Genomic DNA, 228,151 nt, shown 5'->3' on the forward strand with positions numbered 1-228,151 from the left:
CCTCCCATCAGGCTTCCTCTCCTTTCTTCATATTATGTTGATAACTTCCTTTAGTTTTTTTTATAGTTTTATCACCCAAATGTGTCATTCTAAGATACTCTAGTTTAGTCTGGCCCATTTGGAAAAAGATGATCTGTCTTTTCAGATAAATTATAATCCAACCATCGTCATCACGATAGCGTATAGGAATGAGTCTTGTGAAAGTCTATGACTTCAAAATGACTCAAAATAGAAAATTTAATATGAAATCTGCCAAAAACTTTCTTGCAATACAAAATGGTGAATATAACCCTGTGTATTGTTTACTGATTTTAATAATTAGTAAGGCTTGATAGTTTTTCTATTAATTCTTATGTCCATGAGACATGATCATCTGCCTTTCTCTATCTGTATAAGGAGAACAAATATTGGAAACTAGAAGACAAATATTCCCAGAAAAAGTAGGTGCCAGGAATAGGAAGGGCTGCTCAGCATGAGTGGGTGCTCACAATAACCAACCAGGAGGAGGGCTCTACAGTGTTTTCCAAAGTAATCAACCACCAGATGACAGGCAAAGGAATGCCAATTACAGACTCCAAGCCCTCAACTCCTGGGAGATTAGATCTCAGTGCCAGAAGGGAAGATGTCAGCTTTTAATGCTAAGGCATCAAATCAATATTTGATTATGACAAGATAATCAGTTATATGACGATGGACAGGTGATTTTTTTTTTAATTTCAGGGACAGATACTAGATTGCAAAAATTAAACCCTAGGCGTAAGAGAAGGCCTGAAACAGTTTCACTGGCATAATAGACACCAGTAAAGCTTGCTATGGAACTGTGGTTCGGATTAGAATCACCTTGGGAGAAGCAATCAAGCCTGCCCAAGAATTAATCATCCAACTCACCAATTCCTGCAATCTAAGCTGTTCCGATAAGATAATCTCTTCTCTGAGTCTGCCTAAGAAAATCTGTGACCCCAGAAAGGAAAAATATAACAATAATAACACTGAAACCTGCAGATATATCAAAACAAGCATAGAAAAACAAGTAAAAGTCTATGATATTGATGCTTTAGAGTAGATTTAAGTGCCACTTTAGCAATAAGATTCTGTGATTTTTATTTTTATGTTTGTGAATTAAGGTTTAGAAATGTTTAAAAGGATTAGCCATTCTAAATATATAATTGCATCTAGCTTAATTTTCTTAAATGATTTGCTTAATAAATTTGTAATCGATGTTTAAAGGCCCCAAGAAAAATTGGTTTTCGGTTTTTGATATCAGATTCACAAGCTTAATAAATTGATCATTAAACAAAAAACAAATGATTAAAGATTTTCCTCTCCATACAAAAAAAAAAATCCTTGGTCATAAAAGATTCAATCAGTAACAGAAGTTGGTCTGACTTTATATTAGTTATCACTTTTTTGTGACACACCATCTCCAAATTTCCTTCCTATCTCAAAACAATCCTTACTAACTCAAAGTGTATTGTCTGTGCCTCACACAGCTGAGTGGCTTTCCTTCCAGGTCTCTCCTAGGCCTACAGTTCACGTGTCACTGTTGCTGTCACTTTTTTTTTTTTTTTTTTTTTTTTGATACTGGGGATTGAATCCAAGGGTGCTTTGCCACTAAGTCACATCTCCAGCCCTTTATTTATTTATTTATTTATTTATTTGCTTATTTACTTATTTATTATTTTGAGACAGGATCTCCCTAAGTTGCTTAGGGCCTCACAAACTTGCTTAGGGTGACCTCAAACTTTCGGTCCTCCTGCCTTAGCCTCCTGAGTCACTGGAATTACCAACATGTTCCACTGTGCCTGGCCAGCTGCTGTCATCTTAAGCTCAGCAGAAAGGTGCCCCTGCCAAGCTCACACCTGTGGTCATTGGCAGGATTTGGTTCCATCAGTTCACTGACTGACGGCCTCAGTTTCACCCCTGGCTCTTGGCTGGGGGCTAGTTTCTGCTCTTTATCATGTGAACCCCTCCAAAAGCAGCTCTTGTCACAGCAGCTGGCTTCATCAGGTAGATGATTAAAAAATAAAAATAAAAACAGGGAGTCATAGTCTTTTATAACCTAAGCTCTGGGGTGATGCACATCATTTTTGTCAGATGTCCTGTTGTGAGAAGAAAGTCACTAGGTCCAGTCCACACTCAAGGGCAGGGAATTCTGAGGTGGGTGTCAGTGGGAGCCACTTTAGGAGCTGACCGCTGGCCCATAAAACAATACATTGAAGGCCCTGAGAATGAAACCAACCATCGTATCTCTGAAAACAATAAATCACCAAATGTTTATTAAACATCTCTGGGCCAGACACGGTGGTAAGATTCTGGGATACGGTGACAGATGAGACACACAGTTCCTGTCTACAGGGAGCTCATGCTGAACGAGGAAGTTCAACATCTTAAGAAGAGTTAACCACTCTCTACTCTCTTCCTTTTCTGACCCCTATGACTGTATTCTCTAAATATTCATTTAAATATCTGGCTATCTGTGAAACAAAGATGTCCTTGAGGGAAGATATTATATTTCTTTCATATTTGTGGCTGGTTGTGTCTTTCATATGACCTCACACATATGAAGCCTCCAAAAATGTAACACCTCAAACCTAAAAAAAAGCAGGCATGGTCAATCCTCTATAAACCACTTATACCTTAGTATAAATTAATGATCCTAATCTTCTGGGAAATAATCAGGATAGGGGAAGACGTGCTTGGGAGCTGGGTAGAGGTGATGCTAAGGAAACTGTACAAAGAGGAAACTCATAGTGTTTAAGGAAATTAAGTGGACTCTAGTTTTATCAAGGCATGACTTAATTGCCCCCTTTCTTCCTTTTTTCTCTTCCCAACCCCAACTCTCAAACAATGAGGAGATTCTACTATAGTTCCAGGGTCTCCCTAAGTTGCTTAGGGCCTCACTAACTTGCTAACTTCTTTTTTTTCCTCTGGATTTTACATGTTCTTTAACACAGGCAGTAATTATATGCCATAATTTTGACACTGACATAACTCTATTTCTCTCTCTCACATAATTGCATGAATGTGAACTCTCTATAATTACTGTGTTTAATTAGAAAATTAAGAGATGCAACTAATGAGGACAGGTGATAAAAACAACTGTGAACATTTCTTTCAAATTTACTTTTAGCATAAAATTCACTCCGGTTAAGCTCTAGTGAACCACAGAATTTTTTTTTTCTTAGAAATGTCACTAGTGTTCATCCCAAATGAATATATTACCAAAGGGATTCATATTTGTAGAAGACTTAGAATTTTTTTAAAATCATCTTCCTTATGACTTAAGCGTAATTATAGGTCACAAAGTTAATGCTGAATACAGTTTTGAAGAGGAGAAGGGGAGGGACAGGGGAAGAATTGGGGCATGAAGTTAACCAAATTATGCTATGTGTACGTATTCCATAATGCATTCCAATATTATATCTAACCACAATGCATCAATTAAAAAATAAATAGAAGACAGACCAATAGAGTATAAAAGGTGATCAAGGAGGGAAGGGGGAAGTGCCTGGGATTGAAATGGAGAAAGTTATGTTATATACATTTATGAATATGTCAAAATGAACCCCACTATTAACTATAGCAGTATAACGATAATACACTAAAAAAAAGGCTTCTCCTGCTGACAAAATCTATCTCACAACAAATATCTATTGCTTATTTAGGGGGAAAAAAAAGTTTAAATTGGCAACTCACTCTTCATGGAGATCTTACCTGAAAGTCAAAATGAAAACAAGAAAAACAAAAGTAGAGGGCAATGGTTTAGACCTAGGGACTTTGCCTTTCTAGCCCCACCAAATCTGCAAGGCAAGCAAGGAGGGAAACACACTGCCATTGCACACCACAAGTGTCTTCCCAAAAGGGTGAGTCTTAGAAAGGACGGCCCCTGGGCTCTACAGATCTGTGTGTGTGAGGGGCAGATAGGCCCTGAGGCTGAGCCACAGTTGGGAACCAGGGCCAAAGACATGAGCTACTGTGCTAACAAAATACTAACAAGAGTAAACTAAGATGAGAAGGGAGATGAGACCAGCAGCCTGGTTCTGTGGTTCCAGGGAGCAGCACAGTGAGCAAAACAAGTCCTGCAACGTGTTCACATCCTTGTGACTCAAGATCAGCCTCCAGGTATATGCCATTTTCAATGCCATTCATTATTTCCATGCCCAGTGAGACCAGGCATTGTTGAGAACCACAGAAAAGGCCCACTGTTTAGTTTGGATGGGTGTGGCATGGAAAGAAGCAGCATGTGCGGAACCAAGAGGTGATCAGTAAACTGAATGAATTTTATTGTTAGGATGGTTTGGGGAGTTGGTAAATGTAAAGTGCTTAGATAAGGGTCCTGCCCACAGTGAGGTGATATGTGCTTGTTCAGTTGGTAAATATACTGCATATACAGCCACCAAATTGAACCCAGCTAACCTGGCTAGCAGAGGAAATGAAAATCACCAGACTAAGCAGCAATGGTATTTGAGGCTAAATTTGCTTATTATGCTGAGGCCTGAAACTTTAATACCATTAATGATATTGGTTTTGTTTAGTTTTATTGATACTAGGGACTAAACCCAGGTATGCTTTACTACTGAGTTACATCCCCAGTCCTTTTTATTTTTCACTTTGAGACAGACTCTAAGTTGATGAGGATGATCTTGAACTTTCAAACCCCTGCCTCAGCCTTCTGAGTTGCTGGAATTATAGGAATGTACTACTGTGCCTGGACTCAGTTTTTATTCTGAGGACCTATTACAAAGGCCTACAACTTACTAGAAATCCAGTGAAAATTGTTCCATGAATAAATGAATGGATAAATGTTGAATTTTTAAAGACATCCATTCATTTTTAAAAATTGTTGAATTTCAAAGGATATAAATTATTTTAATTACAGTGTCATGATAGTTTTTAATCTTTATTTTTTTTCCCCTTGATCTGAAGGGATCCTTGTCATCCTGGGAGTAATAGTTGGCTAAACTTGTACCAATACTGCCCAACCCACTGGCAAATGTTTGTAGGTCACAAAGTAGGAAGTGGATAATTTAGTGCAAACTTATTTCTACCAGTAGGCAAAGAACCAGACATCTCCCTTCACCCCTACTCGTTTATTGCAACTTTATTTAAAACAGGTAAAAATTAGAAATAGAACAATATCCATCAACAACAAATGGGAATGAAAGGAAGAGAAAAGAGATGGGAATAGGAAAGACAGTAGAATTAATCAGATATAACTTTCCTATGCTCATATATGAATACCTGATCAGTGTAACTCCACATCATGTACAACCACAATGGGATCCTCATTAGAATGGGTTGCACTCGATGTATGTATAATATGTCAAAAATATACCCTACTGTCATGCATATTCAAAAACAAAAAAAAGAATTAATTAACAATCTATAGTACATGCATATAATAAAACACTCTGCAATAAAAAGAAATACTGATACATGCTTGTATATAGATGGATCTCAAATATGTACATGTGTCTATTCTGAGCAAAAGAAGTTATGTATACATATATTGATACAATATTTTTTACATCAAGGTTTAAAACAAAAGAAAACAATCAGTTAAAAGAGTGTTGTTTCATGAAAATTTAGGGCAAGATTTTACTCAAAAGGATAGAAGGGGAAATTTGGGGGGTTGTGGTAAAGTTTCATCTCTTTATGGATTTTAGGATTACATACATGTATGAATTCATTAATATGTGCATAAAGCAAATGTGCTCTTATGATTCTTATACTTCATTTTATGTATCTCAAAAGAAACAGTAAGCCAATATTGAAAATAAGTTGATATTATGCTGCAGTATTTAGCATAAAGTACACTAATTAATTAAATAATGAATAGAGAATTGGACACATGGTAGGTTTCTGAACAAGTGAACAAGGAAGTGCTGATTATTGATTTAGGTAGAGTCTATCAATATTTCCTTTTTCCAGCTTTTTTGTTGAAAATTTTTAATCACAATATAATGTTGAATATAAATATATAGTAAATTCATACAAAGAAAGTGTGAATGAATAATGCTAGACCCAAGTTAAAATGTATCTAGATGGCAACAGAATAACCCCTTCTGATATCAAAAGTACTTTATAATAGTATTGTGGGGTAGAGCAGAGACAATGTTATATTTAGAGGTATATATTTGCATTTTTATTCTTTGAATTGTATATAAAACTACTTTAATCAGAATAGTGTATGAGGACCAGTTTCATCAGTTAAATTCTACAAATTTAGTTTTATGTACAATGAATGCTTTTTTCCTTAGGCTTCAAATGAAATGCTGTCTAAATAATTTGGTTCTTGTTCACTTGCACACGTATAAGTATTTTTTATTATTTATTCACAAACAAATGCTTAAAATTTAAGGATTAATGCATAACTAAATAAATGTATACTTCCTCTTTCTTAGTATAGAATGAGTGGGTATATACTTTAGGGACACTGAAGCTGGCTACTAGCTTGGAGAAGATAAAAATGTTAATTCAAGGACAATTGATATTTAATATCAAATACAAATTGACCTTTATTAATATTAGATATTTCAGAGGTTATTTATTAGTGAATGGTTCTTTGGATAATAATGTAACCCAACATTGTCATTTTTACAACTGCAAAGGGTAAATTAGGTGATATTTAGCTTTCTGCATTAATTAGAACAGGAAAGTGTCTATTTTTCTTAAGTGGAATTTTATTAGAATAAGTCTGTTTTAGAGTATCTTCTATTTTTATTTTATCATTGATTATTAATTTCATTTCATTATAATCCAATAAAATGCAAGGTATTATCTCTATTTTTTTGTATTGGCTAAGAGTTGCTTTGTGGCCTAAGATAATCATATATTTTAGAGAAGAATCCATGTACTGCTGAGAAGAAAGTGTATTCAGTCACTGATGGATGAAATATTCTATGTATGTCTGTTAAGTCTAAATTATTAATTGTGTTCTTTAGTTTTATAGCTTCTTTATTTAGTTTTTGTTTGAAGGATCTATCCAGTGGTGAGAGAGGTGTATTAAAATCACCCAGTATTCTTGTGTGTGGTCTATTTGATTCTTGAAATTGAGAAGAGTTTGTCTGATGTATGTAGATGCTCCATTGTTTGATTCATAAATATTTACAATGTTATGTCTTATTGATGTACAATTCCCTTAAGCAGCATGAAATGTCCTTCCTTGTCCTTTTTTTTAATTTGAATTTGTTTCTCCTTTGACTGACTGTTCTTCTAGTATAGCTCCTCCCTTTGCTGCTTTTCACTTTTATTTTTTATTTCTTCTTCATGGAATATTTTATAGAGTATGTTTTGTAGTGCAGGCTTTCTAGTTGTGAAATGTTAAAAGGTTAACATCTGTTTATCTTGGAAGGTTTTAATTTCATTGTCATTTCTGAAGCTTAATTTTGCTGGGTATAGTATTTTTGGCTGGCATCCAGTTTCTTTCAGAGCTTGGTATATCTTATTCCAAGACCTCCTAGTTTTGAGGGTCTGAGTTGAGAAATCAGCCAAGACCCAGATTGGTTTCCCTATAATTATGACCCTGTATTTTTTTCTGGTAGCCTTTAAAATTCTACCCTTATTCTGTATGTTAGACATTTTCATAATAATGTGCCTATGTGGGACTATTGTAATTTTTTATATTTGGGGTCCTGGAAACCTCCTATATTTGATTATCCATTTCATTCTTTGGGCTTGGGAAATTTTCTGATACTATTTCATTGAAAAAAAAATGTGCATTCCTTTCATTTGTATCTCTGCACCTTCATCTATCCCAATAAATCTTAAATTTGGTCTTTTCAGATTATCTCATATTCCTTGGAAATTCTGTTCATGGTCTCTTAACATCTTTTCTCCAAAGTCAACTTTGTTTTCAAGATTATATATTTTGTGTTCATTGCCTGAAACTGTCTTCCAAGTGATCTGGTCTGTTGGTGATGCTTTCAATTGAATTTTTAATTTGGTTTATTGATTCGTTCATTTTGAAGATTTCTGCTTAAAATTTTTTTTTTTCAGAATCTCTGTCTCTTTATTGAAGTGATAGTTCACTTCCGGTATTTTCTCTCTGATTTCAATCTTTTTATCGTTCTTTATTCCACAGATCAGTTTAACTGTGTACTTCTAAACTCCTTCTCTAACATTTCTTCCACTGTGGTGTCAATACATTCTATTATTAAAGTATATTGATTTATTTTGGTGATTTGTTCCCATACTTTTTCATGTTGTTTGTGTCCACCCATCTAACAATATTGATCTGAGGTGGTAGAGTCTCTATTCTGTGGACTTACAGTGTCCCTGAAGGTTTCCAGTACCTCACTATTTAAAGGGAGACAAATAATAACAACAACCAATGCAAACAATATACAGCATTAAACAAATACCTCTTACTATGATTATAATGTTAATTATCACAATAAGCAGAAATTATATGATCAGTTATTACAAACAATAAAAACAACAAGTTTGCAAAAGGATTTACAATTTCAAGTGGTGGACTGAGAGAGAACAGAAGTGATGTGAGATGTAAGGATTATAAGGGAAGAGGAGAGAAGATAAAAGAAAACATTTAAGGAAGAGTGAAAGAAACAACAATACAGATTGGCTGTTAGCAGAAGAAAAGAGAAAAATAAATAATATTTCTAAATGTAAACAAGGGAGAGGAAAAAATATATATAAAATAAAAATTTTAAAACTTAGAAATAACAATAAGAGAATACAAACAAAATGAAAATATGCTAATCAAAATCCTAATCCTCAAAAAAAACTTATTCGTTAAAAATAACTGACTTCAAAAATGCTCAAAATGAAGCCCAGCATGGTGGCACATGCCTGTAATCCCATGGGGTTTGGGAGGCTGAGACATGAGTGAGTCCAAAGCCAGCCTCAGCAACAGCAAGGCACTAAACAACTCAGTGAGACTCTGTCTCTAAATAAAATACAAAATAGGGTTGGGGATGTGGCTCAGTGGTCGAGTGCCTCTTAGTTCAATCCCTGGTACCACCCAAAATTAAAAGCTAGAAATGAGAAAAAAATATATAAATTTGTATAAATGTCCATGAACCACTAAGTTCACAATTAAACAGAGAAAAGAAGGGAAAAAAAGATCTCAATGAAAAGTTAAAGAATTTTTTCCATTGGAGTTCAAACTATTCTCAGCTTTCCTTCTCAGCAGTGTTAGGTGGGGTGGTCTGGAGTGTGATGCTTGCCCCACCCTCAGGGTGAGACTGTTGGAGTGAGAGAGGTAATTCCATAAGTGGAACTCCTGGAGGCAGGTTTTAGGCTTAGGTAGGCTTCAGGTTCTTCACGGAATGCCAGTTTATCTGGAGATTTTAAATCAGTGCACTTCCAGGGCCCAGGAATTGTCATTCCATGCAGGAAGACTACACCCCTGATCATCCCTGGGTTCCACTCATGCAGAGGAGGAGCCAATTCTTGGTTCACTCCTTCACCCTTGCTGAGAAGCTGCCTATCTGCTCTCTTGGCTTTATGCCATGGAGCAGCCAGGAAAGTGACCTTCTCTATTCCACCATCTTGAAACCAACCAGGTATGTATATCTTGCATACAGGGGTCATAAACAATATTTCTGAATGTAAAGGACAGTAAACAAACCCTGTGTTCCACCTTGTAAATACCTCTATAGTCTCTTTAGTTCAACCACTTTTACCCTGCCAGGCCACCATTCACTGCCATCAGGATCATAGCCATAGACCCTAACTGACTTCCATTTCCACCATTGCCCTAAAGCATCTTCTCTCAAATACAGCAGCTAGAGTGGCCTCGAAGAACAAATCAGATCACAATCCATCTCTGCCCCCAAGGCTTTATATGAGTCTGAATCCAATCAGGAAGACAGAACCTTCTCTGGATATTTTCAAACAGAGGGAATGTATTATAGGATTTGGTTACAAAGATTAGTAACTGCAGGAAGCCACCACCACCCTCGGCTGGAGGAATAAAAGGTAAAATGGTGTTACACCAAACCTATAATCAGAGCCATAAGAGTGATTCCTGATGGAACCAAGCTGCGAGACCCAGCCCTCCCAGCTGCTGCTGCTGCTAGAGCAGCTGCTCTGTGGGAAAGGCAGGCAGGAACCTGGTCCAAAAAGAGGAGGGCTCTTCCTTTCTCCCATCTTGCACTCTCCTGCTGTTATCTCTCATTGGCAGACCCTGACAGGAAGCCATCATCAAGGGAGTCTAGGAATTGTAGTTTGTAGGTCTCCTGCCCCAAGTATAGGAGAGTACATGAGGTTGATGAGAACAGCCCCTGTCCAGACCAGCATCTCACAGTCTCCAAGGCTTCTGCAAAATAGGAAAGCTTCCCCTCACCCAACACTCACAGCCTTCCCCTCTGAGATCCTTTCCACCTGTCCCCAGCTGCACGCTGCACCCACACTGGCTTCTTTGTTGCTCTCCTCTCTAGGAGTCTAACACTTGCCATTTCCTCTGCCTAGAATGACGTTACCCCAGACACAACTCACTCCCTCTGCCCCATTAGGCCTTTACTTAAGTGATACCTTTTCAACAATGCCCCCTGGAAACTAGAACTGAACCCGTGTTCAAATCTCCATCTCTCCCACTGTCTTATTCTTCTCTCAACTATATATCCCATTCTAATATACTGGACATTCTTTTGTTCTTGTATTTATATTTATATTTTATATTGTATAAACATTTTTCTGTATTATATGTTAATATATATATATGGCTTCCTGCAGTTTATATATATATATATATAATTAAATTTGTGTATTTAGTTATCTATATTTCCCCCACTGAAATGTAGGCTACACAGGGGTGGGAATTTTGTCCATTTTGTCTACTAAAAAATCCTTGATGTTCAATAAAATAAATATTGTTGATAGTCAGCAATTAACATATTGTATACTTAAAACTTGTAAAAGGGTAGATGTTAAGGGTTCCTGGCACAATAATAAATAGATAATTTCTCAATGAATAAAACAAATGTAATCCTTAGTAGATGTATTTATTATGAGTTTTTTGATGTAGTTGTTTTGTTTTGTTGTTTCTCTTTCTTTCTTTCTTTCTTTCCTTCTTTTCTTTTCTTTTTTGTACCAGAGATTGCATCCAGAGGAGTTTAACCTCTGAGTCACGTCCCCAGCCCTTTTTATTATTTTATTTTGAGATAGGGTGTCACCAAGTTGCTTAGTTGCTGAGGCTGGCTTTGAACTCTTGATCCCTCTTGCCTCAGCTTCCTGAGCTGCTGGTGAGGTTTTTAAGAATTATACTCACTTAAGAGCAAGGGTAAGAAAGAGAAGATAATAGGGCTCACACCTCATCTGAAGAGACTCTCTAAGCCCACTAAGGTAGCTGGAGGTGTCACTGAGTGGTAGAGTGTTTGCTTGGCGAGTTCTGGGTCCAATCTCCAGCACACACGTGCACACAAAACACACAGCCAATAAGATTAGGAAGGTGTCCTTCCTATGTACTCCAAATGTTCCCTGTAATTATCCCAGAACTTGTCACACTCTATTATAATTATCTGTTGTGTATCTGCCTCCTGCACTGCAACTCTACAACTGTAAGATCCATGCAACACCAAAGGGCTGGTGCCTCTGGGCAACAGCATACATCAAGGACCTAGCAGGACTGTCATGCAGGCATGTGAGGCTCCAACAGTATTTGTGGTCAAATGTTAAACCAGAATACCATATAAAGGTCTCTGAACACCACTTATTTCCCTGGTGTTCTGAAAAGGCAGAGGAGTTGACAGCTATGAGAAAACATACAAAGAGGCAGGAGGTAGTTACGTATGGAAGCAAGGGAAACTAGTGACCAGTAGTAAGAAAGGGCAAGCAAATAAAATGACTGCAAAAAAACGTTTTCATGCGTTTTATTAGAAGTATTTATGTTACCCCCAAAGCATGCCATTGCTGAAGTATTTTAATAGCTGGATATTAGAGATTAACAAACAAATCTTGAAAAATGATTAAGTTATGAAATCAAAATCATCATAGAAAAGTAATGGGTCTCAATAGATAACAGATTTTACAGTGTTATTCTCAAGGGACATGGGGAATGGATGTTAGGGCTACAAAAAATCATTAACAAAAGTGTCTTTCTAATTTAATAACAAACTTTAGGAGAAAATCATCCACAGTATGTGCATCTGTGAACAGTAGAAATATAATTGCCTAAAATCATCGTTGCATAGTTTTTCTCCTAGAAGTTTTCCAATAGATATCTACAAAATATCTGTCATCTTTTATGTAGACATTGTGGCTACATATTAAACTTAAAATAGATCTGTTTATTTGGTAACCATTCAGGAGCTGGAAAAAGTCCTATCACACACATACTGGAGCACCAAATTTATCATAAATAGCTTCGACTTGGCTTATAACTTCAGTGGTTAGAGGCACTCAAAATGTCCCATCTCGTCTTGACCTGAGAAGTAGTCCTGCTCACTGCCTGCATGGGTGCTACCTAAGCAAAACCCCCAGGAGAGACTTTGGAAGGACAAGCCTCCTCAGCTTGCCTATCTCAGGGATGAACATCCTGTTTTGTGGTGGCCTGCTGGAGTGTTCAGTGTTGGCTCTCCCTTTCTTCTGCTTAATTAGAAATTCAATTTGACCAATGACAATTTCAGATGTATTATAAGCAACAGGAATTCAGTTCATCAGAAAGCTGCTTTTCGAGTCCATGCTTACCACATAATTTTGCAAAATACCTCCCAACCAGAAAATAATTTCAACCTGCTGCCTGAAGTGTACATTTATTTGTTCACTGGTGCAAGGTGAAAACTGAGCTAAATCAAGTGAGATACGTGCACACATTCCTGAAAGGATAATTTTAGAACAGGTTTCAAAGCTGACTCTGATTCAAAAATGCCCCTGCTACTTAGACCCACATGGAGATGCTCCCAGCCTCACAAAATGTCACTGAATAATTGAGTTTTGCTAACGGTGGAAGTGATTACAGCTGCAGTGGCTTCCTTGCTGGGAGAGGCAGGAGGAGGAGGAGGGGACAGTTTATTAGAAATAACTTTAGGGAGAGTACAATAAAAGCTGACATGCAAAATCCACAGCTACTGATTGCAAATCTGGCAAGGCTGCAGGCCATTCTCATTGCAGGCAGGGCACCTCAGGGCCCGGTAGGACTCCTTAAATCTGTTGGCCAGCATCGAGAACTTGCTGCCGTGGCACAGAGAGCAAGTGGCACTGCCAGAACCTCGGCAGTGAAAACAGTTGTCTTCGGCAAGTTCCCCTTCCTGCAAGAAACAGGCCAGGGTTTAGTTATAGCAGCAAGTTCAGGTTTATTATTCACATGCAGGTCTTGGCAAAGGCTGGGACAAAAATTAGAGAAAAAATACTTCCCACAAATGCCCAGTGATGGCCGGAATACAGGATAACAGCAGTTTTATCAGAGAGGATTTATCTGGTGAACATGGGCTAAGACAGCATCCTCTACCACCATGACTGGCATTCATAGACTTCATGTTCTTCATCATGCCTGTGAGCATCTGACGTGTTATTTCTGTAAGTTCCATAAGGGCAAAGACTTTATTTTTCTCACTGCCAAATACTAACAGTGAACCCTTGTGGCATGCCTGGTTGGTGCCAGGTACAGTTCTAAGAGCTTTTTATGTATCAGTCCATGTAACCCTTATAACATCCCAGTGAGATAATATGAGTGTTTCAGATAGAAACATGAGATCCTGAGAAGTTAATTGGCAATGGTCACACACACAATTGGGAAGAAGAGGAGGCAGGTTTTGATCCCAGGTGACTGATCACCAAAGTTCCAGCTGCTAGTGACTATGTATATGGACTTCACTGTAGTCTAATAGTAGATGACCCAAGAAAGATCATTTTGTGGACTGAGAGACTGAGTGGACAAATGAATAAATGAATCAGTGTTACCAGCCTTCAAAGCTTAGCTATCATTTCTTGGCATATTTTATTCCTCTTTGAGAACTGTGTAAGGCCTGGTGATTAAGAGCTCTGGGCTCAGGAGTCAATAGACAAAGGCTATTGCTTGATAGCAGCTGTTCAACTTGGACAGTTCCTTTCATTTTTCTAATCTGTTTCTCTATCTGTGAAATGGGAATGGGAATGCCTGAGTAGCTGGGATACCAAATTAGAGAATATGTATAAATGCAATATTCTCTGGCATTCTATAGATTCCCCATAAAAGTCAGTTTCCTCCGAAGTCCTGCCAATAAGTCTCCAGTCCTTGACTTTGACTCTAAAGAAAGTATACCTGGGTGATTATCTTGCTCTTCTCCTAAGACATCTCAAGGAAATCTGCAATTTCACACTCCTTATAAACTGTGAATCTCCCAAGAAATAAGGGGTGATACCAGACTGATACCAAGTCAATCCAATAATACATCCTGCCCATTTCACCTTCAAACATTTTCTCAGATCCATCCCTTTTTCATCATCCCAGAACTACAGCACCCAGCCCAAATGCCCACCCACTTTGGCCTGAATTCATATGGACCTGCTTCTGTTCCCTCTGGTGAGGCCATTCTCCCCAGCAAAGCCCATCTCATTAAGTTTGCTATAGTCGTGATCCTCACCCACCCACACCTCCAGAGCAGAGGCCCTGCCCACTGCCATCTGCACTGCCCCTGGCTGCAGGTCTCCTGCTCTGCTGAGTGCACCTGCTAGCCAGTCAGCAAGCGCCCTGGGACAGCACCTTCTTACCACCACTTCAAGGGCAGTGTCCTTCCCACTGTTGTTCACATATTGGTGCCAAATAAACAAACACAACAACAATGTCTAAAGAGCCTTTCCTGTTCTTAAACTCTAGGAACAAGACAGATGGAGTCCATGGGGCAGCCCTAGCTCCACCCACCCAACACAGCTTCCTTTATAACCTGAGAATAAAAATAATTTCTGAAAAGAGAGACAGAAGTTTTGAAAATATCTTCATGATGTTGCAATGTGCCTAGGAGAGATATTAAATTTTATTTATTCTAGATTTAGGGAAGGGAAGAGGTTACCCAACCCATTATATTTGTGTACTCTTGTTAATATTTTTTTTTAAGAGAGAGTGAGAGGAGAGAGAGAAAGAGAGAGAGAATTTTTAATATTTATTTTTTAGTTCTCGGCGGACACAACATCTTTGTTGGTATGTGGTGCTGAGGATCGAACCCGGGCCGCACGCATGCCAGACGAGCACGCTACCGCCTGAGCCACATTCCCAGCCCCAACTCTTGTTAATATTTGATTGACATGATAAGCGAAATAAACCAATCCCAAACAACCAAAGGTTAAATGTTCTTTCGGATGTGCAGATGCTACCTACAATAGGCAGCAGAGGGGTTGGGAGGATGTGCGGGGAAGAGCGGGGAGATGGAGATGAGAAATTCCTTAGAATGAATTGGACAAAACTTTCCTATTGTCATATACGAATACATGACCAGTGTAACACCACATCATGTACAACCTTGAGAATGGGAAGTCATACTCCATGTATGTATGGTATGTCAAAATACATTCTACTGTCATGTTTAATTAACAAGAACAAACAAAAAAATTAAAAAACAAAAAATTTGATTGTTGCCATATTTTAATATATGAATAATGAAGAAGTTCCTTTTCTTCCTTTAAAGTATTAAAAATAAATATATTTGCATATATATCTATAGAAAGAAAGAAAGAGAGAGATAGAGAGAGAGACTAGAAATTGAGCACAGGTCTTCATGCATGCTAGGCAAATGTCCTATCACTGATCTACAAACCCAGCCCTGTATATTTATTTATTTATTTATTTATGATACAGGATCTCACTAAAGTTGCTGAGGCTGGCCTTGAACTTGCAATTCTCCTGCCTCAGCATCATGAGTCTCTGGGATTATAGGCTTTTATCACAGGAACCTGCTCTGTTTAGTCAATCAACTAATTCAACAAGTATTTAATGAGCCTATATGTCATATAATACATATGAAATACATGCCTCTTTCTTCTTTTCTCAGTATTTTAAAAAATTCTTCTCAGTAAATAATTAGCAGCAGGATATAGAGCATAGCTGCATAGTGAGGCTTAGATTCTAGCCTCTAGCAGAACCACTCAGCCTACCTTTCACTCAAAGGCTATGTGGCTTTGACAATGGCATCCAGCACCAGCCAGAGCCTGCACGGCAAGGTGAATGCAGTCATAACATTGGCAGAGATATGTGCCTAGCCTAGACTAGACTACTGGTTTTAATTATCTCTGGCAAGTTACCTAATCTCTCTGAGCCTCAGTTTCCCCCTGCTGCAGACAGACCACTGGTAATACCTGCCACTCAGGCTCCTGTCAGTATGAAAGGGACTGAGGAGCACTGGGCATGATACCTGGTGACTGTGAGCCCTGTATAAATAGCAGCTGGTATTAATATTGTTACAATTATCATCATCATCAACATCATTATTATTATCTCAAAGGTGAGATCACATAAAGCATAAAGAAACTCAGACAATGTATATTCTAAAATCCATTGAGCACAAAGCCAGATTTTTCTCTTGTACATTTAACTGTGTCTCGATTCAATTATTCTTCTCCTTTTCTTTGATAGTTGATGTAGAGGTTCAAGTGAGGCCTGGCTTTCAGCCTTGCCCTGCTCTTTCATCAGGCTCTCACTGCGTCCTGGTTCCATATAACAGAACAAAGAGTCTCTTGGTCAGAAGGGGTTTCTTGATGTTCTTTGACCCTCTCTTTTAGAAGAAAACTTGTCTGGGCATTTATTGCATGAGGGATTGGGCAAACAAATAGCAATTTAAAGCAGAGTTTAAAGGACAGACAAGTGAAGTATAACCTTTCACGGCAACCGTCTGCCTGCACAGCTCTGCCCTAGTTTACAGCACTACAGCTAAGAAACACGCATCCCTCCAAATTGAATTTAAAGGTAATTGTCATATCAGGCCTGCTGTTGCCTTCCCATTTAGGCCTCCAATGTGACCTGCATTTTACCATTTCTAGCCCTCTCCCCCACGGCCCCCCAAAAAAGAAAGTGCTCCTAAAGGTGGCAATATGGTAGGAGAAATAGTAAAAATAAATTTTTTTTTTAATTCAGAAAGCAGAGCTTCAATTACAACTCTCAGTCGTCTGCCTGCTACAGTTCTTAATAGCTCTGCGTAGAAGACAAGAAAAGGCAATGACAGAGTATTCCTCACCAGCTTGTGCATTGGTTTTAAATCTCAATATTCTTTCAACAAACATTTAACTAAATATTTACTGAGCATGGACTCTATGCCAGTCGTTACTTTTTTGACACTCAAACCTCTATGTTGCACCCAGCATAAACATGGCCTCTACCATCATGGAAGCCAAATCAAAAGCCAAGAACAAAAGTTAACCAGATTAGCACACACACACAAAAACAATTGCACTATCAAGAGGAGTGAAGAGTCCCCCAACAGATCCATGTTGGAGGGATTTATCTTCAGGAAAGCCTGAGAATTTTATCCCTCTCGGGGGATGATGTTTCCTCCCTGATCCCAGGGGCTGCAGGCAAGGTGGCAGAGAACCTGAGGAACATTCCAGGCAGCCGGGATTTGCCTCTGGTAGAAAAGAACAAAAGAACATATGAGGGATGGTTCCATGAGCAGTGTGTCAGGGTGGAGAGCATGAGGAGAGAGGTGTGAGGGACGGGGCTGGCTGGAGAGGTCAGCAGGCCCTTCCGAGCTCTCTAGAACAAGAAAGGAGTCTTGGTTTTATACCAAGCAAGGAGAAGATACCAAAAGCTTTGGACGGGTAGTAAGTTGATGAAGTGGGTGACAGAACCAGATTTTCATTTCAAAAATCCATTGTTAAAGGTGAGATCAGGTTGGAAAAGAGACCTGAGTAGATGCCAACAGAACCTTGGGATCTTTCTCTGGAGACTGGGTAGCTGGGGCTCTGCGGGAGGGGAGGGAGATGGGAAAGCAGGAGAGAAGAAAGTGGACGCTGGAGGAGTCGTGGAAAGGTGGGTGGACTCGCAAGGTGAAAGAACTGAAGGGACAGGGGGTCTTTGGCACCTTGGCTGTCACTTTGAGGCCAGTTTCCACTTTCTTACTCTCATCACCTCAACCCTCCCAGAGTGGGATATGCATCACTCAGCTTCCCTCACCAGCTCATGGGAGGTGACAGGGAGTTCCACAGAATGCTTTAAATTGCAAGAAATGGAATCTAAGAACAAATTCATTTTCCTGCTACCCAAGATTTTACTCTCTTAGCTTAGATTCATCAAAACTGACTCCCCACTCCAAACCTCATACTGTGGATTAAAGAACGCTTTCCTCATCCCCCTCATCTGAGCTTGTCTGATCAGTGGTGGCACACGCACAGGGCTGTGGAGGGAAAACATTGCAACTGCTTTTTATATTATATCTGCTTTTTATCTAAAAATAGGCCAAGAAATTAAACTTTAATAATGTTCTTAATGACATTTTTTATAGTGATATTTTTGTTTGTTTGAGACAGGGTCTGGCTAAGTTGCTGAGGCTGGCCTTGAATTTGTGATCCTCCTGCTTAAGACCCCTGATTAGCTGGGATTACAGGCGTGTCCGTGTACCACACCCAGCTTCTAATTTTTAATAAACCGGTTGGCACTGGTGCTCTCACTAGGTCAGGCAATCCCTGGACAAGTGTGGTACCCAAGAGATCCTGGAGTAGGCATGACCTCCAGTGTTGTTGACAGTAGTGCCTCAGCTGTCAATTTTATTCATTTTCAACATATTGCTTTGTATTACAGTTTAGTTGGGCCTGAGATCATGGATTTACAAATATTATTGCTTAGCATTAACTAAACTAGTCTGCAAAATGGACTCCTGGCTTTATGCAATGTCTTCAAGGAGACTGAATCGAGGATAACAGCGGTAAGAGAGGCACAAATGAACCCAGGAAAAGAGGAAAGAACCGACTTTTTTTGAGCTTTTAAAACTAGCTGTCATTAAGCCACATTGCACAGTGAAACCAAAAAATACATAATCATATCTCAAAAGAAGTATGCCCCAAAAATTTAAATTATGAATATTTGAAATATGGATTTATATGTATTCTTTGTTCTATGATTATTGCTAACAACATACCATTAAAAAATAACAAATACTAAAATGTCTTCACATCTTTAACATTTAGACATTTTGGGTATTCGTATTCAAAAGTTTTGACTTAAACAGTGCATAATCAAAATGATTCGGACAGCTATAGGGTCAGCCCCGAGTGGGACCATCTGGCCCTCTGACGCACCTGCATGTACTGATCATGAGGAAATGTGCTCTCCGTCTCTGGCAAAGGCCCATTGTTCTGGTCCCTGTCTCCATAGGTTTCTTCTTTGCTCATCAGAGACTCTTCCTCAGCCACTTCTTCTTTCTGGAGAATTTTCCTCATGAAATCCCTCTTGTCCATTGGGGTTCGGATGATTTTCAGGTTATTTGTGTAGATGATTATCTTTCCAAAATCTATAATAGGTGGAGGCTAGAGAAATGGAGAAGAAACATGAAAAAACCTTCACCACCAATCGCCAAATACAGGGTTGCAGAAGCTGTCCAACACCCCAGGAAGTAGGAGAGAAGGAATTTCCAACATTCAAAGATTTCGAACACATCAGACCCGGAGTTATGGTTCATTCCACACCTTGTTTACTTTCTATGAAAGCTATGAAAACGAACCTCTTCCTTCTTGTTGATGGTAACTCTCAAAGTTAAACTACTCAGAGTGCCAGGCTCTGGAGAGTACACCACAACAGTCAATGCAGAGCTGGGCACAGTGGGTGCTTAATAAATGCCATGTAACACTTTTTTTATTCTATGTAAATGTAGCTCCACTTTTTTTGTATGCATAGGCAATATCAGCAGATACCATTTATTGAGCACTATTGTGTGCCAGATGTTATTGCTAGGCAGTTTACCAATTACCTTACCCCTCTGCAAACATCCCTATGAAGAAGCTTCCACATTTTACGGGTGAGGAGACTTAGTCTCAGTGGGGTTAAGTACTTTCCAAGGTGGCAGTTACTCAGGTACTGTGCCTGGGATTCAAACCCAAGTCTGTCCTCCTACAGCCCACATTCTTAACACCTGCCCTGCACTAATTGTCAAGAATTCCCCTTTCCCAATTGAGGATTGATGTAGCTACTCAGTTGTAACCTGTTTTTTGATAATCCATATAACATGAAAATATTTTACATCAATAAATATGCTTCTAGAGCATCATTATCAATAGCTCATGTTCACTTGCATGGGTTTAGCTTATGTTAGTTAATAGTTTGCTTAGGAACTCATTTGGGCAATACCATAATGCAGTAAAGAAGCCTGGAGGATAAGGGTGTTGCTTAGGAGTAGAGCACTTTCCTAGCACAACCAGGGAATAACTGCCGAGGAATTCCTTGATCTATCCAAAGTTAGGACAGCATCCAATCCCGATTCTATGGCAAGCTGCATCGAATCCCAATTCTCTGGTCCACCTATTGTGAGGTACAGGGGAGTTGGGTACGTCTCAGAACTCCGGTTTACTCAATTGACAATGGGCTGATATGCAGCTGGGAGGCACCACCACAGACAAGTTATTTACTAAAATACGGAAATCCCTTCACACTGGATGGTAAACAGGTATTTTCCTGAGACTCCTGAGTGCCCTCCTATTATCCAGCCTCCTTTCAGGAGCCTTGAACATCCCAAAATCCAGTGGATAAGAGTTCATTCTTAGAACCCCAAGTCCTGGGACCCTGCCCAATTCTGCTGCCTTCCATGCTGGTTGGGTATGTCCCTGTCGTTGAATATTTTGATTCTGATCCCTGGGGCTAATGATATTAACTCCTGTAGATGGGAGGTGGTATAAAAACCATAAAATAGGTTTTTCAAAAGCTGGAGGAACTACGCTAATGGTGGGCTTTGTTGTTTTTGCTGCTATTGGGAACCGTTCTTCAGTGGTGCATGCACACTCATGCTACATACCTAAATGCCTCCATGAAATATCTCCCCTGCTTACAAAACTACATAAATCAAATCTACTTAGATGCTACCGTCGAGCAGTCCCCTAATTAAAACCTTCATGTATTCAGCCAAAACCCTACTTGAGCCAGACTTCAGTGTTCAAGTTCCCTTTTTTGAAGCAGTGTGGAGTTTTGTGAAGCTCCCTATCTGGCCCTTTTTGTCTCCCTCTAGTCGAGGGATCATGTGGCAGCTTCCTTTTCCTGTGTCTTATGCACACTGGACTCCCATTTCACACTCCGGGACTATCAGTTTCCCACCATCAGAAGATAAGGAAGGAGGAGCTTTGGAAGGTTCCATTTCTACTCCCAGTGATAGCCAAAGAGGCTCAGTTACGAGGAGCCCTTTCACATCTCGAGTTGTCTTCTTTTCATTTCCTTTTTGGAAGGCAAAACTCTGAATATGTGAAGAGCATCAGGGATCATCTGTTCCAACCCCAGCCTCTAAGCTGCATTGTCAGTATTTTTTAATATACTCCAAAGATGGAAGATCCCAAATCACCTTGAAGGTGTGGTTAAGTTTCTGTCATGCTCATAGCCACATTCTTCCCTGTGTCTAAGGAAACTCCCTGGTGTAACCGAAATTCTCATTATCTGGTTACACCCAGTTGCCCCTGAGGAGCAGCCACTTTTGTATGAGAGGGTCAGGATGGGGTCAGAAATTTATCATTTCCTTCCACAGCCCAGGATGGCCACCTGGTGGGTAAATATTTGTAAAATACTCCGGTGTCTGTGACAACATGTCTAGAGATTGTTATTCAGGTACTATTAAATCTTTCCATTACTGTTTTTTAGATGCAGAAATGCCTTATTGGGTAGTAATAATGTGATGGGCTTTGTAGGCAAATCTGATTCAGATTTTATCCAGATATTGTTTGACAACTGTGCGAGACATGCAAGCTTTTAATCCTTCTGAACTTCTGTTTTCTCAATTTGTAAAACTCTCCTAGAAATATCACGAAGATGAAATTATAGAGTACGTGTGAAATGAGTTTCAGTAACTGTTACTTCCCTTCTTTTCTGCTTCCACATTTCTGTGAACCTCAGTCTTAATTCCTTAAAATATTTAGATTAGTTTACAGCCACTTTCTCCACCCATCACATAAAATAAAAAAGAATCAACATTTCTTTGATAAGAACCTGCTTTTTATTGCAATGGTGAGTAATATTTTCTAAAGAGATACAAGGTGCAGGTATAATGCTAAGTGCTTCATGTGTGTTCTCTTTATTAATCACAATAACTGCCCTGTAAGCAGGTACTCACTTCTACTGCCCTCGTGTCGTGGATGACATTGAAGATCAGCAAAGTCAAGTAGAGTGCCAAGCTCACACTCCAAGTGGGTAGAAATGGACATCAAGCCCAAGTTTGAATGACATCAAAAGTCCTTGCTTTCAGCGGGGTGCAGTGCCACATGCCTATAATCCCAGCAGCTAGAGAGGCTGAGGCAGGAGGATTTTAAGTTCAAAGCTAGCCTCAGCAACTCAGTGAGACCCTGTCTCAAAATCAGAAATAAAAAAGGGCTGGGGATGCAGCTCAGTGGCTAAATACCCTGGGTTTAACCCCTGGTATTTAAAAACAAAACAAAAACAAAAACAAAACTTGTTTTATTTGCATTATTAGTATTATTGTTATTGTTGTATAATATATATATTTTCCATTTTAACCATTTCTAAGTGTCTTAGTGTTCAGTGGCATTAGCACATTCACATTATTGTACAGCTAACACCACCATCTATCTATCTGTCTGCAGAACTTTTTCTTCTTTCCAAACTGAAACTCTGAATTCATTAAACAATAACTCTCTTTTACCTCCAGCACGTGGAAACCACCATTCTTCTTTATATCTCTATAAATTTGACAATTCCCAGTTTCTCTTGTAAGTGGGACCTTACAGTATTTGTCTCTCTGTGACTTGCTCCCTTCACTTAGCTTAATGTCTTTAAGACTCATCTGTGTTGTGGTGTGTCAAATTTTCCTATGTTTTAAAGGTGGAATAGTATGGCCTTGTTGTGTATGTACTATTCATCAGTTTATTCATTCATCAGCCAATAGACATTTAGGTTGTTTCTACCTTTAGCAGCTGTGAATTGCTATGAACATTGGGGTACAAATGTCTGTTCAAATTCAAAAAACTTTTCTTTGAATCATTGCTCTTAACGACTACCCAATGTGGTCTCCTAGCCAGTAGCTACTAGAGATTATTTTACAATTGGATTTACTATTGAAAAATCATGACATTCCAGTTCTTGTCTCCTTCTTTTGCATGAATACCACATTGACAAACTTTCTCAGTGGGAGATGCTACACAAACCCATCATGGCCCCTCCAACCCAGAACCTGGATAAGATTGGGATGTGGCATTTGATCAGGAAACAAAGAATAGAAAAGATAATGAACCCAAACAGGAATCCTCTAGAGTACTGTTTTAACCAACTGAGCTGTGTGGCCGTGAAGACTCATTTATCGGGTATTGTAAATCCATGTCAAATCACAGATTTACAGAAATGCCGAATTTGGCATATGACTTATAAAGCAGCCCAAAATTGTCTACCATGGCCTTGTATGAGGTTTGTATAAAGTATGGCTTTTTAAATTCTAAACCTGCAAGTATAGCTTAAGATAAATTCTGAGTCCCTAGTAATAAGTACACAATAAATGGTAGCTGCCATTATTGTTGGTGTTGATGTTGGCATTGTCATTGTTGTTATGTAATGATCTTGTTCTTAAAAAAGAAGATGCCATAAGGCAAAAAGCATGAGACATTAGAAGATCTGGATTCTTATTCTGACTCTGTGCCAAGGGACCCTGTAATACTGAGTGGGTCCCTCATCAACTTGGCACTTAGCTTTTCTCACCTGCACAGTGGGAATGACCTTAACATTCTCTCCAAGATTATGGCAAAGATCCAATTCGATAGAGACAGAGATAATATGTGATAGCACTTAACAATGTATATGTTACTCTACTCACATAAATATTGAAAAGAAGCCTGGTAATCTTTGGTAATTGTGGACATTCCTATAATTATACTGTATCAATTACAGCAAGTCCAATACATTTGTCTACAGTAGATGTAGTGTCTATTCCCTTAGGAAATGAACAATAAAAAATGATTAGGAAGTAATTATCTGAATTTCACACTTTAGAGATGAGAATATACCCTGGTGTGTCATTTATTAATAACCTAGACACATTGTATAATTATTTTTAATGATAAAAAGGAAAAAAAAGGCATCCATGGTCCCACTGGCACAAGCATGTACACATCTTCTACAAATTTTGGCATCTGCAAGTATTTTCCAGGTTCTTCTAGCTTAAAAGAAAATCATGTATGGGCTTTTGATTATACATGGTACTAGAGAAGATAATTGAAATTCACAGATAAAATGCATGCTTCAGTTGAACTATTAGCTCAAACGTCTCCCCAGGTCACATCTCTGGTTGATTTGCTTTTCACCATCTCTTCCCAGGATTCCAACTAACCAGAGTCCATGCTAATGAGCAATGGAAAGGCAAAAATAATAAACGACAAACACTTACAAAGCAGGCAGTAGGAAGGTGACAGCAGGAAAACAAGACTTGGATAAACCGCAGCTGAGAAATCGGCTGTAGTAAAATGGGCACCTTCAAACACTCAGCTCTTTCAGGAAACAAAACGACCCACTGCTGCATAATTTTCTAAAATGGCAAGTCTGGCAACCTGAAAACCACTGCACCTCTATTTAATTTACACACCGAGAAAACTCAGCCAAAGACCCAATTACAAGGTATTACCCTGGATGGAATTTGAACGCTATTTATGCTCATTGCACTTTCCAATGAGTAGTCAACAAGCATGTTATTTTTGTCCCAGAAATATTATTCTAATAACAGCTTGGTGCATCTATGGCTCTGGATGGTAGCTGGTGAGAGCAAGAAACAAATCTGAAGCATTTAGGTGTTTCTCTAGACACACTGCAGGAAGCCCTACCCTTAAAGCTTATAACCACGCACAATACCAACCTTATGGTCATTCGCCTTGTAATCATTGAACAGAGGCTGGCTGCCTGCCAAAGTGTAGGCATCGCCCTCTCTGAATACACTGATCCTCTGAGCAGTCAGCTTAGGGGAGTACAGCGAAGGTTTGGGGGCTTCCCCAGACCCATAAACACCATCCATTGGCTCAAGGGACTCCTGGAGAAAACTGTGAGGGTATTCTTCCTTTGGCGACTCTAATTCCTGCCCATCCTCAAAGACCTGCTTCAACACTCGACCACTGTAAGAGGAGGAGATTTTAAATCGTACTTTCCGGGGTTTGCCGTCACTCTTCTGATTCAGCTTCTTCTCGGGGTCCTCCATTAGCAGAAAGTTCACCCTGTGGTTTTCAGGCTTCCGGGCAGCCAGTGAAACTTGGGCTCTAAGGAAAAGGCATTTTATTTTCTCTCCTCCTGCATATGATTAATTCAGGTTGGTGCTAGTGTAATGCTCAGTTTACAGCAACTGACACCCACACATGAAATATTGATGGATCCTCATGAAAAGGCAGGGCACCGTGGGCTTATAGAATGGATGGAATATAAGACAAGACTGGTTCCCCTCCTAATTCAAAGCTCATCCATAACTTCACCCAACCCTGGCTTGTCTTAACCTGAGGATGAATACGTTTATTAGACTAAACAAGCACCAATTCAATAAGGATCAGACATTTAATCAATTAGCGATTGTCTTGTTGTTGTTACCAACAACTAAAATCCAGTGTGAACACTTAATAAGTGGGGGGGGGGGTTGTCACATGCATTATCTTGCTTCATGCTCACAATAACCCTACGAAGAATTGTCTCTTTTCCACAGGGAAAAGGGAAGCTTTGAGCTATTCCCTCATTTTCCACTTCTATTACAGCTAAGTACGTGACAGACTAGGCAATCAAACTCAGACCTCACTCCAAAACCGTGAGCATGTACACCAGGCCAAAAGTTTTCAAACTGTGTTTTGTGGGGACCTGGATACAATGGAGTTTCTTGTTGGCTGTTGCTTAGAATAGGAGGAGGTCAAGGGTCCTATATTCAGGGTCTTCCACTCCGTGTTAACCAAAGAAGCTCCACTTTCTAGGTATTTTATACATTCAGTCTCATTTGCAAGCACAGAACTAGTCTCCTCTGTCTGTTGCACCCAGTAAATGCCCAATACTGTGAGGGGATCAGTGGGATGAATGTCAGAGAAACACGAGCTGTGGGTCCTGAGAACAGTCCTACAATCCAGTTTAGGAAACAGACTTAACACATGTGAAATAATAACCTCAAGTTTAAGGGTGCAAACTGTCCTCTGCTAAAACCCACAACAGCTGTTCTGGGAGGGATGTGGTCTCTCGGGAGACAAGGATGGAAGAAAGCTTGTAAAGGAAAATGCACTCAGGTTGCATCTAGATGGATGGGCTGGCTCTGAAGAGCTGAATGGTGGAGTAAAATCGTTCTCCCTGTGTTTGCTGACAGCCTCAGTTAATTGCCCCAAATGACTCTCTCCAACTCCTGTAACTATTCCTAGAGATTCCGTCCCCGCTGCCCTCTTCCATCCACCCCAACACCCTGGCCCTAAATGAAAGCTTCATGGCCCCCGTTTTCAAAACTGCAGTTGCTTCTAAAGACATCTGTACCCATGTCCAATTCCATTCCCCACATTGTTGTGAAAGTTGTTTCCCAAAAATCTAGTCTGCATGTATCAGTTTCCCCTTAAAATTCTTACCAAGTGATCACTGCGTAACAAGTTCTAATTCTTTCATGTGACAAAGTTCCTCAGAATGTAGCCTCATCTTCCTCTCCAGCCTCATCCTCATCATTTTTCCAAGTGCTTCCTGGAATTGGGTTCCAGGCCCACCAACAAACTCACCCATTTCGTAGACCCTTCAGGTTTCTGCCTCTCACCCAGTACCTTGTTTACTGATTTGTGGATAAAATTTCTGCTCCTCTTTCAAGTCACACCCTGAATGTCTCTGTTTCTGGGAAGCCTTTCCACTACCCCAGGGAGTGCCACAGAATTGTGGGCCTACTGCATTAAGGCACTTCTACCTTTCCCTTGTCAATCCTGTGTTTCCTCCCATTCGACCATGAACATCTTAGAGTGACAACATCTATATCATCTCTCTATTCCCAGTGTTCAGCAAAGTGCCCAGTACATACCAGAACTCACTTAACAATTGTAGAATGAATCAATTCAGGTGAGAGAAGTCAAATAAATAATACTTTTGGAACAAGAATTGGGCATATTGGTTGAGAATAATGAAAATGTATAATCAGAAGGTTGTTAAGAAAAACATCTACCTTTCTGCTAAGGACAGGTAGTATCACAGTTATAAAGTGCCTGCGTGATCAAGGAATAGGTCAGGTAGAAAAAAAAACTAGAGAAACAACATTTTTAAAAAAAGAAGAAAACAAGCAAACTATGTTCTTCCTGACACAGAAGACATGCTCCTCTAGGTCCCCACTGATGTGGAGTGGCCCAGATGTGCCATGAATGGATTACAGGAGGCCCAGATTTTGATCGCTCAGCCTTGAGGACAGCCAGGTGGGGCCCAGGACTACATCGGCCCCATGCATTTATCCAGCGTATATCACAACATCATTGCTGTCTGTGTGTGCTTTGCCATGAACAAGAGTAGGCATCCCCACGAAAAAAAATATTTTTTCCATCTGCCTCAGGGAACAGTTATTAAAAAATGAGCAATAATCTGTCTTTATCTAGAGGAGCCAGGGAACTGACTTCCATAACTAAGTGTCAAATAAACATGTCCAATTGTCCCCAAAATGAACACCCTTGGCAAAGGTAGCCTTCCAGAAGAGTGGACTCAACCAGAACAAAACATGCAGATGAGTTTTCCTAGTAACATTTGTTCAGCACTTTCTTCACGCCCCTTCCCATATTCACAGATTTTCAGTGAGCCGAACCAGTCGTGGGAAGTTTGGAAATAACCATGCTTGCTTGATAATTTTTAGATGGTAGTGTTTTCAGAATAGTCACAGTTCATACACTTCCAGAAGGAGGCTAAATTGATAAATTGAAAGCAATTTTGGCAGTATTATCAAAAGCCTTAAAAATGTTCATATCCTTGAGTCTTTCAAAGAAAGAAAATAACTGCCTGTATCAGAAGAAATCATGTCAAGATGCTAATATCGGTTGCCTCTGGGCGGAGGATGCTGGATGCTTTTTTTTTCATTCCCAGTTTTATTATATTTTATTCGTCATGATAAGCTCATCTTACTTTGATAATCAGGAGGAAAATACATTTTAAAAATCCATTAGTTTTAACCCAATAATTTCTCCTAAGGAAATAGTTTTAAAAGGATAAAAATATTTATCTAAAAAAAGATTGTCTCCATAATATTATTTATACTGGGAAAAAAAAAACTTGAAAACAACTTAAAGGTCCAACAGTAAGAATTCCATAACATGAAAGATTATGTAGCCCTTTTAAAAAGATTTACAAAAAGTTTAAAATAATATGTTTATGGTACAAATGAAGTAGCAAAATTATAACAGAATTTTATGTTCTGTAATATAGAATTCACTATATAAAGCTGTATAGGAAGGAACTAAATGCATTAGAACACAGTAAGATATTAATGGTTTTTCTCTGAAAAAGAAATTGGGGTGATCTTTATTTTCTTCTTTTTCATACTTATTTGTATTTTTTAAAATTTTTCCACAATAAGCAAGTACTATTTTATATTAGAAATGCTTATCATTATATCCCATTGGCTAGAGAAAATTAAATCCACAACATTCTGCCATTTCTCTCTGGCTGAATTCAAATTAGTGTCTGACCAGGATAATCTTCATAGAGAAAGGGGACTCCAGTTATAGTCACATGGGAACAAAATGCAAACCAGAATAAACCCACCTGTGAGGTATTCTGGACAAAGGTCTTCAACATTTTTCTAATCAAGTCTTACTTTCAGTTTAGAGGAAAGATAAGGAATAAAGGAATGAGTTAAATGACCCAAGAGGAAAAACTCAGACAAAGTCATTCTGTGGGACATCTACAAGACACTGGTCTCACCAAAAAGTCAATGTATTAGGAAAAACAGAAGCAAGAGAAACACACTAGATTTGAAGTGTATAAAGAGATAAAATCAAATCTAATACGTGAACTTTGATTGCTTCCTAGAAAAATTTGACTCTAGAGTTGATCTCACATGGAATTAGAGAATTATTGTTAATTTACATAGTCAAGATAATGTTATGTAATTATATAAGACAATGTCTTTTCTGTAGGAGATACATGCTTAAATATTTAAGGTGACATGTCATGATGCCTGGAATTTAATGTGAAAATGTTCCTCTCAATATGTGTGGATGTATATTTAAATACATGTATATAGAGACATATCAAAATGGGGAAATGTTTGCATTCTTGCTGATTAATTATTATATTGTTACTCCAATATTTTTGCATGTTTGAAATGTTTCTAATAAAAATTGGGTTTTCTTCTAAAAAGATTCACCCAGATACCTAGGTTTGCTTCCATGCATTTTGATTTAGACCATAGTGTCCTCTGAATCTCTTTAGGAGTAGTATTTTTTATCCTATCCTGTCTGATGTCATTTACTAGGCTTTATTTTTATGTGTATTTTGGGATTTGGGAGATTATATTAGATATGTGTCTTGATGAGAGAAATGTACAATTATTGCAAATTGAATATGAACATCATCCTTTAGCAATCTTTCCACATCTATCATTTCTAATCAGAGTGGGGCTTATAAATTAAACATATCCTTTTAATCTGCTCATACATTACCACACAGTGTGCTCATATGTGTGTGTCGTGTGCTTATTTAAACTCCAGTTCCACATCTCCCTTTAAAATACTGTTATGACAGAAGGATATTACAGTTATTGATCATTTATAGAGGGGTGAAAGGGTTCATGGGACTTTATAAAATGCATGACAAACAAAATCCAGGTTTATTATCTGTCCTACTCCACCACCACCTAAAATACAAAGTCCCAAGGTAATGCTTCAAGAGGCTGTCATATCTCACCATCACCTTTTAAAAATTTTTCCAAGGTTGCGTAGGCTCCCTCAGGAATGAATTTGTCATTATGGATGGAGGTGTCATGGGACAGAGTCTAGTGGTTTGTCTCACTTGTCCCCATCCACATGGCACAACATTCCAGCCAAAATATGAGGTCAAGGGACTCTGATTAGAGGGAAGATGTGATCCACAGAGCTAATAATTATTTTCTGAAAATAAAAACCTAATAAAATAAGTCAGATCAGTGTTGAGGACTAAAACCATGTTAAACTGATTGCTTTACTGCAAGACTTCTCAGAATGTTTAATATACTAATACACTTTGTCAACCTCGCTGAGGGGGATACATTATTTCTAAACCACGGTTCCAACAAAACTCTTTTTATTTTTGAAATTTGATTTACTGGGGTCAATATTCTGAGGAAAATAGGCTGGGAGATTCTGTTCTCAAAGGCTTCCTGGCTTAAAAATTTTCTCCACCTTCCAATTGCACCCCTCTGTAATAAAAAGGAGCTACTGCTTATTGGGCATTTACTGTCTATAAAGGAGTTATTTTGCAGACAGGGCATTTGGAAACTCAAGCTCAAAGAGGTTAAGTTACCTGCATGGGGCCCCATAGCCATGACATGTCAGTCATTATTCTAGTCCAGGGTTGACCTCAAAGCTCAAGCTTTTTGCTATTAACACCTTTATCTCACATCATGAAATTAATCACTTAGGAAAAGAAAGACAGTTCCTTAAAAAAAGGGAGAAGACTGATTTCAACTAGTCTCATGGTATTCTGAAACCCATAATAGACCTGATCTGAAACCAGATCAGTGAGGATGAAGCTTCACTACCTGTGTGGTTGGTTCTCTAAACTCTGCCTCAGGGAATAGCCTCGATTTGCTTTGAAATGCAGCCACCTGCATTATCTGTAAATCTCCAGAATGCAGGGATAGGCCATCTTCTTCATACCTTGATATGTCTTTTCCTCATTGCTTCTGAGCTGAGCTGGCACAAGTCTCTGTATCGCAGGCCAAACCCCAATCAGACTATAAAGGGAAGGTTCTCAAGGGAGCAGGCAGAGGGAGAATGTAGTAGGAAAATATCAGCCCTGCCAGGAACCACAAGCCAAAATCTGGGACTTTATTAAAAAATAATAATCGCTTGGGATTATTCTACCACTCAAAGACCCTGTCCCGGGGGTCCTTGGTTTGCCTGCTAGAGAGTAAGGGACTCATTTTTCTCCCTCCTCCCTCGGTTCTAACTTACTATGCATTCCTGTCTATAGAAAGCAAGCAGGGATCTCAGAGGCTGAAAACAGTCCTGAGTTTTCTGTATTCCAGCACTCTCCAATAGAAACATGGTATAAGCCATATATGCATTTTTTAATTTTCCAGAAATATCATTTAAAAAGTAAAAAGAAAAAGATAAAATTGGTTTTAATAATATTTACTTAATCCAGTATAGCCATAATTTTATCATTCAATATGTAATCCAACATAAGTATTTGATAGATATTCTTTTTTCCTGTCAAACCTAAACTCCTGTATATATTTTATATTTATAGAGCATAATAAGGAAGTCTACATAAAAACATAGGAATGGCTGGGGATATAGCTCAGTAGGTAGAGTGCTTGCCTTAATTAGTTCACTAAATTTTCAGTTAAAAAATGTTTGATCCCTATTCAGACTTCATAAAATATACAGTTGACAAAGTAAATTCATGGATAATAGATGCTGCGTTGAGCATCAATGTTTAAATTTATATGTAAACTAAATTAAGTTAAAATTTTAGGTCTATAGTGGAACCAGCTACGTTTCAAGGCCAGTAGGCACACAGGATTTGGAGCTACCCTTTTAGACAGCTTGTAGCCACAATATTAGACAGAAATTCTTAACGAGGCCAGTAGTGCCCCCTAGAGGGCATTATGGAAATTCGTAAAAACATTTTATTTTTTAGAGTTGCACTCACAAAGAACACCACAGACATTTAGCAGGTGGGAAACCAGGGACGATAGACAACCTGCAGTGTGAAGGAAAAGCCTACATAGCAAAAATTGTCCCACACTTCAGACTCCCGCAGATAAAACACCTGTTGACAAAATTAGCTCAGCCTAGAACCTGTTTGTTTTTCTATTGTTTTTCTTGTTGGAAGTAGGGAACTTAGCTTTGATACACATTTGGAGAAACTGAAAATGCATACAAATTAAGGTAAGCTTATACTTTGTTTTGTTCAGAGTTCTACCAAGAGTTTTCCCACCATTTTGAAAATTCTTTCACTGATTTAAATACCGCAAGTACAACAGACAGATCTGCAGCTGTCACATTCAGAGGTCCTGGGCATAGGCATAGCATCTGACTATTTCCCGACTCTTCTAGGGAAATCCCACCTAAGCATTTGCTGGTAAAATATGTAATATTTTATTGTCAATGACCTTTTTGTTTCTTTTTCTATTAGAGCAAAGTCATTGTACTGTTTCCTTGAGGTTATGTTTGTAGGTAACTCTAATCCGTTCATTTCATTCCATAATAGTAAAGGGGCTTTGGGAAATATGTGTTCCAGAAAGCACGGCCCATGAAGATCCTGCCACCTGCAGGAAAGAGAAGGAACTGAAGCTGCATTACAGAACACCCCAGGACAGAGCATAGCCGGGTGATGACTACTGGGTACCTACAGTGTCCAAAACACTAGAAGATAGGACTACTGCAGGGGTCCAACAAGCACAGCCCATCTCCCAAGGAGCTCACGGTGGAGTGTGAACAAGAGCAATGTGGGCAAGAACAATCTGTTGGTCAGATAAACTCCTGATCCATTTCAAACCTCTCTGCTAACAATTTGCCCAGGTTACTTGATCCAGGAAAATGTAACAAGGATGCTAAAGTTTCTGGACATAAATTTAAATTTTTTTCAAAGTTTATGTCATTGTAGGAAGTCTACATAAAAACATAGGAGTAAACCATGAATTTGCTCTTTAGTAAATAAACTTAAAAAAGAGAGAGACACAAATAAAGAACAAAACAGAAGCCTTCCTTCACTCTTCCCAGAACATAACTATTACTATAAATCTAGACTATATCCTTCCCAGCATATATCCTTATGCCCCATCCTGCTCACCAATTAAATTGTGCATTATAAAACCAAAAGACAGCTAACATTTTGGGTACTTGAGAGTCAGGTGTTAAATGATTGGCAAGCATTGTCACATTTTACCATAATCACTATGAAGTAAATGTTAAAATTATGTCCATTATATAGATAAGAATTTGAAATAAAAAAGAACATAGAGGGGTCAAGTGCATCCCCAAGATCACAGAGACATAAGTGATGGAGCTTGAATTAGAACCTGGAGTCCACATCCTAAACCAGCTGCACAGTGCAGCTTTTAAATATTAATAAACTCCTATGTGTCACCATGATGTTTTCCCTTGAGACAAATGAGCATTTTTTGCTAAATACTTTCAATTCCGTTTATAGTAAGGATTATGTCTAACCCCCAAGATCTCCTAAAAGGCAGTGCAAGGGCAAAGGACATAGGTTTTAGGAACAGCTCCTTCTGGCTGTGTGATCTTGGGTAAATTGTTTACATCTCTGAATCACAAAGAAGTGGATTAGGACCCTGAGAACATGGAACACAGCAGGGACAGTTTTCTATGGACATTTGTGAGTACAAAAACCTCTTCAAGAGGTTAGATCCAGGGCTGGAGCTGTGGCTCAGTGATAGAGCACTCATCTTGAATGTGTGAGGCACTGAGTGTGATCCTCAGCACCTCATAAAGGATATGGAATATATTATTCAACGTACATGTATGAATATGGCCTAATGAATTCCACCATTAATGTAATTATAAGGCACCAATAATATTTTTTAAAAAGATGTTACACACAAGTGTCCTGTTGGTGACTGAAGACTGGCAGTGGGGTTCAGAGTCTTCACTAAAGAAATCTAGATCATTCCCTTCACCCTCTGAGGTACCCCTTCAGTTTCCTCTTGAGTCTTATCCCTTCCCTACTTTTTCAGAGAATCAGAACCTACTCCCTGTCCTGTATCAGATTTGCCACTGAAGTCACCAAAATATTTCAGGGCTGTGGAAAAAAGATTGATTCAGAATCAAAAAATAAGAGCTCTAATTCCAACTTAATCTGTAAGAATTGTTATGTGGCTGAAACAAGCCTCCAGCCCATTTTGGGTCTCTGTTTCCTCTTCTCTAAAAATCATGCATTTTGCACATTTGCAGGGTGGTTCGTACCAGAGATTGAATTCAGGGCACTGGATCACTGAACCACATCCCCAGCCCTATTTTGTATTTTATTTAGAGACAGGGTCTCACTGAGTTGCTTAACACCTGGCTTTTGCTGAGGCTGGCTTTGAACTCATGGTCCTCCCGCCTCAGCCTCCCAAGCCACAGGGATTACAGGCATGTGCCATCACACCTGTCATGTATTTTGAATCTCTCTAAATTGTGTCTCAGGATGAACATGCCACAACTCTATTTGTGGCAGTGATGGGAAGGAAGAGAATGATGGACACAATGGAAAAAATCTATCCTCCTACCAATATCCATTGATTTGTCAGAGGCCACAGTCAATTGTCTTTCTCTGGAGTAAGCACACAACTGTTGCTCATGCAGCAAAAGCCTTTTTTTTTTTTTTTTTTGCCTGAGAAAACAAAATGTTCTGGGAAATTTCACAAAAATTGCTTTCAAACTGTCTAAAGAGCCACAGATTCACACCAAGTAGGCATTACATGAAGCCTGAGGTCCCACGCATTTTCTGTAAGTATTTTCCATGAAAATTTCACAACACTCAGACATACTCTGGACTGCTTGGTTTAACAATCTATGTGACAGGCTGAGGCCAAAGCAGGAACGTGACTGGAGATGTCAGATCTGAGTAACCCCAGACCCAGGAATTTGAACTGTGTGAGTATGTCTCTCCCCAGAGGTGTCCTAGGGCAGAAAACATAGCTCTGGGACAAATACATCACTCACACCAACACCCATCTATCCATCCCAGGCCGGACACTAGAAGTGTGCTTGTACACACACACACATACACACACACACATACACACACACACACACACACACTCATCTCTGAGGACCATCGTCACTGAGGAAACATGGTATGGTACAGTCACAATACTCAGGTTCTGGCCAGACAACTTGGCATGACATTAGGCCTGGAAATGATCTTCTCCAGCCTAAATTTTAGTATCTGTGAGCTTGAACTTGTTAGCCTCTGACAATCGGATTCCTTGGTATTAAGAACATCTTCCTAACCCACTGAGGAGACAGGCTGGCCTGTTGTGGTTTATACCAGGATCTGGAGCTTTAATTTCCACCTGTCCCACACATATCCCCATACCTCTTCTTGGAAGAGCTTTTCCTCTGCTACATGTGGTCCTGGAGAGAGACCCTACTACCTTGGCCACATGGATTGGTGCAAGGTTGGCAGAGCAAATTGAAGCCTTGCCTTATGTTTCTGTTATCTATTGTGCAGTATCAAGTTGGTCTAAAATTTAATGATATCCTCTGTATTCTCTCAAGCTTCTGTAGTCATCTAGAGGCTGGGCTGGGACAGAACATCCAGGATGCTCATTCACATGCTGTTGGTACTTGTGGCACTGGAGGACTCAGCTGGGACTGTGGATGGGAGCACAGTTCCTCTCCTCGTAGCTTGGGCTTCTCAGAGTATGACAGCTGGGTCCCAAGACGGAGCATTCCAAGCAGACAAGTCCCAATGTGCCTGCAATTTATCAAGATCTGCTCACACTGTGCTTGATAAAGCCCTATTGGCCAAAGCAAGTCACATATCCAAGCTCAGGGTCACTACACAGGAGGGAACTATACAGAAGAGTCAATACCAACAAGAATGGTTCTTTGGAGGCCACCAATTAACCAATAATTTCTTTTTTGTGATTAACCTAGTTTGAGTCGCTATCACTTGTCACCAAAACATCCATGACTAACAGAGTCAGTATCAGATCTGAATCCAATTCTTATCATTGCCATTTATTAGCTGTGCAGCCAAAAAAGTCACCTGACTTATCAGAGATTCAGTTTTTTTCAATCTTAAAATAGAGACAATACCCAGTCAGCATACCATTATGAAAAATAACATGAAAGGCTTGAGAACATTTTTTGAATTCAAATGTACTATACAAATAAACATGTCACAGTGATGATAAAGGAGAAACTAGAGGGCTGGGGCTGAATCTCAGTGGTAGAGTGCTTGCCTGGCACATGTGAGGCACTGGATTTGATCCTCAGCACCACATAAAAATAAATTAATAAACAAAGATATTGTGTCCATCTACAACATATATGTATATATATATAATATATATATTATATATGAGAAACTAGAAGTTTAAGTCAATCAGTTTGTTATTCATTCATTACACACACATTCAATAGATATCTACCCTATATATAACATCCTATATATTCCTGGCTATATAAGAGCTGTATAAGCCCTCAAATAATTTGAAGTCCAATGCAGGAAATAGATATGTGCATATATGACACTAACCCAAGGACCCTTCAAAAGAGAAATAAGTAAAGTATTATGAATAGAGATGAAAAAAATAAATCATTCTGAATTGTATGGGGGGCAGAGAATAAGGACATCTTCAAAAAATGTGGCAGTTATCCTCAGCTATAAAGAATGTGTTTATATACATAGAGAAGGCAAAACACCTCAAAAGAGCAGTCACTAAATGGGCAATGGCTAAAAAGCATATAGGAAGTCCTTGGTAAGATTATGTGTGAGCTGGGTGCAGTGGTGCATGCCTGTAATCCCAGCAGCTCCAGAGGCTGAGGTAGGAGGGTTATGAGCTCAAAGCCAGCCTCAGCAAAAGCAGGGTGCTAAGCAACTCAGTGAAAGCGTGTCTGTAAATAAAATACAATAGATATTGTGTCCATCTACAACATATATGTATATATATATAATATATATATATATTATATATATATATATATTATATAGGGCTAGGGATGTTGCTCAGCAATCGAGTGCCCCTAAATTCAATCCCTGGTACTCCCCACCCTTCAAAGAAAAGGAAAGAAAAATTATGTGTGAATGGATAAATAAATGGACAAATGACAATCCAGGAATAGCACACAGTCCTGTGTTTCTGAGCAAATAGAATATGGGAGGGCATGTGAGAGAGAGGGCTGAAAGAACAGATTGGGGCCATGCTATGATGCGTCTTAAATGGTATACCAAAGACTTGGGCATTTATTTTAATGAGGAGCCACTGAGGATTAGGAAACATGTTTTGCAATGATGGCTCTGGTGCTAATGTGAGATGAGCCTGATAATAGCACTATTCTTTCCCTCCGTCCCTGTCAGTGTAGGGAGTGGTAGGTAGGCCCGACTCCCTAACTCTCTCACTCTACTCCAGGGTGGTCAGATGATTCCACTTGGCCAATGGGAGCAACTTGTGCCGCTGGATCACAGTGACTGGTCCAGGGTCAGGCACCTGACTTGAGCCAGATCAGTGAGACAGCCTCCTAGGACTTCAGGGAGAGCATTAGAAAAAAAGTGCTGGGCTGGGGTTGTGGCTCAGAGGTAGAGCACTTGCCTAGCATGTGTGAGGCACTGAGCTCGATTCTCAGCACCGCATATGAATAAATGAATAAAATAAAGGTCCATCAACAACTAAAAAAAATATTTTAAAACAAACAAACAAACAAAAGTGCTTCCCCCCACCTTACACACTGATATTGCCAGTCTGGAATTATGTCAACCTGAAGTTGATGGTGACAATAAAAACCAGCCTGAGAACAAAGCTAAGGGGAAAGGAAATGGAGACTATAGACAAAAGGAGTCAGCAACTAATGGCTTTATTTGTGTTCCCGAAAAGAGACACCCCAAAAGCAACCCCCCCCATTTCCAGTAGCACTGGAAGGGATCCAATCACATTCCTTTTGCACTTGAATGGGTTTTTTGACTTTTTGTAATGGAATGATTTCTGGGTGAGTATAGTCAGGCACAGTGCTGATTTCTTAACAGTCATTCGTTGGTCTAACGAATGTGTTGAAATGCCTGCTAACTTCCAGGTACTCTTCCAGGAACTGAAAATAGAGTGAAAAGAACAGACCCAGATGCCCGTTCTCATGGTGCTTACATTCTACTGGACAGCAGTCAGGAGGGGAATAAACAACATCATTAAAAACTGTAGTGTGTCAGATGACCGTCTGTCCTGGGAGAAGAAAACGAGGCAGGGAGGGAGTGGAAGAACAGGCTGGCAGTCAGATTGCTCTTTGACCTAAAGTGCTCAGGGACTTGTCATTGCTGAGGGCTCAGCCTTGATGGGGACAACGGCTTTCCCAGGAGAAGGGGACTTCCCTCCCCAAGGCAGGACTGTGCCTGGGAGTGGAGGAGCACAAGGAGGCTGGCATGTATAAGGCTCAGGGGACGGTGGGTAGATCAGATGACATGGGAGGGACAGTGGAGGGAGAGGGCATCCTGGAGGCCATTTTAAGAAGTGACCTTTCACTCTGAGAGACAGGAGGCCAGTGGATTTTCCAGAGAAGGGTCATGCACCAATGCAGATTTAAAAGGATCACTCTGGCTGCCACCCTATGTGCAGAGTAAGGCAGGAGTGAACGCAAAAGGCCAGTTAGGAGACCAAAGAAGCACAAAAAAGAGGAGATGGCTTGGCTGGCAGTGGCAACATTGAAGGTGGTGAGAACTGGCCAGCCTAGGCATCTATTTAGAAGGTAAAGGCCAACAGGTACTGCTGATAAATAGGATGTGGAGTCACATAGGGAAAAGAGAGAGTTTAGAAGATTCCAACATTTTTACCTGAGTGTCTTAAAGGATCTATTAGCAGATGAAAGGAATATTAAGAGAGTTCAAGCTTGGGAATGAAGGTCAGATGTTGCATCTTTATTACCTTCAATTTGGAAGACGGGGGGTGGGGGTAGGTCTTCATGTCTAATGGAGCATCAGAGTGTCATTTCCACGGAAGTCTGGACTGGAGTTATATGCCTGCACCATCCTCAGAGAAAGCTCAGAGAGAGTTTCAGTCTCATCAGTTATGTGGGGGAAGATGTTCTTGCTATTCACCTTTCCCTAGTCACGTCTTCTTTATCCATTTGCAGCTCTAATTGCCTTGCAAGACAATGAGCTCAGACGTAATTCCCTCCAGTCTCAGAGGTCGACTCTAAATTCCAACAATCCTAGCCAACAAGATTTTTTTTTTTTTTCATCCTCAAAGTTCAGCTCCAGGAATCCAAGAGAATAGAAATGACCAAGTGCAAACAAACAAACTCACCCAGAACAAAGATTTCTACCAAGTCTCAAAAGAATCTGGAAATTCCTGGGATGTGCAGAAGGAGGAACAAGACAAGCACAAAGAGTAACACCGGGGCTGACAGGTGGCAGAGGAGGTGTCGATTCAGAATCCTGGTGGGTTTCATCAGCTGATGAACACCGAAATACTCTGACAATTTTTTTGCCTAAAATAGGAACAATGAATATGAAGGGATCTTTTAAATGTTAATAGAAGCAATGTTAAGGAAGAAAATTGGACCTATTGTTTTGCAAACAGCTAGATTTGCCGAAGCAAATTCAGTATGTATTTCTGAGGGCTCCTTTCAAAATATGCTTAATTGTAATAAGCAAAACTCCAGGAGGCACACTGTAGGGAAAAGACCTGGGGATCTGGAGTTAGATGTGACTTCCAGCTGCAGTTCTACAGCAAATCACTGACTCAAAAATGCTGCATTGTAAAATGCAGTTTCTATTCTCCAGCTCCATCCATGTTCCTGCAAATGCCATAATTTTATTCTCTTTTAATGCTGAGTAATATTCCATTAAGTGTGTGTGTGTGTGTGTGTGTGTGTGTGTGTGTGTATACAGCTTCTTTATCCATTCATCTGTTGAAGGGCATCTAGGTTACTTCTACAATTTAGCTATTGTGAATTGAGCTGCTGTAAACATTGATGTGGCTGCATTACTATAGTATGCTGATTTTAAGTCCTTTGAGAACAGACCAAGGAGTGGGATAGCTGGGTCAAATGGTGGTTCCATTCCAAGTTTTCCAAGGAATCTCCATACTGCTTTCCAGATTGGTTGCACCAATTTGCAGTCCCACCAGCAATCTAAGAGTGTGCCTTTTCCCCCACATCCTCACCATCATTTATTGTGGTTTGTATTCTTGATAATTACCTTTCTGAGATGAAATCTTGGAGTAGTTTTGACTTAAATTTCTCTAATTATTAGAGATGTTGAAAATTTTTTCATTTGTTGATCAGTTGTATATTTTCTTCTGAGAGGTGTCTGTTCACCTCCTTAGCCCATTTATTGATTGAGTTATTTGGGTTTTTTTGTTTGTTTTGTTTTGTTTTTGGTATTTTTTGAGTTCTTTATATATCCTGGAGATTAGTGCTTTCTCTGATGTGTGGTAGCAAAAATTTGCACTGAAAATGTAGGCTCTCTGTTTACCTCATTGATTGTTTCTTTTGCTGAGAAGAAGCTTTTTAGTTTGAGTCTATCCCACTTATTAATCCTTGATTTTATTTCTTGCACTTCAGGAGTCTTGTTAAGGAAGTCAAGTCGGGGCCTAATCCAACATGATGAAGATTTGGTCCTACTTTTCCCTCCATTAGGCAGAGGGTCTCTGGACTAATTCTTAGGTCCTTGATCCATTTTGAGTTTAATTTTGTGCGTGGTGAGAGATACGGGTTTATTTTCATTTTCCTGCATATGGATTTAAGTGAAGTAAGCCAGTCCCCAAAAAAACAAAGGCTAAATGTTCTCTTTGATAAATGGATGCTGGTCCATAATGGGGATGGGGGAGGCATGGGAAAAATGGAGGAATTTTGATTGATCAAAGGAGAAGGAAAGTGGGGAAGATACATGGGGGCAGGAAAGATGGTGGAATGAGATGGACATCATTACCCTAGGTACATGTAAGACTGCACATAGAGTGTGACACTATATCATGTACAACCAGAGAAATGAAAAGTTGCACAGCAATTGTGTACAATGAATCATAATACATTCTGCTGTCATATATACCTAATTAAAATAAATAAATTTTTAAAATGCAGATTCTAAGATCACTTGAAATTGTCATGTGATGGAAGAAAGGCAATGTGCTTAGAGAGAACCAGAGGCACTGAGGTTAGGCTCCTGATGAGCACTGATCTAAGGCTTCTATATCTGGGTGATATACAAGTTGAGAACTTGGGAAGAACACCTGGATTTGAATCCCATTGCCACCACACTTGCTCGAAGACCTAAATCAAGGTAATCACCATCTGGCACTCAATAGCCGCATCTGCAATACTCTTTCTTACCTTCTTGTCAAGGAAATTATCAAGATTAAATGAGCAACTATGTGTGAAGACTTAACATAATTGCCAGCAGCACATAAAAAACACTGGATACTAATTAGCAGTACTTATTGCTATCACATGAAATTCCCATAACAAGACTCTGAGGGGTGAAATCACTAATACTGCCATGTCATAGTTTTTGAATCACAGCGGTCAAATAACTTGTTCAAGGTCACATCACTAGTAAATTATAAACATTACTAATAAGTAGTTAAGGAGCAAAAGTTGTAATGGTTTGCAGGTTAGCATTTGGAAGTGATCAGCTAATCTTTTGATTGTTTTCCCTAGTGTCGAGCTCTTCAGCCTTACATCCCATTTCTCAGCTGAGATGCTACTGACTTCCATCTCTGTGCAGTGGCCTCCATCCAAATCCCCAGTTGTCACACATGTCACCACTTCAGAGAAACTTTTCCTGACCATATACCCAAAGTGGTCTCCAGCACCCCCATCCGCGTATCTGCCTATAATACTACCATTTTATTTTCTTTATAGAAGTTATGGGTTAACTTGCTCACTTGGTTGTTTTCTATTTCCTCCCACTGGAATGGAAGCTTCTCGAGGGCAAGGACTTGAGTGCCTAGCACAGCCAGGGGTGGAGCCCAGTGGTAGAGCACTTGCCAAGCATGTGTGAGGCCCTGGATTCCACCTCCAGCACAACAATAATAATAGTTATGCCTAGCACCTAAGTAGATTCTCAAAAAATGAGTGATGACTGAGGCTTCAGACCAGGACCTCACTTTACTTCTCTTATACATGGTTTTCAATTAATCTTCTGTCTTAGATCTGTCAGCAAACAATCAGAAGTTGGGATAAATAGTCCTGCTCTCTTTTCTTCCCCCCAACAATTCCTCTCATGCGAATTTCTTTATGAGGCTAACAGGACAGTATGATCAGACATGATTTTCTTCTCTCCCAGAGGCTGGTGCTAAATTGAGAAGCTTAATGAGAATCCCATTGCTCTCACTCACTCTAACTGTCACGCTGTGGCTGAACCAATATTGGGACTCATATCGTATATCCAAGTTCATTTTGTTTCCACACTGTTGTACCTATGAGCAGAGTCTCTGGCAAGTTTGTTTTAATAACAGGATTCCAGAGGGAAAATGTCAACTGAATTCATTACTAAAATAAATCGAAACTACGTGAATAGGCTAGAGTGGAAGAGGCTTCGAGAAAGCTTTATCTTCTCAAACTTGGGGGCTGATCACAAAATGACAATGAATAAAACACACACCAGCTCTCGTTGGAAGACAAGATTCTCCTGGCCAGGACCCCCGGACTTCTCCACCCAGTTAGGCTGTGTTCTATAGCTTAACCTTTGTGAATATATAACATCCTCTCCATGAACCAAGGAAAGGGAAGCTTGTACTTACAATTTTCCTACTTTCAATTAAAAAAATATAACTAATAATAATGACATAATTACAAGCCAGCTCCATACTCTCCACTGCTTCCACATCTCAAATACAGTGATGACATACAGCTGTACTTCCTATCTGCAAGCTTATTGGAAAATAACACAAAAGATACATAAATCTGTAGAACCCAGCTTGACATGACCACAGCCAGTTTATTGGTAATTGCCATTTTGCCTGCCAAGTGATCCCAGCTCACATCCCAAGCCCTACAGGATAAGCAAAGTAATCAAAATAGTCAACCAAGTGTGTTGTGCCAGCCAATGACGGTGCCCATACTGTCTCTTAACTGATGTTGGCTATGTCAGTACTTGTTGAGCAAGGCCAGGGACATTCTGATTTGCCATGGCCCACCTTTGTCTACTTAGCATATAAACTCTCCCCCTGCCTTTGAATATGGCATCCATCTGTCCTGCTGTCACCCAAGACATGCTTCTGCCCATAAGTCCCCAGGAAATTGTGCAATCCTGATCTATCTGCCTCTTTCTTCAGTCTCTTGACACCTTTTATCTTTGGCAGCCAGTTCTCATGCACCAAGACTAGGTATTTCTGAAACAAAACAATTAATCATAAAATGTGATATGTGCTTTGAAGGAAACTCATGTCGGGCTGAGACCAAGGGAAGAAACCTACTTTAAATAGAGAAAATATGGTTTAAGCCAAAATTAAAAGAGTAAGATCAATTATGTGACGTGTGTATGTTTGTGTGTGTGTGTGTGTGTATACATGTGAACATGCTACAATGCCTTTTTGTGAAGGAGGAGGCTAAGGCTCTGGGAAGTTAAATCTCCTTCCAAAAGTTGCTCACATATTATTAGGCAGAGCTTTATGGATTTTTTTTTGTTAATCTTAAAATCCATCCTTTTATTTTTTTAAATTATACCATAACATTGTACATATTTACAGGGTACAGTTTAATAATTCACTACATGTATGTAATTTGTAATGATCCTGTCACAGTAATTAGTATTTCCATCTCCTTAAACATTTATTAATTCTTGATGTTGGGAGCCCAGGAACTTCTTTTAGTTTTAATGAAAATATATAATAAGTTATTATAAACTGTAGTCTCCCTGCTGTGCTATAGGACACTAGAACTTATTATTTCTGCATTTTGTCACTCCTTACCCAACCTCCCTCAAACCCCCTCCCCCACCTTTCCTAGCTCTAGTAATCACTACTGTAGCCACTAATTTTTTGAAAGGTGTGTCATTTTTTCAATGATTTTATTTTTTAAGATATTAAATTGACAAAAATTTGTTCAAGATGTACAATATGATGATCTGATACACACAATACACGTTGCATACTGATGACCACAGTCAAATTAATAGATGCATCACCACCCATAGTCAGCACTTTTGGAACTCGTTTGATTTAATAGAATTACATACTCTTTGCCTAGTTATATGTTGTTTCTCTCTTAAATCAAAGAAGATGGAGGATCTGTGCTTCTTTGCAGAAGAGGCTCAGTGTTTTCCTGTGGTGTCTCAGCTCATGGTAGTAATTGCTGAGCAAGGTCCCGGGGCACTGGAGTGGGTCCTGCATCTTGGAAAAGGCCTGACTTGGCAACAGTGGGGAGAAAGAGGCCAAAGGAAAGTGAATCGCAGGGAAACCAGGGAGCCCAAGAGGAGCCCTGCTTTAGAAAATGTGCCGGACAAGAGCCCAGGGAAATATGTAGGAGATGAAAACATAGGAAGAACTGACCCAAGGACAAGACAGGAGAAATTGAGTCCCCAAAGTCACCCTCCTTGGGACCAACTCTGTGAGCAGTAAATACTTAGATATTGACCAATTTTCAAAGTTTTATTTCTGGTCCTGTAGCCAGACTTTTTTTTTTTTTGCCATTGTCTTCTTTATTCAATCAAAAAACATTTGTTAGGTGTATTCTAATGCTCAGCCCTGACAATACAATGATGAAATTATGGTCTGTGATTGGTCTCTGAAATAGGTTTCCCTGGGTCCTCAGTCCAGCCAGCAAGAACCTACACAGCCTGGATATGTTCCATAGAGTCCAGCACCAGCTTCACACTAGCACTGTGCCAGCTCTTGGAGTCCAAAGATGAGGAAGGTCATTCCACACACCAGAGCCCAGGGGCCAGCAGAAGCGGCAGACTAGTCAGTGGCCAGTACAACCCCTGGGAGCAAGAGCTGTGGGAGGTAGAATGCAGGAGGCCATGGAAGCTGAAAAGAGGGTCCCTAACCTTAAGCAGTTTCCTGCATGAAATGTCCCTTCTTTCCTTCATTCAGCAAATAATTACAAAACCCCTGTTAGGCAGACACTGCTCCAGACACTGCTGGGCACCCAGTAAGAAGGAGAAGATCCTGGGCTTCTGGAACTGATATCCCAGGAGGAGTGGGGAGACCAGAATGAATTAATAAGGATCAAATAAACTTGATCGGTGGTGGTAAGTGTTTGAAGAGCACAGCAAAGAGAGAAGGAAGGAGAGTGATAGGAAGGACAAAGAAGGACATGGAGGGGGGGCAGCAGAGGCAGGAGAGGAGCCCTAAATACCATGATGGACCAGGTGAGGGCAAGGGTTCAAGGCAGAGTCCTGAGGGAAGGTCTGAGGCAGAGGCAAAAGCCCAGCCTCCTCAAGGGCCACAGAAGGCCAGTTTGAATAAAATGACCTGGATGGGATGGACAACTGAAGATGAGATCAGAGTTATAAGCAGGACCAGTTTATGAGGGCCTGACATGTATTGGGGATTTTATCCACAGTGCAATGGGACAATGGGAAGCTGGAGGATACTGATATAGAATCTCTCTGGGGGAGGGGTAGACTTGAGGATCAAACCCAGGGCTTGGCACGTGCTAAGCATGTACTCCACCACTGAGCTACCTCTGCAATCTGATACAGATATGTCCTCATTTACACTTGCTAAAGGTAACTCTGGTCAAATGGATGGTTGAGTATCATTTGGCCCCAAATGGTGAGCACCCATTTAATCAACATTGTCCTATGAACGGCAACCACCCCATAAAATAAAGGCAATCCAAACCTGCAAATCAGGAAGACCACAGACTTAGACAATCTTTCATATCAAACAAATTTTAGCTTTCTGAAAAACATAATACATTGACCAGAGGTTTCTCGTTTCGCCTAAGAGTGAAACTTTATATAAACTGATACTGGTCCAACCCACAGACTCTCATTCTCACAATGGCCTTAAAAAAATGGTGGATTCACAGAATTACAATCAATCAACAAACATTTGCTGATCACCTTCTGTGTGTCAGGCACTCTGAAAGACACTGAGAGATGTGCTTCCTCCCTTTGTAGAGCCCCAGCCCACGTGGCCAGCAGAAGAGCTCTAGTTTAGAGGCATTGTATGGACCAAGGAAAATCAAAATAACTAATTGCACAGGCACCTGTTTGCAGATTTGTGATGAACTTGATGGAGCTGGTGATTAAAAGCAGCTTGACGTGTCTGTGGGCTGAAAGATGAGTGCAACAGTTTGGGAGTGTTGCAGGGGAGATCCTATCAGGGTTGGGAGGGGCAGCCACTCATCTTCTTGGGAAAAAAAAAAAAAAAAAGAACTCCCGTCAAAGTTGGAGCTTTCCTCATAATTCATTCAAAGGAAACCAAGTTTGGGGCAGTGTCTGTGTATTACAGTATCTCTTCCCTACATTTTCCTAATTATTTCAGTTGGCCTAAATGGGGATTCTCTATTAGGAAGTTTTAGAATGGGTGATCAAAATCTTGGTCCTATTAAGAAGATTAAAAATTAATAAAATACATTATTGAACTTTGACAATAAGTGCAAGCAGATAAAGCTTCTCAATTGCATGCTCACCAGAAGCAGAATGAAAAAGAACAAAAAGTGACCACAGTGAAGGGGTTTCAGAATCACAGCCATGCTCTCTACCACCTGTCAAAGACTGTCCAAAGCAAAGACAGGCTACCAACCAATGGGTGCTTTGGCTTCCTGTTCCTAATGCTATAGCCCAAAGGGCAGTGATTACTTTAAAACAGTGGTTTGGAGACTTGCATTAGGATCACAAGAGGAGCTAGTAAGAATGAAAAATCCTGGATCTCTGTCCTAGGCCTCTTAGACTGAATTGAAATGTTCAGGACCTGTGGTATTGGATAAGCTCTTTAAGCAATGCCGACCTTGAGGACTGCTGTCATCTGGGCTCCCTAATTAGCTATGGATGGCCAATGAGAGAGAAGTGTGGGGAACCTGCAGATGACTTGGCAGGAGATCTTGCAGAAGGTGGTCTAGTGGAGGCAGGTGCAGAGGACCATTTCCAACTAGGCCATTAGTGTCCCTACAGGGAGGGAATGGTCTTTTTTTTTTTTTTTGTAATTTTAAATAATCTGTGGATGCTTTGTAAACTCCACTAGTTATTGTCGATGCTTGGCTTAATCTTTCCCAAAGCTATTTTGTCCACCTTGATTTTGTAGAGCCCTTTAGGCTAAAAACTTTAAAAGCCAGATATTGCTCTCAAACCCTCCAACATTCACATAGAAGTTTTCAGAACAACCTCAAACATGCTCTTAAGAAGACAGGCTCTAGAGAATGTTCTCTATGATATGCAGATGCTAACACACAATGCGGGGGGGAGAGAATAGAAATTCATTGGTTTAGACGAAGGGAAATGGGAGGAAGGGAGAGGGGGTGGGAATAGGAAAGACAGTAGAATGAATGGGGCATCCCTTTCCCATGTTCACATATAAATATACCGCCAGTGTAACTTCACATCATGTACAACCACAAGAATGGGAAGTTATACTCCATGTATAAATAAAATGTCAAAAAACATTCTACTATCATGTATAACTAGAAAGAATAAATAAAAAATTTTAAAATAATAAATAAAATTTAAAAAGATATATCTACCAATTTATAAGTATATATATATATGTATATACATACATACATACATATACATTTAAATTCTAAAAAAAGAAAATACGCTCTAGATACTAGAGGGCAGTGTGTTCTTGCCCAAGTTGTGCCTCAGTTTCCTCATCTGCACAGGGGGTTAACCACCAGTATCCACTTCACAGGGAACAAATGGGAATATCTATTCAAAATCCTTTGCATGTCCCTAGAACAGAATCAATGCAAGGTAAATATTTGCTCAAATGTACAAGCTTGTCAAAAATGCTAAGTCTCCAGGGGGAAGTGCCAGCAGCACACCCTACTGACACAAAAGTCACCCTGGAGGGTTGGGGGAAAGAGAGATGAGCTTATTCAGGAGGAAACAGATGATGCTTTGTGAAGATCTCAGGGCTGTGCATGGCTGTGTAGGAGGCGAGGGGGTGGAGGAAGGGGGGCGCTGCTCTGAGCTCCTGCCTGAGCTGGGGTGGGAATGGTGTGTGACAGGAAAGGAAGAGGAAAGCAGAGAAGTGACAAACTCACTGTGCGTGTGTCTGTCATCACGGATGAGCAATAGAGATGATAAGAATCCTCAAGGCAAGCCTGTATCATTAGAGAAGGAAGAAAAAAGCTCATTATTAGGGGGAAGTTGGTGTTCTGTGAAGCCAGAGCTTTTAGAACAAAAAGAAGCAATCTGACAGTTTTCAGGGCTGGGAAGCATTGTTTTATGGATGATCCATGACAGGCCCTGGGGTCTTTTGATTTCTCTTATTTTATTGCTTTAGTGCCCCCACTTTCTCCATCAGGCCCCAGGCAGAACCCTGAGGGGAGTCTATGGGAAAAAGTTCTTAGAGGAAGAAGAGGAGGATTTCTGTGGCAGAGGGGTATCTGTATTTAAAGAGTTTCATTTAAACTGTTTGGAAAATATCACTGAGGCAGATCAGTCGTATAATCTCATTATAAACCCAACTTTATACTTTCTAAAGGATGCAGCTTAGAGGGTGGAGGTAGGTATCATTGTAGCTGTCAAGCCTGGATTTAAACTAGGTTCAAATCAAGGTGACACACTGTCTTACCTTGGATCAATAATTTAACCCCTCTGACCCTCAGTCTCCACATCTGTACATTGGGATGGAGATTCCAGCCAACCTCACAGAGTTACTGTAGGAAATACATGAAGGTCTCCGAGCAGACCCTCAGGGAATCACCCTGACATCATCTTCACATGACCATCCTCTCGTTGCTGTCATCACTGTTGTCACTATGCCTAGGAGGTTACAAAGCAATAATAGAAACCAACTTTAAAAATCAGGAAGTTGTCAGGCTTCAAATCATAGCAGCTTTCAGAAAACATACAAATCACCTATTTCAAACTTAACAACAACGGGAACCATAGCTAGATTTATTTTGTCAGTTCCCTGCTCACTTTGATAAAACAGTCATTTATTTCCAGGGCAGGCAGTCCCCAAAGCTCAGATCTCCCTTTAAGATACAGAACAGATGGGGCTGGGGATGTGGCTCAAGCAGTAGCGCGCTCGCCTGGCATGCGTGCGGCCCGGGTTCAATCCTCAGCACCACATACAAACAAAGATGTTGTGTCCACCAATAACTAAAAAAAAAAAATATTAAAAAAGTTCTCTCTCTCTCTCTCTCTCTCTCTCTCTCTCTCTCTCTCTCTCTCTTTCTCTCTCTCTCTCAAAAAAAAAGAAGATACAGAACAGCCCTACTGTGCCAAGACAGATCACTTCTCTACAGTATTTTGCTGTTATGCCCACCCCACCTCCAGTGACCAATTCCCAAGCCTCCTTTATTCCCCAGCCTTGGTTCCCAAGGCACAAACAGCTCAGAGAAGAAAGCAGTTCTTATGGTTCTGGTCTCAGGTTTCCCTGTGTCTTAGACTCAAACCCAGTGATTCCACAGTCGAGTTTCCCCAGAGCTATGGACCACTCTAAGAACATTTCCAAAAGACAAGATGTGAGAATAAGTGTGTAGAATATGGACAAGAATCATGATCCAAAGAATGAAAACACATCCTCCCACTGAATCATTCCATAAACACTGGTGGAATATCTATAGGGGTCCAGTTCTATGCTCAGGACTGGACAATAAGGACAAGAGAATACCGTCCTTATCTAGAAGCCCATAGCCGAGGACACAGCAATTAAGGACCCCTGTAGCATGGAGAGGAGAGAGGCCTATTCAGGGTTGGTTCAGTGACACCTTCTGATGAGATTACTGGGCTCACATTCTCGGGGCAGGCAGTGAACACCGAGGGATATCCTGAAATACCTCCCCATCACTTACTTTGCACCATACCAATCTCCCTTTTATGTCTTCATTGTTTCAGAATAAGAGACATCCTTTCTCAAAAGCCAATATTACTCATTATCAGCCACGCCAAAACCCTGTGAGGCCACTGGCCAACCATCTTATTCCCTCATCTGTAAGATAGGAACAAAATTGCTTGCCCTGCAAGCAGATATCAAACATAAAAACTTTTTTTTTTTTTGTAAAGTTCTGTGAAGGGAGGCAATTTTGTCCCCATCATACAGATGAGGGGATGAAATGATGGGCCTTACAGCTCAAAGGTAAAAGAGCTGGGGTGTGAGCCAATATCTTCTGACTCCGAGCGTAGCACCTAGGCCTTCACAATACTGAACCCAAACTTGCCTACCCTGACTGCGTTTGAAGGGTTTGCAGACCCAGGTAGCATTTCTACTCGATTGCTCTGAGAAACAGTGACAAAGCAGGGTTTAAGTAATGGGTTGTGGGTGGGTGGGAGGGAGGAGGAGAAGCTGTTAACTTTAGATGTGTAATTCAGGCTGCTTATTAAGTGGCAGAAGTGTCACCATGCCCTATCTTTGCCATCCACCTTCTAAAATAAAGAGCCAGGGACTATGATTTCCTCAGTGGGAAGATCCATCCCTCACATCCTTATAAACCCTGCAGATGGTGGGGCTTTTTACAATCACCAAGGAAAACTTTGGCCTATGAGAATTTCCTGTTATTTGCTGAAGTCCCCCAGAAGCATGCCCTCCACATCTAGTAGAGGATCTTATAAGACAGGAGAATGTCCCAGAAATTTGTTTATTAACCCCGTCACACTTCATGGAACCCTGGCTGATAAAATCACATCGATACTTGGTCATCCTGGTACACCATTCCTGCATCTAGGTCAGTCAAACATCCTCTGCAGTAATGACGTATATGAATCCTAGCCCCAGAATACAAACCTCTCCTCTGTGTGTATATTAGTACTATATAAGTTGAAAGTATATAAGTAATTATTGACAGAGACAAAATAAAAACCCTAAAATCAGAATTATAGTCAGGTAGTATTGTCTATAAAATTACTCCTGTTCCAAAATATAAAGGATTATAGTAGCTTACATCTACCTGGTGTTTTCTATCTGTTAAAGAACAGTCCTGGACGTCACATCAATGTTACCTGGAAACTGGTGAGAAATGCATATTCTCAGGCTCCACCCAGACTTGAGTCAGAAATGCTGGGAATAGTCCCAGCAGTCTATGTTTTAACAAGCTCTTCAGGCGAGTCTGATGCATTCTAAAGTTTGAGAACCCTTGCCTTATGTTAATGTTGAAGGAAATAAGGTAGAGGAACTATTGAACACTACTGTTTCCAGATTATAGAGAAGATATCTGTCTTAAAATATCAAGTGACTTCTCAAAAGGGAGAAGTACACCAGCACTGGAAGGCAGTCCATTCTGCCACCCAAGTTCCTGCTTTCCTAAATACATCTGTTCCAGCCAATGAAAAATAAGCATGCCAAAAGTCAAGGAGACAGCAATTCCTATGGAAACAAATCAAAGAGAGTTTCAGTTCAGAGCAAGCAAGCAGGAAACATTTATTGACCACCAGTTTATGTGTCAGTCACCATGTGCTGTAGTTTGAATGTTTCCACCCTCTTCAAATTATTATGCTAAAATTCCAAACCCCAAGGAGATGGTGGTGGAACCTCTGGGAGATGATTAGGTCACGGTGCAGAGCTTTCATGAATGATTAATGACTTTATAAAAGAGGCCTCAGAAAGACCCCTTACCTGGCCCTTCTGCCTGTGAGGACCCAGCAGAAGTCTACCAACTCTGACAACAGCCCTCACCAGACTCTGAACATTTTAGTGCCTAGAGGTTGGATTTCCAGCCTCAAACACTGTAAGCAATAAGTTTCTGTTGTTTATGAGCCACCCAGTCTTGAAGATTTGTTATAGCAGCCCAAACAGATAAAGACACTATGCACAAATATCTCATTTAATTCTAACAACAGGCCATGCCAGTTAGGCACTCTGAAATCATACCAGGTAGGGGGTAAACTACTTTTCCAAGTTCTCCTTGCTCAGGAAGTTGGAGGGTAGAATTTGAATCCTGCTTAAACTCTCTCTAAAACCCTCATAGCCTCCTGGGGCACAGTTACATATTCAGCAAACCCATGTATCCCCATGGCAAAAAGGCCAGGAAACCAAGGATAAATGTGTATGTAGCAGCAGCAAGTGAGATCACTCTGTTCCGGGGCTCAAAATCCACCTCTACAGCATCATCCTGATCTCTCCTCCCTCCCTCCCAGTTCCCTTCTCATAAACCACCGACTTTTCCCTTTCTCTCTGTGAAAAGGGGGAAGACAAGTCCTTACCAAACGGAACATGTTGATTCTCTTTCTATTAATTGAGCATTCACCTACCTTCCAGGGGAAACAAGGCCCTTAGAGGCTAATGCTGCCAGGAATGAGATGAATTGCTAGTTGGAAACGTAGCAATATTCAGTGAGGATTATCTTAATGTTATGGATGCCTTTAACCAGCTCCCCACACAGCACACATACACGCCCTCGAAACTGGCTTAGGATTTACCAGCAACCTTCTAAATCAATGGCTTAATTAACTTTCAGGCTGTGTATGAAATGTCATGAAATGTCTCTACAGTCAAGCAGCATAAGGAGGTCCAAAACTTAAATGCATTTTTATATTAACTACAGTTTCCCAGTCATCATTTTGTAAATTTTGTAAAATAGTTGGCTATTTCTTTTCACATTAAGACATATATTTTTACTTCTTGATTCATAGATTCAAAGAGACACAAGGTAGAAACTTCAAGTAAAAATATTTGTTACAATAAATATATTTTTTAATATATATCTAAACAGCCCCAAATGCAAAGGTCATCTCTGTCACTCCCTAGCTTAAAACTCATGACTGGTTCTTGATCACTTTCAGGATGGAGCCCAGGTATCCCAGGCTCTTTACCAAGTACTTTGTGATCAGGTGGCTGTCCACCCACATTCCATCCCCAAAGTCTGATACTTCGACTACACACCCCTTGCCCTGGGTGGGCAATATACAGACAGTCCCCAGAAAGTCCCCCCATCCTCAGTCCTATAGGATTCTCAGGCCAGAATCCTTCTCCATTTCTACTCATCCTTCAAACTCAGCACAGTTGCCACAAGTCTTCCTTGACCACAGTGGGGACTCCAAAGGTACCCTATACTGACCTTCATCATAGTACTTTCATGCTGGTTCATGGGAGTCAATTTAATCCTGAGTCACTACCAAAGCAAGGAGCTTCGTGAAAGTATCTCATTGTCATGAGAGCCCTGCACAGGACCAGTCACATAATAAGCATCATTGTTGAATGAATGAATGAATGAGTGAGTGAATAAATGAATAAATGAATGATCATTCATTCACCTAGGTATTCATTTTGTCCACAGGCTCCAAATACACCCTAGAAGTGAAAGCTATGATTGTTCTCTCCCAACACATTTAAAATGTGGCTTCTAGCCCAGGAACAGTGGAGCACACCCATAATCCCAGCTGCTAAGGAAGCTGAGGCAGGAGGATCACAAGTTCAAGGCCAGGCTTAGCAATTTAGCAAGACTCTGTCTCAAAATAAAAAGGGCTGGGGATATAGCTCAGTGGTAGAGCTCCCCTGGGTTCAATTCCCAGTACTGAAAACAAAATTTTTTTTCAAACTGCTACCATTCCCAGGGACTCATACAGTCCAAAATGGCCAGAATCATCTCAAGGCTACAGAAATTCAATCCTGCACATGACATAGACGAACTCATTTTCATTATCTAGAGGAGTCCAGCAGTGTTCACCAAAGTCAAGATTCTTAAGATTGGTAACAAAACCCAAGCTAGGTTAGAGTCCTAAAACTAGTTCCTGTCTGGAATGGTCTGAAAGCTTAGTTGGGTTCAAACCTTCATATCATAAGACCAGTGTAAGTATGTTCTATGTATTTAAGAGCAGTGGTGGGGGTAATTATAGAAGCCGTAAAGTATTATAGACAACTCTAACTCAAGCATAAAGCAGTGTATAAAGTAAGCAATGGAAAACTATACCCTGATATTGGCCCATAATGTGATTCTCCAGGGACAGCCCTAGTTTAGTTTTTAGGAGGCTGATGTATAATGAACCTGTAACACAGAGTCAACTCACGGTTGGCCACATACAATATGGTTTTTACAGCACTTTTATTAGTTGCTACAAAATAAAAATTAAAATGCTTCACACAACTGAGATGCTTTCATGAGGCTCCCAGCTTTGAAGATGAATAGGAAATAAATAGACTATCAGAAACTAGCATGAAAAATACTGTGATTTTCAACTTTTCTTAGAAAATCCAAAGACCTACCACCCCATTAGCAATAACGAGGTGAAGGTGACTGGTGCCAGATACTTAGAATGAGGCATGCTTTCAAGGTAGTCACAGCCCCTACCCGGCCCACTTCCCAAGCCAGTCCAGCATCTACATGCACTGGAGTTTACAATCACTAATATATATCCTTATAAAACCCTTCTAAATAGCACTATGAACACTGATCTTCTCTTTTCCATTATATTTATTGTTTGTTTTTTGTTTTTTGTTTTAGTACTGGTGATGGAACTCAGGGGCACTTAATCACTGAACCACATCTCCAGGTCTTTTTTGTATTAAATCTGGAGACAAGAGCTCGCGGAGTTGATTAGGGCCTCGCTAAGTTGCTGAGGCTGGCTTTGAACTTGCAATCCTCCTGTTTCTTCTTCCCAAGCTGCTGGGATTACAGGCATTGGCCACTGTGTCCAGCTTATTTATTGTTAATGTATACAATTCTACCTACATATTCCTCGGTATGGTACATATGGGGTGGGGTCTATATGTGTAATGGTATTTATAACCAATACTTTCCCAATGAATATTTACAGTAGCACCACATATTTTCACTAACAGTAAACCATATACATATATGTGTGTGTGAAAGAGTGTGCATTTATGTAAATATATACCTATATATACATATATATGTGTTAATGTATATATGCATATATATATACATATATGTCTTTGTGAGTATTTCTCTTGAGTGAATTTCTAGATATAGAATTTCTGAATAAAACAGAATGTATATTTAGGGTTGGGGATGTGGCTTAAGTGGTAGCGCGCTAGCCTGGCATATGTGAAGCACTGGGTTTGATCCTCAGCACCACATGAAAATAAAATCAAGATATTGTGTCCACCTAAAAAAACTAAAAAATAAAAACTTTTTTAAAAAGGGGGAATGTATATTTAAATTTTTATTAGACAATATAAAAATGCTGAAATTGGTTTAGAATCCCAGTCATGGTTAGCCCCAAGCACGGGCAAGGAGAGGCTGAGGCTAGAGACAGGGGTGGAGAGGTAAACCGCCCACCACTTTAGCCCTCTTCTTCAGCAACGATACACCTGTGCTCCTAGTCCACCCATAGTTCATTGCCACAACGGTAATATCACAAATGGAAGAGCCAGACTTAACAGGACAAATAAGTTTTTGAATTTAACTTGAAAATTTAATTCAGTCATAAATTGGGCATGAAAACAAAATGAGACAATTCTGGTTACCTCTATAGAATTTTCTATTTGTTATTGCAAACCAAAGGAATTTTACTAAAATGTATTGCCTAGCCTTTATTTAATTTGAGCATTTATCATTATTTTATCTCAAAAAGAAATTCTTCCCATACTCTCTCTCTTTCTGTTTCAGGCTTATTTCCCTTTATGCTTCTTATAAATTAACCTGGTATTACCCTGAGAAGGCTGCTCATGTTTCCATGGTTTGAGCTTTATTAAATAGAACTAAAAATATAAATCTAGGATCAAAATGCAAAAAAAAAGGTATTGAACATATTTTTAAATATCGTAGATGCAGCAAATGGAATGACATGAGGGTTAAGAATGCAGACTGCCTGGATCTAAATCCTGGGTTCCTTGGGCACTGATGGACCAAAGCATCACCTCCAAATGGCTCCACTTCCTCATCTGCAAAACTAGGTAATAACAGGGTTAGGGTTCTTTGCACAAAATCTGACACAAAATAATGTTAATTGTTATTATTTATTCTAGCATAATAACCAACTCCATCCCTCTTAAAGTTCTGAAGATGCTACAGTGCCCATGACCACGTAGGCCTTGGGGCAGCTCTCTGTGAGTTGACAGTCATGCAGTGACCAAATCAGAATGATAACTGCTTCAGGAAGAGAAGCCAGGAGTTGGGCTCAGTTTTAAACTGTACTTTAGATGCAACACGATAGATAATAAGAGCCCTGGCAAGGGGATAATGACTAACCTTTGCTGAGCGCTACTCTGTCACACTCTTTGAAGCATTTTATAAGCATCTTCTCGATGTACGCTCGCAATAATCCTATGGGATAAGTGTTGTTATTACCATCGTCTTTTTTCTCAGAACCAAGTACAGAGTGTTAAAGTGATTTGCTCTAGGTCACACTCTTATTTAATAAAGTGGTAAAACCAGGCGCAGTGGTGCACACCTGTAATCCCAACTACTAGGGAGGCTTAGGCAGGAGGTCACAAGTTCAAGGTCAACTTGGGCAATTTAGTGAGAGTCTGTCTTGAAAAAAAAATTTTTTTTTTCTTTTAGAATAGAACTGGGGATATGGCTCCGTGGAAGAGCACTCTACAGAGTTCAATGCCAAGTACCATATACACACAAAATAATCATAATAATGGGGTGGCATAGGTCAATTGACTTTAGAACTTATGCTCTTAACCACTAAAGAGGTCAAAAATGATGTCAAAAAGAGATAAACTGCAGCTACAACAAAAAGAAAAATTAGTATTGTCAACTTACATCTCTGGAGCATCTGCAGATAGCAGATCTGCTCTAAGATAGCAGACACTGCTCTAAGTGCTGTTGACACATGTTGGGAAATGTATTCCTTATGAAAAGCTTAAGTATGTATTACTGATCATATTTTTATGGACGGGGCTTGGAACTATTGAACATAAAGCTCACAAAAGCTCTTAATGGTAGAGCTGAGTGTCCAAAGCATATCTCCAGATTCCAAGTCCCAAGCTTTCTCCTCTATCAGTAAGAATTCCAAACACAAAGGAATCATTCCTCTCAGTCATCAAATATTTACTAGGCACTCATGTCAGGCACAATGATCAATATAGACATGGTTCCTGCACTATGAGACAAAAATTGTGTAGAAGAAACCAACTATATATGATAATAAGTGAATAAATAACATCATATCATATAATTGGTAGGTAATTAGCACCATCACAGCCCCCCAAATAACTAATTTATTTGACATGTTTTAAATTTTATTTAGCCAGTAATAGAAAAATAATTCTAATTCTGAAAAAAATAAAAAGAAACATATGTTTTTCATGTATTCTATCATATAATACCAGACCTGCCTCTGAAGAAAGATATCTAGGACTAAAGCATTTGGGGAATTACTGAGTTTTGCAATTTTCCCACCTGTGTGATCAAGAGTACAATAGCCCGGGCAAATTGTCAGCTTTTGCATAGACTTGCTCTGGATTTAATAAGAATTAAGGTTGAATCCTGCTAATGGTTTTGAATCAAAATATATACCAATTTCATCAGAAAGGAAACAGTAAAAGATGATAGGAAAGACCAGTTAGGAGCAAAATGAGCACAGGGTTGTTTTTGTGAGGTTGTTTTTGTTTTTGTTTGTTTGTTTTTTAAGGCACAGACAGTATCTGTTATGGATTAACATTGACTTACTATAATTTCAGAGCTTTGAAATTATTTTTTTAAATAGTTACTGTGTTAGTCAGCTTATTGTTGCTGTTACTAAAATACCTGCCAAGAACAATTTAGAGGATGAAAGATTTGTTTTGTCTTACCATTTCACAGGTTTGAGATCTACGGTCAGAGGCTCCCTTTCTTTGGGCCCGAGGTGATGCAGAACATCATGGCAGGAGGGTATAAAGAAGGAAAGCATTCAGTTCATGGCAGCCAGGAAGGAGCTAGGGGGGGAAATAAGCTGCAGAAAAGATAAACCCTTCTAGAGCATGTCCCCAGTGATCTATTTCATCCATCTAGGTTCAGCCTACCAGTAGCCCATTCAGCAATCAATAGATTGATAAATCCACTGATGAGGTCAGAGCCCTCTTGATCCAATCACTGCCCAGTCAAATGCCCCATCTCTGCACCTTGCTGCACTGGGGACCATGCTTTCAAAATGAGGCTCTGAGGGGCATTCCAAATCCAAACTATAACATCTATATATCAATTATAATCCACAGGATTACAATTATTATTTATTATTAATTATTATAATTTATATAGGATTTAAATCTCTCATTGTAACTGTTTTAGTAAATTTATAATGATTTAAACTATTTTCATGATCTTTTCTTAAAATGTATTAAACTACTAATATATGTTCATTAAAGAAAAATTACAAATGTACATAAGCATAATGAAAAAAATAAAAATCAGCTAACAAGCCTGGTTCCCAGAAACAGCCATTGTTGACATTTTGGCATACATTCTTCTAGTCCCAAATTATATATCTATCATTGTCCTTAAATAACCTGTAAGTTAAAAGTTTCTATATCCACTTAATTGTAAATGTTCTTCATATTATATATATGTATACATATATATATATATACATATATATACACATATCATTTCAATAGTTATATAGCATTCCCATATTATATAGATAGATAATCTGTGTGTCTGTGTGTGTGTGTGTGTGTGTGTGTGTGTTTCTTTATCTGTTCTTCTATTGTTGCACAATAAGGTTATTTTGAACTTTTCACTATTATAAGTGATGCTACAAGGAATATACTTAAGTACATTTCTGTTATATTAGTACAAACTTCTACAAGTGTTATTTAAGGATCAAAGGGACTTTGTTGTTGTTGTTTGCAATACTGGGGATTGAACTCAAGGATGCTTTACCACTGAGCTACATCCCCAGTTTTTTTTATTTTATTTTTTTATGTTGAGACAAGGTCTTGCTAAATTGCTGTGCCTGGCCTGGAACTTACCATCCTCCTGCCTCAGCCTCCCAATTAACTGGATTTATATGCATGTGTCACCATGCCCAACTCATTTTTGTGGCTTTGGCTATAAACTGAATTTAATTTTTATATATATATTTTTACTTTGAAATAATTATAGACTCATAATATTTGCAAAAAAAAAAGGTACAAAGAAGTCCCTTGTACCCTTCACCTAGCTTCATCTTATATAACTATAATATATTATAAAAACAAAAAAACTAACATTGGCACAATACAATTAACTAGACTACAGGCTTTACTTGGGTTTCACCAAATTATTTTCTATAACAGAACCTACTTCCTCTTCTCACAAAGCTGCCTTTAGAATGGCTTTCTAATCTCCTGTAGGAAAAATAATACAAATATATGTCATAGATTATTTTCTCAACTGAAAATCAAGAATGCAAGAATCTTTCACCAGGTTTGAAGGTGGATAAAATCACTGTTTGTGATACAAAAAAAAAAAAAGAATGTTTCTGTCTTCTTGATTCTTTATGATACACTGGAGCATAGTTTCTCCAAAGCCTGGGATACCCAGGACAAAAAGTGAATAACTGGATCAGAGTGGGAAAGTTGTTCCCTTGTCCTTCCTCTTATGATTGTGCTAAAAAGAAATCTTAGGTTTAGGGCTAGTCTTTAATGCCTCTCTAACTCTTGCTAATTCTCCCTTTTTAACACAAATTGCTCAGGCCTCAAGTTTAAGTCTAGGAAGACAATAGCATTTGACTGGAATTCAATGGTTTTCTATTACTTTAATCAAACATGTATTTACCTTCACCTTCAAACTGCAGCAAGTGAAACTGGTTTCTCATTTACAGAAGTGGTTTTTTTTAAATTTCCTTTTAAAATAAGTTATTTCAATTAGGAAAATGAGTTGCTATTCTTTAAAAGTATGTGATTATGGAAAAAAGACATAAAGATGGATTAAGGATACATTGTGTTAAGAGTTTTCCGGTGGATAAAGAACTAACCACATGTACCTGCGTGTTCTTCCTCAGGTTTTATAGGGGTTAGAGTGAGAACCCTCTGGATCCTGGTTCTTTTATGAGATCTGCTTACCAAAAAGAAAAAAAAAAGAGATGAATCCTGTATCTATTAAGCATTTATTGTATGCATCACCACATTTGACTCCTCTGAACAACCCAGTGAAATAGGTGCTCTTAATAACCTCGTCTTATACATGAGGAATCAGAGAGAGAGAGTGGAATGGAGAATTTGCCCAGCTGATCTGTTAACTGTCAGAGCTGGAATTTAGATGGGTTCTATTGGACTCCAAAGTCATGCTCTTGATTGCTGGTTCAAACTGTTTCTCATTAAACTTAAGGACCATAAGTCCTCCCCAGAAAATGTACCCTGGCTCTTTGTCCTCAGCACCAGTTTGGATCACTTTACTCTAGGGCTGTTGTTTGCAGAGGAGCACCCTCTGGTCCACTCCTTGCCTGCAAACATCCTCCTGATTGCAGAGGAAAACTCACAATTAACTTCATTCCAGGACTGCATCTTTCAAAGGCAGGATGTCCCACAGCCGTCCACCCCCTGCTGTTCTGCCTTCCTTCATTTCCACTGTTGGAAAGATGCCCACTCCCTTTGTCCCAGTCCTTGAATAGTTCCAAAGGTTTCCTTGTATCACTAGAAAATCAAGTCACATGGGCAAAGTCAACTCATGTCGGCAGATAACAGAGCTTTATTTACATATTAAAACATTCACCCAGGTCCATACTAGGTACTAAAGGAAGAGAGCAAGAAGTAGAGACCATGGCCTCCACCAAGAATGTAGTGAGAGTCAGAGAGACAAACAAGCAGCCCTCACACTTCATATTTCCAACCACCTGACCTCCTAGGAGGGACCCTTAAGGAACTTAAGGATTGGATTACAAATGGTTAGCTTTACAGCAGAGATCCTGAGAAGTCAAAGGCTGAGAGCCAGTCAATTGAAAACACTGAATCTGTAAAGTTATAATTCCAATAAATAATTTGATCTACAAAAGTTATCTGCAGGTTTGTTTTGTAATTTAGAGTAGGCTTCCTTGAAGGTAATTTGGGAGCAGGAGTTAGGGATGGGTTTGTGAAACAGGGGCTGAGGGAGAGCTAATCCAAGGATGAGTTATTCTGTCAGTACCTTATGAGCAAGTGGTGCTCATCATGGGATCTTCTAAGGAGCCTTATGAAATCTCAGGACCATCCCAAAGGATGAAAAGGAGCATTTATTCACACACAGCCCATCAGTCAAAGATGATCCACAGCTCTGGGTCAAGCACCTCTGAGCAAGTTCCCAATGATAATCCACACACTTTTTAGTTCATGGCAGGGTTTTGAGGAGAGACCCAAATTTGGTAAAACTTACCTTATGTTAGAGGTGGAGCTGAGGACATTCAAAGCGGCACCAAAACTATAAAACCACTACTAACAGTTTGATATACATCTGCCCACACTCAAATATTTAAGAACACCATTCATGCATTCATAAGCACATTCAAGGAATACTTATCGAGATTCACCACATGCCAGTCACAGTGTTAGATATGCAGACAGAACAATGACAAGACACATAAGTGCCGTGCTCTCCTACAATCCGTTTGGAGAGTCGGGCATTACATAAAAGATTATAAGTTATTGAATTACATTAGTGATAACTGTCAATAAGGAGAAGGGTGAGATGACAAACTTCTTACTCCTGAAAAATCAAGGAGGTCTTCCCTGAGGAAGAGACATTTAAGCCCAGATTTGCAGAGAAAAGGGTAAAAAAGGCAAAGGGAGGAAGAAAAGGGTACTTAAGAAGAGTTGAAAATAAAACAGTTATTAGGACGTGTGTTGGAAGCAGGAAGAAGAGCATGAACAAATATCCTATGGCAGCAAAACCGTCCTGAGAATGAAGAGAAGCCAGCACATCTGGAATGGGAGTGAGGGGAGGATGAAGTGCAGGTTGAGGCAGATACTTCAAGACATACAGGGGCGAATAGGTCAGAAAAAATTTTACATTTTTATCCTATGGTCAACAGGAACCTACTGAAGAGTTTCAGTGGGGGGGGGGGGTTGTTGTTTGTCTGTTTCTGGTACCAGGGATTGAACCCAGGGATGCCTAACCCCTGGGCCACATCCCAGCCCTTTTTATTTTTTATCTGTAGACAGGGTCTTGCTAAATTGCTGCGGATGGGCTTGAATTTGCAATTCACCTGCCTCAGCCTCCCAAGTTGCTGGGATTACAGGGGTGGGCCACCATGCCCAGCTTCCTGAAGGATTTTGAATAGAGGTACGATATGATCAGAATTGCTTTTTTTTTTTTTTTTACATAAATCAACATGTAAACAGAAGCATCAGAAGCTCATAAATATCACACAGTGTTACGAAAGACTGCAGCCTGGGATTAGCATTCAGTGGGCATTAGAACCTGTGTTGGGGGCTGAGGGTCCAAGTGTTCCAGGCAACTTCTCAGGGAGAGGTATGTGTAGTCTAGGAATCAAAGACAGTTAGCAAGTCAGTGGAAAAGACAGGGAGAAAAAAAAACTTATTTATTGGAGCCTTTGTCAGACTCTCTGAGTACAATAGACAATAACAATATCAATCTCCATATTGGATATATCTCTGTCTTGTAGAAATAATGGAGTGCACATCTCCCTGAACCATGGCCCATCAGACAGTCACACTTTTCTAGAGTCACAGAGATGTCAAGGACCCTGTTGGTGTCTGCTGAGGTACCCAGACACACTGCAAATGAAGTGAGAAGCTGTACAGATGCAATAGGGAAGGCTGGGTGTGGTCTTTTTTCCCTTCTGATGAACACCAGATATCCCCCACACAGATGTGGTCGATGTGTCTGACAGTTCGTGAAATCTGGCCATCTCCACCAACACCAAAGGATTCATCAACGGTTACCAGGATCCCCAGACTCACAGGCCAACACAGGACAGAGAGATGGTCCTCTTGCTCCTGGTCTTTAGGTTCATCTCTCCTTCCTCTCATCTTGACTTTCTATCCAGATCTTTCCTTCCTCCAATCAACTGTCTCTTTGATTTAATTGAAGATAAAGTCTAAGAGGCAATGCCAAAGCCCAGATGAAGCTCTGGACTTCATCAGTTTTCTCAAACACTTGGATGCCCTGGCCTCTCTGGGGACACCTACTTTTGCCATTTAGCCCAATGGGAAGACGGAGCACAGTAGAGATTGAGAGGTTTATCTCAAAGCTCTCTATCTCGTGTCACTCTGCAGCTTGAAACCTTTTAGTGACTCTCCTTTGCCTGCTACATAAAATATAAGGTTTGGTCTTTTAGTTTCCAGAGCCAGACTATGTTCCAATCTTGAACTTTCCACTCAGGAGCCAGGTGACCTTAGGAAGGCTCTTTGGTCACTACACCTCATTTCCTCTTCTGGAAAATGAGAAAGACAGTACTGGCCTGTGTTGGACATGTCCTATGTATTGCATCAGATTCTCTTTGGTACTCACCATCCATATGCCCAGAGTTTCTGTCTTCGCTTACCAGACTTAGATGGAATGTCCACCACAGGGCATGGGGTCCAGCATCCATATAGTCCCAGCAATCTTGAAGTATGGGGCATTTCATGCTCACGGGGTAAAATTTCGACTAATGGAAAGGGGAAGGTAAGAGAGACACATGCAGATCAATTCTGCCTTCTTCTCTCTCTTCCATGAATTGCTCCAAGGCACTGCTCTTCCCTAACAGAACAGCCAATGGGGAGATTCCCAAGTAGCCAGTGTACACACCTGCTGGGCCTCCTCAAGGCTTGTCATGAAGCAGTGTCCAGCTTGGAAATGCATTGTCTTGTGTTACCTTCCATCTTCCCTGCCTCATTTCCTTTTTCTCTTTCCTAATGCCTTAGGTTTGTACCTCCAAAATAAAACAGAAGTTATTTCAAAAAGAAAGAAAGAGAAAGAAACAAAGAATGCAGCCTGTAACTACTGCATAACTGTACAAATATGTATAGAAGTATTGGCAGGGTGGGTACGGGGGGGTCCTGGGGTCTGGCACAGCATGTGGAGTTCATCTTTTTATTTTTAAGGACTAAACATTTGTCTAGTTTGATGCCAAGTTAGCATTCAGCTAAGCTGGGGTGTAATACCCATTTAAAACTCTCCTCCTTCTCCTAAACTTCAAAAGAAAATGTTTTCTCAAGACTATCCTCATATGTGGGTGGTACTGGGGACCACCTACAGGTGTGATTTGAGAGGCACTAAAAGAACCCTTCTCCCTTTCGGTGTAAATTTTCTGTCCTTCACTAGTGCCCAAAATTCTCCCATCACAATTTTATCGGTCTGAATTTCCAATTGCCAAGTATCCTAGGAAAGAGCAACTCACGGGATTTATCCTGCTTTCCTGGGACTGAGCTAGTTTGATTGGATTTTCTAAGAGATAGAAGAGTTTGAAGATTTTTGAGACTACTGATCATGCAGGGGCTTGAAGGAGCCATTAAGTTGGATAGACTATGGATGGACAGGTCAGAGGAGCCCAATTCTCTTTTTTTGACTTTATCAACTTGTCTTGGATTGGCCCTTGGATCAGTTGGTGTGTATACGGCAGATTTATGTATGAAAGTATGGATGTATATAGTGAAACTATGTAGAGGTACTTATGGCATACATATGACTTTATAATATGAGAAGCAATCACAGATGTACTTATAGCATATATATGACTTTATAATATGAGAAGCAATCACATTAAGGAAACCCAGTCCTGGGATTAGACCAATCTGAGCTCACAAGATTTGAAACCCTAGGGAAGTTATGGGATGCTAGGGAGGATTCGATAAGATAATCTGTTTCAAGTCTTACTACCTGAACTTAAAGTATACTACAAAGCTATAGTTTATACTACAAAAATGGCATGGTATTGGCACCAAAATAAACATGTAGATCAATGGTATGGAATAGAAGACACAGAGACAAATCCACATAAATACATTTATCTCATACTAGACAAAGGCACTAAAAGCATACATTGATAGCCTCTTCAACAAATGGTACTGGGAGAACTGAAAATCCATATGTAGTAAAATGAAACTAAACCCTTATCTCTCACCATGCACAAAATTCAACTCAAAGTGGGTCAGGGACCTGTAATTAGACCACAGACCCTGTACCTAAGAGAGGAAAAAATGGGCCCAAATTTTCTTCATGTTAGATTAGGCCCTGACTTCCTTAACAAGACTCCTAAAGTGAAAGAAATAAAATCAAGAATTAATAAATGGGATAGACTCAAACTAAAAAGCTTCTTCTCAGCAAAAGAACAATCAATGAGGTAAACAGAGAGCCTACATTTTGGTAGCAAAATTTCACCACATGCACGTCAGATATGGCACTAATCTCCAGGATATATAAAGAACTCAAAAAACTTAACAACAAAACACAAATAACTCAATCAATAAATGGGCTAAGGAGCTGAACAGACACAATCAATCAACAAATATATATTAAAAAAATGTTCAGCAACTCTAGTAATTCGAGAAATGCAATCTTGGAGTCAAAACTACTCCAAGATTTCATCTCACACCAGTCAGAATGGCAGTTATCAAGAATACAAACAACAATAAGTGTTGGTGAGGATATGGGGGAAAAGGCACACTCTTAGATTGCTGGTGGGACTGCAAATTGGTGCAACCAAAATGGAAAGCAGTATGGAGATTCCTTGGAAAACTTGGAATGGAACCTCCATTTGACCCAGCTATCCCACTATATCCAAAGGACTTAAAATCAGCTTACTATAGTAATGCAGCCACATCAATGTTTATTGCAGCTTTTTTCACAATAACTAAACTGTGGAAGCAACCTAGATGCCCTTCAACAGATGAATGGATAAAGAAGCTGTAACATATATACACAATGGAATATTACTCAGCATTAAAAGAGAATAAAATTATGGCACTTGCAGGTAAATGCATGGAGTTGGAGAATATCTTGCTGAGTGAAGTAAGCCAATTCCAAAAAACCAAAGACCGAATGTTCTCTCAGATAAGTGGATGCTGACCCATAATAGGTGGGTGGGCATGGGGAAAATGGAGGAATTTTGATTGGGCAAAAGGGAGGGAAAAGAGGGGAAGAGGTATGGGGCCAGGAAAGATGGTGGAATGAGTTGGACATTATTATCCTAGGTACACGTTTGACTGCACATATGGTGCAATGCTATATCAGTATAATCAGAGAAATGAATAGTTGTACTGCAATTATGTACAATGAATCAAAATGTCATATATACCTAATTAAAATAAATAAATAAAATAGATTTGAGAAGAAGAAAAAAATAAAGTCTTAGCAGTTGGGCTATGCAGCTAGTATTTGATATATGTTACTGTTATTAAGATTATGTGTGTGTGCATCATTATGGAAGCATGCGTGTGCATGTAAGTATAGATGTGGAATATCAGGGAGATAGAGTATGTTTAAGAATAAGAGAAGGAAGGAGAAAGGATGTTGGCAACTCCAGCAGCAGAAGTTCTAGCATTGAGTGGCCCTTTCTGGGGCTGAGGGGACTGCAGGGATGCTCACAGAGGACAGCAGCTTTACTAAGTGGGAAACAGTAAGGAGAAGACAAAGCCTCAAACAATAAGAGATGTGCTTATGGGCACAGAACCAAGAGTGGGAATTAACTGAAGGATACAGGAAAGTGAAATGGGATGAGATTTTTTTTTTTCCTTTTTGGGTACTAAGGATTGAACTCAGAGGAGCTTTATAACTGAGATATATCCTCAGCCCTTTTTGTTTTGTTTTGTTTTGTTTTGTTTTAATTTTTAGATGGGGGTCTCACTAAGTTGCTTAGGCTTGCCTCAAACTTGCGATCCTCCTGCCTCAGCAGCTGGGATTACAGGTGTAAGCAGGATGGGATGTTTTTGAAGTTCAAAGGGGAGTTTAAAAAATAAGTTAAAAATTATGTCTGAAATTGACATGAAAGTTAGGACTCCGTAGCCAGAAGACAGATAATTTCATTCACTCCTTCCCAAAGTTCCCCCTTGTTTTGAGCTTTATGTATGTTTGATTTTTCAGAGATGACATGAAAGAACTTTGAAAGATAAGAAAAGCACAATAGTGTTTTCAGGCCTCTTGGTCCCTTCTTAAGATTTTTCTCATACCTCTCTGAGTATTTTCCAAATAATAAAGAAATGGGTACTTATTTTGAAACAGAAAATATATTTTTGAAATATGATATGTCAAGAGCTTTGTAATGTTGTGAACAACCAATAAAAAAAAAACCAAAACATAGAGCTATACACTTCAAATGAGTGAATTGCACAGTATATCAATTATATCTCAAGAAAACACTTAGAAAAATATTGTTTGATCCCAATTTTATTAAAAAATGTATGAATGTATATACTCAGGAAAAAAGACAAAACAGACCCACAGAAATATTAATAATGTATATTTCTAGATTGTGGTTTATGGATTATTTTTATTTATAATTTTTGGCCGTTTACACACTATGTACTCCGAATGTGTTAATTTTATAATAAAAAATATTTAAAAACAAAGACAATCAGTTTTTAGCCCCATTTCTGTCCTTAACTCACAAGACAACTTCAAAGAATCTCTTGATCTCTCTGGGCAGAGATGCCTCATTGGCAAGAGTTGATTGGTCAATTTTGGTCATTATATTTTGACTTCTTGCCATCCTAAATGACGTTTAGCTTCCTTGAACCATCTCTTCTCCTCTGAAGTTATATCATTCTATCACAGCAGTTAAGAGCACAGACCACCTTCTGCTAGCTGTGGTGACTCTGGGGATGAGTTCTCTCTCTGTGTCTTGGTTTCCTCGACTGGAGAGTGAAGGTAAAGAGTTTAATGTATCCTTAGGTTGTTAAAAGGGTTAAGCAGGTGAATTCAGGTAAGGTATTTAGAACAGTGCTTGACACAGATAAGGCTATCCCTGTGTTAGGTAACTTTATTATTATTTATTTACTCAATTGGAATCCTCTGTAACTTTGCATGAGATGCACTATTGACAAATCAAAAATGGAAGTATAAGACCTTATCTGGGATATGAAAAGACTACAGTGGGTAGAGGGCAGGAGAAGAACTGGGACAATTGCTTTTCCTTAGTTAAAAAAGAAAGAAAAAAAACTTCTGTATTTTGATTTCAAATATGTGTATTGTACACTTACTTTTTTTTCTTTTTAAATTAAAGAGATTGAGTCAAAGGTCACTGAAGTCCCTCTTATTTCTAACTTCAGGGACTGGCCGTGGTCTTTAAGGAGCAGTCTTTCCTATGTATCTGGCTAATCCTTTTTATCGTAGCTGCCATTAATGTCTGAACTTCTCAGGAAAAACTTACAAAGGCTTAAATAAACAAGATCATCTTGGCATCTTTATAACTGAGCAGGTTTCGACTTCTTGGATAGGAAAGACAATAGGGAAAATGAAAATACAAACTTTGTCAATACTTGGCTTTCTGGGAAGGCTTCTATTTTGCTTCTGATAATCCTTCCCCAGAAATTGACTCATAAAATTGAGACATAAAAGAAAGATGAGCAGCAGAGCGTAGCTGATAGGCAGCAGCCTGGCGGCGAAAGCGTTAACAGGGCCGGGTAAGGCGATTCCTTGAAGTGAGTAGGACTCTGAGTTGTTAAAAGTTTTGAAAGCCGTGGCAGCCGCGCACTTGGGGAAGGGAAGCCAGCTGGAGGGCGCGCAGCAGCGGAGCGGAGACCGGCTGAGCAGAACTCCTCCGAGGTTAGAGGCACAAGGTTAGTGGCCCCCGCGCCTCCCCGCCCGCCCGCTTCGCGCGCTAACATCTTTGGAGAAGAGTCCTGGGAAGGCGAGGCGCCATCTCTCATCCGCGCCGGTCGTGTCTGCCCTGCTTACGCGGGGCCACCCTCCTGCCAAACCTCCCGGCTGCGGCGCTCGCCCAAGCCTTGGCACGCGGAGGAACAGCTGTCTTCGTCCCAGGAGACTTTTCTAAACTGGAGCCTTGGTTTCAGATATCCAAAAGGAAACTGTTTCTGAAACCAGGATTGTTTTCGGACCACACACACACACACACACCCTACCTGCACATGCTGCTGCTTCTTGGTTTTTACAGGTTGTGACCACAATCCAGAATTCCTATCTGCTTCCGCTGAAACTGAGAACAATTGTTGAAGTAACTAAACAGGCTGCACGACTTTACCTTGTGGGAGGAAGATTGTGTCTGAGGCTAAGACAATCAGGCGCTGGGGGGGTGGGGGACGGGGGAGGTGCGGGGGGGTGGGGGAGCGCTTCCAAGTACCCTAGCCTGTACTTAACGCAAAACAATTCTTGCACATTAGTTTGTAGTAGTTTTTCTTGTATATTTCCAGGACAAAATAGCGGAGGAAGATAGATTGTGAAGGACGTGATTCTACATCTGCACGGGTTTCATAGAAACTTACCTACTTAAACTTATCTGCACGTGATGCAGACAACACACAAACTTAAATCTAGGGAAAGACGGAGTTATTGATAGATAGTGTCGCAGAAATTACAATCTGACCGGGCTCTGATTTGAGAATTAAGATTTGACTGTTCCAGAGCTTCCAAACCAGGCAGGGGTAAAAGACCCCTTCCTGCCCTGGATGGTAGAGGCGCAGGACTAACCCCTTGGGCAACTCAAGTTTTCTCTCCCTGTTCTCCAACGCACAGAGGCAAGGAGCAGTCAGTTGCTGTGCTGAATGTTCCCTCTGATTCTTGCAGCAGGCACCAGTGGAGTTTTATACCTGCTAGCACTGAATCAGAATGACTCATATGAAACTTGGGTTCCGGAACAGAGTACTTGCAAAGTGCCTTATGAGACACTGCCTCCATGTAGGTGGGATATACCTCTCAGAGCAGTCACATTTTTTTCCCTCCTTTCCTTTTTAAACAGGCAGGAATTCTGACGCTCTCAAGAGTCCCTGCTCTGCCAACTTGGCTCAAGTGCCCCTACGATGTGGACCCTACTCCTTCAGGTCGGGGCTGGAGTTTTAAAATAAAATGGATGATTTGACGTTACTTGATCTTCTGGAGTGTCCTGTGTGTTTTGAAAAGCTCGACGTCACAGCCAAAGTCCTTCCTTGCCAGCACACCTTCTGCAAACCATGTCTACAGAGGATTTTCAAGGCCCACAAGGAGCTGAGGTGTCCAGAATGCAGGACCCTGGTGTTTTGCAGCATCGAGGCGCTGCCGGCCAACCTGCTGCTGGTGCGTCTTCTGGATGGCGTGCGTTCAGGGCAGAGCTCCGGGAGAGTGGGCTCCTTCCGCAAGCTGGGCATGCTAACCTCACAGGACGGCAGAAGAAGCAGGACCAGCCCCAGAGGTCTGCAGGCCAGCCCTTTCCGGCCTGTGCCCAGTATCAGAATCCACATGGACGGGGTAAGAAAGATCTTAATTGTTAATATCATGTCCACTTGGAGGTTGTGTGTGTATATACGGAGCCAGGGATAATCCTCTCTTAGTTACATTTGGAATGCCACCATTAATTCCCTAGAGATAAGTTTCCGTGAACAATTATCATTTTGCTGAGACATGAGGGAATCCAGAACCTACCTAATCCATCTGAGAATTCCTTAAAACTTCCAAAGTTTTCTAAATTCTCCTTACTTCTTGTTTACAGCTATCAGAATAAGGAACCCCTTTTAGATTATATTTTGGGCCTTTCACTTCTGCCGCTCCGAGTCCAAACCTGTGCATGAGAAATGCCCAGAGGGTGAGAAAAAGAGAGAAAACAAATCCAACTGCTGGTTGTTTTTGAGATCTCTAAAAAGTTTCCAAATGTCAGATATTGTTTGAATTTTACCCAAATCTGTCTTCCCATTCCTAGTCATAAAGCTCTATTATGACATTGCTCATTCATAATCTGTTTGAAGCTATCAAGATACTTGACACCCCAGATCATTTGAGAGTGAAGCGTCTATGTGGGTGGACTGACTGATAGAGAAGATTGGGCTGTGAAATTCAACAGATGTGTGTAGAAGCCCTGCAGATGTGTCTCACTTTACAAAACGAATAAAACACGCAAAAAAATACGCGTCAGGGGCTGCAATAGAAAAACAACAGACCCTGTGAAACCACAGAGGAGATTATCCAATAATGCTTTTTGTGTCTAGATAATGCAAATTCCTTTGTCCAGCTCTGCAAACACACCCCAAGAACCTTATCTGACCTGGCAGTGAGCCTTGTTGTGGGATGCTATGTAAGGGAATGTCTCAAGAGAAGGACATGGTCCTTGTGGGTCCAGAAGGATTATTTGCACTGTCACCCCTGGAGTCAGTGTGCCAAAGTGGACACAGAGGCTGTGGCTTAGATTGTTGGCATGCTTAGAAAACCAAAGCTGCATTCCCTGAAGTCTTGCCTAAAACAAGCTTTAATACTGGAAGAAGGGTCCCAAAACTGCTCTCTGACAAATAGTAGTATGTTGCGGGGGTGTGCACAGGACTTCCTCACATAGGAGAAGAGCTTATACATTTGGAACAGTTTTCTGAAATTTTCCCTCCAAAAGCTTAGCCCTTCTCCAGTTCACTGTACCTTTAAGCCACACATGTGGTAGGGGTGTATGTGAACATTCAGAAATGAGAGCGGGGAGAAGCTGGACTTTGTTGTGATTTCTTCACAGCAGATTTTATTGCTGTTGTGTGTGTGTGTGTATGTGAACACATTCCAGAAAAGGGCTTGGCACTCCTCTCTAAGTCTCCATTAGCCCTGGTCTAGTCATCAATCAGAATCCAGAGGCCTGCAAAGGCAAAGTGGGGGAGGGGAGCAAATTTTTCTCAAACATGCCTTGTTTATAGAGAAAAGGGCTCTATCTCTGGGTCTGCAAATCTTCCCTTGAATTCTTAAGGTCCAGCAACCTGTCCCTCCCCCTCCTTGCGAAAGTCTGACTTGCCTTTCAGGAGTGTCAATACTCACTAAGGACAAGTTGCCAGACTGGGAGGAAGCAAGTCCCTTATCAACTTCACATACTTTCTTCAGGTTTTCATCTTTTTGTGTGTGGCTGTGTTGCTAAGAAATGGTAGTAATGAGTAGGTGCACAGCTCTCAGGATTCACGGGGCCCTTCTGGCACAGGGGATTAAGACGAGAGCTGATTATACATAAGAGAAAGCCATCAAGATACGGGATGTCCTTGGCACTGTTCTGCAGGGACTTGTAACCTCAGACTAAGGTGCCAGTGCCCTCCAAGCCACTCTGGACCAAGGCCTGTCATAAGGCTGAAACAGAACCAAGCCTTGAAGGGCTCTTGCTTGGGGCAGGACCTAGTTAGTGAAGATGTCCTGTGAAAGGGCAGAGCTGGCAGCCTCCCCACCACCCTTGTTTCCTTCATTCTCTGAGCTGCTCTCTCTTGAACTGCTCATCTTATCCCTTTTGCCTCGCTCAGTAAGGACATGAACAAACCCATTCCTAAACATAAATGTGGCTCTGCAACCTGTCGGACTCCCAGAAATATAACTATCTTTCCTGTGAGTGTGAAAGCAACCATGTATCCTTCCCTTAAGAGAACTGAAAAGTTCCTGGATGCCACCCTCTGCTTCGAGTCACAGGATTGGACTTGTAAACCTCAGTCAAATTCTCCTGAGTTACTCGCCCCCTTTGCCTCAGTTAACCCAACCTAGTCAACAGCTAGCAATACTTGCTGCACACCTCCCTCCAGGATAGTATGAAAATTATCTTTGCAACATACTGTATCACCTTAGAGAACATTGGCTGAGTAGATGCAAAGCATCATCATTAACATTAATTTAACCTTGCTGTAAGTCTTTGGACAAGCCACTTAAGTTTCTGGGTCTCAATTTAAAATTCTGTAAAATGGGAAAATGTATGGTAAAAACAGAGAGCCACTGTGAAGCTTAACTAATTAGTGTTTGCAAAGCACTTTGAGAGACTTAGATGAAAGGCGTTTGGATGATCATTATCATAGTAAATATTATTATTGACTGTTTATTGTGCCCTGTGTGCATAAAACATTCTACAAAGCACAGAAGGAGTGATAACCTTTGCAGGACAGTGTAACAGGTATTATTATTAAACTTGAGTCTCTGATGAGTCCAGGCCAGGATAATACTAAGTATAAAGTTCGCCCCTAAGAGGGCATAAATAACCTGTTGTCACAGGGTACCATTTGGTAAAATATCTCTTTCAAAAGACTCACCAATGAACTGGCACTCTGAACAAAGTCATTTAACATTTTATGCATGAGCTTTTTAAACCCAATGTCTGTTCTGCTCACCTAGGCTCATCTGAAAAACAAGCTCATCAAGATCTTTTTGTTGGCTCAAAGAGTTCTGATGCATCCTGTGCCAGCCAGAATGCTAGGGTGGAACCAATAGAGTCACACCTCATGGTGCCAGCCCAAGAGAGAGAAAAAATTGGCCCATTGTGCCTACATGTCTAAATCCCTCCTAAGCTGATTGTGTAAAAAGAAAACTTGAGAAATGGCTGCAGGTTTTTACAGCATGCAATTATTTCAAACCAACAAGTAAGATCAACAGGCAGTGGAGGACCCTCATAGGGCTAATCCCACCAGTTCTTATTCCTCCCCATAAGACGGTCGAGCCAGAAGAACTTTGCAAACCTTCGAAAAGATTATGAGTTCCTGAATAGCTGATCGCTTTTCCTCCTCACTCTGTTACACTTTAATAACACTTCCGAATTAGGACAGGCAGTAAAGCAGAGAAGTTAAGAATTTACAGGCTTAGGTTTGAGAAATGTCAAAATTCAAATTCTGATTCTTCCCCTCTATAGTTGTATGCTTTAGATGTGTCACTTAAACTTCTGGGCCTCCAATTCTCTGTCTGTAAATTGAAGATAATAGTAGTACCTACCTCAGAGGGTTGTTTGAAGAAGAAATGAGATGATTCACGTCCATTAGTTCTTAGTGTGTCCATTTGCTCATATTAAGTGTTCAATAAATGTTAGCTGTGATTGAGATGGAAATTACTCAACACTTTCTAATCTGCGTTACAGTCCTTCTTTCACCCTTTATTAATCAAGCACCACCCAAGATGATCCTTGGCACTCTGATTTCTGGCTTGTTTCATTTACCCCCGAATGATCTGTGGCCATATTTCAGATAAGCGATTCTGCCCAGAATGCCCTGACTTTGCAGCTTTACTTCCAGAACCCTTCAGGTGCTATGAGTGGATTCTAGGAGAAAACTCCCTAACTCACTCACTTCCTCAAATATCCAGTTCAGGGGAAAACCATACAAAGGGCAAGATTAAAGCCTTTCCTCACATCACTGATTCTTCATAAACTTTCTGTCTTTTCTTTTCCTCTGCCTCTCACTTTATTTCCCAACACAAATGTTACCACCCTGGGTCTTGCAGGGCTGGACATTCTCCCTAATTGTTAAGAATCGTGCCAATCACACACATTCCTGTCTTACTCACCCCATATCAGCGAGAACACACCTGCCACCACCAGCACACAGACCAGGTGGCTTTGTCCTAGAAACTTTTTCAGCTGGTGTTGCAAGCAACTGGAAAGAGAAAATGAGGTCAGAAAGCACTTTAGCAAATTGAGTCTGGGTAGACACCAGAAGGTGGGCAAACCCCTTTTCTGGGTCTCAAATGAGTTCAGAGATAAAGCTGTAACACAGAGTCGTTTTTTCGCTAAATTTGCAAGGGGATTAAAATCATCCCAGGCCCCTGAAAACAGCAGGCAGGTGCTACCTGGGACAGCAAAGACCATATGTGGCAGATGGAAAAAGACAGATAGGTAGAGGCTGAGGTGAAAAGTCAGAAGACCAGATGAATCTCCAGCTTCACACACATATGCAAACGTTTTTGAAAACCATATGGCCCCAATTGGCACTGCCAGTCTCTCAATGCACCACTTTCCTATTACAATCCCCTTCCTTTTATTGCTAACTGTAAATGTTAAGTAGGAAATTATGGTCAAATGAAGATGAATTTGCGATGGGGTTCGATCATCTGTTAGCTGTGAGGCCTTAAGCAAGTCACTTAACTTTCTGATCCTCAGTTTCCATATTTGTAAAATGAAGATAATAATTAGACATATATACATATATATAAAGGCTATTTTGAAGTTAAAAAGAGATAATGTACATAAAGAACTTAGTGCAAGTGCCCAGTACATAATAGGCACTAATAAATGTTATCAACAGAAAATAACACAAGATTAATGAGTCTCCAGCCCAACGGCACACGCCTGTAATCCCAGCAGCTCTGGAGGCTGGGGAAGGAGGATTGCAAGTTTGAAGCCAGCCTCAGCAACGGTGAGGCGCTAAGCAACTCAGTGAGACTCTGTCTCTAAATAAAATACTAAAAAAAGGGCTGGAGATGTGGCTCAGTGGTTGAGTGCCCCTGAGTTCAATCCCTGGTACCTCCCTCAAAAAAAAAAAAAAAAAAGTAATGAGAGGAGAAAGTCTGCTGCCATTGGTATTTTTGCTGCCTGTGCGCATGCGCACACGCACATTCACACACATATATTCAGGGGTCCCCATTAAAAAATTAAATACAACAGTGGTTGTCCAGGGTTATGTGTTGGCGGAGGATCTGTTCCCAACAGCAGCATGAGGGAGTTCTATGGGTGATGAAACTGTTCTGCATCCTAACTATGGTCTAGGTAAATGAGTCTGTATATGTATTAAGAGTCAAAGTAAGATACAACAAAAAAAATTTTTTCTATGATAACTTGAAAAATAATATTAAGAAAAGGGAAAAAAAAAACAAAAACAAAAACAAAAAACCTTGTACATTTCTTCTGGTCCCTGCCTGATTTTCACCTGGCCTCCTCTGATTTCTTTTCATCTCCATGTTCATTGGGCCATTGCAGTTTCTGGGAAGGAAGTTGTCACCATTTAGATGATCAGGGTAATTCTTGCAGGAGGGCTCCTCCCTGCTTTAGTAAGCCAAATAGTCTATTACCTGCTTCGGTGTTCTCATTGGTTAAAGGTGTCTGGCCAAACACGACAGCTCACTCCCTGTGGAACGGCCTAGGTATTGAGGCAGATGGGTGGGGCACAAGGTTTTCCTTACTCAACCTCAATTATCCGCCACGTGCACTGGAGGCATGTCACCTAAGAGATTAGCCAGTGCATGGTTCTATGTTGTTTTCCTTTCCTCTTAGGAAAGGTTGCCTGCCCACATGTCCCTTCACACTAGAAAGAGATTTTGGAGAGAGGGAAAGTGAGTGCTCAGCCCATGACTCGTGAAGAGCATCCTCCTGGACCCATTCCAGGTGCCCTCACCTTGGCTTTGGTCACACAGCTCAAGTACAACTCTATTCAATTACTTATCTCTTTCTTTCCCCTTCTTTTTATTTATGCTTTTACCTCAGACCAGCCTTTCATAACGTGCATTCTATAAATCCTGAGTGGATGTTTCACAAAGTTCCAGGGTCAAATAAACCAGAAATTAAAAGAAAGCTAAATATTTGTTTCTCAAAATGTTTCAGGACTTTTTAATATTCAGCATGCTCTTTCTCCAATGCATTGGAAATCTCTAAGTGGGAGATGAAGAAAAAAAATTTCTTAAACTTCAATGATGTTGGCATCCCTCTTTCCTCCCTTTTGTTAGTACTTTAGTAATTGTCCATGGAACAAAATTTGGGAAATGCTGTCTCAGACTTTATATGCTCAGTGATAATGCAAAAGATATTCTCAGACTACTCTTAAACTCACTATCACCATCTTCTGCCATGTTTATTTAGTTCCTACCAGTTTCTAGCTATAGGTACTACAAGAATCTACACAGCAAAGGTAAGATATCACCTTCCCTGGGGCTGACTGTCCAACCCAGACTGGTTGATAAACAAGCTAGTCAGTCAGTACCAGAAGTACTGATAGTGATTGTAAGATATTATCTATTATAAGTTGTATCATCTGTTTAGTATAGTTCTTAGGGGGAAAGGAAACACTACCAAGTTAGGTACCCACTCTAAGATACATCCAATCTTAGAAGTATTGAGATGTGAAAAAACAATTATGTCTTACTTATAAAAAGGCTACACATACTGCCTCATTCCCTGCATATAAAATTCTAGAAAAGGCAAAACTAGAAACTACAGTGACAGGTGGATAATGGACATGGTTTTTGTGGTAGCAAGTAGATTTGTCATAATTCAATAAACCATACACTTAAAATGGGTGCATTTTTGTATATAAAATTATAACTCAACAAATTCAATTAAGACAAAAAAGTCTTAGATTCCAGAAATTTTGATATGTGAGAGTGTTAGATAATGAGCTGGCTCAGTTTGAGGGAAATGAAGCTTGGTCAGTAAAAATTTTTTTAAAAAATATATGTTGTAAGGGTTGGGAAGGATGTGGCGAAGGGATTGAAGGGCAGGGTCTATTCTGGACATGTGGGTGCTAGGTGAGACAAGGCAGAGCAGGGTATGCTGAATTAGAATGGAAGTTAGAGACGACTGAGAAAGAAACAGATGGAGAAGAGACAGGGTGACTGGATATCTGCCTTCTTATCAGGGTGACTAGATAACATGAGGAAGATCCATGTCAGTCACTCTCTGTTTCTCCAAAGTTTCTCCAACGACCATCAGGCCAAACTGGTTACATGACATCATGAAGCCCATCAGCTGTATCTACAGCAACTTGGTGGATTAATTGCAGCCAAATGAGGTATCTCTGCTTCAAGTGTGTGACTGAGCTTCCCAGGTAACAGAAGAGAAGCCTCCATGTTATTGGCAGGCAGAGCCATGAAGTGGTCAGGTTGCCCCATAACCTAGTGTATATGCCGGAGCATCCAAAGGAAGAGACGGACACAGGCAAGGAAAGTCAAGGCAGGCCCTTCCCCACCAGCAGCTTCCTGCATTTGGGGTCTACATTAGCCCCCAGTGTCACAGTGCTCCAGAACACTGCTCAGAAGGGAGAGTTCTCAACAAATTGTCCCTCTATGCCTGCTGTGTGCCAGACATGCTCTAGAAAGCTCATATCAGGGATGCTCCTGGGCTCAGACTTCAGGATTCAAAAAGTAGAGTTCATTTTAGATCTCTGTGGTTTCTTCCGTCTTTTTCCAGGCACCAATTTATCTTTCAAAACTGTGCTCAGAGCACCTAGCCCACATTAGGAATCCCAAAACAGGTCCTAAATGGAAGAGTAAAGAAATAAATACATCCAAGACTGTGATAGACTTTATGGAATCATGAAATAGCTCCTGGCGGGTGCAGAAATGAGACCTTCATCAATCAAGCCTTTTCAGAGCTATGTGGGCAATGAGCAGCACAGTACATTAGGCAGAGAGTGTGTGGAAACTGAAATACTTTTGATGTGAATCACCTCATTAACTACCTTTTTGGGTGACAAACGTCACTCTCTGGAAAACACAGTGGGTCAGGTTCAAAAATCACTGAGTTCATGAATTGCTAACAGAATGTAGGAAATACCATTCTGTATATGGCTGAATTCCTGCGTCATACACCACAAATTCCATGTGCTGCCTTGATCTTAAGAGGAACATCTTGTCATGAGTTAATTGACAGCTAGTCACAGGGAAACCTAAAAATCTAAAAGAATTTGTCACTGAGTTATGAGCTGAACTGATCTGGCTCCTCCTTTGAGGGGAAGGCAGCATTTTAGGTAGGTACACAATATCTGTTCTTCTCATGCTGCCAAGACTTTATCATTTATTCAGCAATTAACTTTTTATTGTGGTAAAATTACCCAGTATAAAATCTACCATTTTAGCCTTTTCTAAGTTATAGTTTAGTGTCATTAAATACATTCACCTGGTTGTGCAACCATCATCCTATCCACCTGCAGAACTTGTTCATCTTTCCAAGTTCAAATTCTCAACCAATACCTCTCCATTCTCCTCAGCACCTGGTATATATATTCTTTCTGAATAAGTGGATTAGGTGCTTTAGTATCACTTTAAAATATGTATTCCAATTTTCTGCTTCTTTTGATTAGACTTCCAATGAGATAAGTAAGCAAAATAACATTATGATTCAGAAGAAAGGCTCAGTATGTATGTGTACTGGCTGTATACTTCTGGGTAACTTACCTAGTGATGCTGAGTGTCATTGAGATAAAATGGAAATAGTGTCAAATATGGTGGCACATGCCATAATCCCAGCTACTCAGGAATCTGAGGCAGGAGGAATGCAAGTTCAAGGTCAGTCTGGGAAAGTTAGCTAGACTCTGTCTAAAAATAAAGGACTGGGGATATAACTCAGTGTAGGTGCCTGCCTAGCATGTGCAAGGCCCTGGGTTCAGTCCTCAGTGCCTCCCTACATCCCTCTCTCTCTCTCTCTCTCTCACATACACACACACACACACACACACACACACACACACACACACACAGAAGAAATAGTAAGGCTCACACAGGATTATTGGGAGGATTTAATGAAATGATATCTCTAAAGTGTTTAGCACAATTAGCTCCTAGTAAGGTTAACTATCAGCTTATACTCATCCAGGTAGGTTTGTCTTTTAAAGTGCTATCACATTTACCATATTTGACTGCTATGTCCCTGTGCTGTAGGCATGGATATAATGATAATCATGGCGTTATTTGAAGCATAAATTAATTCTCATAGGAATTATCTTGCACAAGGCCTGATACATAAGCTCAGTGATGATAAATGTAGGCATGATTTTTAGTATTTCCCAAGTCTCATTCATTCAAAAGATATGTATAGGATGCCTTTGATGAATAAAGCCTTTTGCTCAGGCTCCAGTAGAAAATAAAAGTGAGACATGATCCTTGTTCTCAAAAAGCTCATTGCTTTTTGAGAAAGATAGCCATGTAAACTAATCATCATGATGCAGTTAATAAATGTTAAAAATATTTACAGTGTGTTGACAGCACAGTGGAAGGACTGGTCCACTCTACCAATAGAGCAGATGTACAGAAGGACTTACTGTGTGTCATTTACTGGGCTAACTACTTCTACCTACAGACTCATTTAACTCTAGGTGCAGAGCACTGTGATGAGTGCCACTGGTATCTCTACAGGTCAGAGGTGTATTCTCAATCAGTGTCAATATTGATAAAATAGGAGAATACGATTACAGATCAAATTTTAGCAGCCCTGTATTTGTGGGAGCAGTCAGTGAGGTTATTGAGGTTGCATTTAAAAAAAATACACATGGTCTGCTTCCTAATCATCTAGGCATTAATAGAAACCCATGATGCTGAGGACTGCAAACCTACAAATACACTGAGAGACATGCACATTGAGTGATGAGGCCAAGCTTTGGAAAATATGCCTTTGGGGTGCCATTCATATGCACAGCATGCAAGGTCAAAAGACAGAGGTGGGAGAACTTGGATCATTTGTTGATACCCTTACCTGAAAGGCTAATAGGAAAACTTCAGTCTGCAGACAGGGGAAATAAAGCAAATAATGCCGGGGTACTTGAAACAGGCCACCTGAGCTAAAGGGCATTAGCCAAACTGCCAGTGTTAGAGAAAGTAAAAATAGATCATCTCCCTCATCAAGAAACTGCTCCAGGTAGCTGACAGCAACCCATTCCCAAGTCTTGGGATGGCCTCCGTTCCTCTGGAAGACAGACATCATCATATCCCAGATCAGCCTTAGATTCCTCCTCGGGTTCCCAGGAGCCTGGTGCTACCCTCCAGTCTCTGCAGTACGTTGTCAGGTAGCACATTACCATCTGTTCCTGTCTCTTCCTCCTGGAATATACTCTCCAAGAATAAGGAGCAGTCCTGTCCTCTCTACTTAGTACAGTGTCTGAAATGCAACTAGCACCAAGTATTTAATTATAGAGTGTCTAATGTTTGCCATATTGCAAGAAACTGCAGCCAGTTCACCAACTTCAAGGCTGAAGAGTTCCTCGTGTCTTCCCCTGAGGCCAGAGGAAAAGAGGTGTGCGGGCCATTTCGTCCCCGGGATCCTTACCCGCCTCTGTCTTGCAGATAAGGGAGTTTTTTTACTGAAGGCCCGGTGTGTTAGGAATGGCATGCTGGTGCTTGCAGGGGATTCAGAAGTAATTGGGAGGTGAAAACAGAAGTCAAACCAGAATGGTGCCAGACTGCAAGGAGAACTCCGACCCGCTGGCAGGCCAAAGGCGTCTGTGAGCAGCCGCCCTGGGTGTTGCAGAATTAAGAATGATATCGCCGCACACATAAAAGTATTTTAATTGGTTGCCAAGGCAATGTGAAAGAATCACTGAGCACAGAGCAGGAATAGAACTCTGCAGGGCTGTGTTCATGAAGGGTATTTATCTAACAAGCTGCCTGTGTATGAGAAAGGCAAGGTGACAGTAAATCTTATTTGGAACTTTTGCTTAATAAACAGGAATGACAGAGAAATGGAAGGGCAAAGGAGAAAACTTCCTTTCCCCACTTTGGAGAAGCAAAAGAGGTAAATCCAGATTCCAAATATTTCTGTTGAAAATTCCCATGAATGAAAGAAATCCAAGTAGATTGGCTACATGCTTAAAGGAAGGAAGGGTAAGATGAGAGAGAAATACAAGGTGACAGCAATGTTCTCTTCCACTCGAAAGATTATAAAAAGGAGGCTATCTTTTAACAGAAAAAAAAAGTATTTTTTTTAATCGCTTACTTCCCTTTGCATTAGGAAGAAAAAAATTTACAACTAACACATTTCTTTTTATTGCCTTGTTTTTGTATTCCGGAGCCTTTAAAAGATGAGTATTTTTTTTTTCACAACCATTAAACTTTGTGGTTGAGACATGTCCTGGCTTCGATACTGTCCTCCATTCTGGTTGCTCTCCCAAGACCTGAAGAATGGAGCAAACCTAGTCCAATGGAGTGCTTATTCTGATACTTGGCCGAGGAGGGAGGAACCAGGAAAAGAAAGAAGCCAGAAAGGAGGTGGATGTAGTTGTTAATCATCACCTGAATAACTACTACTATCACGTAGCACATACCCTGTGCCAGGCACTGTGAAAAATAAACATGTTTTCCTTTAATCCTCCCAACGATCCTTGGAGGTCTGTGGTACTTTCCCATTCTACAGATGAGAAAACTGCTCAGAAGAGGCAGAGCCAGGACTTGAACCAGAGCTGCCTGAATCCAAGGACTGGGCTCTGACCAGATCAGTCCAGGTGATCACAAGCAGTGTGGTGTTTTCCTGGAACTCTGTGGAGCCCTGTGCTATCTGCCGTTGCTGGTTGGTTCCTGTTGGTACCCACATTGCCATTCTAATGTTGTTGATAAGCTTCGGAGCATGATTTCATCTCAGCAAATCCAGCTCCGTGTTAATGATACCTATGTCTTAATTAGGTATAGCTTGGTCAGAAGGCCAAGTATTTCAGATGTAAAAATTTATACAGAGGAAGACAAAGCAGGGGGAAACTGAGTAAAAGGGTCAAGAAGGGGAAAGACAGAAAAGATAAACAAAAGATCTAGACTTAGGAACAAAAACCAGAGTGGAAGGAAGGAGAATAGAGAAGGAAGCCAATCAGGAAAAAAAAAATGTGCAAGGAAGGAATATTTGGGGGAGATATTTTATCAGGAGCTATGACAAGCTCTGGTCCAGAAATGGTCTGCTTTTCCTGATATATAAACAGAACAAAATATTTATGTTACATTCCTATGGAAACCTGTCATCTGGATAGGCAAAATGGTTCATTTTAGGTGTGGAAGAGTCTGAAATCCTGTCTAACTGAAAACTAACATTGTGACATGAAGTGTATCTTAGTGCTTAATAAATCTTAGCAATTACTACAGTTACAGGAAAAAAGTCTCAAATTCTCTGAGTCTCAAATTTCCATCCCAAATGTGAAATTTGTCCTCTTCATGTTTTATGGAATGTGCAGAGGATACCAAAGTATTTGCATTTATGTTTTTTTAAAAAAATGTAAATTTAACGGTTATCAGAAAAATTATTCCTACTTTTGAGCCATTACCATTTTCAAGGGCTGCAAAAACCAATCCACAGAGGAACACCTTCTTACAGATAAGAAAACTGAGGTTCAGGAGAAGTGGGTAGCTTAGCCAGAGCTACCCACATGAACTGGGGCCAAGCCTATGTTCTTGACCACCACATTATGTAGATTCATCTTGCAACACATTTTCTCTTTTGCAAAGAATATGCATAGCCCAGATCTTTTTTACTTAATGTGGCATTAAGTAAAAAATGTGTGAATTTCTCTTAAGTCATGTAAATAGTTTAAATCTCAGCACTCCAAAACGCATGGAACAAAACACACATGCAGGTATTGTGTGAGTCTTCCAATTCCTTCATATTCTAGAATCTTGTGTCTGAAAGAGAATTTGAATGTCCTCGAAGTGAGCCAATTCCTGCCCAAAACCTGAATCCTCTCTTGAACTTCCCAGAGGGAGACCCATACAGTAGTGCATTTATATCTCCAGGGTCTGGCCACACTCTCTTTCCTCTAATATTGAATAGCAATATTAGAGCACTCTTCCTGACACTGAGCCACACAAAACACATCTGCCCCCTCTTTGATGGGAATTTACAACTTGCTAAAGGCAAGTCAAGATGGCTACATCTATTTTAGTATCTTAGTTAATCTTGTTTTCTCTGTGCTGAAGTACTTCACTAGGTTCACTAAATGAGCTAGTTTTAAGACTACTTGACTCAAGGAGCAAGATTGTGGAATAGTTAAAAGTAGGAACTCTAAAGTCAGAATTGGTGGTTTCAGATCCCTTGTTAGCCATATACCTTTGGGTAAGTCAGTTAATCTCCCTGACCCTCAATAACATATAACCTACCACATACATTGGTTCTGAGGACTAACTGTCCTACTCCAGGACTGACCCATAAGTGCATTATCATGTGTTAATGTTTTTGTAATTATTTAGTAGTATCATTGCCACTCTCTGCATAGGTATCCATCTTTTCCATTCAGAGCACCTATCCAAGGCCCAGTTGCTTTCTTTTTAAACCACTCACAAATAAGCCTAACAGGACCTTGTCCCTTAAAGCATCTGAAGTACTCCATGCTGGGATTTCAGGTCTCCCCAGAAAAAAGTTTCATACTCCTAAGAGAATCTCTCTTGGGACCCTTTCCCTGTAAAGAGCCTCTAGCCATAAGAAACCTTGCTAAAAACAACAACGTTACTCTTGGAAGGATTATAGGGAAAAAATATCTTTTCTTCTTTATGTTCTAGAGAGTACACATTCCGTTTGTGCATGCAGGCTACCAGGATAAACTAAAGTCAGTGAAAGGAAGAAATTCTGCATTTCAAGGATAAGAACCACTGCCATTCACTCATTACACAAATTTTTTTATTAAGTTCCCACTGTGCACTAGACACCAGGATACGACCATAAACAAGGTAGATACATAAGGTACACTGTATTGGGATAAATAAAAAGAACAAAAACATCCGTGGTCTTAGTTCCCCCAGAAGCAGACCCTGAGAAGAGAATGGAACACACATAGATAATCTGAGGACATTTAGGGCAGTGGGAGCAACATATAGGGAAGAGTCAATAAAGATGTCTTCTGAAGCCAGCTACCACAGCGGGAACTGAAACTGTGGTTAAGTGTCTGTTGAATAAACTATACACAAAAATATAAAATGGAGAGCAAAGAGAAGATCTCCGATCAGGGTAGTCAAAGAAAGTCTCTCTTAGGGAAGCATTTATGCTGATACCTGAAGGATGAGCCGAAGTAGCCCTGAGAAGAAGAGAGAATTGAGTTCCAGCGAGGGAAAACATCTTGAGCCTCTTTCCTGAGGGTGGTTTCCAGAGAGTTCCAGTTCCAGAAACTAGAGGAAGACCCAAATGGCTGAGAATTATCAGCAGTGAGGTTAATAGCTGCAGAGGAGGGACCAAGAAACCATGGTAACTAGATGGGGTTAGATCCTAGAGGCAACAAGAAAGATTAAACCATGGAGTGACCTCACCTGATTTTCAGTCCAAAATATCACTTTGGCTCCTGGAAATGAATTTGGGGAGACCAAGAATAGAAGTAGAAGATGAATTCTGGTCTTCTGGATGAGTTGGCCTGGACTAAGATAGCAGCAGTGACGGGGAGGAGTAGACGGATTTAACAGTAAATTTGGAAACAGAAACAGCAGAACTCCCTGCAAGTTGAACTCTTTACATATCATTAACCTTACTGAAAACTCACCATGTTAAGCAATTCCATTGATCTCTCAAAGCCTCTTTATGAGGCACGTACTCTTATCTTCATCCCCATTTTACAGTTAAGAAGACAGGGGCTCGGAAAAATCAACTTGCTCTAGGTCACATGGAGAGAGCAAGAGAAGCTGGATTTGGACAAAGCTGATGTTCAAAGGCCACCATACTGTCGTGTTAAAATTAAGCAAGGTGGGAATCCACCTAACGTCTCCCTCTCTGTGCACTTCACCGTTCGTTCCCTTGAGTACTGTTCCTCTATAGAATGTCATCAGGCAGAGGGGAAACCACAGGAGTTAAAACTGAAAGTCTATGTTTGAATTTGGCTTTCACTTACTGGCTGTCACTGGAGCTCTCAGAGCCTCAATTTCCTCCTTACTAAATCATATCATCTACTTACCACGAAGTGGAACCCTGTAAGGCCGAATCACTAGGATAGTCCAGTTGACCCAGCCCACCTCTCTGGCTACCTCCAGCTGGAAGCAGAATTCAAACTCCTAGGGGAGTTTGTGCAGGAGGCTTGACTGGGGAGATCTAGGTACAGGTTTCTCTCCAGTGAGAACTCATCGCAGCAAATTCTTCCCATGACTCTGCCTGAGGCCTGGCAGAATCTGGGCTGCGTATTACATCAAAGGAAGTCCTAAATCAAACTCATTGCAAACTTTTCTTTTAACATGCCACCTGATAAGGAATCATAAAACACAGGTGCTGAGAGCTGAAAAGCATCATAAAAAAAATTTTTTTTTAAACCATCTGGTCCAATGCCTTATTGTACAAATGTGCAATATAAGGCTTAATAAGAAGAATGGACTTGCCAAGGTCATACAGTTTGCCAATGAACGTAAGCAAGGACCAAACTCCAGGTTTCCAGACTCTCAGTCCAAGCATTTTGTATTATACCAAGCTTCCCTGCCTCTTGCCCGAGCCATTGTAATTAGTTTGCCAGGCTTGGGTCAGAGGACTCAAGGTCAGACTGCAGCCTAAAGAATCACATTTGAACATGAACATATCCAGATTATGTATAGTGTTCTGCAACTGGCCCTGCTTAGGGCACTTCAGACCTCTGATGCTCAGCTGCAATTTGGTGTGAAAAGCAAATAAACGTTTACATGCACTTACAATTTATGCCAATTTTGAGCCTCAAAAGGCAGTTTCCCAGAACTCCAGGAAAAGGACAAAGGACAAGCTATACAAAAGGGCAGAATAAAACTAAAGCAGCAATGATAACATCTTTAAAACGAAACGCAAATGGTATGAAAAAGGTGAGCACAGAATTGTCAGCAAGTGCCTCTATACTTTCTGGGTATTAGTATCTTCAAACAGTTCTTATGTCATCATTTGCCCAATCTGACCAACCATTTTGGTTTTGTTCTCCAACATTTTCAATTGGTTCCAAAGAATATTTTTTAAAAGATTACTGTGTCAAAGGAGATGAACATTTTTGAGACTCCTGAAACATAATATTAATTTACCTTCATTTGTGTTTGCCAGAACTCTTGTAGTTGCAAGTGACTGAAACCACCTCAATCTAGCTCAAACAACAATGAGAAATCTATTAGGTCATGGAGTGGAAAGTTCAGATTTAATGCCTGTCTCAGGGTCTCTGAGGACTCAGGGAGTGCTGGCTTTCTTCTGCCCTGACTCTTCTTTAGAGGATTGGCCTCACTTTCTCCATTTGCAAATTGTGTTCCCTATGACCTGCCCTGAAGAAGGTGAATCCCCCAGGGTTCTTAGCAAACAAAACCCAATGGTGGGAATGGGGGGATTTAAGCAGAGGCAGGATTAACAAAAAGGGTATTAGGCAGTGATGGTAAAAGCCTGACCAGAGGCCTCCTTATCAGAAACAATGTTTCACAACACCAGCTTCCAAGTCCAACCCTGCTATGCTAGCCCTGCACACAAAGTCTCCCTTGGCTCTCCCTGTATATACTGTTGATTTGGAAGTCAACCCACTGTAGCCTCCACCATCTTCACACAGAGGAGTCTTCACCAGTCCTTTCTGTGGGTCACTAACTCCCAATTTGAAATTCAAGTCAAGTGCATCTACTTGACAAAGCCTAGATCCCTGACTGAAAGCAACGCTGATAAAGGTGGCATTTTCAACTTCTCAATCTTGAGGCAGGGTCTACCACCCACCAAAATGCATAGGGTGGGTGAGTTTGCCAAGACAGAAAGAAATTTCAGACCAAATTTCAGATGCAGGGCATTCAAAGACTCATAAATAGATGCTACAAGAAACATGGCAACAGATAGCTCAGACGCACATAATTCCAGAAGAGAAGGAGAGTCTCTTTCAACATCACCTAGTTCAAAGCCTAGCATTTAATTAACATCTGTTGGACTGAAATGATCCAGAATCTTAACAAATAAAGTATGATTCTAAGTCCTAAGACTCCTTTGTGACTGACACTGACAAAATTAAGATGGAATTAAAATCCTATGTCCCTTATGCCTAATATATTTGTTCCCTGAACTTTTGTTTAAAGGTAGGCAGGCTGACCTACCTCACTTGTATTATTTTATTTCTGATTTCTTTTTGTGAGAGGAAAAGGAGGGATAAAATATTTCTGATAAATGGAAACCTGGCATTTTTACCAATGAAAGTATACTGAAAGCTAAATGAGATTCCTACCTAGGAAGAATAATAACAGGATGTAAAATTGCTTTTAGCACTTAAAGACACATTAGCAGGGTCAAAACTGGGATCAAAATGAACCCAATAAGCAAGGCAGCTAGCACATACAATTCTCATTTTCATTGACAAACAAGCCAGGAATTTAAATGCAATCCCTCAAGAAGCTTTCACAGGTAGCGTGATATTTGAAACCAGCAAGCAACTGATGGAAATTTTTATACGGATGCTGAAATTAGCTTTGCTAACACATACTCCTACAGTGAACACCACCCAGCCTTGACTCTGGTAAAGTTGCCCAAGGAGATAAAATGAAGAGAGCAAATTGATAACATTCTTGAAGACAGTGGGGTTTTTCAGGAGTCAATACATTCTTGTCTCCACCTCATTTATTTGCCTTGTGTCAGTTCTGAAAAGTGTGTAGTGGGGAGAAACCCTGAAGGTCGTTTTTAGTTGTCACTTCCAGTAGTCTCCTTTACTTGGTAAAAGAAATTAGAATGTGGTGACTCCTTAGAATTTTCTCATTTCTCATAAAGGTGTGTTCTTCACCTTATCTGTAACTACCATGGCCTATTTCTGGTCCCCAGAGAGAGAAAGAACTGAGAGACAGAATTTCAGAGTGTGTGGAGTAACTATCAAAGGATTCTAGGTGCAGACAGGAAACTATTTCAGGATCCTTAGGAATGCAGGGTTTCACATACCTAAATTATAGGACATAATCATGATGACGAGTGTTTAAAAGAATTTTAATAGCTTTGATCTAAAAAAATAGAAGTGTAGGCAACCACTTGGCCATGTACTATAACCACACTGGGTTTATCATTTTAACTAAAGTGGTAGATTGAGGATATCAGTTCAGCAAGAAAGAAAAGTTGGCCATACCAGGTATTAATACTGGTTAGTCCAACTTATCCAGGGAAATTTTCCCTGTGTCCAGAGTTTATCTGCTCTGACGTGAGGACATTTTCTGTTGTAATTTGAAATTTTTATTCTCAAACTAGCTTTAGCAAAAATAGGTGGGGGGAGTAAAAGGGATGTGACTAGAGGATTGGTTGTTTGATGAGAATTTGAAGGATGGACCTTAGGTGCAGCAGCTGCTTTTCTCTTCATCAGGCAGGTTCTTTCTAGGAGCATGACACTGGCAGCCAAAACCCACATCATTATTTAAGCTCCTAATTTTAGAGAAATTAAGGTTTCATCCATGACAGCTCTACCAAGGAGATTCCAATTAGCTTACCTTGGCTCCTGTGTGCTTCTCTGAGCCATCTGTTGCTTGGGCATAGGAAATGCTCTGATTGGTCGAGACTAGGTCACGTGGTCGCCCAAGGGCTGGGCGCTGTCTGCCCACCAGCACCATATGGTTGAGCAGAATTGTTAGGAATAAAGGAGAGATGGATCACAAAAGGAAGAGAGCCAGTGCAGACAAATGTCTCCGTAAGGATACGTTTGAGTCCTAAGCACGTTTTAGAATTATTGACATTTTATACATGTAAGTTAAAAACAAAAAGGAACAAAAACTCCAGGTATTTCCCAGTGCCCTATTTCCATTAACCCTTTGACTTTCTGTCCAAACACTACACCAACCTACCAACCTGTCTATTAAAATCCGGCCCACAGCTTTTACGGTTCTGTTCAAATACTGCCCTTTGGAAAACCTTCTCAGTTAGTCCCTGCCTGAGATTCCATTTCCCTCTCAAGTCCTATAGCAAGATTCACCCAACATGTTCATCATCCTGCTTTCCTCTCATATAGTGCATGTTTCTGCCTTATTCTTCTCCCTCACCACCACCACCAGACTAAAAGCTCAGATAATTATAAATGAGAGTAAGGGAGTAAGAGAAGGAGGAAGAAAAGGAACTGAATCAATATCCCCCTTGGACTTGGTATTTCCTCTGTTGTATCACTTAACCCCTCTGGGTTTTGTTTTGTTTTAGTTTGGTTTGGTTTTGGTTTCTCTTTCTGGACTCGGAGTTTCTAAGAGCAATTACTGTATATTATTAAAATACTTCCTTTTATATAGCTTGCACCAAATAAGTACTAGATCTACAGATGGTGTGTGAATTCATGATGTTTTAGAGTTGATTGTAGTTTGTGACATAAACTTTCCCTTTGTTCCTATGAGAGAGACTCCCAAATAATGAAGGAATTAAGATCAGCTGAGTTAGTGATCAAATTTTTTTTTTTTACTGGAAGGTATCCTGGCCATATTGAAAATAGGTGGAACGAAATACATTTAAACTATTGCACAAGTGAATTTGTTTTAATATAAACTACTGTCTGTCAGGTTTATTAGATACCCAAATCCTTCACACCATCATTTGTAACCAATTTCCAAGAACCCTGAAGGCACAGAGCTGGATTAAATGATCCTGAGTAACCTTTACCTCATTTCTTTGATTTCTTGGATTTCCTTTAGTTATTTGAGTTTGTATTTTTGTTCCTTTGGGGTTTTGTTTGTTTGTTTGCTGTGTCTCCATATCACCAGGAAGTCCATGAACTGCAGTTCTAATTAAGTTATATTTTCAGCAAAAATGAGAGGTGTGCAGCTTGTGGAGGCTTGCCCTTTGTCCATTTTGACTGTGGATCCTTAAGTCATCCACCATAGGACTCCCCTTTGTTCTCACAAAGCATGCTCGGTAGGAAAAAAAAATTCTTGTATGTTCTCAGAATAATTAAAGGAAGCGGATAACTCATTTTTTATGCTTTTGTTATTTTCAACTAGGCTGTTCAAAAAATAAAAACTAGAAGAAATGTATTTCAACCATCAATTGCAATCTTTTCAGTTTTCCTTCTAGAAATGCCCCAGCCCTGTTTTATCAATGGAGTTTATCCTCAGGCTGTCTGATTCCATAGATGGACATCAAGGGAAGAGTGCTAAGTTCACTTGGTTATCTGGGTCTAGTATTAGCCCCCCAATAAATGGTCAATTGACATGCTGTGTTATAAATCATCTTGAAACTGTTCTGAGCCATCATTATTTCACTGTCCAGAGCCATCATTGTTCTGGACTAGGGTGACTGCAGTTTCCTGTTGAACTAAGAGAAGAAAAGAAAGTGGAAGTTCAATCATACTCATCTCAACAGACATTGCCTTTTGCATACAGCACATGAGGTTGGGCATTGTGCATTTTCAAAGTTGAAAAGAACTAAGATAATTAGTGTTTCTACAAACTACTCTAAGTGTCATTCATCCTTTCAATAAATATTTACTTATCAGCCACCATATGGCAGACAGACGAGAAGGTCATGTATATGAGGTAGAGGAAAATGTGAATGTGGTGTCTGTTCTCATGGGTGTGCAGTCGCATCAGAGAAATGTTAATTAGTAAAACATACAAATAAGTATATAATTTTAAGGTATGATTAGAAATAAGAAGAAAAGGCCTGAAAGCTCTGGACTATTCCAAAAGGGATATTTAAGGAAGAAGGAATCAAAATGAGTGTCAATGTTCAAAAAAGGTACTTCCTGAGGGAGTGAAGGATAAGCAGCAATGAGCCAGCTAGAGTTGGGCAGGCGGATTGAGGCAGAGAGAACAGTAGCATGTGCAGAATCTTGAGGAAGGAGGGCTGAACTGTTAGAGGATGTGACCTCAGGCCTTAGAAAGAAGGGGGAAAGGTCACAGGGGAAGGGTGAGGGAACAGGGACCCAGCAGATTTTTGAAAACAATAGGAAGCCACTAAAAAGTTTCAAACAGGAACAGTATGATCCAGTTTGCATTTTCTAATGATCATTCTGGCTGCCGTGGTGAGAAGGAAGAGGTGAAGACCAGGGAAAGCAGGGAGACCTGACAAAGAGGTGTTGGTGGCAGAGAAGTAATGAATTTCAGATCTATTTTGGGGACTCAAATTCCCTCAAGTGTGTAAGTGGAATCATTAATACCTATATCCCAGGGCTGTAGGAATAAAAGAAAGGCATGTGGGTCATGAGTTTAAAACAATGCTTGACACCCTATAAAAGTATTATTAATAATAAATGTTAGGTACTTTTTTATTCTTATTTTCAGACCAACAGGAATCGATCTGAATAAAAAACTCACTTTTTTGTGTATTGAGAACCCTCTAGACAGTGGTTCTAGCTCATGAGAACCAAAATATGTATTCTATATCCAGCCCTACACCAAATGCTGTGGAGGAACTCAAGGGAAAGATTAGCTGTGGCTCTGACACTCAGAACAATCCAAAGTTTACAGATGAGAATGAAGAGAAGAGAAGATGAATACTCTTGGAACAAGTAGAAGTAATTACTTATAAATAGGGACTCAAAGTCCCCTAAAAAAAAGAAAAAAGAAAGAAAGAGAGAGAGAAAGAATTCTTTAGCTTTAATAATTTAGGTAAAAATCCTCTAATTGGAACCAAAGACCTAATATGAGCTGAACTCTATTTAAAGACTCATGTTTAGGGAACTGCTTCAAAACAATAGTTGGTGTGAAGAAGAGGCTTCAAATGGTTAAATAAACTCTGAATAGATATTTGCCCATTAGTGTATCCTGCCTGTCATTCTCTGACCATTAGCTGAGCATTAAAAGCAACCTGTTAACTCTGTCAGTGAAACAAAGATGTCTCAATTACAATAACAAAAAAAAAAAAAAGACAGAAATGCCAAAAAGGAATACTGTTTACCTAGTACCTTCTATGTCCTAGACCCCAGGGGAGAGAGATTATGCCTCAGTTTCATGGAAGAGGAGACTGAGGCTCAGTGAGTATTTTAGCCTTTTTCACTACTGTGACTCAAAAACCTGAACAAGAACAATTTTAGAAGGTTTTATAGGCCTCAATCCATAGATAGCAGGCTCCATTCCTCAGGATAGAAGACCATGGCAGAGGGAAGCAGCTCACATGATGATCTGACAGCAGAAAGAGACTCCACTAGCCAGACAAATAGATATCCCAAAGGCAGCCGTCAATTACCCACCTCTTCCCCCATACCCTACCTGCCTTCAGTCACCACTCAGTTAATCCCATTAGGGGCTCAATTCATAATCCGATCATTTCTTCTCTAAACCTTCTTGCATTGTCTCACACGTGATCTTTTAGGAGACAACTCAGATCCAGACCATAACAGTTAGTTTTAGGTATGTCCTTGTGGTTACAAAGATCATGAGTGGCAGAGTAGGGGATTTGGAACCCAGATTTGACCACTGTGTAGGACTGTCTCCATCTTCTCTAGCCAATTTAGGAGTTGAATTCATGGTGAATTGTTTCTATAGGAAATATCTCAACCGCCTTCTGGGTATCTATGAATTCCCAACACTGTGAAAAAAAGGTATGGATGTTTGACCTGTGTGCAATTTCCTGAAAGAGTCCATACCTTCCTTCATCAATACCCCAAGAGGACCCATGATACCAAAATGTTTAAAATTTGGCTTAATCTATCAAGATTTTTTAAGTATGCACTTACTGATTTACTAATATCACTTGTAAAACACTAGTGAAGTGCTTATCAGTATTTGTGTACAGATGCTCAAACATTACAGCATTGTTCATAAAAGAAAACATCTGAAACATTACAAAAATCCATCAATGGAGACGCAAAGATATATATTATACATACATATGTATATATCTATACAGAATATTATTGGTATTTTTAAAAATGAAGATAGCTAATAAATATGTCCACAGAGTACAACTAAATGAAGAAAGCAAGTGGCAGAACACATCTACGTATCTTTGATTAAAAATTATGTCTATATGTGTTCGTATGTGTATGTGTGCTTTTATATGCATAGAAAAATCCAGAACATTATTCTTTTTTAATTTATTTTAGTAGATGGACACAATACCTTTTTATTTATTTATTTTTATGTGGTGCTGAGGATCAAATCCAGTTCCTCACATGTGCTAGGCAAGTGCTCTACCACTGAGCTACAACCCTAGCACTCAGAACATTATTCTTTAATAAAAATATAATATGAGCAACATATGTAATTTTAAGTTTTTAGTAGTGCATTAAAAAGTAAAAAGAGAAAGTAATAGGGGAGAGTGGAGGGGAAAGAAAACAAAGGTAATAGAGAATGAAACTGAGTAAATTATGTTATTTGCATGTACAAATATGGCATAATGAATTTCACTATCATGTAAAACTATAATGCACCAATAATTTTTTTCAAAAAGGGCAAAAAAATACAGGTTAAGTTAATTTTAATAGTGCATTTTATTTAATCCAATATATGAAAATATTACTTTAACATATAACCAATATTTTAAAACTATTGAAATATTTTACATTGTTTTTTCATATTACTATTAAAAAATGGTTAAAATCCAGGGGACTGGGACATGATTCAGTGATAAAGTGCTTGAGTAGCTCACATGAGGCCCTCAGATTGATTCCTACCACCAAAAAAATAAAATAAAATAAAAATCCAGTGGTAGTTTTTAATTTACAGTACATTATTATTCTAACTAGCCACAATTTAAGTGGTCAACAGTCCCAAGTGGCTAGTGGATAGTGGATAGTGAGGTCTAGAAGCACACACATCAAACTCTGGACACAAGTTGTCTTGTCTAAGAAATGGGATTAGAAAAAAAAAGATAAATTTATATTTTACTTTAAATGTTCTGTAGCATCTATATTTCTTTATAGAGAACATTTTAGAGACTTAGAAACTAAGGCTCAGGAACATTAAATAGGTCATTTGCCCAGATTTCCACTTCCAGGAAGGGCCAGAGCTAGTATTTGATACAATCTGAACCCAAACTAATGCTCTTAACCACTATACCGTTTCTGCTTTCCTTCCCAGAATACTGAGTGGGCCCTATCTTATCCTACTAAACTGAAAAGACTATGAAATGCAATGTTCTTTCTCTTACCGGGTTACTGGAAATGACATGCATTCAGAGCTGTGAGAAAATTTTTAAAGAAGGGAGAGAATTTTATAGATTGAGTGTATATCAGAAGATGTTCTGATAATTTATGAGCATGGAATTTTCGCTGACATGATTACAAATGCAATTTGATCTTCTCATTATTCTCAGGGCAACTGAAAAGAAGGGGAAAATCATCTCTTTATGAAACTTTTAGTCATTTTTGAGTCATAAGCAGTATCAGTAGGCACCTTGTTTCAAGGCATTCCAAGTCTAAACGGTTTCTACCCTTGAGAATTTCTTTGGATTGGGCCAATTATCCTCTAATCAGAGTTCTGCTTTCTTCTGCAAGAAATTATAAATCCAGCCTAAAGTATCTTGTGAATATTACCTGCATGGCTGCATCTGAACTTGAGAATTCTGCAAGGAGCCTTATTGTTCTATCTACAAACTGAGCCTTTGGCTTAGAAATTTTTCCTACCTTCCAAAATCTGACTGGGTGGCTTTATTGATTGTAAGTAAATGAAGTAACAAGATAATAAACAATAGTCTGTCTCTCTCCCTCCTCCTAGATCCTGATCTGAGAAGGTGTCTGTTCTAGTTATAAGAAAGAGCTGGTTGAGCGAGGAAGAAAAAAGGGACCAGCACGTGTGGGGCTCCCATATGTGTCATTTCACCTTCAGAATGACTGTACAAAATTGGGATTATTATTTTTCAGTTGGCATATATGGAAATTGAAGCTTAGAACAGGCAGGTTATTTTTGCACAATCTTCTGGCTGTCAAATGGCTCCAAAGTCTGTGTTTATTCCTCAGTATCACTTTACAGTATGGAAGATGCCACGCAGAAATATAAAATATCCAGGTCAATATAAGAATGAATGAAGTACAGTCTATCAATCAGTCCAAAATATTGACCAGAAGTCCAGCCACAACTTGTGCCAAGTGTTATGGCAAGCGCTAAAGAAGAAAATGTGGTCCTACCTGAGCCCAGCAGAATGTTGATTGTCAAAGCTACCACATCTATAATGGCCAGATTAAGATCAAGCCCTAAGGCTGAGACACAAGACAAAACCTGAGACTTGAGATAGTCAAGAAATAATGATAATAATAGTGATAGTGACAAGTTCTAAGCATGGTATATGGATCATCTCATTTAGTTCCACAACAACTACAGGTAGTTGGTATTATTATCAGACCCATTTTATAAGAAAAAAACTGGCCCGAGGTTACCTATCTAGAAATAGAAAATCTGAGATTTGAATCCAAATCTTTTTTTCTTCAAAAAATAAACTTCTTGGCATAGAGAGCCAGACGTATTTTAGTTGAATCTTTACTACTCCCAATCTAATGACCTTGGATTTGATTTTAGCGTCAATCCATCTGGAAAATAACATAAGTAAACCTTTGATAGTAAATTATAAAGGAAGGCCATACTCTTAATTATAAGGAGAGGAAAGGACAAAAATACTCTAGCATTCCACCAGGATAGCATAGGCTTCGTTTCTACTCTTTAGGACAGGTAGGTTTGCCAGCTTCCGAAGCAGTGAGTTGAGTACAGAAGCAAAAGTGTTTGAAGGATGTAGCCCCCTCCCACCACCACCGATACCCACCCACAGCCCTTGACCTGCTCCCTGAAGATCAGACTCCAGGGTGACATTCACTTGACAATCATTGGTGACTGCCAATGACATAGGAGGAACCCTCTCTAAATTTGAGCACTGCCTCTAAGGGGAAGTGTCACAGGAAGACAAGTGTCTCTTGAGCTCTCTCACCCCAAAGACAGGCATCTGCAACTGCTCCTGTATCTTTTGTGCCCTTTCAACAGATACAGAAACTACTTATATTATCTTTATCCTTAATGGTCTGGCATGGTGGCAAGTCACTTGACTTATTTGGTAAAGGGATTTTGAGAGTAAGTAGAACTGGCAAGTGTATTATATCCTGATCCTAGTTTGAGCTCCACAGGGGCAAGGCTTTGTCCTATTTGCTGCTGTATTCACAGTGCCAGGCACACGGCTAGACACAATGAATGCAAGAGGAATCAAGGTATCCCTGCCCTTAAAAAACTCATGGTCCAGTGAAGTGAAACAGACATGTAAACATACAATTAAAATACAGTGTATTGAGGGCTGCGGTTGGGGAAGTAAAGGGTTCCACTGAGACACTGATCTGTGTTTAGGAGTCATGAGGTTCTAGGGTGAATCACATCTCAACTGGGACTTCAAAGATGAGTAAGAGTTAACCAGTTGGAGAAATGGCAGAGAGGTTGCAGAGCACAAGAATAGCCTGTGTAAAGGCTCTGAGACCAGAGAGAACTCAGAATCAGAGAAAGGAGGGGCTGGGGTTGTGGCTCAGTGGTAGAGCGCTTGCTCAGCATGTCTGAGGCACGGGGTTTGATTCTCATATAAATAAATAAATAAATAGGTTCATCCACAACTAAAGTAAATATTTTATTTAAAAAAAAAAGAAATTGGGGCTGGGGATGTGGCTCAAGCGGTAGCGTGCTCGCCTGGCATGCGTGCGACCCGGGTTCGATCCTCAGCACCACATACCAACAAAGATGTTGTGTCCACCAAGAACTAAAAAATAAATATTAAAAATTCTCTCTCTCTCTCTCTCTCTCTCTCTCTCTCTCTCTCTCTCTCTCTCTCCTCTCTCACTCTCTCTTTAAAAAAATAAAATTAAATAAATAAAAGAAATCACAGAGAGGAAGAGGAATAACAAAGCTAAAGAAGTTCACAGCAGTCTTTCACCCACATTAAGAAATCCGTATTTTATTTAGAAGCCAAGGGGAGACTGAGCAGAAAAATTTATATTATCACTTTTAACATTGTTTTCCACACCATCCAAGGAAGACAATGGATCTGAAACCAATTGAGCTTTTCTCCAAAGTAAGCTTTTTGAGTCCTTCATTCTTTCAAGCTTTTAGTCGTGCGTGTGGTATTGTTGAAATATCCTCCCAAGATGTTTATCTTTATAAGGATAAGAAATTGCCAAAATCTTTATTGGCCCATGTAGGAGAAAAGAGATCATGCTTCCATTAGGCCATAAAAATGACTGCATCTTCCCTAGTCTTTCTCCACCTGAGCCCATTCAACACAACTTAGTGTTGCTTTTTTCTGTTCATTTGCTTGGTTTTGGATTTGAAGTTAAGACAATGTTGTCTTCTGAGTATTTCAGCAAGGTTTATATGGAAGTGGTTTTGCTGCACTTTTTTTCATAAGACACGGACATGTCCTCTGTGGAAGTTGTGAAGTAATGGAAAGGGAGAAGAATTGGAAAAGAGGGTATATTCATTTTCTATACTATATGACAAATTACCACAAATGTAGAGGCCTAAAACAACGCACAATGTGTTATCTCACAGTTTCTGTGGTCAGGAGTTCAGCACAACCTCACTAGATCCTATGCAATGGCCAGGGCTCGGTCCTCATCTGGAGGTGCAAATGAGTAAGGGTTCGTGGACAGGTCATAGAGTTCATTTCCTTGTGACTGAAACACTGAGAACCCATGCTTCTTGCTGGTGTTCCCTGAAAGTCACCTTCAACTCCTGGAGACTGTGCTTGGCTCCTGCATATGGACCTCTTAACAAGACCACTTACTTCTTCAAATCTAGCAATGGAGAGACCTAGCACGATGCCTCCAGCAAGATGAAGTCTTGTATAATGTGAAGTAATTGCAGTAGTGACATCTCATCACCACTGTTCTGTTTTGGTTGGAAATAAGTCTCGATTCCTGCCTACTCAGGGAAAGGGATTACACAAAGAGATGAACACCTTTGCTCACCGTGGGGGTCATGGGGACTGCCTTAGAGAGTCTGTTTGCCATAGATGAATTGGGAAGGGAGGGGAAAGAAAAGAGCAAAGAGAAGAAAAATAGAGGGAGGAGGAAAATGTATCTATGTATACACAGCATTTACCAGTTATCTTCTAGCATATTTTATCATTTTAATCTTCCCCGATACCCTGCACAGTAGGTGTTCCTGTTGTGACCAATTTATGAAAGAGAAACTAACAGAGAAGTGAAGCAGGTTTCCTAGGGTCACACAGTGTAAAAGGTAAAACCACGTTTCATGTTTGTTTCTATGAGACACCGTAGACCCCAGCTTCAACTATGGTTTAAGGAGGAGTAAGGTAAAGGAGAGAACAGGAAAACAAGAGAGAATGGAGAAACAAGACAGAACAGAACTCCAAAACTACATGTAAATTTGTTCCTAAAAGAGTTGGCAATCAATAACACAACCTGTAGGGTCTACAATATATTGGACTGGTTTCAGCAGGAACCGCTCAATTAAGAAAAAAACATAAACTTGAACTGAAGCCAGCAAGACCACAGATGAGTCTCGTGCTTCGGAATCCTTTTCTGGTCCACCTGAGTTTTTTAGAACCTAGAGCCAAATACCACAGCCAAGTTGTGCTTGGAACCTTGGAGACGCCCAGCTCACCGGGCAGCATCTTAAATGCACGTTCTGCCAACCTTCTGCGGGAGCACATCTGGGCCCAGGCAGCCAGGCCAGGGCCTGGTTTGTTTTTCACAGCTCATTTACAATGTCCCGTTCTATTCCTGGACACTCTGTCCTTACCAACTGACACTGGAGCTCAATTTCCCAATAGCCACTTTAACGAGATGGCTCCAAAAATGCTGCTCAGCATCCATCCTCGGAAACCAGCCTTTTCCAACACCTGCTATAAGAGGCATGGCTGGACATGGCATAGCCCTGACTCCTCTCTTAGTTGACTGAGTCTCTCATCTTAAAGGGATAGCTGCAAACACTATTGGAAGCCTCCTCATGCAGACACAAGGGTACTCACAGTAATCTGAGGGAAAGGAAGGTATTTGGAAATCAGATCCCTCTTGCACCAACCCAAGGCAAGAAGGTCAACTAGTCCAGCCCCCATCCCTGTATTCTGACTTCACAAAAAAAAATGTTACACTTCTAGCCCATCCACCTGGAGTGGGAGATGAGCAAAACCATTTACTCTATGGTTCTCAGATAACCCTGCTAGAGTCTAACCCACCAATGAATTGGTGTTAAGTTCCAACTTTATGTCAGAGCACTGGGCCCTTCGTGCATAGTCAAAGGGAACAGCAGACATTGCAGCAGTGTCAGACTGGGGCAGTGTCTGACTCTGCCGTTTCCCTCTGTGGGACTATATGCACATCTATGAGCTGTGTCTCATGTTCTTTATCTGTTAAATGGAGATAATAAGAGGTCCTACCTGGTGGGTTCTCGTGAGGCTTAGAGATGATACAGTACAATGTTAGGACTCAGGACCAGCTGACCAATAGATGTTTCTTACAGAGGCACTCAACAGGAATGGATATAGGTAGGCTAACCCTCAGGCCACATTTAGCTTTCCTGAGAAGCCACTTGAGACAGGCTCCAGCACTACATCTACATGGCACCTTGAGGATGGGAATTCTGACTGCCTAGTGCACTGGCAGCAGCCTTGGTATCTACGACAGTGTGGGCACACACAGGCTCTTGGTAAATTTTGGTTGACCCTCATTTTATAGATGAGGAAATCAAGTGTCAAAGAGGCTAAATGACTGCCTTAAAATCAACAGACAATAGTTGCAATTTGAATGTAAATCACTTTGATCATAAAGCCCTTACTCTTCCCACAATAATATTCTGTCATTCATAATCATTTGTTGAGCTTATTAAACACTAATTATATGCCCAGGAATGTTGGGTTATTAGTAAGATCTGTTTCCTACTCTCAAGAGGTTGGGATTCCAACTCTCTGCAAGAATCCATAATCCCTGAATCCAGTGGATGGCAAGAATTTATATTTCTGGAATCATATTCCCTGACTCCCAGAATCAAAGTGTGTCTCAATGGTATGAACCCTCAGTACATTTTTAGAGCACCTCCCCTATGTCCCATACCCGAGACTATAAAAGTGCAACAAAGTCCATTGGACAATTCTGTTTCCTTCTTCTGTATTGGCTGGGTGTATTCATAAAATATTGCTTCAGAGAAAAGTTAAATCTGTGCAAACTTGGGATAGTCAACTGCCTTTTCTCTATTTCCTCTTGCCACATGCCTCAAAGTAGGTCTTTATGCATAACTTAATGCCCTCCTGCTCTCTCCCCTCTCTAAGGGTTTGCAAAACATGAGATGCTTTAGTCAGAAAATTAGACTGGGTGAGTTGTTCTAAAAGCTGCCATCATTTGGGTAAATATGCATGTTCTGATTAGAAACATTAATTCGGGGTTTATCTCAGTTTTCCTTCCTGGTTTTCTTTTCTAAAATGTTTAGGGACAAGAAGTAGTTAGAAGAGAAGGGCAGTGTTTAAAAAAATTTTTTTAAATAACCCTTTACATTCATTAGTGGAATTCCACAGTACTGTGTGAGCAATCTCATAATAATCCTACCTCAATAAGAGAAAAGTTGTAACTAGTTCAGTTAGGGTAATTATAGGGCAGCTTTCTTCCAGGCTTTAAAGATGTACTTTGAAATGTTTCTTTTTTCACTTGCCTTCTGCTGTATGGGGGAGACACGGAGGCTCCTGGGACACCTGCCAGGCCTAAATGAGGGCCAACTGGGGAGAGAGGCACCAAGATTTCCTTTGTGTTTTCCTGTGCTCAAACTGCTGGGAACACAGATATCTCACCACCATGGTCTCCTGTTGAAAACTCAGAGCCTGAGTAGTATTATGGCAAGTGACGTAGTGCAAAGCTTCAGATTCTGCACTAGGATAGCAGCAACTAATTGGAAATGCAATTCTTGGGCCCTGCATGGGACCTACTGCATAAGATACCCTGAGGGGTGAGGTCGAAGCAAATCTGTGTTTCAGTGAGTCCTCCAGATGATTCCAGTGCACACCAAAATTCAAGCATCATTGCTCTGGGGACACAATGTTGAAGAGCATTGTCCTAGTAATTTATTTATCCTAGTAATTTATCCTAGGGATTTATTGGAATGAAGCATATTTATCCATATCCGCACAATTTGGACTTGTGCAGAACCAGGCTCTGCCACTTAACAACCAGGGGACCTTAGACAAGTTATTTAATTGTTCTAAGGAGTGGTGCACTGGTAAATGTTTAACAAATGGTTCTCCGGGGAAATGTTATGTTTAATCATTTTTGTGGCACAAATATTTCCATCATGGCTACCTAAGCTTTCAACATAGAAATATGGTGAAATTTAATAATTGGCTCTCATAAGCCATGAAAACTGATTCCAGCACACTGCTCTCTCAGTCTCAATTTCCTCATCTGTCAAATGGGTAATAATAATAATAGTATTTACTTCACAGGGATAGTTGAAAGGTGGAAGTGAGAAAATAATGATAGCAGACCCTTATTAATATTCTGTCTGCCAGCTACTTAATATGCATTGTCTCATTGAATCCTTATAGCGATGAGATAGGTACTGTTATTCCTTCTCCTTTGTATATGAGTAAAGTGAACTGAAATAACTAGTCCAAAGTCACACAGCTAGCAAGTGAGGAAATTTGAGTTTGACTCCGGAGCCCATGGAGTCAGAGACATTATCAACCTTTTCACATGATGTTCAGTATAGGATGATGCTCAGAAACTGGTAGCTATTATCATGATATAATATAATGGTAGCTATTATCATGATATAAAGGTCCTTCTTTCACTTCTTAAATGCCTCCTCCTTTTGGAAGTAGGGATGAATACTTTGTGCTGCATAAAACAGCTCCAGAATCCACCTTCATTTTCTTTTGAGAGAAAGAGCCAGTTGGCTGATGGGAGATTAAATATTCAGAATATTTACCATATTCTGAATTTTTCCTATTGTATTCCCATGGTGTCATTTACTATGTACTCAGACCCTGAATTTTTTGCAACTGGTAGATCTAGAGCTAATGCCATGGCTAGAGCCACAGCCAAAATTGGCTATTTATATTTAAATTAATTATAAGTTATAAAATTTGAAATTTGGTCCTCCTTTGCACTAGCCATATGGCAATTGATTGTTGATTATTATTTTTTGCCAGGGTGGGAACAGGGAATTGAACTCAGGGGTACTAGACCACTGAGCCACATCCCCAGCCCTGTTTTGTATTTTATTTAGAGACAGGGTCTCACTGAGTTGCTTAGCACCTTGCTTTTGCTGAGGCTGGCTTTGAACTGGTGATCTTCCTGTCTTAGCCTTCCAAGCCACTGGGATTACAGGCATGCACCACTGTGCCTGGTGATTATTGATTATTCTTGGTATTAGATAATGACAGCTGTAGCTGATTGACAGTCATAGGAAACAAAGAAACTCAGATTCATTTTAGTAGTTGTAAGCCTCTCGCCTCCCCAGATCAATTAAGTGTGTTTTTCCAGGCTTCCTCTGAGCTTTGATACTAATATATGTGTCCGTATTCATATATAGTCTTTATTGGACTATAGTATATGCATACAAATTTTTTGCAATTTGCTTTCTTTTTTATTCTAAGAATATGTCATAGACATCTTTCCAATGGCAGTCCATACAGATCAGTCTCATTCTCTCTAAAGCAGCTTGGCATTCCACAGAAGCTACTTGCCAACATTTATTCAGCCAGTCCATCATGAAGGGACATTTAGGCTAGTTCCAGTTCCCCACTATTATGAACGATCCTCCATAATCTTTTACATAGATTCTAGCATTCATCTTTTGGAGAAATTCCTAAAACTAGGATTCCTGGGTTAAAGGCACGACACTTTTTCCCTCTATTAAATTAAATTGAGTCACAGCCCATACGTTAAACTCTTCTGTCTGTAAACACTTCAGTGTATATGAGATAACCCCATAAATCCAGGCAATTTTCAAATTTGCCCAGTTACCTCATAATTTTTTAAGAGGTGGTTTGTTGTCAACAATAAGTATTGGTGAGGATGTGGGGGGAAAGGCACACTCATACACTGCTGGTGGGACTGCAAATTGGTGCAGCCAATATGGAAAGCAGTTGGAAAATTGGGAATGGAACCACCATTTGACCCAGCTATCCCTCTCCTCAGACTATACCCAAAGGACTTAAAAACAGCATACTATAGGGACACAGCCACATCAATGTTGATAGCAGCACAATTCACAAGAGCTAAACTATGGAACCAACCTAGATGCCCTTCAATAGATGAATGGATTAAAAAATGTGGCATTTATACCCAATGGAATATTACTCATCAATAAAAGAGAATAAAATCATGGCATTTGCAGGTAAATGGATGGAGTTAGAGAAGATAATGCTAAGTGAAGTTAGTCAATCCCAAAAAAACAAATGCTGAATGTTTTCTTTGATATAAGGAGGCTGATTCATAGTGGGATAGGGAGTAGGAACATGGGAGGAACAGACGAACTCTAGATAGGGCATAAGGATTGAAAAGGAAGGGAGGGGGCATGGAGTAATTAATGATGGTGGAATGTGATGATCATTACTATCCAAAGTACATGTATGAAGACACAAATTGGTGTGAATACACTATGTATACGACCAGAGATATGAAAAACTGTGCTCTATATATGTAATAAGAATTGTAATGCATTCTGCTATCATATATAAAATTTTACATAAAAATTTTTAAAAAGAGGTGGTTTGTTGAATCCTGATCCACCAAGGATTCAACAAACCACCAACACTGCAGTTGGTTGATATGCCTCCTAAATCACTTATTCTCTAGGTTCTCCCTGTAGACATATCTCTTCTTTTTTTCTTCTTCTTTTTCTTTTTCTTTTTTTTTTTTTTTGCACACAGTATTTTTATTAGGAAGATTGAAACATTTGTCTTATAGTTTACCATATTCTGAATTTTTCCTATTGTATTCCAGTGGTGTTATTTAATATATACTTCAGTCCCTGAATTTTTTACAACTGGTAGATCTAGACTAATACCATGGCTAGAGCCAGAGCCACGTTTGACTATTTATATTTAAATTAATTATAAGTGATAAAATTTGAAATTTGGTCCTCCTTTGCATTAGTCATATGGCAAGCCCAAGTGCTCAGCACATGTGGCTACCATATCAGCCCAGAATAGAACATATCCATCATGGCAAAAAGATTTATAAAGGCATCATGGAATCTGCTGATGATTGTTAAAATTATTTTTTTCTCATACATGCTAAAGAACAAAGACGAACATCCTGAAGTTTTTATCACTCACTAGGCAGGCTCAGGAAATAGAAGGAAAGTAACTAGTAGGTGTCAGGTTTCACTCTTGTCTGTTTTAAGTGGCAGCACTTGTATTTACAGAAGATGATTTCAAGTATTTGTAGCTATCATCTCAGGTACACATGAGATTTGTGGTAATGTGAGGTCAGCAGCTCCCCAGCAATCAAACAGCCCTGAACCCCTCCTGCCTTCTCAAGGCGGGGGGAACTGAGGGAATCAGTGTGAATCTGTAAAGCTCAATCTTGCAGTTATTGTAGGACATGCTGGTTTCTTAAGATTCCTAAACACTCACTCTTTCCTGAAGGTGCAGGTGCTTCTGTAGGTTTCTTCCTAACTGTGTTTTTGTCTTGGCATGTGTGTAATGAGCCTATTTCATAGTTACTAAACAGGTTCCTCAACTTCTGTGACCCTTTGCAAAGCCCAAGGGAGCCATGTCAAGACAGAATGGGCAACCAGCCAATTGAGAAGTCTGGTTGGTTGTGCATCCTAGCAGGTGCCTCCCCCAGTACCAGAGAAAACCTCAACCAATTTACAGGAATTGGATATCTGGGGGTTGTAGTAGGATACAGTATGGAAAATTTGAAATTAGGATGCCTTCATTCATGAATTCATTCATTCTAAATATCTACATTGGGCCAGATACTATGTTAGACACTAGGATCAACAGTGAGCTAGAGAGAAGTTTCTGCTTTCACTAAGTTTACAATCTGGTTGAAGAAGAAGATTTAAAAAAAAAACTTGGGGGCTGGGAATGTGGCTCAAGCGGTGGCGCGCTCGCCTGGCATGCGTGCGGCCTGGGTTCCATCCTCAGCACCACATACAAACGAAGATGTTGTGTCCGCCGAGAACTAAGAAAAAAATAAATAAATATTAAAATTCTCTCTCTCTGTCCCCCTCTCTCTCTCACTCTCTCTTAAAAAAAAAAAAAAAAACAAGCCACTGTAACACCATTTGACAAATACCAGGATGGAAGTAGTAGAGAGATTCCTTATCCTGTCATGGACATTCAGGGACATGATGTTTAAGCTGAGACCTCAAAAACCAGTAGTCGTTGGGCAGGAAAGGAAGAGGATGGGAGGTAGAAAGAATATTCTGGAAAAATTGTCTGTAAGACAGCATGAAGCATTGGAAGTACAAAAACAGGTTCTGTTTGGCTGCAATGGTTAAGTGCAAGGGGAGGGTGGCCAGAGACAAAAGTGGGGAGACAGACAAGAACAGCATTGATTCCAGCTGTCATGAATCAGAATCAGCTGTCATGAGTTAGACATGACACTAAGTCATGTCTCCTCAGGCCTCAGTTTCTCCCTCCACCACATAGGCATGATAATATCACACGAGGTTGCAGCTAGAACCTAATGACATAGCAGATGCAAAAGTATGTTACACACCAGGTCTTAAAATAATCCCAGTTATAGAGAAGCAGTGGTACCAGGCTGGAGCAACGTTTCCCATCTGGAGCTAGTGTAAATTAGACGGGGAGGGAGCTCTGTGGGTGGTGTGTTGGAACCAGCTTCTACCAGCTCTCTGGAGGCAAAGTGCACATTTCTTCCCAACTCCACACTCAGTGATGTCACATTGGTAAATGATGTGGAAGTACTTACACAATGAAAATTGACAATGGCTATCAGACAGAGCCTTAAAAAAAAAAAAAAAAAGTTGATTTACTCACAGCCCTGAGTTGAGTTAGGGTAAAATTAATGAGAAGAGTAGGGACCCTGGGCAGCAGTCACTGAAGAATATCTATTCACAACAACAACAACAAAAAAAGATTTTGGCATCATATAGGAAAGAGCAACTGTATAATTCTTTCTGCTACATGAAACAGGCCCACGGAAAGCCAGCCTTTAGGGAGGAGGACAGGAAGACCACTCCCTCATGCCAACCCATTTCCCAATGTGCCAGAGGAGTGTCAATGACACCCGGCTCATGGAAATAAGATTGGAGCCTCTCAGACCAACAGCTGCTGAGAGCTGCTTTCTTTGGCTCATGTGGCCAGCAATAAATTGGATTTCAATGTTCTGAAGAGGCAGAAAAAGATAGCTCCTTGCTCTCCAGCTCCCCGTGCTGGAGCTGCCAGCTGGCACTTTTCTGTCACTCATCCTGGCGGCCTGCGGTGGAGATGATTCACTTAGTGCAGAGGGCATGTTGGGAAAGAAAATGTCTTCAACAGGCAGGAGTCGTGGAGGCAGATACCTGTTGGGAAAACCGGGATATAGATAGAAACCTGAGCATGTTTGAAATAATGGAACCTTTTTAAAGGATGGCCTAGAAAAATACAAAATTCATCTGTGGCTAGCAGGCCAGGATACTCCCCCAATTGGGGGAAAATAACTAGTTGAGTGTGTTGTGGTTTTATGTCAGAAGTAGTGTTAACAAAATAGCAAGTTTGAGTTGAGTTTAAGTAGCATTGGCTAATTTAATATTAATTCACTCATCCGTTTGTTTATCAAATAAATGAGTGCTTAGTGGATGCCACTAGAATGCAGAAAGCAGAAATGGTATCATCTGTCTTATTGATCGTGGGCACTCAGAAAATTTTTGTTGACGACATGCATGAATGGCATCACTTTGCCAAGTGTTGATAATACAAAGGTGAATAAGTCCTAGTACCTGGTGTGCAAACTGATTAGTCAGTCATTACAGCACAGGGTGACATGTGCTGTGATAGGGGAAGAAGAGCATGCAGTGGCTCACAGGATGGAAGATCTAACTGTTTTAATATTTAATTGACCTTAATATCTTGATAACTGAATTTCTATGTTTAAAAAAAATGGGAGACCCAACCTAGCCTTTTGGAGTGGGGAGGAAACAGAAAAGGCTTTCTGAAGATAGAGCTGTACAGGACACACAAGACAGTGTCAAAGGTATTGGCATCTATATAGAAAGGACCTTATGGAAAAAGAGAACCATCTTGCTTATTCTGCAGTATCTCCTATTCCTCAGGAAGAGTACTGACTCGACCTCAGTGAGCAATGATTACAGATAACTGCTGGAATGCTTCTATGACTTAATTATCAGTGATGTTTTCCATTTCTCGGGGACTTGAGTATTTTCATAAATTCTGCCTTTCAACTGAAAGAAATGACCCAACGCCCAGAGCGACGTGTGGGTCTTTAGCATCTCTCTGATGCACAGCTGCTCACTCCTTCCATGGAGTCCGGCTCTATATGCAAGCAGGGCACTTCTTCTCCAAGGTCATGTCTGCCCCATTTGGTAAAAATGAGAGGAGTGCTTTGAATTTTGATTTGAAGGAGGCAGACAAGCTGCAGATTTGCAGAAGGTCCTGGTGGTGAGAAACCTTGACTTCAGAGGCAGCTGAACAGAGAAGGAAGAATTCTAACTTCCTGGGCTTAGTGTTTCCAACAAGGGGTATGCCAACCTTTTCCCTTTCCTCTCACAAATTATAGTGCAAAATAAGTGATAATATGCACACACACACACACACACACACACACACACAGCTTGCAAGGTTGAAGACTAATTAAGAAGGAAAAATTGAAGTCAAGATGGAGCTTTTTAACACCAGAGGTCAAGCCCAGCTACGTTCACTCTCCTTCTCAAAGTCATTTCTCCCAAACATCTGTAAGTGTTTAAGGTCCCTCCATTTCTCATAAGGTGCTAGAGGCACCTTGACCTCACTGGCAATTTAAGGAAGACCACATACAGAAAAGTACAGAGAAAAACACAATGGCCCACCTTCTACCCACGACTCAAGTTCACACTATCCACATTTTGCAAATGTGGTTTCATCTCATCTGTTACCTTTATTTTTGAAGTTTTGTTGTTGCTGTTGTTTTGGTACCAGGGATTGAACCCAGGGGCTCTTAACCACTGAGCCACATCCACAGACCCTTTTAATTTTATTTATTTATTTGTTTGTTTGTTTATTTAATTATTTATTTATTTATTTTTGTGGCAGAGTCTTTCTAAGTTGCTCAGGGCCCTGCTGAGTTGTGAAGCTAGCTTTGAACTTGCAATCCTCCTGCCTCAGCCTCCTGAGTCTCTGGGATAAAGGCATGTGCCACTGCACCCAGCTATTTTGGGAGTATTTTAAAGATGCTTCTGGAACTTTAATCATTCACCTTTAAAAAAAAAAAACTGTTATCTTAGAGTTGCAAAGAGTAGTAAAAACCACCTTTGCATGGTGCTTGATGAAATTGAGGCCCAGAGAAGTTCAGCACCTCACCCGAGGATATATACAGTGCTGAAGTGTGGACCACATCTAGGAGCCACCTCCAGCACCCAGGTTAGGGACCCGTTGTAAGAAACATCCTGCTGTTTGTCCAGGCCACATTGTCCTGAGTCATTCCTCCTCCACTCCAGAACACTCCACATGAAGATAGAAGAGGAGAAACAACTCAGAGGAGAAAGCTAGAATAGAACATCTGAATTTTTTTTTTTCCTTAGCCAGTGGAGTAGTGGTGGGAGGGTCGTTGGCTCATTTTTCTTCACTCTGCATGATGAATTTGGCTCAGTTTCTTAAACCATATGGAAAAAGACACATCCGCCACACACCATACCTAAAGCTCACTCAGAGGTAATGAATGGAAGGGAGTAAAATGAGTAAAACCACCTCCTAGACAGAGTGAGACAGCACTTTTCCTTGTCCTGCAGGCTCCCACATGCATCCTGCCCTTCTCCACAGGTACCTATGCCCTCCTGGAGGAAAAGATGGTAGAAGACATGCTTTGGTTCCCTGGGCAGTTCACTGTGTCCCACTGAACACCTCCAGGACTTGGCACCCAGCTAATTCAAAAGCTATCCCAAGCAAATTTATGGAGAACCCGCTTGTGTTTGGAGCCAGGGATGGAACAATGGACGTGGGGTATCACCCTCCTGTGGTGGGAAAGTGGGATCACCCCCAAAGCAATGCTGGAGAAATGTCTGAAGGGAGAACAGGAAAGCATGAAGTCCTGGAGAGTCACCGCCCATGACGAGAGGCACTTGCTCTCCCCACGTGGGGTCAGCTCCTGATTCCTTTGCCTTTTCCCTGCTGCAGGACCCCCCGGAACTCAGGAAGTAGGCAGGGGCTTGAGGGAAAAGGGTTGGCATATCCTGAGTGTTTGGAAGAGAAAGGAAGGAACACCAGGTCCATCCACTCAAGTGTCTCTAGTTCGGTAAAGAAGGAAAAGGAGGAGGGCTGTGTTAAGGCAAAAACTAAGGGGAGAGAAACAGAGACACAGCAAAAGCCACAGAACAGCAGAGAATTGTAGATACACACATGGGGCCAAAATAAGAAGCTTCCATACATTCGCTCGCTTTCTGTCCCTCAGTGTCTCTTTTCCCCTCGTTCTTTTCTTCTGTTACATTTACTCCAACTCACAATGATATCCCTATTTGTGTATTATAAGTTTGATCTTTGTTTCTCCAACTAAGATTGTGACCTCCTTGTATAATACCTGGCATGGCTGACACTCAAAAATACTTGCGGGGAAAAAAAAAATACTTGTGGAAAGAAAAACAATGAATCGATGACAAGTAGAGCTGGGGACGTCAGGACCGAAGGTGTAACAGCAGGCCCGCTACTCCGCTCTTTTCCTCTGGGCAAAACCTCTAAGTGTCCTTATTTATTGAGCATTTATTATCTGCCAGACATTCTACTAATTGCTCTACATGATTTATCTCGTTAGTACTCTCAACAAACTCAAGAGGAAGTGTTTCTAAGGGTCCCAAGACACCTTCGTAGTTAATGATTCACTGGAAGGGCTCACAGAATTCAGTGAAGCTGATATATTCATGCTTATGATTTATTGCAGATAAAGGATACAGATTAAAGTCAGCAATGGAAAAAGGCACACAAGGCAGAATCCAAGGCAGACAATGAACAGAGCTTCCAGTCGTCCCTTCCCAATGGAGTCATGCAGACTCCGGCAATGCTTCATGACAACATGCATTAAGGGTTGCCCACCTGAGACTTGCTGTCTAGGAGTTTTTATTGCTTCCATGACTGATCGTCCATGTGGCTGCCCTTAGTCTCCAGCCCTTCCAGAGGTTAAGCTTCTACTGCCTGTCACTAAGCTCCCACCATAAATCACATAAATCACCACCTAGTGTGACCCAAGGTCCCCAGGTAGACAAAGTCTTCTAGATTAGCCACCATAGTCTAAGGGCTTAGAGATCAACTCCTAGGGCAAGAGCCAAACCTTTGGCTGGAATGTGCAAGGTTTGGATAACCCAGACTTGCTGAGTTGTGCTGAGCACAGGGAAGGGTTACTATTAGCCCCAATTTGTGGATGATGCAATCTAAGGATCAGGAAAGCTTTCATTTGGCCAGTTATAAAAGCCAGAATGCAAACCAATATCTTACTTGATCCAAACATAGGTTTGTAACTATTGCACCTAGTACCTCCCCTTCACAAGTAAAATGCTCTACAATGAAGGGAAATTTGCAGAGAACATCTCATAAGCCTGTTCTCACATTGGATGCTCAGACTCAGACTTCCCTGTGGGAAGATCACAGCACAGCGAGCTTTCTGGTGATCCTCAATGCCCAAGCAGCAGACGGTCCTTGCCAAGGCCAGCTGGATCTATTCCTCCCTATTGAGTGAACTTTGTGGGGTTTGGAGGTGTCTCCCCACTTATTAGAGTAGGGCCAACCAGCACTTTCTAATATGAACATCATTGCCCCCAACAAATCTGCTCCAAGAGGATTATTCCCCTGAGGGAGAGAGGGAGAGAGGGAGGTGGGTGACTCAGCTGGTTAAACAGCAAGTTAGGCTCCAGGACCATTGTCGAGCCCTCGCCTCACCCACAGGGTGGAATCATAGGGAAAGTCACATATGCCTTACCCCACATTCCCAAGGTGTGTTCTGCTGATCCTGCAAAGTGGTCCAGATGCAAATACACAAATCACATTAGCAGAACAAGCTTCTTTTGTTGTTGTTGTTGTTATTTGTTTTGGGGGCTGGGGGGGTGGAGGGGTTTTTTTGTGTGTGGTACCAGGGATTGAAACTAGGGGTGCTTAACCACTGAGCCACATCCTCTTTTTTATATTTTATTTTTGAGACAGGGTCTCACTAAATTGCTTAGGACCTTGCTAAATTGCTAAGGCTGGCTTTGAGCTCTCAATCCTCCTGTCTCAGCCGCTGAGATTACAGACATGTGCCACCATGCCCAGCTTAACAGACCACACTTCTGAGAGACTTATCAGCAAAGAAACCTATGTGACTTGGTTTTCCTTTATGTTCCCTGAATTTATATGAGTATGAAGTGCTATTTGTATACATGTATGACACCAAATTATTAACTTTGGAGATGTGGAAAAATATGAGTATAACAATTCCTTCCTATTTTCCAGCTCATGCCAATTAATCTTGTTTTCAGATAATTGTCACCACTTATGTTTATTAATCTTTCATACATCGTTTTCCTCCAGGAACAGCAATTCCTGAATGTTTCTTGATTAATTCTCCAATTCATTCATTTATCAGGCATTTATTGAACACCTACTTCTGTCCAGGGCTCAGAGAGAGAGAGAGAGAGAGAGAAATAGAGGTGCTTCAGACTCAAAACCTGAATTTCTTAGGAGCAGAGAGTTCCAGTAGCCTGGTGAATGAAAACTTGAGCCAAAGGCCAGGAGGGCTTTCTCTTGGCTCCATTCTCCAGTGAAGGGCAATCTTGTGGCTGGCTCAAGGAGATAAGCAGTTCACCCGCATGTTGATATTGGTCCCACCTGATGCCAGAAGTAGAGAGGACCAAGTCAACCTTTCTAAACAAGAGAAGTGTCCCCAGAAAATGGTCAAGAGCTGTTTACACATTTGCAGGACAAGTTCTCAAACCTGCTCTGCTTTTTCTCTTGTATGAGTCTCTGGGGTGATTCTGCTCCCCTTGGGCTCTTTTTCTTACCCTGTTATATATTCATACCCCCCTTGCATTTTTTTTTTAATTGGAAATAAGCTCAGGGCTCACTGGCAGCTGAATTACCTACTACTACTTAATTCTGCTGTTTGGATATTTTATTATTACGGGCTTTTGTTTTTTTCTGGATTTTGGATATTTATTCGTTTGGAAATGTACAGATTTTTTTTTTCTGTTTGCTTTTGGATTTGGTTTTTTAGTGCTTCAACAACAACATCTATTTTATGCTTACCCTGCACGTCCTCCTTGGGTTGGCAGAGTAGCCCCACACCCTGCACAGCTGCAGACCCAGTGAGAAGGGCCTGTATCCCCTTCTTGTCACCTCTGCAGGAGGAAGGGATCAGGAGGCTCCTCCTGGATGGGACGCCCTCCACTTCTGCACCCATTTTGTTAGCCAGAGTGGACACGCGGCCATGCCTGACTCCCAGACATGCCCTTCCTTGTTGTTGGCTAAAAGCTGGGATGTTAGCGTCCTCTCCCTCCTGAGCACTTCCTGGGACGAGGTCTGCCTTTGCTGTCAAGGACTGGAAGGAGAGAGAGGAATCAAAAATCACAAGGTTGTGGCTTCAGGACTTGAGGTTTGCCTGAGAGGGAAAACAAACACAATAAAACAAGACTGGCACTGCCCTCCATTTCCTCTATCCCTTCAAGGAAGAATTGTTCCACCTTCAGTGTCAGAAGCTAAATACAGTAGTCCAAGCAATAAACAATAAATTGGGGCTATAACCTCATTTAACTCTGTGTCCTTCAGGTAGTGCTGGACCTGGGGTCTCAAATTTTATTGTCAAAGCTGTAGCTATCGAGTTTTGATTTGCTTTGATTTGGATGTCCCCACCAAAACTCAGGTTGATATTTGATTCGCATGGTGGTGTATGAAGAGAGGTGGGAACAGACGGGATGTTTAAGAGGTGATTGGGTCATGAGGGCTCTGCGCTTCTGGATGGATCAGTGGATTCGTAGATTAATGGGTCATGGCGGGGTGGCTTTGTTATAAAAGGGAGCTGTCTGTGGCTTGTCTTGCTGTGTAAATGCCCTCAGCCATATCATTACCCAGCAAGAAGGGCCTCAGCAGATGTCAAGCAGATGCCAATGCCATGCACTTGGACTTCCAGATCCACAAGCTAAATAAATTACTTTATAAATTACACCGTCTGCGATGCTCACGCAGGGACTCTGACCCAGGAAACAGATTCAGAGTTCAGCAGGTGGAAGAAGATGCAAAACACATTTAGGACAGCACACATGCTTTATTCAGTGGTGGCCAGCAGCCATTAGCCAGCCCCCAGCTTCAGCTTCAGCCACACCCGCCCCCCCACCAAGCCATTTTTGCCCCTCCCCTTAGCCCATTTCCATAAGTCCTTTTTATATGCAGATCAATCAAATAAGACTCACTGCCAACAGGTTACATAAGAGAGGCCCATGCTCACAAGTTAATGTTTATGACCTGGAGTCCATACACTGAATCACAGTGTTTCTGGCCTTGACTGACTGTACCACAGTCCGTTCCCAGCCCTGGCTACGTACTAAAGACATCACACAGCCCACCAGATCTCAGCCAGGGAACCTCACTACAGCCATTTTTTTGGCCTGCCCCAACAGGGGTATTCAGTTCAAGCAACAGAAAACAGATGAAGACATAATCTTTCTCACTATCTCTAGTTCTGCTGCCTTCCCTAGCTTCTTTCGGGGAGGTATGGCTACTGGTTAAGAAACATCCCCAGGATTATGGTCCAGTCTTGGATTTGTACTATATTACCCTGGTACTCCAAGGTCCAGAGACTTAAGGTTCAGATCCAAGAGTAAGAATTGCTTCTTCTCAGTGTCTATCAAATCTCAAAGAAAAGACTAGTTGCCCCTGAATGGCACATGTGTCTGTTCTGTAGCAATCACTATGCTGGAAATATTTGGGTCCTCTAACTGGCTGCCCTGGGTCACACAGTCCTGTAAGTGGTATCATCAGAGTGACTGACATGTCTGTCACAAGATGAAGAGAGAACAGGTACTTTCTCAGAAGGGGTTGCTTCGTAAAGCAACAACATAATTTTACTACCAAGATTTCTGCATATCCTGGTCTCTTATTTCTGGGTTCTTTGCATTATCCCTCCATTAAAACTGTGACCTTTGTAGTTTCCAGACCCTACTGAAAAGACAAATGAATAGACAAATAACAGAAGAATTGAAGTCCTAAGTTTTTGGCATCTAAAAAAAAAAAAATAGCTTCTATTTGGATTAGGTGCCGTTATGAAAAATACCAGGAAAAAAGAGTTTGGGAATGACCTGATTGTGAGACTCCACACCATTGTACCCCCCTTGTCTCCTCACCCCTGCACCTGTAGCAACAGAAAACATTTATGAGTCATAAAAGTTGCGACCAACAACAGAACGGGTAACAGCTGATGTGGAACTTGGCATCATTTTCCCTGGGGAGAACAGTGGAGGACGGGAGAGAATCAACCAGCTCAGCCTCTTCAGGTGCTCAACTTTGATGTGAGGGCTCTGGAGTTCAATCACTCATGCTAATGCAGCCAGCAGCAAGCAATTGCATTCACACTCTATTCAGATTCTGATTACAAAACAGCCGGAAGTGAGTTTTATGATGGAAAAACAGACTAGGTGATTTCAGCTGGATGAGAGACCATGAGTGTGATAGAAGCCGCAGGGCGTGGGGGTCAGATGCACCTGATTCCATCTTAGGTCTGCCACACATTGGCTGTGTGACCTTGCCTGGTGGCACTTACCATCTCAGAACTTCTGTCTCCTAATCAGCAAAATAGGCCACTACCACCCCCCCTTCAGAGGGTTCTGAGGTCACATGAATGAGATGTTAGATGAAAGCACAGAGTGCAATAGTGTAAGAAAAGTTTCCCTGGCCTGGCAGAACCCCCGTGAAAGTTAATTTCCTCCACTCGTCAGAGTCACTCTCTCGGGCTCCCTCCCTCTCTCCCTCTCTCTCACCTTCCCCCACTCCCTCTCCCTCTCTCCATCTCTTCCTGCCTCCCTCCACCCTTGTTTACTCCACCCCTGTTGTTTTCTATGAACACAGAACGGAGAATACCAGGGGAGAAATCATCCAAAATGAAGAGAAAGAAGATGAAGAAGGTCTTCAGGGTTAAAGACAGATTTACAGTTTACTTCCACAATACTGATCTGTGTTGAGGGGAGATGATGGACAAAAGATGGGGTAGAGATGAAGACTGTCAATGAGGCCTATCTCAAGGCGTCAATGTTTAGGCATCTTCGAAGGCACTGAAGCACTTCACATAATTCAGGTTTAACATACTCTCTCAGCACTTGAAACATCTTCCAGAAAGGTGAAGAAGAAAGCATGTTGGCAATTTACAAAGCTTGCTTCAAAACTCCACTGCCCCCCTTAGAGCTAGAACCAGTAGCTTGAACCAGTAGCAGCAAACTTGGGTGGTAGCCTCCTCGGTTTATGCCCAAAAGGACTTAAATCAGAATAATATAATAAAGCAGCCTTATCAAGTTTATAGCAGCTCAATTCACAATAGCCAAGCTATGAACCAAACTAGGTACACTTCAACAGATGGATGGATAAAGAAAATAAAGAAAATGTGAGATATATATATATATATATATATCATATATATATATAATGGAATATTACTCAGCCATAAAGAAGAATGAAATTATGACATTTGCTGGCAAATGGATGAAACTAGAGACCATCATGCTAAGTGAAATAAACCAATCCCAAAAGATGAATGCCAAATATTCTCTCTGACATGCAGATAATAACCCATAACAAAGGAAGGTGGGAAGGGGAAGAATAGAAGTTCTAGAGCAGATTATGCTTAGTGAAGCTAGCCAATCCCTAAAAAACAAATACCAAATGTCATATAATGAGAGCAACTAAGAACAGAGCAGGGAGGAAGAGCAAGAAGAAAAGATTAACATTAAACAGAGACATGAGGTGGGAAGGAAAGGGAGAGAAAAGGAAAACTGGAAATGGAGGGAGACCCTCATTGTTGTACAAAATTACATATAAGAGGTTGTGAGGGGAATGGGAAAATAAACAAGGAGAGAAATGAAATACAGTAGATGGGGTAGAGAGAGAAGATGGGAGGGGAGGGGAGGGGGGATAGTAGAGAAGAGGAAAGGTAGCAGAATACAACAGTTACTAATAGGGTATTATGTAAAAATGTGGATGTGTAACCGATGTGATTCTGCAATCTGTATTTGGGGTAAAAATGGGAGTTCATAACCCACTTGAATCTAATGTATGAAATATGATATGTCAAGAGCTTTGTAATGTTTTGAACAACCAATAAAAAAGAAAAAAAACAGAAACACTTAAAAAAAAAAGAAGTTCACTGGATTAGACAAAGTAGAATTAAGGGAAGGGAGGATGGATGGGAATAGGAAAGACAGTAGAATGAATAAGACATAACTTTCTTATGTTCATCTATGAATACACAACCAGTGTAACTTCACATCATGTATAATCACAACAATGAGATCCTAATTAGAATAGGTTATACTCCATGTATGTGGAAAATGTCAAAATATACTCTACTGTCATGTATATCTAAGAAGAACAAATTAAAAAATAAATTAAGGAAAAAAACAAGTGGTAGGGATGTTTCACAAAAATGCAGCTACTTAAACTACTCCAAGAGATCCTGATCAAGTAGTTCAAGGATGAGGTCTGGTATCTGAATTTTTATCATCTCCCAGGATTCTGCTACATATAAACCACAGACTTCATTTTGAGAAACACAAGTTTAGTGGTTACAAGTTTGGGCTTGAGGATAATCCTAAATCCACCACCTTCTAGCTTTGTGAATTTCAGCAACTTTTAATTTTTCTGATCCGCATTTTTCTAGTCTTTTTTTTGTAGTTGTCGTTGTTCTTTTTATTTTTTTAAAATCAAAAATAACACAGTTCAAAATTTTTTGTAAGAATTAAATAAAATATATTGTAGAGTGTTTAACACAGGAAAAAATATTCAATAAACACTAACTAGTGATATTATCATTTTCATGCAAAGCCAACAGTCTTGAATTCTTTTTTTCTTTATCTTTTCATTCTTATTTTCTTTTATTTTATAAATCCAAAAGAACAATACATTTAGCGAGATGGAAGTTTATGCAGCTTTCAGACAAAGTCTAAAGAGAAATAGTCCACGATGGGTATAAGCAGCTCTGCAAGCCAGAGGCCTTCCTTCCCTGTTTAGGAGTGGCCCTCAAGATGGCCGCCAGAGCCCCAGGAACCATGCCTGCATTTCACATAGGAGGATGGAGGAAAAGAAAGAGAATATCAGTCTCCCTCAGTAAGGACACTTCCTAAAGATGGTTTACACTCCGTTGGCCAGAACTTAGCTACCACACAGGCTGAAAAATGAGAGTGACCGTATTCCAGGTAATCATGCACCCCGAAAAAAAAAATGTGTCTTGTATTACATTGAAAAACTGGCAAGGAGGCATATGGAAGCAATGTGGTCTCCCATGCACCCAGCTTAAGAATCCAGAGACTTGAGTTGTTCCCAGAATCCTCTGCTTTCATCGTGCTTGGACCATCTTCCTCAAGGAGAGGAGTCACATGGTTTCCTTAGCCTACTCAACTGGCTTATTTGCATCCTAAATTCCTTCATCTTTCACTCCTCACTCCCAGCTTCATTCATTTTCTACCGGTTTTATCAAATTTTAATAAGCAAGACAATTTTTTCATTGTAGAAACATTAAAAATGGTTGAATGTGATGATCACTATTATCCAAAGTACATGTATGAAGACATGAATTAAATATGATATTGAGTATACAACACAATTGAATATACACAGCTCAACACTCAGAAAAAAAATTACCATTCAAAAATCTGACAACTTGGAAATACATAACATGTTCGTGTACAGACATCTACCATTTTCCCTAGCATTTTACCTAATACATATATAATGATAACCTAGTCTACATGATGGTTTTTAAGTTCTATTTCACTTACCAGATTGCAGATCAACATTAGCAATTTTAGTAACTGCAGAGTGATTCATTGTATGAGTATATTTTGGTTTATACCACCATACTCCTGCTCACAGCCATAATACCGTTAAGCCCTCAGGTACAAACATCTTGCTAACGTTTCCTCCAGTTTCCCCAGGATGAGCTGAGTTCCAGTGGTTTTCTAATTTCTAGCCTTACCTCACTGCATCCACAGCTCCACCATCCCATCAGCAAAGCAAGATTCGGTCTGATCTCTATCCTAAAGCTACCCAGAATTCCCTTTCCAAAGGAATATGTAGAATCAGAAGATCCTTGATGACCTGAATTCATGTCTCCCTGCACCCCTAACATGGCAGGACTGCCACAGCAAGAGAGCACTGCTTCATCCCACTGCTCTGAGAAGCACAAACAAAATATGGTCCCACATGCTACAAATTGGTGCAACCAATATGGAAAGCAGTATGAAGATTTCTTGAATAATTGGGAATGGAACCACCATTTTACCCAGCTGTCCCTCTCCTTGGTCTATACCCAAAAGACTTAAAAACAGCATACTGCAGGGACACAGCCACATCAATGTTTATAGCAGCACAATTCACAATAGCTAAACTGTGGAACCAACCTAGATGCCCTTCCATATGTGAATGGATAAAAAAAAAAAAGTGGCATATATACACAATGGAATATTACTCAGCAATAAAAGAGAATAAAATCATGGCATTTTCAGGTAAATGGATGGAGTTAGAGAAGATAATGCTTAGTGAAGTTAGCCAATCCCCAAAAAACAAATGCTGAATGTTTTCTTTGATATAAGGAGGTTGACTCATAGTGGGATAGGGTGAGGGAGCATGAGAGGAATAGACAAACTCTACATAGGGCAGAGGAGTAGGAGGGGAAGGGAGGGGGCTTGGGGTAATTAATGATGGTTGAATGTGATGATCATTATTATCCAAAGTACATGTATGAAGACATGAATTAAATATAATATTCAGTATACAACACAATTGAATATACACAAATTGAATACACTATGTATACAACCAGAGATATGAAAAATTGTGCTCTGTATATGTAATAAGAACTATAATGCATTCCACTGTTATACATAAATTTTAAAAAAGAATGCAAATAAAAAAATATATAGTCCCACATGACAGAAAGGATTAGGATTAAACCTAAATTGTTAGAACTTTCAATTTGCCAAACTGACTCCAAGCAAGATCAGAGTGAGGCTAATTCTGTGTAGGGAAAGGAGTTTCAATTGGGGAAAAAAATTGACCTAATTAATTATTTAGACAGGAAACTGATTTGACAAATGATGATTCACAAGCTGATTTTAAAAAAAAAAACTGATGATTGATTTCTGACTAATTATTTCTTTGTCTTGGTTGAGCTTCCTAATGATCCAAACACTCACAAGGTTTGCAATTCCTACAGAAGGTTGAAGATAAATGATGTTGCAATTGCTCTCAGAGGGAGCTTTCTATTTCCAGGTGGTTTTCATCTCAATTTTCTTCCCATCAACACTGAGGCACAGGTAGAGCTGATAACCCTGGTCCTCCATTTTAAATGGTGGTAATAAATATCATATACCATTTTAACACACTTTTTTCATATGGCAATGGATCTTTATTTTATTTATATGAGGTGCTGAGGATTGAACCCAGTGCTTCTCACATGCTAGGCAAGTGCTCTACCACTGAGCTCAACCCCAGCCCATTATACCATTTTTTGAGCAGATATTATGTGATAGTCAAGATATTAAGTCTATTATGGGTATGTTTTATTCCTCACACCAACCTTAATAAGATAGGCATTCTATTATTAATACCCCATTTTTTATAAATGAATACACTTTTGAAAGAGTTAAAAGCCATAATCACACAAGGGGGAAGAGGTGGAGCCAGAATTCAAAATCAGTATAGACCTATAAAGAGTCCCTGACTGACTCACTCAAGTTCATAGAGTTTGTGAGTGAAACCCCCAACATTGTTCCTGGAATAGTGATTAAGAACAAAGGCTCTAGAATCAGGTGGCCCAAGTTCAGATCCTATGTCTGCCATTTCCTGGCTGTGCCACCTTACACAAGTTACTAAATCACTCTGTGTCTCAGTCACCACCCTATCTGATAAATAGGGATGATGAGTATCTATCTTAAAGGGCTACCTGGATTGAGACCACACACACACACACACACACACACACACACACATACACACACACACACACACACACACACACACACTTAGCACATAGAATATGGCTTCCTTCAAGTTATTCATAGTATACTCTGTCCCACCAGCCTCTAAGCTACGTACCTGTTATTTTCTGTGCCACTGCAGGTGCCTCGAGCCAAGGCCTTATGCAACTACAGAGGGCTTAATCCTGGTGACCTGAGGTTCAACAAGGGTGACATCATTCTTCTTCGGAAACAGCTTGATGAGAACTGGTACCATGGGGAGGTCAATGGCATCAGTGGGATCTTCCCAGTCAGCTCCGTGGAAGTCATCAAGCAGCTGCCCCTGCCGCCCCCTCTCTGCAGGGCCCTCTACAACTTTGACCTGCGAGACAAGGATAAGAGTGAGAACCAGGATTGCCTGACTTTCCTCAAGGTAAGACTCTGCTGGCCACCACGGTCTTTGAGGACCCATAGAGACTATTGTAGAATCCAGAGCTGTTTGCTTAATATTTGCTGATTTCTAAAAAAATATGTTTATTTTATATATGAATATACATGTAAGTATATGTAACATATCTGTGCAAATACATGCATGTATATATGTACAGTAAGTGTGTATGTATGAATCAAACTGCATGGAAGTGAAATCTCTAGAGAAATCTACTAATAAGTGTTTAATAAAAAATGTTAAGCCTTTTTCTATTGCAAATATAAAAATAAGTATTCACACACTGATTCATTCTGAAATCACTTTTGAGCACTTATTCTTTGTAGGCACTGGGGATGGAGCATGAAAAGTTGCATTTTCCACCTTCATGGCAGAGTAATAGGAGAATTATGTGAACAAAAAATTACAGTTTTGATCATGTGCTATATGAAACTACAGCCCTACCTCTTTATTATGTATCCATAGCGGTATTCTTGCTGATGACCAAGTTATGGTCACCTAATTCCCCTTACCTACAACCTTCTATTTTGTCATAAACATAATACTGAAAACACTCTGAGCACACACAGTAACATAATCATACCTTTATACATAAATAACCTCTTACAAGATATGTTTTGCAAGCACATGAACTACCCTAAGATATTTTGGCCTCTTTTTTTTTCATTGTACGCTTCCCACCATTTACAAGTAATGACGGTTCTACTAAATCTAGACCAATTCTCTGTGTTCAGTGTTTGTTATTCCATAGATATACAAATTCTCATGGAAACCAAAGTAGGAGTTATTTCCACTCTTTTCTATTTATAAAAAAGATCAATAAAGATAAAAGAAGGAGTGCTGCTACCATAGCTCAAGAAGTCTTTGTTTGGTAAAATATCTGCATTCCAGTTCTACCATATATGAGAGTTACTCAACAGTCCCTCTAGATAACCTCACTGTCTTCCATATTTAGAAGTAGTTGTTTTCTTGGAACCTCAGAAAGAGACTCCTAAGGCAGGTCATTCTACAGTCCAAACTGCTAAATTGACACTTAGACTATAGTTGGAGGAAGGGCAGCTCAATTTCATGAACACTTATTGAGTATTTACTTTGTGTTAGACATGATTAAATACTGAGCTGTGGGGACGGAGGAAAACATGAGCTGGAAGCACTACCTGCTTCCCTGACCCTCCCCAGAAATTTGCAAACAGGGCCATTTACTTCACACTCTCACTCATGCCTTGAGCCCGTTCATATGCCAAGTCAGCCACTGGGGAAACAGTAATCAATGTCCCTACCTTCCTGGAGCTGTGCCCAGGAGTCCAGAGAGAGCATTTGGTCAATTCTGGAGGACTGCGGAATGCTAAGGCTCCACTAGGAAGTCATAAGGTTGTCCTAAACTCAGCATGTCCAAATTAAACTCAAGATCCTTGGGGCTGGGGTTGTGGCTCAGTGGTAGAGTGCTTGCCTAGCATGTGTGAGGCACTGGGTTCAATTCTCAGCACCACATATAAACAAATAAATTCATAAAGGCCCATCAATAACTAATAAAAGTTTTTTTAAAAAAGATCCTTCCTCACAATGATGCTCCCTCCTTCATGCTTTTTCTGTAAGTGAATTGTATTTTCAGTCACACATTCATGTACTCATCCATGCTTGCATGTATTCTAGAAATATCTATTGGATACCTATTACCTGAGAGATACCATGTTAGGTACTGAGAATAACAGAAATAAAAAAACGGACACAGGCCTTGCACTCATGAACTTTATGTTCCTTTAGGATAGTCAGGCATTAAACAAATCATAACTTGAAATGTGTAATCTAAAATTGTAAAAAGATCAAAGAATGCTAAAAAAAGGGGGGGGAGAGTATAATTTGGTAATGAATTTTAGATTTGGATTGATTTAAATTGCTTAGGATCATGAAGTGGCTCAGACAGCCCAGATGGTATATTCTTTTTATTTTTTTGGTTTTGGTACAAGAGATTGAACCCAAAGGTGCTCAACCACTAAGCCACATCCCTAGACCTTTTCTTTTATTTTCTTTCTTTCTTTCTTTTTTGCGACAAAGTCTTGCTAAATTGCTTAAGGTCTCCCTTTGTTGCTGAGACTGGCCTTGAATTTGCAATCCTCTGTAATCCCAGCCTCACGAGTCACTGGATTACAGGCATGCAATACTGTACCCAACCCAGACAATATATATTCTTTAGTAGATGAATATACAGGCTTAGATTGTTGAACGTGTATGAACATGTAAAGGTGTTCCTGATATAGTATTAAGTTCAAAAAATTATTGTGTCCTGTATAAAGTACAAGAATAGGCAAAATGAATTTACAGTACTAGAAATCAGAATAGTGGGTACTTTGGGCTCAGGAGTCGGAAAGGGCACAAAGGAGCCTTCTGGGTGCTGGTTCTAGATCTTGAGTTGAATGGGGTGGGGAGTTCATGGCCATAGTCAAATGTATAAATTCTTCCAAATTTTCATCTAAAATTTATGTCCTTTATTAAACACATGTACCTATGTTTTGAAAAGGTTTTTCTAAATCAATATGCTTATAGGTACATAAGTTTTCATCTTGATACAAAAAAAATCTGGAAAAAAATGTATGAATCAAGCTGTTAGCAATGGTTGTATCTTTGTGGTAGAAGTTTTTTCCTTATTAGACTTATCTGTATTTTCAAATATTTCTACAAATTTACAAATAATCTTTTGTAATTAGAAATATTTGAGGGGCTGGGGATGTGGCTCAAGCAGCAGCGCGCTCGCCTGGCATGCGTGCGGCCCAGGTTCGATCCTCAGCACCACATACCAACAAAGATGTTGTGTCCGCCGAGAACTAAAAAATAAATATTAAAAAAAAAATTTCTCTCTCTCTATCTCCTCTCTCACTCTCTCTTTAAAAAAAAAGAAATATTTGAATAAAATTCAACTTACCTATTTTTGGTAAGTTGAAATGAATAGGTTTTGAAAGTCTTCAAAATGGGAATGAAATTCATTTTTCTTTTGCCAAACTAAAAGCATATCTCCCTATGAATTTCCATCTTGATCTCCAGATTAATTTAAATGACAAGTCTGGATTCGGCTGGTGATTGAAATTATAAGAATTTCCAAGTTTTCCTATTAGATTCCATTGATCTTCCAAATTATTTCTACCCCCATTGTAGTCTTGGTGACCTCAGTATTGTCCTTTATGGGGAAGTTGTATTTTAACAGGTAGATTTCCCAGATAAATCATGCAAGAGTCACCTCGCTGTACCTCACACTATCTGAGACTCCAAACTGATCAGCAAAAGCTCTCCAGCCTGAAACCTGAGAGCAAATGCTGACTGCAAGACTTTCTCTTTCAGGATGATGTCATCACTGTGCTCAGCCGAGTGGATGAGAACTGGGCAGAAGGCAAGTTAGGAGACAAAGTAGGCATCTTTCCCATCTTGTTTGTGGAGGTACGTGAGTATCAAGTCTATACCTGATTCGAGCTTACTCAGAAATATACAGGTGCCCCCGGTGATGCCTGAGACCAACACTTACTTGACAGGAGGTTTATTTCAGAAGTAACTATAGTTTCTTTAAAAGATACCCAACTCTGGCAGTAGTGGGAAGAAATGCACCTCTTCTATTCTGCTGCCAAGAATATAAATTGGTGAAATCTTTCATATCCAAACGCTAATAAATTCATACCAAGAACCTTAAAATATACACCTCCGTTGAGTCAGCAGTTCTACATCTGAGAGCTGATTGTCATGAAATATTTATATAAGTATGCAAACACATATGTACAAATGATACAGAAATGTTCATCATAGCATTGTATATAATGATGAAAAAACAAATAATCTAAATATCCACTGATGAGGATTTAATGTTTAAAATTAGAGTGATAGATATGTACATGCCTATTAAAAACAATGGTGGGGGATAATATTTAATATCAAGGAGTATTTGATATTATAGAAAAACTCATGATTTATTGTTGAGTTAAAAAAATTTTAATGAATGCAGAGTTTCAGATTCACCAGATGAAAAACTTCTGGAGATTTGATTTATAACTCTGTGAATATACTTAATACTACTAAACTGTACACTTTAAGATAGTTAAGATAGTAAATTTTTATGTGTGTTTTGTACCACAATAAAAAAGCTACATGAAACTAGCTTTATAAATATATATGTGCATATAAATAGAAAAAGACCTAGAAGAACACGTACCAAAATATTAACAGTAACAATAAGTAGATGGTGAAATTCAGGATGATTTTCATTTTCTTCTGTCAGTTTGTATTTTCTAAATCCTGTGAAATGAGCATAAGTGTATTACTTCTGTGGGATTTTTTTAAGCTCATTTATTTAAAAAAAATCAGGAAACATGCTAGGCCATCTATCTATTTCTCCAGAATAATAATATAACTCGTAGTCCCTGACCCCACTAGCCATGAGCCTCACCCTGGCTTGAAGCAAGTCACTACAAATTTAAGAGCGGTTTCATTGTTTAGCCATTTATTGGGTGCTTACTCTGCAGAAGCATGAAAAATGAGTTTTGGAGAGCTATGAAAGAAATTAAAGGTGTGGTCTCTCCTTCTAGAAGGGTGGGATGAAAACAGAACAGAGGCATAGTTTGGGGAAAGAGACCAATTCCTCCACTCATAAAAACCAAAGCAGTTGTGAGTGGATGGGAGCCCAGAGCTCGGGCTGGCTCTCCGGGTTCTCTGTACCTCTACTCCATCAGTGTTGAAGGAATGGACAGTTAGAGGGACAGATGGGAAAGGGTCCAGAAAAGTTGTTCTTTTTACTGCCTCTGTCAAAAGATAACCTCATTTCTGATGCTCTTTTCTCTTGCTGGGACCCCTGCAGGCACACATCCATCCAGTACTTTCCACCTGTTCACTCATTTTATAAGGCTCGGTTAGAAATCCACATTCTCATGAAATTTCAGCAATTAGTTGAACACAATGGTTTCTTTCCTTTCTGAACACCTGACAGGTGTGTTGGTTGTACTTCACAAGCTAGCATAACAAACAGAACAGGAATTCTGTAAAAAAAAAAATGATAATAATAATAAATAAATAAATAAACATCAGCTTGCTGAGCAAGTGAAAAACCTTGGATCCAATTCCCACTGAGAAAAAGGAATGAAGGAAAGAAGGATGGAGGGAGGAAGAAAAAAGTATATTGCTTAACAAATCCATGAATGAAAAACTATTTGAAGGTGGCCAGAAAAAATAAAAAATTAGAGGACAAACCATCCAGTATGACCCTGTCCTAAAAACATTCAATCATTCAACTAATTTTTCAGTGGGAGCCTGCTATGTCAGGTTCTGTGCTAAGTTCCAAAGACACAGACAGATATGGGTCCCTACATTTGGAGACTACAGAGTTGGATGTTCAGGTAACTACAAGTGTGCTAATGATGTGAAGAGTGAAGCAGGAGGAAATATGGTGGGTTATCTTCTGGGGTGGGAAGATAATCAAGTGGTTGCTCTAACTTACCTTGGCTAGGGGATCAACAAGCCAAGATCTGACAGATGATTGGAATTACATAAGTTAAGTATAGAGGGAAGAGCATTGGGGGAAATGGAGGTATCTTATGCAAGAGTCCTATAACACAAGGAAATGTAGTGTGTCTAAGGGACCAAAAGAATGTCAGAGCTGGAACTTAGAGAGTGACAGAATAACAAAAATTGAAACCATAGAAATAAATGGGAGGCAGGTCACTGATGGCTTTGTAAACCATGCTATAGAGTCAGAAGGGTCTAGGTTATGCTGCTGTAATAAATAGCACTGAAGTCTCCAGCTTAACAAAGAAAATGTTATTTCTCACCCATGGTGTTTATCAAAGGATGGTGAGAGTTTCTGCTCACATAGTCATTCAAGAACCCAGACTAGGTCATCTTATAACTGTACCATCTAGAACATGTGGACTTTTTCATCTCCACAGGAGGAAAAGAGTGAGTTATGTGCCAGCAATTAAATGCCTCAGCTCAGAAGTGACACTTCCTACTCCCACGCATAGCCCATTGCCCTGAACTAGTCACATAGGTCCACCTGACTGCAGATTAGATGAGAAGTATGGAGGAACACTTGGAATACTTGGGTGAATATCCTCTGTGCCATATCATAAGAAGTTTGGATTTGACTCAGAGGTCAATAGAAGCCTTGAAAGGTTTTAAGTGAGGCAGTGATTTCCTCAGAAATCACTTGTTACTTAATTTCTGTTCTGAATGCAGTGAGAAGAATATTTTGAAAAGGAGGGAGAAATAAAACAAAGAAACAAAGATACCCTTTAGGAGGCTATTGCATTGCTCAGTTGGCATATGATTGTGGCTCAGACTAGTACAGAGGAAACAAGTGAACACATTCAAGGGCCTCTTAGCAGATTGAACTCTAGAGATATGGGGATCACAGAAGTGGAGAACAAGAGAGAGGAAGTGGTCAAGAGGTGCCTTGCTTTCTGATTTGTGTGCCTAAGTCAGTGGTGGAGCCATTTGCTGGGTCAAGTAATCTTTGCTGAATAGAAACAATAATGATGACTTGGAGACAATGGTTAACTCTCCATAGACAGAGATCAGCTGTGATTAGTACCCAGCTGGACACGTACGAAGTGTGGAAATTCTTGCATGATCTCCTGCATTCGTAGCTCTGGGGTGGGAAGGCACCACTGATTTTATTACCCATTTCTGAAACCCCCTTTTCCCAAAACTTTTACATTTAATGATTATTCATTTGGATACTCTCCCTACCACTTTACCTCTAAAATTAGTGATTACAAGAACCCTCCAAATTATCATCAAACTAGCCATTGCTTCATTTGTTCTCCTAATTGCTAGGAGGGGAAAAGATAATCAAGTGGTTGCTCTAATCTGGGAACCTGCTTTTCAAAAATTACTTGAAATCTAAATGGTGCTTTTTAAAGCAGTACTTCAATTTTGACTCCAGTAATTTCATTAAGACTAGCACTTGCTGAGAACTCTTTAAATAAGCTCTGAATTACCAGGGTTTTGCAAAGCGATTGGAAGGAAGAAAGGCTTTCTTATGTGGTGATGCATTTTTTTTTTACATCAACAGGATTTTTCCTGTTAGTGTGTCATTTGATTTATTGAATTGCACCTGCATAAAAGGTGGTAAAGCAAACACTGAGCTTATGCCATTCTTGTCAGGACTTCTCCAACAGGGCCTGCCTGGGTTATGCCAACCTTGCTCAGCTCAGTGAACCTCAAGGATATTGTTTCAAATGAGTGGGTGCAAATCTAAGAGACCTGCAACCCTTCCCCAGCTGAGCTATTAATCACACAGGCAAAGGAAAGGGCTGATGCAGAGACTCCTGGGTCTCTTTGTCAATATTGTGATAGAAAAGCCAATGGTGGTACTCACCTGGGGGCAGAGCAATGAGGTCAAAGCAGAAAAAAAATGACTAATTATAGTTTTGGATGGCTGCAAAGAACATTACTTATTTAATTCAAAGAGTATGCATTGACCTCTTACTGGGTGAAGCATGGAGGGGCAGGTGCTCTGGGGATAAGGCATTGTCCCTAATCCAGGCTGCCATCAGAGCCTGCCTGAATAATTTCAGTAACTTTGAATTTGTTTTCTTCTGTTCTGGAACTTCTTAATAATAACCATAATGAACTCTTTGGTTTATTTTATTTACATAAAGTTTGCTCTCTCTTCTTGGTGTCCAATGCTATAAGTTTTGATAAATGCATATACTTGCATAACCATATCACAAATCAAGATACAAAATAGTTCCAACACTTGCCCCAAGAACCCCTCATGCTGAAATTCCTTGCCCATCTTTCAACACCTGGCAACCTCTAATCTGTTTTCTGTTCCTATATTTTTCTTTTTCCATAATGTCATATAAAATGAGTCATAAGGAATATAACTTTTTGAGTCTGGCTTCTATCACTGCATAAAGCATTTGAGATTCATATGTTGTTTCATGTATCAGTAGCTTATGCTTTTTTGCTGGGTAATATTCCATTGTATGGATGTATCAGTGCTGGTTTATGTCAATTGTTAAAAGACCCTGAGGTTGTTTCCCATTGTTGACAGTTATGATTAAAGCTGCTTGATCCTGCATGCTTGAGAAAAGAGGATGGTAAATTAGAGGCCAGCCTGGGCTATATAGGGAGAACCCATCTCAAGAAAAAAAAAAGTTGCTATAAATATTTCCATACAGTTTTTGAGTGAGCATAAGTTTTTATTTCTCTTGAGTAATTACTTAAGAGTGGCATTGCTGGGTCACATGCTAAGTATGTGTTTAACTATAAGAAAATGCCAAACTGTAACAGGAGCTTCTAAAAACATAAATCAGATCATGTCGCTTCTCTATATAAATCCTGCCAAAGGCTTCCTATTACACTTAACATAAAATCGGAGCCTCAGAGGCGCTTAGTGATCTGGCCCCTGCCTCCCTCTATGACCCACTCTTTACCGCCTCCTCAGCTACTCCATTCCATCCTTCCGTCTCTTTCTCGTCTTTTCCTCCAACAGGCCAAGCTCCTTCCCTCTTTAGAACTTTCCCACTGGCTTATAATACTTCCACCTGGAATGTTCTTACCCCCATTTTCACATCATGTTATCTCAGCTTTAATGTCACCTTCCCAGAAGGTCTCCTTTGACTTCCCAGCCTACCACAGACACTTCCCTCAAATCTGCTCTTGTCTTGTTTAGCTGTCTACATGCTGACTCTGTCATGGATGTCACTCTCTCTAGACCTCAGCTTCCTTATCTTTAAAGTGGACATCATCTCCCCCCGACTTGAGTTTTTCACAGTAGTCAAGCTTCTCAAGGTGAAAATTACGTCTCTCTTCAAATTTTTCCCTCCAAGCTATTTAATCCTCTATGAATTGTCTTTTAAAAACTTCTTAAGTGGAAAATTTTCATCTTACCCCTGTAGTTGAGTTTCTAGATTAGAATGATACATGTGGATTTAGAAAACAACTGCTGGCAATTATAATAAAGGGGATTTAAGTCATTATCCTAAAATTTCCGTTAATAAATATGAACCTTGTCTTGTCAGCCTTATTTCCCAAGGAAATAAGCTCACCAATGTTCCCAGTGAGTTGAGTACTCAAAAGATACTGGTGGGAATTGACCAATAGGGTAGAGAAGGCAGAGGGTAATTCAGTGATGTGCTGGAACTGGCTGGTACTAGAGAAAAAAAAAAAAAGCAGGGTATTACATTTTCAGGAATTTTGTTAGTCAACTGGCAGGTTGGTAAACAGCTCATGGCTTTTACTTTTTTTTAATGAGAGGTGAGTCACCAGCACACTGCTGACTGCAAGGTATAGAACAAGACAGAAAGTGAAGAGATGAGAGAGTATTTCAAGGAAGTCGTAAAAGACAATCAGCATAGAAATCAGGATCTCAAAATAATTTGCCTTCTGGTTCAAACATGTGTTAAATGTGTGAGTTTGAGCAACTTCACTCACCCACAAATACTTACTATACAGTCATTGTGGGATACAGGACAGTATAATATATATATAAGGTCCTTGTCCTGGAAAGGCTCACAGGCCAGTGGAGAAAGGCAAGTCAACCATTTCAGTATGGAATGAAGAACTCCCTGGTGGGAAGCACAGTGGCTGCTGGTCCCTGAGAAGGCTGAGCAGCCCACTCTGGGGGTCTGGGGGTGGGATTCGGAGATGACTAAGGCAGGCAGAATCCAGGAGGTAAAAAAGGCTGAATGCAACGGGGAGAAATGGGTAAAGGAAGAGTACTCCAGATGGGGAAAGAGTATCGCGGGTCACTTTTAAACCTGTGGACCACAGTAAAAATACCTACTTTGCAGGAGAGCTGTGAGATACTGGCACATTGATACAAGGTGAGAGCTGTGAAGGGACGGCCCTCTGAACCAGTGACCAAGGTGGCACCTAGCCAGGCATCAGACGAGCTTAGATGGGACTTCACTACCACCGAGATCAGAAAAATTAATTTCTCACGGGACCTTCTGTCTTTTCAGCCAAACTTCACCGCAAGACAACTGCTAGAGAAGAACAAAGGGCGCCCGTCATCCCGCACAAAGAACCTGTCCCTGGTGAACTCATCTTCCAGAGGCAAAGCGACCAACACGCCCACCCTCCGCAGGGTCCCAGGATCCAGGAGGAAGGCACCAGGACAGTTTTCCATCACAACAGCCCTGAACACCCTCAACCGGATGGTCCACTCTCCTTCAGGGCGCCCTATGGTGGAGATCAGCACTCCAGTGCTCATCAGCTCCAGCAACCCCTCTGTGATCACCCAGCACATGGAGAAGGTGGACTTCCCTCCCAGCTCTGCAGCACAGGTAGGAAGAGATCCCTGGGAAGAAGGGAAACTTGGAGGTAGACAAGGGATCCACCCTAGGTCACAAGTGATATTTGATACTTAGTCCTTGCTAAGCATCCGTCCTTGCTAAGCATCCGTGACCCATGAATATTAACTAACGTAATAAGTATTGCATATTGGAACTGTGTATGTGATCTCATTTCATCCTTGAATAGCCTGTGATTTAAGTGGTAGGATTATCATCCCCATTTTAAAGACGACGAAACTGAGACACAGAGAGCTTAAACTACTTTTCTATCTCATGCTAAGTGCAATGCCATGACTCCTGTCCCTTTGTGAACTTCTCCCCAAGGAGATGATGGATTTCCCATTTTCCGGAAATGATTTTGTCTTATATCAGACTCACTGTCCCATCCTCGAGCAACGTATTAGGTATCACAAAAAAAGAATGCAAAATATCTACACATGACTGAGCGTTCTCAGGACTGACCACATAGGTTTGTGGGACCCAATCCCAAATGAAAATCCCAGTCCCTTGCTCAAAATGTATTAACAATTTCAAGATGGCAAGAGCAGATCATTAAACCAAGTGATAGCCCTGAATGTCTACATGGGTCACATACACATGAAGCCAGCTTGGGTGATTTCATATGGCACACCTAATGAAATAATGCATGTAAAGTACTTGGCCCAATGATTCCTGGCACATACCAAGCTCCCAGTAAGCATGAGCTCCTAATACTATTTCTATTGTTTAACCCTGGTCACTAAGTAGCCCACTGAAGAGAGATAAGTCAAGGTGCATTGTGGCAATCCAGAAGCTGAAGTACTTCTATCAGAATGTGGCTATTTAGGTTGAAGGGCACTTTAAAAGATGAAGGAGCAGAGGTATGAAGCAAAGTAATTAAGAAGAACTGCATGATGGGTGTTCAGCCGAAAACACTCTTTGGAACCACGCAGGTGGCAACTTGAAAGGACAAACCACAACTTGCTCTGATAGATTTTTTTAAGAAGCTGTAAATCTTGTTTTCAAACATGAATTTCTACCTTGGGATTAGATGGCTTAATTGGACTCTAATCCCTTTTTAACAAGACAAGGAGGAAGAAGAAAGTCAAGGGCTCCTCAAAGACCTGTGTACTGGTCTGAGAGGAAAACAATCACGTCCTACACCACTCTGTATCTTCTACCACTGTCTGGGTTGCTAAGAGGCTGGCTGCTTATGGGATTCTCCCCACCACCTGTGCTACACACATGTGCATCCACATGTTCTCCTCCATGTACATCCTCTTTGCATCAAAAGTCGTAAGAACTTCTTACACATGCATTCCAAACACTGTTTTACTAGCACATACATGCTTTGTGCTCAAAGTTCTTCTTCCACCTCTCTCTCTCCCTCTCTCTCTCAAATAAGGGCCTAATGACTCATAATTAAGCCAAAGAGTCACAGAATATTTTGAAACCATTCTTTATATAGAGACATAGATATATAAAGTACAGCCCACACTCGATAGAAATAAGCTAGCTCACTCAGCTGTGAGTTGGCTGAAAAAGATGTAGGCAAGAGTCATTTTCCCTGTGTCTTTTAAATTCTTTTTGTAATTTTTAATCTTTTTTATGTTAGTTATACCTAGTGGGGCTCATTTTGACATATTCATGGCTGCATATAACATTTTTTCTCCATTTCAATCCCCAGTATTTCCCTCCCCTCCTTCCTCACCTTGGTCCCCTTCTTCTACTCTATTGGCCTTCTTTCCATTTATTTTTTTAGTTGGTACATTATAGTTATGTATAATGAATTAGAATGCATATTCATACATGCACATAGCATGATTTGGTCAACTTCCTCCCTTAGTTCTTCTCCTTTCCCTCCCTCCTTCTTAGTCCTCCACTTCTACTTTATTGATCTCTTTTCTATTTTAACAAGATTGCCTTTTTTTAATTCCTTTTTTCTCTCTAGCTTCTGAATATGAGAGAAAACATTCCACCCTTGACTTACGTAGTCTGGCTTATTTTACTTAGCATGGTATTCTCCAGTTCTGTCCATTTTCCAGCAAATGGAACAATCTCATCTTCTTTATGGCTGAGTAGAACTCCGTTCTGGTTATATATACAGCATTTTCTTTATCCATTCATCAACTGATGGACACTTGGGCCGGTTCCATGACTTAGCTATTATGTGCTGCTATAAACATTGGTATGCATATATCTTTACAGCATGCTGATTTTAGGTCTTTTGGATAAACAACAAGGAGTGAGATGTCAAGGTCATGTTGTGGTGCCATTCCTACAACCCTTGAGGAATCTCCAACCTTCTTTACAAAGTGATTGTGTTAATTTACAATCTCACCAACAGTTTATTAGTATACCTTTTCCCCCACATCCTCACCAGCAATTACCATTATTTGTATTCTTAGTAATGGCCATTCTAACTAGGGGAAGATATTCCTGGACATTTACTTTATCTACAGAGAGGCTGAACCAGAGTGGGAGAATCCCAGTAGGATTCAAAGCAAGTATTATTCCTTTCTAGTTTTCACAAACAGTGAGAATTACAAAGTATGGGCTTTCCCATATCCCATTCCCAGGGAACCTCTGTGTGGTACTGATGGCCTTTTCTCAGTTCAGATGGTATGGATTATAACTATTTACATATGTTTGTCCAGGTGTTGTCAAAATGCCAAAAAGAAGCTAAAGATAAGAGAAATGTTAAACAAATGAGAAAAAAAAAAAAACAGTTCCCCTGCTTCCTTTTTCTCTAACGTCCTCAAGAGAGCTGTGGTTGGGTCTAATTTTTGACATTCCCCTTGCTTTCCCCATACCAACACCCCACACAGTTCTTGGACCCTAATAAGTGCTCAATAAAGTAAATAATCAAGACTTTTGATTTAAACATCTGGGCAGGGGTGACAAACTAAGGGAAGACTGGAGAAATAATTAATTTCCTATAGAAAGAATACTGATCAGTGGGACTCTTTCAATTGATAAATATCCATTAAGATAGGTATGGTGTGCACACCTGTAATCCCAGCTACTTGGGAGGCTGAGGCAGGAGGATCATAAGTTTGGGGCTAGATTTGGCAACTTGGCAAGACCCTGTATCAAAATTTAAAAATAAAAATAATAAAAAGGTCAATCTAGGGATATAGCTTAGTGTTAGAGCACCCCTGGGTTCAATCCCCAGTAACACAAAAACCAAAAAACATAATCCATTAAGTGTTTACATTGTGCTAATAATACTCATAGTGCAGACTAGGGATTCTACTACCAAAATAACAAAACATTAATAATAATCTCAAACTTTACTGAAGTCAATATAAGATGGATAGATGGATAGATGATAGATAGCTGATTGACATCAATCGGCAAAGTCTTCTTTTGCTGCCAGCCTCCTAAGTCCTGTTCTCTATCCATAAAGTGTGGTGTGTGGTAATTGGTAAGAATATATTAAATCGCTTATCAGCAAGGAATTTAAGACCCCCAGAGAGAAATAATTTAGACAAATTCATGTAGAGTCTGGATTGACCTTAGAACCATCTGAATCTAGAACATAAGTTCTTGGCACTACTCTATGCTGTCAACCAAGAACCACATCAGGAAACATCCTTAGGCCACTGCAGTTTATCCTAGAAGTCTGCAGCCTCCTCTTCTTCCTTATCTTGTTTGACTCTTTTTGACTTCCTGACTTTCCAGCTTTCTCTTCCCAGCATGCCATTCAGTAAAGAATTTGTCCTGTCTTTGGCACCTGAAGAGGGTCATCACTTTGTTCCTTAATGAGCTACACAGCTCTCTCCAAGCCTTCATTGTGTGTGGTGGCAACGGCACTAAGAAGAAGCTGTTGCTAGCAGGGATATAAAAAATAAATGGCTAACTGTAGTGGAGTTATGGGTTCCTAAAGTAAAATGAGGAGCCTGGTGGTAGCCACAAAGACTCAAGAGGTGCAGACTCAGACACTAAGAACCTAAGGATGAAGGTCTTTGACACCTCTCTAAGGAAAAGAGAGAAGAGAGGCATCAGACCCAGAGTTTGGGGCAAGCTATTGCCCATTTCTAAGTCAAATAATATTGTTCTTACTATGTTGTTTGGTGATAACTGGTATCTTAAAAGTGAGATCAGTTTTCTGTTCACAGAAATGTATAAAGATTTTTAAATACTTTGTTTAAATTGTAAGGACTTTTTTCTTAATCGGGAGAATAGTAAGTTAATCAAGGTACAAGTTGGGATGCAATGCACATTAGAAAACACTGATGCCGGCGGCACACGCCTGTGATCCCAGCATCTCAGGAGGCTGAGGCAAGAGAATTGCAAGTTCAAAGCCAGCTTCAGCAACTTAGCCAGGCTCTGAGCAACTTAGAGAGACCCTGTCCCCTGTCTCACAATAAAAAAATCAAAAATTTTTAAAAGGGGATGGGGATATGTCTCAGTGGGTAGGTGCCCCTGGGTTTAATCCCTGGTACCAAAAAAAGGAAAAGAAAACAATGATTTCAAATAAATACACGTAAAACTAGAGCACATGCGGTGCTACGGAAGCAGAGAGGAGCACAGTCTGTTAAATTTAGTCTCATGATCCCTACGATGAATATTTGACTGTTAGTCCCTTCTTTGATCATGTAGCAAAATGTCCAGAAAATTTCTTTTAGAAAGTTGTAAAGCATACCTAGGGTCTTTGGACTAGACCTAGGGAGATTAGAGAGTAAGAAGCCATATTTTTCTGAAATCATACCAGTTAAATAGCCTGGCTTCCCTCCTGTGGTAGAAATAAATCTAGGATTGTCCTCAAGCCTTAAACATGCCGAGTGTGGTGGTGCACACCTGTAGTCCCAGCTAGTCAGGAGGCTATGGTTGGAGAAACACTTGAGTCCAGGAGTTTGAGACCAGCCTGGGTTATATCCTAAGACCCCATCTGAAAAAAATAGTCTTTTAACACCAAAGAATTGGGAATGTTATAGTCTCATAAAAAGAAGCCAGAGCAAGGAATTTTGTTTTCCCATTGTCTTTATGTCTTCCTACCTGGAGGAAACCACTTGACACTTCTGGGTAGAACATTGGGAAATAATATCAAGGATGAACTGCCACTATGGTCGGAGAACAACCTGCAGTGGAGACAGATTCAGGGTGAGGACTGAAAAGCCTGCTTAGGCTCCATGGAAAACTGGGGTGGAGGAGGTTAAGGAGGTGGATTGGCACCCATGTAGTTGGCCTTTGGGAGAGTCCTGGAGGTTCGCTGCAGGCCCACACTGAGAACGGTGCCTCAGAAAGAGAAAGAAAGTAAACTGCACAACATATGAGTTAGAAAAGAAGTCCTTCAGCAATGCAAGGCCCCTTTAGGGGAAGTCACAAGTACGAGATTCCCCCAACACCTTCCCAGTCATTCTAAAATTGGCTTGGTTCAAGACGTGGAGCCTCTTAACCCATCTCCCATGCTCACAGAATAATGAGGCATTCTTGTTTCCAGTAACTGTGAGCTTCCAAAGGGATCCTGCTCCTCAGCATACTCTCCCCTCCCTTTCCCCTTCCTGCTCTACTACCAGACTGTCAGCTCTCTCGCCTTCCACCTCCCTCCTCCCACATCACAGGGTAGTGGAGCAGCTACACAATCAGGAGGCTGTCTCTCCCTCACCTCCCACGTCCAGCTAGTCAGCAAGCTCACTTTGCCACCTAAATAGCTATTGCTTCTGTCCATTTCACACCACTTGCCTTAGTTTTAGTCCTCATCTCTTGCCTAGACAATTGTTCCAGCCTCCTACTGTTCTCCCAGAACCGTGGTCAACCACTGCACCTCACCCCACCCAAACCCTCCTACCCTCCTCCAGTTTTCCAATCATGGCCGCCATAATGACTTCTTGAAAACCCAAATCCTTTCAGCCACTTTTCTTCCCCAAACCACCAATGGTTCCCAATAACCCACACAAGCAGTAATACCTGCTGTTTATTGAGTGGCACCTAAAAGATGGTTCACAAACATTACAATCATCCTCACATCTCCTCATGGTAGGTATTGGTAGGTCCATTTCACCAAATGGGAAAACTTTGAGACAGGAAGGTTAAGTAACTTGCCCAAAGCCTCAAAGCTACAGAGTCAAGTTTTGAGGGCAGACCTATGTTCTCTTCCTTAAATGAGTTATTGATATGGCATTCTAGACCCTCCACAGTATGGCTACAGTCCACCTTCCAGCATCCTCAGCTCCACACACACACACACACACACACACACACACACACAAATGTTGCTAACATTTCTAAGCACGGTTTTTACTAGGCCACCTCGTTGCTTTTTGCCCTTGTGCCCAACACAATGCCCTCATTACTCTGAGCAATGAACAAATGTTTGTTGAATAAATAAATGCAAATTCCCCTGAAATTTATTTTTCACGCATTCACTTGTTACAATTATGTCCATACACTAAGCTCTGAATGCATACCATTTCTTCAAGGAAGCTCCACTGGCTACGCCTCCCTGGCAGAATTAATGTCTCTCCTCTGTGTTCACAACACAGAGTCTATGCTTCTGTCGTAATCAATCTATGGTAGAACATATAGCATCACTTTCTTTGTACTGTAAGTACCACGTGCATATCTTATCACCATGCTCACTAGATTGAAAAATTCTTAATGGCAAGGGTACTAATTTATTCACTCAAGTGCTGTGGAGTTTCTCAAATGCCTCTTGTTTCTGATTACCCCCAAAACAAGAGGTAAGAGAGAGAGGAAATGCTGTATAAGGAATGCAATTCCCTCCCCACCCTCTTCCATCCCGTGTCGGGATGACAATGACAGGTCCAAGCATCTTCCCTGGGCTCCTGGGAAGATGAGCTGTCATGCACCATAGGGAATTCTGAGGTCAACAGAACTAATTGTCCTTTTAACCCCATATTTATAATAGTTTGAATAAAGTAGTTTCTAGGAGTTCTAACTATTCCAAGTCCAGGTCCTCTCTAGGGGTGTTCCTTAGTCCCCAACTTCCATAGGGGTCTCCCATCACAACTTGATGGTTCAGGGCTGCCATGAGAGATGGTTTTTACTTATAATTAAGATAATTTTTCCCCTTTAGACACCCTTTCAGTAAAAATTTATATTTAAGATTTTTAGGTAATCCTCCCTCTATGGTAATTTACAGAGCTAAATTAATCTTATATTCTTATGTCAATATCTCCCAATTTGAGCTTACTAATACTGCAAAGATGCAATCATCTACATCCAGTATGTAAAAATGCAACAGGACAAATGAGTTAGTTTCATTTTGATTTTCTGATGCTGGGAATTGAACCCAGGGCCTCATACATGCTAAGCAAGCACTCTACCAGTGAGCTACATTCCCAACCCTTTTCAATTTTATTTTGAGTCAGGGTCTTGCTAAGTTGCTCAGGCTGGCCTTGAACTTGTGATCTTCCTCTTTCAGCCTCCAGAGTAGCTGGCATTGCAGGTATGCACAACTGTGCCCAGCAATATTTGGGGCTTTTAAACATCTGTATTGCAAGGGATAAATGGTGGTGGTGAATATTAATAAACATATAGAAATTTAAGAAACATTTTGATCCAGTACAAGGAAGGAGTTTACCTCATTTGGATCCCATTTGAAGAAATCAATTGTGACAACATTTACAAGACAAATATGGAAACTTGGACACTACCTATTTTATGTTTTAAAGAAATTTTGGTTCATTTTTTAAATGTGTGATAGTGGCATCATGATTATGTTAAAATATTTAAAAATAGACATTTACTGAAATGTTTATGGATGATATAATGTCTGGGCTTTGCTTTAAAAATAACACTATGGGGCATCCAGCAAATGAGGGAATATAGGTGGAATAATACAGGATCAAGAGTGAAGATTGCTAAGACTGGGTAAGGAGTCATGAGGGTTAATTATGTTATTCTATCAACTTACATGTATTTAAAAACTTTTTATAAAAAGTTAAAAAATATACAGGATCAAAGAGCAGTCTAGCAATTGATGGCCAAAAATTTTTGACTTCCATACATTTAAAAAGTAAAAACAGTATCAAAGTGGAAGCCAAACATTTTATATCCATTTTCCACCTTTTGATTTTACCAGTCTATCTGTAGGGATTATTTCCATTTTTTGAAACTCAAGCTCAGAATTCTTACTCATTCCTTCAAAGCTCCACCACTGGGATGGGAAGAGGCATCTGTATCCAAGGCTGGTATGGTTTCTTCTTCATAAGACTGATCTCTAGGTGGCTCATGATAGTTCTTTTCCCAGGGGGCTCTCTAGTTCTTTCCTGCTTTCAGATGTCTGCCAGTCAACACTGGCTGAGGCATTAGCTGATAATTTATGTGAACAGTTTAAGGATCTGCCTCTATCCAGAGCATACATTCTTGAAAATCCAACATATTTTAAATACCTATGAGGCCCCACAGATAGCACTTTGGGGCAGATAAACATGATGTGGAACACAGAACTTTGAAGAGAGAGGTGTCCATTTAAAGCAGTCTCCCCCACCTCTTTTCTGTCATAATTCTTTGAGACTACTCAGTCTTAGAGTGCTCTGAAATATTATTTGTGATGAAAATTTTGAAATAAAAGAAATTTAATGCAATAGTATATGTCTCTCTCTCTCTCTCTCTCTCTCTCTCTCTCTCTCTCTCTCTCTCTCTCTCTCTTTCTCTCTCTCTTCCCCCCTCCCTCCCTCCCTCGTTCTCTCATACTTTCAAAAACCAAAATTAGATCTTGTTTTGTCTTTTATTGTACAATCCAATGGTTTTTAATATATTCAGAGGGTTGAGCACCTATTGCCATAATCAATTTTAAACATATACATCACACCAAAAGAAAAACCCATCCTCTTAGACATCACTTCTCAAATCCTCTGCTTCCCTCCATCCCAGCCCTAGGCAACCATTAATTTACTTTCTGTCCCTTTAGGTCTACCTCTTCTACACATTTAAGATAAAATAAAGCATATAATATTTGATCTTTGGTAGCTGACTTCTTAGCAGGTTGTTTCAATGTTCATATATGTTGTAGCATGTATTAGTACTTTTTTCCTTTTTATGAACAACTAGCATTCCATTGTATGGATATAATAGATTTGGTTAATCCATTCACTAGTCAGTGGACATTTGGGTTGTATCTCCATTTGTATAGACATGTCTATGAGAAATTCTACCTGGGAGCAGAATTTCTACATCCTATAGTAGCTCTAATATTTAACTATTTGAGGACCTGTCAACTATTTTCCAAAGATGCTGCATGATTTTACATTCCCACCAACAGTGTGTAAGGGTTCCAGTTTCTCTATATCTTCACCAACCATTGTTTTATCATCTGTCCTTTTGAGTATAACCATCTTGGTGGGTGTACAGCGGCAACTCATTGTGGTTTTGATTTGCATTTCCCTGATGGATAATGACATTGAACATCTGTTCATGAGTTTATTGGACAAATTATCTTTCAAGAACTACTTATTTATATTCTTTGTTCATTTTTCAATTGGGTTGTCATCTTATTATTGAGTTGTAAGAGTTGCTTACATGTTCTAGATAAAGTCCCTTATCAAATATATGACTTGGAAGTTTTCTACATTCTGTGGGTTGCCTTTTAACTTTGTTGATAGCATTCCTAAAGTACAAATTTTTAGTTATGGGGATGTCTAATTAACCTACTCTTTTCTTTGCTGCTTGTCCTTTAGTTGACTTGTCTAAGAAACTAGTGCCCAATCCAAGTTCACAAAGATTTAACCTTATTTTTCTGCTAAGAGTTTTATCGTTTTAGCTATAAGGTTTAAGATGCAGGTGGAGTTCATTTTTGCATATATTGTGAAATTAGGGATCCAAATTATTTCTTTCACATGTGGATATACAGTTGTCCCAGCACCATTTATTGGAAGAGCTATTATTTCCCCCATCTTGTTATCTTTACACTCTTAAAAACTAAGTACTTCTTTTTTTCAAATATTTATTTTTTAGTTTTAGGTGGACACAATATCTTTATTTTATTTATGTGGTGCTGAGGATCGAACCCAGTGCCTCATGCATGCTAAGTGAGCACTCTACCTCTGAGCCACAACCCCAGCCCCCCAAAATATTAAGTACTTCTTATTGTAACAGATCAAGAGGCACAAAATGCCCAATTGCTTCTCTTTTTGCATTAACATTTATTTAGATTAAGACATTATCAACCTCCTCCATTCATTATGAGGCTCCCCATTATTCACCTAATGATTTGAATATCACTTCATTCTGGATGTAAAATACTAACAATTCCAAATCTAACATTTCTCCTGAACATTTTGTTTTTGAGAGAGAGGAGAGAGAGAGAGAGAGAGAGAGAGAGAGAGAGAGAGAGAGAGAGAGAGAATCTTTTTTGTAGATGGACACAACACAATGCGTTTATTTTTATGTGGTGCTGAGAATCAAACCCGGGTCGTGCCCGTGCTAGGCGAGCGCTCTACCGCTGAGCCACAATCCCAGCCCTGAACATTTTTTTTTAAGTTGCAATGGTTTTATAATATTGACTACTATTTTCTGAGAGTTTACTATGTGTAAGATGCTGCACAGGGAGCTCTCCTTAAATTATCTCACTGGATCTCACATCATAGGTCCTCAACATACGTTGGGGAGTCCAAAACTCATGTCCTTAATATCTCTCCCGCTTCCTTTTCCCTCTCTCAATCCCACCCTCCCTGTTTTGCTCTTGGACATTCCCTGAGCTCAAAGACAGGGCTCATTTCGCACTACCTTCTTGCCTGGCATGTATGCCATAACTGAACTGCTAACACTCTTTCCACTGGCGGCTGCCAGCTGGATTAATCTTCCCCTGCCTGCCTGTGCCAGTCTCCTTGTTTACATCCTTATCACTGCCCTCAGGCTAGCCTTGGCTTCCCAGTCTCTTGGGCCACGTGTTCACTCCCTTGCCTTTCCTGAGGTCTGGTTTCCACACTTGGGCCAAGACCAGAAGAAAGAGGCCTGGGTTTGTTCAGCCTGGAGAAGAAAGGGCTTCAGGTTTGATGTAGCGGGTGAGCAATGATTTCAGTTTTCCAAGCGAGGGTTTATATACTAGTGTTGTGTTCCTGTGTCAAGAAGAGAAAAAGAACATAAGTCAAAACATAAGGGGAGAAAAACAACAAGGGATTTGAGGAGGTAAAATGAGAAATCCGTCCTATCACATAGACTGTTAGAAACTGAATACTGAAAATGCTGGAGGAACCTGGGGTAAGCTGCTATTATGATTGTTGTGTTTGGATTTGGTTTTCATTTTCTCCTGTAGATTTAGGCAGCTAAGCATAAATTTAAAAGTTTAAAAGGTTTTGAGTTGGGTAAAACTTCTTGTCATGCCACCTAATATAATAATAACTAAACGACACTGAACTAAATACTTACTACCATTATGTTTCTGTGTCCTCATCTGAAAAAATTGGATGTCGTTTCATGCAAGGTCTATGCAAGGATTAGCAATAATTTAATGAGCTGTAGTCATTGCTCTTAATTTCTCCCTTCTTTCCTCTAAGCAGAGCTTTTAGAACGTCATCAATTTGTGTGACTGAGGGGACCCCCTATCTTAAGCAAATGAGATAAATGTCTTCTAAAATCTAGAGGACCCTTCCAATCTGAATTACCCAGAATGTATTCTTCACAACTATTAGCAGATATGGGGTGTGATCTTATCTCATTTTATATGTAAGAAAACTGGGTGGAAGAGGTACTTCCTTAACAGATGCAAGGTCTTCCCCCAAATAATTAAATAAGAAAACGGATTGCAATTTAGAACTAAGAGTTCATTTAATATATAATTTGATGCTGCATCATTGAGCCACATCATCACAGGTTGCAATGACCATTATTCACAAAAGGAATGTGATGGACACGCCCCAGTTAGGCCTAAGAAAATCCTAACTTGGCACCCCTACCTGTTAATTGCATGGCCCTGCATGAGGTATTCTGTCTATCCCAATTTTTCCATTTGCTAAGTGGATTGACAAAATTGACCTGGCTGAGTATTATTGGAACACTATGAAGATAGATAACAGAAGAAGAGCTGTTCCTTTTATTTAATTAAAGGTGGTCATTGTTGGGATATCTTCTTTCTTCAGCTGCAGCATACATTCACAGGACAGAACTGGTTTTTCTCTGGCTACTATAAGTGTTCTCAGTCCAACAGGTGTCAGGTGTCCCAGAGGCAAAGAATGATTCAAAAATATATGGAATTTGGGGCCGGGGATGTAGTTCAGTTGATAGAATGTTTGCCTAGTAAATGGGAGACCCAGCACTGAGTATATAATGGAAAAGGTGAGATGGGGACGTGTGGCCGCAGGGTCAGGAGATCTGGGAAAGGACTCCGTGCTTCTTGCTGAACAGAGTAACCTTAGGCGAGATATTTAATCTCTTAGATCCTCAGTTTTTATGTCTGTAAGATGAAGCCTGTGATGGTAATTTTTATAAGATTGCTATGAAGATAAAACAAGGCAATGCATGTCCATGAGATAATGGCCAGGGTTTAGCAGTGGTAATTGGCTCAATAAATGTTCACTCAGTTATTATCATTGGGTCAAGCCAGGAAGCTGTAACCATCCCCCATCCCCACAGCCCTGGGGCTGGCCTGTGCAAACAGGCCTTGCTGAGAGTGAGATTCATCAGCCACACACTTCAGAGGGATGATCTGTCGCAGCCTGCCTTGCAGAGGCAAAGGCTTCCAAAAGCCCCATTGCTTCCTCAGAAACAGTGACATTTCCAGATGAGAGGAAGGTGTGTGAGTTTTGTTTTCTATCCGGTGGGCCCCTGGGGCAGTTTCACTTGTTAGCTCAGACCCTCGGTTGTAATCTCATGTGAACCCATATCAGGAAAGCCAAGAATTAATGCAGGAGAAAAGACTTTGCACAAAGGACACCAGGATGTAGCCTGAGGCAGGGCCAGCCACCTGTTCACCATTTTCTATGTGAACCTTTCCAGTTTATAGCCCTATACTCACCTGGTGAGGCCCAGAGCTTAGAGTGGGTCCTGATTGACAAAGCCCTCATATCTTGTCAATGAACTGGTCAACAGAGAACTGTTGGGTGCTCACCATGCACCAAACACTGTGCTGGGCATAGTGGATGCAAGGAACCAGACAGACATGTTGCCTGCACTTGAGGAACCTACAACCTATCAGGGAAGACAAAAACTTAAAGTATTAAAACGCTCGACTACAAAAGTGATGAATGTACAAAGTTCTGTGAAGTTCAAGGATGTGGAGTGGAGGGAGCCTGGCATTCATTCTAGGGCCAACCTAGACTGAAAAGGTCAGGGAAGCCTGCCTGGAGGGAGTGATCTTCAGGTGGAGACCTAGAGGTTAATAGAAGTCAATCAGGTGAGAAAAGGAGACTGGCTGGGGTCCTGTGTACACCTCTCTTTTGCCCCAGTACCCCCCTACTGAAGTCACACCAAGATGTGCCAGTATTCTCTATGCGGTGTGACTCTTGCAGTACTCGCATCCTTGGACCTGCCCAACCTCCTTGAGGTCCTTCAGGGAAAAACCTTTCTGGTTTCTGGTGACTAAAGCAGGTTCTGTAATTAACCTTGCTTGCTTCCTTGATTCAGCATTTCTCCAATGAGAGGCTAAACTTTACATCATTGTTTTGCCCAATTAATTCTGGCAGGTGAGACACTGAGGAGACCCAGCCCTGCCCCGGTGAAAGAGGGAGCGGCTCAACCTGCACCTGAGACATTTTAGCACAGACTCTTTAGCTCTGGGAGTTGGAAGCAGGGTTCCTGGACCTCCACTAGAGCATGCAACATATACAGTCAGGTTCTTGGAGAACTGAGCAGGAAGGGAAAGCAACACAAGCAAAACAATATAGAAAGGTAAGAGAAAGAGAAAAGTGGAGTACAGAGCAACAGTTAGGGATACAGAAGTTGGCTTTAGGGATACATGTTGAGCATAGACAGGCCTTAATAGTACAGTGACCTTGATCACAAGGCTCAACCTTGCAAAAGTTCACTTTCATTGTCTTAAAATGGGAAAACTGAAAGCTTCTTCCACCCAGACCTGTTAGGATTGAATAAGATATGCACATCCAGAGGGGTTTTCAACCTTGGCTCTGTTGACATCCCCCCTTTATTGAGGGGGGATGCTCTGTGCATGGTAAGGTTTTTAGCAGCCATTTCTGTCCTGTGCCCACCAGATGCCTATAGAAACCACCACCCACCCACTTGTGGCAAAAATGCCTTCAGACAGTGCTAAATGTACTCTGGGCTCAAAATTGCCCCTGGTTCACTGATGTGCTAGATGTAGCACAGGGTCTGGCCTATAGTAAATGCAGAATAAATAGCAGCTAAGTCAAGGCCTCTGTAGAGAAGATGCCCTTTGTAAATATCCATGGAAGACCATCCCTCAAACACATGCTGAGGGTGTAAGAGCTTTGAAAAAACCTGGAACTTTCCCAAGGTGGGACAGGGAGACTTGCCAGTGGCCTGATACTGGAAATATGCATTGACTGCAGAAGTTGAAGGGTCCTGAGCACTGAGTGGATTACCAGATCAGGTTCACTTTCCACTCCAGCTCAGCTCAAAGAGAAAGGAACCCACTCTTTGACACACCCTGCACCATGGTCCTGCACACTCCCCAGCTTCTTTGAGTTTTGTTAGTAGATGTCTTTCCATTTCAGATGGAGGAACTGAGACCCATGAGGATAAGTGTGTAGAGTTACTCAACAAGTACATTTCAAGGTTTGGATCAGAACCTAGGTCTGAGCATCTTCCAGGCCTATGCTCTTTGCCTACCCAAACAGCAGGAGTGGGCATCTCAACTGTCCACAGTGCTGATTTAGGAGAGGTTCTCAGGCAGCAAGTAGGCACAATGGAAAGGAATGATGGGATTGATTAACGATGCCTGTCCTGGGCCAGGAGCAGGAGATGGGACACATGTGCCATGTGTTTGCCATCTCCACACAGGCCCATAATCTAAGGCTTAGTGATTCTATTATAATTTTGTTTGGAATTATTTGGGGGCTACACTGGACTGAGGTATATCCAGCTTTGTTCAGCAAACAAGCTACTATGCTTTCTTTGATAGAAACTGAAAATCAGACTTTTCTTCACAAAAGTAGAAGTTTCTACAGACGGCACAAAAGGGGCTTGATCTTTGGTTGTTTTCTGGAAAAGCAAGATAAGGGCCCTATCACAATCCTTTGTTAGTGCCTCAGGAATTCTACGTAGGAGGAAAAGAAAGCAAAATATTCCAAGGAAATGGGCCATTTTCTTTCATTTAAAAAAAAATCTGTTTATTGTATTTTTAAGTACAAGCTTTGGGAGATACACTCTCCATCTTTCTCCCTGTCTTCTCACCCCAGAACAATCAAGTGCTGATGGAAAATTGCACAACTTAAAACCTGCTTACATATGCAGAGAATATTGCGAATACCAGTTTATCTGTTTCCAAGACATTTCAGCTGTGGAAGTCCTTTCTCACGCTGAACACTGGATAGGGCAACTCTGAGGACATACAGGGCAGGGTCAGAAATGAGAACAAACCGTCCCCACACACTGGGCTCAGCTCCAGCTGCTTAACTTCACTCTTTCCTTGTCACCTTTGGCTCCACCCGCGTAGGCACTGATGAGAGGAGTCCTGCTACCTTCCCGCTTCTGTTCACAAACATGGAAGGCCTACCACGTGCCTGGAGTCCATTTATCAGGTTACAATTTGCTGAGGCCTTGCTGTGTGCAAGGCCTTGGGGATGCACTCAGGAGACAACCCCTTAACAGATTTGAACCATACATACACCAGATCACAGACAGCATGAGTTTAATCTTTCTCCTGCCTTAGTCTCCAAAAGCAGGATACTAACGAGGTTGGAGAATGCCTGTCCTTTATTTCCAAAGTCTCATTCTCTGGCTGAAAATAGACCTTCTCTGGGCCTCATCTCCCAAAAAAGGAAAATAGTCACCAGAGAAAGGATTATTTCCACAGCTGGTACCTGGAAATTACCCACTCTTTATCCATTTATTTCTTTGACCTAAAGTGGATTGAAGAACTATAGCCTATGTGGCCTATAGCCTATTCTATATGGTCAGCAAGTTAAAAATTGTTTCTACAGTTTTGGGTAGGGAATAAAAGGAAGAAGAATACTCCATGAGAGGACAAAATTATATAAAATTCCATTTTCAATGTTCAAAAGTAAAGTCGACACACAGCCAAGCTCTTTCTTTATGTATCTTCTGTGGCTGCCATCGTGAAACAGTGGCAGAGTTAGACGGTGTGACTGTATGCAAAAGTCTAAAATATTATTATCTGACTCTTTACAGGAAAAGTTTGGTGACCCTTATACTGAAACACTGTCCTTTCCTACTTCCTTTTAAAATGCTTTGTGAAAATATGTCTGGTTACTTTGGAGCCTTCAGGAAAGAGGAAAAACTGGATGCCCTGGGGCACCATCTGGATCCCCATGACTGACCCAGGCCTGCAGGTGGACATTTGTCACTTGCCACTTTGTTTCGGGATTTACCTAAGTGCTGCCTTAATGCCCTTAACTCCTTAAGGACAGGGTAACTGGTGCCCTGTGACCATTCCAGAGTTAAGCCCAGCTGGGCCTGGCATGGAGAGATGTTTAGTCAATGTTAGTTGAATATGTGAGTGATGAATTGAGTGAAATCTGGTGAATGTGTATGTACCTATATATTTGAGTCCATAAACTTCAGCAAGAGACTGGATGAATGAATGAACGCTTACTTAAGCGTTGAGGGACTTTATGAAAGAGAGAAGATGGAAAGAGTATATATATGAATAAGGGAGTTCTTGTAAGGATGAGGCATTCAATAAAGAAATACGTATTTAGGTGAATGAAGGAGGGAGGGATGAATAGGATGAGTGAGTTCCAAGTGAATCGAATCCAGCTACAGAATCCCTACAGACGCCACAGACGGGGAATGAAGGGTGTCAGCACCAAGTTCTGCTGATTCCATCATTTCACCTTGCTTGTTCATACTCTGCCAACCCTGGGGATTTTGAGCTTAATCAATACCCTTCCTTGTTGAGGGTGTGTCATGCATTAGTACTTTAATGTCTGGGCTCGGTCAAAAGGACAAAATCACCTGCATCTCTGGGCTTAAAGCCAGGCAAGGCAGCCATGACCCCAAAATTTCAGCCTCCACATATAGAAAAATATGCTTTTGGCGGTTGCATCCCTAATCCCATCCCTTCCATGTGCTATAGATGAATGAGACATACCCCAAAAGTTAAGGGTCCCACCAAGACAAGAACACAAGGGATGAGTAACATGTTGGGTTTGAATGAAGTTCATAACCAAGTTCATCCTAGCCAGATAGGAGGATGTGGCATCATGTCATCCCCATTATTCTGTTTTCTTAATAGAATGTATGTTATGTATTCTGTTCCCTCTTGCTTTTTACATGTTTGTTGTTTTTCCTGATCCCTCACTAGAATATATGTTCCATGAGGATGGAGCCAGGCAAATGGAAAGTTCAATAATACTGGTTGGAAATGAGTGAAACATAGTTTGAAGAGCTAATCAAGCAACCCCACCATTTGAACCAGCTGCCAGGGCACAGTCCCTCCTCGCCCCGTGGTGGAGCTGGTCCTGGATCTGCAGCCAAACCCCACCAGCGAACTTTCAGCATGCCATTTCTCCTCTTCACAGCTCAGGGGATTGAATTAGATGGCCCTTAAGGTCCCTTCCAGCTCTCACATTCTAGGAGTCTAAAGCCACAGGCTGGGAATTTTTCATAGAGTGAATATGAACCAGAGTTCCCTGCTGGCCACAAGTCTTAAAAAGAAAATTTGGTTATTACATAGGGGTGGCCATTTTATCTGGCCCATGATCAGGGGCAAGGTGACCCTAGGTGTGGTGACATCTAAGCATTCTGTGTGAAATGACCCAAAGGCTACCATTGCTGTCCCTCAGGCTTTGCCAAGCCTCTGTTCAGAGACAAAGTCCCGCCGACATCCTGCTGCCCATGCCTTGTTAAAGCCATAAACGTGCACCCATAAAACCTCCATGAAAGGAAAGACTGGGAAATGTTTCAGATGCCTTTGCAGAGTTCCCAGAAACTGGGCAAACCCTTCCTGGCTCCACCCAACAAATGAGGTAGAGAGCTAGACAGGCCCTTGCATGAGGCCCCAGCCCTCATGGACTCTTGCCCTCTGAGAGCCTCCAGCCGTGAAGGCCAACACCACTTGATCCTATCTCCAAAGTGCACATGCTGCCTTGTGTACTGCACGTGGGGCTGAGAGAGCTGGCTCTGAATTCCAGCTTAGCTTACATGCAGCTGGCTCTATGGCCTTGGGCACATTAGTAGGATATGTTTTTGTCTTGATATTTTCATCTGTAAAATGGGAATCATGATGATAATAACAGTAGTAGTCCTTTGGTTTGTTATGAAGATCATATGAAAAAAAATAGCAGGCTTAGAATATCATAGCCCCTAGCAAATGTTCCGTAAACATTAGCTCTAGTAGTGGTTGTGATTTGGAAATCTGTTTTGGCTTTCCCCATCTTATCTCAGTGAGATAATATGCCTGGTATAGAATCAGGGACTATGCTTTCTTTTCTAACCCTTTCCATCTTTACTTTGCCTCATATAATCCAGACATCAAAGTGCTTGTCAAATGGAAGGGACTAAGATTCCCAAATCATTTCTCTCCAAAGTTTACAGGACGTCTACTTGTCAGAATCCCTGAGAACTGGCCCATAGTTGCCTTTGGAAGGAAAAAAAAAATGACACCGGGTTTTGTTGGAAATCATTGGTGAGTTAGGGAATGTAAAGAGGCTGAGTTAGAGAATATAAGGAAAAGTAAAGAACTAAAAGTAAAAGTAAAAGTAAGCCCCACAATGCACCCCAGTCGTCTAATGTTATAAAATTATTAACACCAGCAGAGCATTTGGGAAAAGGATGAAATAATTTCTTCACATCTGTCCCAGACGGTTTGGACACTGACCTTCCTGAAAGCAGATCCATCAAACATTTGTTGAATACTTAGACGACATTCTACAAGCCGGGGATACACACAGTCAATTGACGTTTGTTCTAAGGATAGGCCAAATTAAGAACTTTCATTTTCTTCATCCAAGTCCACATTTGCTTTCCTTTTTAACATGTTGAGATAAAAAAAATATCAGTACACCTGGAGGCAGAGATGATCTGAAAGGTTCACTCTCCTTTCATTTCCCATTAAATGTCATACTCTGGAAGGTGAGACCTGTCATTGTCCAAACAGCCTGGGGCTCTGAGCTTGTGTGATTCTCTCAGAATCAGAAGACAGCTGAGGGTTTGCTTATCAGGCAACTGGACCCCTTCATGCACCACGGGCTGGGCTCTACAGGCAGTCATGGCGGGCATATGGGGGGCAGCCCATCAAAACTGTTTAAGTCTCATTAGATTCAGTGAAGGACAAGCTTCCCCTGACATCTGTAGGAGCATACAAAGCCAGTAACATCCTGTCCAGAAAGGCGCTTTAAGTGATGGCTTTGGAAACGTCACATGTCCTGTCCACTTGTTGTACATTCCTGAGCCTGTATGCCTCTAGAAAATAAGCTTGGACCTTGTAGCCATGTTCTCTTATTTCTATGAAAAGGAAGTTATTGTATGACAAACCAAGGCCTTAGCTTCAGTACAAGGTGTTTTCCCAAGGGTCTCCTGTTAAACAACTCAAAGAGGAAGGCAGACCAGCCAACAAGAAGGTATCAGACAGGAAGAGCTTCAAGACACCGTGAGCAAGACAGCCTCTGTGATACCTAAAGTTGCAAATTCTTCTCTTACTAAATTAACTGAATTACCCAGAGGGAACCCAGACAACTGCTCCCATAATGTGAGGAGTGGTGATTCTTTTTTCTCTTCTTTTCAAAAACATTGATTGTTATTGCTATAATCCCTTTGAGAAATTTTTACAATAATTAAGAAATACTAAGCACATGGTCAGAAGTAAACTTTAAGAAGATGCCAAGATGAACTTGATGTTGTCAAATGATTGGGGGGGGCGCTCTAAATTCCTTAGAAGGGATTTTTCAAATTAATTTTTCTTTCTGTCTGATGTCAGTCTACTTTTCTAGTCATCTCCCTGAAATGAGACCCTTAGACTTATGTAATTTGACAAATCCTTAGGGGAAAAAAAAAAAGAACTATTAAAGCTCACCTAACCAGAAGAAGGAATTTAGGAATGGATTGGTTAAATAACCTGCCCATGAAGGAAAGCAGAGGAGATTAATGCCAGAGAAATCTGAATTCAGAACCCAGGTTCCTAACAATTAAGCTGTTTTGTTTGCGTCCATCCAAGAATACTTTTGGGAGGCTGAGGTTGTGGCTCAGCGATAGAGCGCTCACCTAGCCATGCAAAGCCCTGGGTTCAATTCTCAGCACCACATAAAAATAAATAAAATAAAGGTATCTGTCCAAGTACAACTAAAAAATAAATATTAAAAAATAAAAGAATCTCCTTGGGTCTATCTGCCTTAGTTCAGGAAATGACCCTTATTGCCACTCTCTCCATTATAAAAAAAATTTTTTTTAAACTACTTTCTAAAGACTAAAGGTTATTTTATCTATATCAGCAATGGGTAGAACATGAAAATTTCTAGATGTTTGAATACTTTTAATCTCTGGATATTCTTCTCTGGAAAATGTGGGTGCAAGGCCCTGTTATAGGACAGATAACATGTTAGTTCATCGTCCACCCTGTATGTGAGAGCAGTTGTCTTGTCACAAATCCCCCAGACCTGGCACAGTGCTTGGTACCTGACAGATGGTGAACAAGCGTCTACTGTGACTAAATGCCATGAGGGGACCCAAAGCTGACTTAAGAGGATCTTTGCTTGTTTAAGTGTTTCTGGCCTTTTATGAGACCCCGTGAGAGGATTTAATTATAATTTTTGCGAAACTGTAACTCTTCAAGTATACTGTTAGGGCTGGAAGGACAAGGGTTATAATTAAGGTTTTGGTGTGCCCTGGCATTTCAAAATGCACTAACAGTACCCACTGCTTTGGTGCCCACATTCTGCTTTGAAAGCAACAGGCCCAAAGGCTCAGAGAAGCATGAGATAGACAGTGGCTGGGAAGAGGCAGGGCAGGGAACATTCTGTGGCCAACCAAAGGACCCAGCTCAGGGGAGGGGATTTTGTTTTTATGGCTTGAGGTGTATACTATCTGCCTGCCCCCAAGAAGCCAATGCAGACCTCAGCTACAGAGAGATGCCAGACCCTGCCTGTCTCAGGAAGCCTCAGGATGCATGAGAATAGCCCAATCTACTGTCAGGAAAGACAGATTCCAAAACACATGTCCCATGTACAGGCCAGCCACTCATTGCTGAGTCTTCATCAAAGGAAATGTGAGCTATTATGATAGACCTTTATATCCTAGCAGTGAATCTTTTGTTGTTGTTGTTGTTGTTGTTCTAATAAGTTATGCATGACAACAGGATGCATGCGTTTCAACTCATTGTACACAAATGGAGCACAACTTCTCATTTCTCTGGCTGAACACGACGCAGAGTCACACCATTCATGCACTCATACATGTACATAGGGTAATAATGTCCGTCTCATTCCACCATCTTTCCTACCCCCAGAATCTTTCCTTTTTAAACCTAGCCCTACTGAAAACATCCTGTCACCAGCCTTTAAGCCCTGCGCATCTGCCTAGTATGACTCCTACCTTGTAATAGCAACAATGGTGACCAGTTGGCAGGCACTTCACATGAACCAGGTATGTGCATACAGCACATTGCAAGCATGTTGTGATTGAATATCCTCACAAGAATCTCATGAGGTAGCTACTATTATTGTCCTGTTTCATAGATGAGGAAACTGAAGCTCAGAGGAATTGAGTCTGAGCCTCATACAGCCAAAAGTTCAGTGCCAAAACTCAAACCCAGGTCAGACAGCACAATTCCATTTTTTTATCCATGGCTATATAGTGTGTCAAGGAACTACAAAAGCCCACATAGTCACATAGTCAGTGACTCTCCCCAGAGGGTTCTTCTTGAGTAAGAAGGTGGGACTCTGGAATTTTTTAAGGACTTGAACTGATGAGATAGGTGTCCACGTCACTGGGATTTTCCAAACCTCTGTGCAAATGTTCCAAGAACTACCTTTTCTCCCCAACAGAGCCCACCAGGTAAATTCTTGTTCGGGAATTTATCTTCAACATAGAGAGCTTATCAGAAACACTTCACATCTCGTAAACAACTCCTGGAAATGCTTTAGAATATTATTATAACCATTAAGGAAATTGAATTAGTAATTTAAAATCTTACCACAAAGAAAATTTGAGACCCAGACAAATTTACATGTGAGTTCTTTCACAATTTCAAGAAGGAAATAATTCAACTTTTATATAAACTCTTCTAAAGAATGAAAAAAAATTTATGTATTTCATAAGTCGAGGACAATCTTGTATCAAAGCCAGAAAAAGTTAACATAAGAAAGAAAAAGTAGCATTCTAACTCACTCATGAACACAAATGCAAAAATCTTCAAGTGTAGACTAGCAAACCATACCCAGTTATGCACAAAAGTGGAATACATCATAATCAAGTTGGGCCTTTCCTAAAATTCAAAGATTAATTTAACATTAGAAAATTAATTCACCTAATTTATCTTGGTTACCAGGTTAAAGGAGAAAAACCATTTGATATTTTCAATAGAATACAGGAAAAAATGATAAAACTCTATATCCTTTTGTTACATATAAAAAATCTTAGCGAACTAGGAATAAAAGATTGATGGAATCTGGGGCTGGGGCTGGGGCTGTAGCTCAGTGACAGAGTACTTGCCTAGCATATATAAGGTACTGGATTTGATCCTTAGCACCACATAAAAATAAACAAATAAAGGCATTCTGTCCATCTACAACTACAAAAACAAATTTTTTTAAAGCTTAATGAAATCTATCTAAAAGCTACAGTAAGCATCATACTTAATGGTGAAATGTTGAAAGCATTCCTATAAAGTTAGAAAAAAGAGTAGAAAGCCTGTTCTGATCCTCCTCAACACTGTCCTGAAAGACCAGTAAGTCAAGAAAAAGAAGTAAAAGTCAAGTATTTAAAAGGAAGAAGCATAATTGTCACTATCTGGAGATAATACTATTGTCTGTAGAGAGAACTCAAAAGAATCCAGGAAAAAATGTATTGAAAGTATGAATTTATAAACAATAAGATAACAAATAACCCAATCAACAAATGGGCCAAGGACCTGAACAGACACTTCTCAGAGGAGGACATACAATCAATCAATAAGTACATGGAAAAATGCTCACCATCTCTAGCAGTCAGAGAAATGCAAATCAAAACCACCCTAAGATACCATCTCACTCCACTAAGATTGGCAGCCATTATGAAGTCCAACAACAACAAGTGCTGGCGAGGATGTGGGGAAAAGGGTACTCTTGTACATTGTTGGTGGGACTGCAAATTGGTGCGGCCAATTTGGAAAGCAGTATGGAGATTCCTGGGAAAGCTGGGAATGGAACCACCATTTGACCCAGCTATTGCCCTTCTCGGACTATTCCCTGAAGACCTTAAAAGAGCGTACTACAGGGATACTGCCACATCAATGTTCATAGCAGCACAATTCACAATAGCTAGACTGTGGAACCAACCCAGATGCCCTTCAATAGAAGAATGAATAATAAAAAAAAATGTGGCATTTATACACCATGGAGTATTACACAGTACTAAAAAATGACAAAATCATGGAATTTGCAGGGAAATGGATGGCACTAGAGCAGATTATGCTTAGTGAAGCTAGCCAATCCCTAAAAAACAAATGCCAAATGTCTTCTTTGATATAATGAGAGCAACTAAGAACAGATCAGGGAGGAAGAGCAGGAGGAAAAGATTAACACTAAACAGAGACATGAGGTGGGAGGGAAAGGGAGAGAAAAGGGAAATTGCATGGAAATGGAAGGAGGCCCTCATTGTTATACAAAATTACATATAAGAGGTTGTGAGGGGAATGGGAAAATAAACAAGGAGAGAAAAGAATTACAGTAGATGGGGTAGAGAGAGAAGATAGGAGGGGAGGGGAGGGGGGATAGTAGAGGACAGGAAAGGTAGCAGAATACAACAGTTACTAATAGGGCATTATGTAAAAATGTGGATGTGTAACTGATGTGATTCTGCAATCTGTATTTGGGGTAAAAATGGGAGTTCATAACCCACTTGAATCTAATGTATGAAATATGATATGTCAAGAGCTTTGTAATGTTTTGAACAACCAATTAAAAAAAAAGAAAGTATGAATTTATCAAGGTTCCCGGATACCAATCAGTATAGAAAAGTGAATTGCATTTCTTCATACCCAAAGAAAAACAGAAGAGTAATTTTTTAAAAGATGGCTATTTATAATGGCAACGAAAAGTATTTTATTTCTTAGAAAAGAATCCAACATAAGATAGTCAAGACTGAAAACTTTATTGAAATACATTAAAGAAGATATGAAATAAATGGAGAATAATGCCATGCTCTTGGATATTAAGACTCAGTATCTTAAAGATTTTGATTTTCCCAAAAAAATTCATTCATAAATTCAAACCCCAAGGCTTGCTTATTTTTGTGGTACTCAAAAGGGGACTCAAAGTCAAAGCGAGGAAGAGCCAGAATACTTCTATTGAAGAATGAGTTTGGGTGGAGTGAAGGGTGAAATTTACCTGGTCAGATATCACATTTTACTTTAAAACTATAGTAATTAAGATAGCAGGGATTCAGCATAGAATGTCTATTAAACCAACAGAACATATTGGGGAGCCTAGAGACAGACACAGCATGAAGATTTGATTTATGACAGAGCAGGCTTTGCAGATCAGAAGGGAAGGGTGAACTATGGTGCTGGGCTAATTGGGTATCCATGTGGAAAAAGATGAAATTGGATTCCTCCCTTGTCAAAAATCAATTCCTGGTGGATTAAAGACTTAAATGTGAAAGACAAAACTATGAGACTTTTCAAAGACAATATAGAAGTATATCTTTATGACCTTGGGATAAAAAAAATCTTATTCAAGATTTTCCCAATGTGTGAATCATAAGGGAATATATTTTAAATTTGACAATATTAAAAATAAGAATTTCAGTGCATCAAAAGACACCGCAGAATAAAAAATACAAGCTACAAAGAATTACTATACCAAATGCTAGAAGAAAATAATAAATAACCCAAGGGAGAGAGGGAGACAAAGGACATGCACAGGCCCATAAACATTTGAAAAAAAAAACTCAGAATAATGAATCTAAAACCACAAAGATATAGCATTTCACACCCACCTGATAGGCAGATATTAAAAATCTGGGCATTACCACATGCTGGCAAGACTGTGGAATAACAGGAATTGTCATCTGGTGCTGGTAGAAGTGTAAATTGTTACAGCCACACTGGGAAACAATTTGTTATTGCCTAATAAAACTGAACAGGCTTATACCCTATGGCCCATCAATTCCACTCCTAGGTGTATATCCTGGAGAAACTCATGTACGTGGGCACAGGGGACAGGTCAAGAATGCTCGCAGCAACATCATTCATAACAAGCCCAAACTGAAAATCACCCAGATGGCACATCAATGACAGAATGGCTAAATGGGGGTATATTCAAACAATGAAATATGGGACAAGAGTGGAAATGAGCCACAAAAAAAAAAATGAGCCACAGAAAAACTTGGTGTTAAACAAAAGATGCAGGACACCATGAACACATTTTGAGTTCATTCACAAAACATGCAAAAACCGGCAAAACTAAACAGCATGCTTAAGGATGTGTGCCACGGTGATGAACTACAAAGAAAAGTAGCAATGATTAACAAATTTCAGTGCTGCTGCTACTTTCAAGGGGAAAGAAAGAAATCTGATTGCTAAGGAATATGCCAAGAGCCTCCAAGTACTGTATTCTATTTCTGTCTTTATTCTGTTTCTTACGTATACAGGTGTCAGCATTATTAAGTAAAATTACATACATGTATCTATACACATAATGAATGTATAATGTAAATGCTTAATAATAAGGAAAGTAACAGATGAGAGGTGGGATGTAGCAAAGATCAAGGGTGTCAGAAACAGCATGACCATCTTAAACACCTAAGAAAAAAAACCCAGGGCCGGGTGCAGTGGCACATATCTGTAATTCCACTGTCTCAGGAGGCTGAGGCAGGAAGATCACAAGTTTGAGGCCAGCCTTAGCAAAAAAGGACCACAAGTTCGAGGCCAGCCTTAGCAACAAAAGACGCGGTGTCTAAATAAAAAATATAAAGGGATGTAAATGTGGCTCAGTGGTTAAGCACCTCTGGATTCAATCCCTGATACCAAAAAGAAAGGAAGAGAAGAAAAGACCCCAGGGCTAACGTGAAGAAGGGAAGGGGAGGAGAGGTGATTGAAGCTAGAAAGGAAAGCAGGAGTCAGATCATGGAGAATACTCTAAGCTTCAGTGACTACTTGGGAATTGTAAATTTGGTAATTTCTGTAAATTGTAAATTTAGTAGTAACTGTGCAATAACTAATTTCTTTGCAAATCAAAAAAATATTGCCCTTCTCCCAACCCTGAGTCAACATTCTGTAGATTACCGGCCATTAATAGCTCCTGGGAACCCAAGTGCAGAGCCGTATTACCCCTGCTAAACTATCCATGTACTTGAGGGTGTTCAGAGGGTGGGGGCTTGTTTTGTTTTTCAGAGCTGGACCCAAAAGAACCTGCTGACCACTCATAAATGGGTTCTCTTTTGCAGGCACTGTCTTAATTCTCAGGACAAATCACTAGCACTGAGTAGCTGCTGCTCCTTGCTCATCAAGAACAGGGAGGGTTTGCAGCTGGGCTGGCTCTGAGAAGGCCTAGATGGAGAAGGACTGAGAATAGCTTAGCAGCAGGAACTCTCATGCCCTGGGCACCTCAGCTCTGCTAGAAAGAAAAGAGAAACAAACTGAACCCATCTCATATTCCACCTGCTCTCAGATCTATTCTGAATTACAAGAGACACGGGACGGTGACAGTGGGCAGCATATCCACAAGCATGAACAACACAATGTTGAATATGGCAGATAAGCAGCTCATGTACATGACCCCTTTAGCCACAGTGAAATCCAGAAATGAGTGTTAACCTTGGAGCTCTGCAGAAAGGCTCCGAGCCTCGTGTTCTTGCTTCTGGTGTCAACTTGACCACCCATTTGCTGGCTACCTCCAGGAAATCCTTTTATCCTGGTTCTCCATTCTGTAAAAATAGGGATAATGATAATGGAGCCGTATATAAATAAGCAGTGGAGGACAGTGAAACATCCCTCGAAGATCAAGGTAGTTTCCAGGGCATCCTGAACTTCCCTACCTGAACATGCACCAAGCTTTCATAATTACAAGCTTAACTCTTTCTGGTATAGACACTGAGAGTTCCACGAGTGACTCCTGCATGTCTAGATTACTGCGGAAACATCAGGGCATAGTGAGTACCCAGGACCTACAGGGTGCACACCTTGCAGTTACTGAATGTGGCTCTTAAGAGAATGAGCTTTTAGCAAGGATGGTAGAATGTGCTAGATATCATTATCCAAAGTACATGTCTGAAGACACGAATTGGGTGTCAAAATACTATATATACAGAGATATGAAAAATTCTGGTATATATGTGTAATAAGAATTGTAATGCATTCTGCTGCCATTTATTTATTTATTTTAATCGATTTAAAAATTAAATAAATAAATCAAAAGAGAATGAGCTTTCTGTACCCACCAATTGCTGTTGGTGGGTACAGAAACTACCAAATAAGACCTTATTTTCTACCTCTAAAATATGCCCTTCTCCCAACCCTGAGAACATTCTGTAGATGATAGGTCATTAATAGCTCCTGGGAACCCAAGTTCAGAGCCGTAACCCACTCTGGAGTAGTTCACACTCTTTGAGGAAGACAGTGGCCCCATGCCCACCAAGTTACTGAAAGGCAAGACCCCTGGTGGAAATAGCAGAATGCCATGGCATGAGTAGAATTGGGGAACAGCAGACATATTTAGGAAAGCTGAGGGGGGTTTCCTGATGTTTGTTCCCATCCCCCCATATTCTCAGTTCCTGCTGTGTGTCCAAGACCTTGCAAGGCTATCCCATAAAAGGAGGTGCCCATCCACCCCACAGAGTAACTGTGCAATAACTAATTTCTTTGCAGATCAAAGTAAATAATATTTATTGAGCACTTGCAATGTGCAAGGCCCTTTGCTAAACAGTGTACATGGATTATTTTATTAGATCTTCATAACAAATCTATGAGAGAAATGCCATCATTTGCCCCTGTTTTAAGATTTTTAAGAAACAGAGGATCTGCAGAGCTCCACCACTTGCCCACCTGGTAAATGGTAGAGCTACTTGGCTGGCACTCTCTAAACCATATCTCCAGACTCCTGAGAGGCAGCTGCCCTCATTGTACCTGTGTGGCTCATGGTGAGGGATGATGATGGAGCACTTCCAGAACTCCATGCCAGGCTTAGGGCCCCTTTCCTCCTCACCTAACCATGAAGAAGACCTGCAAATGCCCAGAGGCCAAGCAGCTGCGGTTCTTCTCTGACTGATAAAGATTTATTTTAAATGAGTCATTTCCTTCACGAGGGAGGGAAAAAAAATGTGTTCAGATTTTAGCAGAAATGCCCACCCCGCCCCATCCAACCCTCGTACCCAGACCTGCTCCCTGATCTTTCTCAGGGTGCAAACCTTTTGCCAGGAAGCATCCATGTTGCTTCAGGATCTTGTATGCATCCTTACAAACCTGTGTGGCCTGGACACCTGGGGTCACCATTGACTCCAGGGGAAGGAACCACTCATAGGTCTGATCCCTCAGAGAGGCTGAGCTTCCTGTCTTCCATCCCAACGACAGGAACAGACTTGCATCCTCAGAAGTGAGCCATCTGCAGAGAGTCTTCATCTACCCAGTGGGGCCTTCCTTTCTGTCCTGTTTCGTCTGTCCTCCTTCCCACCCAGTTTCTCCTTCTCTGTTTATTTTGCTCTCTTTCTCTATCTCCTCAGTCATTCACCTTTTCCTTATTGACTGTGTTCTGAGCCATAGGTGGCCCACTCCCAGTTTCTCTCCTATTCAGGTGCCCTCTGCCCACTTAAGCTGAGATGTTCACAGCCCCTTCTCTGACCAATTCTAGAGCTTGAGCTGAGTCGAGCTACAGCCCCTCAGATGTTTCCTGACAACACGGTAATGCACAGTATTTATCAGCTGTTGTAACAGCTCTATTAAGATATGATCAGGTATAATAAATTCAACCATTTTATTTGGACACAATACCTTCATTTTAAATAAACAATTCAATGGCTTTGGACATTGCATTACAGCCCACAACTGCAATCATGATACAGAGCATTTGCACCAGGCATGGTGGCACACGCCTATAATCCCAGTGGCTCGAGAGGACTGAGGCAGGAGGATCTCAAGTCAAAAGCCAGCCTCAGCAACTTAGTGAGGCCCTAAGCAACTTAGTGAGACCCTGTCTCAAAATAAAAACTAAAAAAGGACTGGGATTTGGATCAGTGGTTAAGTGCCCTGAGTTCAGTCTCTAGGACCAAAAAAATAGAACCTTTGCATCTCTTCAGGAGTTCTCTGGTGCCATTTTTTAAAATTATTTCATACATATGAAATTATTTTAAAAAATGGCACCAGAGAACTCCTGAGGAGATATACTTTTTAATATTTATTTATATATTTTTATATATTATATATGTAATTTCATATATATATTTTAGTTTTAGTTGGACGCAATACCTTCATTTTATTTATTTATTTATTTATGTGGTGCTGAGGATCGAACCCAGGGCCTCACATGTGCAAGGCAAATGCTCTATTGCTTAGCCACTACCCAGCCCTGGTGCTGAATTTTTAACCAATCTGCTCTTCTTACCCTAGCTCCTGGTAAACTTTAACCTGTTTTCTGTCAACATGGTTCTGGATTTTTCCTTTCTTACAATTTCAGATAAATGATATCATGTAGTTTGTCGGATTTTGTGTCCTGTGTCTTACTTAGGATGATGTTGAGTTTCATCCACGTTGCATATGTTGCTGAATGAAGAGTGTCTCAGTGTGCTTATACCACAATATGGGGTTTTGTTTGTTTTTTATTCACCAGTTGATTGGCATTGGGGTTGTTTCCAGTTTGGGGCCGAAATGAATAAAGTTGCTAAGAACAAATCAATATACAAGTCCTTGTGTGGACATTATGTTTTCAATTTTGGGGGTGGGGTACATTCTTCTGAGATTGTTGGGTAGTATGGTCAGTGTTAACTTTATATGAAATGGCCAGCATGTTTTCCAACTTGGTGGACTGTTCTCCATTCCCACCAGGTGTGTACAAGAATTCTAATTGCTCCACATTCTGATCAACACTTGGTATGGTTGGTTGTTTTAATTCTAGCCATTCTTGGAGGTATGTAGTAGTATCTTAGGGTGAGTTTAATTTGCATTTCCCTGATAATAATGAATGTTAAGCATCTTTTCATGTGTTCATTGGCCATTCTTTTGCATTCTTTGCCCAGTTTTTATTGGGTTTTTTTTTTCTTATGAATGTATTTAAGAATTTGCCCAATCTGTTTTTATCTCCCTCTTTCTACCCTGCTTCCTCCCTTTGATCCTTTGGGTCTATTTGTTATCCCATTGAGTCTGTCCTAACTGGACTCTGCCCATTCTTAGGAGCTTCTCTATCTCCATCACCCTCCTTCTGTGGTGTCTTCCTCCTTCTTTATAGGTTCTTCTCTCTTTTTACCTCTAGGACACCTCAAAACCTGAGAATCTGGACTCCTTTACCATTCCATATTAGAAATAATTCCATCACAAGCCCACAGATTTCCAGCTTGGTTACAGTCAGTTTTCCAAATAAGGGAAGATGAAGTTCTAAAGAGGTGAAAATATAGAGCCAGGTATAATGGAGAGACGGCTTTGCATTTAGTACCCTCCTCTTCCCTAGAAGATCAATAGTGCTTAAGATAGAAGTGTTTTCATTCAAACATAACATTGGAAAGTAAAGAGTATTAAGTGAGGTTCTTCCTGCTACTTTAGTGGTCCAGTAGCCTCCACAAACATAGGCGTAGTTATTTGCTTATAGTTTTTTTTAATTGAACCAATAAAAATACTTTTTTTAAAACATGCAACTCTGTGCCAAAATGTTAAGTGTAAGGTGTAAAATGTCTAAATTAGAACTTAAAACTACACAAATTTATTTCAAATATAGAAATGTTTAATATAAATTACATGAAGTGTGTAATAGGAAAAAAAACAGTTAAAAAAAAAAAAAGAGGTGGTTGTTTGCATAACAAGGCTCTCCCTTGACATAGCTCTCAAGCCCAGCAGGACCTCCTTGCCCTATTATACCGAAGGAGCAGCCTAGCCCAAAGCCAGCTCCTTTATATCAATTTGACAATATTTGATTGCAAAGCTCAGAACGTCTTATTCAGTGTTAGAGTGACTCGGATGGAAAATTAGGGAATGGTTTATTTTAAAAATTTTTATTGAGATGTAATTCACTTACCACACAATTTTCCCACTTACGGTTTAAAATTCAGTGGTTTTTAATATATTTACAGACATGTGCAATCATTATTTCTACAATTTTAGAACATTTATTAGTTCAAAAAGAAACTCTATATTCAAGCTATCACCAAACTCTTTAGCTATCACTCCCATGTCCCCTTTATCTCCTTAACTCTAGAAACCATGAATTGGCTTTCTATCTCTAGAGATTTGTCTATTCCCAACATTTTCATATAAATGGAATCATAAAATATGTGGTCTTTTGTGTCTGGCTTTCATTTAGTACAATGATTTCAAGGTTCACCCATGATCTTATACACGTCAATACTAACTCTTTGTATGGTTGGATAGTATTCCCTTGGATGGATATACCATACTTTGTTTATCCATTCATCATTGGTGGACATTTGGGTTGATCCCATCTTTTGATTATTATAAATAACTCTTCTGTAAACATTTGTGTACAAGTTTTTATGTGGTCATGTATTGTTATTTCTCTTGGGCATCTACTAGGTACTTCTCTTGGGTATTTATATACTAGGAGTGGTCTTACTGGGTCTTATAATTTGAGGAACTGCCAGACAGTTTTCTAAAGGGATTGCACCCTTTTGCATCCCCACCAGCAATGTATGAGGGTTTCAACTTTTCTACCTCCTTGTCAACATTTGCTATTATTTTACAAGAATGATTTTCCTGATCCTATAGCTAGATTCTCAAAATGTTGCACATACATTTACATAATCATTGACACAAATACACCACAAAACTACATAGTTGTGCTTACCTACACAATCCTCTAGACTTTATATGCATAACATACAGAATATTATAGATATTTGCCCTCACATATATACCTGTATATATATATATGCAGTCTCATGCAGGAGTCATGTATTTCAACCCACATGGTTGAACATACCCATATATACAATAGACACATGTACCTACAATTGCTGTGGGTTCTGAGCAAACAGAATCAGAAACACATGCACTTAGTAACACATGCAAACCTACAGAAACACAACTTCACAAATAAGAGTTGTACCCAAAAACAGTTCTAGAAAGGCACGTATATTTAGTAACCATCATTTATGGACAGACAACTGAAAACAGATCTGCTGTGTTTACCTTGGATGGCATTGGAGGGAGATGGTTAAGGCTTTGTCAGTGTTTCGTGTACAAGGTAGAAAGAATTTTTTGTTCATTTATTCATTCTTTAAGCTGCAAGTACATATTGAACGCACAAGAAAAAGAAGGTTGAATAAGACTGACACAGTTTCTATCCTTCTGGAACTTAAAAGTCTAGTGGGAGAATCAGTAAAAGGCCAGGAAATAAACCAGGGTGTGAGATGTGGCAGGAGAGAGATAAGCAAGGTGGTGTGTTCGCTAATAGGCAACTCCTGGGATAGCAGGCAGTTTTTAGAGGCTTTTATCATTGTTGTTCCTTTTTACCCTGGAGAAAGGAATTTGTGTGTGTGTGTGTGTGTGTGTGTGTGTGTGTGTGTGTGTGTGTTTTAACACCATGAGTAGTCAATGAGTGTGTGGGCTCAGAACCTAGGTGACTTGATTTTAAATTTTGTTTTCTACTAATTGTGTGACCTTTCTGTTTCTCTGTGTCTCAGTTTCTCATCCAAAAAACAAGGAATAATAAGGATACTTGTAAAGCACTTAAAAACTGCCTGGCACGTGCTAAGTTCTGAATCCATCTTAGCCATAGTATCACTTTCTGAGAGCAGGTTTTCATAGAAGGTGGGGAGCTCTGTGGGAGAGGGTGGGGTGGGGTGGGGTGGGGTAGGGTGAGGCAGGCAGTAGGAGGAGTAGCGGCAGTGCCCTCTTGGCTGTAAACTGGACAGCTCTCCAGCCTCTACGGTATCTGCACAGTCTTGTGGAATGTGGCCCTGGCATGCCACCCTGGCAGACCATCAACTAGTCTGTTCCACCCCATTCTACCTAAAGCCACAATCCACAGAGAAGACACATGGTGGGTGGTGCTAGGCATGGCTCTTGGTCTTCAGCTGTGTCAAGCCTTATTTGCTGCAGGCCTGACTTGTGGCATTCACTGATTCTGCTTCTCTGTCCTTCTGCCTGTGTAGGTCAGCACTTATCATCCTGCACCTGCCTCTCCAGGACATTCCATGGCCACGATCAGTCTGCCTGGCTCCCAGCAACACCTCTCCACTAACATGTGAGTAAAAACTTCATCTCTCCATCCCGGGTCCCTAGTACAGAGAAGTCATCTCTGCTAGCCGGATGCCATCGAGCCTCCCATGCCCAGACCAGAGAAACAAATCCCTTTCCTTTACCACCTTCAAAGGAAATAGTGATGAAAAACACAAATTAGCAAGCCACAACATCTTAGCTCATGATTTTGCAAAAGTAGAAAGAGACTGTAAGATTATATACCATTACACCTCTGGGAGATTGGCTATTGAGCAATCTCTATTGTTTTTCTTCAGATTCAAAACACTAGGTCATAAATAAATGTTGATTTAGTAATCAGCAAAATATATATATATATATAACATTTTGGGAAGACAAACAAACTTGTAGCTGAGAACACCGTGACCTCTTTGATAAAGCATCTCAGTGTTTAGAATCTAGGATTTGCTAATGTCTGGCCTGAGGGTCATATTCCAGTGGCCCAACGTGGGTTATTTCTTGAATAGCATTGGTGGGGCAGCTAATCTCACATCTTCAGCCCCAGTGGCACTATTCCCTGTTGTCTTCCCTGACTCTTACCTAATGTTACCCGCTTAAGTCCCATGTGGGCTTTAGGGTGCAATGTCTCTGCTTTAGCCAGAGCCATTTTTGCCCATTGCAACACCCTGTCCTTCATCTCACCAAGCAGTCCGTGTTTCACTGTGTGTCAAAAAAGAGAGAAAATTAACCTCTGCCTCCTACTTCCCAATGTTTGCTTCTCTGCCCACATTCAGGTAGCTCCTGGGGCCATTCCTGGAGTCAGACATCCCCATGCTCCCAGTCACAGGGGTGGATCAGAGAGTTCTGTGTTGACTTCTCACTCCCCTGAACCTTGCTGGTTATGAGCATTCTCTTGGGGGACACATTACACTGTCGTGAAAAAGCATCCTTCCACTGTCGTGGAAGACCATTACTTGTAGGTTTGAGACTCATTTCTGTTACCAATCCTTGGTCACCTTTCTCTATCTGAGGCCAGTTTACCAATTGTTTTAGTACCAATGTTGGCCTATATTAGTGATCTGTGGTGCTCTATGGAGAAAGAAAAGGAAGATGGAGAAGGTCGTACTCCTCCCCCTCCATGACTGTTTCAACCAGGCTTACCATATTTATCTGTCTACAGGATGAGGTTTCCCCTTTTTATCTTTTTTTTTTTTTGAAATTTCCATTTTAAAAGGTTGTTATTGCTAACCACTGGGCTGCTGCGCTCTGGGGTTCCAACTACCTCTGCCATTGGCAGGCTTGATGCTCGCCACCAAGCATGTCCCCTTCTTCCCTCACCGGTCCACTGTGTCTCCCAGGTTTGTAGCCCTACACTCCTACTCAGCCCATGGACCCGACGAGCTGGACCTGCAGAAGGGAGAAGGCATCAGGGTCCTGGGGAAGCACCAGGACGGCTGGCTGAGGGGCATCTCCTTGGTCACTGGGCGAGTCGGCATCTTCCCAAACAACTATGTCATCCCCATTTTCAGGTGCGTGCCCTCCCATCTTAGGCATCGGGAGGTTGCTTCATCCTAGACCAGAAGCCTTCTGTGGGTTGCAGTGATGGAGACTCAAGAGTAGAGGCCAAGACATGGCCTTTGCCCTTATACCCTCTTAACTCTTCAAAGAAACACATAGCAAAAAACAGTTAACTGTCTTACAGCTCAGGGGGAGTTGACAGGCACTTTGCCTCTTTTAACTCACTGGCTATTCCCAAGGATCTTATGTTTGTCATTTTACAGGTGAGGGAACTGCTATGCAGAGTTGAGAAGCCTATTGAAGAGCTAGATTTCAGGTTTTCTTCTGCACAAGTCCCAGAAGTCCCACATCACACCCCAACACTCCATCTAGTGGAATGATTAGGAAATGTGGGCAGACGACTTCCCCAGAGCGTCTTGGGAACATTCCTAGGATGTTGACCATCAGGTAGAGTTCCACGAATTCAGACCACCACTCGCCCACCCACAACCCAGACAAAAATGCTAGCTACCCACAGTGCTCTTCCTACCAATTTTTCCCAACCTTTTATTTCCCACTTCACAGCATCTCTATTGATTTCATTGATCCAGTTTATCCTGTCACTCACATGGCCACAAATGCACACAGTCCCCAGAGCTACCCATGACTCCTCCTTCCTGTACCCCACATCAGCCCAGGCAAAGCCACGAGGCAGGGAGTCCACAGAATACTGCCTTTACGATGTCCTAGAGGGCCTCAACTCCAGGGAAAGTGATTGGACCCTGGGTGTGGTGGGGGAGGTGTTCTATCTAGAGTCATGTCCACTTTGGGAGATCGTCACTTAGTTGGGCCCTTGTCTGAAGGTGGTGAGGAAACATCAAACTGCATCACGGGAGAAACTGATGAAGACACTTGGGTCATTTAACCTGTAGAAGATAAAGGACAGAGGAGTCTTAGTAGACTGTAAACCAGAAAGATTTGAGGGGGCAGTACAGTGGACTAGGGGGAGTTAGTTGGAGAAAAGGATTTGGTTCAAAGAAAGTCTGCATTTTCTAACCCATAGATTTTCCACCAGGCTAGCTGGCACGGTAGAGAACACTCTTTCTAGAAAGAGTGCAAAGTCTAGGTCCTCACAGATCCAGGATTACATAAAAATATTTTTTCACATGGCAGAAAGTTGGAGTAGAAGATCTTAATTTCTTTCAATGAAAGGTTCTTGGAATTTGTTAAAAAGTTCAAACTACAAAGAGGCAAACGAATGGGTCTGTAACTGATGCTCTCAGTCATTACTTCAGTAAATATTTATTGAGTGCCAATTATGTATCAGGCACCTTTCTAGGCCCTGTAGAAATACCCATGAATTAAATATGTAGAATTTCTGCCCACAGGAGCTTGTTATCTAGTGTGAGAGAGATAAGGAACAAGATGAACAAGTAATACATATTGTGGATTAAGGGCTAAGAAGAAAAATCAGAAGAGTGGGATAGAATTTGTGTAGAGGTGGGTTATAATTTTAGATAGGTTGATCAGGGATGATCTTACTCAGAAATAAGAAGGAGGAGTGAAGGAAATAAAGATGTGAACCATGTGATTCTGTGAGAGAAGTGGATTCTAAGCCAAAGGAACAGCAAGTACAACGGCCCTAAGGTAGGAGTGGCCAATGGAATCGGATTGGAACAAGGGAGGAGGAGAAGAGTAGGAGACGAGGTCATCTAGAATGACCTAGGTCATAATGAGGGATTTCATTTTAACCCTATTACAGAGTTTTAATAGAGGAGTGACGTGAATCTAACTTACATTTAACCAGAATATCTCTTTCTGCTGGGAATCTCGAACTAGTAAGAGAATAGACTAGAGAGAAAATAGTAAAAACAGAAAAACTAGTTAGGAGGATATGGTAATAATCCTGGGGAGAGATGATTGTAAATAGAACCAGGGCTTTGTGAAGTGGATACAGTCCAAAGTGGACAGATGCTGCAAGTACCCTGAAGTTAGAGGCAACAGGATTTTCTAAGAGTTCAAACATCATATGTGAAAGAAGAGAGTATTCAAGGTGAGTCTCAGTTTTTTTGCCATGGCTGACTGTAAAAAGGAGTGGCCTTTTACTGATGGTGATGATGAAAACGGTAAGATGGGGAGATTGAGTTATGGGGAAAGCAACAGCTTGGTCTGCAGCAGACTAAATCAGAAAGGCCCATTAGTAATCAGAGTAAAGATGTTGGTAAGATGAATAGACAAGTCTAGCATCTAAGAGAGCGCTCCAGGCTTCAGATGGTATTTAAAGCCCTAAGATTAGATGAGATCATCATCATAGCATCAGTTCTATCAAGAGACTAGCAAAGAGTTAGAAGCTACAGTCTTCAAGGAATGAGAGGACATACAGACCCTGAGGATGAACAATGACCACACAAGGTACAGGGGTGGGTGTAGAGTCTGATGATACGAGTCGAAGCCAGGAAGTCTTGAAGAGGATGGGGAATGATTTAGAAGTGACAGGAGCAAGGTGAATGCCTATTCTAAATTAAGAACCATTGCTTCCCTGAAATCTAACTAGAATTAACCAAGCCTCATGCCTACAGGTAGAGCATTCGCTTCTACATTTAACTCGAGGCCCAGTCCTGGCTGTGCCATCAAAGAACATTAGAATAATGGTGATCAGATATAAGCAGATATAAACTGAAAGTCTCCTGGAGAAACCAGGACATATGGTCACCCTAACTAGAATGCATGTAGGTTTTTATCCCCATGGATCCCAAGGCTCCCTGCCTCTCCTCTTTGGCTCTTCTCCTGGATGATATGTTGTGCTCTTGGGCAAGCCATGAGCTTCTGTTCTCATCCCCTCTGAGGTGAATGTACGTGAGACAGTAGATGGAAGCTCAGCACCATGGATTACCACTGAGTCCTCCCTCCCTGCTCAGAGAAACCTGAACATGTGCATAGCTTGAGCTGCTACTAATGTTGAGGCATGATTTTTCTTATGTGGAAGCAGCACTCTCAAGAAGAACAAGTGCCTGTCAGAGAATATACTCCTAAAGTTATTAGGTGACAGAGAATCCATGCTTTCTTTGATGATCTTTCTGATATAAAAAAAAGTTCCCATTCCCACTGACCTTGGATTTGAATGCCATATGCTCAAGTTGTCTATCTGGGTGCAGCTAAGCCATATTCTTAGCCAGGCCTTCCACTGTGGGAAGTTTCATTCTTCCCACGTCTCAGGACTGAAAAATGCTGTCCTTTGTCAGCTGAGTTTCTACTACTGTTAATAAGTGATGTGGGTGAATGTAGGGGGTTGGGCCACATGGGCAGGCCTCTCCTTTCTGTTCTTTGGTTCTGTTTGACTTTTTTCCACCAGGTGGAAAACCTCCCTTGTCTTTTGTTTTCTGTTTGTAGTGATGGCTTGCACTGCCATCCAATCTTCTCAGTATATAGTGCAGCCTTTTATAAAAAATAGCAGGGCTGGGAGAGGTAGATGCACCCTGAGCACTGGAAACTTTACACTTGTTAGCATCATCTCTTACGAACTGAGCCAGCCAAAGTATGGAGATTAATATAGTTTAGAGTTAAGATTCAACAAGTGAGCCTTTTAGCTACCAAGAGTCAAAAAGGCTTCTACGCTAGTCTGTTCCAGCCCTCTAGGCTAAATAGTGACACCAACCTGTACAGTTCTTGTTGACCACAACTAAATCTCTGCCACAGTGAAGTCTCTTCCAAGATCCTGGAGATATCCATGAGCTCAGGTTGTACAGAACATTTGTCAAATTTTCAAACTTTTCATCTATCCAACATCTAAACCCCTCCTTTTTTTGGGGGGGGGGCACTATGTATTTAACCCAGTGGTGCTCTTCCACTGAGCCACATCCCCAGCCCTGTTTTAAATTTTGTTTTGAGACATCTTCTCAAAAATTTGCCAAGACTGCCTTTGAACACGCAATCCTCCTGCCTCAGCCTCCTATTATAGGTGTGTGTGGAATTATAGGTGTGTGCCAAGGTGCCTGGCCAAAGCTTTTCTTCTTCTTTTACTTTTTTTTGTGTAGTTATAGATGGACAGCATACTTTTATTTTACTTGCTTATTTTTATGTGGTACTGAGGATCGAACCCAGTGCCTCACATGTGCTAGGCAAGTGCTCTGCCACTAAGCCACAACTCCAGCCCCCAAACCCTTCCTTTTTTTTTTTCTTTTTTCAGTGCTGAGGATTAACTCAGGGCCTTGTGCATATGAGGCAAGCACTCTACCAACTGAGCTATATCCCCAGCACCCCGCCCCAAACCCCTTCCTAATAGCACCAATATATCTTTGAACTGCCTTCTTCGTGTGTCATCTTGGTAGGAGGAAGATGTTTCCTCTCTTTTCAGAGACCAAACAAACCCAATACTCCTTTTCCTCCTCAACCCTGCATGCAGCTAAGGGTCAAGCTGAGCCAGTATTAGGCTCCCTCTTGGGACTTTAACACTTGAGCAGGAGAGGGAAGATGCGGGCAAGTTGGAAAACCTAGCACAGTGAGGGCACCAACAGCAGCATTTGATCTGTGGCTTCCTCCTATAGATTCCTCTGCTGAGCCCTCTGCACCCTCCTAAGATCTGCTACTAAGTTCTTTCCTCCCCCTCCTGCCCTCCCAATAATTCTCTTCTGCCCAGTTAGCCAGGATATTTTTTTCTTGCATTCTTTCCCAGATACATATGCCTACCTAAGTAGCCTTATGGGTGGAGAAAATTGACAAGTGGATTGCCACTCCTTGGCCTTCAACTCTCTGCACAGACTATGTCAAGATGGTCAAGTCCAACCTTTCTCCTTATCAGGAAACTGCTGCCAGTGCTGAGCCCAGAAGAGCTGCTCTTTGTAAGGCACCTTTTGAATACGGGGCAAGCTCTTAAGGGCAACATACCAAACAGACAAAAGGACACAGGGACATGCTCAATGGAACAAATTAGAAGCAACTCCACTCCTCCCACTTAAGTCCAAAATGCTTTTCTGTCTCCTCTGGAAAATAAGGACATAATGCCTTCAGTTTGGGATGTCATGAGGCTTAATTAATACATTTCAGCAAAGTGCTTTGATGTTGGGAGAAAAACAAGTGCTAGGTAAGTGTTGAGCTTTTTGCCAAGAGACATAGAGTAACTCAGTATTGCATGGGAGACTTGGGATTTGGGAGTTCCTGGAATCTGGCCCAGTACTGGGCTCAGGAAAAAAAAAAAATGAGTTCAGACCTCAGTCCATAAACAGCCATTCAAAGAAGGGACTGGAGGAATAAGGCTGGCTTGGGCCTAATTAACTGTATTCCGTTCTTGCTGCTGTTGCTACTGCTGGAAACAATTTTGAAACCTGTCTTTCCTGTTGCTGATCCACTTTGCAGTATCCAGCTCTTTGCGGCCTCTGTTCAAAAGACAGATCAGTTAGGCTCTGCCATGGAGCTCGTGCTGGGGATTCCTTTCCTCTGCCCAGATCTCATCTCCAGAATCCATTCTGATCTCTCACTAGTGGACAGTCTCACTCCTCTTTATGCACCACACCACCATGGGCACCAGGCAGGCTGACAGTTGCGGATAGAAGGTCCTTTCTGCTAGCATCAGTTCTTACAGTATCTGGCTGCATGTACTTTTGAGGCAGGTGCAGGACACAATTAAATGACACTTTGCCTTTCTTTACATGATACTGGCTCGTTATTAAACCACATCCTGCATCTAGATAACCCAAAACATCTCCACCAGAAGATTCCTAGAGCTTATAAATGTGTTTATCAAAGTAGGAATATATAAGATCAACACCCATAAATCAGTAGCTTTGCTATATTCCAACAGTGATTCAGCCAAGGAAGAAATCAGGAAAACCATTCCAGTCACAATAACCTCAAAAATAAACAAATAAAAAAAAACCCTTGGGAATTAATCTAACCTAGGAGATAAATGAGGTCTACATTGAAAATTACAGAACACTGAAGAAAGAAATTGAAGAAAATTCTTCAAAGATGGAAAGACATTCCATGTTATTGCATAGGCAGAATCAATATTGTCCAAATGGCCACACTATCAAAAGCAATATACAGAGTCAATGAAATCCCCTTAAAAATACCAATGACACTCCTCACATAATTAGAAAAAACAATTCTTAAATGTATTTGGAAGAATAAGAGACCCAGAATAGCCAAAGCAATTCTAAGCAAGAAAAGCAAAGCAGGAGGCATTTCAATACTTGATCTGAAATTATACAAATGTAACAAAAACAGCATGGTATTAGCATCAAAATAGACATGAAGACCAATGGAACAGAATAGAAGACACAAAGACAAATTCACATACCTAGCCACCTGATATTTGACAAAGGTACTTCAATAGAAGAAATATAGATATATATTTTGGAGAAAGGGTAGCCTTTTTAACAAATAGTTCTGGGAAAACTGGATAGCTATATGTAAAAAAATAGAAGTAGACCCTTATCTCTGACCCAGCACAAAATTCAAATTGAAATAGATCAAAGACTTAGGAATTAGACCAGAAACATTACAGCTGCTAGAAGAAACAGGGTCAACACACAATTATATAGGTGTTAGCACCCACTTCTTTAACAAGAGCCCCAAAGTACAAGAAATAAAATTAAGAATAAATAGGATGCCATCGAACTAACAAATTTCTGCTTGGGAGAAAATCTTTGCCACCTGCACCTCAGAGCATTAATCTCCATAATATACATATATAAATAACTCAAAAAACACCAAAACCCCACAAGTAACCCAATCGATAAGTGGACAAAAGAATTAAAGAGAAACTTCTCAAAAGAAGAAACACAAATGGCCTACAAATATAAGAAAAAATTTTCAGCATCTTTAGCAATTAGGGAAATGCAAAACAAAACTACACTAAGATTTCACCTCACTCCAGTCATAATTGCAATGATCAAGAATATGAACAATAATAAATGCTGGGAAGGTGGTGGATAATGGTACAGTTATACATAGTTGGTGGGACTGCACACTGGTACAACCACTCTGGGAAGCAGTATGGAGACTCCTCAAAAAACAAGGGATAGAACCAATCACTATAAGACCCAGCTATCCCACTTTTTGGTGTTTTCCCAAAAGACCTAAAATGGGCATACTACAGTGATACAGCCACCTCAGTGTGTACAGGAGTACAATTCACACTAGCTAAATTATGGAATCAGCCCAGATGCCCACCAACAGATGAATGGATTAAGAAACTGTGGTACATATATACAATAGAATTCTTCTCAGCCATAAAAAAGAATGAAGTTATGGCATTTGCCAGTAAATGGATGGAAATGGAGAACATCATGCTAAGTGAAATTAGCCAAACTTAGAAACTCAAAGGTTAAATGTTTCTCTCATATACAGAAGCTAGAGTCAAATAAAGGACAAGTGAAAGTGTAGTAGAATGGAGGAAGGGAAATGGACAAGAGGGGAGAAGAGGACAAGAGGGAAATTAGATTAATTTCCATGCAGTGTGAATTTGTTGGGATGAGCCCAGGTATCATCTATAACTATAAAACTCTAGTGAGAGAGAGAGAGAGAGAGAGAGAGAGAGAGAGAGAGAGAGAGAGAGAGAGAGAGAGAGAGAGAGAGAGAGAGAGAGAGAAAGGAGGAGAATTAAAGGGAAGTGGCCTACCAGAAATCTAGAGGCATTGACGGAAAGGAAGCCAGGACCTTGGTTGCGTTTGCTCTTTCCAGGGAATTAGCAGAGGCTACTTAATCATCAGGTGACAGGGTGATGGATGGACCACTCAGGAGGAGATGTGATGTGGTGGCTAGATTGGGTAAACGGAAAAGAAAGGCATGGGAAATGACAGCCACTGCCAGAGCCGTTCAGCGAGCTTCAGGCTAGAAATAATGGCTAAGGAATTGTTGTTTTATAAAACTTTAATACTGTTCTTAAAAATCAGAGCCCAAGGCTGAATTATCAGGGTCTTTCAGATACATACCTAGAGTCTACCTGCTGCTTTGGTTGGTTTATTTAGGGCAGAATTCAAGTCTTCCAGCTCCAGCAGGGTCTCAGTATGAATGTGTATAGTAGGAAGAAGTGGGGAGTGGTCCCATTTGGTATGTGGTTGTGCTGATGGCTTTTTAAAGTAAGACTCTTGAGTGAATATTTCTTTCTCCCTTTCTTCTCTCTCTCTCTCTCTTTTTTTAAACATTCAACAACTAGGAAGTCCTCTAGTTTTCCAGATTCCCGGAACCCTGGTCTCTATGCCACATGGACGTTATCCACTTCCTCTGTGTCCTCCCAAGGCAGCATTTCAGAAGGTGATCCCCAGCAAAGCCGTCCCTTCAAATCCGTCTTTGTGCCCACCACGGCAGTCAACCCTGTGAAGAATACAACTGGAAATTTAGGACAAGGATCTCTTCGGAAAGGGCGGAGCAGCATGAGAAAGAGTAAGTGGTGGCACAGAGGTATGTGCCTAGAGTTAGCCGATGGCAGCGGGGTGCAACCCCAAATACACAGGGTGATTTTCACTAAAGCAAGATCTTGGCTTTAAGAAGAAAATTTGCAATTCCCCAATGCGTTGTTTTACCGAATGATCAACTGGAGGTCCCTGCCCTGAGTCACTTTTTGCATGCCCAGTGAATGGCTGGGATGATAGTCCTAAGGGTCACACAGCCAAGGTGAATGTTGGTTCTTATTAAGACAGGCTGACCAAACCTTTGCTGGGCCAGGGCTTCCCAAACTATGCTCTAGGGAATCCCCCAGGGTGTGGGTGCTCCAGGGCTCAGGAGAGGAAGCAAGAATTGAGCAGTGCCCAAGAGTCCCTGCTATTTATGTAATGCATGCACAGGATTAAAAAAAAATTCTAGCATAAAAGGTATACAAAGCAGGTTTCCCTTATGTCCTTAACCCTCAGTTTGAAGTTTTTTCTAGATAGATAGATAGAAAGACACACCAATCAGTCACATTCATCACACTGCTCTGCACTTTGCTTTTATTTTATTTTTACCTACTTAACGTATACATTTCATTATGGAAATTCATACAGACCTGTCATTTCAAGAACTATGCTTTTATCTCTCAACATATTAAACTTCTAAATAAGTTTCCATTTTCAGGGATTCTGAGAAGTGTCTGAATCTCTCTTCTACAAAACATCAAGGTTTTCTTCATCTATAACCAGCCAAGTGCAGTAAATATGATTTCCTGATTTAAACTAGGCTCTGCAAACCCCTCTTGCAATCTTAACAAGTGGTTTAACAAATTTAAACAAATGATTAGACTTGAAAATATAATATGACTAGTTTGGGAAGAAGAGAAACCTGTGGGATGATATGCCATGTGGGTAAATTTCCCAAAAGAAAGAAAGCAAATATCTCCCCTCTGTTCTGTCCCTGTGTTTCCACTTCCCTGGTCACCAGGCTCACTGCTCTGGTCACTTAATTCCACCCAGCTGTACCTCCTGCCTTTGCCTCTTGCTCCTATCTCTTCCTCCCCTCTCAACACACACACACACACACACACACACACACACACACACACACACAATAAGTAATTCCATCACAATAGCCTTAGGAAGTTACTAATCTCATCAGTCTTAAGTGTTCTCATTTGTAAAATGGAAATAAAAATAATACCTGTCTCATCAGCATCACTATATGGATCTAATAAAATAATCTGAACAACATCAGTACAGTGCCTGGCACAGAAACTCTCAAGAAACATTTGCCTTTTCAAAAATTGTATCATTTTATTAGTAAAATAACTTTTATTAGTAAATAAATTGTATCATTGCTGCTACAAATAAAGAGTTTAGTCCATCCAGACCATGAATTCGTTTAGGGTGGAAAGGGTTCACTCTCATTCTGGACCAATGAGGAATGCAGAGAATTCGGCCCATCCTCAGTGGCTTGCAATTTAATACACTCTCTGTCACCTGCACATAAATCTTGATCGGCTTGAAGCTCTGACTGCTTGCATTATATGCACATGCAATAAGAAAGCACTCAATCTTTTGAAAATTAGAAGCTCACAAGATAAATAGGCAGGAAGACGATTTTTCACATGTCTTTGGGCACCTGAGGACATGCCTGCCCAGTGTTGCTTTGACTTCCCAAGTCCCAGAGGCTTTCTTTTTCTCCCTTTCCCCAAGGTGGGGCTGGTCAAGCTATCCATCTCCCCCAAAGCGAAGAGAAATGACAGGAGATTGACCATGTGCACCTCACAGGACTGTCAGTGAAAAAATAAATGTTCAAACTGAAAGGTCAGACTTGTGTAAATGGTGGCGGGCTTGCTAGCAGCAAACAGCTGAAAACACCAACTGTGTTTGGTGAGCCTTCTGCGTTTCATGTTCCCATTCGGCTTGACAGAGAGCCACAGAGCAGAACTTGGCCTTGGCTCAGACCTTCTGTGCTAGATGCAAACGACTTTGATTCAAACATGTGTCCATGGGGTTTCACGAAAGACTAACAGCTCTGGCTGGAACATTCCTATGCCTCCCCCAAACACTGGGAACCCTTTGGGAAATGTCCCACAGTGCTTCTCAGGGGGTCTTCCTGACAGTCCCAATGAATCCTGGGTTCTCCAGGTCACCTACAGGCCATATGCAGAAAAGGTGGGATCTCCTGTCTTTAGAGAATTTCAGGGAAAGGAATGGCTTCTTTATGCTGACGAAGGACTAGCTCAATGTTAAAGAAAGAAAAGAAAAATGAGTTCAGGAAAGGGTGAAACCAACCTCTTGAACTTGTGGTTCTTTACCCCAAATAATGATAGCTAACAAGAGTGGGGCACTCTTACATTCCGGCACTGTCTGACTACCACTGGGTACCCATCATAAAATGAGATCCTCACCACATCCTATGATGAGCTGTTATCATCTCCAGTTAACAGTGAGGGTACTGGGGGAGAAAGGTGTGACTCTCCTCTCCAGATTTAGGTCATGAGACCTTGCAAAGCTCACGCATATGCAACCCTAACTCCAGAATGACATTTCTGAATCTGCCTCCGTCTGGAAGATTCTGCCCTGACTAGTCATGTCTGGTCTGGCACATGCACTGTTATTTCCACTCACCCCTGAATCCCCCCACAAGAAGCGTCCTCACCACCTCATGACTAAAGCTTCTGCTAGAACTTTCTGAGGCAAGTAGCTGATTAGAGTCCTCTGGTCCCCTCTTCTCTCTCTTTTCTTCTTTCCCTCCCTCTTGTCCTTCTCAGTTGTCTGTCTCTTGTGTTTCTCAATTGCTGTTTTCTTTCTGTGTCTGGCTCTGTTTTTCATTTCCTCTTTGGTGTGCCTGCTTCTCACTGTGAAGCTGTCTCTGTGTCACTCTTCTTCACACTCTGTCTTAAAGGCCTAGAGGAAGAAAGTAGGAGAGTGTGAACATGTGTGTGTGTGTGTGTGTGTGTGTGTGTGTGTGTGTGAGAGAGAGAGAGAGAGAGAGAGAGAGAGGTGAATGGAAGCAATAGTCCTTCTGACAACACACACACACACACACACACACACACACACACACACACCATTCAGCTAGCCAGTTACTTGCTGCCAGCAAACAGCACTAAAAAAAGAATAAGGTCACCTTTGAAAGACCCCAGGAGAATGTGAGCTCAGTCAAATTAGGAAAGCACTTGACTATTCTGGGATATCAGGACACACTGCTTACCCAGCCCTGACCTAACCTGCTGTCAGCCACCGCTGTTGCTGATATCTCTGTCATATAATCCCCTAGATGGATCCCTGCAGAGATCGGTGCAGTCAGGAATCCCCTCCTTCATGGTGGGTTCCCTCAGACGCAATCCCACCATGGTGGTACAGCCTCAGCAGTTCCAGTTCTACCAGTCTCAGGGGATCCCGTCCTCCCCATCAACGGTGGTGGTGGAGATGGGACCCACACCAACTCCCACTGGGGAGCCTGCCCTCACCTGCGTCAGCAGAGGCAGCGATGCCAGGATCCACTCGACAGCCAGTTCAGTCGTCATGGAAGGCAAGGAAATCCCCATCAAGAGTGAGCCTCCGCCAAAGCCACCCGCATCTGCCCCACCATCAATCCTGGTGAAACCAGAAAACTCAAGAAATGGCACCGAAAAGGTAGGAATAAAATCACAGGGGACCTGACTCTAGCTCCCAACTTTATACACTGTCCCAGCTCCTGAGATCTTAGTGTTGGTAGTCAAGGACCCAAAGTTGCGTCCTCAAAACTATTCTGACACCCAATACCCCCACAGCCTCACACCTTCCCCTTCCTAGATGTGTTACTGATTCACCTTTATTCTTCACAAATATTTTGTACATATTTATTTTGGGACCCAGAGGTGGCTTGGAACAAAACTGATTGTGGCATCAGACAAAACTTGATTTAAATTCCAGCTCTAGGGCTACTTGCTGGCTGGGTGGATTTAACCAAAACACTTCACCTTTCAAGTATTTATTTACTTACTTACTTACTTATTTTTTGCCTCATCCACAAAATGGAGATAACAGTTGATAATGGCCACATAGGTTTAGAGAATTAAATGGTGTTAAGGTATGTGAAGTCCTCACATCATAATTGACACATAATTATTCATCATGTCAAAGAGATAATAGATACATCAAGATCACACCAAATAACTCCAACAACTAAGCTATTGTGACCTCTGTGGCAGAGGTCAGATCAATTAACTTCTAATATGATTTCTTTTTTCCATGAAATTCAATCCTGGTGTCCCCAAATAAGAATCCATGTTTCTTCTTACTGCTTGACTTTCACCATATCTAGCTGGGGTCTGGGGACTTACTAAACACTTATAGTTTGAAGGTTATATCTAATAACTTGAGTTTTTGCACTGAATACCTGAGGTTTTGTAACATCTGAAGCAAGAAGGGTGATGGAAAGGAAGAGATGATACAGAGAAATTTAGGTGACGTTCATTGTTATCTTCTAGTTTATTGAACATCATTATTGCCACCAGATCACCACCATCACACATCACCACCACCATCCTACCATCATTCACCCCATTCCCCCACAAAATGGAAAGAGTCTGTAGTTTCCTCCTGTTTCTAAGTAGTTAATAATTATTAGCTACCCAGCAGGCACTGTGCTGAGAACTTTGCACATCCCTTCTCATTTAATCCTAACAGCCCCCTGAAGTGGGTATTATGTTTATTCTCATTTTTTTGTACCAGGGATTGAACTTGGGGGGTACTCAACCACAGAACCACAGCCACAGCCCTGTTTTGTATTTTATTTAGAGACAGGGTGTCACTGAATTGCTTAGCACCTCCCTGTTGCTGAGGCTGGCTTTGAACTCTTGATCCTCCAATCCTCAGCCTCCCAAGCCGCTGGGATTATAGGCATGTACCACCACGTCCGGCAGTTTATTCTCATTTTTAAATGAGGAAATGGAGGCTCAGGGAGTTAGAAAACATGACATAAAGTCACTCAACTGACACCTGAGTGTCTGGAATCCAATCCAGATCTGATATAAAAATTCATGATCTTAATGTTAACCTATAAGCCTAGAGGGAAAGGCATTTGGAAAAAGTTAGTGTTGACTGATATAAATGTTGGGAGTTTTTATTATGACTTACAGTTTTCACATAATTTAAAGTTTTCCAAGCCCCAGTTACCCAATAACCCAAGTTATTAGACACAACCCTCAAACTATAAGTGTTTAGTAAGTCCCCAGACCCCAGCTAGACATGGCAAGAGTCAAGAGGTATGAGGAAACATGGATTCTCATTTGGGGACACCAGGATTGAATTTCTTAGAAAAAAAAGACATCATTCCCAGGTAGTACCACAGAACACTTATTAAGCCCCAAAGTAGGAATTGGCCAAAGCAAATACCTTTAGCTACCAGGAATTTCATAATAGCTTAGGAGAGGTGAGAGGAAGGAAAGTTGAGGGGGGGGCTTGGAGCAAACTGAGATTCAAGTCTCATACAACAGGGAACTGCTTCTTGGCTCCAGCCAGGTGTTGTCAGAATGGGGCAAAGGCCCAGTGTGCCAATCTTTGATTTTTTTAAAGAGACATGAAATCCTGATTTGTATATGCAGTCTTCATATGTCGGGGAGTAAATCAAACCCTCCAACACTCTGAAGGCTAAATTCAACCAGCAGGTGTCCAGGGAGCAAACTCTGCACTGAGGACATCCAAGGCCATGATGGAAATCTTTAAATGGTAGTCATCAGGAGAGGCCTGGAGGAAGAGCTAGCCTGGAGATAGACCTTAATGGAAGGCAGATGTGAGAGAGGCAGAAAGGGAACTTCCCTTCTCTGCAATTGCCTACACTCTTCCTAATTGTTCTTCAATTCTCTGATAGCTCTTTCTCTAGGAAGCCTTCCCTGACTGTCCCCATCCCAGCTGGAATTAGATACTCCTCTGAATTCTCAGCATCTTCTACTTCTCCCATCAGAGCAGTTGTTATAACTTTCTGCTTACCAGGGTGGTTCTGTTCACTCTGAGACTCGAAGCACCTAACAGTGCATGATGCATGGTAAACACAGTAGATACAAATATTTGCTGAACGAAAACCACACAGATTTGGAATTTTGAATGGGGACAGGTGTAGAGAAATAGCATGAACCCAGTCCTGGGGGGGGGGGAATAGTATGTGTCTCACCCATGTTCCTTTCTCTTGCAGCAAGTTAAAACCGTGAGATTTCAGAATTATAGCCCTCCTCCCACCAAACACTACACTTCCCATCCCACCTCTGGAAAGCCTGAACAGCCAGTCACCTTCAAGGGGTCCCTGCCCGAAGCAGCTCCTTTGAGCTCAGAGATGACCATCCTATTTGCCCATCGAAGTGGCTGCCACTCTGGACAGCAGACAGACCTCCGGAGAAAGTCAGCTTTTACCAAGATCATGCCTCCAGCATCCACTGCCTCAGCCACACAGACCTCGTTTCCCAGCAAATGAATCTACCGGTGGCTTTTCCTAGACCCCAAAGAGGTGAATTGCATTTAAATACAATCTGCATCCAATGAGGGCATCCTACTGTTCTTTGGGAACTGGAGCACAGGTCTTTGTTCTGCCCATTTTATTTGTTGGAGAGGGAAGGTGGGAGAAGGAATTCCTGGCCCAGGTTGGGTGGTCTTCTAAATAACAATTTGATGCAGCAAGGCCATCCACACTGTTCAGACTAAGGAGAGGGACCCACTTTGTCCTCCAGCCTGCAGTGTTTGTGTTCTGTGTAAAATTTCTGTGGTGTCCTAAAAGGGGCTTCAACCAGAAGCATGGCATTGGTGGGATTGTTGGTATGGCTTCTTTGACCTTAATGCCATTCTCTCCTCTTACCATCACATTAGAAGAGCTTCTGCCATCTAATAAAGGCATACACTGCCATTAGTAGCTGCCATGTCTTTTTCCCTCCAAAAGAGTTATAATTCTGGCTGAGAGGGAAGGAGTTCTGGGGGGGGCGGGGGGTATGAAATGGATACTTTGTACATTCTGAAAACTCACTAAAACCAAAGAGAATCAGCTTCCTGAGTTTGCCCCAAATAGGAAGGTCAGAGAGAGAGAGATCTAACTACCAATTATCAAAAGATCACCATATTTTAAACTTCTCAGTCTGCTTCCCCTCATGTAATTCTATACAAAGTTAATTGATAAGAATGGTGCTGCAGATAGGGTCATGCGTGGTATTATGGACAATTCATTCATCCTTCCCCAAGAAAACATGGTGTGCTTTAAAACAACCTGCAATGGGGCGTGGTGAGTTTAGATACATAATCTGCTTTGTAGCACTTTTGCTTTCCCTGGTGTCTTCTCATTTGGGGCAGATTGGTTGTTTCCCCCCGCCATAAGACAACAATGTCAATGACAATATGCCAATATAAGGTTGGAGAGGGGATACTTCGAGAGGGAACTGCTAGGAAAGGGACTGAACAAAGAAGATTAGACAGGAAAGGGGGAGAAAGGAGGAGGAAAAGAGGGAAGGTGAAAATGGATGGAAGAGAGAAGAAGAAAAGGATGAGAGTGAATAGAAAGATGAATCTGAGAAGATAAAAAGAGGCGTGGAGGGAGGTAGCCTTGACATTCCTGGCAGAGAGGGAAGAAAGGCCAGTCTGCAAGGGAGAAAGGGACAAGGGCAACCCCATGAAGGTGGCATTGAAATGATCAGGGACCAGCCATGCAGAGCTTTATAAACAGGGGTGAGGAGGCAACCCAGGGAGCCAAGGCCATGCTGTAAGACACCCCATTAATTCTCATTAAACTTAATTGTTGTGATTAACCTGTACTGAATGCCCATCAATGGGGACAATGTGATGCATAAAATGACATTTGCTACTAAGACTGAGTGCCATTAAAAAAAAAAAAAAAGCAGGTCTAAGTAGACCTTTCCTGTAAACAGTTCTTGAAGTTCTTAGGATTACAAATATGTATTTTTTACGTACCCACACACATGGAAATTAGAATTATTCATAGATTATTTTTATTATTTGCTCTTTTTAGATAAGCATGATAGTAGAGTGTCTTCTGGCATATTATACACATGTGGAGTTTAACTTACTCTAATTAGGATCCTATTCTTGTGGTGTACATGATGTGGAATTGCACTGGTTGTGTATTCAAATATTTCAAATACAAGGCTAGGAAAGTTATATCCAATTAATTCTACTGTCTTTCCTATCTTCCTTCCTCCTCCCTTTCCTTCATTCCCCATTGTCAAATCCGATGAACTTCTATTCGTCCCCTTCCCACCCTTCCTTGTTGTAGTTTAGTATCCACATACCAGAGAGCACATTGGACTGGCTTATTTCACTTAGCATGATGTCTCCAATTCCATAGATTCTTTCAGAACTTAATAGAATAAAATGAAACATACTCCTGCCAAGGAATACTACACATGGGTCAGATATTTGGAACTGGTAGAGCCAACATTGGTAGCATGCTGCTCTACCATTTCAGTGAGATGTTGACCCATGTGTATGCCACAAAATCAACATGGCCAACTTCATGCCTCAATGAACTGAATCTTATCATCCAGGTGGAGCTATGGGATAAAGTCACAGGGACAAGAAACATGATATGATTTGTCAAATATGAGTGTCTATGCCTCAACTTTATCCCAAAGCATTCTCAATGAGTTTATCAGCTACACCCAGAATGGCAGAGATATGGCATGACAAGCCAACCACATAGTTAGCCTATGCCCCGGTAGCAATGGATCCAGTTAATTTCTAATGTCTATGGCTGCCAAGCAGGTTGTTTAGGCATGATGAAAATGAAAATGGAACGTGAAACAGAAGAGTCTTGCCACTGTCCACTACCCCTACAGGATAACCTCTCTGAGAAATGTAAACCACTCAAGGCGTGCCACCCTCCCTTGCACTGAGGTCACCCACGCCTAGCATCAGGCTCACTGCCTCCCACACCAAACACCTTCTTTTTAGAGTTTTATGATTGTTTGAAAAAAAGAACAAGAGGATATTGTTTCTAGATAAAAATGGACTTCACTGCCCCTTCAATTCATTTATTCCACCAACATGTTTCTAACATTGACTACATAGTGGGGACAGCAGTGAGGACCATAGACTCATCCTCTTGTGCAATTTCCATAACAACTTATAGGGCAGCCATAACCGTCTCCATTACAGAGCCAAAGAAGCAGGCTGGCAGATTAACCACAGGCAATAACAGAGCAAGGAATCTGACATCAAAGCCCAACTTGTGATTCTGCTGTAGGAATCCAAAGACCATCCTTGACTTTAGGACATACTCTAGACTGCTAGGAAGCTGCATGATGCAACTTTGGTGACAAATGCAAAGGAGCCCAGCAAGCTCTGCTGCACATGAACTGAGTTTAAGCTCTCATTTATCACTTTCTGACCATGTGATACTAAGCAAGCTACTTAATTAACATCTTGGAGCCTCCTTATCTTAAATAAGAATGATGATGGTTCCAGCCTCGCTGGGCTGTTGTGATGATTAACTGAGATAATAATGCATAATGACTTAGTGCCGGCACACAGTGAACACCTCGCAAATGCTAGACTTGGATTTTTTTTTTTTTAATGGCTGTTGAAACTCCAGGTGGGAAATTCTAGAACAAGCACATGCTCAGGATTGTGGTGCTAAAAGGAAACCCACAGCACCTAGTTCTAGAGTTGAGAACACAGTCTAAGCTGAGTCCTGAAGGACAAGTCAAAGTCGGATAGACAAAGCAATGGGAGACGGGGTCTTCCAAGCAGCAGGAGAGCCCTGGCAAGTGGGTTTAAATGTAGCTATGAAGCCAAGTTCCCTTGTACTTACAGGAATCCATTGCTTTGTGGGACATTCCAGAAATTCTAGATAGAACCCCCGCACCTCAAATCAGAAGGTGAAAATTCCAGCCTGGAAGAGCTGCATCCCTCAGTTAAGACCCAAATGCCTTAGAAAAGGTGCCTTTTACCATATAGACCACCCCCCTAAACCATGGTGTTAGGAAAGGTGCTGAGGTTTGGATTTGACTGGTGGAAATGGGACAGCTAAGAAATGACAATGGATTACAATAGCTGGGGACATTCTCTAGGAACCATATTGTCTCATTAAGCAGCATCAAGATTCCCACTTAAAGCTTTCCTGCTTCCCTTGCTATGTAGGACCAGCCTCACTTCCTCTCCCTTCAGTCATCCATAGACAGGGTTTATGGAACAGAAGACTTGGAAGCAGGGCCCCACCTGTGACTTGATGAGGTGCAGGACTGACCCAACTCCCAGCCCAATCACTTCCTACATCCTGAAAAGTCAGAGGGCCTGTCCATAGGAAGTCTGCTTTCCTGAGCAGCAGCAGTCCAGGGGTCAAGGTGACTTCAACAAATGGACATGCACTCGTTAATTTGTCACAGCCCTACATACCTGCTTCACACACTCATACAACCTGCACCTGATTTAGGGACAATTTGCCAAAGAAACTATATACAGGATACCCTCTCAGGTCATCAGAAAACCCTCAAAGGGTAGAGCTGAATCCTTGAATCATCTGATCCAGAACACTCAGGTCTCCCAAGTAGGGTGAGCCTAACCTGAGTTCTAAAGAGTCTTGTTCATCAATTTTGAGGTGGGAACTAGATATCTGTGTTTTTAAACAAGCTCCCTAAATGACTCTCACGCACATGAAATAGAGCTAATCAGTTTTCTCTTATTGAATATGAGAGCTGACATTTGGCTATGACATTCAGCAGGAGTACAGACACACTGGTTTTTAAAACATTAAAATAGGTCTGTAGAATAGGTGAATCACAGATGCTCTGAGCTCCCTGAGTCTTCTCCCCTCCAGCACCCTGACCCTTACTCAGATTCTCTCCATCACTCCCTTGACAACCACCTTCCCCAGGCCCAGATCCTTGACCAAGAGGGCAGTTCCATACTTGCTAATCTACCTGTTTCAGCTAGCATATTCACTGGCATGTGTGCTTACCAGCTATTCTGGCACCCATTTGGCAGCTGTGGAAGTTATTTGTTTCAATGACATGATCAGCATCCACTCTCATCCTCTCATCCGCCTCTGATCACTCAGACCAGCCACATACCTCTGAACACTCCACCTGGGAGGTGATCAGCTGTAGCCAGCAGAATAGCAAAGACCTCTCAAGTCTTTCCAGGTGGGACCAAGTGCTTATCAAGCTGGCACCAGTCAGTGCCGGAGCTAGCAGCTGCTGACACTGATGCTTTCCTTGCATATATTTTGAGAGAAAAGGCCCCAGTTTTCCTTTTGGCTAAGAGAAGAGATTGTTAGCACTTCAGCAAACTCTCAGGTGACCATGAAAGACAGTCACTTAGGGAATGTTTGTGGGAGGTAGGACTGAATGAGAGATGTTAACTCCAAAGATCCTTGCATTCAGTTAGTGTCATTGAGAATAAATCATGCAAGGACATTTTGCTTGAAATAGAGCAACGTTAAATGATCAAGCTGTCTGCCAGTATTATGTCCTAGACCAGAGCAGAAACAAAATGTTCCCAGGGGGCCCTCTGTCTTCTGATCTACGCTTTGACATACAGAACGCAGCAGAAGTGGGATCCAAGTTATGCATTCAAATCAAAGATGAGGGACACAGAGAAGCATCACAGGCTCACCCAGCCATTCATTCAACAATACTCACCATTCACTCACTCTGCACCAGGCTCTGGAAGGGGAAACAGGGATACAGTGGCTAACAAGATAGATAAAAATAGAGATGACCCTCATAGAATATTGTTAGTTCTTTATTAATTGAGCAGGGGTGAGGGGAATTGGGGCTTCTTTCTGCTTTCTGGCTTTTATTATCAAATATTTCATCCATATGAAATATATTTATAAATTTTTTAATTATACAGGATCATAAAACAATCATATACTTGCCAATGAGGTTTTTTGTTGAACATTTTTTCACAATGCCTTTATTTTTATTTATTTATTTCTATGGGGTGCTAGGCAAGTGCTCTACCCCTGAACTACAACTCCAGCCCCATTACCACTGTTTCCTTTTTCTTCTTCTTCTTCTTTTTTTTTTTTTTTTTTTTGTCGTTGTTGTTGATGGACCTATATTTTTTGTATGCAGTGCTAAGAATCAAACCCAGGGCCTCACGCGTGCTAGGCAGACATTCTACCACCAAGCCACAACCCCAGCCATTCCACTCAGTTTTTAAAAAGATAGTAATTCGCAATACCATGGTGTGCCTGTTCCAATCCCATTCCTTTTTTGTCCTCCTCCCAACTTCCCTTGAAACCACTCTCTGGAATTTCATGCTTATCGTGCCTTGTAATGTTCTCCAGGTATTGAATTTTTAGTACAGCCCATAGATATACCCTGTAAATATGAGTCAAAGCAAATATTGCAACATAAGGCTCAGATATTCTGTCTGAATATTTGGGTTCTCTTCTGGCCTCTCTCACTGGAATTCTGAGGATTCAACTCATTGCTGGGAATGTGAATTTAAAAGCACGAGGATGTCTAGTTTTGAGAGATTCTAGTTTGGAGGAATTTTACAAGAATTCTTCCAACTACAGCTACTTGTTTCTTCTGAATGGGGAAATACAGGCTGAAGCTGTGTCCAGAGTATCTGAGTATAGGGCATTTTAAGCAGCTCTGCTCTGGGCCTTGCCTGGCACCTCTGGGAAGCAGATTACAGAAACCAAAAGCAACTACTCAGAATCTGAAACTAAAAGAGATCTTGCTGCTGCTGCTGCTTCTGCTATTAACAAATGTTCATAAGAATCTTGTGAGGTATGCAGGGGAAAGGTATCTTGGTACCCAGATTACAAATCAGAAAACTGAGTCTCGGGTCTCAAGAATGATTTTTTTTTGAGAGAGAGAGAGAAAATTTTAATATTTATTTTTTAGTTTTTGGCGGACACAACATCTTTGTTGGTATGTGGTGCTGAGGATCGAACCTTGGCCGCACGCATGCCAGGCGAGCGCACTACTGCTTGAGCCACATCCCCAGCCCTCGAGAATGTTTTAATTCCTTGCCTAAGGTCACAAAATTAGTTTTGAGATGAAATGGAAACTTTAAAAAAGCATCTCGTCTGACTACTTATCCTGCAATAATCGCCATTATTTATTGAGCACTCACTAATGCCAAACACTTAACATGCTACATGCATTATGCCATCTAATCCTGCCCAACCCTGGGAAATACTGCTATTATCCAATTTTAGAGATTTAAACCTAGGCTCAGAGGTCAAATAACCAGTCCAAGGCAACAATGATTATAGCCCATAACTCTAAACCCAATCCTTAATCTTAAATCACAACCTCCCTCAGTGGCAACTATAAACACCCTTCCAGCATGGATGAGGTTGGAAAGAGTGGGTACATGCTGCTGATATCACCAAGACATGAGTGGAGATAGGGGAAAGGTTTAACTCAGATGATCAATGCTTTCCAGAGAAAAACAAGGAACAGTCCTGTAATCCAAGAAGTAGGAATGGGAAGGAAAATAATTCAGAGGGTTCTGTGCAAAATATATTCAAAAAGCAAAGCTACCCTTGCAGCAAGGGCTGCCAGACATAGCCAAGCAACTTGAAAAAGAACTGAAGCAAAGTGGTTCCGGATCATTGACGTCAAAACACAATGATCATTTTGCATTCCCCAGATTGCTCGCTCTTCGTGAGCTTATTTCTGGTTTTGTCTGTCCTCACACTAAATGATATGGAACAGAGTCACAGAAGAAGAGAGGGATATGATTTCCAAAATAACCTCCACTTTCATCTCCTCTGTGGGAATGAGAGGGCTCAGATAGCTGACACCTTGCCGTGTTCTGTGCTGGTGTTTATCCAAAGTCCAAAGGCAACACCCGCAGATGCAAGCTAATTATGCAAATAGGGCACTGTTGATGGACCAGAACTGCAGACTTGTAAGGACTAAAAGGATGCCAGCCAGGACCCAGGGAGAAAGGCAAAAGGCATTTGCAAGGCCATTTTGTGCATGTGTGCGTTTTGTATTGGTAATATTGGAACCAGGGAGAGCGTGACCAACTGGCTTGATGAGAGCCACGTGCAAGTCAGGGTTTGACTGCTATAGATCACTCAAAGCCACCCTAACATCCTGCTCATGAAAATAACTACTCCCTGACCATCTGAGAGGATTGGGAGAGCTGTTACAAGGAGTGACCCTCACAAATAAGCAAAAATCAAGCTTTAGTCAAAACATAAGGAAAAGGCTCAAACAGACCCGGAGAGCCAAAGAGGAGTTCAAATAAATATTGATTCAAAAGGATTGGTCCCAGCTTCCTGCCCCCCAACACCGCCACCTTCTTCCCAGTTCCTTGAGAAATGTAGTAAATCTCTGTTCAGAGAGTGGAAGACTGTGTTGCATGAAGGAGCTACATCTGTCACAGCCAGAGAGAGAGAGCACCAGCCTCCACGACAGGGAACAGAGCAGTCAGGCAGGAGGGGTGAGACGGATTTGAAGGCAAGGCTAATTTTAGCTATCACAACCACATTTCCAAATATTCTGTTCTGCACATTCTATTTATAAACTGATTTCTCTCTTTCTTTTTTTAAGCTTAAGTTGCTTTTAGATGTTGGCAAATTTGAGGACTTAGGCCATTTTCTTTATGGGAGTCTCCAACAGGGGGCCAGATTTTAAAGCATCATTCACCAAGGATTTGGGGGTCACTATACCAGCTGTTCTACCAATCCACCAGATCTTTACAAGATTTGGAAAAGCAATATCAAATAATGGCTAAGATGATGAATTTTTGGAACAATATTGCCTGGTTTTGTCCCAGATTCCTTACTTACTATGTTTCCTTCGGCAAAATGACTTTAAGAAACTTGAAAAATGGCAGAGTTTCCCTAGACCTCAGTCTACTCATCTATAAAATGGGGGTCAAATCGGGTTCTTGGCAGAGTTAAATGTGATCACACACATCCAACTCTGGGCACAGAACTGAGTGCATGGAAGTTTTCAATAAGTGGTAGCTATTAGAAATAAATGGATAAGGAGGCACAATTCCAAAACAAAGCACTATAACAAGCTAAGCCCTATTGCAAAGGACAAAAGTGAGAGAGGAGCCAAGAGGGAGTGCTACAAGGAGTGTCATCAAAGAGAGAATGTTCTGGGGCTGGGGTTGTGGCTCAGTGGTAGAGTGCTTGCCTAGCATGTGTGAGGCACTGAGTTCGATTTTCAGCACTGCATATAAATAAATGAGTAAAATAAAGGTCCATCGACATCTAAAAATTTTAAAAAGAGAGAGAGAGAATGTTCTGAAATATGGTCAGCATGAAGAAATGTGGTATAGAGGAGACAGTGCCTAGGCTCTGTCCTCAGGTTCAAATCCTGGCCCTACCACTTCTTGGCTGTCTGACCTTTGGCCAGGTTAACTAATCTCTCTGGGCCTTTCTTCATACACCTGAAAGGAGGAAATACTGTGCAATACTTTATGGGGTTGTTGGGGAGATCGAATAACACAAGTAGGCGGGATGCTATGTGCAAAAGGGCCCCAGAAGTGGTAGATGTTGGAGAAGTCTGCAGGCCTGACAGAGGCTGGGAAGCAAGGAGAGTAGAAGAAAAACTTAATATAAAAACAGAATCTTTGGTGGGGGGGCGGTGGGAGGTTCCAGGGGTTGAACTCATGGGCACTCAACCACTAAGCCACATCCCCAGTCCTATTTTTTTTTTTAAATTCTAACTTGCACCCAGGGTTGAGAACCACTACTTTATTTTATTTTATTTTTTTAAATAAAGAGAGAGTGAGAGAGGAGAGAGAGAGAGAGAGAGAGAGAGAGAGAGAGAGAGAGAGAGAGAGAATTTTTAATATTTATTTCTTAGTTCTCGGCAGACACAACATCTTTGTTGGTATGTGGTACTGAGGATCGAACCCGGGCCGCACGCATGCCAGACGAGCGCGCTACCGCCTGAGCCACATTCCCAGCCCCCCAGCCCTATTTTGTATTTTATTTAGAGACAGGGTCTCACTGAGTTGTTTAGTGCCTCACTTTTGCTGAGGCTGGCTTTGAACTTGCGATCCTCCTAAATCAGCCTCCCAAACCACTGGGATTACAGGCATGCGCCACCGCGCCCGGCTTAGAACAGAATCTTACTAGCTGCCATTCATCAGGAATGTTTTAATGCTAGGTACTGAGCTATTCCCTTAGAGGGTGTGCTACAGCAGGGTTGAGAGTCCAATGGAATCAGGTGATCTGGAGTCAAATCCAGACTCTGCATTTCCTGTCTGGGTCACTGTGGCCAAATCATTTAACCTCAGCAGCATTTTGGTCCCTCACCCGTGAAGTACAGGACTTGTGTTTTCCTTGAGTGGTCTGGGGACGATTAAGTGAGATAATGTACATAGTCAAATTTGCACAGTGCCCAGCACATAGAAAACACTCTGTAATGTCTGCTGTCATCATTATTATCTATGTGGATTTTCTCTCCAAATCCTCATGACCATAGTGTTATCGTCTCCTATTTATAGCTCAAATAACCGAACCCCAGAGGATAAATCATTTGTCTAAAGTAACAGCTGAGAAGTAGTGGGTCAGCTCCAAAAGACTACAAATCTGGGCTTCATTGCTCTTTTTACCTCTCACATAAGCTGAGAAGCAGCACCAGGATTGAGGTGATGGGACAGTTATTTAAGAATGCATTTATGCCACCATCCTCATAAGTCTTCTCCCCTCCAGTTTCCCCCACCTGCTCACCCCCTCATCTGGTGAATGTTTGGTGTGTAGGGCCAGCTAGAAGCACACTGTGCTGCCCCTCTGGGGACTCACAGCTTCCCAGTGTTGACACGATTTATGAAACGTCCATTCTGATTTGCAAATAGGTCTGACTCGGAAAAGCTTCCAGCTGGCTGGTGATTTTGATGACAACTCCTCCTCCTCGGTGCCAATTAACAGAAATTAAATGCCCTTGGCACATTTTGCAATTCAGAAAATGCATGTGCTGATTAGTTAACCCCTGCTGCCATTGTGGCCTTACGGGGTCCAGGCCAAGGTTGCTCTCACTCTATCTCCATTTAAAAATCACAAAATGTTTTCTTCCTGGGTAAAAATCAATGACATCTCATTCATTTATTCATTCACTTTTCATTCAGTGAAATGGGATAAGCATCTACTATGTGCCAGGTATTGTTCCAGGAGCTCAGGATACAACAATGAATGGCACAGATAAGCATCCTGCCTTTGTGAAGGGGAGTGAATGGTAAACCAGAGAGTTCCTCTATGACAGATGTCACACAGGAAACAGAGTGATGAGACAGGACAGCACGGGGAGGTGGGCCAGGAAAGGTGTCTCCAAGGAGGTGACATTTGAATTAAGACCTGAAGACTAAGAAGGAACCAGACATGAAGAGCATGTCTAGGAAGAGCAGAAAATAATTCAGTGGGTCCAGGAGATTCCCTGTGGGGTAGGTTCAATGAACAGGACTCCGCTTATCAAACGTTATCATATGATAAGAATGTGTTGGGTGGACAATTATAAAATAACATGAATCCTTTCAAGAAGGATCAATTCAGGGAGATGCTCCTGCAGCTATCACAAGCAGCAAGGCAGGTCTTGCCCTGTTCTTCACCCCATTCCCCAGCTCTAAAGCAAGGGGCTGGGCTCAGGCACCCGCATTCTAGGAATGCTGGATCCAAAGAGCTCACCTTCCAAAGGGGCAGATCCTTGCAACCCTTTAAAGCAAAGACTGTGCCACAGGCAAAAGTCTGTCAGTCATTTTGTGAATAAAAATCAGAACCATCATTTGGAATTGTGTAGACGAAGCATAAAATGTAATCAACTTTGTTTTCATTAGGATACACTTACTGAATTTCCATACTCATTTATACATTTAGAAAATACTTACTGTAGTTGCGCCCCCCGCCACCCTCTCTCTCTCTCATTCTCCCTTCCCCTTCCTCTCCCTCTCTAGTATAGCAATCAAGAGCCTGGGTTGTAGAATTGGAACACCTGAGTTACATCTGAAGTATGACTGGCTGTGCAACTTTGGGCAAGTCACTTCACCTCTCTAAATCTCAGTTTTCTCATAATGTAATGGGAATAATTACAGAGGCCTACCCTGAATGTCCATATAAAGTAAATACTGAACTATTAGTATTCTCATTCTATATATTCGTATGTAAGACTTTATGAATTCAAGAAACCGAAACGGGCTTTTTATGGGTAAAAGAAACTCAAGTGAAGAGCATGATAGCAAGCTGCCATTTAATGATCTATCTCCATGTGCAGAGTCTTCCATTCATTGAGAAAATCAAGAAGCAGGGTCATTATGAGTAGCCTTTTAGAAGTCTCTTAATTTATGACTTGAGCTGGCAGTTACAGGCTCCTGTTTTATGTTGATACTGTCTCTGTGCTTTGCTTCCATGGACTCATCTAACAATCTCACCACAACCATACAAAGGAAGGCGATTACTGTCCCCTTGTTACTCTCAAGGAAGCTCAGGCCTGAGGAGATCAACCTCCATGGGGTCGCAAGGCTAGGAAATAAACTCCAATGGTCTGACTCCCTCCTGCTGCCAGCCACCCCACTTAAGACAGGACACAAAAGCAGCCATCCTGCAACCAATGGAATTTGCTACTTCAAATAGTCAAGAGTCTTAATTTTATTAGTTATTGATGAACCTTTATTTATTTATTTGTTTATATGAGGTGCCGAGAACTGAACCCCAGTCCCTCACGCATGCCAGGCAAGTGCTCCACCACTGAGCCACAACCCCAGCCCCATAGTTTAGAGTCTCTTGAGATCTCAATAAACAAAGAATCATCACCTGCCTAATCCTAAACCCCGGTGCCGCCTCCGGGTTTTTGTTCTCATGACTAAAAGGCTCAGGGGTCACTCCAGTTAAACTGGGCTGACTGGGCTGCACGAAATAACCACACAAGAGACACAAATACCTTTTTCTTTGGGGTCGCTGTGACGGCTCCTCTGACCTTAAGGGTCCGCAGAAAGAGAGCGAGAGGACACGCTGACCCCTTTTATTGAGGAGAAGTTATTTAAATGAGGCAAGGGGTCAGGTTTCAGGGGGCTGAGTATCTTCATGATGTCCACTGTCAGCAGGTTGACTGACATGTGGGTAGGCCACACCCAAGGGCACAGTAAGAGAAGGGGACACACACAAGGCACTTCAATGGAAGATTCATCCTAAACAGGGCAAGGGGTTATATTACAAAGGAACAGATGAGCGTAGCCTCACCCATGGGGCTGTAGCAAGACATACCCATGCACGAGACACTGACTCTGGCACCCAAGAAGGGTGCCACATTTCTGCAACTGAGCGCCTCAGCACCCAGCTGGGGAGTGTGACTCAGTCAGGTTGGCCTCCCACACCCCGGACCTGTAGACAGCACTAATGAGGGCTGCCCCCACACTACACAACACCAGCCTTGGGAAAATTCACATCTTCTATCCTCGATGGGATTCTCAGGTACCTATTAAAATGTCAGGCGATCTTACAGCAGAAGCTCTTTCTACATCATTTAACACAACCTGGAACATACGATTGCTGTGGCGGCCAGCCTTCCCTTGACAGTTACTTCCTTATTACTTCCCTGCCCCTGCACTTGCTCTGGGAAATGCTATGTCACAGTAAGTGTAGTTAAAAGAGCCAACAAACCACCACTGTTCTCATGGGATCTAGATGTGATCATCTCAAATAACCTTGCTTTCCGCCAAAGAGGGACAGTCTTCCCAGCTGCTGACACCAGGACAGATGTGCAGAAAAGTGGCCATTGCTGGGATGGGGACAGGTTGGCTCTTCTCTGCAGGCAGATGCCCAACATCCACATAGATACTATCCTAGGCACAAGGAAGAAAAGCAGGGTATGTCAAACACAGCCCACCTTTTCCTTTAAGGGCTCGAATTTGTGACAATAAAGTGAAACTTCTGTCCATAGTCAGTGGTGTGTAGAAAAGATACCAACACTCCAAACCCTTTGTAACTTCTTGATGTGGTGAGACTCAAAAGTGCATCTGTATAATTGGGGCTTGGTATTCTTGCCTGCTTCTCCTGCTGAATGCAAAGCAGCCACCTGGAGCTTGTGACAACTCTTAACTTGCGCTTGGGCAAAGTGGAGCACATTCGCAGATGAGCACATGATACAGTGTGCTTGCAGCCCCTGAGAGCTCAGAGAAGCCCAGTTTTGAACTGGGCTTTCTTGAAAGGTTGGGCCCCTTTAGTATATTCAGTTCCTGAAGCCATAGATCATTGTTCTGCCTTTGGAGAAATGGTTCTGGGAACGACTTTTATAAACGTTGCATGCAAGACCTGATAGTCTCATGCCACATCCCAAAGAATGAGGCTGTGATCATTATTATCATTAGTAGTTTCCCCAAATAGCAAACTAGCCTGTTACATCAGCCTGAGTCCTGGATAGGAAAAGAAACATCAGGCTCTTGATGAAATAAATTAGGCAGGACACGGAAAACTCCTACCTATTTCTTGTTTTACTGGGTTTTCGTGGAAACTTGCTTGTGGACAAACTCTAAGGCACGGTGTGTAGAATGCAGGTCTTAATAAATTTTTTTCAGGCTAATTTCCCAATATCCTTTCAGCCTTCTTCTTTCCTCCTTCTGCAAGGTCAGTTTGGGTTTTATTTCCACACAGAAGGGCAACAACCAGAGGAGGTTTAGTCAAGCACTGGCAACAAAATCATAGAGGCCAACTCATTCCTGTTACACCCATTCCACATTTGCCCTCTCCTCACAAGAAGCTAGCAGAGGGGTTTGCCTGCACTGTCCTCCTGAACATTCTCTGTCTGAGGAAGAGAAAAGGGACAAAAGATTGCACAGTGAAGGAGTGACATTGGTGATGTATATGGGGACAACAGGGATGTAGGTTGAATTTAGTCATCAAAATACTTGAGGGCCTCAGGGAAATTCTGGGAGCTTATGAATTTTAACTTATTTTTGAAATAATTTCAGACTTACATAAATGTTTGCTAAAATTATACACAATATTCCTGTGTACCCATCCACTATGTTCCTCAAATGTTAACATTTTACTCTATTCATTTTGATTTTTTTTTTCCCTGAACCATATGAGAGTAAGTGGAAGAACAAATGCCTATTTATTCCTAAATATTGCTGGGTGCCTTTCCTAAAAGCAATTATATCCTCTTATGTAGTAACCACAATACAAGTAAGAAAGTCAGGCAGTCAACCCTGATGTAGTATTATTAACTAGACTATAGATCTTATTCAATTGCCCCACTGCTTTTTCAATTGTCCTAGTCTTTTCCTTTATATAAAAATTTTTGCAGAATTCTTGTCTAGAGTCCCTTCCAGATCCACAGACTGCATGCAATTGTCACATCTATTTAGTTTCCTTTCATCTGGAACCATTGCTTGAGCTTCATGATCTTTCATGGTCTTGATATTTTGAGGAATATATACATATATATATATTTTAGTTGTAGATGAACACAATATATTTATTTTATTTATTTATTTTTATGTGGTGCTGAGGATCGAACACAATGCTTCAAGCATGAGAGGCAAGCACTCTACCACTGAGCTACAACCCCAGCCCTAGGCCACTTATTTTCTGAAGAGTCTCACAAGTTTGATTGGTCTGCTATTTCTTCATCATTAGACACAGATTATTCATTTGGGGCAATAACATATAATAAACCATAGGATCAAACAGGAATCCCTAAGTTCCTCTTGATATAAATAAGGAAATGGGAAGAAAGTAAAGCTCTTCCTCACAGTAGTGTGCCAACTACTTGGTGAAGACAGTCAGTGAAATTAGCAATAACCATTCAGCAACCATTGCAGTAATAATTGGTTCATGCAAAAATCAATGGATCTGGGGTTGTGGCTAAGTGGTAGAGTGCCTGCTTAGCATGGGTAATGCACCGGGTTTCATCCTCAGCACCGCATAAAATAAATAAACAAAAAAGGTATTGTGTCCATCTACAACTAAAAAAAAAAATTTTTTTAAACAAATCAATGGGTGCTGAAACTAGGGGGTGCAAGCTTAAAGAACCTCAGAGTATCTCCTCACAGGATACTTATTAATCACAAAGGGGAAAATTGCAGCCTTACCTGGAGAAATCTGGTAGGCAACTACTTTCACTAAAAGGCCAATGTTAGAATCACCAGCACTGGGGAAATAGATGCTATTTCCACGTACCTCCTGATAGGACAGATTGAGGATGCAGTATCTCTTGTGCAAAAAGTCAATCAATCAAAATCAAACAAAAACATTCCTGCCCAAAAGGCTTAAGAATGTTAAAAATTTTTAGTTCTTCACAGACTGCTTTCTTACACAACAAATTCTGAAATCTTTCTCACCTTTGCAGAGCCTGCCTTCGTAGTCATCTCAACAGATATTCTGGAGGGAACAATCTGCTTGGAAGGAAGCCTCTCAATGAACATGTGTTGACCAGGTGACATTCTTCGAACATCAGGAATGGAACAGAAAAACTGACTGTCCTCCAAGGGAGGAGGGTAATAGGAGAGAGAGCAGATCTGTCTTCACCGCCAGTATGAACGGGTGATGGGCAAGGATGGGGAAAAGCAAGTGAGGCATGTGCCACTGCAGGTTAGACTAGGCTGCCACCCCTCCTCTTACTCATTGGTATTGTCAAAGCTCCAAACTTGGTCTTGTCAATTTGTCACCGCATGGCATCTTATGGATGAAGAGAAGGCTATCAAATACCTTCCAGCTGAGTCTGGCCTGTCTCTCCAGCTCAGATTTAGAGCAACACCAAGGATACCATAATATTCTCTCTCGGGTGTTCAATCTGCAGAGGCCAATACTTCTTCACAATGTCCCCTAACCTTTACCCCCTGCTCTGACTCCTCACCAAGTATCCTACATCCCTCTGCCACATCCTCAGTCTTTTCCATTCCAATTACATTCTGTCCCACCACCCCCCATAACTTCTGATGCAGAGGATGTCTATTAGAAAATAGTGGTCAAGGAAACAAGGACCATATACATAAAGAACCTCAGACAAGAAAAATCTATGACATTTTAAGACAGATACCGTAGACTGCAATGCTATTTCACAAGCTATTTCAAGTAGAAAGACACAAAAATCAACTATAACTGTGCATCCTCTTATGTTTATAAATAAGTCACACACACACACACACACACACACACACACACACCAAAACAAAAAACAAAACAAAAAAACACCATTAGCCAGACACAGTAGTGCATGCCTGTAATCCCAACAATTCTGGAGGCTGAAACAGGAGGATCACAACATCAAGGTCATCCTCGGCAACTTAGCATTTTTAGATTATCTATGTTGACCTGAGAGAGACTTTACAACAGATAAGTAAATTCATAAATACCTTTAAAATTTTTTGAACCATATCCATTTTAATCTCTTCCCTGATCTAAAGACAGCAAAATAAGAATTTCATTTTTAAATGCACGAGGTGCCCTAACAGAGATTTTAAAGGGAATGCAGCATCACTGGGATGTGTTGGTTGTTTCCCAGTTCAGCATCCTGGTTTTGCACTGACATCCTCAGCCCTTCATGCAGTCCTGCTTGTAGACATTTTTACACATGCTGTTTTTTAATTGCCAACCAAACCGCCATCAGAGCAAGGACTGTATTTATAGTTACAGAAATGTTTTCTTCCATGTGGAACTGTCACGTGCAGAACTTAAACTGGCGCCCATTTTTTTATTGGGATGAATAACTTGGGCTTCTTAACCATACCCTTCTCGCAGATAACCACAGGAGAAGGTGATAAAAAGCAACAAGAGGCCCCAAAGTACTGGTATCTGCTGAGAGGTGGGTGAGAAGCCAGGAGGTATGCGTGAACTCCGGAACAATAATTCAATGAAGACAGCTCCTTCTCACACATGGACAAAGACAGTACTGCTGTCAGTCATTCTTTTTCTCTTGGTTCCTGTGACCTAATGTTGGTTGCAATTTTCTCTGGGAGGAATTCAGATTGGCTCCTCCTTAGCCTCAGCAGTGACAGAAACAGAAATGAGCTTTCAGATGCCTAGATCTGTGTTACTACTTCGAGGCCTTAGAGCCCACCTGAATACAAGTTTTAATGACTTCATTTTCCAAGGTTAAGCCATAGAATTCCACAGTTGGGAGGATTTTTAAGTTTGTAAGTGATATATGGAAAGGTTAAGTGCAGGGAAGCTGGACATGGTTGTGCACGCCTATAATCCCAGCAACTTGGGAGGTTGTGGCAGGAGGATGGCAAGCTCGAGGCCAGCTTCAGCAATTTAGTGAGACTGTGTCTCAAAGTTAAAATGTCTGTGTATGTTGTTCAGTAGTAGAACACCCCTGGGTTCAATCCCCAGTACCAAAAAAAATCTAGGGAAAACAACATAACCTTTAGTCACCCGAAGCCACTGACCACAATGGCTATTAACAGTCTTGTCTTGAAGACCCTCTTGCCCACATTTCCATCTTCATACACTGGCTTCTGCAAGTCACAACTGGAGCAACAGAGACTCCACCACTCCTAATTTTTACACATGCTATTTTTTAAGTCTGTGGGAACTCTCTGTGACTCATTATGGAGGGTTTCTGAGGGATTTAGCTTTTCCTTTTGAGCCTGTTGAGCCTATAAAACAAATACTTTCCTAAACACAAAAGAATCTGACTTGTTCCCAGCCAAACCCAGAAGCTTAGAGAAGGCTCCCCATTTTCTAAAGTCTGCACCTCGAGCACACAGATTCCAAAGGGTGAGGGGTCAAAAAATGGCGGGAATGGCAAAGAAGCAGAGGAAGGTGGATTTGAATGATTATAATGATGACCTGAAGCCCAGAAATTTGCCCTAGAATAGTTTTCAAACATGACGTCTGAGTTTCATTCAGCTCCAGAAATTGTCACTATTTATTATGATGTTCAGTCAGGGGGAGGGGGTGTTGTCTGGGCAGAAATGAAGAAAAAAATGGATGAGTAGAAAAATCCACTCCTCCACAAACAAATACAAGGAGAAAAAAATTGTATATTCTTGTGTGTGTATGCTTACCTTTTTTTAAGTCCAGTGTTTTTAATAGACCAAAAGAAAAACTTTATGGGTTAATATGTCTGCAAATAATGTTTAAGAAAGGGGTATAATGTATAGCCATTATGGAATGTTGTATAAATAAGCCTTAAATATACAAAATATATCAACATAAAAATTATTGCACAGGAAAGTGGGCACTTAAAGGACTTCCAAGATTTTCATATCTTTGTTCCAAAAAATAGAGTTTCAGTGCTGGCAGCTTATTTCCTTAGTATATTCCACTTCAAAGCCAAGAACTTTGGAGAGTTTTTTTGTTTGCTCATTTATCAGGTTAGTACAACACTCCACATGGATTGCTTTGAAATGTCCGTTGCGTACATGTTGGTGTTACCTGCCCACAGGGAATCATCAGAGATTTGTTCCACCTTTACATCCTGGAAAACCAAAAGAAATTTTCTAATAAGAAGAAAAACATACAGAAGGTGTCTTTATGGTTGGATAACTCAGATTTGTACCACTCAGAACTTGGTGTAAAACTGAGGTCATGAGCTGCTCCATACAGTACTATCTCTAATATGAATTTCCAGTGTTGGATAATGTCTCCCCTGGTGGGCAGGAGGGGGCAGGGGGCACGTATTTTTGTCAAATCATTTTATCTTGGCCTTGATGTGTCCTTCTAGAGGAAACCAGAAATCCTAAGCCACCTCCCTTCAGGACCCTTCACTACCATTCGTTTTCAAAGAACTCTACATATGGATTCTGTTTTGTGATCTGTGATGCTGTGGTACACTCAATGCTTTCAGAGCCCAGAATTTTACATGCTTGAGTTTTTGGCTATAATGAAGTGCTAAGTACGCTCTTTTTCCACATGGACTGATCTGAAGAAGCAAAGGGGAAAGGGGCTGCCTTGCTGGAGAGGTCCAGTCGCATCCTTCATCAGCAGAGAAGAAAACTGTGCTAGAAGCCTGTGTATGAAATGCCATCTCCAGGGAGGGGTCAACCATGTGAGAGTGCAGAGTTTACCAAGGTCTCCTTTGCCAAAAATGTGTACTGTCCCCAGCTGTGAGCTTGTGGAGCCCAAGATGTATTTTAGCATGAAACAATAAAAACAGGTTTATTTTCATTTAATAGAGTTGTCAGCCAGGCTTGGTTTTTTTCAGTAGCTGGTTTGGAGAGAGCAGTACTTTACCATAGATTATATGTCAACACTATCTATTTAACTTTTCCCAAAGAGATTTAGCTCCTGGAAGCTGCTCTGGACATCCAATAGAGAATTGGATGGAACTAGTTGTGGAAGTCGCTGGGTGCAGGGACAGGTAATACTTCCTCTCAAGGCTGATCAGGCTGAGTTCACCTCTGTAGAGCAAAATCTGGTTTGTACAACCATGCAATCCCAAAATGGCCTCTTGTCTGGAAACCTTGTGTATTCTGTGTAGAGGTTAGGAGCATAACAGCTTCAAGAGCTGGGCTGCCTGTGTTACCAGCTGTGTGACCTTGGGCAGATTACTTACCATTTCGGTGGCTCAGAAATCCCTTTTCTGGAAACTGGGAGTTATAATAGCACTTTCCTAAAGGATGTCAAGAATGCAATGTCTTAAAACCTGCAGAGGGGTTTGAATAGTACCTGGCATATATAAATGCTCAGTGTTTTATTACCTTCACAGTGTTTGCCATAGCCACTGACCAGCTATGTTATTTACTGAATACTCCTGTTTTAATTGACTCAATTTTCATTTCAAATTTAATGTCAAGGAAAATTTTATATCCCAACTGTAAATGGAAGACTAGTATAATTTTCTATAAATATAAGGTGACCAAAAAATAGTAATAGCATATATTTACTGAGTACTTATTACTTGTCAAACACTAAATGTCTTGACTTATAATCTTCACAGCCACATGAGGTCAACACTATGACCATCCCACTCTATGGATGAGGAAACTGAGAGGCTAGCAAATTTCCCTATGGTTGCAAAGTTAATAAATATGTTTTCAGCTCAAACTCCAAGCTCTTCAGCTCTGCTCTATGGTGCTACCTTAACTAACACTGGACATGGACTTGGTTCACATGGTAGATGGTGCTAGGTTAGCTTCCTAGGGCTGCTACAATAATCACCACAAACTGAGTGGCTTGAAACAACAGAACATTCTATCAGAGTTCTAGAGCCCAGAAATCTGAAATCAAGATCAAATTTGATCATATCAAGTTGGCCGGGCCAGGGCTGGGGATGTGGCTCAAGTGGTAGTGCGCTCGCCTGGCATGCGTGCAGCCCGGGTTCGATCCTCAGCACCACATTCAGACAAATATGCTGTGTCTGCCAAATACTGAAAAAAATAAATATTAAATTTCTCTCTCTCTCTCTCCCTCTTTCTCACTCTCTCTCACTCTCTTTTTTTTTTTTTTTCAAAGTGTTCAGTCATTTTTTATTTCCACAGAGCTGGATTTCTGGGGAATACCATTTAAAACAAAAGCTGGAACCATGATCTGATCTCTGACTTCTTGGTTATAAAGTTCACATTTTTTTGGCAGAACATAGAAAGGTGTTTCATACACATTTTAAATTAACAAAGTAGAGTGTCAGGGAAATTTTGGTGAGGAATCTCACAATGTATTAAATGAACACAGAAGACACTGCAAATCATATAGGGACCTGTTGGCAAGACATGGGGGAAATGCTGGCATTAGCTTGGGTCTATGGAGTGAGTGAAAATATCCAAAATCCCTGGGAGATGGTATAAAGACCTGTCTCTCACTCTTTCTTAAAAAAAAAAAAAAAAAAAAAAGTTGGCAGGGCCAAGCTTCCTCCAAAACTTCTGGGTCAGGATCTTCCTTTGTCTCTTCCAACTCCTGGCAGCCCCAGGCATTCCTGGCTTTTGGCAGTACCACCCCAATCTCTACCTCTGACTTCACATGGGAGTCTTCCCTTTGGATCTCCAATTCTGGGTCTCCTCTCCTCTTATAATGACATCAGTCATACTGGAGTTTAGAACCCACATGAATGACCTCAATTTGACTACATTTGCAAAAGATCCTATTTCCAAATAAGATCACATTCACAGGTACCAGGGGTTAAGAATGCAAATATCTTTTTTTGTGACATATGTGGAATGTAAAGAACACGATTCAACCCATAACAGTTGGCCACCTAAGACTCTGAGCCTGAGGCAAAAACAGTACAAGTGTTAGGGAAGTGTTCAAGATTAGCACCAACCTGAGACTTTCTTCTTCATTAAGATTGAAGGAAGCCAGGTGTAATGGCACATGACTGTAATTCCAACAGCTCAGGAGACTGAGGCAGGAGGATCACAGGTTCAATGCCAGCCTCAGCAACTTAGTGAAGCCCTAAGTAAGTTAGGGAGATCCTGTCTCTAAATTTAAAAACAAAAAAATGTGCCTCAGTGGTTCAATCACAGTACCAAAAAAAGTGAGGAGTCAAGACAAGGGAAGGACAATGGCTTATGTGTTTCAGTGACATTTAGAGCAAGCTAAAATTCATTATCTCCTACCCCATCACTGACACTCTGGGGAAAGTGGCTTGGCAAAAGAAAATAGATCAATTCTCCCAGCCTCCTAGACATCCCTCAGGAAAGGCTGGCAGTGGAAAGCTGGTAGAAAAATGCAACCTCCTCAAACTCCAGACCAGGAGGGAAGTACACCGCACCTCCAGAATGTGTTTTATGTGGCTGGTTTGGAAGAGCAAATTCAGACAAATAATAAAGTCCTCATCAGGGCAATAGGTAAAGAAAGAACAACAGCAGAGACAGTAGTGGGGGACATCATTTATTTTCCTACTGTTTCAGTGAAAACTTAAAACAATTGTTCTACTAAGGGGTTTGAGAGGGAGGACTTGGGGGAATGAGGAAGAGTTATTTTGCTCCATCAAACCAGGGTGTCCTTAGTTGAAGGGACTGCACAGATTCCATAGAGTTGAGAAGTTCTCATCTTGAGTTCCCGGGCCACCTGACAGATGGAAAAAGGCCAACAGCAGTGCACCACCAGCCAATCCTCGCACAGTGTGCCCTATAGAGGTAAATGCATTTAAGGGTAGGACCAGGGTCTCTGTTCTAAGTCAAACAAGCTCATTTCCATTACATGGGCACCTATAAAATGCTACCTGCTGACTCATCCCACTCACTGCTTCCAAGATCCACCAACACCCAGGGCACTGGACCATCCAAACACCAAGTGGCTCAGTGGCAAATAGTGCCTGTGATTCAGAGACCTGCCCTCAAAACTTTTGACATGGAGCTCCTACGTGAAACCAGTGATTTTTCTGTTAATATCCTGGAATTTTTCTCTTAGGACCTAATATTTATGATTATTTTATTTATTTATGTTGAGTTGGTAGTAAGTGCAATGGTCCAAAGTAAAACAGGATAGGAAGTGAAAATAAATCCTCCTCTACATCTGTCCCCAATCATTTACCTATCTGGGAGCAATCGTTGTTTCTTATATATACTTGCAGATAAATTCTATGTCAACATATAAAGTCTTTTATGAGAATAGCTGAATACTTCTGTCATTTTTTTCCACATAAAATTATATCATCGGGATCATTCCATAGAACACATAAAGAGGTACTTTTTTTCTTAATGTCCACATCTTAATATGCGTGATCAGTCACTCCCCAACCTCTCATGTACTTTAGTTTCAGACATGCTGGGGGAGCCCTCAAAATGAATTCTGCACATATCATATAGGTAATATTTTAAGTCAGAACTTCCAAGTACACCCTACAAATTTGGTGTGATTCTGTCTATCGCCTTCTCTTGAAGTAATAAGAGACAGAAATTGGTTTTATTTCTATTGAAGGAAAGGACTGTATATTGGCTTACAGAGAAGACCATTCACAGCTATCTCCTCCTATTACTAATCCTCCAAGCAGGTCTCAGGCAGCACAATTTGGCCAACAATAAGCCCACTGACCAACTATTTGCATTTACCTTCTACTTGGAAATACCTTTCACAATATAGCATTTTAGTTAACTTATACTTCATACTAAAAAGGACCAAATCGGAAACATCTGTCCTTTGTCCAAGTTGCACATTAAATGTGTCATTTTAAAACATTTTAACTCACACTTTTTTTGGTAAATCACGTTTTTTAAATTTTTTTTAAATATTTATTTCTTCAGTTATAGGTGGACACAATGTCTTTATTTTATTTTTTTTTTTTTAATGTGGTGCTGGGGATCAAGCCCAGATGCATAGTAGGCGAGCGCTCTACCTCTGAGCCATAACCCCAGCCCATAAATCACATGTTTGGAAGGCATCCGGGTTCTCATAGACTGAGGGTCACATAGGCCTCAAATGCACTCACCTGGATTTTATGTCTCTCTCTTGTGCCAATTCTCAGTGCAAAGGTAGAACCAGGTAACAAAGGCCAACAAGGACACTCTCCATAGTTCCTGGCAATGTCACACTCAAGACACAGTGGACAAAACAGACCACAGAAGCCTATTAATAATCATACCAAAGAAAACCAAGGTTCTTAGATGTTCAGGGAGTGAGTGACTGCTCATCTTAAATAGCATTTACAACCCTCTGCCACCAATTTAATGCTGCACTACCTCCCTGCAATCAGGGATGGGGAATGAACAACCAGTTCCTCAAAATTCAGTGTATGAATATTGCTATAACTGAGCCACATTAAAATTGTCTTCTTTTGTTAAACACTGACAAAGCTGAACCTGATACAATTCTGTTAGCATTAGTTATGGTAATTGGTTTTTCCTGTCAAGAGAAATGTGGTGAATAATTTTTGAATCATAACTATTGCTTCCATTGTTTTCATCTATCTAATTTCAATATTAAAAACAGACACAATCTATAGGATACTCTTGAATAACAGACATAGTTCCTATAAATATGATTGAAAGCTTTTGATGGTACACTCATTCTGCTTCCTAGTCTTATCAGGGTTCTCTTCTATTTCTCAGACCAAAAGGTTATTCTAATTTTTGTTAGTTTCATTGGAGCCACCAACATCTGTCAGTTTCAATCTGCAAACTATTAGGTGCTTGGTTCCTTAACTGTCAGCAGGAAATTTTGTCATTTATTAGTTCACTCATCTTCATCTACTGATACAGGTTCCTACATATTCGGCACAAACCTTCTAACACAGAGGTTCTATTTTAAATATATTTTGGGTCACAGATCTTTTTGAGAATATGATGACAGTTATGAACTTGCTTCACAAGGGAAAAGAAAAGAACATGCACATAGGCATGCAAAATTGTGCACTTAATTTCATGGAGTTCACAGAGACCTGGAAAACCATTAATGGGCCACAGGTTGAGAACCCTAATATACAGTTAAAATGTTATGTCATCTAGCATTGCAAAAAATGACAACCCTAATGAATACAAATAATTAGGACTATGAATCAGCAGAAGATACCAACCTAAACACAGTCTTTGAAAAATGCATTCAATAAATATTGTATTGAGGCATAATTTATGTACAAGAAAATATACATATCTTAAGTATTCAGTTGAATGAGTGCTGACAATCATATTTACCCAAGCAACTGAACATGGAGAATATTGCCATCACCCAGAGTTCTTGTGCCCTTTTTCTAGTCACCCCAATTCTCCTGCTTCCCACTCCTGAGAGAACCCACAGTTCTGGTTTCTATGTTCATAGATGAATTTTACCTCTCCTTGGATGTCACATGTTTCTTTTGTATCTGGCTTCTTTTGTTCAACATCATGTTTCTTGAGATTCATCTATGTTGTTATGAGGTCTGTTCTTATTATCAAGTAGTATTCTACTGTATGAATATTCCAGTTTGCTTATCCATTCCCCCACTAATAGACACTTGATTATTCCATTATTGATTCCTACAATGAAGATTGCTATGAATGGTTATCTATGTCCTTATATTGACATATGTTTTCATTCTACTTGGGTAGATTCCTGAGAGGCGAACTGCTAAGTCATGGATAGATATATGTTTAACTTTACACACACACACAAAAAATGACCAATAGTTCTCTCCAAAGTATTTGTATAATTTCACAGCCCCTCCAGAAATGTATAAAAGTTCTAATTGTCCCACATTCTATTTTTATTCAACCTTTGCTATTGTCAGTCTTTTTTATTTATTATGGTTTTTGCTTGCCATTTATTTGCAGTGCTGGGGATGGAACCCAGGCCTCACCCAACACTGACAACTGATATGAACAGCTTAGAGGATAACAAATGGTCCAGAAATTTACAGCAAGTACAGAGTGGTCACACTGTATGCAACCTTGAATTAGGATTTAAGCATTCATAAAAACCAATAAAATCACATTTTATGCATGGCTTATAAAATAGTGCAAATCTCTACAAATAAGAAATTAATCAAAAGTTGTGCAATTGTAAAGCTGGCAAACCAAACAGCCAATAAAATGTGTTTCTACAATCTCCTCAGTTGCAATACTTTAACTGGTAAAGAGGAATGCCCATCATCCTTAGGAAGTATATTATAAAGAAGCTGTTTATGTGCAGTGGAACTTCTGTGCCTTACTTTTATAATTCAAAAGCAATTCTTTTACTTGTAATATTTTTATCATATAACTATATTATCTAGTGTTCATTAGGAATTGGTACTAGTTTCTGAAGGAAACACCAAAGTTCAATTACTTTGTATAAGAAGTTCAATGTGATTTTAACAAAACATGGAAAACAAACTTCTATTATACAGTAACTACTTCTATTACATAGCAGCTACTTCTATTATATAGAAGCTTCTATTATATTTATACCAAACTACTATGTGCCAAGTCCTGCTAAAGACATTTTGTACATATAAACTCTTTTAATCTTTGCAGAAATCCTATAAAATTGACCCTGTTATTATCCCCATTTTACAATGAGGATACTGGTCTCCAGTAGACTTAAGTAATTATTAGTGAGGGACAAAAACCATATTTGAATTCAGAAAGTCTGACCTTAACTACTATATGTATGTTCTGATGTTTTACATATTATCTATTCTGCCACCTTGGTTGTGGATTCACATTCTCCCATATGTATCTCCATTATCACTACCTCATATGTGCTGTGTGGCAGTCTTAAATCATGCAACTCCTTTGTTTCAAGTGCTTCTGCTCTGTACTTTGAGGAGTGCAGTAAGATATGAAAATTCTGTCAGATTGCACCCCAAAAAGGGATGTGCAAGAGTGGGATGATGGGATATTTTTGGCTCTAGAAGAAAATTTTACAACACATCTCACAGGCCAAGGATAGGTATCAAGAATACACAAAGAATTGTAAATCATTATATAAAAGATTAAACAAAAGAAGAAAATGGGCATTAGCAAGTATCTCACTGAAAAGGAAATACAAATGGCCAAAAACAGACAGGAAAATTTGCTCAGTACCATTAGAAATGCATATTAAGGGCTGGGGTTGTGGCTCAGTGGCAGAATGCTTGCCTAACACATATGAGGCAGTGGGTTTGATCCTCAGCATCACATAAAACTAAATAAAATAAAATAAAGTTATTATGTCCGTGTACATCTAAAACACTAAAATAAAAATTTTAAATTTCATTTTAAAAAAATGCATATTAAGACTATCAGAAAGCATTGATAACCCATAAGAAGACAAAACTTGTCCATGTTTGTGAACATCATATGCTGTGGAGAATCAGAAAAATAGGTACTCCACAAACAAATGGAAATGGCACAGTCACTTAGGAAGATAACTTTGCTGAATCTATTAAAATTTAAAATTCTCTAGTAATTCCACTTATAAATATCTACCCTAGAGTAATGCTTACATGTGCACACCAAGATGTAGGTACAAGAATAGTAACTTGAAATTTAAAACAACTTAAATGTACATTTATAGACTAGAGTGCAAATAAGCCAAGGTGATGTAACCATTCTAGGGAAACATGAAGAATACAGTAAAACCTGGGCACACCTGCAATCTCAGCAACTAGGGGAAGCTGAGGCAGGAGAATTGCAAGTTCAAGGCCAGCCTGGGCAACTAAAAAAAGACTCTGACTCAAAATAAAAAAATAAATAAAGACACTGGGGATGTAGCTCAGTTGGGGACGTAGCTCAGTGGTAGAGCACCCCTGGATTCAATCTCCAGTACCAAAAAAAAAAAAAGCAATATGAAAGATCTATTAAGACCCAACATATAAAATTTCTAAGATATATTTTGAGTTTTAAAAATAATCAAACTGTAAAATGGTATGCACAGCATAGTGTCAATTATGTTTCCTTGAAATAATTATGAATCAATAGTATGTATTACTAATGGATACATATATAAGTACAGAGAAAAATCTAAAAGGAACCTTCCAAACTGAGAGGATTTTTATTTTTATTTATTTATTGTGTACTGGGGATTGAACTCAAGGGGGCACTTAACCACTGAGCCACAATCCCAGCCCTTTGTTTTATTCTATTTATTTATTTGTTTGTTTGTTTGTTTGTTTATTGTGTTGTATTTCGAGACAGGATCTCACTGAGTTTCCTGGGGCCTCACTAAGTTGCTGAGGCTGGTTTTGAACTTGTGATCCTTATGCCTCAGCCTGCTCAACTACTAGGATTACAGACATATGTCACCATCTGGCTCCAAATTGAGTTTTTAAAAAAGGGGCTGCAATATCTCATTTTTTAATAAGGTGAATGTATTAATGTGTTCTTAGTGGAAAAAAAGTGTTTGTTTTTTGGGGTTTTTGGGGGGTTTTTTTGTTTTGTTTTGTTTTGTTTTTGCTTTTTAAACGTACTAAGGTTTCAGAAGGATTTGTGGTATAAATTTAGCCTCTTCCTAACCCAAAAAAACCTCTGGTATTTACCTAAGAGTAAGCACTCCAGCCTGAATGACCCAGGTCTATTCTCTGAGGCAGGGTCCACCCTTCTGTGTATAATGTGGTTCATTATTCACCCTAACTCATGGGGGAGCCAAGATAAAGAGAAGTGAGAAGCCTCAGGGAGTAGAAGTAGAAAAGGTGGGTGGAAATTTCAGCAAGCCACATTTCAGAAATTATTATGAAAATGCAAAAACTTCTAGCAATAACAGATGCTTTAAAAAGGAATGGAGCACACGCCTACATTGCCAGTGAAAGTGTAAATTAGTACAACTTCCAAACATAAAGCCATTTGGCAATATACATCAAGATTTAAAATGGCACAGACTATTTGACCAGCAGGTTCACCCCTAGGCAATTATCCAACAGCTATACGCACAGACATGCAAAATGATCCCCGTACAAGGACATTCATACAGCATTGGTTTGCATAGCAGGAAATCTGGAAACTACATAAAGGTCCACCAATGGGGATTTCTGAATAAAAAAAATATGGGACAATAAAATGTAAATGGAATCTTGGCAGCAATTTAAAAAAATCACCTCCAGATGTGCTGATATGGTCTGGTCACCTAAATGTATTGCTAAATTAAAACAAAACCAAATGCAGACCAATGTGTGTTTACAATTCTACCATTTGTGAAAATTATATACATATACACACAAGAGTAAAAAGTCTGAGAAAAAAAAACAGAAACTAAAATGTTAACATCATTTATCTTCAAGGGTTGCAATTACCAAACTGCTTTTTAAGAGTCTTTTGTAAGTTTCTTTTTTACAATGATTATGAGATATTTTTATAATACAAAATAGTTTCATTTTTAAAATGTTTATAACCTTCTAGGTATATGGACTATATCTATGCTCAGGCAAGAGTATTTGCCTCTGGAGAAGAACTGGGTAGGTGGAAAGCAGGAGGGAGTACTTGCTTTTCAAATACAAAAAAAAAAAGGTAGATTCTTTTGAGTTCTACCTTATGTGTTAAATAATCTTTCAAAATGATTTTTTTTAACTGAGCTATTGCAAAAGCAATAAGCTCTCCTCCCTGAAGTATTCACAATGCCAAGGCTATCCTTTATATTGCAGAAGGGATTTAGACAAGCAGACCAACTGACCTCCAATATCCCTTCTAACTCAGAGGCTCTATGATTCTTTTAATTAAGTGCAAGAAAAAAAAAAGAAGAAGAAGAAGAAGAAGCAGTGAAAATACAGATTACAATTTATGCATTTATTTGTGTCCAGCGAATTTTGGGGTTTTTTTGTAATTTGTTTCATTTTGTTTTTTTGTTTTTTGTTGTTGTTGGTTTTTTTGGTTTTTTTTTGGGGGGGGAGGTACCAGGGATTAAACCCAGGGGTGCTTAATCACTGAGCTGCATCCCTAGCACTTTTTATTTTTTATTTTGAGTCAGGTTCTCACTGGGTTACTTAGGACCTTGCTAAGTTGCTGAGGCTGGCTTTGAACTTGTGATCTCCTGCCTCAGCTTCCTGAGCTGCTGGGATTATAGGCCCGTGCCAACACACCCGGCTCAGGAAATATTTTTAAGTGCCTCTTATGGGCCAGGTGCTTGGCTGGACACCAGAGTGGTAAACAATACAACTGTGGCTCTTGCTTTCAGAGAGTGTACTATTAACCTGAGATACAGTGAGGGGACACCAATCGCAGTCTGATGCCTTTTCATGCCTCCTTCCTCCTTCCTCAAAGAAAATCCTGGTTTGCTTCCTTCCATCCATCTTGGGCGTCTTATGGTTCCTAGTACGTATCAGTCTTACTACCTTTGTTTACAGTGCCTTCTCAGTGTCCCTACACTGAGAGCCTGGATACTTCTTACTGGTCAGATAGAGTTTAAGCAAGTCTTCTGAAAAAACATCCTTTACCATATCCTCTATCATTTCCTTGTATAATACCCTGTTTCCTTTATGGCATTTATTACAAATGCAATTATTTTGTTTATTTATTAATTGTCCCTCTTCTACAAAATTATTTCTGTCTTATTCACTATTATGTCTATAACATACATCATGTAGCCTATACACAGGTGGGAATTCAGAAAATATTGACTGAATTACAAACCAACATTGATTACACCTTTTGTATAAACTTCTTCGGAACAATATCACAAATATTCCTAAAGCCAGAATACACAGTTTTTTATTCACTATGACTTTAGCTGTTACTTATTCCACCTTGGCCTCATCTTCACATTTGAGCTCTTGGGTATTCTATTTATGAAGGACACAAAGACACCCATTTGCAAGTCCCAGTGCAGAGTAAATTCAGATAAAAGTACAGGAGTGGGAAGAGGGAGGCAGTTAAAAATATATAATTACCATAAAATGAAGATGCAAAATGTCAAAAAGAAGTGGAAATCATTGCTGTTCATAATGTACCCTTTGCTTAATGGATGACAAATTGGAGCAATAATTCCCAGCATTTAAAGGAAAAATATCCCAGGATGGGAATCTGGCATGGAAGCAGTTCTGTTTTTGTTCCCAAGCCTGTCACAACTATTTGCACAGTGATTTACTTAAAATGATCCTCTATGGATGAAATAATTCCCAATTAAAAGTCCGTTTACACAAGAATGGGAAGAAGCACGAGATTCATAGCACTCATACTCCACCTGTGTCCTCACAGATATGGTGTAGATAATGAGTGCACAAAGTGATATTGCCTTTAAAGAGTTTTTCTGAGGCCATTCACTTAGAGACACTATGAACAGTCACCAATGAAGGCCCACGTAGGGAACAGTTAGAACATGACATTCAATCACCTTGCATGCTAGATCTGTGATATCTTCCTGCATGATTCCTGCCCAGTTGTAAAGAGCGTTGTATTTCTCCACATTGTCACTTTCTTCCTACTCCCCTTGTCACTTCCTTCCTTCTCCCCTTGTCACTAGAACTGGCTCTCAAATGGAATCCTCAGGAAAATAGTCTGGTGGTATCCTGAACTTTGATGGGAGTTAGATAAAAGCTGAGCAGTACAGCAATGTTTAAGGTAAATAAGATGAGGAGAGAGCCTTTCTTTGGTCATCTTTCTAGGGGATCCTAGGATTAGGTAGAAATCATTGCAGCATCCAATCTAAGCCTCTTGTCTCTACTCTTGGCTCTCAATGTGCTGAAGGAAAACAAAAAAAAAAAACAATAGCATTCAATATTAATAGCTAAGATTCACTACAATTAACATTGTAGTAATATTTGTTGGGATGTTCCTTGTAACAGCTCCCTAATAGTAAATTTGGGAAATTATCCCTTCACTCTTAGGAGCAATATTAGTAGGACTGTCATTCAGAACGCCCTGGCCTTACCAAGCATTAGGCATGTGACCCAAACCAGGCAAATTGAGTTGTGTCTGCTAAAACCTCAATTCCCAGATAGGATGACAGAAGGGTAAAAACATTTGGTGGTATGTAGATTGTCAGCTCCTGGTAACAACGCATGTTGTCCTTTCTGACTGATGAACTAGATTATCTTCTAATGAAGTCTAGCATTTGCTTCTACATTAGTTTTCTAGGGCTTCCATAACAAAATACCACAAATTGAGCATCTTAAAATAACAGAAATTCTCTCACTGGAAAATATAGGAGGCAGAAGTCAAATCAAGGTGTTGGCAAGGTTAGATCCTTCTGGACGATTCCAGGGAGAACCCCTTGCCCACCCTAACTAATCCAGTGAGACTTTAATTTGACTACATTTGCAAAAACCTTACTTCCATACAAGGTTACATTCAGAGGTTTTAAATGGACATGAATTTTAAGGAAGCACCATTCAATCTAATTTGGCTTACAATCAAATATCCCCAACTGATCCAGTAATGCTCCAAACTAGTATTAAGAGTGGGTTCTTTGCATTATCTGTTTTAATCTTAACAACAACCCTTGAGGTTAATATCTTTATTATCTTCATTTTAGAGGGGAGAAATGCAGACCCAGAGAATTTTTTCAAGGTTACAAGACATTTAAGAATAGAGTAAGGCATCGATGTTTATAGGAGCTCAATTCACAATAGCTAAGCTACAGAAGGAACCTAAGGGCCCTTCAACAGATGAATGGATAAAGAAAATGTAGTATATCTACACAGTGGAATATTATTCAGCCATAAAGAAGAATGAAATTATGGCATTTGCTGGTAAATGGATGGAACTAGAGACTATTATGCTAAGTGAAATAAGCCAATCCCAAAAAACCAAAGGCCACATGTTCTCTCTGATATGTGGATGCTAACACACAATAAGGGGAGCGGGTGGAGAATAGAAGTATTTTTGGATTAGACAAAGGGGAATAAAAGAAAGGGAAGAGGGATGGGAATAGGAAAGACAATAGAACGAATTAGAAATGACTTTCCTATATACATATATGAACACAAAACCAGTGTAACTCCACATCATGTACAACTGAAAGAATGGGAAGTTATATTCCATGTATGTATATATAATATGTCAAAATACATTCTACTGTCACATATTACTAAAAAATAACAAATTTTTAAAAAACCATTAAAGAGAACAGAGTGAGGAATCAAGGTGAGGCCCATATCTAATAAATTCTCTTAACCACATTATAGTTAGGCCTTTGCCATAGGTAGGGTACACTCATGTCACCCAGCCCCTAATTAAATGTGACAAACATCTCTGCATGGTTATTCTGCCTTCTCTTTACCTTGGTACTAAGTAACAACTAGAGAATCAAGAAAAACCCTGAGAGAGCCAGAGAACAGCTACCATAATCATCTGGTCAGAAATCCACATTGGTAGCAGTGGCAGGAACAGACCTGCACAGCTGAGCCTCAAGACTCAGCCGAATGAGGACTTTTGCTCAGAGGTTTCCAGCTGATGCATATTGTGTTACTGTCAGGAAAGTTCAGATGTTCCCAGAAAGCTTCACAAGATGGGGAGAGTCATATTCTCCAAAAACAGTAAGACCCAGGGTCTTTGGATTTTGAACTTAAGAGACGGGCCTTCATCTATCAAACAATACCATCCCCACCCTCCTTTAAGAGAGATTCCTTGACCCAGTTGTTCTCTAGGGCGAGAGTATCAAGCATAAGAGGGAGATCCTAATTTATGGTATCAGAAGTGGATTTGAATGTCCTAAGGTAAAAATTGGAATCAATATGCTTTAACTCCAAATCCAGAGAAAATCATGCAGCAAGAGGACAGTGGTATTTGTAACTCTATAATTAAACCAGTATCCGAAAAGATTTCAATCCATGAAGGGAGTTTCATTTTGTGAACATTCTTGTTATAATGAGTATTGGATATTCTTCAAAGAAATACTGAATATTGAAAAGAGATAATCAAAAAAATAAAACTTATTCATTGTTTTGCCATCTGGAAACATCTACTGTAAACATTTATATATGTATCTTTCCACATTTTTTCTAAATTTTTACTCACCCCCCCAAAAAACGATGTCTAATGTGCATAACTTTGCAACCTGTTTCTTTAACCTAAACATGTATCCAAAAGATCTTTTCATCTGGCTGTGTAATTACTGATTTGTGGGTATACCCTGGTGAACATTTAGGTTATTTCATGTTCTTGCTGTCATAATCAATGTGCAAAATGTAATGTGCCTGCTAAGTCTATGCACATGATTTATTTCCTTAGACTAAACTCCTAAAAAAAGTAATTACTGGGGTTGGGGGTGTGGCTCAGTGGTAGAGCACTTGTTCAACATGTGCAAAGACCTGGGTTCAGTCTCCAATACTCCAAGAAAAATGGATTAAAATTAAAATTAAAAAGTGTATTTACTGGATCAAAGCTATGTAACACTTGAGATTCTTTCCATATGTAATTCTAGGCCATCTATGAGGAAATCTACATTTCTGCCAACAGTGGATGAGGGAGCCCATTTTGAATGTCTTTGCCAACAGTGGATTTTGTCATTTAAAAATCTTTGAAGGCACCTCTTATTCTACAAAAGCATCCACAGTGCTGAGAAGCAAGATTTTCCAGCTAGGGAGTACATTTAAGTCATTTGGGTTAGTCCAATTATTCTGAAACCACTTAATTTCGGTCTTTATACCTGATGCAGTTGGTTCATTCACTGATATCTTGGGTAAGAAAAAGTAAGAAAAAGAACTTAAAATTAAGAGAAAAAAACCTACAAATTCTCCTATCTCTGCAGACACTGAAGAGGCCGGTGCTCCAGTCCCCACCAGTCTGGACAATTGCTGTGATGGTGGTCCTGCCACTGGCTCCACGGACGGGCTGCTTCACCACAGCGTGGACTGGTACATGGCTCCTGCACAGAATCAAGGATGGTGATGAACTTGAGAGTGAAGATTCTTCATAACAATACCATTAAGCAGACAAAATGATAAAGAGGCTATGGGAACCCAGTGGTGCAAAAGGAACTCATAATTCATAACCCAGGCAAAGTTCACCATCTCCCTCCCTTCATTACACCTTCTTATCTGACTTTTTGCCCTCTCTCTATTAATAGCATTATTATTCCAAATCCTGTCAAATTCAATGTCTAGTATGCTTTTGTAGTGTCTCATAATAGTTAAATTCACAAATTTGAAACCAAGAGGCCTTGGTTCATATCCCAGCATGCCACTTCCTGATGGACTTGATCTTGATTTAGTGGCTAACAGCTCTGCTTTCTGTTAGTTCAGATGAAAAAAAAAACTGCTATGGGTTTTCTATGTCAACTGAAGTACATAATTACTGTGCCCAGAGGGTGTGACCCAGAGTAAGCTGCACCCCAAAGCGTTTTCTTTCTTTCTTTCTTTTTTTTTTTTTTTTTTTTTTTTTTGCTTTCTATTTTCACTTTTGTAGTGCTGGGGATCAGAATCCAGGGCCTTACACAAGATAGGCAAGTGCTTCTATCATTGAGCCACAACCCCAGCCCACCCCAAGGGTTTTGAACCTTTGATGAAGAGACTGAAAAGGAATTGGACTGAATAGGCAGACTGAAGCTTGGACTAGGTCACTGAAGTTAACATGCAGAATCATTTAAGTGAAAACCCCCAATTTAGAATATATCTTCATAGCAAACTGCTTTATAATTTGTCCTGGTAGGACTATGAAGTATAACTTCGGGTTAAATTCCCTGAATGGAATAGATATTCCCTATGTCAATCATTCTGATTTAGGAAATTAAGGCCTAGAAGTTCAACTTCAAAAGTGAGGTAAGGAAAAACTTCCTTCTCTGAGGCTTAAAGTATCTTGACTAAATTTAAACCATAGGGATGCTGGTGATATTCCCATAGTGAAGGGTAAGCTGCACCGGGCCCCCTGGAAGGAGTAGTCAAGAGTTGGGTGGAGGGGCCCTAAGGTGAATCTGAGCCTATATGGTGTGGTCATTTTCCTGTTTTGTGCTTTTGTTTTGGCAAGGCTCATAAAGAGTTCGATCTCTGGTGTTCTATGAAGAATTAAAGAAAGCACCTGCCTCATACTTGATTAAAAATAAACAAGAGAAGGGCTAGGGATATAGCTCAGTTGATAGAGTACTTGCCTCGCATGCACAAGACCCTGGGTTCAATCCCCAGCACCACAAAAATAAATAAATTAATTAATTAATTAAATAAACAAGAGAAAGCAGCATTTCTTCTTCTAATAGTTGTTGCTATAAGTCACCAAAACTCAGAACTTAGGACAGAGAGCCTGGAGGTCAGAGGAGAACATTTTTGATCACCCTGAAGGTAATAACCTGGGGGCATCATGGAAAGTTGAGGAGCCCTTTGAGAACCTCTAAATTGGGGCAATAAGGCCAGTGGAATATTATGATCTCTTAATATAGGTTGTATGTTCTTAAGACTCAAATCTCTTCATCTTTCCACCAATACTGCACAAGTACATAACTTCCCAAACTTGACAGCACATTAATTATCATGCTTCTAAGCTTTACCTCTGACCAGTGTCACCCTCCAAGGAAGAAGAAATCAGTATCATAGAAAGGTTTCCAGGTAATACTTAAGCAGTTACCCTACCACTCTTGAAACCTGGTACCAGTAGATTTGAATACCATTAATGGTAATTACAATAATTTCTAAGTCTTCTCCTAGTAGTGCTGTCAATGTAACCATTGACAAGAAAATCGGATAAGTGGGAGATAAGTTGGAAGGAAATATGCTTGTAACACACCCAGTATAAAGTGCCAGTGGGACGTCAAGAGGATGCCCAACAGAGCTGGAAGTGCTGCACCAGAACTTGGAAGAAAGGCTGGGGTTGGGAGTGCCTGTCTAGAAATCTGTAATGAATCTATGAAACATCTCCATCTCTTTCATCCATTGGGCATTACAGACAATGCCTAGCGTCCAACTAGATTTTCAAGAGTTTGATGCTTGGAAAAAAGTACTAGTTCTTGAATATAAAAAGGGCAAAATATTAATTAATGCTGTTAAACACAAAAATTTAGCATTGTCAAATTTAGAGTCCACTGATATTTTAGTATGTTGAAAAACAATTTACAAGTTCTCTTGTTTTACAAAAATTCCCTAGTATGGGTTGGGCATGGTGGCGCATGCCTGTAATCCAGATGCTTGGGAGGCTGAGGTGGGAGGATCACGAGTTCAAAGCCAGCCTCAGCAATTTAGCAAAGCAACTCAGTGAGACTCTATCTCTAAATAAAATATTTAAAAAGATGCTAGGAAGGTAGCTGAGCAGTTAACGGGCCTTGGGCTTAATCCCCGGTACCAAAAAAAAAAAAAAATTCCTTAGTGTGCATGACTGCTGAGAAGCAGCAGCCATTGGTTAAGTAAATGAATTACTTGTGTGCAGTGTGATGACACATGCCTGTGATTCCAATGACTCAGAAAGTTCAGGCAAGAGGATCACACGGTGAAAGTCAGCCTCAATAAATTAGCAAGACCCTATCTCAAAATAAAAAATAAAATCAAAAAGGCCAGGAATGGGCTGTAAAGTACTTGTAAAGTACTTGCCTCACATGTTTAAGGCACTGAGTTTGATACACAGCACCACATAAAAATAAATAAAGATATTATGTCCATCTATAACTAAAAAAATATTTTTAAAAAAAGGGGAGGGGGGGTGACGCGGCGGCTGGGGATGTGGCTCAAGCGGTAGCACACTTGCCTGGCATGCGTACGGCCCGGGTTCGATCCTCAGCACCACATACAAATATTTTGTGTCCACCAAAAACTAAAAAATAAATATTAAAAATTCTCTCTCTCTCTCCCTCCCCCTCTCTCTCTCTCTCACTCTCTCTTTAAAAAAAGGGGGGGCAGGGGAGTGCCAGGGATGAGGCTTAGTGGTAAAGTGTCCCTTCATTCAATCCCCAGTACCATCAAAAGAAAATTATTCAAGCAAAATTATAAAATTTCTTTAATTTATTATTCAGAGGGAAAGAGGAAGAGTTATCATGTAGGTATGTTGTTATGGTGTGAGTTAGAGTCTATTTCTATGGATTGACTTGTGTTCTCCAAAATTCTCACACTGAAGCCCTAGCTTATTATGTGAATGTACATGGAGATAGGGCTCTTAGGAAGTAAATACAGTCAGAGAAGTGGGATCCTGGCTCAATAAAACACACACACACACACACACACAAAAAAAAAAAAAAAAATTTTTTTTGTACTAGGGATTGAACCCAGGGATGCTTAACTACGGAACTACAACCCTAGCCTTTTTTATTTATTATTTTTAGACAGGGTCTTACTAAGTTGCTCATGGCTCACTAAATTGCTGAGGCTAGCTTTTAACTTGTGATTCTCCTGCCTCAGCTCCCCAAACTGCTGGGATTACAGCATGCCACCACACCAAGCACAGGTAGTCTTTTAAGAGGAATAAAGAGATTTCTTTGCCAATATGCATATGCAGAGGAAAGACCGTGTAAGCACACCACAGTCCAGGAAGAGCCCTTTCCAGAACTTAGCTACACTGGCACCCTTCCGGGCTCTAGAACTATGCAAAAATAAATTTCTCATTTATTCCCTCAGTCTATGGCAATCCAAGCAGATTAGGACACTAAATGGCCATGAAGAAACTGTTATTTCCTCAGCCTCCACCTGAGCTCCTTGAGGCCAGGGGGCACCTGCTGCTCCTCCTGGTATCCAGCACACTATCTTGATATTTACCACAATAAGTATTTGTCAAATTGGATCAAATGGATTTCTAAGTCTTTTCTGTACATGAGTCCTCCTCAATCTAGCTCCTCTAATCTAAATTATATGACTATTACTGTGTTTCATTCTCTAGTAAAAGTGCAACTCTCAGGTGTGAATTGATAAAAGCTGCAAGTAACCTAAAAGCTTCCTGCATCACCCTACACAATCCAAAACATTTCCCTCTCCACATCATGCCCACCAGCAAGGGCTTCCATCATTATGCTAAGAGTTTCAATCATCCCTGATTTTAGTAGAGAGATTTCTTAGTGCTGAAAGGCTGGATTAGATTCTCCTCTGAAATGAATCATTTACTGCTTGCAACCTAGAATACAATTTTTTGCTTCAATCATAGAATTATGTGCATAACACCTTTTATCACAGCAAGGATGCCTGTCCTTTATCTACTCCAAATCAAACAATGAAGAGGACAGATTTTCCTTGGTGGAAAAAAAAAAGTGTGTGTGTGTGTGTGTGTTTTCCTAATTTTCTTTCCTTAATTTTACCTTAAATCTTTGGTGATTTTTATATTAAAATGTCTTAATTTGCATACATTAGCTAAGACATTTCAGTTCAAGATTATTGCTCATGTGTTATAATTTAAATAACTCTACCCTTCCCTGAGAATCTTTTATGTCCTAGCACTGAGTAGTCCCATTAAAAGCCAAAAGATTATTCGAGGCTGCTATAGGTGTTAGAATAAAGTAGTTATTGTAGATTCCCAGACTGCTTTTATGTATTACCCTAGAGAATCTTATGTCACCATGAAAAATTGGAACAAATTTGGGAACAGTGGGTGAAAATGATGACCATAGAACTATGCTAACTCAGAGAACCCATCCACTTAACCATCAAAGTCAACAATTTCTTCCCTTAGTTGAAAAAGCAGACTTCAGATTAAAGCACACTAAAAATTCAAATGTGGTTCAGCTACATTCTAGTTGTTTGACTCTGAGAAACAACTTGTCACAGCCTTCAACTCTTGCATCCTTCTCCATAAAATGGATTTAAAATACCTTAGATCACAATTGGCATGACTACTAAGGAAGATCATGTACTTGGCACATAGCAGGCCTATAATCAGCGGCAGCTATTGTTATTATTGTGACTTCAGGATCCACTACATACCCTATGAGAAACAAAGAGAGAGAAGAGATCTGGGCCAATTTTTCAGTTATCATATTGCTATCCAAATGCCTTAAATTTTATTCAGGAAAACCAAATATCCCAGCTTTTCTAGGATCAATGGTCTTACCTGGGTGAGAAACTTTCAGTGCTAAAACCAGGATATTCCCTGACAAACCAAGAAACAGTAACCTTAATAATCAGAAGTCAAAGGAAGTTTTAACTCATGAAAGGCAAGAGGCTGACTCCAGCCAAAGTGTGATCTGTTCCTATTTAGTGTCAGGAAATGAATGAGATACACACCCTTCCCTGCCTTGACCTCACTCTAGTCAGTCCTTATAGCAGCTAAGCACATTCCACACTGTATGTCCCCAAATGCCTAATACTTCAGCCAAGCAGGGTTTGTGTCACTCTCTTCCTTAATCAAACTTGCAGTACTAAGAATTCGTTTTGCCTTTCACTCAGGCATCTAAACTCTTTCACATTCTTAACTAAAGCCAAAACCCTTGAATTATTATTTCAAAGGAGTGGCAGTTACTGGCAATAGCCAGAAATAAAGTTTCACTTAGTCAAGGTTCAACATTTTAAGAATGAAGAGACATCCTTTCACCTAAGCCAATCCTCCTCTTTTCAATAGCCAAGCAAGGCCAGATGAAACTAATTAGTTGCCCCCTTTTCAAGTACACAAGGGGCAAGACAGAAACCACTTTCTTCACAAGCCCAGTTTTCCTTTCCCTAGTTCCTTTTAAGAAGGACGTGTCTTGGTAATCCATCTAAAGAGCCAAGGCTGGGGGAAAAGAATTCATTCTACTTCCTACCTCAAGTTGGAAATAAAATGTTCATCTTCAGACGATATGAGTGAAAACAGCAGAGGTGAGGGTACATTGAAAACATCCTTGGGACACTTAGAAAAGTAATGTCCAAACCAATTCATAGTAAGAAGTGGCTTCTTGTCATTTAGGCTATCCTTTTTCTTTTGGCAATAAAATTACTGATTCTAAATTTAGATTCAATACAAAGTGACATAGTTCTTGGAAAGAATGTTGCATTGATATTCTGGAACCTGAGGTCATAGCAGTATGACTGACACATCAAATCTCCTGAAAGACAGGTACACAACTAACTGAAGGTGTGTCTATTTGACTTATCTGAAGGGAGATACTGCTGGACATATAGTTTAAGTTAAGAAAAAATCAGATAACTTATCTCTGATGGAAAAAATCCTTAGTTTTGATAACTTCTATCAAACATTTATCTAGCTCTATGTCACTAAGTATCTCTTGACCCTTCCTTGGAAGACCCAGAAGCCACAGATTTCTTTCATACTATATGACTGAGAAGCATCAGGGGCCTCTCTTCATTTCCAAGATTATTGTCCAATTCATTGAGACGAGTCCCGAAACAGCTAAAATCATGGACAGAAAGGTCTTTTAGCCCAGTATCATACTTGAATCCATTTTTTGAAAGTGGTTGCCTCACATTTGAGACATGCTAGGTTGCCCCAAGTCCATAAGGCTATTCAGAACTTCTAGAAATCTTCCATGGACTTCATTGATAATGTTAGGGAAACAATGCTTCTTTCCTACTTAGCCCAGATGGGATCTAGAGAAAAAAGCAGGGCTGGGTGGTAATAGTTTCCCAACTGCTTGTATCTTCAGGATCATAGGAACCACCAAAGCAAACATTTAGGACAGGTTTCAGGAGGGATGGACTTCAGTAACACTAAGAAATGTCCTTGGAAGACAAATAAATAAATAAGGCAAAATTGCACATGAAGGGGCAGAATTCAAATCATAATTAATGATTCATTAAAAAAACAATACGAAGAAATTGCCACCATGGTATATATTCTTTTCATCAGACCCATAAAGAATAATTGTGTTTCTGAACTCCTAAGTATTTACGTCACCTGGCTTATTACCAAAAGCCTGAATTACCTTTCAAATTAAGAGTTTTTAGACACAGTTTCATAATTGCCTTCACCTGCAGGCTTCTGGACAACAGACTCAGAGAACTCTAAGATGCATCTGATATTCAGAACAGCTATATTTCTGCTGTTTTACCACTCTATTCCAAGTGCTTACCACAGTGTCGGACACATAATGGCACTCAGAATTTGTTAAATACATGTGTTATACATGAAAATTCAGGTTATAAGAATAATACAAATTAAGAGTGATTATTAGCTTTACAAAAAGATTTACAGCGTGCTTCCTTTTAAGAGTGAACAACCATTGTACACATAAGCTCTGATTCCATATTTTAAATTTCCATTTGTACCCTGCTTTCCTAATTAAACATCTATCATATGAAATTATTAGTCCACATGCCACACAGTTAATTTGTTCACTTAAAAATAAGTGAAAAAAGGGCTGAGGATGTGGCTCAGTGGTAAAAGCCCTTGACTGGCATGTATGGGGCACTGGGTTTGATTCTCAGCATCACATATAAATAAGTGAATAAAATAAAGGTCCATCAACAACTAAAAATATATTTTTAAAAAAGTGAAAAGAGAATGAAATGTTCTGAACTATTTATTTTTAAAAATGATAGCATTAGAAAGTTGTTATTTTGCTCAGTTCCCAACATAGTCACTTATCCAGAAAGGATCTTCAAAGGGTACTAAAACCATCAGGTAAAAAAGATTAGGATGGGCTGGGATAGTGGCTCAGTAGTAGATCACTTGCCTAATATGTGTGAGACACTGGATTCAATCCTCAGCACCACATAAAAATGAATAAAAATATTGTGTTTATCTACAACTAAAAAATTTTTTTGAAAGAAAAAGCAGTCTTTAAAAAAAAGATTAGGAACAGAATATTCCCTAGATACCAAAGTATCACTCCACATATTTCTAATTGCAAAATTTAAAAAAATATTTTAAATCTGGAGAGATACAAAAGTACTCAAAATGTTATCTTCATGATATAAAATTTTGAAAGTGCTTTTTAAAAGATTTAACTGCAATAAAAGCCCTGGAAGTGGCTTTTAACAATGATATCTTTACAATATAGCATCCTGGAAGTGATCAAAATATACTTCTAATATGGAAATTCTGGAATTTATCCAATTTAGATCACTAACAGTGGAATATCTGACACCATAAACTTCTTGATAACAGTTACAACAGAAGTAATGTTTAACCCAAATTTCAACAACTTTCTCGACCACATTGTCCAACAGAAATATAATTTGAGTCACATATGTAATTTTAAATTTTCTATTAGTAAAGGTAAAGTAAAAAGAAACAGGTGAAGTTAATTTTAATATTATATTTATTTAACCCAACATATCCAAAATAATTTCAGTATATAGTCAGTATTTTGAAACTGAGATATTTTACATTCTTTTGTATACTGTCTTAGGAGTAGTCTACACTTACAGTACATCTCAATTTGGACTAGCCACATTTAAAAGTAGCTAGTGGCTAAAGCACTGAACCCCACAGCTCTGAACTTACCTTCCAATATGAGAAACACAAGAGAGGGATAAATTACCATCTATTCTTCCAAAGTGAAAATGCATTAAGAATTCCTTTGTCACATTTTTCAGGTCTCTTAGGAGCAAGGGCCACATCCTACCCTGGTTTTTGTACTGTTTTTTCACCTTATAACCAACTAAGCTCTATGTATAGCAGTAAGCAATTAAGAAACTTAATTGGTGCTGTAAATTTTGGGGTCAAGGGGCTGGGGCTGGGGCCCAGTTGTAGAATGCTTGCCTCATAACAGTGAGGCACTGGATTCAATCCTCAGCACCACATAAAAATAAATAAATAAAATAAAGATATTGTGTCCACTTACAACTAAAAAAAAATATTTTAAAAAATTGGGGGGTCAAATATTTTCTAATACAGAAATAAAGCTATATCTAAAGATATTCAGGAGAAGAAAAACAATTTTAACAAAATGCCAGCTGAATGTCAACTAAGACAGGCAAATAGGCTTCTAATAAAGTATTGAATAAAGTTTTCAAGAAAAAAAATATATAGGCACAACTACTGCAGGCTACAGAAGACTAAAAAAACACAGCAATCTCTCCTGCTTCAAAAATTGTAGTGACTCTCCACAGAAATTGAGTCAAACATCCAATTTCACCCAGAGATCCAAGATTCTTTAAGACCTAGTTTACTTACCTGTTTCAAATTTTTCCTCATTCCTTCCCAGATAAACATTTCACTCCTGGCTTTATCTCTCAAATGAGCTATTCATTTGTTTTCTCCTCCAAGCCCATAGCTATTACAAACTTCCAAAAATTAGGAATATGGTCCTCTTCTCCTGCTATTCCAATCCAAATCATCCTCCACATCTCACCTCCTCTATTGTCTTTTTTGACTGTGGTCCATATAAACTTCTCCCATCTCTGACCTTACAATACTGGTCTTGTTTAAATACTGTTTCCCATTCATGAATTCTTCGACTATCTAATAAGTGTGCTGTAGTGAAATGGAAATATGGAAGAGTGTTCTCATTCAACTCTAATACTAGTATATAGGCTCTTGAACAAGTCTCTTTCATCTCCAGACCTTTTATCATGGGCCCTGCTTGCTATTTCCTTGGCGATACTGGCTACATGCCCCTTCCTCAGAGTTCTGTGCTTGTCTTGCATCTGCCTAAAATGCTGTTGCCCAGATGTCTGCTAACAAAACCTCCCATATATTTACCTCTGGACCTACAAGCTCATATCTAGAAATTTAAAGATTCACCTAACAAATATGAAACCACATATTCATAAGATGATTCACTATAAACACTTTGAAACAACCTAAGTGCCTATCCATAGGAGACTGGCTGAAATACTATGGTACACCTTTACAATAGTATTATTGGTGGGGTGGGGAGGTGAGAAAAAGGACAGAAAGAATGGGGAGAAGAGAAAAGGAGGAAGAGAAATAAAAAGATCTCTATGAGCCAAATGGAAAAATATCCAGGCCAATCTCTTGTTAAGTTAGGAAAGCAAGGTGTAAAATAATTTTATATATAATTCCATAGATATATCCTGCTACTATTTGCATAATATAGAAGAAATTAAAGTTTACACATATAAACAACAGTTCTATTTTTTAAAAAAGAAATTCGGGAAATATGTAAGCCAGAAAATAATGACAACAGTTTACTATTGTGTGAGTGGGAATGTAGTGCAAGAGAGTAAGAATTCTCTGAATGGATATGGTTTGACTTTTTAATTATGTATTTTACTTATTAAAAAATAAATAAAAAGGAAACTACAAAACTTGATATAAAGAGAAACTAATGACTGTCCACTAAAATCACATTACCAAGAATACAAATAAAAATAACTGCTGGCAAGAATGTGGGAGGAAAAAGTACACTTATACATTGTTGGTGGGGCACCAAGTGAGTACAACCACTTTGGAAACAGAATGGAGATATTTCAAGACTAGGAATGAAACCACAAAAGACCCAGCTATATCTCTCCTTATTTATCCAAAAGCACAAAAATCAGCATACTATAGTGAAACATGCATACCAATGTTTATAGCAGCACAATTCACAACACCCAAGTTATAGAACCAGCTTCAGTGTCCATCAATAGAAAAGTGGATAAAGAAAATGTGGTATATACACATAATGCAGTTTTACTCAAAAGAATAAAATTGTCCTCTGCTGGTAAATATATGGAACTGGAGAACATTATGCTAGGTGAAAAAAGTCAGACTCAGAGAGTCAAGACTCAATATTTTCTGTCATATGTGGAAGCTAGAGAGAAAAAATAAAGTAAAAAAGATATTTCATGAAAATAGAAGGAAGTCACTAGAATAGAGGAAAGGGATTGAGAGGGAGGGAAGAGGGGAAAGTATGGGGAAGTACTAGGGAATGAAATATACTAAATTGTGCTTATGTCCGTGTACGAATATCACAGTGAGTTCCATTCTTATAGACATTATAATGTCTATAAGACATTATGCTAATGTACTGATTAAAATAATATTAGTAATAGAAGGGAAATCAGCAGAGTACAGCAAATAGATCAGGGTGAGGGAGGGAGGGAAAGGAAAGGTATTGGAGAATGAGATCAACCAAATTATGTGCATATAGAAACATGGCATAATGAATCCCACTGTGATATGTAATTACAAAGGACCAATAAAAACATTTCTTAAGAAACAACATAGAGCCAGGCACAGATGAATGGATAAAAAAAAATGTGGCATTTATACACCATAGAGTATTACACAGCACTAAAAAATGACAAAATCATGGAATTTGCAGGGAAATGGATGGCACTAGAGCAGATTTTGCTTAGTGAAGCTAGCCAATCCCTAAAAAACTAATACCAAATGTCTTCTTTGATATAATGAGAGCAACTAAGAACAGAGCAGGGAGGAAGAGCAGGAAGAAAAGATTAACATTAAACAGAGACATGAGATGGGAGGGGAAGGGAGAGAAAAGGGAAATTGCATGGAAATGGAGGGAGACCCTCATTGTTGTAAAAAATTACATATAAGAGGTTGTGAGGGGAATGGGAAAATAAACGAGAAATGAATTACAGTAGATGGGGTAGAGAGAGAAGATGGGATGGGAGGGGAGAGGGGATAGTAGAGGATAGGAAAGGTAGCAGAATACAACAGTTACTAATAGGGCATTATATAAAAATGTGGATGTGTAACCGATGTGATTCTGTAATCTGTATTTGGGGTAAAAATGGGAGTTCATAACCCACTTGAATCTAATGTATGAAATATGATATGTCAAGAGCTTTGTAATGTTTTGAACAACCAATAAAAAAAAAAAGAAAATGCCATTGTTGATCAGGCGAGGTGGTACACGCCTGTAATCCCAAGCAGCTCGGGAGGTTGAGGCAGGAGGATTGAGAATTCAAAGCCAACCTCAGAAATGGCGAGGCGCTAAGCAAATCAGTGAGACCTGTCTCTACATAAAATACAAAATAGGGCTGGGGATGTGGTTCAGTGGTTAAGTGCCCCTGAACTCAATCCCTGGTACCAAAAATAGTCATTGTCAAAAAAAGACCAAAGAAAAATAGAAGGAAGCTGAAAATTGTCCTGCTTTAAGAAAGATCAAGAGAGTCACAGCCTAAGGGACAGGAACCCCCTGAATTTTTCCTTTGCTAGCAAAGCAATAAACCTTCTTTTTCTTCTTTCTCACAACTGTGTCCTCATTATTAAATTGGCACTGATTGGAGCAAGCTTTAGGTTACAAATTTTGGTGATCCAAATGGGACCTGAGAGCAGGCCCCGCTCTGCTTTTTGGGGCAAGCTTGGCACTCTAAGCAACTGCACTTCCATGCAGAGGATGTAAGGTGAACTTTTTGAGAGCTGACTACTGGAAAGTGTGCCTCGGGTCAAACCAAACCAGAGGAGCTATATTGCTGTAAGTAAAGGAAGGGACTGAGAGACTCCCAACAGCTGCCAAAGCCCCTTTGCTTCGGAGAACTCCTGCCTTCTTTACAGGCATTGTAAGAATTGCTCCATTTTGGCCTGTTTTCAGAAAAAGGAAAACTAAATGCAGTAAAGTCATGACACCTTGGCCATCTGGTAAGCTCCATAGTACACCAAAACCCTTGATTCTGGTTCTCCTTTGTGGGAGCATCTGGTTCCCGTGTGGGGACATCTGTGGCACTACTGGTGTAGGAGTCATGGTTAAGCAGGAGTTGGAACCTTGGAGAGATTTTTTTCCCTATCTGGTCTGTTTTAAAGGATCCTGTCTGTAGGCCATGGTTTTGGGATCCTCGGTCATTATGGTTTTTTGTTTGTATCTGTCTCTGTCCCTTTAACACATGGGCAATAGTGTACTGATTCTATAGATTGTTTCTTGGGAAAG

The 228,151-nt window shown here is 40.4% G+C and overlaps 3 protein-coding genes and 2 long non-coding RNA genes across 6 annotated transcripts; 1 reads left to right on the forward strand and 4 right to left on the reverse strand.

Annotated features, from left to right (window-relative positions):
- Positions 1–11,818: 11,818 nt before the first annotated feature.
- Positions 11,819–25,522, reverse strand: Grxcr2 (glutaredoxin and cysteine rich domain containing 2). 2 transcript variants are annotated; one of them, XM_005324216.4, is made up of 3 exons: positions 24,906–25,522; positions 19,162–19,389; positions 11,819–13,211 (listed from the first exon to the last, which is right to left on the reverse strand). In XM_005324216.4, the coding sequence occupies exons 1-3, from the start codon at positions 25,239–25,241 to the stop codon at positions 13,029–13,031; spliced, it is 747 nt and encodes a 248-aa protein (XP_005324273.2). In that variant the 5' UTR covers positions 25,242–25,522; the 3' UTR covers positions 11,819–13,028. The 2 variants fall into 2 exon arrangements, with proteins under 2 accessions (XP_005324273.2, XP_077903309.1); XM_078047183.1 differs by having other exon boundaries at positions 25,188–25,506.
- A 41,668-nt stretch (positions 25,523–67,190) lies between these two features.
- On the reverse strand, positions 67,191–68,931 carry LOC144377213 (uncharacterized). Its single transcript, XR_013437962.1, has 2 exons — positions 68,802–68,931; positions 67,191–67,574 (listed from the first exon to the last, which is right to left on the reverse strand). It is a non-coding gene; the product is annotated as an uncharacterized LOC144377213 (long non-coding RNA).
- Positions 68,352–200,469, forward strand: Sh3rf2 (SH3 domain containing ring finger 2). The gene is made up of 11 exons (XM_013358173.4): positions 68,352–68,498; positions 69,635–70,119; positions 120,485–120,754; positions 124,103–124,198; positions 130,714–131,037; positions 164,533–164,624; positions 165,937–166,107; positions 174,231–174,457; positions 177,731–178,089; positions 180,629–180,937; positions 196,701–200,469. Exons 2-10 carry the CDS (start codon positions 69,742–69,744, stop codon positions 180,902–180,904), a joined length of 2,193 nt encoding a protein of 730 aa, XP_013213627.2. The 5' UTR covers positions 68,352–68,498; positions 69,635–69,741; the 3' UTR covers positions 180,905–180,937; positions 196,701–200,469.
- On the reverse strand, positions 166,614–169,347 carry LOC144377212 (uncharacterized). Its single transcript, XR_013437961.1, has 2 exons — positions 169,186–169,347; positions 166,614–167,001 (listed from the first exon to the last, which is right to left on the reverse strand). It is a non-coding gene; the product is annotated as an uncharacterized LOC144377212 (long non-coding RNA).
- A 2,647-nt stretch (positions 200,470–203,116) lies between the features above and the next one.
- Plac8l1 (PLAC8 like 1) lies at positions 203,117–221,286 on the reverse strand. Its single transcript, XM_005324211.4, has 4 exons — positions 221,171–221,286; positions 215,265–215,401; positions 204,663–204,799; positions 203,117–203,362 (listed from the first exon to the last, which is right to left on the reverse strand). Exons 1-4 carry the CDS (start codon positions 221,284–221,286, stop codon positions 203,222–203,224), a joined length of 531 nt encoding a protein of 176 aa, XP_005324268.1. The 3' UTR covers positions 203,117–203,221.
- Between the last annotated feature and the right edge of the window lie 6,865 nt (positions 221,287–228,151).

The sequence above is a fragment of the Ictidomys tridecemlineatus genome, chromosome 1 (genome assembly GCF_052094955.1).
Source record: "Ictidomys tridecemlineatus isolate mIctTri1 chromosome 1, mIctTri1.hap1, whole genome shotgun sequence".
Lineage (NCBI taxonomy): Eukaryota > Metazoa > Chordata > Mammalia > Rodentia > Sciuridae > Ictidomys > Ictidomys tridecemlineatus.

What these genes read in the sequence shown, in the direction of transcription:
- Grxcr2 (XM_005324216.4), bottom strand. Translation starts at nt 25,241, where the DNA reads ATGGAGGACCCCGAGAAGAAGCTGAATCAGAAGAGTGACGGCAAACCC. An exon ending in ACAAGGCGAATGACCATAAG is followed by an intron (nt 19,390 to 24,905) that starts GTTGGTATTGTG and finishes CCATTTCTCTAG; the next exon opens with CCTCCACCTATTATAGATTT. An exon ending in CTCATGATCAGTACATGCAG is followed by an intron (nt 13,212 to 19,161) that starts GTGCGTCAGAGG and finishes TGTTTCTTGCAG; the next exon opens with GAAGGGGAACTTGCCGAAGA.
- Sh3rf2 (XM_013358173.4), top strand. Translation starts at nt 69,742, where the DNA reads ATGGATGATTTGACGTTACTTGATCTTCTGGAGTGTCCTGTGTGTTTT. An exon ending in GCGGAGCAGCATGAGAAAGA is followed by an intron (nt 174,458 to 177,730) that starts GTAAGTGGTGGC and finishes ATAATCCCCTAG; the next exon opens with ATGGATCCCTGCAGAGATCG. An exon ending in CAAGAAATGGCACCGAAAAG is followed by an intron (nt 178,090 to 180,628) that starts GTAGGAATAAAA and finishes TTTCTCTTGCAG; the next exon opens with CAAGTTAAAACCGTGAGATT.
- Plac8l1 (XM_005324211.4), bottom strand. Translation starts at nt 221,286, where the DNA reads ATGAATTGGTTTGGACATTACTTTTCTAAGTGTCCCAAGGATGTTTTC. An exon ending in CATTTTATTTCCAACTTGAG is followed by an intron (nt 215,402 to 221,170) that starts GTAGGAAGTAGA and finishes GATTCTGTGCAG; the next exon opens with GAGCCATGTACCAGTCCACG. An exon ending in CTGCAGAGATAGGAGAATTT is followed by an intron (nt 204,800 to 215,264) that starts GTAGGTTTTTTT and finishes GATTATTAATAG; the next exon opens with GCTTCTGTGGTCTGTTTTGT.